Source organism: Terrapene carolina, unplaced genomic scaffold (genome assembly GCF_002925995.2).
Source record: "Terrapene carolina triunguis isolate 2854851 unplaced genomic scaffold, T_m_triunguis-2.0 Scaffold93, whole genome shotgun sequence".
NCBI classification, from domain to species: Eukaryota; Metazoa; Chordata; order Testudines; family Emydidae; genus Terrapene; species Terrapene triunguis.
This window is the reverse complement of record NW_020664444.1, coordinates 30,017,132-30,259,950: the sequence shown is the minus strand read 5'-3', so window position 1 is coordinate 30,259,950 and position 242,819 is coordinate 30,017,132. Positions and strand designations below refer to the sequence as shown.

General features: G+C 48.5%; 4 protein-coding genes across 11 annotated transcripts; 1 reads left to right on the top strand and 3 right to left on the bottom strand.

Moving 5' to 3' along the window:
* Positions 1 to 67,093: 67,093 nt before the first annotated feature.
* Positions 67,094 to 89,991, bottom strand: ROGDI (rogdi atypical leucine zipper). The gene is made up of 11 exons (XM_024213410.2): positions 89,905 to 89,991; positions 81,443 to 81,514; positions 80,642 to 80,724; positions 78,286 to 78,340; positions 77,171 to 77,251; positions 74,352 to 74,447; positions 72,575 to 72,673; positions 71,846 to 71,959; positions 70,928 to 70,977; positions 69,334 to 69,460; positions 67,094 to 67,549 (listed from the first exon to the last, which is right to left on the bottom strand). The coding sequence occupies exons 1-11, from the start codon at positions 89,944 to 89,946 to the stop codon at positions 67,508 to 67,510; spliced, it is 861 nt and encodes a 286-aa protein (XP_024069178.1). The 5' UTR covers positions 89,947 to 89,991; the 3' UTR covers positions 67,094 to 67,507.
* Positions 89,992 to 104,659: 14,668 nt separating this feature from the next.
* Positions 104,660 to 138,967, bottom strand: GLYR1 (glyoxylate reductase 1 homolog). 5 transcript variants are annotated; one of them, XM_024214289.1, is made up of 17 exons: positions 138,876 to 138,949; positions 137,582 to 137,672; positions 136,350 to 136,386; positions 134,849 to 134,928; positions 124,279 to 124,417; positions 123,422 to 123,664; positions 117,347 to 117,433; positions 116,387 to 116,443; positions 115,102 to 115,152; positions 114,937 to 115,010; positions 113,166 to 113,265; positions 111,904 to 112,014; positions 111,454 to 111,555; positions 109,866 to 110,028; positions 109,185 to 109,364; positions 108,562 to 108,686; positions 104,660 to 108,154 (listed from the first exon to the last, which is right to left on the bottom strand). In XM_024214289.1, the coding sequence occupies exons 5-17, from the start codon at positions 124,363 to 124,365 to the stop codon at positions 108,080 to 108,082; spliced, it is 1,455 nt and encodes a 484-aa protein (XP_024070057.1). In that variant the 5' UTR covers positions 124,366 to 124,417; positions 134,849 to 134,928; positions 136,350 to 136,386; positions 137,582 to 137,672; positions 138,876 to 138,949; the 3' UTR covers positions 104,660 to 108,079. The 5 variants fall into 5 exon arrangements, with proteins under 5 accessions (XP_024070057.1, XP_024070032.1, XP_024070025.1 ...); XM_024214264.3 differs by lacking the exon at positions 137,582 to 137,672 and having other exon boundaries at positions 111,454 to 111,552; positions 138,876 to 138,967; XM_024214257.2 differs by lacking the exon at positions 137,582 to 137,672 and having other exon boundaries at positions 138,876 to 138,966.
* A 194-nt stretch (positions 138,968 to 139,161) lies between these two features.
* UBN1 (ubinuclein 1) lies at positions 139,162 to 174,506 on the top strand. 4 transcript variants are annotated; one of them, XM_024214307.2, is made up of 18 exons: positions 139,162 to 139,231; positions 139,850 to 140,720; positions 142,290 to 142,376; positions 146,525 to 146,620; positions 146,895 to 147,029; positions 147,807 to 147,910; positions 150,171 to 150,609; positions 155,285 to 155,355; positions 157,287 to 157,416; positions 157,644 to 157,762; positions 158,236 to 158,364; positions 159,390 to 159,533; positions 161,748 to 161,798; positions 162,844 to 162,880; positions 163,914 to 165,146; positions 168,441 to 168,693; positions 169,051 to 169,140; positions 172,155 to 174,506. In XM_024214307.2, the coding sequence occupies exons 2-18, from the start codon at positions 140,478 to 140,480 to the stop codon at positions 172,205 to 172,207; spliced, it is 3,414 nt and encodes a 1,137-aa protein (XP_024070075.1). In that variant the 5' UTR covers positions 139,162 to 139,231; positions 139,850 to 140,477; the 3' UTR covers positions 172,208 to 174,506. The 4 variants fall into 4 exon arrangements, with proteins under 4 accessions (XP_024070075.1, XP_024070069.1, XP_024070093.1 ...); XM_024214301.2 differs by having other exon boundaries at positions 162,844 to 162,886; XM_024214325.2 differs by lacking the exon at positions 146,525 to 146,620 and having other exon boundaries at positions 162,844 to 162,886.
* Positions 174,507 to 176,558: 2,052 nt separating this feature from the next.
* Positions 176,559 to 229,599, bottom strand: PPL (periplakin). The gene is made up of 22 exons (XM_024214395.1): positions 229,538 to 229,599; positions 204,747 to 204,846; positions 203,018 to 203,172; positions 201,883 to 202,003; positions 199,562 to 199,687; positions 199,075 to 199,116; positions 198,641 to 198,802; positions 197,842 to 197,949; positions 196,974 to 197,069; positions 195,188 to 195,310; positions 193,638 to 193,784; positions 192,061 to 192,212; positions 190,971 to 191,068; positions 190,143 to 190,300; positions 189,020 to 189,198; positions 188,798 to 188,936; positions 187,343 to 187,536; positions 185,995 to 186,145; positions 185,406 to 185,489; positions 184,489 to 184,605; positions 179,946 to 180,038; positions 176,559 to 179,222 (listed from the first exon to the last, which is right to left on the bottom strand). The coding sequence occupies exons 1-22, from the start codon at positions 229,597 to 229,599 to the stop codon at positions 176,559 to 176,561; spliced, it is 5,271 nt and encodes a 1,756-aa protein (XP_024070163.1).
* Positions 229,600 to 242,819: the final 13,220 nt, after the last annotated feature.

The following is a 242,819-nucleotide window of genomic DNA, read 5'->3' as shown; positions in this document are numbered from 1 at the left end:
CCCCCCCCCCCCCCCCCCCCCCCCGTCCCGCTCGGGTCCCGCAGGGGAACGATCGGGGCTGGGCTGCCGATGCCTCCGCCCCGGGGCCGCCGCGGGATTGCACCAGCTGGGCAGCAGCCCAGACGCGACTGGCCAGGGCCTGGGCGCAGCGTGCGCTGCTGGGTCCCCGCAACAGGCCTGGGCTGCCCGAGTCCCGCTGCCCAGGTGGGGAGAACAGCCGCCGCCTGGCACCGCAGGCCGCCCCGCTCCTCTCCCTCCAGGTACCGCCCGACTGAGTCCTGCCTGCGCTCGGGGCCAGGCCGGACTCTCACTCACCCCGACCCCGCGCTCCCCCTGCGTCTCCGGGGCCTCCCTCCAGCGCTTGTGGAGGGAGGAGGAATGGCGTGCTTGGGAAGAGGCGGGGATTTGGGGAGGGAGCCAATGGGGGGAGGAGGGGGTGGAGTCGGGGCAGTGGGGGCGCGAGCCCTTCCAGGCTCCGGAGCCTTTGCTTGTTTGTCCAGTGTCCCGACCTACCATTGGTCGGGACGCGGGACAAACAAGCAAATATCAGGACAGTCCTGATAAAATCGGGACGTCTGGTCACCCTAGTTGGTGAAGATTATAAAATCACATCTCTAAAAAATCCTTGCATAGATTTTTAGATGCACAATCATCTTTAGCCTTAAACGCTTGGATCTTCAGACATATTTTTTTTACATAAATTCTTCAAAAGACCACCCTTATCTAAAATACACATTTTAATTACTATAGTAAAAAAACTTACTTCCAAAGTCTTCCTGTCCTTTCTGTCCATCCATTTCTCCCTTCACCCCCCCTCACCCCTCCACTGAAGGAAGCAACAGCCCTTTGCTTTCAGATAGCTGGACAGAGTTTCCCTTTCTTTACTTCTGACTATCTGATGAACTAGTTTTAAGCAAAATCAGTACCTTAGTAAGATATAAAATCCTTTGTTATGCCTAAAATCTTTGGAAACATATTTTTTAAAGTTGGTGAAATTTCATAAACATGTGTATTGTTATGGAGCTCACACACAGTAAATTAGTGTTCCCTTTTTCTAAAAGCAATGAGCATTGTTATGAACACACTAAATCTCTGTGACTGATTAATTTAAAATAATGTCTGTTTCAGTGAGTTAAATATGTAGTAATCTGGAATGATTACTTTATGAAGGCTTAAGAGTACATTTAAAATATAAAATCAGCTTAGAAATACTGATTAAGAAAATGTAAAACAGAGAAGAGCTGCATCATGTATTCCATAATATTTAAAGTTGTATTCAGCAAGATAGCTGACTCACCCTTACTACAAAGTTTTTGCAAATAAAAGTCTGACAAACTTCAGGGCATATCAAAAAACCTGTGACTGACATTTTTTATTCCCAAGTTTAGTGCTTTTAATTAGGTACCTTCTGCATGTCCATTCTGCATGAGGGAGAAGGTACAGGGGTCTCTGCGGGGAACTGTGACTCTCCGCGACCGTGAGGCTGGCCGGGCGTCTTGTTATTCTTTCTGCCTTGTCCCTCTGCCCCCACCTCCGCTCCCACCAGGCTGCAAGCTCAGGCTGCCGTTGGGCATAGGGGCACCAGTTTAATAATACTGCATAGGGCTTGCGGGGGCGGTAAGCCCCAGCCATGGAGGAGCCGGCGCGGCGCAGGGGGGCAGGAGCCCTGCAAAGGCGGTGGCGCCACTAGCGGAAAGCAGCCCCCCCCCACCCCACCTGCCCAGGCTGCGGCCTGGCGCCCCCCCGGGGGGCCCCTGCAGACTGCAGCAGATGCATGCGGGCAGAGGCCCCCGTGCACCACCCAGCTTCCCCCTCGCCACGCTCGGGCTCTGCGGCTCCCGGGCATGTGAGCCGCTGCCGGGGTGAGGGGCTCTGAGCCTGCTCTGGGGGGGCAGCGGTGGCTCATGCTCCCGGGAGCCACAGAGCCCGAGTGCAGCGAAGGGGGAACCGGGGGGGGGGTGCACAGGGGCCTCTGCCCACATGCATCTGTTGCAGGAGCCCCCAGAAGGCAGCTCCTCCCTGCCGAGCTGCTGCAGCGGCCCAAGTCCGGCAAAGCCAGTGAGTGGACTCGGGGCGGGGGCCACCAGGGTGGGATGGGGAGGGCTCGTGGGGGGGCTGTGCACCCTCCAGGGGAGTTCAGAGGGTGGGGAGGGGGGAACCTGGTCTGGGGAGCAGCCCCTGGGCAGGCTGGCCCCTGGGGTCTATAAAGGCTCGTTGGGATTTGCCCCTCAATGAACCGATGTTACGGGGGGGAGCAAGGTGGAAGTTTCGCCTAGGGCGCAAAATATCCTTGCACCGGCCCTGGAAAGACCCATCACCACGTTGCTGTTCTAAGATCACTTAGGCCTTGGCTACACTTGCAGCTGTACAGCGCTGTGAGTTAAACCTGACTTCGTGCAGCTGAGTAGGGAAAGCGCTGCAGTCTGTCCACACTGACAGCTGCCCAGCGCACTGTCGTGGCCACATTTGCGGCAATTGCAGCGCTATTGGGAGCGGTGCATTATGGGCAGCTATCCCACAGAGCACCTTTTCCCATTCTGGCGCCGTGGGTTGTGGGTAGGGGGCGTGGGTGCGGGGGATTCTGGGTCCTGTCCCAATGCATCGCTTCGCATCCCAGAAATCCCTTTGTTTCCGTCCACCTTTGGCGCCATCTTTCAACGGTTTCTGTGCAGCGCGATCTGTCTGCGGGAAATGGAGTCTGAACTGCTGAGGCGTATGCTGACGAGTCTCGCCAGCATGTCACATTTGGCTGTCGAACTATTCCTTAAGATCCAAAGTGACAGTGAGAGCGAGGGTGAGGAGTCCGACGATGCTATCGAGCCGCGTAATGCGTACGACACGAAATTGCTTGTGGCATTCACGGACATGCTCAGCACCATTGAACGCCGCTTTTGGGCTCGGGAAACAAGCACCGAGTGGTGGGATCACATCGTCATGGAAGTCTGGGATGACAAGCAGTGGCTGCAGAACTTTCGGATGAGAAAAGCCACTTTCATGGGACTGTGTGAGGAGCTTGCCCCCACCCTGCGGCGCAAGGACACGAGATTGAGAGCTGCCCTGCCAGTGGAGAAGCGGGTGGCTATTGCAATCTGGAAGCTGGCAACTCCAGACAGCTACCAGTCGGTCGCAAACCAGTTTGGAGTGGGAAAGTCGACCGTTGGAATCGTGTTGATGCAAGTTTGCAAGGCCATTAATCGCATCCTACTCAGAAGAACCGTGACTCTGGGTAACGTGCAGGAAATAGTGGATGGCTTTGCACAAATGGGGTTCCCTAACTGTGGAGGGGCGATAGATGGGACGCACATTCCTATTCTGGCACCACCCCACCTAGGATCCGAGTACGTTAATCGGAAGGGGTATTCTCTATGGTTCTCCAGGCGCTGTGGATCACCGTGAGCGTTTCATGGACATTAACACAGGCTGGTCCGGAAAGGTGCATGACACACGCATCTTTCGGAACACTTGGCTGTTCAGGAAGATGCAGGCCGGGACTTTTTCCCCAAAGCGGAAGATCACAGTAGGGGAAGTCGAAATGCCCATTGTGATCCTTGGAGATCCCGCTTACCCGTTAATGCCGTGGCTCATGAAACCCTACACAGGGAGCCTTGACAGCAGCAAGGAACGGTTCAACTACAGGCTGAGCCAGTGCTGAATGACTGTGGAGTGTGCCTTTGGCCGTTTAAAGGGCCGCTGGCAATCTCTGTATGGGAAGCTGGACGTGGCCGAAAACAGCATCCCCGCAGTTATATCCGCGTGCTGTGCCCTCCATAATATTTGTGAAGGGAAGGGTGAAAGCTTCACTCAGGCATGGACCTCTAAGGTTCAACACCTGGAGGCTGAATTTGCACAGCCAGAGAGCAGGGCTATTACAGGGGCCCAGCGCGGGGCTGCAAGGATTAGGGATGCCTTGAGGGAGCAATTTGAGGCTGAAAACCAGCAGTGATATCTGGTGCCCTGCACGGGAGTGAAGTGCAGTAGTTCCAATCTTTAGGAATCAGTGTTTGCTAAGCAGACAAGCAGACTTGCAGTGCCTGTTTATTTCCTGGGCTAAGGAGTCTTTTACTTTATGCAATAATAAAGAATGTTTTCAAAGCCAAAGAATCCATTTATTGAAAAGAAAAAAAATTTATTTATTGAAAAGAAACAAGGGGGTGGAGTGGGGAACAGTACAATCACAGATTCGCGTATGTCCTGTCTGGTGTGCTGTGCAGTGAGTGCTGCACTTCAGGACAGCTATACTGCATGGTGATGGGGGTTGAGTACAGAGGGTAAGGGTCGTGGTTTTCAGGGCTGGGTGGTGAAGATACTGGTATTGGAGGCAGTGGGTGGCGTGAAGAACACGGAAGTTGGTGAAAGTGGATTGGAGGTGACAGTGGGGCACAACAGAGAGTTTTGGGACAAGGGCTGTAGGGGGGGGGCGTTTGCGGTACTGCTTCTCTTTCTGCATGGCTACCAGCTTCTGGATAGCGTCTGCTTGGCGCTCCAGGATGCTTATGAGCCTATCAGTGCTTTGCTGCTGGTGCGCGGTGCTTTGCCGCCGGTGCGCTGCGTTTTCCTGGCGGATCCTGCTTTCTCTCTCCCTCCAGTTCTGTGCTTTCTCATTCTCTTTGGGTATGTCTACACTACAAAATTAGGTCGGATTTATAGAAGCCGGTTTTATAGAAACCGGTTGTATGCAGCCGATTGTGTGTGTCCCCACATAAAATGCTCTAAGTGCATGAAGTCGGCGGACCGCGTCCACAGTACCGAGGCTAGCGTCGACTTCCGGCGCATTGCACTATGGTACCTATCCCACAGTTCCCGGAGTCTCTGGCACCCATTGGAATTATGGGTTGAGATCGCAATGCCCGGATGATGCAAAGCAGTGCCGCGAGGGGTTCTGGGTACATTGCGTCAGGCCCCTCCCCCGCCGTCACAGCAACGGCAGACAATAGATTCGCGCCTTTTTACCTGGGTTACCTGTGCAGACAACATACCACGCCAAGCATTGAGCCCGCTCAGCTCAGCTCACCGTCACCATATGTCTTCCGAGTGCCGGCAAACGTGGGACTGCATTGCTAAACAGCAGCAGCAGCTTACTGCCTTTTGGCGGTAGATGGTGCAGCATGACTGGTAGCCTTCATTGGCGATCTGGGTGCTGGCAGCTGTGGGGCTGGCAGCTGTAGGGCTGCATTGCACCAGCCCCTTGCCTTTTGGTAGAAGATGGTTTATTACGACTGGTATCCGTCGTCGTCGTACTGCAGTGGCTGTCAATCATGGGCACCCGGGCAGACAATGATGGTTATCAGTCGTAGTATGCTATTGTCTGCCAGGCGCCCTGTTGGATCATTGCACGTTAGCAGAGTCGTAGCATGCTATTTTCTGCCAAGTGCCCAGTATTGTCTGCTAGGCACCCAGAAGAGGCCGATGGCGATCTGGGTGCTGGCAGACATGGGGCTGGCAGACGTGGGGCTAGATTGCTACACAGCAGCAACCCCTTGCCTTTTGGGCAGTAGATAGCATATTACGATTGGTATCCATCATTGTCATATTGCAGTGGGAATCAGATGGTGCAATAGACCTGAAGGCTTACTGCCAAGCGCCCAGTATTTGCTGCCAAGCACCCAGAAAATGCCAAGGGCTATCAGTCATGCTGCACTGTCGTCTTAAGATGTAAAAAATAGATTTATTCTGCATTCATTTGCTTCCCCCCTCCCTCCTGCTAAACCCAGGCTTTTGAGTTCAATCTTTGGGGGGGGGGGGCATTCTGTGTGACAGTTGTTTGTGTTTCTCCCTGATGCAAAGCCACCTTTCTTGATTTTAATTCCCTGTACCTGTACGCCATGTCGTCACTCGCCCCTCCCTCCCTCCCTCTCTCCCTCCCTCCCTTCTTCCCCTGGTCCGTCAGATACTACTTTCGCGCCTTTTTTCAGACCAGACGCCATAGCCAGCACTGGGATCATGGAGCCCGCTCAGATCACCGCGGCAATTATGAGCACTATGAACACCATGCGCATTGTCCTGGAGTATATGCAGAGCCTCCTGGACATGCCAAAGCCAAACCAGGACCAGCTGAGGAGGAGGCGATTGCAGCGCGGCGACGATAGTGATGAGGAAATTGACATGGACCTCTCACAAGGCACAGGCCCCAGCAATGTGGAAATCATGGTGTTACTGGGGCAGGTTCATGCCGTGGACCGCCGATTCTGGGCCCGGGAAACAAGCACAGACTGGTGGGACCGCATCGTGTTGCAGGTCTGGGACGATGCCCAGTGGCTGCGAAACTTTCGCATGCGTAAGGGCACTTTCATGGAACTTTGTGACTTGCTTTCCCCTGCCCTGAAGCGCCAGAATACCAGGATGAGAGCAGCCCTCACAGTGGAGAAGCGAGTGGCGATAGCCCTGTGGAAGCTTGCAACGCCAGACAGCTACCGGTCAGTGGGGAATCAATTTGGAGTGGGCAAATCTACTGTGGGGGCTGCTGTGATCCAAGTTGCCAGGGCAATGAGAGACCTGGTGATATCAAGGGTAGTGACTCTGGGAAACGCGCAGACCATAGTGGATGGCTTTGCTGCAATGGGATTCCCAAACTGTGGTGGGGCGATAGACGGAACCCATATCCCTATCTTGGCACCGGCGCACCAAGCCACCGACTACATAAACCGCAAGGGGTACTTTTCAATGCTGCTGCAAGCCCTGGTGGATCACAAGGGACGTTTCACCGACATCAACGTGGGCTGGCCGGGAAGGGTACATGATGCTCGCGTCTTCAGGCAGTCTCTTCTGTTTCGAAAGCTGGAGGAAGGGACTTTCTTCCCGGACCAGAAAATAACCATTGGGGATGTTGAAATGCCTATCGTTATCCTTGGGGACCCAGCCTACCCCTTAATGCCATGGCTCATGAAGCCGTACACAGGCAGCCTGGACAGTAGTCAGGACCTGTTCAACTACAGGCTGAGCAAGTGCCGAATGGTGGTGGAATGTGCATTTGGCCGTTTAAAAGCGCGCTGGCGCAGCTTACTGACTCGCTCAGACCTTAGCGAAAAGAATATCCCCATTGTTATTGCTGCTTGCTGTGCGCTCCACAATATCTGTGAAAGTAAGGGGGAGACATTTATGGCAGGGTGGGAGGTTGAGGCAAATCGCCTGGCCGCTGATTACGCGCAGCCAGACACCAGGGCGGTTAGAGGAGCACAGCAGGGCGCGGTGCGCATCAGAGAAGCGTTGAAAACCAGTTTTGTGACTGGCCAGGCTACGGAGTGAAACTTCTGTTTGTTTCTCCTTGATGAACCCTCCGCCCCTCCCCCACCACCCGGTTAACTCTACTTCCCTGCAAACCAACCACCCCACCCTCCCCTACTACCCTCCCCCCTTCGAGCACCACTTGCAGAGGCAATAAAGTCATTGTTACTTCACATTCATGCATTCTTTATTAATTCAGCACACAACTAGGGGGATAATTGCAAAGGTAGGCCTGGATGGGTGGGGGAGGAGGGAAGGAAAAAGGCACAGTGAACTTTAAAACTTATTGCACTGGAAATCATCTAGGCTGGAGTGATTGGGTGGCCGGAGGCCCCCCCACCGTGTTCTTGGGCGTCTGGGTGAGGAGGCAATGGGACTTGGGGAGGAGGGCTGTTGGTTACAGAGGGGCTGTAGCGGCGGTCTCTGCTCCTGCTGCCTTTCCTGCAGCTCAACCATACGCAGGAGCATATCACTTTGATGCTCCAGCAGCCGGAGCATCGACTCTTGCTTTCTGATTACAAGTTGACGCCACCTCTCCTCTTCAGCCCGCGTTTCAGCACGCAACTTCTCCTCTTCAGCCCGCGATTCAGCACGCCACCTCTCCTCTCGCTCATATTGGGCTTTTTTAAAATCAGTCATTGACTGCCTCCACGCATTCTGCTGTGCTCTGTCAGCGTGGGAGGCAGTCTGTAGTTCAGTAAACATTTCGTCACGCGTCCTTCGCTTCCTTCTTCGAATATTCACTAGCCTCTGCGAAGGAGTAAGATTTGCAGCTGGTGGAGAAGGGAGAGGTTGTTAAAAAAAGATACATTTTAGAGAACAATGGGTAGACTCTTTCACGTTAGATTTTGCTGTTCACAACATCACACAGCACATGTGCTTTCGTTACAAGGTCGCATTTTTCCTCTTATATTGAGAGTCTCCTGGTTTGGTGTGAGAGATCACTCACGCAGTGCCAGGACACAGATTTCAGCTTGCAGGCAGCCATGGTAAGACATACAGTCTTTGGGCTTTTTTAACCTTCTTAACATGTGGGGATGGTTTCAAACAGTACTGCCCTCATTTCCCATACCAAGCACCCGTTTGGTTGGCCATTTAAAATGGGTTTCCAATGTAAAAGGAGGGGCTGTGATTTCAGGTTTAACATGCAGCACAAACCCAACTAACTCCCCTACCCCACACACCCAATTCTCTGGGATGGTCACTTCACCCCTCCCCCCCACCGCGTGGTTAACAGCGGGGAATATTTCTGTTCAGCAGAGCAGGAAGGGGCACCTCTGAATGTCCCCTTAATAAAATCGCCCCATTTCAACCAGGTGACCGTGAATGATATCACTCTCCTGAGGATAACAAAGAGCGATAAGGAATGGATGTTGTCTGCATGCCAGCAAACACTGGGACCATACGCTGCCATGCTTTGTTATGCAATGATTCCAGACTACGTGCTACTGGCCTGGCGTGGTAAAGTGTCCTACCATGGCGGACGGGATAAGGCAGCCCTCCCCAGAAACCTTTTGCAAAGGCTTTGGGAGTACATGAAGGAGAGCTTTCTGGAGATGTCCCTGGAGGATTTCCGCTCCATCCCCATACACGTTAACAGACTTTTCCAGTAGCTGTACTGGCAGCGATTGCCAGGGCAAATTAATCATTAATCATTAAACACGCTTGCTTTTAAACCATGTGTAATATTTACAAAGGTACACTCACCAGAGGTCCCCTGTGTGCCCTCAGGGTCTTGGGTGAGTTCGGGGGTTACTGGTTCCAGGTCCAGGGTGACAAACATATCCTGGCTGTTGGGGTAACTGGTTTCTCCGCTTCCTTGCTGCTGTGAGCTATCTATGTTCTCTCCATCCTCATCTTCCTCGTCCGCTGAACCCGCTTCCCTGTTTCCAGAGAGGGACTGATAGCACACGCTTGGGCTAGTGGTGGCTGCACCCCCTAGAATGGCATGCAGCTCCGCGTAGTAGCGGCATGTTTGCGGCTCAGCCCCGGACCTTCCGTTTGCGTCTCTGGCTTTGTGGTAGGCTTGCCTTAGCTCCTTAATTTTCACACGGCACTGCTGTGCGTCCCTGTTATGGCCTCTGTCCTTCATGGCCTTGGAGACCTTTTCTAATGTTTTGCCATTTCTTTTACTGTTTCGGAGTTCGGCGAGCACTGTTTCATCTCCCCAGATGGCGATCAGATCCCGTACCTCCCGCTCGGTCCAGGCTGGAGCTCTTTTGCGATCCTGGGACTGGGACTGGGACTCCATCATGGTTACCTGTGCTGATGGGCTCTGCATGGTCACCTGTGCTCTCCACGCTGAGCAAACAGGAAATGAAATTCAAACGTTCGCGGGGCTTTTCCTGTCTACCTGGCCAGTGCATCTGAGATGAGAGTGCTGTCCAGAGCGGTCACAATGAAGCACTGTGGGATAGCTCCCGGAGGCCAGTAATGTCGAATTCCGTCCACACTAACCCAATTCCGACCCCCTAAGGCCGATTTTATCGCTAATCCCCTTGTCGAGGTGGTGTTAGGAAACCGGTTTAAAGGGCCCTTTAAGTCGAAAGAAAGGGCTTCGTAGTGTAAACGTGTCCAGGCTTAAGTCGATTTAACGCGGCTAAAGTCGACCTAAACTCGTAGTGTAGACCAGGCCTTTAATAGATTGCCGCATCACTTCTTGCAGCATGTCTTCTTTGCTTTTTCGCGGTCTCTTCCTGAGTCTTTGCAGTCTCTGAGCAGGCAATAAGAGGGACGGCTGAGGTCTCAAGATTGATGCAGCTGTATAGGCAAAATGCAACATTTAAAAGAGGCAGCATTGTTTATACCAGACAGAGTAATGATTCCCCCCGCACTTAAGGAGTAGAAAACACACAGGGTCTACACAATAGCATAATTTTCCCGTCCGAAACATAGCACACATATCCCACAGGAGCCTCAAAATGGTGAGTAAGGGGGACTGATTGTTTCAGGGCTGCACTGTCCTCTGGGTTTCTGTGCCTTGGGGAGAGCCAACAGCTTCAGGGGGCACCTACACTGAACGCTGTCCCAACATTTTCCACAGGAGTTCGTCCTGGACAATATCTCGCTGCTGAGGGTGACCTGGGAAGCAAGGGAGGGTCTTCTACCGCAATGCGGCTTCCGCCCTGGCCCATATGCAGCTTGCCTGTGTGCAGCAATAGTCCCCCCGCCCCTTGCGGCACAGTGGCATGGACACATTAGCCTGGCTGGGACAAGGACCATGGTGGCTCTCCCGATAAACCTGCGCAAGCGCATTGCACATGTTCTGGATGAGACATTCGAGGAGATTACCGAGGCCGATTACCGCGATGTGATAAACCACATCAATGCACTATTCCGCATCTAGGCATGCATGCCTAACCCTCCTCTCCCAAAGAGCTCGCACGGAAAAAATTCCTTCCCGAAAAAAAAAAAGCTCACCGGGAACCTGCTCTTCTGTTTGTCCTCCACCAAGTACCGGCCGCTGCGACTGACTACCTTCCTCCTGGCTCGAGAAGAGCTCCTGGCTGCATGGCTCCAGGGATTCCGGGGTGTCTCCATCCGGCCCACCACCATCACTCCCGTTTTCCTCCTCCTCCTCCTCTTCCTCCTCCCCCCCCACACCGGCTCTGAAGTGTCCATGGTGGTGCTCGGAGTGGAGGTGGGGTTAACCCCAAGTATTGCATCCAGCTCTTTGTAGAATCGGCAGGTCGCGGGGGGAGCACCCGAGCAGCCGTTTGCATCGTGGGCTTTGCGGTAGGCACTCCTCAGCTCCTTCACTTTAATCCTGCACTGCAGGGCGTCCCGGTCATGGCCCCTTTCCATCATGTCCTTTGATACCTTCCCGAAGGTAACGTAATTCCTACGGCTGGAGCGCAGCTGGGACTGTACAGCTTCCTCCCCCCAAACACTGATGAGGTCCAGCAACTCGCCATTGCTCCATGCTGGGGCTCGCTTGGCGCATGGAGGCATGGTCACCTGGAAAGATTCGCTGATAGCACTCCACACCACGCCGGGCTGAGCAAACAGGAAGGGGCTTTTTAAAATTCCCGGGGAATGTAAAGGGTGGGTCACATGGTTGGTTACCTGAGGCCAGAGCAGTAGAGTTTGAACTGATGACCAGAGTGGCTAGAACAGGCATTGTGGGATACTGCCGAATACATCTGGAGGCCATTCACAGCGCATTGGGCGACCACACTGGCGCCGCAGCGCTGCAGCGGCAGCGCAATACTCTCTATTCCTCTCGGGGAGGTGGAGTACATGCAGCGCTGCAACCAGGGAGATACAGCGCTGCAAATGCCTTGCCAGTGTGGACGGGGAGTGAGTTACAGCGCTGGGGGAGCCTTTACAGTGCTGTAACTCGCAAGTGTAGCCAAGGCCTTAGCGTCTGATCCAAAGCCTACCGGAGGGAATGGAAAGACTCCCATTGACCGGAATGGGCTTTGGATCATACCCTAGAGTTCATCAAAGACAGGTTGGAAAAAAGAGACCCTGTCCCCTTGGTGGTGGGAAGGACTATGCCGGGTGAGAAGGAAGCAGTGCAAGAGCAGAGTGCCAGCTGGGGGCTGAGGCAGGCCCAGGCTGGCTTGGGAAGTAGTGCAGTGTGGAATGGAAGCCCAGGGGTACCGAGGAGAAGGAGGGGTTGGGGCAGGCAGAGAGAACTGGCTTTCCTCCAAGTATAGAGACCTCCCATAGTACAGGGGGAATTTCTGGTTGAGGGAGACAGCTTTCGAGCCACTAGTCAAATGAGAGACTTTAGAAAACTCTACGGTCTATTAAACAATACCCCGTCTAGGGTGACCACCAATCCCTTATTTCAAGGGACCATCCCTTATTTCATCCCTTAGGGTGCCAGCCGTCCCTTATTTTAAAACATTTTATACATTACATTGAAGCTAATGATACATGCATTGTATACTTGAGGGCAGTAGAAGCGTACGCTTGAGAGAAAGACATGATCTGCTAAGGTAAATAGCATTTCCCTAAAACATTCCTTAAAATAAAGCATTGTCGCTTATTTTTTGCTGTGGTTTTTCCTTATTTCTATCCAAAGGTGGTTGCCCCACCTGTCGCTTGGTTTGGGGCCTAGCTAGCTCTGCTTAGCACAATGTCACTCCAGCTGGGCTGGTTTTGTTCTCTAAGAAGTTTGGTCTGTTTAACACCCGGATTGGATTTAGTGACCATTAGTGGGAACAGCCCCCCCCGAGCTTCATCCCCCAGCTCCTCATGGCCATTCCCTACTCTGGTCTCCCCAACTCCTCACGGCCCCTCCCTACCAACCCATAGCCTCATCACCCTAACTTCTCACAGCTACCCCCTGCCATTCCCCCCACCCCCATCTTCCATCCAGGGCCGGCTCTAGGCACCAGCAAAACAAGCTGGTGCTTGGGGCGGCACATTTCTAGGGGCGGCATTCTGGCGCCAGCCATGCCGCCCCTAAAAATGTGCCCCGGCCGCTCTAGCTCACCTCCGCTGCTGCCGCTTGCGCGCCACGGCGCGCGAAACAGCTGATTGGCGCGCCGCTGCTCGCTCTCCCTCCCAGGTTTGAGAGCCTGTGAGGGAGAGGGAGATGGAGATCCCGAGTGGCTGCAGCGCACGAAACACCTGATTGACGCGCCGCTGCTCCCCGTCCCTCCCAGGTTTGAGAGCCTGGGAGGGAGGGAGAGACCCCGAGCGGCCGCGGCGTACGCGCTGCTTCTCCCCCTCCCTCCCTCTTAGGCTCGAGAGCCTGGGAGGAGGAGGCAGGGCTGGGGATTTGGGGAAGGGGCGGAGTTGAGGCGGGGCTGGGGGTGGGGTAAGAAAAAAATGGGGGGGCAGCCAAAATTGTTTTTGCTTGGGGCGGCAAAAATCCTAGAGCCGGCCCTGCTTCCATCTCCTCTCCTCTGGAGAGGAGGCTGAGCTCTGACTAAGGGGGAGGGTCTCAGAGCAGTAAAGATTTGAGCAGTCAAGGCTGAGAGAAGATGCAGCCCCTCCTGGAGAGGTGCTGGGAGGAAGCTGGCTGCAGTCAGTGGGGGGCATGGGGAAGACCTGAGGGCACCACCGTTACCACTTGTATTTACATTTCATGGACAATTTCATGCCTCACAGAGCTGTTATGGAGCCAAAGGCCACGAGAGCTGGTCACCTCCTGGAACTGCCCTGTCTGGGGACTTGGATACCTGGAGGAGTTTCAATCTCACTCGATATTGACGAGCAGCCAAGGCACTGGACAAGCCTGTGAGAAACACACATACCCGCAAAGGGCAGGGGTAGCCCAGGAGCTGGCATGAGTTCCATGTCTCAGAGTTACACTGCCCACATCCAAACACTCGCTCCCTCCCCACCTTTCACAGCACGTTCTCCATCACCTAGCACTCCATGGGGCTGGCTGAGCTGGTCTGAGGTTTCTCTCCCACCTCTCGGGGGTTCCTTGGCATCGGCTGGTGGCCACCGTGGTGCAGGGCTGCCCAGAGGATTCAGGGGGTCTGGGGTCTTCGGCGGTGGGGGGCCCTGCTGCTGAATTGCCACTGAAGACCCGGCGCTTCGGCAGCGGGTCCCGGGGCAGAAGGACCCCCCGCCGCCGAATTGCTGCCGAAGACCCAGAGCGGAAGAAGCTCCGGGGACCCGGGCCCCACAAGAGTTTTCCGGGGCCCCTGGAGCGAGTGAAGGACCCCGCTCCAGGGGCCCTGAAAAACTCTCATGGGGGCCCCTGTGGGGCCCGGGGCCTGGGGCAAATTGCCCCACTTGCCCCCCCCTCTGGGCGGCCCTGCCGTGGCGTTTGGCAGCTGGCAGTTCTGGTTTACTCTTAAGGCACCAGCGTGAGCTGAATCCCAATGGTGAAGGAATGCAGCTCTCCAGACCAAAACAGGAGCCAGGACTCACACCCCACAGATATGCCCAACTGCAGGAGACGGGACCGAGAAACTCATGCAGAGCAGAGCTAGGGTCCAGAGACCTGTCATGAAACTACTGTCAGACCCAGACCCAGCGCTTCCATCCCTCTGCCCCTGCTCACAGCCAGACCCAAGACCCTCACAACCTCCCCCCGTCCCCCTCACACACCTCTTCTGTCTGAGGTAGGAGTACGCAAACTTCACTGACTCCACTGTGTGTTTAAGTCTCCAGCTAATCTTGATACAGGTTATGGGGTTTGCTACACTGAAGCCTGTGTGCCAGTTCTGGGCACTTAACGATGCCTTCCCCACCCCTTTCTTTTAATTAAATGCAAGGTAATTCATTTACTTCTTCTGAAACTAGTTATCTGACGTCTTTAGGATAACCAATGACAGCCCCCTGCCTAGGTCGCACGCTGTGTTCTCTGTAACTGGCCAGTGACGGCACTGGATCGATTTGCCTCTTGCTTTATATTTGAGCAGAGCAGGAGCAGAAATAAAACACAGAAACCTCCCAGGCTGTTCCTGCGTGAGCACCTGAGCCCAGGGACCACGTCTGGATCTGTAAATCAGTATCATTAAGTCAGCGGAGCTACACCAATTGACACCAGCTGTGGGGCTGACCTCAGAAGTCTGTAACTCCCCCCTGCTGCAACCCATGTGCATGGAGAGAACCTCCTTCTCCCCACGTCCCCCCATCCCACAGCACGCACACCAGAATATTAAGATTGCCCATCCAGAAACTCAGGTGCCTGTCCTGGGTCTGCCCCACGTGGCCAGCCTCAGGCACATCTAGAGAGCTCCACAGAGACACCCTGTGCTTCCTGTTGCCACCCCCACAAAGAAATGAAGGGAGCAGGGTCTAGTGGTCAGAGCAGGGGACTGGACATCAGGAGACACGAGATCTACCCCCTGCTCTGCTGCTGACTCACTGAAGCCTTGGGGATGCTTCCCCCTTCCCTTCCCCCATCTGCAGAAGGGGCTCACATTAATACAGGCAGCGCAGCGGGAAATCTGTTCGTTGTTTGTAAACTGCTGGGAGTTCTTCAGCTGGTAGATGCTACAGGAACACACATTATATTTCACAGTGCATCTCCTCTGCCCCCACTAAATAAGCAGAACTGCAGCTCCATCCAGGATAACTGGCCTGCCCGGATACTGGTGTTATCTAGCGTATGGCTCTCACGACCATAACCCTGCTTAGCTTTCACCACTAGCTCTCTCCAGTCATGCTGAGACTCATGCTGCGTGTTTCTCTCTCTCGCACGGATCAGAAAGGAGCAAGGAAAGCTGAGAAAGAGCATGCTAGCACCAGGATTCATCCCCCCCAACCCCGCCTCAGAGTGCAGGGGGATGTTCTAATTACAAGACAGACTCAGAGACACCCCCTCCCCCCAACCTCCTGTGGCACCAGCATTGTACCCCAAGGTGCGCTGCTGTACTCCAGCCCGAACCATGCTGCCGGGTTCCATTGTCCATCTGGTTACCCAATAATCCTTTCTCACGTGCAGCATATTGTGGGCACCCCTGGAGCTTTAGTGCTTAGTGGAAGGTCTCTCCTCCCCGGCATATCACAAATCGGGGAATACGACAGTTGTAGCCTGGCCTTGATTTCGGGTCCTACCCTCTGGCCCTCCAGGACTTTGGTGTTCTGTTTACACTGATTAGCAGGACTGGCTAAAATTAGTGACTGTTCTAGGGACTTATGGCAGGTTGTCTGTCTGGGCTGTTGATAACAGAGCACTAGCCTGACTGACTTCTGTTTCAAAAGGGGAAAAAGTCTCCAACTAAACACAGACATAAGCAGCAGCTCTTTAGTGGCACTGAGGACTCCTAGCAGTGTGATCTCAATGCCCCTCTTCCGTTGATAGGCTGCAGCTCCTCACCAGATTCAGCTGCAGCTACAACTACTTAACAGGGAATATCGCATGTTGTCCCCTCAGTGCTGATGCAGAGCTCAGTGTGCCCTCAGCCCCCGTTGGGCCACACACTGAAACCCAACCAACACCATATCCCACTGTACTGGAAGACCCTGTTTCATCAATCCAAGCAGAACCCACATTGTGTGCCAGTATCCCAGACCCTACTGCAACCCATCCCACATGCTGCTCTATGGGAAGATCCAGCTGGGTGTAATCCACACAACAATGCTGTCCTAGTAAAAGACTGAGTTTGTCCCAGACCTGCAGCTCCACGCAAAATCTCTAACTCCCCATGCTGCTATGCTAAGAACACACATGCCCCAGAGTCAAGTGTAACCCATGGCACAAGTGGCTTTAATAGGAGAGACCAGCTGTGCCCCCAACACAAGTATTGCTGTGCTGGAAAGACATAGCTCTGCCCCAGAGCTGTCCGGAAGTTGCATCACACGTCCATCTCCAATCCCAGGATAGCCTATAGCAGAGGTCTCGCTACCCCTTAGAAAGCACCAGCAAGCAAGCTGTAAATGCTGATCCAGCCAGCCGTGCTTACTGGGGCGACGGAGACAGACACTAGTTTTTGCATTTCTATGTAAACAGTGGTCTGTGCACAGCACCGTGGCTCAGTGCTTGCTCACCAAGAACTGGATTCTGCACTGAAGTCAGTTGAATTACTCTGGATTGACCTGGGTATAAGAAAAATCAGAATCTAGTCAACTGAATGAGAACAGCGCAGTTTAGAAGCATCTTCCCCTCCCTGGGAAGAGACTGTATCAGACAGTTTGTAAATAGCCCTGCTGGGTGAGACAGAGGAACTTGCAAGCATGAGGAAATGTCAAGGTGCTGATGCTCCTGTGGGATACAAGCTAAAAGAAATAGCCCCTGAGGTTTCAAATGTCATTCTGTCTGCTTCAGAGCCATCAAAGGGCAGCGCTGCGACAGTTCGGAGCCACCGTCGCAGCTCCGGCTGTCCTTTAATCAGAGGCAGTGGGGACGTGCCTGGGATGCATTCATGGAGCCAAGTGTCCGTGTGCCACGTAGATCACGATATACAATCTATTTTCCTAAGGATTTTTGTTATGGTGACTGACAGGTTCGGGATTAAGCAGCTACAACCTTCTAGCCCAGAAGAGGCTGCATTTCAGTGGGGGTGGAGGGGAAGAGGACTTTATTCAGAGCATCTTTCATGACACAGGACTCCAGTCTCCATATACAAATGGCTTCCCCCACTACTGGAACACAGCCATCTCTGGGGTGGAAGGTGGCAGCTACTAATCCTCATTCAAGCCCCCAAATCCTGTCAGTCATCAGTACGGATACTGTTGGCTTGTCTACACTTGGAACACTATAGCAGCACAACTGCAGTCAGTGTAGGTAATTCACCTCCCCTGAGAGGCAGTAGCAAGATTGACAGAATCCTTCCATGACTCTACACACGGGGTAAATTTGCCTTAATTACATCACTCAGGGGTGCTGATTTTTCACACCCCTGAGCAACGTAGCTGGGTTGATCTAACTTTTTAGCATAGACCAGGCCTTATTCTCAATGGGAGCTGCAGGTTGCGGAGCATTTTAGAAAGTCTGGATGCTTCATTTGGTGCCTAAATGGGAGCAGAGCTCTTTGGAAGTCCAGACCCTGCCTGGGGGTCTGACCAAAAGCCAATTGAAATCCCTTGGAGCCTTCAATCAAGATCTAACAGCATAAAAATTGACCAGCTAAAGTCAAGCCAATCACCAATATCATTTTCCCCACTGTATTTGTCAACACAATCTGGAATTTTCTACGGAGGGAGCCAGCTTTCCTCAAGCTCAAATGATCTCAGAGGCATCCCCACCCAGTACTCTTCTGGTAAAGAGAGCAACAGCTATTCCACGCTATCCCTATTTCATGGGTTCACACTGGGCCAGCTCAAAGCCCACTGGAGTCCTTCGATTGACTTCAATGGGCTTTGGTTCAGGGCCATGGTTGTGGTGCAGACAAGCCAAGCAGGACATGAAATTGTATAGCCTGGTTAACTGGAAATTCAAACCACCGCATGCAATAATATCCCAGGACCTGATCCAAACCCCATTGAAGTCACTGTGTGTCTTTCCACTCCTTTCAGTGGGCTTTGGATCTGGCCCTGAAGCAGGAAGTCAGGGATTTAAGTGGCCTTATATTGTAAGTTCTTACACACCGTTTGACATTAAAAGGCAGCTGTAATATATTTGGGCTTGATGCATGGGGAAATATTTCCCATTAAGGAGGATTCTTCATTATCTGAGTTAATACTCCAGGGATTCTGTGACAGATATCCAGCAATATCCTTGCAAGATCTTATGGCATTAAGTCTACGTAGTATTGGAGGCTGGGATTGTAGGTTCTCTCTCTAGGGGGGAGATATGACAGATATTGCAATGCCAGGCAGTATTTTTGGTATCCATTGTGCTAAATGAACGGTTTTGTATGGTTGTGTTCTAGTCCCTGGGGAGGGCTATCACAGCTCCTCCAGGAACTAAAAGCAGTGGGTGGTGATTGAGACAAATCACCCAGGTTGTAACCCCCACCCCCGAGAGGTACCACCACTTGAGGAAGTTCACACACACTATTTCAAACTGGATTCTCCAGAGACCAGTAGACAAAGAAAGGCCTTTTGGATACATAGACCGAGTTTTAACAGACACAGGGCTTTCATTCTGATGAACAGAAGGTTCTGTTCAAAGCCCCCCACCCCAATCTTTGCGGAAGGGTTGGAAGGACTTGACCTACTGGGGCCCCATAAGACTGATGGGTGACCTCTGGTGAGATTTTAATTCGTGGTTGGGTTCTTTTATACATTTTCTCTGTAATGCTTTCACCTTAAGAATAAGTGTGCTTGCTTAGAAAGAGCTGTATGGTAACTTCTATGTGCGGACAGCTTGCCTGTTTAGACAGTCTGGCTTGCTGGGGATATCACAGTGTAGGCAGGGAACTGTGCAGCCAGCAAAAGCCCCAGTCAAGAGGGGGAGAGACACGGGTCTCTGCCCAAGAGGTGGCAGCTGGGAAATAGAAACCTTTAAGTGGATGCTCTTGGGGAACAATACAGGGGGAAAACAGGTGCAGTTACCCTGAAACTGTGAAAGGTTCAGCCACACTTCCTTCTGCTCTATCACCACACAAGTACCAGTAAACACTTGCTCTGTAAGGTGACTGCAGTGCTGTCGGAGAAACCTTAGCCTTAAATTAGATCACCAGAAAACTTGCCCAAAGCCTGAGGGATTCTTCACATAGGCACATGCATGTGCATACTGCTCTAATGCCACTTATAATGAAACGCTCCTCCATCTTTTGGACCAGTATTTCTGTCTAGCACAGGCTCTGCACAGCACCCATCACCACAACAACTAATCCTTTGCTTCACGATCATTGTAAGAGAATTAGAAACTATATTTAGATTGTAAGCTTTGGGGCAGAGATCGTCTCTTCCTATAAGTTTGTCCAGCACCTAGCACAATGGAGCCCTGATCTCAGTTCACAGTTCCCCTTTTCCCCCAAACATTGGAGTTTCTCAGATAAATTTACATCAACTTGTGCCTCTTTTCCAGGCATATTTTAAAGAGTGAGCTTTAATCAAAAAGGAAATTCAGCTCAGATATTAAGGTTCACCAAAAATATTTCCAATAACTAAGTAGTGAGAGTTTCTACTTGGAATTTTTACATTGAAATATGCAATGAGCATGCTGGTTAGATAAGTGATCCAATCCAGGAACAAAAACAATACTACACCATGAGCAGAATGCAACATTTGAATATTTACAACAAGCTGTACAAACATCCGGCAGACCAATTATTTGTTGAAGAAATTCACAGATTATTCTGAACAATTAACAGTTCCCACAGGTTTGCGATCTTCTCATGGAAGAGTCAACAGAAAAAGCAGCGTAATTTGTTAGGTTAAGCATTTCCTATGAAGAATTGATCCAGCTCTATTTATTCCCAGGTCCTTCGATTGCTGTTAACAGCTGTTAGAAAAACATCTATTATTGGCTTTAACGCACAATTGCCTTTGAGGCTACAACTCTCGTTTGAAGAAGCCAGATTGATTTCTGCTCCTTGCTTTATGAGCGGCTCATTCTCCCCTTTGCTATCTCCAGTACTGAACTGCACTTCACATTTTTATTTGCAGTTTGGTTTATGATGGGTCCCAGTACACCCAGCCTCAAAGGACTGGGACTACATGACTTTTTCAGAAGAGCAACAAAAAGGAGTGTCAGGTGGCTGAAAAGTTCCTTGGTAACATTTAAGTCATTTGTAACTATCAGATCTAGCACTACTTAAATGGATTTGCTGTGTCTATCTTCTAACTGCAGGGTGCTGGGCAATCAGGGTGTTCATTGGCTGTCACTTCTGAAGAGCCAAATTGCAGCCTAGCTTAATAACTATCTTCAATCAATAGAATTACCTTCTCTCTCCTACAGGCGGTGCTTTCTAGATGGCGTGTTTTATTAGCCTTGTAGAAAAGAGTTTTCTAGGTTAATGTGTTACAGGCACATTTAAAGAGAAGGCTGGCTGGCAAACAAGAGTTCTGTTTTGCCAAAGCTTTAGAGGTTTCAGCACAGCATTTGGTCTCATTCCACATCAGAATACAAAGCAGACTTCCAAAGTTGTTTCTCTAACCACTATGCTATTGGCTAATTGGCAGAGGGCGGAGCTCTCGTTTTGAGCAGACATTCCATCCTGGACCTGATAGACCTTCCCAATGAAAGTTGCATGGAATCCAACCCATCTTTGCAAGAGTTCAACTCGGATGAATCAGAAAAAAGTCTCATCAGTAAGTTCCCAACCAGCAATATTTAAGACACACCAAGCAAGAGAAACCTCACACAACCCTTAAATAGGTCTTTGGACGGCTAAAGCAATAGGGTGGGAGCAATTATCTTACAGGTCAATGAGGCCAAAGGTGGAAGCCATCTTAGAGCTCAAAGGCATCACTTCGGAGGACCCAGGCCTTAGGCCACCGTGGGGTCATATCCTATCCTAGATTGTGGATGCATCACACTGGGGGACTTGCTCAACTTTGATTATTTTAGGCCCAGCTCTGCTCTCAGTGCCCTGTTCGATCGAGGTTTAAGCGATTTAGAAGAGAGAGAGTTTGCCTGAGACTTTTGATTTATGCAAGAGCCCCTGTCTCTACCATTAACTCACCCTCCTCTGGGGGTCAGCTTATTCACCTGTTGCCTAAGTTCCAGGCTGAGCTCTCTGGGGCAGGGACTGTGTGTATAGTAACTAGTACAATAAGGATCTGGAACAAGGATCAGGGGCTTGAAGTAGCGGTAAACATGGGAGAGCCTTTTAATGGACAATACTTGGGTCAACGAGTGCTTTGGATGGAGTACAGCACATACAGCGCAGAATTCCCTAAGGCTTTCCTGCTGGTGTGCTTAAAGGGCCGTAAGAAGAGCTCAGATGACACAACTTCATGCAATGTCTAACACTGCATCTCCTCCAAGAGGAAACCCCATCCCATACAGCCAGCAACCCTCATCAGGCAGAAAGCCAGAGCAGCAACAGTAAAACCAGCCGGCTAGCTCTGAGCTCAGTTCCGGAGCGCTCAGGCAGGCAACATTGTTATTGACCCCAATGTATTAAGATAGCAGGATTGGGCCCCTTTGTTAGCATCACCCATAAGCCGTCTTAATTAACTACATCGTCAGTATAATAAAAGTGAGGTCTTTTTTCCAGGTCATTAGAATTACATGGGAAGCAGAGCAATGCGGAATACCAGGTCTGTGAAAGCAAAATAGGAGCCGGTTTTGTTCAGTACTATGGTCGGGGGCAGACTTTTCTCTCTGCCCATAAACTACACTGGATTTGAACATTCAAGGTTTCTAGTTAAAGTCTCACACAGGCACCTCCTGCTGGCAATGGCCACAGTTCCTGCTATGAAGTGATTTCATCTGTTATGTTGCAGCGGCCAAATTATAGTACCACATGGCACGTCTGTAGTGCTCTTCACCTGCTGAGTACATGAGCTAAGCACAGAGAGCTAGATGCCAGCATTCAACAGACTACTGATCTGGTCAGACATTCAAGGAGCGAAGGGTTGGAGAGCCGAGACTGTCAGGTCTGCAGAGCTCCTAGTGTTACAGCAGAACTCAAGCCAATGGGCTCCCTTCTGCAGAGCGCAAGGACTAGGCAGAAGCAGGATTTCAGTCAGTACAACCTCGGGGGGACATAAGCAGAGGTCAGGAAAATCAGGGTTTGCCTTACTGTTGCCCCAACGTTGAGTCAGGGAAACTGGGCACAGAGAAGGTTAGTGACTTACCCAAGGCCCTGAAGCGAGTCCCTGCCTCCCACCCATTACCATCCTTAACACCCCTCTGACAAGCAGAAGGCAACCACTGCTGCTTAAACACTAGAGGCTTGTTTAGTGCACAGAGTCGATCAAGAACAACTGTATGGAATACGAGTGTCCGCACATGGAGCTAATCAGGACCAGCTGCACACGTCGACAAGCCACACGTGTGCTTAAAAGTGCCCAACTAGGCCCAGCTCACATTTAACTGGCCCTCAGAGGCCACTCAAGGCAGTCTGCTGCCCTAGGTAATACTTCAGTCCTCCTCCCCACCACTACTCAAATTTAGCCTGGCCACCCCTCCATCATGACTGAGGGGCAGCCAGGCCAACTCTGCCACTTTAGACAGCTTGCCTATAGCTAGAGCAGCCTCTGCCTGCCTTCCTGACAACACCTTGGCTTAGAGTTCTCCTGATCCTGGACATTTAACCACTGACCCCAAGATGCCATGCCATTTACAGAGCCCACACCTAGATGAGTGCATCATACTCTGTGACTCACCAGGGTTAGCCAGGGAAGCAATGCTCAGAAGAGAGGCACTCAGAACCACACTCCAGTCCAACATAGGCAGTGGTGAGTAAATGTTGTGGCCTTTTGTTACTCCCCGTCACCTGTAAGGCAAGGGAAAGAACCTGATTAGTTACACTCTGCACCTGGGAGGGGATTAGCGGCTTGCCTCCTGGCCAGAGGAGGCGGCACTAGGCAGTGGAAGGAGAGAGGAGTTAGGGAGAGCTCTGTCTGCCTGGGAAGGGCCTGTACTTCAGGACTGGCTGAGCTACAGGATCAGGGTTTATTCCTGGGAGCCTAGAGAGGAGAGGCACCCTGAGCGAGGGTCTGTGAGGAGCAGGAATGAGAGAAAAGCCCCTCAAGGGTGAAAGCCAGTTTAAATGGTGCTGAAGCTCCCAGCAGAGAGAAGCTGGCCAGAGCCCTGTCAAGGGGGATGAAGAGAAGTCAAACCAGGAGGGGGACTGAACTGTTGTGGGACTCGGCTGGAGGACGGAGCCACAAAAGACCAGGGAGAAAGTCCGGAGAACATTGCAGCCAGGAATGTAGCCGGCAGAGGGGTGTGAGAGTCCAAGTCCCCTGTCATTTCATGTCCAGGTACGAGGGGGTTTCCCCTTGACATGCCCCTTCTCACCCTCTTGTGTATGGACAAGGCCTCATCTCTAGGGCTGGTGGTGAATCGTTTTACACTGTACCTTGCTGCTGACTGATTCATTATTAAGGGCAGCTCTGCCCAGAGATAGGGAGCTTCTAGCTCCTATTAACTGCCCACCATTAACTTAGCAGCCGCAGCCCTGTGTGTCTCCAGAAGGGTAAGATACCATGGAGCAGCCATCTCCCATGATTGCCCCATCATATCCTGGCCCCTCCCACATTGCACTGCCCTGACCCTGCAGTACCCACATGGAAGGGCTTTTGAAAGGCCCGGGGGCAAAGTGGGCATAACATGCCTCCAAAGGGCTTCTTGTTCCCTTCTTCCAGGGGCACAGACTGTTGGTGTACACAGCTGTGTCCTCGCAGAGCGGCAGCAGCCCCAGCATACAGCAACAGGCATGCTGATGAACTTCAGAAGCTCCAGTTCACATCCACCCGTTTGCAGCCTGGGACAGAGATCCTGGACTGGGCTTAACAGGCTGATGAGTGGAATGGCCGAGTGGCTGCCATGATACAGAAATTTGGCTTAGCCCAGTTCTCAGCATGACTGCAGGGCAGCGATGCAGCTGGGGAAACATGTGGTGGAGGAGGGCACAGTCAGAAGGTTGGAGGGTGGCCTGCATCACCTAGCTACCCTTGCTTATCCAGCAGTTAGATGGCTGAATAATGTAGCTATCGACTTGTGATGCAGACAAAAGGAGATGGGGACACAGAGGGGAGGATGAGGCCCAAAGAGAGGCTGAGAGGATTTCTCCAGGGCATTGTCACATCAGGAACAGCTTTATCTGCAGAGCCTTGAGTGCTCACTGCCATTTGGCAGCAAGAGGAGTACAGCAAGGGGCCCCATGTCTTGGAGGAGCATGTCAAGTGGCATCCTACAGTCCTGAGTATTCGATATGTGCCCAAAGCAATCAGCCCTCTAGTTCTCCTTTAAATTACTGTAGCATCTAGAGGCTGCAGTTGAGCACCTGACCCCCATGGTCCTAAGAGCTGTACAAACATGACTGTCCTTACCCTAAGAGTTGACAATCTGAACAGACAAGAAAAAGGAAGCATTGTCCCCATTTTACAGAGGGAGACCTGAGACAGAGAAATTAAGTGACTTGCCCATGGTCACTTGTGGCAGAGCCAAGAACTGAAGCCAGATCCCTCAAATCCCAGGCCACTGTACTAACTACAAATAAATACTTCCACTTCGACATTTACCTACAGAACAAGGTCAGAGCTAACCACGCTTTTCCTACACCATTCTACCAGCACAACAAAATATCTGCTGCAACAATTATGTCCTTTGATTATATGACAGGGAGTTACAAAGGTGGTAAATAATCCAACCTTATTTTAAAGCTAGGGACACTGAGGCACAAACGGTTCCTGACTCATCCCTCTAACTAGCCATTTGCTAGTGTGGTTACTCCATTTACACCCAGACTGTAAGCAAACGTGCAGATCTGACAAGCAATTGCCATTATGTCTGTGTGCGCTTCATGGCCCATTTAATACTTAAGCCCTAACCTTTCACTGCGTTATAGTTTTGAGTTGATGTCTGCCCTGTGCTTTGAAGAGGTAAAGCCCTCCACTCCTTGCACCAATGACCTTCATATGCAGGTTCTAGTGCAGTGGATCTCAAACTTCTGTACTGGTGACCCCTTTCACATAGCAAGCCTCTGAGTGCAACCCCCCTTATAAATTAAAAACACTTTTAAATATATTTAACACCATTATAAATGCTGGAGGCAAAGCCAGGTTTGGGGTGGAGGCTGACAGCTTCTGAGCCCCCATGTAATAACCTCGCGACCCCCTGAGAACCGGCCCTGATCCTAGTGTAAGCTCTTCGGGGCAGGGGGCGCCTGGAGTTTGCTTCAGATTTTCAAAGGAGCCGAAGGGAGTTAGATGCCCAAACCACATTGACTTTCAGTGGGGATTGAGTGCCTAATCCACTTTGGCTGCTTTGAAAACCCCAGCCTTTCTGCCTGGTACAGTGCCTACCACATCATACTACCTGGCTCTTATCTGACATGGTCCATCAGCAGATCTCAGAGCACTTTACAGAGAGGTCAGGATCATTATCCCCATTGTACAGTTGGGGACACTGAGGCACAGAGAGGAGAGGTGACAGGCCAGTGGCACAGCTGGGAGTAGAACCCTGAGTCCCAATCCAGTGCTCTCTCCACTAGGCCACACTAAAGCAACAGCCACCACCTGAATTAGAGACAGTCCCAAGATTCAAAATCCCAAGCCAGATTCCAGCCCCCCCAAAACTCTGAGGTGTTTGTATCTGTGGGTTTGTTCCAAGCCCCGTAGCTAAAATATACATAAGATCATAAGAACGGCCGTACTGGGTCAGGCCAATGGTCCATCTAGCTCAGTATCCTGTCTTCCGACAGTGGCCAGTGCCAGGTGCTTCAGAGGGAATGAACAGAACAGGGTAATTATCGAGTGATCCATCCTCCATTATCCAGTACCAGCTTCTGGCAGTCAGAGGTTTAGGGACACTTGGAGCATGGGTTTTGTCCCCAGCCATCTTGGCTAATAGCCATTGATAGACCTCTCTTCCATCAACTTATCTAATTTTTTTAACCCAATTATAGTTTTAACCTTCACAACATCCCCTGTCAATGAGTTCTACAGGTCATCTGTGCATTGTGTGAAAAGGTACTTCCTTTTGTTTGTTTTAAACCTTCTGACTATTAATTTCATTGGGTGACCCCTGTTTTTGTTATGTGAAGGAGTAAATAACATTTCCCTGTTCACTTTCTCCATGATTTTATAGACCCCCTTAGTCATCTCTTTTCTGAGCTGAACAGTCCATCTTTTTAATCGCTTGTCGTATGAATCTGTTCCATACCCCTAATCATTTTTGTTGCTCTTCTCAGCACCTTTTCCAATTCTAATATATCTTTTTTTGAGATGGGGTGACCAGAACTGCACACAGTATTCAAGGTAGTCATGGATTTATACAGGGGCATCTGATATTTTCTGTTTGATTATCTGTCCCTTTTCTAATGGTGCCTAACATTCTATTAGCATTTTTGGCTGCTGCTGCACATTGAGCTGATGTTTTCAGAGAATTATCCACAATGACTCCAACATCTCTTTCTTGGGTAGTAACAGCTAATTTGGACTCCATCATTTTGTATGTATAGTGGGACTATGTTTTCCAACGTGCCTTACTTTGCATTTAATCAACATTGACTTTCACCTGCCATTTTGTCACCCAGTTTACTCAGATCCCGTTGTGACTCTTCGCAATCAGCTTTGGACTTAACTATCTCAAGTAATTTTGTATGTTTTGCTACCTCACTGTTTACCCCTTTTTCCAGATCATTAATGAACATGTTGAACAGCACTGGTCCCAGTGCAGATCCCTGGGGGATCCTGCTATTTACCATTCTCCATTGTGAGAACTGACCACACATTCCTACCCTTTGTTTCCTATTTGTCAACCAGTTACTGATTCACGAACAGTGACTGAACAGCCCTGGCCAGTTTGTGCACTCACAGTCCCCTTCCCATCATGCCCCAGAGCTTTTGCAATTAGAACACTGGATATCAAAAGCATTTGCACTGAAGATGGGCTGTAATTGCTCAGGCCACGCTACAAACTGTATCTAAGAGATTAGCCTAGTTACACAGCCATACAAATGAGGGTCTGTTTGTCTAATTATCATAATTTGGATAATTATGTCTACATTAGGAAGGACTTGCTTCTTTTTCCTTTCTGATAATTAGATACTCATAAATTTCTTTTATTCCATAAAAAGCTATACACTCTTACAGACATTTTAACTGACACAGGACTCTTCCATTGCCAGAGAACAGATCAGAACTACTAGCACCACAAAACATTGACTAGTTCTTTTTAGCTGCGCTTTTGGCTTGTGTCTTAGCTTTCAGGTATTTTTTTCCCCTCCAAACTTGAAGTTCTATATTTAGGCCCTTAAAAATGGCCTGATTTTCAGAGGCACTGAGCACCAGCAGCTCCCATTGATTTCAATTCGGCATTGTGTCCCCAGTGCAATGGATATGTTTACTGGCAACATAGAATCATAGAATATCAGGGTTGGAAGGGACCTCAGGAGGTCATCTAGTCCAACCCCCTGCTCAAAGCAGGACTAATTCCCAACTAAATCATCCCAGCCAGGGCTTTGTCAAGCCGGGCCTTAAAAACCTCCAAAGAAGGAGACTCCACCACCTCCCTAGGTAACGCATTCCAGTGCTTCACCACCCTCCTAGTGAAAAAGTTTTTCCTAATATCCAACCTAGACCTCCCCCACTGCAACTTGAGACCATTGCTCCTTGTTCTGTCATCTGCCACCACTGAGAACAGCCGAGCTCCATCCTCTTTGGACCCCCCCCTCAGGTAGTTGAAAGCAGCTATCAAATCCCCCCTCATTCTTCTCTTCTGGAGACTAAACAATCCCAGTTCCCTCAGCCTCTCTTCATAAGTCATGTGCTCCAGACCCCTAATCATTTTTGTTGCCCTCCGCTGGACTCTTTCCAATTTTTCCACATATTATTTAGCCATTAGGTTTCTGTGCCGTAAATATTTCCAGACAAGGAGTGGTCCCTGTTAAACAAAGGCGATAAAGCTGGAACTCAAGCTATGCGGAAGCCTGCATGTCTGTGATTGTATTCTTTAGTTTAATAAACATCTCCTGTGGAAGACACATTTTGAAACTATATTTTCGGACATCAAGCATCAGTGGCACTGGAATGCCTTTTATAGTGGGGGTGCTGAAAACCAACAAAACGATCCCCAAACTTTTTACCTCATGCCCCCTTTACCTATGTCTGCCCTCCACCCCTCCCACGAGCTGAGGCCGGGAGCAGGGCCGTGTTTCCGGGAGGAGGGGAGCACAGACAGGAGTAAGGGGGCCAAGGCTGGGCCACAGCTGGGGGCAGGCGCGGGGCTGGGAATGGAGCCCCAGGCATGGGCCTGGCAGCCGGGACCCCGCGTAAAACCCAGGGGTGCTGCAGCACCCCCTGCACCCCTACTTCCCACTCCTATGTCAAGCACCTCTGAAAAAAAAGTCAGGCCACATTTTAGGTCAAGATAGAAAAAGAAAGAGTTAGGGATCTAACATTAGGCACCCCAGGTCTGAAGATTTCACCCCAGAGCACATTGAAAGGTCACTATTATGAGGAAGTTCCCAGCACAGGCAACCAAGCTCTGTAGATAACTCAAGGTGTGAAAGTAAGGTGCAGCAGTAGCCTGACACGATGTATGCTTAGATTTGAGGATTGCAGAACTGTATTTGTAAGTCAGGTAACAGAGGTCACAGAGTTCTCTTCACAACAAACAGAACCCAGAGCTTGCCACACCCCCACCCAGGCCTGTACCTCTAACCAACAAATGACCTACGCCTGGCTTCTCGTGCAACGGAGTTTGCAAGTTAGCCACCAAGAGCTTTTTGGAGAAAGTTAGACTGCTACAGATTTCACCCTACCACCAAGGCCTTGTTGGGATTTGAACCCAGTTCCTCCAATACCATAAGCCAGACCTTTGCTTTAGGCCACCAGACGTCTTTGGCTGGTGTAGGAAGGAGATTGTCAATGAGGTATGAGAACTTATTTGAACAATTGAATGGTAGCGCAAACATCCTAGCTGTTATCCAGGAGTTTCTGGGAGTTCTCCTGCCCAAAGCCAGAATTTCAGCCTTACCTGCACATCGCCCTTTCATTCTCATTGCAAAGGGGTTGCAGATGGCACACATGGGATCAGCTCAGAGTTTAACAGACACCTCTGTTCTTCCAGCCAAGCCAAGCCCTCATCAGCACTTGGAATTGCCCGCACCCACGCCAAAGCTAGCTGTAGACCAAACAGCCTTTTTGTTGTGTTTTCACAGAGCCTAGCACAGTAGGGTCCTGGCCCAGGGAGGACTTGGCTCTTAGCCCTAGATTGTTTAATCGGAACTTGCCTCAACTCCTCTGGGATTCCCTCTGCTCCCCACTATCAAGATACGCAGCATGGGGCAGAGTCACTGCTCCAGTGGGGACGCCGTAACTTGCTCCTCCAATTGTCGGTGAGCACGGTGCTCTCGTTGACAGGGGATAGAACAGCCCACTCCAGAAGCTTCCCACCTCTGCCGCGCTCTCTTCTAACCAGGCAGAACAACCCAGCAAGGAAGGGGACGGGGTTAATCCGAGCATATCACACCCACTCCTGGTTCACATCCCTCGCCCTGCAGGTGACTGGTAAGCCTAGCAGCTCTCCACGAGCTCTGAGACACTCTGGCAGCCGGTTTAATCATCTGCTCTCCCAGCCCAGGCGAGTGCTGCGTTCAAAAGGCAAGGGCCGTGCTGCTTCACTCGGACATTAACCCAGCGGTGAAGGCAAACAGGAGAGAGGGCTGGCTTCCTGCTTGTGACAGACTTGAAGGGGTGATAATACAAGGGAAGCCACAGGGCTCAGGAAAGGCAGAGACTCCATCCTGATTTCATCCCCTATGTGCCTAATCAGAGCAGGAGCAGACACCTTTGCAAAACCAGGCAGAACCAGGCAGGCACAGGAGTAAGTCATAACCCCCCCGTAAGGGTGCTGGCTGCATGACGCCCCCTTGGAAGCCAGTGAGTGGGGTACAGCTGCATCACTGCAGGACAATGGCAGGGGTTGCACTTATCCAGCTGTATCCAATTAGCCACATCTCAGGCAGAGGGGGCTGCAGTGTTCAAGCTACAGAGCTAGGGCTATTCAGGAGAATATAGCATCAGGGTTTCCACATAGAGCAATGGGGAGGTCAGGTGATGCTATTGGTAGGTTAGCACAGCCAGGCAGAGTCCCAGGCACAATGACACAAGCACAAGCTCAGTAAATGGTACCATGTCCATTTATAATCAGAGGCAGATGGGGTGACAGCTCCCTTCCTGTCGTTGGGACAAAAGGATGTCCCTTTCTACCTGTGTCAGGAAGCTGCCCCCGACCCCAAATTTGCTCCAAGTTACTTCCCAAGAGAGGAACTCTGGTACGCTGGGAAAGGCCACGTCCTTTCAGGGTTCTCTTAGGGCATGCCCAGGAGCACCCAACTCCCCCAACCCACACATTATTGCACTCCCTAGGTACTTATAGGGCCCCCATTAGGGCAGGATCGAGTGCCTCACACAGCCACTAATGGACTTTCTGCCCTGCATCTCCTTTACCAAACAATTAGAGGGGTTCTTCTTTGTTTCTCCAGCCCCAGACACTCTGGCCAGGGCCCTGTTCACATGCAACAGAAGACTCATTTTAGCCCTCAGCTCCAGTTCTTGGTTCCTAACTGGATCTCGGCTCAGGAGGGCCCATTTCATCCAGTAGCCCAGCTCAGCACACATCAGAGTTCTCATAAACTCCCCCCAGCAGCCACTTTTTACCCTCCCCTATTTCCATTCAGTTTACTGAGACAATAACGTCACTGACCAACCATATGTGTTTGCAGTATGCTCCAGTTCCTGCTTATTCATCTCCATCAATCTTCACACCATTCTATTCGTTCATCTAATAAATCACATCATTTTGTCACTTACCTATTCAGTAGCAGATCAAGTTTTCATCTCCTTCATTTAACCATCACTTCAGTCAACCATCTGCATGAGTAAATTCATCCATCCATAATCCAGTCCTACCCTTTTCTCCTCCACTAGAGTCGCTCAAACTCGTCTGCCCATCAGCATAGGATGTTAAGAGACAGGAGTTCAGCAGTGAGACATAAATATCATTCTTCCAACATGCAGGCATGAATATGAAATACCTCTCAGCTTTCCAAATTGGAGTATTTAGCCGGTGGATAAGAAGCTGAGTGAGAAGAGATTCATTTGCTCAAGTTAACCACTGTATGGAGTCTTTTTTTGCGGGGTGGAGCGGGGTAATAGAATTCTGGCAAACCCATGGAGATGGTGTTATTTTATTAATTAGATTCTGCTGCAGAGACATAGGGACAGATTTTACCCACCATTGTACACCACAGTCAGGGATAGACAATGCTCCCTCCTGCCATAGTTCTCTTTCTGGAGAGGTTAGCAGGTAACATACCATAGTTTCTTTCACACTTCAAATATACACTTGCTCATATGCTGATCCATACACACGTACCCCATTGCATGGGAATGCACAGGAAGAGACAACCATTCAAGAACAAAGACATACACCGATGTAGAGACCCGTGCACACACACACTTATATATGTATATATAATTTGTGCGCAAGCACACAGCCTTGGATGCAGCCCTCACTGCAGAGACATGTCCGATTGTGACAGACGGTACCCATGTCCACACCACACACACTGTTGCAATCATCTTTGTACAAAATATGCCATGTGAGGTATCATTTTAAAACTCATAATTTGCTGATCATTATTGTCCTGAAAAAATGTGTGTGGCAACATTTTATGTGAAGTCATAAGATTCCACTGCATGTTGTTCTGAACACATGTTCCAAACAGGTTGGCAAACAGGTCTGTCTCCAACAAAGGAATGTATGCTCTGCTTAATTTGCATTTAAGCAGTAAACAGAGTCATCAAGCAGAAAGAGAAACAAAGGACGCTCAAACAGGTGAGTTATAAGCAGCAGGGAACATCCTTCCTTATAGACTCTTTGTATCCTGAATCTCAGCTGGAAATGTTTTTCGAAGGGAACTGACGCTATAAAAAGGAGGGACCAACACCCCAAGGGATCCCCTCCCTCTCTCCTAGCCCATTACATTCATGGCACCTGAAGCAACAAGACAAAAGAAACATTCGTTGGATACTGAGAGAAGGGGTCCTGACCTAAGAAGTTTGGTCAGTAAGACTGCTGAAAGTGTATGGTGAGAAACTTTGCTTGAATCTCATATAGTTTGTTAAGTTAGGCACCTGTAGTATTTTAACTTTATTTTCTTGTAACCATTTCTGACTTTTATGTCTCATTACTTGTACTCACTTAAATCTCTCTCTTTGTAGTTAATAAACTTGTTTTACCTAATCCAATTTGTTTAAACTGAAGTGTCTGGGCAACTCCATTTGGGATGGCAAGTTATGTGCATATTATTTCTATTCAAGCTACAATAGACTTTATGTAAGCTTGTTGTCCAGAAGAGGGCTGAGCACTACAGGACAAACATTTCTGGGGGACGATCCGAGACGAGGGGTGTGTTGGGGTCACCCTGCAATATAACGAAGGCTGGTAAGAGCCCAGGTGTGGCTGGCTAGCTGCAGCACACACAGCTATAGCTGGGGATGACTTGCATGCTGGAGACTGTTTGTGAGCTGGAAGCTACAGCAGCAAGGCAGTGTAAAAGGCACCCCAGGCTACTGGACAGAGGTGACACAGCTGCTTATTAGTCTGGATTGTACCCGGTATGTCACAACCTGTGTTCCCTGTAAGCTGCGCGCTTGGGCAGCCGCCCAGGAGAGATTCAAGTGCTGCCCATCAGCAGAGTGCGCACAGCCGGCAGTATGTGTTCAGGTGCCCCGCCCCCCGCTGCTTTGCAGCCACCTTGCTCTGTCCTGCAGCTGTTCCTGGGACCCTCCTGCTGGCTGTGCAGAGCAGGGGGAGGAAGGGGGCTGATGTCAGGGTGTCCCCCACTCTGTACCCCATCTCCGAAGAGCAGGGGAGAGGGGACACAGCCTGGCTCAGGAGGACTCGGAGCTGCGGTCTGAGGTCTGACTGGTGAGTGACTGAGTGCCTTTCTTAAAGAGACAGCGCACTGTTTCTGAGATTTCCACAGCACCCAGCTCAAACAGTCTCTCCCTCTCCCTCCCCCTGACCATGTACCTTATCTCTGCAGAGCAGGGGAGGGGAGACAACAGGGCTTGGGACAGAGCAGGAGAGCTTTCACTGAGTGCCTTAAAGAGACAGCGCATGGCATCCCTCAGAAACTTCCCCAGCAGCCAGCACACACACAATCTGTGTCACACTCACCTCCAAACATATACCAAGAAGTAAAACAATACAAGTACTTCCTGCAATGCACATATATTCTCTGTAATTTTATTCTTTCAAAGTGTGTTATTTTAGTGTTTTGACTAGTCTATGAATTTCATAATTTTTATTTCTCTTACATTTAAATTTATTTCTTTGAGTAGTGAGTTCTAAAATATCTAACCTGTCCTGGCTGGAGTAATTATCCCTCTGGTAACTTTTTAAAAATATATATTATATCTAGGTTTTTTGTTTCTACTGGTGGTGCACATCCGCACATACCTCAGTGCACATAACAAAATTTATTCTGCAGATGGATGGAAAAAATTAGAGGGAACATTGGTCACAACGATCACACACACACACAAACATGCACATTAGAGCTGGGAGGGAAATGGTTTCCTATCTCATGAGTTTTTGAGATTTCAGACTCTTTTCCTGTCCCAAATCAGGACAAAAAGTCAAAATTTCTGAAATTTGTACAAACCAAAAATCTGAACATCTTCAGTTCAGGTCACTTGACAAGTTTCATTTTGATTTTGACTCTTTTTTTTTAAACTTACTATAATTACATTTCAAAGAGAAAAGTCATTTCAAGCCAGAACACTGATTTTTTTTGTTTTGAAAATGTAAAAACAAGGCATTTTGAAACTTTTTTCTCAAAATTTTTTCAAGTTGAGAAATTCATCAAGACCAGCCCTGTGAAGAGTTTTGGTTTCAACAAGCTGGCATTTTTGACAAAAAAATTAGTTAAAAGCTTTGCAACTAGCTCTACTATTCATTCATGCAACGGGATCCATCCATCAGCCACCCACACACTTCCTGTGCACGGGTAGCACAGTTCTAAATACAGTTCACATTATGGAGATACAGGTTGCAACTCCGTAATTAAGGTCAGGGCCAGCCTTAGGGGTGGGCCACCTGGGTGACCGCCCAGGGGCGCCATGGTCAAGAGGGCGTCTCGCAGCAGTGCAGAGGTGCACGCTGCCGGTGTACTGTTAGAAACTGCTCCCAGCTGGCAGGGGAGCAGCAGCGGCTCCAGGCACCAGCGCACCAAGCGTGTGCCTGGGGCAGCAAGCCCTGGGGGGGCACCCTGCCAGTCCCTGTGAGGGCGGCAGTCAGGCAGTCAGTCAGGTGGGGGGTACGCCGAAGCCGCGGGACCGGTGGACCTCCCGCAGGCATGCCGCCGAATCTGCGGGACCAGGGACCTCCCGCAGGTGCGCCGCCGAAGGTTGCCTGACTGCCGTGCTTGGGGCGGCAAAAAAGCTAGAGCTGCCCCTGGTGTGTGTATGGGGAGGCACCCAGATTTCCCCCTGCTCCCCCCCAGCGGAGAAACATGCAGGGGAGGGGGGTGAAGGGTGACACACAGATACTACTCTCCCCTCAACATTCCTCTGTGCTCCCCTAGGGGGCTGTGAGAAATCGAGGAGCAACACCAAACACTCCGTGCATCAGGTCACTTTCTCCACCTGGGCTGTGCTGGGAGGTGAACATCAGGAGCTGCTGCTGCCCTGCCCACCCCTTATGCAGCCCAGGTGGGGAAAGTGACCTGTATAAAGGGAGCCCTGATGTTGCTCCTCGTTCCCCTCCTCACAGCCCCTCGGGGTGCACAGAGGAGCAGGGTTTCAGCGGGGGAGTGAGCGGCAATGCCAGCAGCTTCATGCATCCAGTCAGTTTCCTCACGTGGCTGCAGGAGGGGGCTACAGAGGTTAGGGATGAAGGTGGGGAGTGCAGGAGTTAGGGGAGCAGGAGGGGGTACAGGGATTAGGGGAGCAGGGGTTAAGAGGACACAGTGTAGAGGTTAGGGTGCAGGAGGATGCAGGGTTTGGGGAGTGAGCAGGAATGCCAGCTGCACCGTGCATCCAGGTCAGTTTCCTCACGTGGGCGCAGGAGGGGGTACAGAGGTTAGGGGTGAAGGTGGGGAGTGCAGGGAGTAGGGGCAAAGGGGGCACAGTGCAGTGGTTAGGGGAGGAGGAGCGGGTATAGGGATTAGGGGAGCAGGGGTTAAGAGGACACTGTGTAGAGGTTAGGGTGCAGGAGGATGCAGGGGTTGGGGTGAAGAGGGGAGTGTAGGGATTAGAGGCAAAGGGGTCACAGCGCAGGGGTTTGGGTGCAGGAGGGTGGAGAGCCTGGGGAGCCTATGAGGGTGAGGGGCACCAAAATACAGGTTTGCCCAGGGTGGCAATCTCCCTAAGGCCGGCCCCGAATACAGTTGACCTGAATTTTGCACTTAAAGCATGTTTGTATTCTGGTTTGATCTGAGAGGATAGGTGTTTGTGCTGCCTTGTGATTGATGGATACTTGGCAGAAGCCTGAGTCAGATTGGCTGCTGTGATTGACATGTAGCTCTGGACAGATAGCCTGGCTGGATAGGATTGCAACGGGAGCATCAGAGTGATCAGAATGATCATCCCTAGTAATCTAAGAACTTTTCTTTTCATTTCCCTCTCCTTCTCCATTATAGGGAAGGAGGGGAAGACATGTCTTCAGGGACTGGGTTTTTTATTTTGCACTCCAGCTGTGGCAGGAGGGAAGAACATTGGTGCCATTTCCCAGCGTTATCCGGAGGCCAGTCTTGCTGTTACATTTGCTAGAGGATTGTAGGTTATTGGTTGGTTCGTAGGAGGAGTGAGTTGAACACCTGATCACTTGGAGGATTTGCTGATCACTTCTTTCACTCACTGAGGCCAATTGAAGCAGATTCTCTAGACCTCACAGGATTCAGACTGTGCATCTCCCCATCCACCGCTGGGCAGTGACCAGTAAACAGCTGAGCCTTAATGCAAGGCTGGAGCAAGTAACCTACTCCACATGCACAAGGCCTCGGTGGTCAACTCAAGATGATCTGGGGAAGAGTTTTCCTTTTTTAAGTCCATGGAAGTCAGTGGGGCCAACCCATCAACTCTCCTTTGCTGTGAGGCCGACAAAAATCTTGGCAATGGTTCATCTGCTGGTGTGTTGAGACCACAGCCTGTCATACTGACCAAGATGGTCTCCTTGTGCTCCCCTGTCTGCATCCACCTATTGTCACGTCTTATTTAGACTGTAAGCTCTTCGGGGCAGGGACCATCTTTTGGTTATGTGTTTGTACAGCGCCTAGCACGATGAGGGCCTGTTCCATGACTAGGGCTCCTAGATGCCAGCACAATACAAATAATAATCCAGTGCAACAAATAAAGCTCCCACCAGCGCATGTCAGTCCCTATCTTCAGGGGTGGCTTTATGTCTCAAAATAAAAGCAGTCTGATGGAAATCCAAAGACCCTGCTGCCGATCCTGCTTCCAGTTCCTTTTGCTTGACCCAGGATCACCTGCAGGAGTGAGCCACCAGCCCCGCTCCCTATGGAATGTTTCTTGGCCTTTTATTTAAGCCTGCAGATCATCTAGTCCTATCACCTGGGAGGCAGCTAATTCGGCACAGGGGGGCTAAACCCACTTCTCGAAGGCCCTCGAGTCCCCACTGGGACTGTCGTCCTGTTTATTAGCCGGTCCTGGCTCTCCTCCTACTTCTCCACTCATTCCTGTGGAATCCTGGCACATCGTGGGCGCTGCCAGAACGCAGCTAATAACAATGCTGAGAGCTGTCCACAACCGTCATTGTGCGGTACCTGTGCATGGACAGTAACTACTGGAGATGATGCAGGCAGCAGCAGGCCAATTTGGTCCCATGCTGTCCACTCCTGCCATGAACTGCACACCTATTGAAACAAAGCTCTCAGAGCTCTTGCCTCAGTACGAGGCACTTTGCATCCAACCGTCACTCAGCCGGGCATTCGAGGGGTTTGGTGGATTACCACTGCCAGAGGGAATCCGTGGACAGCTGTGTGCAGTGGTGCGGGAGAGTCCGGCTGAGGAGATGGAGGGCCGAGACTCCTCTACTTAAGGGGATAAGTGAACAAAGCACAGCAGCAATGGGGAAAGTGGCAATTGGAAACAGTGGTGAGACAAATACAGGGGCAAGGGGAAAGATCTCCTTTCCTTTACGGGCTGAAATGGGTGGAGCTCACCCATGCACTGGCACCCCCCCACGCAGGGCTGGATTTTGCTCTCATCACACAGGGTTCTTCCCCCTTTTGGGAGGCACACTGACCCGAACTCCACAGGCTTCCCCTTTCTGGACTCCGGCGTCTGTGTACCAGACATGCCTCGGGCTTTGCTGGCTAGAGCCAGCAGTGACCTTGCATTACACTAACGGTCATGTCTGTGTTGCTCATTTACTCCTGGTCTGCTGGATTATTTATGGACACTTATTTTTGCAACATTAAATAAAAATGACATTTGCAAAACCTGTAAATGCTGTATGGTAACACCTCTGGGGCCAACGTGGCCGTTTGCTCAGACACAGCCCACATAACCCCTCTCCCGCCCATTCATATTGATGGTATGTTATAGCCCATCCCCCAAGCCAGATTCAGCCCAGCCCTGGCACGGAGGCAGAACAAGAGAAAAGATCTGAATCAACATCTCCTAGGTGGAGTGCTTTGATCACCGGGCTACAGATCTTTTCCAGTCTCTCTTTGGTCCAATGAATATTTAAGTATCTATACAAAGCAGAACAGTGTCCACAGGCGAGACTGAGCAGAATAACCTATAGCCAGGTGGAGAGGGTGCTCACCTGGGAGGGGGGATATCTGTGTTCAAGCCTTGAGTACAGATTCAAACCTGGGTGTCCCACAGCCCACCCAAGTGCCCTACCCACTGTGCTAAAGGTTATAGAGGGGATGTTCGTTTTTGTTCTTTCCCTCTCCCTCACCTCGGGAAAAGGTCCCAGAGAGCTGTGGCTGACCAAAACTGCAGTTCTTTGGCAAATAACCTGTGTCCAAAAAATTTTCCCCCGCTCTAGTGCTGAGCTAGCAGAGCCGGCTCTGTGCTGGGACACAGAGACCCCCTATACTGGGGCCCTTAGACCTGCATGCCAGCCCCTTTCTTGCTAGCAACAGCACCAGCATAGACCAGCTGTTGAGGTTTTAGCCCCTTCCCATCTAAGCCTGTTATGGGGAAGGTCTAGACCACTGTGAGTGGTCGGCACTAGCACCCCCTACCATTGCTATCCCCCAAACACCATTGACTGCACCAGGAGTTACCACTGGTCATTTTATAGGATCAAATCCTGGGGGCCTGATCTTGCAATGCTTATTCTGTGGGACTGTTGGTGTGAGAGGAAGAAGGACAAGATCAAGCCTGTAGCTCCCTACAAGGGAAGGCTGAGGGAGGTGGGGGAAAAACAGCTGACATCAGCTGTAGCACAATCACAAATTGCCTATGTTAACATATTGAAAAACCCGTGCCTGCCTCCCGCACGTGCAATAGAGGAAACCCGCTCTGTCCTTCCTTCCTCCCGCCATACTAAAGCGGAGAGACACCTTCCTCTGGCAGGGTCAGAAGTTGCCTGTGTGGAATGGGGGCGTGCAGCACTGCAGCGGGATGAATTCCTGAGTATTTGACGCTGCACTTGTCATGCAGTTGAGGCCAGTTGTTGCCTCCTCTTGCTCAGGGAGCATCAGATTTACAGGAGAGAGTGACCCCAGGGTGCACATGAGGGCCTGTACCTAGCAGCCCCATGCAGGAGCCAGGATGAAGGGGAATCACAAAGCACAATTAACTGTTCAGCCAACTCTTGCTCCAGCATTTTCTGGTGGAAAGGCCCCAAGTGCTCGCTGTTGAAATGTCTTATTTGATTGTGCTGTAGGCCTCAGACTAATCAAAAGACAGCTGCTATCGCTAGCCTGGAAGCAAAGCACAGCAACCTCACGTTCCCTTAGTAGCATCTAAGGGCCTGGGAGTCCACAGAGCAATAAATTGGTGCTTCGGGGTGGGAGGCTGAGCCAGCATCCCTCAGTGCAGTAGGGCCCCCATGAAGTGCACTAGTGTTGAGTCTGAACTTTTGATGAGCTTAAACTTAACCCAGACTTGATGTCTCTGTCTGAACTTTTAATCAAAGCTCTGACCTGCGAACTACTCATGACACCCCCCTCCCCTTAAGTAGCCATCTCCCCTTTTGTCTTTTTGAATTTACATTTTAACCTGTTTTATCCTGTAGAATCTTGATTGATTATGCATGACCATTATGATCTGTTAATCACTTTGTTTACTTCTGTGTATAAATATTGATGCTCACCCCTAATAAACTTGCCACACTTACTCTGAAGCCTTTTAAGCTAAGGATAGTGTGAGCCCGTTGATCAACGAATTAGTGTCTGGTCTCTGACAGATTGTGAGCCCCATACCAACTCCGCACGAACTCGGGTGCTGGAGAGGTGACTTGCTTTTTACCTAACACTAGCACTAGGAGTAGGGTGACCAGATGTCCCAATATTATTGGCACCATCCTGATATTAGGGTTTTTGTCTTGATTTTCACACTTGCTCTCTGGTCACCCTAGCCAGTAGTTGCAGACCCAAGCTGCTGAGTTCACAAGGGTTGCTACCGCTAGGGTCAGGATTTACATTCCCTGCCTCCAAGTACGGCTGGAGCCACAACAGTGCCAAAGCCCCTGGATCTGTGTGTGTGCAGACATCCCTACGGGTTGAGGAGCAAAATTAAACTCAAGTGCTAGTTGCATTCATTTGGCTGCCCAATCTCCCTGCTCACAAACCTCCCAAGGCACAGATAGCCTGAAGTGGTGAGAGGCACAGGGATCGGCCTAGGCATTGCTGAGAAACTGCGGATGGCTTGGTTTCCCACTCCCAGCAGTCACATGTTTTGGCCCCATTTCTCCATTTCCCATGCAGTAGTGATAACTCGTGGCAGGTTGTACGACGTCAGCAAGCAGACAGTTAATAGGCCATTACCAGCATGGACAGCTCACTAGACACAGGTGGGATCTAGACCCAGAAGTCTGAGCCTGTCTGACAGCACCTCTCTCCCCCTCCAAGGGCTGGGCTGCACATTTCAAGCAGAAGCCAACAAAGCCTTTATTCACGTGTTTCGTTCTCATCCAGGGATCTCCAGTGTGCTGGTGCCGAGCATCATTTAGATACAGGACCCCAGGAAGGAGCATCTTGACTGTCCTGCAGGAGACGCTCCCCATGGGACGTTGTTTGTGCATGGAATTTGAGATTGTCCAAATGTGGCAGGGCAGTTTCTAGACTTACATGAATGGAGGAAGCTGGAGTAACATCAAGCTAGCTCAGCAGAATCCTGTGTTGTAGTAGCTTCAAAGTGCCAGGACTCAAAATGACAGCCCCACCCTGCTGCGCACTAGCACTGGCTTTTCACCCTCCCCCTTTCCCATGGCTCCTGCCGGTGCCAACAGGACACTTTCAGCCTTGCAGTGGGAAGGGAGGAGAAAGCAGCATAGTGGGGACATTCCAGCCTCGCCCACTTTGAGATGCAAGAACGCAAGGCCTTGAGAAAGTCCCCTTCTCACCAGAAGCCTCTCTTCAGGTCACTGTGTAAATGCTCTGCCATCTGGGGCATTGCCTCCCTCCTGCTGATCAGCTTGGGGAGATGGGAGCAGACAGGTGTGAAACGCCATTCAGATGAGACAATAAACAGCCTGTCAGATTCTCTTATCTGCTGTCAGGTCAGATAATCCCAGCACTGGCAGCTCTGAGATGCATGCAAACAGAAAGCTCATCTCCAAGATCACATCCTTAGAGGGAAAAGCCCTTTGGTCTGGTCCCAACACCAGCACATCAGGATACACTACATCTTCGGAGAGGTGGCCCGTATGTAATGACTGCTTATGTTCTGGTCTGCAGCACACAGAAAGAGGCGCTAAGGTGAGTCTCTTCTTCCAGACCACCAGCTCCAAGGGACGGATTTAATTCTAGAAACCTCACATCAGACAGCACTCAGTGCAGGGCACAGAGAGCCAGAGCCCGCTCTCAGCGACAGCACCGCAAGCCCATTGACACGAATGGAACTTTCTGATCCTGAACGCGGAATTTAGCCCGAAAAGTTCACTGTGTGCCTGATCCAAAGCCCAGTGATATCGAGGGCTTTGGATGAGATCTAAAAACTCCAGCACTATTACTCCAGCCACCATCCTGTATTAAGAACGCGTGGGCTATGAAGACGGAGTAGCTGTCTCATTGGTGCCAGTCATCATTGGGCTATGTGGGGTCACATGCTCACAAGATTTCCGTGCTACTGAATCAGAACCCAAACCCGAATGAAGCCTCGAATCTTGAGCTAGGCCCACCAAGCTAGAGCTGAAATGCCACACCGTGTCCCATCTCTGCATTAGCTACTTTCCGTGTGGTACGCAGAAGTGAAACCACGCTATATTCTCCCTCCAGTAGCTGGGGTGCTTTAGAAACAGTTCTTACTGGGTTCCCCCCCGCTGTGCAATAATAAAAATTGCCACTCGGTATTTTGTTTCTCTGTTTATGTAGTGGAGTCCCCTTGGGAACACAGCTTTTCGGAGTGACACACGCCTGGAAAGAAAAGGAGAGATTCTTTACGTGGGTGTGAGATTCAATTACCAGGGCCTGAATTTTCAACTTGCTTTTACACCTTTTAATGAAAAGCAACGTGGAACAGCACTAGAGGCAGAAGCCATTGTCGGGGGGGGGGGGGGAAACAAAAAAAAAATAGAGCAGCACTTGCAGCTTACAGCCCTCTAAATGCCGGCCAGACCTCAAGCGTAGGTCTCCGTACAGAATGTACAAGCAGGCTGCGTAAGAGAGGGTCGTCTAGAGCAAGGCATATGTATTAAAGAGCATCTATTTATGGGGAGCTTGTTTAATGAAGGTTTCTGCATTGGAAAGCTGGAGACCATGGCCCAGGGAAGAATCACTTCATTTATAGCACCCCTTGCACCCCCAAAGCACTTTAGAGACATAGAGGAATTGCTTTAACCACCACAGGGGTGAAACACCCACCACACAACCACTTGGGCTGGAAGAGAAAAAGCCCTGCATCTGTGTGAGGGGGTTGTAGGCAGGTAGGTGCAATGACCCATATGGAAGCTGTCCAGCACTTAAGGCATCCCACTGCTGCTCCTGTCAACGTGTCTCAAGAGTTTTAGTGACCTTAAAGACTGAGAAGTTTCCATTTAGTTCCACTGGAGCGATGGCATCTCCAGCAGCACAAACACATATTTAGCATTAACTCAGAGGGAAGAGCAGTGCCACCTCTTAGAGGGCTCCTGTACAAGCTCTAACCCAGACCAGCCCTGTTTACCGCTCCTGAACTATTGAGAATCACAGTCCCCAGTGCAAATGCTACAGAGCAGCCACCCTTCCTTACCCTGGTCAGGAGATCCACACGAAGAGACATTTCTTTGAAGCATGGTTCTGCCCTGAATTGTGACTCCGGAACAATGCCATGGTGACACCCTATGGCTATCACCCTTCGGCAATTTCACATCAAATGAGATCCATTTATAGATAAAAAATATCACCCTTTTAACTACAAACCAAGCCCAGAATGTAGGAGATATGTGTAGGGCTCAGTATCTCACCAATAATAAAGACACGGCAGGCCAATTCCTGTCTTCAGAACACCTGCGCAGCCTGATCAGCCCTGGGTGGGTTTGCACAGCTGTAACTGATTGGAGTTTAATAAACTATTTTGATTCAGGATACAGCCCAGCTGACCCCCTTAGCAGGGTCACCAGGAAAGAAAAAGGATGCCCTTAGTTATGTCCCTGCAGCCTTCACTCTGACACACCCAGGGAGCAGACCTGCCAAGTGAGAAGGTGCTGTTATTACAAAGCCACTTCCCAGAGCAGAGCCAGACTCTTCAGCTGCTGCTGTCTCTGTGAACTCATCTGCATTCAGCATGCAACTCCAATGCCAGCCATTGCTCTCCAAGCAGATCTTCTCTTACTGTTCCTGGCCAGATCCACAGCTGGCAAAGCACCACTGGCTTCAATGGAGCTAACTGATTTACACAAGCTGAGCCTCTGGCCTGTTATTCATAGGGCTTGTCTTCACTGCAGCATTAGCTTGAGCTATAATGTGAGTGTTGCCCCTAATGCAACTTCCATCCACACACACAAGTCTCTAGCTTAAGGTAAGTGGCGCTGTAAACTCCAGGTAGCTGGCCTGGCAGGGGTGTGTGTGTTGATGATTGAGAACTGCTGACACTGGGGTGGGAGGGTCCCAGAGATGAGCTCCAGCCCAAGGTCAGAAGTCTACACAGCAATGAAACAGCCCCACGAGCCCAAGTCAGCTGGCATGGGCCAGTTGTGGGTTTTTCTTTGCTGGGCAGACAGACCTACTGTGCTCCTAATCCATTCACCCTGTGCTGCTCCAGTGTTGTTTCGCAGTGTGACCGCTCTCACTCGAACTAGGATAGATCAAGTTCTCTCCTCTTGAGCTAACACTGCAGTGAAGACTGTCGCTCAGTTGCCTGAGAATTGGCTTCTTGGCAGGGCTGTTTTCCAGCCAGCAGCTTGTCTGTTGTGTCACACGCTGCAATAAAAGACCCACGGGGCTGAGTCTCAGAGCTTGGGTCACTTGACTTGGGCTCATGGGGCTGCTAAGAGCCATGTAGACATTGGTCTTGGGATGGAGCCCAGGCTCTGCACCCCGACAAGGGGGGACAGCCTCAGAGCCTGGGCTCCAGGCCAAGCGGTATCGTCTACACTGCTATTTTCAACCCAGCACCCGACCCATGTGAGCCCAAGTCCATTGACCTGCGCTCTGAGACTCAGTGCTGTGGTAGATAGATGTCCCCATACTCCTGTTGACTGGAGACCTGACGGAGAAGGAACTGGCTCCCAGGGCTGCTGGGGCTTGCATTGCTTTCTCAGAGTCATGAAGAGGCGGCACAGACATCGCAACTGCACACGGCCCTCTTCCCCACTCACCTTCCCTAGCAGAGACCAGTGACTTAGTTTCCCTTCTGATGCTGCTAATTGCAATACGCTTTCACTGCTTCCCAGTGCATCGCTCCAGTCCCCGCGGTGGCTGCTGAGTCACTCTCCCACTGTACACGTGCTGTAAAGAAAGTGCCTTGTCCTTCCCACCTTTCTCTGGAGACAGGGAATCAGCCTGCCTCCGGCTGCTGTAATAAAGCTCTTTAAACCACGTCAGGAGGTTTCATTCAACACACAAAGTCTGAGGTTTCCAGTGGGGCTGGTGTATATGGAGCCCACCAACAGGAGTTTAAATTAAGGCCTCTCGCTGTAAGTGTTGTAGATGGAACATCTCCAACCAGCAATGGCTTTTTGAACAACTCTTTAAATCTACGGGATGAAACTGTGCAATGGATAGATTTCAAGCTGACACCTCCCAGGCAGAGCAAACGCAGTTGCTACCCATTTCCCTGGCCTCACGCTGATTGAGGGCGGTGCGGCAAACTCTTGTAATCTTGCACAGGCCACCTGAGGATCCAAATGATCTTTCCTCTAAAGACTTTATTAGGAACTGGTTACTTTGTTCTGTCTAGCAGCAAAAGGAGGAAATGGCTCAGGTGACTTTTCAGGAAAGCAGGATGTCTTAGCGCAGAGGACTTGCAGTCAGGAGATCTGGAGTTTTATTCCCGGCTCGGTTGCTAACTTGCTCTGTGACTTTAGGCAAGGTACTGTCTGTGCTTTGGTGTCCACATCTGTCAAATCGGGGAAACTTTACCTGCCTCCCAGAGCGTGGTGAGGCTGAATTCTCTAATGTCTGCGCAGCGCTTTGAGATCCTTGCACAGAAGGCACTGGAGGGGTGCTATCCAGTTCCTGAGGGACTAGGAAAAGAGAGAGATTCAGTGACATGAAGGAGGCAAAACAGAGTCGGACAAAGAGAGGCCAGCAGCAGCCTCTGGAGAAGATCAGCTGCATCCAGCACATCCATTCATGGTTTATTCTGGCTGGGGGACTTGGAGTCACACAAATGGATCAGCCATTCACTGTATTCAGATAGCAGCATTGTACCTGGGGACAAGCTGCAATGCCCGATGGGAAATGCTGGGCAAAAGCATGACCGGGCCCCCAAAGACCCAAACGCTCTCTGCTGGCTTCATGAAGGACGCTACAGCAGTGAGACATGGATAAACTATCTGCAGAGGTAGGAGCTCCTTCCACTTTCTATGCCTTGTGTCTGTAAGCCGTCTGGTCCAGCAGGCCAGAGGAGGAACACACCCACCGCTGCAGCATTGTTCTCTCCTGGGAATTTAGCACTGATCCATTGACCAGCTCTGGATGTCCCAGCATCAGCCCCAATCTCTACTTTTCATGTTCTCTGCATTGAATGGACCCAGGTGATACGGGCCTGGAAATCTGTGGGATGGCAGGTTTTTCTGAATCATTTCTGTGATTAGGGTGTCCAAGGCTGCTTTCTCTGCTAGACATGCTCACCAGGGCTGAAGCATCTCCCAATGCCAGGATGAACCAGACAGCAGAGAGAATCTGCTGGGGAGAGGACGAGAGAACACACAACATGGGACAGATGTGTAGGCATGTTATTTAATGAACTACTGGAAGACGTTCAGATTCTACAATGATGAGCGCCGTATAAGGCCCTATATAGCAGGGATGGGCAACTGGCGGCCCGGGGGCCACATCCTGGCTGCCAGGTTATTTTATTTGGCCTGCCCCAGACCAGCTCAGAGCTGGCGATCCAGCAGTGCCTCCCACCCACCCGAGGGCAGGACCTGACACTCTCCCCTCCCCGCATCACACCCCTATATCACCACTCCTGGTCCACCAAAGAGTTTTCATGAACTTGTGACCCTCTACTACCTTAAAGTTGCCTATCCCTGCTATATAGACTAGACTTTGTGTCTCCCCACCTCCTATGCAGTGTAACCAGGCTTGTATCAGTGCATTGTGGGAAAATCTGAGCAGCTCTGCTCTAGTGCCCCAGCATGAGATAGAGTCCAGAGCAGCACTAGCAGCAGTGCATTGTGGGATGCCCTATTGCACCATGAACTGAGCGGGAGCAAGACCAGCTGAACTGGTTACGCCAAGCAGATGAGAGGGTCCTGGCCAGAGTGGAAATCAGCTTGTTAAACTGGTTACAGGAAGACAGCCAGGCGCCAGGCTTCTGTCAGGAGGGAAACACCGTCAGCTGCTTTGGTTACTAACCGCATTCGAACCCTGCTGCTGATGCTCCACACATTCGATTTGAGTCCCCCCAGCTGGGTTGCCCCCTGACATGGCACAGTCCTACGTATCAGACCCACACATGGGTCGTGCTCCAGGCAGACTTTGTTAAATCACAACGATACCTAGCAGGCCTCAACCGAGAGCAGGGCCCCTCCCTGCGTGCTGGGGCTAAACACACACATAGCAAGAGCCAGTCCCTGCCCTGGAGAGCTTTTCCCCTTTGTCTGTTTAGAGTGTGAGGGGAAAACAGAGGCCCAGTGGGAAGGCACTTGCCCGAGGATGCGGCAGAGCCAGGAGCAAAGTCTCCTGAGGCCCAGCTGAGGGCCATGTCCCTGGGACACACTGACTCTCCAAACGTACCATGGGACTCTGCGTGCTTCACAGGCGCTGGATCCACATGTCCCACGGGCCTGCCCTAGCACCAGCTGGACACAAGCTTCTCCATCCCACCCAGGCTCAGCACGGCGGAGCTGAGACGAACCCAGCGAGAAGGGGACGTGGTTCCGGCTCGGAAGAAGGGCAAGGAGGGAGGAATTAGTTCCTGCCAACAGGGGCCAGGTGAGACGAGAGGGGGAAGGTGGCAGGGCAACAGAGTGATGGCAAATCCATTTAGCCAGAGCAGAGGGGGGCATCAGGGCGCATACAATGCTGTGCACGCTGCCCAGCCTGCCAGGGTTGGTAAGTGTGGTGCAATGGGGCCATCTGCTGGAGACCAACCTCTGGGATCCCACTTGTTATGGAGAACGTCAGACGGCTCTGCACGGGTTCCATCTCTCCCCTCTACTATCGCACCGGAGGGAGCCAGGCCACCAGGACACCTTAGTGCGGTTACAAGGCGAGCAATCAGAACAGGATTTCTTTGAGCTGAGTGCCAATGCAGATCACTTACATACATCCCAACATCTTAGCTAAGCTGAGGATACCTGAGTGTGCTTGCACCAGCAGCACACAAAACGTTCCCATGCATGATCAGGAGCTAGCATCCCACCTGGTCTGCACTGGGAAGGTGCTGCTGTGGGCTCACCCTGCCGGCATCCCAGCTGGTAGATGGGGTGCTGTCCTGAGGAAGCTGCTAAGGAGTGCTTCTAATAAACCTCTGTGTATAAAGCGCGGCCCCCAAGAGGGCTGATCCCCAATCTCTGTTGTTCAGGAGTTAATTTCTGTGTTCGCATTAGGAAGGGCACAGGTCTACGTGTGGTTAATTAGAAGCTGGCTGCAAGGACACTCAGTCTGTGCTGCCTGTTTGTTATGTGAATGCAGGCACTGCCAGATGGGAGTAGACCTAGGGTTCATCTAGCCCAGTATCCTGGCTCTGCTGTGGCCATTACCAGATGATTCAGGGGAAGGTGCAATAAACCCTGCAGTAGCAGCTATGGGATCACCCTACCCCCACGGAAAGTTCCCTCCTGATCCATAATTGCTAGAGTGTGGCTCATGCCCTGAAGCTGGAGGGTTTGTATCCTGTCCAGAACTCCTTCTTTATGTTCGGAATTTACTCTGGATGTCCACAGAAACATCCAATCCTTTTCTGAATCCTGCTAATCTCTTGGTCTCACTGAGATCCTGTGGCAGTGAGTTCCACAGGCCAACTGTACCTTTATTACACATCAGAATTCACTTTGCTCTTTGCATTCAAAAATCCTTATAAAAATCCCTGGCCATCTGCAAACTGCTGTCCCCATCATCAAGGCTTTGCCTCTCTCCTCCCACTCCAGGCCATTTCCTTTCCATCTGTTGCTTCTCTCATTCATTTTCTCTCGCACCGGGAAGCCTATGATGCAGGAATAATCTCACTTAGCTTTTCCCAGCCAGTGTGACATCCATACAGCTGGTTAGCTGATCTCTCCAGTAGCCGGTGTACCTGAGAAATGACTTCCCGAGGCTGCCTGCCCCACTCCAGCCAATTCCATTTCCTCACGGCCTGCCTTCTGGCCTCATGGCTGCAGAATCACCTGAGTTCCCTTGAGCTGCCTGGGGCAGGAGTAGGGCTGAGCCATGTACCTGTCAGCCCTGTGAAAGTGGGTCGTCAAACCATCCCCATCACACCGGACTTCACTGCCGTGTGCACCTGCTTTCCAATTTGGCAGGATTAATCCTCGGAGCTGTGCAGCAATGACTGGGCAATTGAGAATGGAGAAGAATTTCCTGTTGCCAACAAAGTTAATGCAATCTCCCCCTCCAGGCTGGCCTCAGTGCCCACCGGGGGCTGCACCATCAGTCACCTCCCCACAGTCCGCCCGTTGCCAAATGTGCTTCCTTTACAACAGCTTTCAAATCGTCTCCAGCCACTGACATTGCATCACCTCAGTTGCCTGGCTTCAGTTCCCAGCTCCACCTTGGCTAGCTCCCCTACCTGTGCTGTGCCTCCGTTTCTGCAAAAGAGGGAGGGCTTAATAGGAAGCTCCCTCACAAGGATTTGAGAATCAACTCATTAACATATGTGAGGTGCTCTGCCTCTTGTACGGATCTGGCCATCACCATAGCATCAGTCATGATTTTTAATGTATTTATCCTCACGCCACCACTTTGAGGTAGGGCACGGCTATTATCCCCATTGTACAGAGGGGGAAACTGAGGCACAGAGCAACCAAGGGACTTGGCCAAAGTCACCCTGTTTCAGAGTCTGTGGCAAAGCAGGAATTGACCCTTCGTCTCCTATAGTCCAAAGGAGTGACCTAACCACTGACCCACCCAGCACCCTACTTTAGGTGACAAATAGAGCAACATATTTCTGGGATGATTTTTTTTTCCTGGAAGAATTTTAAAACGCGGTGAAATCTCTGCAATTCAGAAACATTTTCTCAACTGCCCAGTGGCCACCTGTCCACCCACAAATAACACACCCCTGCAAGCAGCAGCACGGAGAAGCCAACTGTTTAGTTGCATCTCTGGGTGAATCTATGTTTTCGCTATTCAGCCGAGTCCGCTGGAGACTCAGGACAACCGTTCTGTCTGAAGTTAAGCTGCTAAACCCATATTTTGGCCCCTGAAGAATCAGCCTGATTGCCTGGTGTGACGGACGCCCCGCACTTCCATGTGCCTCGTTTGATTAGCTGTCACACCCCCAAAGCTCAGCCCACACCCATCAGCTGCCTCGGCCTGCCCTGCATCTATTTGACTGCGGGCCGGGTCCACTCGGCTCCAGCACCTCTCCAGTCTGATCAGCTGTTCTCCTGGGGAGCTACCACCTGTGCGGGCCTCCAGGGAGCCTGCAAGTCAGGGCATCAGGAGCACCCGGGGAGAGGGGCAGAGAGCTGCTCAGTGGGGCAGTTCCTGTGAAGGGGGGCAGAGGATGCATAAGAGCCAGTCATTGCTCCATCCCAGCCTTGCATCACTGCTTCCTTCCTCCTGTGCCCAGGACAACGAGGGGGGTCAGCTCTGTGGCTCCCTTTCCTTCCCGTCAAGTAAGAGGAGAGCCTGGGTGCAGCTCCCACCCAAGCTGTTTTCCTTCTCTTTAAAGGGTTTCTTAAGTGACGGTGCTGTTGATATGTCCCTCTGGGACCCTCCAGTCTGGCTTCCGCTCTCTCCACCCCACTCAGACTGCTCCCCAAGGTCCACAGCGACCTCTTCAGGGTGGAGCCCGGGGCCCAGACTCTGTCTGCATCTCCCTCACTTGCTCTGCAGCCTGTTGATGGTTCCCCCCTTTTAGTTTGGTTGCCTCTCCCTGCCTGGCTTCTCCTCTCCCAGATCCCTCTCTGTTGGTGTCTCTCAGGGCTCTCTGTCGCTGGCCTCCCACCTTCACCCCTGTGGTGGGCTTGGTGCCTACAGCACGCTCTGCAAGCAGCATTTCAGATGTCCCAGGCTGGGTGCTGTGCTGCAGGGCAAGGGAAGAAAGTGACTGAGAAATAAGTGGCGTTATGTGTGAGAATGGAGCTGTTCATGAGCCAGCCTAGCAGTGGGAGGCCTCCATCCTGCAGCCTTGTTAACCCTGGGCCATAACGTCCCGCTTCTGCGACGCTGCTTCAGCAGAGGAACAATCTCAGGAAATCTTCCCCCCTTTGCCTGGCTGGGGCCATGGGACACTAGTGCAAGAAGCCATTGATTGCTTGGAGCTCTGTGAGCCTGCAGTGCCCATACATCACCTTGTGTCCTCAGACAGCAGCTGTCGCATGCATCCTACAAGCATCGGCTGTAACAGTTGGTCACAGCCTGTGGGATGAGGACCTTAGCTCAGCTGAACCAGGGCAATCTACAACGGATGGGAAGCTACAAGTCCGGCACTGCCCCAGTCTGACAGAGCAGAGCCTGGTGTTTTCAAACAACCCACAAGCCACTGCTCCCAAAACCATGGTATAAGGGCTTCTGAAGCCCCGGGCCAACCCCGGTTGCAAGGTGCAGAGGGGGATCTCCATGAAAGCTCTGCCAACAGCAGCCCTCAGCAGGTGGATGCTGCCAGGACGAAGCAAAGCAAGCAGCCTACGCTACCCCCCTCCCCCGCAAGCCTTTCCTTCCCCAAAGGGGGAGGACGCTGGAGGTGTGTCTGCCGCTCCTTGGACTCAGGTGGATGCCAATCAACATCCTTGTGCAGCTGGCACCAGAAGGAACCAGGAAGTGGAGGCCAGGGAGCGCAGCTTGCTGCAGAGAGGAGTTCGGCTGGAAGAAGCGCTCGGAGAGGGTCCCAAGGTAAACACTCCGCTCAGGAAGCTGCCCTTTCAGGGAAGGGGGCGTTATTTGCCCACCGGGGGTTGTGCTGCTCAGCCAGGACTGCAGTTCTGGGTCTGTCTCAGAGGCGAGTTTGGGGAACTGAAGTTACTTCCTCGTTCTGGGAGCTCTCTGCTCACCAGGAGCCAGCTCCCACAGCCCACTCTGGGGTTGCAGATCCTCGGGGGCAAGGGCCAGGGTCAGCCAAGAGGCTGTGGTGGTGCGCCCAGGGATAGGGTCAAGGCTGGTACGAGGGCGGGCGCTGAGAGGGCTGGGGCTGCTAAAGGAAAATCCTGATGCTGCAAAGAAAAGGAAATGAGGGAACCTCTTCCAGGGGGTTCTCTCTGTGGGAGCCACTGCAGGGCCCAGGGGGGAGGAAGTGCCGGGGGTTGCAATGGCCAGAGCCTCAGAGCGTGGTGGGATTGTGGGGTGCTCCATAGCTGTACGGCACTCTGTCCCTGGGGAGTTAGGAACCCCTGGCAGGATCTCACCGCTCCAAGGAGGTTCTGCTGGCGTAGGCCTTCGGGTCAGGAGCCCCAGCCCTGAGGTGCCCACAAGTAGGGGCCACATCCAAAAATGTGCCAGGCTGGCTAGCTGGGTGCACATAAATGGAACCGCTCAGACCCTCCTGGTCCATCCTCTGCTTCCCACAGAGATCTGGCTCCGTGCCCTGGCAGCTAGGCCTCATGGCAGTGGTTGTGGCAGGTGGGCCACCCCGTGGCCAGGCGGGAAGTACATCTCCTCTCATGGGGGACCTGGGTGGTTGGCTGGTTAGGGAACCAGTGCTCTTTTGGCAGGCAGGTCTCCCCGACTGGTGGTCTCCCCAGGGATGGGAGGTCTCCCTTGACAGGAGGAGCAGGTCTCCAGGCTCCCTCGTTATTCTGGCTTGTGACGCCCCAGCCTGGCAGTGCGTGGGGAGAGAGGTGGCAGCAATGCCTACAGGACTCCCAGCTGCAGGAGCTGGAGCCCAGCAGCCCCTGCTGGAACAGCCCCGGGAAGGGAGATGGGAGAACTCCGCGGGGCGTCCCTTACGCACTGCCAGTGAGGCTGGCTGGGGACAAGGAGGAGCGACCCCCTGCGGTCACAATGGTAATGCAGTGAGAGCAGCACCTGCTTGATCCCAGCCTCCCAGAGGGCTGGAAATGCTGCTAAGCAGGGCTGGCCTGGGGTCTTTGGCTGGGCCTGAGAACCAACTACCCCTCTGCCTGCAAACCTGATTGCTGCCCACCACCCCCTGCTGCAGACAGGGCCGGGCTGAGGGGAGGGCCAGTGAAATGGTTCTGGGGAGACCACCCCAAACTGTGTGTGTATATGGGGGATCTTTAGATTCCCCCACTCCTCTCTGCTCAGTTGCTGGCTGCGGAAGCAGAGCCCAGCTCCTGTTTCCTTTCTGCCATCACAGTCAGTCGTGTTTTCAAGGAGCTTCCCAAGGAAAAAGGGCTAGAGACCGAATTATTTGTACCTGCAAGCTGAGCTTCTCCTTCATGGAACCAAAGGCTGGACCTGCTAACAGAGGACTCACGCAGCTCCCCCAGGCTCATCAGCATACAGAGAGAACAGTCACTTCCCCTATGCTGAAATGCAGCCTCCTCTGGAGTGGAGCTCTGGATCTCTCTCACGGCAGCACCATGCAACAGTGCTAGAAGGGGGAAGCAAGTGCTACCCAGCAAGCTTTCAGCAGGGAGGATAGAACCACACTCTGCTTGTACTTTGAGCCTCACAGCAGCTGGGCAATGCCAGAAGCAGTTTCACTTGGCGCAGGCATATGTATTTGTCACCGGCACATAGGGCCTCTGGCTTTCAGCAGCTGCACATGATCTGGCATGCACTTTGTGCCGGGTTTATTTCTGGTGCCTCTTAGCACTCATCACCATCTGAAAGTGACTAGGGCAGTGACTTCAAACACACAGGCCAGATCTGGCCTCTCGGATGTGTCCCTGGGGCAGCAGAGCATAGTCCAGATTCAGCTTCCATTTATAGACATATAAAAGATATTCTAGCCCTCCTGGTTGTAACATTCACCGTGCAGACAATGAGGCAGCGGTGAACTGATGCACTGCTGTCTTCCTGAGTCTGAAAGCAGCCTGAAGCAATGTCTCAGTTTCACCTACAGCAGGGGTATGTTTTTGTCATCAGCATGTCTGGTGTTAGCTCTGAAGCGTAATGATGACACTTCACATGTCAGCATTTGCTAATTCACTGCTAATCATTGTAGCAACTGGAAAAGGGGAAGGAGTGGAAGGGAAGCTCAAGGCACTGGGGGAATTGGATGTTATGGCTAGAAGAGGAATGCAGAGGAGGAGAGACACAAAGACAGGGAGGGAAGCGGGAGAGGGAGAGAAAGGGGAAGGGAAGAGAAACAAAAGGCAGAAATAACAGTGATCCTGATGGCGGCCATATTTCCCCACTGAGTGATGCTGACTGTCATGGGAAGGCTTTGTGGCACCCTCCCTCCGTTATTGATGGGTGCTCTGCTGTGGATTGAGGCGTGCTATGGAATCTTAGATTAGTACCTCTGCCCTAAGTAATCGACGTGACAAGCCTGGATGAGGGGTGCCAAAACCTGCAAGCCTGTTTTCAATCAAGGCTGGCTTTGCAAGGGAAAGGGCGAGGCATGGAGAGCCCCTGGCCGGCAGCTCTCAGGAGCTGTGGGAAATTGGCCACCACAGCTGCTAGTTTGGAGGAAAGTCTGCAGTCAGGTCCTGTCCCTACATTCAGCAGGCTGTTTAGTCTGAACTGGAAGCAGCAAGCCAGGCTGCAGGGGGTTTGCTGCCATAGGCAACTAGGAACTAACCTTCCTTTCCCAATCACTGACATTCTGCTACCTTAAGGCATTGCCTGGGATGGGGGAGCTGCCATTTTTCTCAGCCATGTCCATGCAGTTAAAGCGTGTGGCTTTAACACTGTGTCTGACTGGGGCCAACGTAAGAGAGGAAACATTCACAGTAACTACATATATGCACACCCACATCACCGTAGTATCGGAACACCCCGCATCATCCCTGGGCAATAGGTCAGTATTGACCTCTTTTTACAAGTGGGGAAACTGAGGCACAGACCGAGCTAGTGACTTGCCCAAGGTCACATAGGGAGGCTGTGGCAGAGCCTCAGTTCAGTGTTTAATCACTAGGCCAGCACTACTGTTCTGCTTTCCAGCCTTCCCCCTCTACTATCCATAGTTTCCAGAGGGCACCATACCCCTTTAAGCTTTGTTATCTCTGGATTCCCCCCTCTGGCTCAGGACAGATCCCTGATAAAGGACAGAGCAGGAGACTTTCATGAGTTGGCGGTGTGAAAATGGTTTCTTTCCCTGCAATACATTGTAGGTCAGTCACTAAATGGAACAGGGACTGCCCTGGCCCACAAGGGGTGGTTTGCTATTTGGTGTGAGTGTTTCTAGCAGTAGCAGGTCATGTCTCCCACTAGAGAGAATGCAGCTCTGGTGTCAGGCTGCAGCCCTGGGAACTACAAGGGCTTGTTTGAGACTTGCTGGGCGTATCCCTAAGAAATCTGGGCAGGTTTCCCAAATTGCACCATGTGGCTTTCCCTGCATGGCACTGGCAGAGCAGAGGAGGATTCCTTGCTTCTATCCCTCACCCTTCCACACCCCCTTAGAGTGATAACACAGGCAGGGCCGGTGCAACCACTAGGCGAACTAGGCGGCCGCCTAGGGCGCCTAGTGGTTGAGGGCGCCTAAAAGCCCGCTCAGGCGAGGAGGTGGAGTGGAGGTGAGCTGGGGCGCGGGGAGGGCCGCCCGCAGTAACGGGGGGGGGGCGCACAGGGGAACCGCTCCCCGCCCCAGATCACCTCCACTCTGCCTCCTCTGCTGAGCACACAGTCCCCGCTCCAAGTCTCCTCCAATCGGCGCCGCAAGCCTGGGAGGGGAGGAGAATTAGAGCGGCGCCGGTGTGCTCAGCGGAGGAGGCGGAGCGGAGGTGAGCTGGGGCGGGCTCCCCGGGCGGGGTTAGCTGCCGCGGGGGACTCCCCGGGCGGGGGGGAGTGGCGGCGGCGGGCAGGGTTAGCTGCTGTGGAGGGGGGCTCCCCGGGCGGGGTTAGCTGCAGAGGGGGGGTAACTGCTGCATGGGGGGGGCTCCCCGGGTGGTGGTGGGGGTTAGCTGCTGTGGGGGGGGGTTAGCTGGGTGGGGGGGTGGCGCAAGGTGGAAGTTTCACCTAGGGTGTGAAACTTCCTTGCACCGGCCCTGAACACAGGTACTGCAGGGGATCGGCCCAGCGCTATGGAATCGATAGTATTTCAGTTTCACAATATGGGCAGCTTCCAGGATGCAGAATCGCCAGCTTTTTGGTTCAGATTGGGAAATATGAATGACTGCATCTTTGTTTCTCATGCTGCAGGCTGCTTGGGTCTCTAGCACACTGCTCCCATGCTGCTGCAAACATCATAATGGAGAGTGTGTGAGAAATTCCCTCCAGGCTCCTTAGCCTACGTGCAGCCAAAGGAGTGACTACCCTGTGAGCTCCGGCTGGGCTCAGCTTTACTCAGGCCTTGCAAAGTTACAAGAGTTTGTTTGCTTTTTGCTCCTGCATCTTTAACTGGCACGACTGGTATTGTCTGAAATGTTGTGTTCTGCTTCCAGCTCTGGCTGGCTGGAGGGAACCAGCAGGCATTTGATAAACAGCGCTGAAGTTTCTCCAGGCTGTTCTGTGCAGGTTCTTAGAACACGTCCGTCACTGCGGCATCTGTGTGTCTTCCAGAGCAAGCTGGTTTTACAGATGGGGAAACTGAGGCACAAAAAGACAAGTGACTTGTGTAAGGTCACACAGCAAGTTCATAGCTGGCTCCTTCTGGGACATTCTAACCCACGCATGATAAAGGGATGGCTAGACATTGTTAAACTGCAACAAGAGTGTCTTGGGTGTGGGGAGGGGGTGTCACACCAGCATGACAGTCTGCTTCTAGGCAGGTTATGGTGCAATTTTCTTGTGTGGCCAAGGCCTCAGACATTCCGCAACTTCTGCTGTGATCTGTTACTTGTTAACCCTTTGTGGCCATCCAGCACCACTTCACCCTGGTTACCCCGCTGCAGACTGGGTCAGACCCTCCTCTCCGCACTCTGGGGGCAGGAACTCCACAAGCAGAATGCACTGGCCTCTTCTTGCCCTGGAGCAGTACGATCAGTGGCCTGTGGGGCGGGGAAGCAAGCCTGAACTGCTGCAGTCATCTTGTACGCAGCATCTATGGCCCCCTGTATCAGAGGGAACCAGCAGCCAATATGGGTAAAGCCCAGCGCAGCCAGAGCTCAGGACTAGGCAATCGTGTCTCTCAATGATATTCCAGCATTTGGGGACGGGAAGGCCATTCAGCTGGGGTGAAGCAGTTATTAGCAGCACTAATCCTCCCTCTCTTCCTTTGTAGAGCAGACCACAGGGGAAACTCTGAAAGGAACCAAAAATGGGATCTGAAGGGCAAAACTTGGGAGAGGAGTTCAACAACCAGATCAATGATGTCCTGAGCAGACTGGCAACCAAACAGATGTTCCAGTCAGACTGGGACATTGCTGCCTTTGCCATCTTCTTCATCTTCATTGGTAAGTGTGGGGCCAAGCAACGGGCATAGGATTAGGAGCCCATGGCCCGGGGCTGCTCTCTATTCCCACACAGGGCAGACGAGATACTTGTGGGTGTGCTGCAAACCCAGCCCCTCCATCCAACCCTTATCTGTGCAGTGTCTGTAGGGCTGTTCTAAACTCGTCTAGAGATGCTGGGCACAAGTAGCTGAAGTTACTGCAGTAGGCGCCTCCAGCAAATTCCAGTCTTTGGGGGCAAAGACGGTCTGTAACATGTGCACCATCTAGCACAACTGGACTAGGGGGCATAGGTGCTACCACTGTACAAACAGTAAGACAGTCCATCCACTTGAAGGTCAGAAGGAACCATTAGATCATCCAATCTGATCTCCTGTAGATCACAGCCAGAGACCTCTACTTCTGTTTGAGCTAGAGAGATCTGTTAGAAAGACCCGCACTGTTGATTTAAAGACTTGCATGAGGGAGAATCCACCACATCCCTAGGGAAGTTGTCCCAGTGGCTCATCACCCTTACGGTTAAAAATCTGCATCTTATTTCTAGTCTGAATTTGTCTCACTTTAGCTTCCAGCCATTGGGTCGTCATCTGCTTATTACAATAAAAAGTTCCTATCTCCACCAAAGGAAGTGCTGTGTCTGGGGATCCGGCCACCAGACTGAGTTAAAACATGGTCTGTGCTGGGGAATAGTCAGAAAGGAACCAGTTTTTAAAACATTGGCCAAACTGTGCTGCTGTAACCCCCGGTGTTTGTCACAGGTCCCGTTGAGCCAGTCAGCAGAGGAGGTGAGTCTGTTACAGCACAGTTAGGAACCTTTAACTCAAGGTGCAGCAGCTTGCTGCAGGTCACCAGTTCAGTCCCTGGTATGTTGGCCAAGCTGGCAGCCAACAGCCTACAGTTCAGGCAAGTCCATCTGCGTAGCATCATTCAAGAATGCAGTTAGAACAAGTGTTGATCCCAAGTCCAAGCTGTATTTTAGCCCCGACCATGTTACAGGTCCCAGCATGGTACTTTCTAGCACAGAGAGGACCGACATGATGCCAAAAGCCTCAGCGTGTATGTGACTGTGTAACAACCCATACAACTACATACCCACTGCTGACACCTGCATTACTCCTAGGTACTGATGAACCATTCAGGGCTAGAAAGGGGAGGAGTGACAGGAGGGAGACAGCAGTGGAGATGCTCCAGCTGACCACTTGGCCAGCCAACAGCTGTGTCTAAACCTATTCCTCCTAGCATGGTTTTTTCTCTGTCCAGTGTAGACAGAAATTCCCCCTCCCCCACCTCATTGAGCCATAGTGCGAAGCTATCACAGGGATGGCTTATTGCATGATTCTCAGCAAAACTAAAAGGCCTGTGAGTATGGCCAGAGAAACCGTGCTAGGGATTATCCTGCTTATGGCTGTTGCTAGCATGGCTGTAACACAGAGGATGAGGCTGTGGGGCAGGGGTCACAGAGGGACAGTGCTGTTGTTAAGAATGAATTAAATCTCTACGCATCATTTCCTTATGCTGTTTCCCTCTGAGCAATAATGCTTGGACATACGGCCATGAGATTCACCCGAAGGCCATGACGTACGTCATTAGTAGAGCTGGGGAACTCAGCGCATGCCATGCGCCCACACCTTCAATCATGCAGGCTGTGCTTTGTGCAGATGGACAGATGAATGAGTTTGAAGGACGTGGAACCCAGACAAACACAATCAAGACTTGGGGTCTAGGTGATCAAAACCCTAAAACAGGAAATAGGTCAACACAAACCTGCAGGAGAGGTGTGAGATAGCTGGCATCCCAGCCTCCTCTGGGAGGCTGCATCTAGCCAGCACCAGATCAGATCATTGGTTTGCAAAGGGCGCCCCAATGGCCTGCTCTGGGAGGAATTGGTGGGAATTATTGCCTGAGGGCCTAACCTCACAGAACTTGTTTATATCAGTAGTTTCATCTTTTAGGTTCCAGTTTAAACCAGTTTAATTAAACAGATGTAAAAGGCTGGATGGACACTCTTAATTTGGTTTAAACTGGATTTGGTTCAGGTTAGTTTACATCAGTTAGGAACTGGTTTAAGGTAAACAGAAACAAGCCACCTCTTGGACCCCAATAAGAGTGTCCACACAGGAGCTTAACTAAACTGGTGTAGCTGTGTGCGTAGGCCAGGCTGTACCTGGCTCCTTGACATGTTGGATTCACGCCTGGCCCTCTCTGCCAATGGCTGTTTTCCTGGTCCTCCATACTTACTGCGGGGGGTTGCGGAACCCTGGAGATGACGACTGCCTTGGTTAGTGATCTGGAGTGCAAGGATTCCACATCTCCTGTCTCTAGCAATGCGCAGTGGCTTTAACTATGCTTAGGGCTCACAATTCAGCAGCTGCTGTGCACAGGGCATGCTGCCAGCTGGGTGACTCAGCAGCACTAGGGAGCATGCAAGGGTCAGCGAGGCATAAGGAGGAGGCATTCGTGCTACTGCTCCGAGTATTGCATCAGTCCAGGAAGGGCACCTGCAATGGGCATGTACATTTGATCCTGCCAGAGGCTTGGAGAGGGACTGTGAGACACAAGCCTGATTGACTCTCTAGAAGGTGCAGTCATGGCTGGTGCCCTGGTGCTAGCAGCATGGGAAGGGACCTTAAGTGGATGTGATTGCTTGATTCTCCCCCAGGTACTGTGCTGTTGATGGTTCTCCTGGCTCTGATCCATTGCTGCTGCTGCTGTTGCTGCTGTGACTCCCAGGGATCACACAAGAAGGTAAATAAATAAAAAAAAAGTTTGTCTCTAGAGGAGTCTGATCCCGTGCCTGGCGTTCTGGCACTGGACTCAGGCAGTCAGCTGTTCCACAGCTTACAGCAGAGAGGCAGGGCTTGGCTCCTCACAAACCTCCTCGGCTCTCCTGGATTGGAAGTGTTGCATGTTCAATTAGCCTTCCCCCAAGCAAACCTCAGTCAGGCTGGGGAGGAGCAGGTCCCCCCATGGTTAAAACACAGCTCAGTCTTGAGGCACAGACAGGACTGAGTCATGCTACAGCCTTGGCGTGTTACATGGCTCTGTCCCATCTGTGCTACGTGGTGGACTTGGGTTATAAAGAGATGCCTGGGGGTTCTTCACCTTTTGGCTGGATATGAGTCAACAGTGTGCCCTTGTTGCCAAGAAGGCTAACGGCATTTGGGGCTGTATAAGTAGGGGCATTGCCAGCAGATCAAGGGACGTGATCATTCCCCTCTATTTGACATTGGTGAGGCCTCATCTGGAGTACTGTGTCCAGTTTTGGGCCCCACACTACAAGAAGAATGTGGAAAAATTGGAAAGAGTCCAGCAGAGGGCAACAAAAATGATTAGGGGGCTGGAGCACATGACTTATGAGGAGAGGCTGAGGGAACTGGGATTGTTTAGTCTGCAGAAGAGAAGACTGAGGGGGTTTTGATAGCTGCTTTCAACTACCTGAAAGGGGGTTCCAAAGCGGATGGATCTAGACCAGGGGTCGGCAACCTTTCAGAAGTGGTGTGCCGAGTCTTCATTTATTCACTCTAATTTAAGGTTTTGTGTGCCAGTAATACATTTTAACCTTTTTAGAAGGTCTCTTTCTATAAGTCTATAATATATAACTAAACTACTGTATGTAAAGTAAATAAGGTTTCAAAATGTTTAAGAAGCTTCATTTAAAATTAAATTAAAATGCAGAGCCCTCTGGACTGGTGGCCAGGACCCGGGCAGTGTGAGTGCCACTGAAAATCAGCTTGCGAGCTGCCTTCAGCACGTATGCCATAGGTTGCCTACCCCTGATCTAGACTGTTCTCAGTGGTACCAGATGACAGAACAAGGAGTAATAGTCTCAAGTAATGGGGGAGGTCTAGGTTGGATATTAGGAAACACTATTTCACTAGGAGGGTGGTGAAGCATTGGAATGGATTACCTAGAGAGGTGGTGGAATCTCCATCCTTAGAGGTTTTTAAGGTCAGGCTTGACAAAGCCCTGGCTGGATGATTTAGTTGGGAATTGGTCCTGCTTTGAGCAGGGGGTTGAACTAGATGACCTGCTGATGTCCCTTCCAACCCTGATATTCTGTGAAAGCCCTGTCTAACCACGGCAGTTGCTGGCATGAATCCTGCAGCTTCCTCTGACTGGGGTGGGAAGGAATTTCTTTCTGTGACCTGCGCTTTTCACAGTATGGTGTGAACAGAAGGGAAGGTGGCCTTGTGTTTAAGGGGTTGATCTGGGATACAAGATCCATTCCTGGGCAAGTCACTTAGTCTCTGTGTGCCTCGGTTCCCCACTTGCAAAATGGGGACACTTCCCTATACCCCATGGGAGCTGTAATGTATTAAGGACTAGGAGATGTGCAGACACGATATGGTGATGGGGGACCATAAAGACTGAGCAGACACCACCTCCCGTCAAATGGTTCTCAGACAAGAAATCCCTGTCCCTGATCATAGTTTCTAGGCCCAAGCAAGCAAAACTGGGTTCAAACTATAAGTGTGGGCAGAGCCTGGGAGATGAATCCTGCTCCCATCACGTGATAACTAGAATGTAGACATGTTCTTCCTTTTCACCTTTTTTTTTTTTTTTTTTTTTAAAACCACAATTAGGTCCCCAGAAAGAAAGTGGGCATTGATAACAAGGCCATGGAGCCATAGCCCCGCCTCCTCCCTTGGACAGACTGATTCTGGAGCCAATGGCAAAAAGACTCTTCTTTGCTTGCTTCTTTCTGCTATGCAGCAATCAACTGCAGATCGAACTCTTTGTGTTAATTTTGAGTGCTGGCCTGGTGGGGCCCTGGCCTCACACAGCTGTGCTGCACTGGCTCCAGCACTTGTTCTTCCTTCTCTGTGCACAAAGGATAAAGATTAAAAGGAACTCCTATGACGCTGAATAAGAATAGCATCTACAGCGATCTCACATTGTACAATTAGACCCACTGGTCCTCAAACTGCAGGGTAGAAGTTGCTCATCAGCCTAGGGTCAGCAGAGGAAGTCTGCCCCCTTGTGGTAGAGTACTGTACATAACAGGGAGTTTATACCTTTCAAGGCCACTACTGGCATCAGGGATTGCAACTAGATGGGCCATTGGGCCGGTCCTGAAAAGCAACTCCTGTGTGTGTAGTCACCAATTAAAACAGTGCCCCCAGGGACTCTTCCAGGTCCCTGAAAACATCCCTTGCTTTGTCCCTCACTGGCACCCGTCATCTGATACTTCTAGAGTGTGGAAAGGAACATGGCCCAGACCAGAACTGACCATAAGGGAAGGAACAGCTCCCCTGAAAGCCCATCTTGGCTTAGCTGAAGACAGAGGAGGCAAATGTCTTGGCAGCACTTTCCTATAGAGCCCCCATTCACACAGGCTCGTGGGTCCTTTTGGCAGCAGCCAAGGAGTTAAATTACTATCTGCACAATCCCCGATAGTCAAGAGAACTGTCCATATGACCAGTTGAAGGAGAACAGGCTCAGGAAAGGAAGCACATCTTGTGCACTGACATGCTGTGGTCTCCATTGATCCAGCAGAAGGAAGACAGAGTTCTGCAGAACACCACTGAACTAGGGTAGTGCTGGTGCAGGCCTGATGCTCGGAGAGCCCAGCTCACTGTGTCTGTAATGGCCAGGCCAGTCCCCAGCCAGGGGCACTGGGCTCTAGTTCAGGGAGCTCAGGAAAGCCCAACGAGTCATTTCTTTTCTGCATAGCTGGTTTTACACAGAACTCGGTGGATGTAGTGCATGGTCAGTGGCCTTCTGCTGAGTCCTACGGAGCCAGCAAACACGACCCATTAGCCAGTGACTCTGTCCAGCTCCCTGAGACACTACCACAAACACCGCTTTGTTCAGCAGGTAGGGGAGGGGTTAGAACTCACCACCATCTCCCTCTGGGGAGGTGTGTCGCAGGGCCAGGTTAAGTCAGCCTCTCCACTGTCTGAGACACTGACTCCCTGCAGCAGGACAAGCCAAATGAGAGAGTAACTCGGTCAGTGGCTTGGAAGCCACGGAAAGTGAGGGGGCCTGAGCACTCCAGCTCCAAACAAAGGGCCTGCCCGTGCCTGGCCTCTGCCACCCCCACCCCTCTCTGGTACTCAGGAACATCCTGGGCATGGCATTAAGGAACAGGCCTCACTTAGCCACTGGACTAAGTTTAGACAGGAGCTTGCCTGGCACTGCGAAGGGAAGCCAGAGTCACAGAGACAGCCGTGCTCTGGGCAGGAGAGCCACTTCTGACTCCTCCATGAAGCCCTCTAAATAAGCAGTGTTCAGCGAGCACATGGGACTTCACATGGACCTGTGCTTCTATTCAGTCTGCACGTTCGCCTTCATCACCGTAGAGTCTTTACGTACGCACCCATGGGCCTGTGACCACCCCTGCAGAGCCTTATTCCATATGGCATAATCGCTGCATTGCAGTGGTATTGCACTCTGCCTAGGGAGTGTGTCTAAAAGCAAAGGCCCACGAGGTACACAGCTTCATCTTCCCCAGCCCCTTTTGCACTCGCTTTGGCTCAGAGGTGAGTGACACACACAGAATAAAAGGCCTCTTCTCTCTGTGGGCTCGATCCTGTGCTCAGTAAGACCATTGACTTCAGTGGCAGCTGGAGCAGACCCCCTTTCTTCCCAGCAGTTTGCTCTCAAACCCAGCTAGCAGCAGGGCATGCTGGAAATACAGGAGTCCCTTTGGTTGGAACATTTATCAATTTCAGCAGCACTTCTAGCTGAGCGGCTCCACTCGAGCGTTATAACCCTGTGCTTTGTGTGCTAATTAGAGTCAAGCACAGGGAGTGTCACACCCTTCCTGCTGGTCAGCTGCTCCAGTGCTTGTGACTGCCTTCTCCCGCCCAGCTCTGTTTATTCACTGACTAGTGGCTCATAAGGAACCCAAAGGGAGGGTGTTGGGGGGCAGTTCAATTAACATTCCAAACAATGTCCTCTGGGGTTTCCCACTGACTTGTATGTTCATAAAACTTTCTAATTTCATCTCTGAATCCAGGAAGACTCATTATAAATAAAAAGTACATGGTGGAGATCAGCTGGCCAGGCGTTTTTTTACATTAAACCCCTTGGATACTACATATGAGCAGGTACATATGTATACACATAGCATGGGACCCGGGGTATTCATTTGGCTGGCAGTCAGTCCCTGTTTTATGGGTGATGCTGGACTAACTCCTGAGGCTGAGATGCACACAATAGATACATCAAATAAACGCCTGTCACTGCTTTACATTCCTCTGCTTGGTGATCATCATTCTAGGACCAATTCATGGCACTGCTCCTGGCACTCCTGCTAGCCCAACTCTATCACTGGTACATGATTCTAGTACCAGCTAGGATGCCACTGCTGGGAACTTCATCCTTAACTTCCCCCACCAGTTAAGGCTGCCTCAGCAGCCTTCCCAAGGTCATTTAGAAAGGTAGCAGCTTGGGTTCTAGTGCTCAGTGCCCATGGAGACTGTAACCTTGCCAGTTTCCATGCGGCAAGGACCCGGCTGCTAGGACTATAATATTGTGAGCTATTTAGGAGCAGTGAACCAGAACTGCAGCCCACCGTGGTTCTGAGACCTCTACCCGTCCCTGCACACACAATGAGGAAGAACTGGAGGTGCCCTACTAAGGGAAAGAATGAGCGTGCTAGGTGGGAGCACTGCTATAAGATGTTTTACATGTGACACAGACAACCTCCTGCAGGACTTGGTAATCAAAAGGAGCAAACACAGATAGGAGAGGGCAACTTACATTTAACTCTGCCTGAAAGGAAACTCAAAAGCAAGACAGCCAAAGTTCCGTAGCACTAGGCATTCATGCAGTTAGAACACCTGTTCTCCTTGCACTTGTGGCAGCGAAGAAGGCGATGCTTTCCTACAGCCTGGTAGAGATCTAGCAGCCAGAAAGGTTCCAGCATTTCCCACTGCTGAGGGTTTATACATATGAGTGCATGATCACAAGTGAACAGCTTTGAGCAGGCACGCAGAATGCCAACCCAGAAATAGCATTTAGTAGGCACTTGGGCCCTACGTAACACTTTTATCTGCATTTCCAGCTTAAACTGAAGATGAGGAGCTAAGAGACTGGGTCTATTTAACCTCACTGTGAACAGCTGGGGAGACATTTATCGTCTCTCTCAAACCAAAGAATTTTAGAGGCCCTCAAGGTTTAGTGGGAAGAGTCTCACGTTATTCAGTACTCTCCATTTACACAGTGCTATAGATCAAGCCATGTTACAGACTATCCTAGTCCAGGAGCCAGCCTACAGCTCCTGTTACCGCTTTCCGTAAAGGTTCTCCTAACATACGCATATGGTCAGTAGGGAATGGCAGGATGGCTATTTCCCTTAGCCCATGTCTCCAGACCTGAAGGACGCTATTTCCAGCCACAGGAAACAACACATCCTTGGTTGCAGGATACAGGCAAAACTTCGCTGGCAGCTGGGTTTGACAGCACTTGGCAACCACTCTTAGATTATATGCATTAGTTCGACTCTAAAGGGGAGTCACCCACCCACACAGAGTTAAAGATCAGGGATCTTCCAATATGGAGAGGCAACTCCATTAACTATACACATCCTTTATTGTCCTTGGAGATGTGAGAACTAATGCATCTGCATAGTCTAATTCTCAGCAGGCTGGTAACAAATGCAGAGCTCTGGTAATGCATACCCAGAGTCAAGAGCGCTGCTGGCCATAAAGATTATTGATGGGAGCCTGTAATGCGTTTGCTATTGTATTGTCACTTCTATGGATGCTTAGCAAATCTTTGCTGAACCGTTCCCCCTCCACCCACACATAGTCTAAAGAATGAAGCCCCCCGGCTTTCATCACCCACTAATAAACCAGTATTTATTTACCCAACATGAAGCTCATTGCAAGCAAAGGAGAAAGCAACTGTCTATCCCTCACTCCTCCTGAGGCATTAGATGTGGAGGAAGCACAGAGCTACCTTTTGATTCCTCAAACAAGGAGGCTGTGCAATTATGGGGTTGTTGCTGTTACTGTCCCCCCTTTGGGTTTTGGGGAGCCTCACAAGAGGATGGCATGGAAGGCCTCTGCATCCCATTGAGGTATCTGCAGAGCTCCCAGTCCAGCCCCACAGTGCAGGCAGAGCAGCAGTGGCTGAGAGCAGCAAACAGAGACACTTCAGCTTCTCCCTCCCAAGAACAGAAGACCCTGGATGCCAGTTTCAGTTTCCCCAAGAAGAATCACTGTTAAGAGTCCCCACTCTATGTGGATTGTGTCAGGGGATTTCAGGCTGGTGTCCAACTCCAGAGACCTTTAACCCAGGTGCATGTGATGTTGCAGGAGAAAGGAAGCACAGAGGCTACATAGCCATTCTTAGCACATGAGAGGATGGAAAACTCCTGCATCCTGACTCTGAGTTAAGGCTGGACCACCTGGGAGGAACCCTCAGTGAGTGCATATGGAGAGAGAGTGCTGCTTTAACTTGGGGAAGGGGCCTACTAAAGCTGAGCACTGGTGGAGCCATCTTCACCACCACAACCCCCCACCCAGCACCAACCCCTTAACCCCAGTACAATCCACTCACAGCATCCAAAACTAGCCCTGCATTTTTGCCCTGGCCCCCCAACCCTTTATAATGGTCCCAGGCAGGTAGGTTACAGAGTGGCTTTTAGTCCTGGGGGGAAAGAGGTTGAGTGTCCCTGCGCTACAGCACTTGACTTACAACTATTTCCAGACTCTTGCCATGGTCTAGGGCTACCTTCCTTATCCTGATCTTCTAGCACCTGCCCAAGTCTATCCCCACCTCAATTCCGGCTCGTTTCATCCTGCACTGCACCCCATGTATCCCGCTCTGCTCTGCCCAACCCTCCCTTTAGCTGTTACTTTGCAGTCGTCCTCCCTCCACCCTTCCCCGCTGAGCAGCAATCCAGGTTATTCTAGCTGAGTCACACTAAGCACCTCCAGGAGATATCCTGGCTTACAGAGTTATTAAATCACTTGTGACACTAATAATTCTCAGCACGTCCTAACATTGAACAATGCCTGTAACAGCCACGCAGCACAGCGCTTGGTCTGAGGAACTTTATTTCACAAATATTTACTGGTTATGGGGATGATTCATATACTATAGCATCAAAAGGTTAGGCAGGTAACAATAACCATCCTTCCACAGAAACAACATGGTCGTGTCCGCAGATCTGTGTTTAGTGTCACCCTGTAGTAGACCATAGAGACTGTACAACGGAAGACCTGGTACAGACGGCGGATAGAGGCTCCGCTCATTCCTGTGCCAGGGAGAGAGAGGTTTATGTGCAAATGGTGAACAGAAGCTACATTCTAACACAGACAGAAATGACTGGCTCACCTGGGGCTCAGAAACAAGGAGTAACACGCAGTCACATTGGTGCCAGGGAGAAGGAAATAACAGCTGCAAATAAGAACATCTCAAAATGAATTACAAGAAACATCTGGACAGATGCTGGGGAGGGTTTGGGACAGGAAGGAATGAGTCTTGGGGCCACTCAAAAACCCTGCTAGACCATCCTAGGTCACTGCATGAGGCAGCATCCCCTTGACCCATGATGTGCTGCACATTAACAAGCACTCAGCCTGCCCCAGTTAGTGTTTGTCTGTCTCTGTCCCTCCCCAGCCCTAGCCCTGCTCATGGTCCAGCAATCCTGATGGTATGTGCAAATTAGATTAGCTTTACTGGCTCATGGTCTTCCCCTCACCCCAGCCCCTGAGACATGGTCCACATAACTCATTATGGGCTTGCAAGGTGGAAATAAGTAACATTCTACATGTGACTATGCAGACATGAGCAAGCTCACGGTCCACATCACAGCACTGCGAGGGGCCCTGCTCAGTGCTGCCATGTGTTGAACCCTGAGGTCTGAAGCACAAGCAGCTCCTACAGGTGATATCTCTGGAAAGCACTGACCCTGGTGTATGGCAGGACACAGGCCAGTGCGACATGGCACTCCTCTCAGGTTGCTACACAGGGGTTTCCGCCTAAGAGGGCAGGGCAGTAGTGTTCGGGGTCACGTAGAGTCAAACTCTCCTGGAAGGATTAGTATGGCCTGTAGTTCCAGTAGCTGGAAAACACAGAGATCTGGAAAAACAAGGGATAAAACAGGTAGGCCCTTGGGTTCCCTGGATCCTTGTTAAATATCAGTCTCATGTTAAAACTGCTTCTTTCTGTTAAAGGGACAGCTTCCTCCCCCACCCCACCTCACAGGCCAGACCCGGAAGCAGCTCTGGGGATGAGAGAAGCTGGAAGGAGGCCATGATTCTCTTAGATCTGGGTCCTCACTTGGAGTCAGTAATTCTCCAATCTCTCTCTGGCCACATCCCTCCCAAATCCCAGGAGCCCCCTCCATTTTCTTTTACATCCCTCCCTTTAACTCAGAACAATGGCTGCTCCCAGCTCAATGGGGCTGGGCAGAGCTTGTTTCAGCCAGTGGGATTTCTGGAGAGTGACATTCCCTTCATACCTCCTCCAGGGCACACACAACTCAGGCCAGGAGCAACCGGCCACGCTTGAATCCTAGGGACCAAATGTGTGTGTCTCAGCAGTGATCCAGAACCAGTGTTACCAACAGTCTACTGGTTCTTGATGGGTTTATATGGATCCTGCCAGAGTGTTCTAGCCCTGGCTATGTAAGTAGTGGTTCCTGGTTCCAAGTTCAAGAGCAGTTACAATGGGCCAATTATTATTTGTCACATTTGTCTATGGAGCCATAGTTGTGCGTAGTGTTTTACACAGAGTGTGTCACTGCTACAGGCATCATATAATGTACAGCAGATACACACCAGACCACTAAGCACTGACATGGCACTTCTCAACCAAGGAGCTCAAAGCACCCTGCAAGGGATGGGAAATATTATCCCCATTTTACAGATGGGGAAAGTGAGGCAGCGTGATGAGGTGACGCACCCAAGGTCACGCACCAGATAAGTGGCAGAGCTGGGAACAGATCTCAGATCCTCCTGAGTCCTAGTCTGACCACACTGCCTCTTCAGCGGCTCTGAACCTCTGGATCCCCATCTCAGTTTCTCAATGTATGGCCAGGGCCCTTAGCCCAGGAACACACATTTCTGAAACAGCATAATTAGTCCCTCATATGACCTTATGAACAGATTCCCCCTTCTGCTCCTGGAAACCCGCCCGATGAGTTACACTGCATACACAGTCCACACCAGGGTACCTTTGCCAAGTGTCTTTATTATTGTTTTCTCCCTTGTGCTCCAAGTACAAGGGAGGGATAGCTCAGTGGTTTGAGCATTAGCCTGCTAAACCCAGGGTTGTGAGCTCAATCTTTGAGGGAGCCATTTAGGCAACTGGGGTAAAAATCAGTTTGGGGATTGCTTTGAGCAGGAGATGACCTCCTGAGGCCCCTTCCAACCCTGATATTCTATGATAAACATAGCAGCAGTTAAAGGGAGCCCCATTCCTGCTCCCCGGCCCAGCATTTTATACTGTTTGCCTTCTCCCTGGCATTCAGCTGGTGAACTAATTGCCTCATTAGCAAATCTGGTTCTTTACAAGTGTAAGTGACACTTGTTACCTAGCAAACCCCCTCCGAAGTGAACAGGCTGCTGGATTCCAAGGGGTTCTCTCTGCAGCTGCTAACAACACCCTGTTACTAAATCTCGTCCAGTTATTCAGAATTTTAACTAGACTCCTGCTGTGTAGCACCTACCATTTGTCAGCTCCATAGCAACAGTTTTCATTATTTCCCTGAACATCCTGTGCCATCGATACATAGAACAAATTACATCATACTGCATACTGATCTCTGTGCCAAGCACTCATGGTCAAATCCATTCCAGCTCACGAGAGCACCTAGGTAATTAATTTGAACCTACTAACAGAACTCCTGCCCATGTCCCTACCTTGTCCTTCAGCTGCTGGCAGAGCTGCAGAGAGACCGTGAAGAAGACAAGGGCATCATTTAGCCAAGGTACCACACACTCCACTTTATGGACATGGCTGACTTCATATCTTTGGTTGCCACACTCACTGCAAAGAGAACACACCACAGCTGCTCACAGACAGGGCTCCGTGGACTCTGATGAATCCAGGGGCTACACTAGCTAAGTCAGGGTTGGACTATAAATTATAGGGGCGTGAAGTGCTCATGAGAATGAGGCTCAGTGTGCTAGTTAGCAGACATATGCCACACAGCTTCCGCTCCACAGTTCTGCCAAAGCACCTTCCCCCAATAGTCCAGTCCTAGATTAAGCAATAGAGATGGCAGACTGTGAAACCTATCCATTGTAGGCAGCCACATCCAGTAGACATTTAACTCCATTTTACATGTAGTCAAATTAAGTTGAACCCAAGCTTCTAAATGGAGAGGCTAATGCATTTAGCTCACTGCACCACCCATTTCATAGCTTAGTTTCAGTTATACTGCTGCCACCCCCAGGTGCGGAGAATCAGTATGAATCACTTAGAACTCTTCCCCTCCCTCCCCCTGTTATGAAAGAAACCACGAGGATTTCTGTCAGAAGCACATGGTTACACCAGACACCTGCCAGACATGCTGAATATGAAACTGTTTTAGCCCAGCTTAGACAAGGTGCAGTGTCAAGCATTGGCTAACCAGGGCACATGCAGGGGCAGCAGCACAGGGAATGAAACACTGATTGTAGTGGTGGGAGGTTAATGTTCTCTTTTGTGCCAGGCCTGAGCTCCCTGCCAGCCCCTTCCTCTCTAAGTGAGGACTGTATTTTGAACAGCCACGTTTGTCTGGGCTAGGGAATGAGTGATTAAAGAGATCTGGCTATTGCACCAGTGCTCAGCAGGTACAGCCCCAGCACTGGCTCACTGGAGCTGCCCTACCTAAGCGCTTGTCTACACTTACAGCGCTGCAGTTGTGCCGCTGTAGCACTTAGGCCATGTCTGCACTTACAAGCTTACAGCTGTGCTGCTGTACCAATACAGCAGTGTCGCTGGAAGAGCGGTCATGTAGCCATGTTAGGCCGAAGGGTGAGAGCTCTCCCGTCAACGTAATAAAACGGGAGAGCATCTCTTGCTGACATAGCCCTGTGCACACAAGCGCTTACGCTGGTACAATTTATGTCGCTCAGGGGGATGTTTTTTCACATCCCTTAGCAACAAACATTTTGCCGACATAAGTGCTAGTGTAGACATGGCCTTAGTGAAAACTTTACCTATACCGACAGGAGAGCTTCTCCCATTGGTGAAGCTACTCCACCTCCCTGAGAGGCTGGCTACCCCTGGGGTTAGGTTGGTATGACTACGTCTCCCAGGGGTGTGGATTTTCCACACCCCTGAGTGACGCTGTTATACCAACGTAAGTCTGTAGTGTAGACCTGACCTAACAGATGCTCTCCTTGGCCAAAAATTCAAAGCTATTCATAAGCAGGGCTAATGCTAATGACTGTGTTCTGGCCATGAGTCAGTGTAGGACATCACCCTCTCCTACACATGCTATACAACCCTTCGGATGACAGTACTTACAACATGGCTCCAGGGTTATGCAGAATAGACCCTCCAGTAGGTCTGAAGTTCTACACAAAGGATGAAAGAGAGAAATAAGTCACTTAAAATCTGACATAAGGAAAAAAAATGCAATCAAATGATTTGTCAGGATGTACTGACAAAATGCAGCTGAGACTCACATTTACTGCTATATACAGGGAGACAGTGGTTTGAGATCAAGAAACATGGGCAGGTGTATGCATAGGAGTTAAGAGTGAGCAAAAGGCAGAGCCAAAGAGCCTCTAGCATCTGGTCCCTTCCTGCACCTTACGAATAGTCCCAGAAACTTTTTGAAAACAAAATCCATCGCCCTGCAGGGTTTTTATCCCAAAACACAGCACCACTGAGAACCTGAGTGTGAAACTCACTAGAAACTGGTTATAAACCAAATGAAACTGACTAGCCTTATTTCCACTGTCCAAGCTGAGAAATGCAAGTGGTCAAGCAACATCGTGAAAATGAAATTAGCTCTTTAAAATTCCTTTGGTTTAAATAATCTAAAATGTATTTGCAACACAGATAAGGGATTTTTATTAGAAAAACATCAATTAACTTGACTGTGCCCCTTTAACACTATAAAGGAACTGACCCAAACATATTTTTAAAATAAAATATCATGTGGGTAAATTTAGTGATTACTCCCTCTGAGGCTCACTCAAATAGCTCCATCTTTGCTAAATCATCATGCCCAAACTTAAGTTTGCGCTTCCAGGAGGACCAGTTGTTCTGGCTGCATCCTGACCTAATTCCAGGTACCTAACACTAAACACACTCATCCCATGCTCTGGAGATCTCACCACCTCACGTTATAAGGTGTCAGCATCATCCAGGGAACTGAGATCTCCTCTTTTTAGCCCATGTCTCCCCTGACTGGGAAAGGTGAAGAAAGGAGACTACCTTGGTGGAATTGGGCTGCAGTGCATGGAGCTGGTAGACAGTCAAACACAGCTTATTTAGGTTGATGTAAAAATTCACAAGGATGTCCGAGGGCAGAGCAGGGGTGAACATTTTCTGTGAGAAAATAAAAATGATTTCTGCATCAGTGACAGGACCCTCTGTTTCTAAAGCTAGGGTAATACTACCGTAGAGTCTCTTCCATAAAAAAAAAAAAAAAAAAAGTGAGGCAGAGAGACGTTAACAGCTTTAGGCAAAAGAGAAAAGCTATGTTTTATAGAGAGACTGTAATAGAGACCTGACCATACATGATGGCTATTTCTCTTGTTGCACCTGACTTCTAGACAGCTCTTGCACCAACACGGTGTAAGGGAACAGAGGAGATGGGAGTTAGACTCCATAGTTTGTCTCTCTTTAGAGTTTTGCTCTGGAGAAGCCCAGTTGACAAAGCCAAAACCCTTTCTCCTGGCTGTGGGCTCTTTAAGCCCAGGTCTGCTGCTCCCTGCAGCAGAGAAAGGTAGACCGACCACCAATACTGAGCACAGGGTCTACATCTGCTTCCATACAACGGAAGTTATACAAGACTAAAAGGGGGATTCTCTTACACTGCGTACAACAAGGGTAGATTAGAATACAGCAAACCACGTCCCCATCGTGGAGGGACATGATAGCCCTCACTAGTGGGTGGAGAGAGGGAGTGTGCAGTATAGGCCAAGACTGATATAAAGTTACCGTAAGGCCGCTGGAGGCAATTTCTGGTAGGGTCAAGGTGGCTGGAGTAGTGAGCCGGTTCCGAGCTCGTGTCAGCTGTAACATCACTGCATCCATCAGCTAGGAAAGAAAACACATTCCTGTCTGAGGGCCATGATGCAGCTTTGGAGGGCGAGCTGAAGAGCCTGGGTAACACGCATGAGTTGTTACAGGGGAAACTGCATCAAGGAGTTGCACTGATTCAAGGCAGGGCGTCAACTCTACACACACGCTCCCGCCCGAGGCTCAAACAGAAGCAAGCAGCTCTCGCTCAGGCCCCTAGAGAGCAAAGGCCTCTTCAGGTTACCCACGGGGAGGCACATTCTGTCAATTGCATCTCCCTGCAATGTTCCCAACAAAACCACAGCAGCCTAACTGGCATCACTCCAATGCTCTGTCAACAACTTACTGTCACCGGGAGAAGCTTCCAGATCAGAAAGTGCGGACGTTTCATATAAGAGCCTCTGCTTTTCTACAGGATCTGCCATTGGAAGAGCTTGGAGCTCCTGGATATTCTGTTGCTCTGAATCCTAACCAAGTAGCTTGCTTTAAAGAGAGTCAACTCATGCCACAGACCTCTCCCAGCATCCTTACAATGAGACCAAGCATCATAATTTGCTCTGCAATTTCTTCTAAACAGCAGAAGGTATTTGCATCCGAGTCACCTCCCTCCCAGGTTGTCTCCCCCCACGCTCCCGACCTACATGATCCCACTGTGAAATCTTCACACTAAATTAACACCCTCCTTGGCAACAGGGTTAGAAACAAAATGAACCTGCTCAAGCTGGGCTGGGAGAGAGACTGTATTGCTTTAAGAAAAGAGAAGCGGGAATTCAGAGACTTACTGGGAAAGAAAATTGCTGTTTATAAGTGTAATTTTGCTGGCAAAAATGTACCACTGTCATGGAGCCTTACATAAAAAAGGACAAGAATGTTTACAGAAGTGTCAGCCCACATTCTCCTCCACCCCACTTTACCCCTCTTCAGGGTAAGTCTCCACCAACTCCAGCTAAAAAAAAAAATGCCCGTTGTGCCTTATGTAAGAAACAGCAGAGAAAACAATTTAAAGATTTTAAGTGCTGACAGTCATAGAGGGATCTAAAGACACTAAAAGCTCTTCTAGAAGCTTTACATACAAAAGAAGAGAAAAATGTTGCCTAATTGCTCTGATGGGCTCCAATCCTGCATGTGCAGAACTTTAGTCATGTGAATCATCATATGGATGTCAATGAAACTACTCACATGAATAAAGTTATGCACACTCTTGAGTATTTGTGGAGCAAGCTCTTTCCTATGACTCTGTGACAGTGGTGGCTTTTTCACTTGGCAGGAATATTGCATCTTGAAGGTGAATTTCCTCAGATATAGTCCCTATTTTGGGAAAAATACCCAACCCAGCATTCTGGGGGAGCTGTGTTCATCTGCTACAGCACTCATGACTATAGAATGTTAAGGCACTCTGAACTACGACTCATCTTCTCCCCAGGGGAGAAAAAGGGTTGGTGGCCAAGTAAAAACGGAACAGGCTCTTTCTCACACTTGATGTGCTGAGAAGTTACAGCCACCCGGTCCAGTGGCTAGGACTCTAGCCTGGGACCTGGGTTTGAGTCCCTGCACTACCTTGTGTGACCAGTCTCTGCAGAGATTTCAACTCAGTACAAAAAACCCAACACAGCGCAGCTGCATTAAAAAGAGGGGAGAAATGTGGAATTGGAGAGTCTGTCCTCTTACCCCACCTCCCAGAGAGCATTCTGCTCACCTTGAGGACCTCAGAGCCTGTTTTGAACTGGTAGTTTACATCTCGGTTCGTGAGCAGGTAAATTGCTTGGTTAACGTGGTTTCTAGCATCCTGGATCTGCAAAGGTACAAAATGCAGCCCTGTCAAATCAGTTCCCTCTGAAGTAATGCTAAAAGGTAGACTATCCCACTGCTGTCTCCCAGGATCCATCCTGTACCACTGCACAGACAGGAAAGGAAATGTTGATCATCCCATAATACTGAAAGCATTTTCTCCTGGGCACTCGGCACTCACCACTAAAGAAAGCTGTTACCTCTGCCATTCAGATCATAAAATTATTGGTCTACCATTTTAAGAAACAATGGTCTGAAGTCTGGGGCCTGCTATTTTATGTCCTGGACCATCAAACTAGCACTGGTGGTTTGAAGGAGTAGTGATGTCAGGTAGTCAGCTCTCATGAGCAATCAGGGCCAGAAACAAAAAAGTGATACATTGCTATCCAGCTAGGCATTCCCACTGTCTAGGATACAGGGCATTCAGAGTACATTCTGGTTACTGTCTTTGCCCTGTCTCCGACTTCTTCAGCTGTGATTGGATTACAGTGGCTGCTCTTAAGAATCATTGCCATAGAGCTAAAACCAATACAACATCTGAATACTCTGAGAGAACAGAAAGCATTGATTTCTAACTTTAAGGTGCATTGGAACAGTGGATTACCAACACCCTAGAGTAGCTGCTGTAGCATTTGGGTGCAGGGGAACACATCACTGGGGCTTGCCTCTTGAGCAACCTTTGATAGAAGAGACCTGAGGCACATCTAGCATGAACCCCTGTGACTCTTGCAGCATATGGTCCATTAACAGAGCAATCCTGCCAGAGCTGCCCATAACACGAGCGAGGAAAAACAACGTAAAGAAAGGGTTCACTGGCAGGGGGAGAAGAGCAGAGGAGCAACTCCAAGTGGGGGTGAGACTCCGACACTCAGCACCAGAGGCTGGTGTGGGAGCTGGAACAGAGGAAGGCATTAATGAACAGGGAGGATGAACACAGAAAAGGCAGGCACAAGTTAGGATAAGAGGCAGTCGGTGTGTACAGAAAAGCACTTGATCGAGTTTAGAGCAGGACGCTGTGAAGGGCATGTTTCACTAGTGTTTTCAGACAAGTTCTAGATGCCAGTTGCAAATGTAACAGTGAAACAGATAGACACACAGCTTTGGACTTTGTTCACAGGAAGCTTGTAGTCTGAAGCTTCCTTTCTCCCCCAAATCTTGGCACAACTCTCCTGAGTGCTATACTGAACCTTACCTAGTGCAGGCTCTGGACAGATTTACGAGAAAAGCTCTTGTATGACTTGCACTTGGTTCCCCAGAGCACACAGCTCAGAAATCTCAGCAGGGGTCTTGTTACTCAGAGGAGGGCGTCTCTAGATGGAGGAAACATGTCCAGTGCAAAACCACCATTATGGTGCACACAGCTGGCAGCTTAGATACTGCTGGCACTCGTGACATGGCATCACAGGACACTACTTTCCAGATCCCCCACCTCCAGGAATATTCCAGAACAACAGACTTGGGAGCAGCTTATGCCACTAGGCTCTGGAGTAACACACGCCATCACAATTTTCACAGCGCTTCCTCCAGTTGGCAAGGCCCACTCTCTCATGGAAGAAACTCAGGATATTTCACTATCGGAGGCTTGCTCTGAGAGAAATAGGACAAGGGTCTCCCCATAATCTCATGAAATACTATTATTCTGCCTCCTTTAGGCTCTCATATTCGTCGTCTAAATAACATTAAGAGACCAAATCCTTCCAAAGTAAATAGAGGCAGGAGCTGTGCTTAAGAGACGGTGGAAGAATATCAATAGAGCAGCAATACAAAAGAGTCACTTATATATAGGCAACACTGCTGACTGCATCACAAAAGCTCCCTTGTGTGCAAAGCACAAACAACTCAACATAGCCATAAGCTTCAATGATCAAAGCCCAGATCAACCCAGGGCTTGATTCACCTACCACAGAGTAGCTAACATGTTTAAAATTAGCTAACGTTTAAAATGCCAGTAAATTAGAGCTCTCAATCTGCTGTAGATTGATGTGTCAAACAAACCACTGAAGTCCAAATATGCTTATAAAAAAAAATCCAAGACATTGTATAAGGACCTACATAGCATAGAACCCCAGAGTCAGTTTTTAAACTTCAGAGCAATGGTGGGAAACTTTAGTTCCATGAGACTGGGCACTAGATTTCCAGAAGCCAGATCTATTCCAGCAATAGAAATGGCAAGCAACACCAGTCTGAAGAAGAGATTCAGAATTCTTCCCATTTGGATTCAATGGTGTTATCTGGTTTTATTCCGACTTAAGAATCCAGTTATAGCTAGAGTCTGAGGCACTGTCATATGCTGTTAGTGAGGTGAAGGGAGAAGACATGATTTCATACGGGGAATGAGAGCAGAATTGTGAGCCAGCTCAGAGTCGGATGAACTGTTCTCTGTTCAGCCAGCCAAGATTCAACAGGCATTGAGAGAGACAGCTACAGCCCGGGTGCTCTGAGCACTCCTTTCACAAGCTCAGCACCCCAACCCAGAGAGCTTTTAGCTCACTGTCGTCTCAGGAACTAGTAGCACTCACTCCTTTTTCTTCTAAAGCCCTAATCCCAACTAGTTCACACCTCTGCCCACCTCCTCTATCACACTCCAATCCATAAAGAAAGGAAGGTGAGTACTGGTGTCTGGAGAACCACAATGAAGACCAGCCCTTTCCTCTTTGAAGGAAAGGGCCTATGCAGGCTGCAGGGAGGGCACAAGCTCAACACCAGGAAGACTCCTGATAACCATACCTGCTGCAATTTCCATTGCTTGTCTTCGCGGAATGTGAAGTGCAGGAGCTGGTTATTTCTGGGCATTTTCAAATTAATATCCTTTAAAAGAGAGAGAGAGAAAGGCAGAGATGAGAGGAGCTCCCGCACAAAACTCAGAGCAGGGCTCCCCCTGAGCAAAAGGTGCTGCTCATACCCCTTCAAAGCCATGTATCTCATCTCCAACAGATCCACTGACATTGACTGCTGAGTGGGGGCATTTTGAGCAGTACTGGTTCAGCCAGTTTTTCGCCTTACTTCTACGAGAGGGAGACGCAAGGCGTAAATGACAACGTCGTTACTGAATTGGGCCCAGAGAGGAGACTGCCAGTTCATTTTAGGAGGTGTTGCGGGAACTCTGATGATAGAGATAAGGGGCAACATAGGTGAGAAGCCCATCAACTAAGAAGGGTCTATTGCAATACCTACCGCCGAGATTATAATATTGCAAACACTAATGATATTTCACTCGGTCATCATAAATAATGAACTGTCCCAGGTGAGTGAGTGGCAGTTTTGGAAGGCTGAGTTAAAACAGGTCTAAGACTATACATCATGCATATTAAGACTGGACTGCAGCTAACCAAAGTGCCACTCCCTAACTGGGAGAGAACACACCCCAGTAGGATAGCACACGTGTAAGGACAAAATCTTCCTCCTCCTCATCCCTGCACTCAGATTTTCCTAGATACAGATTTCAACCCCTGGCATCATGTCTCAGCAGTGTGTCAGCTATGCAAGAACTGCCTTGTTTAGCCACAGAGTTGGCTGCATCTTCGTCCAGTTGCCTGGCAGCGTTTGGCTGGTACCAGAGCCTATTGTAAAACCAACCAAAGCAATGGCAAGATGCAATCACTGTGGTACCGAGGTGGCATCACTAGACAGCAACCAGCCAATCACCACCATAGAGGGCAGCTCCAGCGCCAATGAGCTTGACACATCTTCCCACTTGTTGACATCTGACGGAACAAGGTCTAGCAGGGGAAAAAAGGCATGGAGTATGCTTCACCGCTGATCAGAAAAGAGAAGAATAAAGGTATTCACCACTTGCTCACCCCAGGGCTAGCACAAAGTGATTGGTGTGGATTGGTACTCACAGCTTGGCATAGAGCATCTCCCTGCAGCATCAACACTCCTTTCACCTGGTCTGCGCTGGAATGACAAAACAGTTCCAAACAGTGAGAGTCACAGGAGGCAGCCAGCCTCACCCCCAGCAAGAACAGGTGACCAGCCTCCACCCTTACCAACCAAAATGCAACACAGCAGAGGGCAGCAAGGACCTTCCCCACTCCCAGGTGGGCACACAGGAGCTCTCCAGTGTTGGTCCGAGTATATCCTGTGGACAGCTCAGCTAGGGAGATGCATTCTCACCACCTACTCTTAGATCAAGCCTCCTGCCAGCAACTATAATATTGCTTGAGAGTTGCTCTCTTGTGTAACTGACCTGCTAAGAGCACTAAAGTCCCATCCTAAACTAGTTTCCTCCCTGTATTAACAATCCACACTCTGTTCACCATTTAAACATTAACACCTTTTGTTTAAACATTAGAGTTCTGGCACTAACAGCAGGGACGCAAATCACAAACTAGGTTATAATCTGACATTGTGTATGCTTTCTGCTTATGCCATAGAGGAAGTTGAAGGGTAGTGCTGGGTAACTGGTCACCTTCTGCAAAGGTCCCACCTTCTCACCAATCCTGTTACATGTTTACATGAAACAATGACAGGAGACTAAAGTACCTGGGCTTTAAGGACTTCACTTTATGAGCCCATCTCATTTAACACAGACACCATGATCTCACTGACCTCCCAGCATCTGAGAGAGACCCGTCTCCGGATGGAGACAAACCTGTTGCAGTTCAACCCAAAGTAGATTGAAGTGATAGTTGACAGAAGAGAGAAACATCTGGAGGAATGGACAGAGACAATCTCTGCACACACTATAAACACCCACAGATTTTCCCCTTTGGATACCAGAATCCCTTGCTCCACAGCTGTTCTGAGAACTTTTGTGGAAGCTTGTTTCACTGTCTACTGTGTAACTCTACAGAAGTACAGCTGGACTGGAGGCTCAGAAATGGTGACTATTACAGATGCAGTTTAGTAGTAACCGCACTTATATAGCGCCTTTCATCCAGATCTCTCACTGCTTTGTGAGGTCGGTAAATGTTATTCCTATTTTACATTTGGGGAGACTAAGACATGGAGGTTAAGGGACTTGCCCAAGGCCACACACAGAGTCAGCAGCAGAGCCAAGAATAGACTTCAGATTCCTTGAGTCCAGGTCTCCAGCTGTAAGCACTAGACAGGGTCTCCTCATTATTCACACTTTGAACATGGTGAGAACTGATCTAACTATTCTGCAGTGATGAAATGAATCAGAATATGGCCCCAAAAAACCACCTGGTGATTCCACTAAAGAATCAAACAGGAAATTGGCAAAGCCTAAAATGTGATCCATTTAAAAAGTACTTTCATCTGATGGGAAGTATCTAATTTTATTTAACCCTACCAAAAGAGTGATTTTTTTTGAGTGCCCTATTCTTATGGGATCAAAGAAATGAACTTCCCACCCTGTATGGACATTACCAAAGATGCTAATGCATATAAATAGAGTAAACAAGGACAGGTATGTATATTTTAGCAGGCAACTACAATTAATGTTTGATAAAATGGCAAGAAAGCAAAACAGATGGGAAAGCCAAGTGTTCATTCTTTAGAAGGTTATTAAACAATGATTAAATGAGCATTGGATAACTGCCTTTTACAACACAAACAGCAAAATATCATCAGGCTTTCCTCAGAGCGACAGTCTCTTTTTTAAAGGGCTGGAAATCTGCAGCAGTAAAGGCTCAAATAATGAAATTATGGCTGAATATTTCAACATCTATTTAGAAGCAGATATTCAGCTATCGACCCAACCACTCAGCTGTGGGAGTAATACAGTACAACAGGTAAGGTGGGATTTACAGAACACAGGGTGGGTAGCTCCCAGCTACAGCTGTCCGATGGGGGCTCTTCTCTTAGCCTTGAACTGCTGCTTTTCTAAATGCCACTGCATTCAGATCTCCATGTTACGTAACAAAGCAGATGAAATGGGGGAGGGAGGAAGATGTGACATGTAAATGATTAAAGTAAGCTAGGAGAGCAGCAGGCGAGAAGAGACAAATAATGCCAAACTGTCACAGATGTTATAGGAAAGGAGGTATAATTGTGCAGCAAAGTAAATTAGCTTCTGCGCTCTGCAACCCAGGCACCTGGGTCACTAGAAGGTGGATGTGCTCAACTATGGAAGTGTTCTACTGTCTCCAGATGTTAAATGAGAGATAGCAACAACAGGAGAATCTGTGTAAAATGGGAGTGAATTGCCTCAATCCTCCACATCCTTCCCCTTCCTTTCCTACACAAGGAGGAACCCAAGACCAAACGTGTACATGGAGAACAAACACTTACCTTGAAGTGCCCAGCATGAAATTCTCCTGTTTGACTGGTCCTTCTGTGCCACCAACAGGCAAAGCAAACCTGTGAGAAGCCTCCTGCACAACAGCAAAGGGAGCTGACACTGTGACTGGCTGACAAAATACTGCAATATCCTGGACAAACTTTATGCAATTAAGATTAACTTTACTGAATTAAGTTAAACCGTAATGAATTAGGTTTAATCCTTTGGGGTCCATTGTATTAAAAATGCAATTGTGTAGGTGTTATTGTGGCATTGTATGCAACTCCTCTAGGAGGAGAGGGATACTAATGTAAAGCCACTCCTGGAGAGGTGCAAATATGCTCGTTCAAACTGGATTCTCCAGGGACCACCAGACCAAGAAAGGATTTTTGGATCAACAGCCTAGTTTTAGCTCAGGGCCTTCTTCCTGATTAAGTAAACAGACAAGTCCCTTGGTCCAAGAAGGGACCCAATCCTTAGGGAAGGGTTGGAAGGACTGGGGCCCATAAGACTGTGGTCTTGTTCTGAGCTGAAGCTGCGATGAACTTGAAACCACAAGGAAACCCCTTGAGTGGGGTTTTAAAGGGCTGCTCCTGCCAGAGCTCATGTTAGGGTTGGGGGAGTCCTCTGGTTAGCTTATTAGTATGTGTGTAGGGTTTTTTAAATGGTTTTTAATATATTTTCTTTGGGGATAAAGAGAGATCTTTGCTCTCCAGGGCTGCCACCCCAGCATTGTGTTCACACAGAACAAAACAGCAACCAGAAAAAAGCAACTGAAAATTCCCTATGCATGGCTGGAACTGGCTCGATACCTTCAGAATATCCTGCAGCTGTCTCAGGACACCATGAACCTCCTCTTGCAAAAGCCATTTAAACTCTTCTTCCTACAGCCATGGAAAGACAAAACAGGAATCATTTATGAGAGTCTTTTAGGGCTTTCACAGGATGCTTGATCTTAATTTCTTTCTGAGACACAGAAGCACATAAACCATGAAGAACAAGTTTACTGGTATGTGCAGGTGGAAATGTAACAAGAGGTAAGGTAGGCAGTTTTTGACTGAATTGTTCAAAGGGCTATTTTCTCTACCTCTCCATGCTGCCTATATACCCTTTCAAAATATCTTGCCTTGACTCCACTGATCAAATGTTTATTTATTTAGAGCATTATATGAATAATAATGGTGGTAGGTGGCCCTGGTTCTTATACTGCTCCCATCCATGTGGTTTACCAAACAGCAGCAGCTTAATTAGGAAAGAAGCTGAAATAAATTCAGCTGAGGGGACTGGACTGTTTGCACAAATTCAGTAATAAACAAGTTCAGTTCTGATGGGACAACTTCTCAGCTGACCTCAACCAGTTGTCTGCTATGGAGAAAGCCTGTGCAAACCAGATCCTGAATATGAAGCTGCAAACCTGAAGTATTAGTATAAAAACACCCTTGGTCAAAACAACACCAAAGGTAGTAGGTGTGTGCGCATTGGGGGGAGGATTACTTTCACCACAGCGAAGTAGGGAAGGGCAATCCCCATTTTTCACATGGGAATAGAGGCACATGGTAAATAAGTGTCTTGCCCAAGGTGTCACAGGCAGTCTGCGGCTGGGAGTCAGGAACTGAATCAGGTCTCTCAAATCCCAGTCTAGTCCAATGGCCTAACTACTATACCATTCCTACCAATATGTACTAGGAGAAGTGTTAGCAAATCTGTGGATTTTCGCCTAGCTCTTTTCACAGGAGATGGAAATGTCCTACTGGCAAACACCTTTTGAATGAGGGCTAGGACAAAGATGTTGGTTATAACACTCGTTAACCTGCCAGATGTGCCTGTCGGGTGCACATCTGGATAAGATTCCATTTCATAAAATACCTGTTAACCACTAAGTGCCAACAAAAACTTGAGATACGTTATAGCGGGAAACAATGAGAGGTTTGATCCTTTGGTGGAATCAGGTTTGGGAGTTTGCTAGAATGAGGTAGCTTACAGCAAGTCAAACATGATATGGATCCAATCCAGAGAATCAAACAATCCCTCCCTGAGTACATCTCCTTAGAAAGAGTCTTTACAAAACCACTGAACACATTAAATGTTTAAAAGAAAAACTTTTCAGCTCTTAAGAACAGTCATTTCTGCGGTGGTAAGAGGTTCCATTTGGGGGGAGAGTAGGCAAAGAGATTCACTGCAACATGAAGGACTCTCCCCAAAGCCTAGAGGATGGCAGCCTTGAGACCTTCCATCCTGTCCGGTACAGCCATGGAAGGTTAGTTGGGTGGACCACCAGAATGGTTTAGTTCTTTCTATGTAGAAAGCTAGAGCCCATCTAACCTCCAGTGAGTGAAGACATCGTTCACTCTTATTTGCATGAGGTTTCAGGTAAAAGACAGGTAAGTAAATTGCCTGATTGCTATGAAATTGTGAAACCACTTTCAGGAGGAAACTGGGATGAGGCTGTAAATACACCTGACCTTTAAAGAAGACCACATACAGTGGCTTCGATGTGAGGACATGGAGTTCAGAGACTCTTTGGGCCTAAGTGACGGCAATTAAGAAAACCACCTCCCAGAAGAGGTATAATAAAAGAGCATGTTGCTAAAGGCTCAAACAGTGGTCCCATAAGTTCTGACAAGACCAGGATCAGGTCCCAAGGGGAACGGACTCCCTTACTTGAGGCCTTTGAGGAATATGACTGACATGTCATTTGAAAAGCAGACTGGTTATCCACCCTCCGGAGGAAAGTTAATATTGCTGCCAAGTGAACTTTGACAGAAGAAATTGCTAAGCCTTACTGGTTCAGGTGCGATAATGTTTTGGATGGATGAACGCATGGGTGAGACTCCGGATTGGGATGCCCAGACTTAGAACAGCTTCCATTTTGAGAGGTAAGTAGTCCTGATGGAGGGCTATTATCTAGAAGGACCTGGCAAACTTGCTTTGAGCAGCCTGCTCTCTGGGATTTAGCCAGGGAGCTTACAGGCCGTTAAATGAAGGGAACTCAGGTTTGGGTGGAGCAACCAACCATGGTCCTGAGAGATCAGGTCCAGGTACAATGGGAGTGGGACTGGAGTCGCCATTGAGAGGTCTAGCAGAGTGGAGAACCAGTGTTGGCAGGGCCATGCTGGGGCTACCAGAATAACTTGGACCTGGTCCTGCTTGATCTTTAGCAGCGCTCTGTATAAGAGTGGGATTGGGGGAAAAGTATAATAAAGCTGTCCCGTCCAAGGTAGCAGGAAGGTGTCTGTGATGGAACCTGGACTATGACCTCATTGGGAACAGAGTTCGGAACAACAGAAGGAGTCACAAAAAGAGCAAGGCTCCTTGAAACGGTACATCCTGAACAGTCTGTTGGACCTCCTTTGGGAGATCAGAGGACTGTAACCATGAACTCTTGGGCATGGCAACTGCCGAAGCCATGGACCTGGCAGCTGAGTCAGCCGCATCCAGAGCAGCCTGTAAAGAGGCCCTTGCCACTGATTTTTCCCTCGTCCACTAGCAAGGAGAACTCTTGCCTAGCCTCTTGTGGGAATCCCAGATGTTAAAATCAGACCTGTCCAGCAGCACCTGCTGGTTTGCAATTCTGAGTTGTAACCTCCCCCGCAGAATAAACTCTCCTACTGAACAGGTCTAATTTCTTTGAGTCCTGAATTGATCCTGTCTCTCTCTCTTACTGGCAGCAGATACCCCCAGGGATTCCGGGGGGATAGGTTTAAAGGAACTCATAACCTTGGGCGGGAACATAATATTTTCTTTCAGCCCTTTTTGAAGGAGGCAGGAAGGGATGCGGGGGTCTGCCACAGAGCCTTAACTGGTCCATAATGGCCTCATTGAGAGGCAGAACTATTTTAGAAGGGCCCGTAGTAGCTAAAATGTCAACCAGGCTGTGGGAGGACTCTTTCACTACCTCCATTTGTACGCTCAGATTCAAGGCCACCATCTTTAACAACTCTTGGTGAGCCTTATAATCATCTGGGGGAGACAACATGTCCCTTCCTGAGATTGTTTTATCAGGGGAGGAAGCCAGCACTGGCTGTGGGTGCTCTTCTTCCCTTTCTGCATCAGCAGGATCCCACTGAACTGGCTCTTTGAGTTTGATACTGGGCTTGGTACCCAGTAGGGCGGTGCCGCCCATCTTTCAGAGGTCACTGAATAGGAGCACCTGGAATATGCCCTGGAAACTGGGGGAAAACCCCACCGGTTCCAAAAGGGCCACCGGACTGGTGCAGGTCCCCAGTGACCTCCTGGCCAACCACTCAATGGTACTCCTGTGCCCGGATCCATGATAGGGTGGAAATGCCTAGAGGAGTAGCAAGAATGGCTTCAAGGATGGAAAGAGTAAGACCCGATTCTGAAGAGGACGAGTCTCTCTCTAGTGACTGCAGAGGTGCTGTTCCCAACCGTGTCAGAGATCAGTGACGGGGTAGAGAGGTCCGCACTGAGGCAAGCATTGCAGGTTTCTCTTCTGATGGTACTGTGCCCTTCACGTTGAAATGACCCAGCTGGTTCACTCCTGTCCACCAGTACCAATAACACCAACTCTTGTACTGCTGACAATACTGGTACCGACAGCGAGAGAAGGTCCCTGGCAGCTACAAACGCTTCTGGTGTGGTAGGTACAAAAATAGTATCGGTACTGCACAGTGCCACCAATATAGAAGCTCTTCTGGTATCAGACTTGACGGTGCCTGCGTAGGTGCCAGAATCAATGGTGCCAGCTTCTATGGATCTGAGGTAGAGGAGTGCTTTGGTTTTGATCGCACTCTACTCTGATTCCCAAGCCTGGCAGCCTTTGGTGCCGGGGATGCCCCCTTTTGGCATGCTGTTTCTTATGTCTTTTTCTGGGCTCTGGAGATGGTGATTGGTGCCGGGACTCTGGTAAAGTAGGAGGAGCACTCCTTACTGATGCTGAGGCATTCGGCCTGGCTCAGATGAAGGTCTCAGTGCCACCTCCGTGAGCAGGATCTTCCGCCTGGTCTCACGATCCTTCTCCGTCTGAGTCCTTGCAGATCTAGCAACGGTCCCCCAGTATGAGCATCCCTCGGGCACTTCAAGTAGTTTGAATGCCAGTTGCTCAAGGGCATAGCCTTGTTGCAGGAGACGCAGGGCTTGAAGCCCGGTGACCAAGGCCTCCCTCGGTACTGGGGATCAGATGAAAACTCCAATAATCATGATAACTAATTTACAAAAACTAACTGTGTACAATAAAAAGAGAAAGTCCACTGGGAGAACTTGTGAATGCAAGGAGAGCAGTTCCAGTGACCGTCACAGGCGGTAAGAAGGAATTGAGAGGGCGCAGGGTTGGCTGGGCGCTTTATACTGGCGCAAACAGTGTGCAGCAGCAAAGGGCGCTTGAGCCACCATGACTGGTACCACTAAGGGAAACATTTCTGGTGACTGTGCGCAGGGCGTATGCACATCTAGAATAGAATGCATATGTGCAGTCATTCGAAGAAGACGAACACCATATCAACTGTATAAACCACTTTTAAGCTTAAAAACTTCTTCCATTTTCAGGGCACACACAGACTGACTTGGTTTTCATCCTTTGTTGATCAGTCAGTGTATCGATCTTCGGGGCATGCTATGTTTTTGCAGATGTTTGAGAACAGCTGAGAGACTTGGAATAGTTGGGATTCTTGGAGAGGGTGAGGCATATTTATATTCACACAGGTGTTGGTTGGTTGGTTATTTTGTCACTTAAAACAGTTCCAGCCTAACTGTGTTTGGAATACTTCTATGAACTTGTTAAAAGTCTACAGCTCAGAATAGGCACCTTTGGTTTAGAAGTCTCAAATCTCAATATGTAGAATTTGGGGCAATTTACTCATCCACGCATGAATTTACACCAAGTGGCATATGGCACCTGCAATGTCACAGACTGACACATCCAAGGTGACTTACACAGCAGCAATTTGTTTTGCTCAGTTTCCTAGGGTACCCTGGACCTTTTTCTAAAGCAGATAAAACCACATCATAAACACATCCCTCTGTCCAAGGCCATTTTAACTCAGAAAGCACAGAGATTTTAATAATTAACCTGTTTCTGTTTCCATGATGGTACATCCCTTTATTAAGGAGAATGCACAGACAGGAGGAGGTGGGAGAAAAAGACCAGGATGTACACAGGCTCTAAGTATTTATCTTGGTTTTTTTCTTGAGCTTTTCAAATACCTCTGGGGAGCTACTTATGGCACCCACATAAATTCTTGTCTTCCTTGAATTCCTGGACATCAGATCTCAGATATTATAACTTCATACATGTCACATGAGACTATAAGAAATAAAACACAAAAAAACACATCCAGAGTTCTCTGGCTTTGTTTGATACAACCCAAGTGTTACTATTTGGGGGTTTCCTGTGACTTCTGCAGAACCTGATTCACTGCCCTAATCAAAATTAATATGAAGAATTATGATTGGGGATTGACAGAAGGGAGTATAAATCAAACAAGCCTGATCAGAGAAGAAAAGCTGAGGGGCTTGGGATGGCTGGGATTCTCAGAGAGGGTGGAGTATGTTTATATTCCTGCAGGTCTTGGTTGGTTGGTTATTTTGTTACATAGGCCTGATCTACACTACACAGTTAGGTCAATTTAAGGCAGCATACGTTGACCTAATTATGTCAGTGTACACACTATAGCAGTGGTTCTCAACCCACGGCTCGCATGCGCATAGGCGCCGACTTCTAATGGCACCAGTGGGTGCTTGACCCCCCCTCTGTCCCCGGCCCGACTCCGGGTGCGGAACAGGGAGGCAAGAAGCCCAGGTGGCTACAGGCTCTTGGAAGGGAGCTGTGTGGAGCTGAGAGCCCTGGCTCTCAGCCCCCCTCCCCTCTTCAGTGGGTGACAGCGCTCCTGGTGAGGACATGCACCACTGACAGAAGGAGGGCAGTGTGGACATCAGCAGTAACTACTGCAGTGTCTGTAAGTCGACCTAACATAGGTCGACTTAAGTCTAGAATGTAGACATGCCTTTAGGCTAGAGTTGTTTTAACTGCTATTCCACCCACCTATTGATTACAATAGGGTCTCAATTAGAACACAATTTCAGGCACATTTGTTAATTAAGTTCTTGATGGACAAATCCATGCACATCTTGGTCATAAAAATGTCCTTTAGTACTGATGTTTAATTTCAGCCATCCAAGGCCAAAGGCCTCTTGGGTACTTTAGAAATAGATAAAAATTATCAGAGACAGCATCTGTAAAATTTCCTCCAGCCAGCAAGTTACAATCCTGAACCAAAAACAACATGAGTAAAATGCTACAGAGTCATGAACCTTGATTTACAGAGGATGTACTAGTGAGTAAGGCTTTCAGCCCTGGAATGTCCTGATAAGGCTCCACTTCCCATCCTCAAGATCCTATCTTGGGGAAGGACAAGTAGCTCCAATTTGCTGATCTTAATCGTCTTCACAGGACAGCAGCAGACAGTTCCTAAGGGGCACTGATCCTATATCAATGAAGGCTTTCCGTATTAAGAACAAGAGACTAATACACTGGACAACAAGTAGGCAGTGCCCTGCAAGCAATATTTAAGGGTGGCCCAAGGAAAGCGTGCCCTGAAAGAAGAGGTCAGGGATGGGAAATGCCTGATGGCTGCTAGGCAAACTTCAGCTTCCCTGCTTAGTTCACAGTCAGCAATGACCCCGTGCCATGAACCCCATTAATACAACCTAGATGGAGCTACTATAAGGTGGGTGCCTATCTAGTTGAAAAACCGTTCCCAGAGAGTAGTTATCAGTGGTTCACAGTCATGCTGGAAGGGCATAACAAGTGGGGTCCCGCAGGGATCGGTTCTGGGTCCGGTTCTGTTCAATATCTTCATCAATGATTTAGATAATGGCATAGAGAGTACACTTATAAAGTTTGTGGATGATACCAAGCTGGGAGGGGTTGCAAGTGCTTTGGAGGATAGGATTAAAATTGAAAATGATCTGGACAAACTGGAGAAATTGTCTGAAGTAAATAGGATGAAATTCAGCAAGGACAAATGCAAAGTACTGCACTTCGGAAGGAACAATCAGTTGCACACATACAAAATAGGAAATGACTGCCTAGGAAGGAGTACTGTAGAAAGGGATCTGGGGTCATAGTGGATCACATGCTAAATATGAGTCAACAGTGTAACGCAGTTGCAAAAAAAGCAAACATCATGCTGGGATGTATTAGCAGGAGTATTGTAAGCAAGACATGAGAAGTAATCCTTCCGCTCTACTCCACGCTGATTAGGCCTCAACTGGAATATTGTGTCCAGTTCTGGGCGCCACATTTCAGGAAAGATATGGACAAATTGGAGAAAGTCCAGAGAAGAGCAACAAAAATGATAAAAGGTCTAGAAAACATGACCTATGAGGGAAGATTGAAAAAATTGGGTTTGTTTAGTCTGGAGAAGAGAAGACTGAGAGGGGACATAGTTTTCAAATACATAAAAGGTTGTTACAAGGAGGAGGGAGAGAAATTGTTCTTCTTAACCTCTGAGGATAGGACAAGAAACAATGGGCTTAAATTGCAGCAAGGGAGGTTTAGGTTGGACATTAGGAAAAACTTCCTGTCAGAAGTGACAAAGAGTCCTGTGGTACCTTATAGACTAACAGAAGTATTGAGCATCAGCTTTTGTGGGTGAATACCCACTTCGTCAGATTCACCCACGAAAGCTTTTTACAGATCCAGACTAACACGGCTACCCCTCTGATTCCTGTCAGGGTGGTTAAGCACTGTAATAAATTGCCTAGGGAGGTTGTGGAATCTCCATCATTGGGGATTTTTAAGAGCAGGTTGGACAAACACCTCTCAGGGATGGTCTAGATAATACGTAGTCCTGCCTTGAGTGCAGGGGACTGGACTAGATGACCTCTCGACCAGTTCTATGCTTAACCTGGCCAGGGCAGGGGCAGCCACTATCCAGGCGAGATGCTCCATCTCCAAACTGTCCGGGGTAACGGTGTCTGCGATGGCGGAGAGGGGCCGGGTGCCGTGCTGGGGGCACTGCCCGGCAGGGAAGAACGGCCCCAGGGCAGGCAGGCCCCGGGCAGTGCCTCCAGCCCCGGCAGCCCCCCCTGTCGGGCAGCGCCTCTCTCCGGGACACCTGGGGAAAGGGTCCCAGAGCGGGGGGATGGGCATAGGGCCCCCGCCCCCAGAGAGGGCCTCGGGGGTGGGGGCGGCAGCGGGCGCTGCCGCAGGGGCTGGACCCAACCCCCGGGAGGGGACCGGCCCAGGCCCTTGGCAGGGTGACCCCTCGCTCGGGGATGCCTAGCGGCAGAGGAAGGACGGTCCCGGACTCACCAGCACTGCCCGCTCCGCCGCGCTCGCCATCGCAGCCGCCATCCCTCAGCTCTCCACCTTCTCCTCAGCACAGCCGGAGGCTGCCGGCTCCGCTTCGTGCCCGCCCCACTCACTCCTGATTGGCTAGGCACCGGCACCACCAGCCTTGGGATTGGTTACTGTTCTCACCCAGGCCCCGCCCAACGCCGACCCCGCCCACCACGGCTCGGCCTCTACTCTGCCTAGCAACGCGTCACAGGTTGCTGGCGAGTGGCTGGAATTATCTCCGTCCCCCCAGAGCTGGGGGCAAAGACGCACGGGATTGGGGATGACACCATAAGGCCTGGCGTGACATCACAATGTATGTGCAGATGCGCAAGCCTGGGAGGGGCGGGGCCTGAGACTGACTGGTGGTGAAGTGGTGGGGGTCTAGGAGAGGAGGCAGGCTACAGGGATGTGCCCCAGGCCATGCAGGGACTGAGAGCCCATCACATAGATCAGGGGTCTCAAACACGGGGCCCGGGGCTCCTGTGTGTGGCCCACCAAGCTCCCCGCCGCTCTGCCTACCCGAGGGATCGCCTCCTGATGCTGCAAGCGCCGCGCTGCTCTCTGAAGCAGCCGGCAGCACGCCCCTTCGGGCCGGGGGGAGGGGGAAGGAGGCAGAGTGCTCCGGCATTGCCTCCCTCCAGGCACTGCTCCCCACAGCTCCCATTGGCCGGAAACAGGGAACCGCGGCCAATGGGAGCTTCGTGGGAGGTACCTAGAAGAGCTGCACAAGCAGGGAAGCCTGAGCCCCTCCCCCAGGGGCTGCAGGGACACGGTTCCAGTTGCTTCCTGGAATGGAGCAGCTCCGAGCCGGGGGCCAAGGCAGGCAGGGAGCCTGCCCTGGCCCCAGTGAGCGCCGCTGCCACCCCGGAGCCACTCTAGGTAAGCGGCACCGGGCTGGAGCTCACACCCTGAACCCCTCCTGCACCCCCAACTCCCTGCCCTGAGCCCCCGCCACATCCCACACCCCAACTCCCTGCCCTGAGCCCCCGCCACATCCCGCACCCCTCCTGCACCCCCAGCTCCCTGCCCTGAGCCCCCGCCACATCCCGCACCCCTCCTGCACTCCCTGCCCTGAGCACCCTGCACACCTCCTGCACCTCAACTCCCTGCCCTCAGCCCCCGCTGCACCCTGCACCCCTTCTGCACCACCTGGGGGCAGCGTTGGGGTGGGGACTTCAGGAAAGGGATTGGAATGGGGCAGGGAAGCGGTGGGAAGAGGTGAGGCAGGGGTGGGGCCTAATTGGAAGGGGTGGAGTGGGGGCGGGGCCAGAGGCAGCAGGGGGGGGGGAGAGGGTTCAGTGATGCAGCCCTTGGGCCAATGCACTAGTCCTCATGCGGCCCTCGGGGTCATCTGAGTTTGAGACCCCTGACATAGATGAACCAACAGGCAGCCGGTCATTTACCTGTATTAGTGCAAGTCTAAGCCAGCCTTCAAAGCCCCATTAAAACGGGATCGCGACCCACAGTTAGAGAACCGCTGCTTTAGAGCAACCTTTCCAGGTGAGCGTACCCATTTCAGGAGTCTGATTTATCTTCCGTCCCCTATCCCCCAAGTTTCACCTCACTTAAAAACTACTTGCTTAAAAAAATCAGACATAAAAATACAAAAGCGTCACAACGCTGAAAAAATTGCTTACTTTCTCATTTTTACCATATTATAAAATACATCAACTGTTGGAAATAGGCCATCCTGATTATCCCTACAAAAGTTTTTTTTTCTCCTGCTGATAATAGCCCACCTTAACTGATTATTCTCATTATAGTTAGTATGGCAACACCCATTTTTTCATGTCCTCTGTGTGTATATATATATCTTCCTACTGTATTTTCCACTGCATGCACCTGATGAAGTGGGTTTTAGCCCATGAAAGCTTATGCTCAAAGAAATTTGTTAGTCTCTAAGGTGCTACAAGTACTCCTGTTCTTTTTGCTGATACAGACTAACACGGCTACCACTCTGAAACATGTCATCAATTGGAATATAACTATTGTACTTACATTTCAGTGTATAGTATATAGAGCAGTATAAACCAGTTGTATATATCAAATTTTAGTTTGTACTAACTTCACTAGTGCTTTTCATGTAGCCTGTTGTAAAACTAGGCAAATATCTAGATGAGTTGATATGCCCCCTGGAAGGGGCATGCTTACCCCTGGTTGAGAACCACTTGCTTTAGAGCATTTGTTTTGTTCTTTAAAATCAGAGAAGTAAATAAGGGCTACTACTACCAGAACAATCCTGCAACAGCTTCTGGTTACAACTGACTCTGGCCAGATTCAAACCCATGATGTAGAAATGAAAAGGGCTGCTTGTCACATTATCGATCGCCCAAGCCATGCTGTTAGCTACTGTACATTTTCTTAAGAGGGGCAGGGCAAATTTAATTCCCTCAAATAGCACAGCTCTTAGCCAGCTTCCAGGATGTTTTTGTTTTCTTCTTGCACTGGCTTTTGTTCCAGCTGCAATAGGGGATAATCTGATCATGCAGAGCTGATCTCCCCTGCTTCGGGACTGGGAAAGGGGGTGAAGAGCTTTGTTCAGAAGAGATTTCTTCCAGCAAGCCTAGATGCATATTAACTTAGAAGCAAAGTGGAATGCCTGGAGTAAGTATTTACATGCCAATATTCAGAGCTGGCCACCTACAGAAAAGAATATCTATTGAATAAGTTATTCAATGACTATTGTTATGGAGCTAATCTAATACCACAAAACGTAATTTAAATGAGTTATTCAGTGAAAACAAGCATAACATTCAGACAACATGTTCAGAACAGATTATTTGGCCAAGTTTGTTTAGAATACTCTGTCAGCTGTTGCATAACATACCTGGTGTCAGCTTCCGAAACAACTGAAAAGTTTTGGGGTGAGTTTACAGAAGCAGTCAGTTCTCTGCTGCATGCTGTTAAAAAAAAATAAAAAGTTGGCCTCGCTTTGATTTTGGATGCCACTTCTAGCTATTAGTACAGCATTGGAAGAGAGAGGAAAAAAAGAGCTCAGGTTTGAAGATATGAAATGAGCCAGGTTGTTACTGCTGGAGTGTTTTGGAAGAGACTCAGACATAACCTCAAAAGCGGAAAATGTTCTGGGCCATTGCAACTACTTGCTCAGTTTTGTGGAATAATTCCTCTCTATTAGATGCTAGCAAAGAAGTTTGCTTTCATTACCCTGTTTTGTCTTGGACTTTCACTAAGGAATTGAGGATATATCTGCAAGGAAAGAGATTCCAAGAGGCTGAGAGAGGTTTTCTTTAGTCAGTGAAATGGTGACTGTGTTTGACACTATAACAAGACCAGGACACACCAACTCTAAGCGGCACCAGACCCTGCCAAAATTACATGCAAAACCTGCAGACATAAGTCCATTGCTATGCTGATCAATACCTCCCCACAACACACATTTCAAGATCTGTGGATCCTACACATGCCTATCACAACATGTGGCATACCTCATCCAGTGCACTTAATGCCTCAACAACAATTAATGTGGATGAAACCAGATAATCACTAGGCTCATACATGAGCTCATACAGGAAAATGATAAGACCAAAAAAAACCTGTCACCTGTGGGTGAACACTTTTCACAAAGAGATCGCTCTATATGTGACCTATCCGTCCTCATCCTCAAAGGAAATCTGCACAACACTTTCAAAAGACGAGCCTAGGAGCGTAAATACATAACTTTGCTAGACACTAAAGCCATGTCTATACTAGCGAGCTTACAGTGGCACAACTGTACAGATGCAGCTGTGCCGCTGTAAGAAAATATGCTAATGAGTGAATGTAATGTAACTGAAATATGCTTCATGCAAAAGGTCTCTTGTAAGATATCATTACAAAGCTTATAATCTACTGAGTGTGATCATCCTATTTGTATAAATGTACCACTCTTGTATTTGAAACTAGAAACATGAAATATAACTGACGGCTTATTGTAATTATGCAAAGTGTGGGCCATTAATGGTGGTTTGGAATCTTGATGACTCCCATTAACCAGGACAATTGACTGCAGATGGCTCTGTTTTACTTGTAAGTCTTCCTGTATGTGTGTGTGCTGGCAATTGGTCAATGAAGTCTTGCAATGACATGTGATCATGTCACCTGAACTGGAACCCATCTTTAACCTGGTGTCTTTCCATTGAGAAGGAGCGGGTGGGAACCCAGAGAGGGACAAAGGATTCCCACCTTATGCAAAAGATATATAAAGGGGTGGAACAGAACAAAGGGAGGGGAGGAGCTATCATGAAGAATCCCCTAGCTACCACCTGAGCTGGAACAAGAGCTGTACCAGGGGAAAGAATTGTGCCCAGGCCTGGAAGATGTCCAGTCTGAGGAAAAAACTTACTGAAGCATCGCTGAGGGTGAGATTATCTGTATTCAGTTTGATTAGACATAGATTTGCGCATTTTATTTTGCTTGGTGACTTACTTTGTTCTGTCTGTTACTACTTGGAACCACGTAAATCCTACTTTCTGTATTTACTAAAATCACTTTTTACTTATTAATTAACTCAGAGTATGTATTAATACCTGGGGGAGCAAACAGCCGTGCATATTTCTCTATCAGTGTTATAGAGGGCGAACAATTTATGAGTTTACCCTGAATAAGCTTTATACAGGGTAAAATGGATTTATTTGGGTTTAGACCCCATTGGGAGTTGGGCATCTGAGTGTTAAAGACAGGAATGCTTCTGTTAGCAGCTTTCAGGTAAACCTGCAGCTTTGGGGCAAGTAATTCAGACCCTGGGTCTTTGTTGGAGCAGACAGGTGTGTCTGGCTCAGCAAGACAGGGTGCTGGAGTCCTGAGCTGATAGGGAAAGCAGGGGTAGAAGTAGTCTTGGCACATCGGGTGGCAGCTCCCAAGAGGGTTTCTGTGATCCAACCCGTCACACCGAGCCTGGGAGCTTAAATACATAACTTTGCTAGACACTAAAGCCAGGTCTATACTATTGAGCTTGCAGTGGCACAGCTGTGTCGCTGTAAGATTGCTTCTGTAGCCACTTGACACTGACGGGAAAGAGCTCTCCTGTCAACATAATTAAACCACCTCCACCTCCAACGAGTGGTGGTAGCTATGTCGGCAGGAGAGCATCTCCCGGCGACATACGGCTGTCCACGCCAGTGCTTCTGTCAGTGTAACTTGTGTCAGTTAGGGGTATATTTTTTTACACCCTTGACAGACAAAAGTTTTGCAGACAAAAGTGCTAGTGTAGAGAAAGCCTAAGTACCTTTCCCAGACCTGAGGAAGAGCTCTGTGTAGTTCAAAAGCTCGTCTCTCTCACCAACAGAAGTTGGTCCAGTAAAAGATACTATCCGCCCACCTTGTCTCATTATATTAACATTTAACATGCCAGATATTTGGGCATTTAAAAAAGGAGTATAATAATAGATCGGGCTGCACAATATGTGCTGGAAGAGTGCATTAGTACCCCTCCCACAGCTCCACCTTCTTCTGGGCTTAATATCCCTTGTCTTGTTCTGTGTGGGGGGCTTAATAGTTTTTCCTGAGGCAGCCTCTCCCCTCCAATCTCAGGTCCTTAGTTCTCACCTTATATAGACACCATTACATTTAAAAACAGCTGTGTATGAATGCAGAAGTGTAATGAACTAATTACAGGCAGAACATCTTCCAGGCATGAGCAAGATTTGTTAGGATGAACCTTCCTGTACCATCTTCTATATCCTGAACTCTCCAGTTAAGAGCTTTGATTCTGGAAGCTGTTTTCTTTCTGAATGTACAAAACCAATAAATAAGATTGAACCCATCAGCCTTCACTGACTTGTCTAAGGCCTGGTCTACACTGTGAGTTTAGGTCGAATTTAGCAGCGTTAAATCGAATTAAGCCTGGACACGTTCACACGGCTAAGTCCCTTTTTTCGACTTAAAGGGCCCTTTAAACCAGTTTCTTTACTCCACCTCTGACGAGGGGATTAGCGATAAAATCGGCCTTAGCGGGTCGGAATTGGGGTAGTGTGAACGGAATTCAACGTTATTGGCCTCCGGGAGCTATCCCACAGTGCTTCATTGTGACCGCTCTGGACAGCACTCTCAACTCAGATGCACTGACCAGGTAGACAGGAAAAGCCCCGCGAACGTTTGAATTTCATTTCCTGTTTGCCCAGTGTGGAGAGCACAGGTGACCACGCAGAGCTCATCAGCACAGGTAACCGTGATGGAGTCCCAGGATCGCAAAAGAGCTCCATCATGGACCGAACGGGAGGTACGGGATCTGCTCGCCATATGGGGAGATGAATCAGTGCTAGCTGAACTCCGTAGCAGTAAACGAAATGGCAAAATATTAGAAAAGGTCTCCAAGGCCATGAAGGACAGAGGCCATAACAGGAACGCACAGCAGTGCCGCGTGAAAATTAAGGAGCTAAGGCAAGCCTACCACAAAGCCAGAGAAGCAAACGGAAGGTCCGGGGCAGAGCCGCAAACATGCCGCTTCTACGCGGAGCTGCATGCGATACTAGGGGGTGCAGTCACCACTACCCCAACCGTGTGCTTTGACTCCTTCAATGGAGAAACACACAGGGAAGCGGGTTCGGGGTACGAGGAAGATGAGGATGAAGATAATGTAGGTAGCTCACAGCAGCAAGGAAGCGGAGAAACTGGTTTCCCCAACAGCCAGGATATGTTTATCACCCTGGACCTGGAACCAGTAACCCCCGAACTCACCCAAGGCGTGCTCCCAGACCCTGAGGGCACACAGGGGACCTCTGGTGAGTGTACCTTTGTAAATATTACACATGGTTTAAAAGCAAGCATGTTTAATGATTAATGATTAGTTTGCCCTGGCAATCGCGGCCAGTACAGCTACTGGGAAAGTCTGTTAGCGTGTATGGGGATGGAGCAGAAATCCTCCAGGGACATCTCCAGAAAGCTCTCCTTCATGTACTCCCAAAGCCTTTGCAAAAGGTTTCTGGGGAGGGCTGCCTTATCCCGTCCGCCATGGTAGGACATTTTACCATGCCAGGCCAGTAGCACGTAGTCTGGAATCATTGCATAACAAAGCATGGCAGCGTATGGTCCCGGTGTTTGCTGGCATGCAGACAACATCCATTCCTTATCGCTCTTTGTTATCCTCAGGAGAGTGATATCATTCACGGTCACCTGGTTGAAATGGGGCGATTTTATTAAGGGGACAATCAGAGGTGCCCGTTCCTGCTCTGCTGAACAGAAATGTTCCCCGCTGTTAGCCACACGGTGGGGGGGAGGGGTGAAGTGATCATCCCCGAGAATTGGGTGTGGGGGGAGGGGGGTTAGTTGGGTTTGTGCTGCATGTTAACCTGGAAAATGCAGCCCCTCCTTTTACATTGCAAACCCATTTTAAATGGTCAACCCAACGGGTGCTTGGTATGGGCAATGAGGGCGCTACTGTTTGAAACCATTCCCACATGTTAAGAAGGCTAAAGCCAAAAGACTATGGCTTACCATGGCTGCCTGCAAGCCGAAATCTGTTGCCTGGCACTGCGTGAGTGATCTCTCACACCAAACTGGCCGATCCTCAATATAAGAGGAAAAAGGCGACCTTGTAACGAAAGCACATGTGCTGTGTAATGTGAACAGCAAAATATAACGTGAAAGAGTGTACCCATTGTTCTCTAAAATGTCTTTTTTAACCACCTCTCCCTTCTCCTCCACCAGCTGCAAATGTTTCTCCTTCACAGAGGCTAGCGAAGATTAGAAGGAGAAAACGGCGGACTCGGGATGATATGTTCTCGGAGCTCCAGATGTCCTCCCACGCTGACAGAGCACAGCAGAATGCGTGGAGGCAGTCAATGTCAGACTACAGAAAAGCACAATATGAACGAGAGGAGAGGTGGCGGGCTGAATCGCGGGATGAACAGAGCAAGTGGCGGGCTGAAGATGATAGGTGGCGTCAGCTTGCAGACAGAAGGCAAGAGTCGATGCTCCGGCTGCTGGAGCATCAAACTGATATGCTCCAGCGTATGGTTGAGCTGCAGGAAAGGCAGCAGGAGCAGAGACCGCCGCTACAGCCCCTGTGTAACCAACAGCCCTCTTCCCCAAGTTCCATAGCCTCCTCACCCAGACGCCCAAGAACACGGTGGGGGGGCCTCCGGCCACCCAGTCACTCCACCCCAGATGATTGCCCGAGCATCAGAAGGCTGGCCTTCAATAAGAGTTAAAGTTTTAAACTGCAGTGTGTCCTTTTCCTTTCCTCCTCCCCCACCCATCCTGGGCTACCTTGGCAATTATCCCCCTAGTTGTGTGATGAATTAATAAAGAATGCATGAATGTGAAGTAACAATGACTTTATTGCCTCTACAAGCGGTGCTCGAGGGGGGGAGGAGGGGGGCTGGTTGGTTTACAGGGAAGTAGAGTGAACCAGGTGGGGGGGGGGGCGGAGGGTTCATCAAGGAGAAACAAACAGAAGTTTCACACCGTAGCCTGGCCAGTCACAAAACTCGTTTTCAAAGCTTCTCTGATGCGCACCGCGCCCTGCTGTGCTCCTCTAACCGCCCTGGTGTCTGGCTGTGCGTAATCAGCGGCCAGGCGATTTGCCTCAACCTCCCACCCCGCCATAAATGTCTTCCCCTTACTCTCACAGATATTGTGGAGCGCACAGCAAGCAGCAATAACAATGGGGATATTCTTTTTGCTGAGGTCTGAGCAAGTCAGTAAGCTGCGCCAGCGCGCTTTTAAACGTCCAAATGCACATTCCACCACCATTCGGCACTTGCTCAGCCTGTAGTTGAACAGGTCCTGACTACTGTCCAGGCTGCCTGTGTACGACTTCATGAGCCATGGCATTAAGGGGTAGGCTGGGTCCCCAAGGATCACGATAGGCATTTCAACATCCCCAACGGTTATTTTCTGGTCCGGGAAGAAAGTCCCTTCCTCCAGCTTTCGAAACAGACCAGAGTGCCTGAAGACGCGAGCATCATGTACCTTTCCTGGCCATCCCATGTTGATGTTGGTGAAACGTCCCTTGTGATCCACCAGGGCTTGCAGCAGCATTGAAAAGTACCCCTTGCGGTTTATGTACTCGGTGGCTTGGTGCTCCGGTGACAAGATAGGGATATAGGTTCCGTCTGTCGCCCCACCACAGTTTGGGAATCCCATTGCAGCAAAGCCATCCACTATGGCCTGCACATTTCCCAAAGTCACTACCCTTGATATCAGCAGGTCTTTGATTGCCCTGGCAACTTGGATCACAGCAGCCCCCACAGTAGATTTGCCCACTCCAAATTGATTCCCGACTGACCGGTAGCTGTCTGGCGTTGCAAGCTTCCACAGGGCTATCGCCACTCGCTTCTCAACTGTGAGGGCTGCTCTCATCCTGGTATTCTGGTGCTTCAGGGCACGGGAAAGCAAGTCACAAAGTTCCATGAAAGTGCCCTTACGCATGCGAAAGTTTCGCAGCCACTGGAAATCGTCCCACACCTGCAACACGATGCGGTCCCACCAGTCTGTGCTTGTTTCCCGGGCCCAGAATCAGCGTTCCATGGCATGAACCTGCCCCAGTAACACCATGATTTGCACATTGCTGGGGCCTGTGCCTTGTGAGAGGTCTATGTCCATGTCAATTTCCTCATCACTCTCGTCGCCGCGCTGCAATCACCTCCTCGGCTGGTCCTGGTTTTGCTTTGGCATGTCCTGGCTCTGCATATACTCCAGGACAATGCGCGTGGTGTTCATAGTGCTCATAATTGCCGCGGTGATCTGAGCGGGCTCCATGATCCCAGTGCTATGGCGTCTGGTCTGAAAAAAGACGCGAAACTAGTATCTGACGGAGGGAGGGAGGGGCGAGTGACGACATGGCGTACAGGTACAGGGAATTAAAATCAACAAAGGTGGCTGTGCATCAGGGAGAAACACAAACAACTGTCACACAGAATGGCCCCCACAAAGATTGAACTCAAAACCCTGGGTTTAGCAGGCCGTTGATTTCACGGAGGGAGGGGGAAGCAAATGAATACAGAACAAATTTATTTTTTATATCTTAAGCTGGCAGACGACGGTGCAGCATGACTGATAGCCCTCGGCATCTTCTGTGCGCTTGGCAGAAAATAGCGTACTATGACTGATAGCTATCATCGTCATTGGGAAGGCAGCGACTGGGGGACATACGGAGTTTCAGCCACTGCAGTACGACGACCACGGATACCAGTCATAATACACCATCTTCTGCCAAAAGGCAAGGGGCTGCTGCTGTGTAGCAATGCAGCCCCATGTCTGCCAGCACCCAGATCGCCGATGAAGGCTACCAGTCATACTGCACCGTCTACTGCCAAAAGGCAATTAGCTGCTGCTGTGTAGCAATGCAGTACCACGTCTGCCGGCACCCAGATGACATATGGTGACGGTGAGCTGAGCTGAGCTGAGCGGGCTCCATGCTTGGCGTGGTATGTTGTCTGCATAGGTAACCCAGGTAAAAAGGCACAAATCAATTGTCTGCCGTTGCTCTGACGGAGGGGGAGGGGCCTGACATGTACCCAGAACCCCCCGCGACACTCTTTTGCATCATTCAGGCATTGGGATCTCAACCCAGAATTCCAATGGGCGGCGGAGACTGCGGGAACTGTGGGATAGCTACCCATAGTGCAACGCTCCGGAAGTCGACGCTAGCCTCAGTACTGTGGACGCGGTCCGCCGACTTAATGCACTTAGAGCATTTTATGTGGGGGGGACACACAATCGGCTGTATACAACCGATTTCTATAAAACCGGCTTCTATAAATTCGACCTAATTTCGTAGTGTAGACATACCCTAAGATACACACCCATCCCTGCAGAGAACTAATATCCTTTCTAACTTCATCACTGGAATGTTAACAGTCAGAATTAGTGTTACTTGAGAGCTCCATCATACCGAGTCTGCACTTTCTTGGGATTCCTACCAGGCAGAGAGCAGTTTTAAAGATTAATTCAGGCTAGTGTTTGAACTGTGGTATGAGTAAGGGAAGGGCCGGGGGAGGGTTGGGGATAAGTTCCTAATGTGCATGGATACCACGGTGCATTATCTTCCCTTGGGAAAGTTTCTAAAACTAAACTGAAAAGCAGTTTCTTAGTGATGATTAAAAGTGAAGGAATTTTAAGAGACCTGGATTGTCTTGTCGCTTGCTGCCGTTTACCATTTTTCCTTTTTCCCAACTTCCACGGTAACAGAAGTGAAATCCATTTCACTTGATTTGCAGCCACTTGCACATTCTGACTCTCACTCTTGCACTGTTTAGGTTTCAAACATTGCAGAAGAACATTTGTTTAAAAGCAACTGTTGGCACTGGATTGTTTTTTATTAGTATTGGCAGCACTGTTGCTTGGGCAACACAGGACATGCCTTGCTAAGTCTGCCTGTTTATTGATCTTATGACCAAGCAAGGCTGAACTTTCTGAGAAGTGCCATCACTCAACCATTTTGTCTGACTTGCTGCCATCACTACTAGCTAAAAGGTAGCATCTCAGAAGTGTAGGTTTCTCCTGTTTTATAGTACAGCTAAGGACGGTACTATAAAACCCTACAGAAATCTTACTGAGCTATTGCTGTAGGATATACCATAGAACTAATAAGAATCCTCAAGCATGGACAGTACTAGAAGCTCCTAAGGAAGTTAAGTCAGTTTGATCTCATGAATCAAGCTTGAAAATTTAAATGAACTCTCACTTACTGAGGGCTTTCTACACTTGAAACGCTACAGCAGCACCACTGTAGTGTAGTGTATAGACATTACTACGCCAATAGAAGAGGTTCTCCCATCAACAGAGGTAATCCACCTCCCTGAGAGGCTGTAGCTAGGTTGACAGAAGAATTCTTCCATTGACCTAGCACTGTCTACCTGGGGACTTAGGTTGACTTAACTACTCTGCTCAGGGGTGTGCATTTTTCACAACCCACTACCTAGTTAAGCAGACCTAAATTTTCTAGTGTAGACCAGGCCTGAGACTCTGATTTAGATGGCAGCAAAAGTGTTCTAACATGGGACACACCCACTGCTAATGCAGATGATCAGAGATGGGATGTGAAATTCTGCTCCTTTCATTCCCCCTGCTCCTCCGACAGTATTATAATGGTGATAAAGTCTCCTAACCGGATTGGATATTGTCAGAAGCTCTCCAGAGATCTTGTAAGTTCAGAAGAGTGATTGTGTTTCGTGAGCTGCTTCAGTACTGGCCTCAGAGACTTCAGCACACAAACCAGTGGCTGCTTTTCAGCAGGGGCCATTTCACCAGAGTGGTAAATACACAGCAGTTTGAGAGCGGGGAACTTATGCATTAGAGTTGCTTTGAAGGTTGGACAGCTCTTTCTCTTCCCTACCATCCAAGCAACTTAGGACCCTGGATTAACTACAGCCTTATTTAGCCAAAGAACAGGTACAGCATGGTCATCAGCAATACAAGATTCTCCACACTGCCAATCTCAACCCTGAGCTGGGGGCACCATCTCTGGGCAAAAAAAAAAAAAAAAAAAAGTACTGACTCTATGAGCCATTCAGACTTTGTCTTCACTGCCAAGACTGCTATCAAGAGTCCCAGTTAGTGTCACCTCTGGTGGTAGTTTTAAGATGTTGGGTCTCATCCATCAGAAACTGCAATTCATTTCAAATAGACCACCCTGCTGATGAGCCACCCATTGCAGTCATCAGCCTGCATTTGAGGTGAAAGGCTCAGCATGTGCCATTACCAATTCAAGACTGAAAAAAATGTAACTGGATGTAACTCTGAAGCTTATGTTGGCACAGTCAGCTTGAAGCAACGTTAGTAGCTACAGGCAGGGTGGAGGGCTCTTTTTGTTCAGAACCTCACTAGGCTGAGTGGGATTCATGGTCTGTTACTGTATAATTGTTACGTTCTCAGCCATTTTGACTTTACAGATTACACCTCTGCAGTGTACAGCCATAGTAAGGCATGTAGCTCTGCCATGCCAAGAAATCCAGACCATTATGATATCAGAGGTAACTCAACCAATCACCACCTTTATTCTAGAGCAGCTGTTCTCAAACTATGGGGCAGACCTCCCACGGGAGGCATGGGAATGTGTCAGTGGAGGTGACACCTGTGTGCCTTTTTTTCAAAAAAATATTTTTTTAAGAGCTCTGTCAGCCCCAGGTGGCTGGGGCTCGTGCAGAAGGGCCGTGCACACCCAGGAGGCAGGGATAAAGAGGACAGCTGGAGCCCTGCTACCCTGGGGCTGACAGCTGGAGCCCTGCCATGCAGCCTCAGGCTCTTCTCCACCCCACACCTCATTCCTTCACTGGGGAGGCAGCCCAGGCTCAGGCTCTCCTCCTCTCCCCCCCCCCCCAATCCCTCACCTGGAGGTGGTGGGGCTCCAGTTGTCAGCCCCAGGGAGACAGCAGTAGTGCAGAAGGCTGGCAATGGGGCACTAGGTCTGCTGTGAACAGTGGTGACAAATATCACTTTCCACATTGCCACCCTTACTTCTGTGGTGCTGCCTTCAGAGCTGGGTGTCCAGCCAGCTGCTGCTGCTCTCCACTCCGCCTCCAGAGCTGAGTGGTGGTATATGTACTGGGGGGGAGGGGGGGGGGAGGAGAAGTAAACAACTACAGACATAAAGAAAGGGGGCCTGATCAAATAAGTTTGACAACCACTGCTCTAGGGCTAAATTGCCTGCAACAATTTCATTGGTTGTATGGGGGAGACTGCACAGAAGGTGCATTACCTCACCCAACTGCCAGCCACACAAATCAATACAAGTCTCCCGGCACAGCCTCCAGGCACAAATCACCACAACCAGCATACACAATAACCCCAAACACACACAGCCCCTCACCACAGAGAACACCCCTCATTTGGCACCTACCTGAATCAACACAAATCTCCCAGCACAATATCACCCCCACACAAAACAATTATCCTATATATATTTTCACCACAGCACACACACCTCTCATTTATCACCTGCACAAATCCACACAACTCTCCCTAGCACAAAACTCACAAGTCAGCACAACCACCCAATCAGCACACACACAATAACCCCAAATATTCTTAAGCCTAGAATGTCCACTGAGTCAATGTGAAGTGATGAAAGCAGCTACCAGCATGGTTGAAAGCCCTTCTTGTTTAGAATACCACCATGTTCAGACATCACTGGGATTCAGTCTTGTTACCATCGAATTTTTAAAGTTCTCTTTTTTAAGCACATGAATTTACAAATTACACCCATGCAATAGCACAGGCTTTCAGCTACTAACTTCGCAATAAGGAACGGTGACAATGTCAGAATTCAAAGGGTCACAGCGCTTTGCGGCTTCCTCTCTAGATTGTAAGCTCTTCAGTTAAAAGATCTTATCTTCACAGCTTGCCTGGAAAGCCCCTCACCATTTATGCCATACAAATAATAAATGTGACTTAATAAAAGCATATTCTGGATGAAGGAAATTCTAGATGGCTGGGAGCAGTTGCAGTGCCAGCCTCCCACGGGTCTACAGAAGCTCCATATTTAGGAGCCACGAGAGAAATAATTGTTGCACCAGGACAGTTTTGTATTTATTATTCCTATACTAGGCCTCAGTCCCACAATTAGTTCCATGTGAGCAGACCTTTGCACTTGCAGAGCCCGAGTGACTTCATTGGGGTTCCACAAAGGCACAGGGGTCAACTCATTGCAGGATCAGGGTTCTACACGACAGTTGTGCCTGCTGAGCTAGGTGAGAGATAGGACAGCTTGTTACAATCCATGTATGGAGTGGAGAGTGCCAGAGGATGGACTTGAGATGGCCTTAGAAACAGCCATGAGAACACAGTGTTACCAAGAAAGGTTTTATTTTCTTTTGCCAGTAGCTTTGTTAATTGCACAAAAAAAATTTGTTTTGCCATTTAAACATTATCACACATCCTATTCTGAATGACAAACGTTAATTAAAAACAAGGCAAAAAATAAAAATTCACAATCTTAATTACCTATAGGATCTGTCATTGAGGAAACAAAAGGAAACTGCTTTTCTTTACAAGCTGTTCACAAGTGTCACATTTTCTTTTTAAAAAGGAGGGAGTCAAAAAATAAAGCAAATTGCTAAAACAGAAATCCTCATAAAAAGGAACTTTACAGAATTGCCAACAATATTAAGACAACATTGACTAGCCAGTTTCATTATAGCATCTCTCAATCCACAGCTTCTCCCCTTCCCACCCGCGCATGTCTCAGGCCTGCAAACAGAATGGGATTCATGTTCAGAGACTACAGACAGAGATAAATACAAGAATCCAAGTGAAACCGACTCCTGGGCCAGAACCTGAAATGGCATCTGAAACAGTCCACTTTTTGCCATTTCCTCCCCTCCCCCATGCTTCATATCTATTTCAGAGTGCTCTCTCTGCTCCCTTGTATCAATAATTGTACAGTCCTGCGGGAAACACCACACCCTCCAGCAGATCTGTATCCATCTAGCTAGAGAGCTGCAGTTAGACTTTTACAGGATAAATTACAGTGTTTTGCTGCTCTGCCTGCCACTCCCATGTACATTCTGATCCCCAGTTTGAGAACATGACTGTTTCTGACAAAACAAACCTGCAGCAGTGCAGTGACCCAGGAACTATTTTCCTCTATGTATAATTCTTTGAATTCACTATAGAACACGGATTACAAGACTTAAGAGCTCCTTCTCCCTAGCTGGTTCCAAGGTATAATGTAGGGAGATCCTTGACTACACTGGCTCAGATCCATTCATCCTAAATTTATTCCAAGAGGCTTCTGCAGGGACATTATAAGAGCCCTCCACTGTACCAGCTCAGATACCAAGTGTCCCTAACAGACACATCGTGGAGTATAAATTCTAAGATCCATCTCCTGCACACTGAAGAGGTGAGTAACTTTCCCTATGTACCTCAAACTGACATAAGCTGTGCACCATCTTACAACTGTGATGAGTTTAACCAAGGATTTTGAATGCTGACTGTGGATTTATTGTGATTGTAAAGTGTGCATACAAGATGTCAAAAGCAGACTGATAGGTAGTAGCAGGTAAGGTTACATGTACATTTAACGTAGGATACCTAGGTGCAGGAGGACTGGTTTTCATGAGCAGACATGTATATAATACAGGATTGTGCACAAACACTGTAATGGATAATCACGCAAAGTGATGTCTAACAGGATCTCTTACTGCAGGGAGATGCTTACCATAGAAGGGGATGTGTAATACAGTGTTAGCTCACAAACAGTAATGGGTCAGCAGAAGAGGTGAAGTATTTAAAACATAAGTCACATCTACAGCTTTAGAGAGGAGTTGGATGTTATATTCCATAATGGATACCTGACACGTTCCCATTTCTTAATCAACCACACCCACAACTTTATAGATCCCATTGCAGGCAAGGCATCTGCTTCAACTAAAAAAATCCCGAGTCACAGGATTATCAGAGGGTTTCCCTAAACAACACTGCAGCCCCCAAACAGCCCTTAACAAAGAAGGGGGCAACAATGCCAAGGTGGGCTCCAAGGCTGTTTGTTCTTAGCCAATGCAACGAAAAGGATCTGATGGTAAAGGACAAGCAGCCCTTAAGGACCTAACGGAACACAGCCTGCTCTGCATTTGCTTTCTTTTCCACTTCAGAATTCCAGCATAAAGGGAGTCGAGAGTGATACCCAACCTAAGGAGGTGGGGAGCGATCTCGGCCAAGAAAGCTGGTTCCTGGTGTTTTACTAACCTTTTCATTCTCCGAGTCCAAAATGCAAGAACCCTCCTTAAAGGCTAATACTGAGAGAATTAAAATAACAAAGCTCTGTGTTTTTACAGATTCAGGCATCGTTTGGACTCTGGCTTTCTCCACCTTCGGCACTAAAAATTTTTCTGTGTTCTCGTGAGTTCACTTCAGCAGTTCAGCTCCAACACTTCTAGGCTCAAGTTCAGCAGCACTTTAGGCCCCCATTTTATTTACTAGGCCTTCCTTAAACTTGGGATCCTGCCAAGCAGTCACAACTGCAGCAAAAGAGATATTATGCTATGCTAGTGTGGTGCCCATAATAGCAACACTCAGCACTTGTACATGAAATTTTACATTTTCAAAGTTCACTAATCAATCCTCACAACATCCCTGTGAGGTAGGTTAATATCAAGCCCATTTTTACAGATGTGGAAACTGAGTCAAAGAGCTAAAATGACCACCTGAAGGCCACAGATGAAGAGCATGGATTGGAACTGTGCGACTTTCTGTCTCTTGGCCCTATGATCATTCCTCTAGCCCCTTCTGTCAGATTCACGACTCTACTTGGGATATTGGCAGAACCTAAGAAGTGTTTGTAAATAACTGTTAGGAAAAAGTGGAGGTTGCAGATGATTTTAAAAAATCCACATAAAATAAGGGCAGGAAGGACCTCAAGGTTTGTTCCTTCACCAAGAAAAAAATTCTGACTCAATTTTAATCTTTGAATTTTTACTTATGATTTTTTTAAGCAACCCCCTATAAATCTCTTAACACTGTTTACAGGGATGTGCAGCTGTGATTAGCCTTTTAGGAGGCTGTGTTTATATCAGGGTCTCTCATCCACCATGACCTGTGGTCCCTAAGCTAGAGTTATCTGTAGAGGAGAAGACATGAATACAGCTTGCTCTTCCCATCAGTATGAGGAGCTGCTCCATCAAGGTGCTGGGGGATCAGACAGTGTTGCATGCAGCCTACATACAGCCCCATCAACTTGCAGAACTGCCCTTGGGAGGTGCTTTGTTCTATAGCAGTGATGATGAGCAGGAGCAATTCTCACCCCCGAACTGGGACTTAGGGTTCTACTGATATTCACAGGTAGATGGGATGTATTACAACTGTCCCTCGATGCAGAGAGGCCAATGCATATGTTACCCATGGAAAAGGAGAGAAGCAATTGTTAGAAACAGCATCTTGGACAAGCGTACAAAGGAGAAATAAAAAGCCAAGCAGCAGATTTCTGGCTGAATTGCCTCAGAGCTTCTGAACCAGCCGCCACCATTCTGTTCCGTGACTGTCAGTGCATGGCATGGATGTTCTAATCAGATTGCAACAATCCGAGCCCCCTCCTCCCCCTTGTGCCACCAGGGGAAGGCTCACCGCAGCAGCTGCCCTTGTGGCAGATCTCAACAAAGTTTGTGTATAAAAGGAAATGGAGAGACAGATGGACTGGTCCAGAGTTAAAACCCAGTATCATCATAATATTAATTAATAATCATGGTATTAACAGTAAGAATGGTGCAGCCTAGTGGATGTAGGCCCTGTACACAGCAGACATATCGTTGTCTGATTGGTCCAATGCTTTTGCTCGTTTGTATACCTGGAGAAGAGAAAGGGGCAAAGGATCAGTTACACTTTTCCCTGGAAGTTTGCATCTAGCAGAACTACTGAGTAGGCATCACTAACCAGAGCACTGCACACATTGCACTGGGTAATTAGTACAACATAGAATAGAACACACAGATCTTGCAGAAGCACTTTAAGTGTCACCTTCTCTGGGCACAAATGATCTTAAAATTCCCATCAAACCCATCTCCCTAAATCTCCATTTCATCCATCATACTATAAGATATACATCAATCCCTCCTACCTTGTCTCAAGGCAGCCTTCCCTCCTACATTTTCCCCCTTGTTGAGAAGCAGCACCTCCCCACCCAACACAAGACTCCAGCTCTGTGTCCTGCAGGAGACAGGTCCACACACTAAATTGAGATGCTAAGTGACTTACCTCATTGGCTGCAGCTGCCATGGGAGTAGGGTGGTTGACGGAATCACCTAGTGCAATGGCTAATCTAAGATCCTTCTGGATGTATTTCAGGTAGAAGTCAGGTTTAAAGTTTCCTTGTAGGATATCTGTAAAGAGAGGCCAAAATCAGACTATAAATCAACCCTAAAAATACTTCAACTGCATGCAATTCAACATAAATCTTCACTTCCCCATCCCCAACTCCCAAGATGCTCCTTCCCTATTCCCCATCCTGTCCCTTCTTCCAGTCACACACAACACAATGAACAATTTCACTACCACAATTGTCAAACTGAGCCCAGACTTCCAAACAGTTCCTAGGGCAGACTTCCATCCATTTAATTTGTCACCTTGCCCAGTGAACTCCTTACCACCAGTCCTAAGGAGACACTGGCTGCAGGTGCTGTGTCCGCTGAAGCCCTTACCATGCTGGGAGACATAGAATTCAACCTTTCATGTCAAGTCTGATGTAAAGGGGCCAGCAAGAGAAAATTAGGAGCACCACAGGCAGATAGCAAATGGGATGTTTACTTTTTCCCCTTCATCTACAGCTGCTAGGTTAAGGCAACAACCATGGCCTATGACAAAACAAGAGGGAAATTTACTTTGGCACTTCTGATCCAGGAAGATGCTGGCAAGTTGTCCCTGATTGAGGATATCCAGAAGAGTTTGCTGGGACTGACCAGTCACTTGAGCCAGGGTCAGTCCTTCTGCTATCGTAGCCATGAAGCTACCTTGGACCATGTTCACAATCAGCATCATCTTGGCAGCATTGCCTACTTCACCTGTGAAAGAGACATACTATTGAACATTTCCCCGTAGCAAGGCAGGCTCCCCATATACATAACATTAGCAATCCTAGACACTCCACAAGACCCCCCAGCCCTAGTAGCTCTCCTTTCCCCTGGTCTTACAGATTGCTGATCCTTAGGGCCACTGTCTTGGGGGAGAAGGGAGACACTTACCGTGATGAAAAGTGTGGTTTGAACTAAAAAGCTTCATGCAGCCCTAGTTATAAACCTCACCCTAAACGTATTTCCAATTCCAGTGTTTCAAACAGGAGCTTCAGCCAACTTCATAACCCTCAACCCAATTCTAGACAGACCATGTACCTGTCCAGTTTCTTGTAATACCTCATGAGAGAGAGAGAGGAGACAACCAGCTGATATGCTCAACCTCTTACCAGTGGTCTGCAAAGAGGATACATGTCCCCCTGAGACTCCTTGCTGGAAATCCTGCTCCTTGCATTGACTGAGAAACTGCAAGGCCCCTGGTGTTTCAATTACCTAGAAAAAAAGAGGTCTTCCCCATTGCTTGGAAACAGCTACTGCAGTCCTCATATAAACCCCTATCTCCAGCTGCTAAGATCACCAGCATCCCATCATTAGACAGCTGTTGATTTCCTGAGACTGGTGCTTCCAAGAAGCGACCACCCCTGGATACTATCACCTGGAAACAAAGAGAACATACTCTGTTTAGCTATGCACAAACAGAACAGACACGCTGTGTATGTAGCAGGGCAAACAAGAACACCATGCAGGGTGCTTCTAGCACTAGGGTCAGAAGCATAAGGCAAAGTAAACTGTCTATACATACAGATAAGATGAAGAATGGAAATGCTGCAGAACACAAAATAGCATACTACACAGAGTACTGCAAAAGGTGCCCTAGCCCAAGAACTTGCCATAGCTATGTACTCGTACCTCTGTTCATGTTTCCCCACCCTACAAAGCTGGACTAGAGGATTATACATTTCAGTATCTGAAAAATGTGACTGTGTCACATGCCACTGGAAAAGTCTAAGGAATTTGGGACAACACTGAAAGTGTATATTATATAGGGGTGGGGGGGAAGAAGAGGTGCTAGAAAGGAGTTGGTTGAATAGAAAACCACTCCATGGACTCTGCCCTTGTTCATGATAACTATTATTTGCAGATGTGTTTATTTCACCGGCAGCATCCTAAATTATGAGAGACACAAGGACAGGGGCTTGGAAGTTGAAAGGATGGAAATATCCTGGCATTTAAGTTCATAGAACAGTTTCTTTTAAATTTTACTTTGGCTGCCTATGAAAGTGAGTGCAGGCCCAGGACCACAGGCCTTTGACAGATCTTCTAGTGACTTCCTAGACCTTTGTTCCCGACAGGAGCATGTTAGTTCATAGCACATCCACAGTTTGAAGTTTACGTTTTGTTTCACCAACAGACATGAGCTTACATTTCACCAATTTAAATTTTGTGCGCTATTGTACTGCTCAGTCCTCCTGCTTTTAGGCCTGGACCAAAGCCAGTTTCAGGACAAAGGCATATAGACTTGAGAGGTCAAGGTAGGAAACCAAAGTTTCTGCTAGAAGTGGTTGAAACCTTGCTTCCCTCAGATACAGATAGAAATATCTGGGTCTCCCTTGATGTAAATATTTTTAAGACCAGGCACATGAAGGAGCTTCCTTCCCATGCCCTGGAGTATTTAAAAACAAACCAAGGAATAGCCAGATTCTTTCTATTGAACAAATAGAGGGAAACTTATTAGCCACCAATAAGACTCTCAAACCTCTTCTCTCCCCCTCCCCCAAACCTGCTACTGTGAAAGTTAATATGGAGGATGGGAACTCTCTCAGGAACTGGAGTTTGGTCAGTTGACAGCACAGAACTGAAATTATACAGTTTGCTGTACATAATCCTTTGAGCAAACCTGTTCTGAGTTTGTTAACTGGACATCATTTGACAAGTTACTTTATTTCATTCTCTCTGGGCTTGCACTTTCCCTACAAGAGACCTGGATATCTCCCAGTACTGCAACAAAAAAGAGTTAACCCCCTGAAACAATACAAATTCCAATGCAGTGAATGTCAGATGTTTAGTCCAAGGCAGTTACCTGGGCCAATTCTGTGACAGTATCTGCGTCCACTGTCGACATATCCACATAGCACTTCCCTGGGCGTATTCCCTGCAATACCCCACTTGGACCAAGTACCAGCTGTGGGAATAGACAAGGGGTAAAGCAATAGGGTGTCTGCAAAGAAACTCAAATCCTTCAATATCAGCAGTTAAAACAAACCTGACTCTACAGTGCCAGTCTACTGGAAGGGTTCCAGAAGTGTCCATACTCTCAATGTAATTTTAAATAAATACGTGTACAGGATACAGCAATGTTTTTGTTCAAAAAATTACTACTGTGATGTCTGGCAACTGGAATGGCCCTGACTAATATGTTCAGTGGAACCAGGAATCTGTATTCCGTGACTGTCCAAAGGGTTTGGGTAGGGCAGGACAAGTCAGGACTCTAAGCTGCAGTCCGGTTAGGAAAGAAAGAGATAATCCTTACATCCTTTGCTGCCTTTGGATCTGATACGCAGGCGAAGGTGATGTCACAGGTCGAGACCACCTCAGCGGGGGTTCTTCCCAGCCGTGCCCCCTCCTGGATGAACAAATCACACTGCAAAAGTCACAGATCCAAACGTAAGGAGCAGGAAGCACAAAGCAACAGGTCCTCTAAGCCACTGCTGTAACACACACTCTAACCATCGTGTCCAGACTGATGTGAGACAGGCCTGGTGTCTTAGCAGAAGGGCAGACCACTACGGAGACTCTGATGCACAAGGTGCCTCCTGAACAATTCCTGAACCCCAGGAGGCAGGGATAGAGTACAAGAGAAGGAAAACATTCTGAGAACACGTAAAGGGGGAGGGTGGGGTGCGTCTTGTGGGGTGTGTCCTCCTGTTTTGTCAGCAGGAATATCCACAGTACTGAGAACGATTTGGGGTTTATTTATTAGACTGTCTGCTTCTCCAGCTGGTCAGCCTTCTGCCACTGTCTGTGTTGGGGGAGGTGGGGAGGGGGTTGTCTCGTCATCCATACGAAAAATGGCCACACTCTTTGTGCACACATATGTGTGTGTATATCTATATCTATATCACTCTATGCCATGATCTCATGAAAAAAGCAGATATCACACACACACACCCCCCTTAGTATTCAAAAACACTTTAAAGAATCTAAATCCTAGCCTGGAACTCCTCTGTCACCTTGCTAGAGCATTATGAATTGTGCTGAACATCAAATGACATCTGTTGCCAAAGACAGTAATTTCTCTCCACACTCAGACACTGGTGTCACACTGATGCAGTTCTTTTGGGGTCAAAATAGTGTGTGGTGTTTTCTTCCCCACCGGACACCAAAAGTGGAGGAGGGAACGGAAATAGTACATTGGATACTATGAACTAACATTATATGGCCAATCGGCTGTTCTTGAATTAGTTTCTGATGATGAAACCTGGAAAACTACCTCAGCCTCATTGTAGCAGTTCAGGTTCTCAAGATGAAGCAGATATTCCATCTTAGCACAACAGGGTGCCAGGGTGGAGAGTCTCATCCAAATGGCACATCTCTCACAGAGTGAATTAAACCTTTCTTGGCTGTCCACCTCCACACCATGACCAGTGTGGCTGTTCTACCTGAATACAGTAACCCAATGGCATTATGCATTCCACTCCTCCAAGCAGGTGCACATGTTTCTGGAAGTTAAGGCACTTAAACAGGTCCCACTGTGAAAGACTCCATCCCACACCTTCTCGCAGACACACTTACCTTCTCAGCAGTCCGGTTCCATACAGTGACCGTGTGCCCCATTTTTAGTAAGTTGGAGACAATGCCACTTCCCATCAGGCCCAGACCCAGAAATCCTATCCTGGGGAAAAGAGAGAGACATCAGTGAAGAAAAGGGAACGCACAGAGACAACAGATGTCAGACTTCGATGCCACTGAAAATACTATACAGCACATGATGGAGGTCCGACACACCAAGAACTTGTGCCACTGCACTCAGGTAAAATAAGAGCATTTTTATGAACCCACCTGTTTCCAAAGGCAGAGTTCAGGCTTATATGAAGAGCAAGCTGGTACTCGAGCACAAGGAAACAATGAGACAATATTGGCAGTGATCTCAGCACACCAGCTGCCTAATGGGTGTCAAGATTTTTATAGTCATCATGCAAAAGTTCCTTCCCTATTACTCCACACTAGGAACTTCTTTGCAGCTATGGCTCCAGGGATCCTGTATACATCATGCCAGTTTGTAGGAAAATGACATGCTAGTAGGAGACCCTGAAATACTAAGTAAGAGTGGATTTAAATTACACTTCAGAGTTTACACACTGAGAACTACATCTCTATCCCCCATAATGTAGCATTTCTGAATGCGAATTTGAACAAAGCCATTTCAGCTTCAGCTTTACATCTGCCCTTTGGTTCACAGCTGGTTGTACATGCTGCTTTTGAAGCAAACCAACATATAAGGGTTGGAATGAGTCACTCTAGTTCCTTCAGCAACAGGATTTGCCCATTTCCATTTCTCACAGCTGAAGAGACATCCCCCTCCCCCTTTCCCTGCCCCCCTTCAGGGAAAAGGGTTTTACCTGAATAATTCCATCTTTACTTTGGGTCCCCTTGAGTAAGGCTGAAAACTGACATCCCCAGAGAAAGAACTGATCTAACGGCAAACAACAGACCAGCGTCTGATCTGCATTTGAACAGGACAGAAGTCACAGAGTGAAACAGGAAGCCCAGCTCTGGCTCCTATCACTCTAGAAAGGAGAAGGGGAACGTTAGAAGAAACCAGAAGGCTCACGTGCTCCTGTGAGGTGGGAGAAAGCGCCGCCCTCTTCCTCTTGCATTCTAGCTGCTTGAGCTAGTGAGCAAACAAACCTGGTCGTCTGCCAGACATTACTGGAGACATTTTATCTTTGCGGCCCACACTGCATTCAGAAGCGCTGATCTGTGTAATGTTCTGTCATGTCATACACTGCAAATGTGTGTATCAGGGTTAGACAAAACCCAGTCCCCTATGAGCATCCTGAAGGCCTCTTGCTGAGCTATTCCATGGTGCAGCACCTCCACCCTCATATGTGGTGTTTCCCATGAATGAGAGTCTCACAGGGACAGAATATGGTGCAGAAACAGTGGGGGAGGGATGGGAAAGTTTATTATAAGTGACAGGATGGTCAACTGCTGTTTGCATTGTCCTTGTAGCCATGTTGGTCTCAGGATATCCGAGAGACAAGGTGGGTGAAGTAGTATCTTTTACTGAACCAACTTTGTTGGTGGAGGGACAAGCTCTCGAGCTCACAAAGCTCTTCTTCAGGTCCGGGGAAGGTAATGCTGAAGCCTGAAAACTTGTTCCTTCCACCAACACAAGTCAGTCCAATAAACGATATTACTTCACCCACCCAGACTCTCTCAGCAGAGCCAATGGCTGCTTCCCCATCTCCACCTGGAAGAAGAAGGAGGTGGAGGAAGAGAAATAGAGCTGAGTGGCAGAAGGGAAGAGAAGGCAGATTCTTGGAACACATGGGGGCCTTACTTTTTGTCAGTAGGAGTGATGCTGCCATTAACTGCTGTGCTGTCTGCTGCCTGGATGGAGGTGGATCCTGTTTCCTGTGAAGACAAGCCATAAGATATTCTTACTTTAGCAGAACTGCCAGACCTCAACACAATAAGAATAAGCCAACGGGATGGTTTGCCTTACCTCTTCACACACCTTCAGCTTCTTAGTGATTGCCTGATAGCAGACAGCTGGCTGTATGAAAAGGAGAAAAACACATTTAGGGAAAGGGCTGGTGCTTTCGTGCTTTATCTTGCCCTGTACAGAAAGAAACTGACCATACCTTGGTACAAATCAAAAAAGAGGCAATTCATCCCCACAGCATCATCTGCAATGCAGGAAGAGACTGCTACCCTCCTCCCCATTAGAAAAAATAAAGTCCACAACTTTCCTGCAATGCAGGGTACCAAAATCCCTAATGCTCTTACTCAGGCTGTTCACCCTCTCTTCTAACACAGGTACTACATGCTGCTATGCGACAATCCACACCAATGGAAGGTGCAGGCCCAGAGTATAGGGGACTTACCTGTTCACACATTTGACACTGCAGAAGATGGAGACCCCCTAAACCCTTCTCCCCCAGAGGATGCAGATTAGCATTTTGCAGAATACCCTGCCTCACACCTACACTCAATGTGTCACTGACGGCTGGAAAAGCAGAATCCTTATTAGTAAGAGAGAAGGTGTGGGGGATTTAACAAATGGAGTGTGATAAAGGCTTCGCTTCCTGTGTTGTTCTTTGTGAGCTCATCTAGATAAAAGCTAAGAACCTGTTAGAATCTGCAGCTATCTCCTCTTAATCCAGCTGTCTCTGCCCAGATCCCTACCTGGATACAAACCCACTTCATTTATTTGACCTTCTCTTTAATCTTAATCTTCACAGCCTGATGATAAAAATCCCACATGACAACCTGAGTTTCTTGGCATTAATTGATTGCATTTCCCAGGGGCAAGAAGGTTCAATGTAAATGCTCTCCTACCTATTCCACTCATTATTCAGGACCTGAATCACCAAGCTCAACCCAGATGAAAGAACTAGCAGATCAATTGTCCCAGAAGACAAGAACAATGGGTTACTTGACACAGGAAATACCACCTCTCATGTGATATTATCAACATGGGGAATTCATTGCAGCTGATGGTCAGAGTCAAATCGTGTGGCCGGATAATTTTTTATTGCCTGTAAAATTTGTAGTTATAAATGCTAAAATAAAGTTCACCTAAGTCCAAAGGTTAGGGAGTGAGAGGACCACTATAGGGGTGTGAAAGAGTTTCATAGCTGTAGCTCCAAATGGACAGCACTGGACAACTGGCTATTGTGCATTCTGTCTGAAGCATCAGACATTAGACCCTGCAGAAGGCAGGAGGCCAAGCTAGATGGACCAGCTGTTTGAGCCAGTCTGCCAACACCTATGTTACTATGGCTCACCTTCTCTGTCTGGCTGAGCAAGAAGTGATGGAAATGTGGGTCACCATCCTTCACAGGCTGCAATCAGAAAAGCACAGGCTGAGAAACATCACCAGAGATTTACTGAGCAACCTCAGCATTGATTCCCCTGTTCTCCCAGATGGATGGCAGCATTTCCCTATTTGAGAAACCTGATAAATTACTTCCCTTTCTCTGCCTGCCTATTTTAGGACCTCTGACAGAGTAATTCCCAACTCAGGGAACGTGTGGGAAACAGGAAATTATGGGAGGGGAATGAGAGATTGAGAATATGGCTGAATTATATTAAGAATGAAGTGGCATACCAGCCAGTCTAGAATCCTGGTCAGAAGAGATACTCAAGTGCTATTTGTTTAAAGCATGTCAAATTAGAAAGACTAGGAAGATTAAATTTGAGATTACCCTCAGCAGATGACCTTCCATACTATATATTCTACAACATCTAAGCCCCATGGAGCACAATCATGCAACTTCCTAGAACTTCCCAGTTTAAAACTGGGGTTTTAGGAAGACAGGAAAAAAATCATTTAAAAGGTAAGGCCTTACTTGTGCTGCTAATGATAGCAGAGTTAAAACTAAAAGGATGTTAAACCGGAAATGCTGACATACTGTGTGACTGCTGACAAATAACAAGGTAGAAAATATGCAGACACGATACACAGACCCAGAGGAAGGGAATTGGCTAACTGGGGAACAAAGCTTGCTCATTTATACATCAGCCTCCCCTGCACACTGACCGGCTGATGCAGTTACATTTCAGTATCATAAAAAAAGCTAGCTGTCCTTTCCACCTTGTATAGGAGGAAGAAAGATCTATGAATATTATTACAGCCTAGGAAAATGTGAGACTCAAATGAGCTGTCCCCAGCGTATCCACTCCTATAAGAGTCACTCTAGCTCCTAAATCACTTCTGGTGCAAAGAAAGCTAAGAGTTTAATTACCTCACTTACACCAGGAGGCCACTTAAATCCTGCCACTGTTCCAGTCATCACTCTCTTCACTGTACTGGACTCAGGGATCGTGAGGTCCTGAGGAGAGACAAGGAGGGTGGTAAAGACTGTAGCTCAGGGACAGGGAACCTGCGGCACGCAAACTGATTTTCAGCGGCACTCACACTGCCCGGGTCGTGGCCACCGGTCCGGGGGGCTCTGCATTTTAATTTAATTTTAAATGAAGCTTCTTAAACATTTTAAAAACCTCATTTAATTTCCATACAACAATAGTTTAGTTATATATTATAGACTTATAGAAAGAGACCTTCTAAAAACGTTAAAATGTGTTACTGGCATGTGAAACATTAAATTAGAGTGAATAAATGAAGACTCGGCACACCACTTCTGAAAGGTTGCCAACCCCTGCTGTAGCTGATAGAGTCCCAAGAGTTGACCATGTAGTGTTGGCTTTTATGACATACAAACAAGACAATTTTTGAAGAGCATCATGAAACACTTTCCATTTCACAGGCCTTTCGGAAATCCCTCCCCAAAGAAGGTCACACTGCACCATGCATTGCATCATCAGTGTAACACTATCCAGCAGTGGGCAAAATGAAGGAGAGTAGGAATCACTGACATGGGGAGTTTAACACAGTTATGATTTCAGGAGAAATCAAGCCCACTGTACCCAGGAGGAATATATTTACACAAATGCAAAACGAACTTGGGAAGAACTGAACCCCCCCACTCCAGCATTTCCCCAAATGTGGGGCCCATCCCTCAGAGAGAGAGAGAGAGAGAGAGAGAGAGAGAGAGAGAACTACTAATCAGGGCTAATCAGCCACAGACTTTTTAATTGTTCTCCAGATTCTCAGCTTTCACTTTTTAAAAAATTAGTCTCTGCTATGAATAGTGAGGAAACCTTCACAACATGAAGTAAGCGTAACCAAAGCACCAATGTCTGCCTCAGTTTGCAGAATACCTGATACAGTAGCTCAGGTGTTTGTTTCATTTCAACAGCTGCTAACTCCAATGACAACAATCATACTTAACATGTCAATATTTCAACTATTTTACTACTTAGCAAAGCATGTAAGAAAGAGGAAGTATATTACGAAGTTCTATAGCAGCATTTCCCATATGTGGTGTGCAGAAGATGTATAAATTAAGCTGCGCAGGCCCCTATGACACCACATAGCAGGATTCAGGAAGGAGGTGGGGCATGATTGGTTTCATTTTCCTGGAGGGGGGTGGTGGTGGTTCCTCGGCTGTCAAGAAATGGACAAACATGATCCTCTCCCTCCCCAGATCTACTTCCTGAAAGAGCACATTACTGTCCAAACACTGGCAGTTTCACTTGGGGAACAAAGCAGCAGCTCGCATTACTTAGAACAAATATGGCCAAAGTATGGCTCGTGGACCTAATCTGGATTGTTGCTGCTGTCTTTTTGAAACAGAACACAACTCTGGACGTTACACACCCCAGCACGTAATGTTCCATCTAGATCCAGGAGGCCTTCCACTCAGATCAAGGTGAAGCACTGCCTGCTGGGATTTGTAATTAGTGGGAACGGCACTGCTGTTTGGACAGCCGAGGGTGGCTACAATCTGCTTTGTTTAATTCAGTTTAGTGGCCCTTAGGATCTTGACAAGTTATGGATGCCCAGATTTTGCCTAACTTAAAAATATTAATCTCTTTAGTTTAAAATTGAGCATATTTTAAAGAAGAGTACAGCTGTGGTTGTGTGCTTCTTGGCAGCTCAGCAATGTCACCTCTCATCATTAAGTAGTGTAGCTATCTTTATCTTCTTCCCCCCACAAAAAGGATAAAGAAAGATTCTCTATCTGTTATGAAATAGAACTGACACTGTCATAGAAGCCAACATTTCACGCGACTCAACCTATGCAGGTAGAAAATGTGTGTAAAGTATTTCTTCTTTTGGCCAGAAAAGTAAAATATTAGATTTTTAATTATTATTTTCACAATACGGATAACAGCAGAATTTATGCCTGGGCTTTTAAATTTCCATGATGGCATTAATAGACAGCATATTATTCCCTGGAGGCACATATCGTTATCAACTTCACGTATTAGTTAGCCTGTTGTCTCTGGTCAGACATTTGCTAGCCAGTTGATCAGCTCAATGTCATAAGAACAGCTTTCCACAGCCTCTGCTGAGGTTTGCCAATAAAATACTTACTTTGTAAATCCCTCCAACTCATTTGTGGCAGCTGGCATGACTCCTGCAGCTGCATTCTCCGCATGTGACAAATGCCACATGCCAAGATGACTGACAAGTCTTCAGGCCAATGAGGATCAAACTCATGACTGGCAACTGATCTCACATATACAACCTTCAGCAATATGCACCCTCCAAGATTGGAATCATGCTCTGATCCAAGAAAGCATCTTTCATTCCCAGAAGATTCTGAAGGTCCATTTTAATCCATGTATTTATACCTGAACTTTTAAGATAAGTCTATCCAGAAGCACAAGGAACATGTACAATAAGTTAGTCAATAAAAAGTTATTCTGCATTAACCAATTAAGTCCCCAGAGCATCAATACTGCCCAGAACCCACCAATACCTACCCACCCACCTTTTCCTCTTCTCAGAAGAAAGGAGAAACAGATAGGCCTTAACAGACTCTGGAATTCTCTTCCTGACCACCCTCTTCAGTCTGACAAAGAGAGAGTCAATAGCCCATCATTAAACCTGCTTTGCCAGCAGTACCCTCACATCTACTACCTGGTAATAACTCCGCAGTTAAGTTCCAGCTATCAAGAAGAAAGGCTGCTGCTCTGACAACCAGGGCCAAATCCAATTAGAGCTTTAGAGATCAAGATTGACATCTTGAATTGTACTCCAAAGTGCATTGGAAGCCAGCAACGAACATGAGCTACAGGTACAAAGTAATCCCTTTGAAGAACCAATGAGCAAGCAGGCTGCCATGCTGTGCACGGTTTTCAGCAGCAGTCCCTTGTAGAGCATGTGCATTATAGTAATCCATTTTGGAGGTGACAAAGATATGGATCACTGCAGTGGGGTCCACAATCAAAATAAAAAATTGCAACCTTCTAGCTGAGGACAGATACAAAAATACATTTGGTTGCTGCTGCAGAGACACCCAGAAACAACTGAGAATACAAAACCTAGGGTTGCATTGTATCTCAGTAACAGAAGGAATACATCCACAATCACAGAAGCTAAAATAAGCCTCACAAATGCTTCTGATAGCTTACCCCTACCCCTACCCATTTCTTCAATGACTCTCAGTCAGATGTCCTGACCCAAGCCCCCAATCTATGTTAGCACTGGGAGTAAGGGAGGGAAGAGTATCAGTCATTCAACCACACAAATCAGATGAGATGGGAGATGTACATGAGGATATCATCTCAAGGCACTAAAGCTCACATCTCCTCACTAATCTTCAAATCGGCCCTCATGCATACACTGAGCAGGTGGGGTGGCAAGATAGAACCATGTGCAACTGCACAAGACAGCCCTCTCAGACAAAAATGAATGGAAACACTCAAGGAAGACTATCTAATCCTGCTAGGAATCCACAGAAGATATTCATCCCTGTGGCGGGGAGAACTCCACAGCGGCCCAACACTAGCATTTAATTTCAGAAAGGGGAACTACACAAAAATGAGGAGGTTAGTGAAACAGAAATTAAAAGGTACAGTGCCAAAAGTAAAATCCCTGCAAGCTGCGTGGAAACTTTTTAAAGACACTATAATAGAGGCTCAACTTAAATGTATACCCCAATTTAAAAAACATAGAAAGAGAACCAAAAAAGAGCCACCGTGGTTAAACAACAAAGTAAAATAAGCAGTGAAAGGCAAAAAGGCATCCTTTAAAAAGTGGAAGATAAATCCTAATGCGGAAAATAGAAAAGAGCATAGAATCTGGCAAATGAAGCGTAAAAATATAATTAGAAAGACCAAAAAAGAATTAGAAGAACAGCTAGCCAAAGACTCCAAAAGTAATAGCAAAATTTTTTTTAAATACATCAGAAGCAGAAAGCCTGCTAAACAAACAGTGGGGCCACTGGACGAGCAAGATGCTAAAGGAGCACTCAAAGACGATCAGGCCATTGCGGAGAAACTAAATGAATTCTTTGCATCTGTCTTCACTGTTGAGGATATGAGGGAGATTCCCAAACCTGAGCCATTCTTTTTGGGTGACAGATCTGAGGAACTGTCCCAAATTGACGTGTCATTAGAGGAGGTTTTGGAACAAATTGATAAACTAAACAGTAATAAGTCTCCGGGACCTGATGGTATTCACCCAAGAGTTCTGAAGGAACTCAAATGTGAAACTGCAGGACTACTAACGGTCATCTGTAACCTATCATTTAAATCAGCTCCAAATGACTGGAGGATAGCTAATGTGATGCCAAGTTTTAAAAAGGGCTCCAGAGGTGACCCTGGCAACTACAGGCCAGTAAGCTCACTTCAGTACCGGGCAAATTGGTTGAAACTATCGTAAAGAACAAAATTGCCAGACACATATATGAACATAATTTGTTGGGAAATAGTCAACATGGTTTTTGTAAAGGGAAATCATGCCTCACCAATCTACTAGAATTCTTTGAGGGGGTCAACAAGCATGCAGACAAAGGAGATCCAGCGGATACGGTGTATTTAGATTTTCAGAAAGCCTTTGACAAGGTCCCTCACCAAAGGCTCTTAGGCAAAATAAGCAGTCATGGGATAAGAGGGAAGGTTCTCTCATGGATCGGTAACTGGTTAAAAGATAGGAAACAAAGGGTAGGATTAAATGGTCAGTTTTCAGAATGGAGAGAGGTAAATAGTGGTGTACCCCAGGGATCTGTACTGGAACTAGTCCTATTTAACATATTCATAAACGATCTGGAAAAAGGGGTAAACAGTGAGGTGGCAAAATTTGCAGATGATACAAAACTGTCCCAGGCAGACTGTGAAGAGCTACAAAAGGAACTCACAAAACTGGGTGACTAAGCAACAAAATGGCAGATGAAATTTAATGTTGATAAATGCAAAGTAATGCACATTGGAAAACATAATCCTAACTATACATATACAATGATGGGGTCTAAATTAGCTGTTACCACTCAAGAAAGAGATCTTGGAGTCATTGTGGATAGTTCTCTGAAATCATCCACTCAATGTGCAGCGGCAGTCAAAAAAGTGAACAGAATGTTGGGAATCATCAAGAAAGGGATAGATAATAAGACAGAAAATATCATATTGCCTCTACATAAATCTATGGTACTCCCACACCTTGAATACTGCGTGCAGATGTCGTCGCCCCATCTCAAAAAAGATATATTGGAATTGGAAAAGGTTCAGAAAAGGGCAACAAAAATGATTAGGGGTATAGAATGGCTTCCGTATGTAGAGAGATTAATAAGACTGGGACTTTTCAGCTTGGAAAAGAGGCGACTAAGGTGGGATATGATCGAGGTCTATAAAACCATGAGTGGTATAGAGAAAGTAAATAAGGAAGTGTTATTTACTCCTTCTCATAATACAAGAACAAGGGGCCACCAAAATGAAATTAATAGGTAACGAGTTTAAAACAAACACAAGAAAGTATTTTTTCACGCATTGCACTGTCAACCTCTGGAACTCCTTGCCAGAGGGTGTCGTGAAGGTCAGTACTATAACGGGGTTCAAAAGGGAGCTAGATAGATTCATGGAAGCTAGGTCCATCAATGGCTATTAGCCAGGATGGGCAGGAATGATGTCCCTAGCCTCTGTCTGCTAGAAGCTAGGATTGGGTGACAGGACATGGATCACTTGATGATAACCTGTCTGTTCATTCTCTTTGAGGCACCTGCCATTGGCCACTGTCAAGAGGACAGGATACTGGGCTTGATGGACCTTTGGTCTGACCCAGTATGGCCGTTCTTATGGTCTTATGTTCTAACAATAACCTGGTCAGCTAATAGATTCAGAAGAGTCGACACAAAGAGCTTTACAAATGGTACAAAACTGAACTCTTCCTTTTGGCCTGTAAACCAAAGTGCCAACCATCCCTAGAGTCCATCAGTGAAGTCCACAGGTCATGGCAGGACATGCAGAACACAAACCTTCTCATCTTTGGGGGGCCGTCCCCGCTTCCGGGGGCTCTGATCTAGTGCTCTTTTCAGGGGCGATTTTGAGCCTCGCTCTGATGAGACAGAAGATGCTCGCTTCTTCCCTTCCCCTGTGCTCTTCTTCAACTTCCCTTCAGACAAACCAGCTTTGCGTTTCTCTTCACCAGCAGACTGCTTGCCTCTCTCCTCACTGGAATTACGCCGGTTCTTCTCTTCACTGGAGTTATGGGAAGACGCCTGATAGATTATAGAACAGAAGATTGCAAGGAAGGAAGAGAGAGAAACTTGAGTGATTTTCATAAAAAAACCCAGGGATACCAAGAATCCAATGCCGATTATCAGGAAACTGATGGTTCAAAGTCACATTACAGCACCGGGTCCAACAAAAATTAGCTCTTTGAAGCTGTTGAGTTTGAAGTTATTGAAGTTAGCATTTATGTCAAATGTATCAGTTTCAAAAACTGGTTCATAGAACATGCCAGGTGAAGGATCACCGGGGGAATCATGTACTCTAAAACAAAGGTTTAGGAGAAAGTGAGTTTTAACCCCAGATTTAGCACTGATTCACTGTGTGGTCAATTAGCCTCTCTTCCTCAGTTTCCCCATTAGTAAAAAAAAGGATAATGCTTACCTGCTTCACAATGGAGTTGGGGAAATTCATGTTTGATTAAGTGCTTAGAAGATGGAAAGTACTATGTGAGTGCCAACTAGCATCATGGCCATCATGACCACTCTTCTATGGAAAATTTAAAGCTAGAGGCCACCAGCTTTAATAAAGGTAAAACAGAAGCTTGGTTACTGATCACGTCAAGCCCAACTTTGGCACACAAAGTAAAGCTAAAGCCACTCACCTGGTCCTTGCCTTTGGCTTTCTTAAGGAACTCCTCCACAGCATCCACAGCCTGCTGGAAGCGCTTACCCTTGTTAATCTTGATCATTTCCTCTTTGTGGGCGTGATAAGGCTTCAGCTGTTCCACTTTGATCCAAGCACTGATAATAAATGTCAGAAAAATTTAACCACTGATACATTTTCCAATCAAAATACACATCAACTTCCTCACCCAACCCCACAATGTAGAGATAAAACTGACATATACAATAGTATGGCCACATTGGACTGACCATACCAGCAAACTCACTTCTGTTCCCTCTTCCCTGATGGCTCCAACTCCTACATTCACTGAAGTCTTTCATCAGCCTTCCCAACAAGTAGCATACCCAATTGTGTAAATGAAACTCGCCTCTGGGCACCGTTCATGTGCTCTGCCAATGCACCCACATGTGAGCACATACATTTATAAGTGCACTACTGATTGCTCTTGTACTGGTGTGGGGAAAAACCCACACACCCAATGTGGGATTTTATTCCTAGGACTGTTGCAACAGGAGGCCACTTAACAGTTCTGACAAAACAATCTTTTGGTCAGAGACAAGATTACTCTTGTTTAGTACTGTGTATGTATGTATAAATCCCCATGAGGGCTGGAAGAATAGACAATATTTTTCAAAATTAGATTTTGTAACACCTGGGTGACCACCAAAAACAGAAGGAGAACACACACCATAGCTCACTGCACATCACACTTTCGACACGCAAAGGATCAAATGCCTTGTAATAAACTGACATTTTTCACTTTTGATGAAAAAAGCAATTTATCCTCAATTGCTGGCAGTGTGTTTAAGAGAGGATCGCACCACTGTGTTTTACAATGTAGTAACATCAGAGCAGAGCTCTCTTCTGCTTTGTGAAGAAACTCCTAAATGTTCTCCCTATAACAACTGCTGCTGTACTGGTTTTCCCTGACACTTCTGGAATGGGTAGGCTCTCATGCAGAATGATAGCCTTCTTTCACATTGTCCACCGCTTCTACCAATTCAAAATTTTCATTCCAGACTGTAGCTCCACAGTGCCTTTCCACCTATTCTCCAACTGCCTCATAAAGCGTTAAGACCACCTTCATCTAATCACAAAATCTGAAAAGGGCGCTTCAGCTGATCTGCTGCGGATCAGTTAAGTGGCTGCAGTGCTATTTCCCCATTACTACTGGGGAGAGTAGAGTTCTGTGCACTATTTATTGGAAACTTTTCTGAATAGGAACAGCCATCAGCATTTTTCATCAGGGAGCAGCTCAGTGTACAGCATTAGGCAGGGAAATGAATTTTAAAAATGGGCACCATTGAAAAACAAAAGATGTTAAATGTCAGTGGTAGAAGATTTAAACATTTTGATTATCCCCAGCAATGGTTATCTCCTGCAGACAGGTGCTGCTGTTCACAGGAAGCCTTTTCAATTTCATATTTTCAAGAATCATATCTACATAGCAATAAACTGAACACAAATTTTAAGACATGATGCCTCAGTAGCTCATTTTTCAATAAATAGAAATTAGAAATTCACCCATTATGGCATGATTCCTCGATTTTCAATTGGATCTCCTCCACATAACTGGTACATTCAGTATTGAAGTGTTTCATAATGCTTAAAAAGTTTCAGTGCTTTTCTCTCTCACCTTCCAGTTGTGCTACCACAGCAGAATATCTAGGAGCTCTTTGGCTCACTTTTCTAGTTTGTTTTTCCATGGCTTGTCCATATACTCAGACAAGCAATCTTATCCCAGTTCCATATATTATCAGCATGATGGAACCAGACTGCCCGAGATCTGTTCTCATTTTACTACGGTCTCTGAAAGAAACAGCTTCAAAAACAACCTGAGGCAGCTTTTCTCCATCCACCTGCCTTAAAATCATAATTCCCCAATGCTTTTTAGAATGTTCATCTGTGCAGTTTTAAAGCCCAGAGTATTTCACTGATCTCATCATCCTTTGCTTTTCATTTTAAAGTCTCTGGCCTCCGCATCAAGGTTTTCTGACCAGTTATAGCAAATAGCCTGTGTCTCCTGCATCTGTTTAGGACACAGGAAAATAGCAGAGTTCCCAGCCTCATGCTCATGGATGAATTTTTCTTTCCACTTCACATTTGGGTCTTGCCCCTTTGCCTGTTCCTATTTGCTCTTTTTTCATGATGCAATGACCAGTTTACCATCTTAAGGCCTGGGTGAAGCAGCTTCCTTTCCACTAGCATGGGCCATTGTATACAATGAGCCACTGGACCATTCAGTGTGGGACTGCAAACATTTCACAGGTAGATGCTTTTCACATAGGACTTAATATAGGAGAGATCAGAAACTTCATGGCTGTTAGAGCAGGTAACTATTGCTTAGAGGTTGCAGTTAGTACAGGTTTCACTGTGCAGGAAGCATGCTTACACACTTTCCACTTACTGCAAGCAGGTTCGTGCTCTAGAGTTTCCACTGTAGCCCTGACGGTGGAAGATCACACAATGCTTTCCATTCTGTGCACCCTACAGAATCCTTTCCCTCATCCTACATCCCTCTTCATACCCACCTTTGAGTTAGCACAATATAATGAGTGAAGTCAGTGATTCTCAGACAACAGTCTAGAAATTGTCCAGGGAATCTCTCTTGGCAGCATGAAACCCTTCACCCTAGGGACCTCAAATGACAGTGAATCACTAGGAAGCTGGGCAGTGTTGGTCTATGAAAAGCTAGTTAGCTCGCTCTCTCACACATGTACGTGTGATAAGAATGTTGGGAAACAAGTCAATGAAGTCATTTAAGAAGCATTTCCCACAACTTCCTTCCAGATTTGGGCCCCTCAATGAAATCACTTTATTTCCACTAGTCTGTTCCTCAAAAACTTATTGGAGGGGGAATCCATTGCATTTTCTCCTCCCAACTGCCACTGATGTGTGTACCTGCCCACTCCCCACCTCCTTCATACGTACACCAGCTCTTTGCTCACTATTCTTTTGGTAGTGGAGGAGCAAGATCTATACATCAGGCGGGGTCTAGGGGAGACACAGACACTTGGGACTGTTGGAGACAAGGATTAAAGATCTATATAAAGGACTAAGGAATAAGGGCAAGCAGGCAAGGGCTTAGAAAAGTCACAGACACACTAAGAAAAAAAAAATCTGCATTCCTCTCCCTAGTTTATCCCTTTTCTACATGCCATAGATTTATCTAATCTCTCCAGGACAGGGACCTGTCCTCTTAAATGTCTGTAAAGCACCCAATACTGTAGGGTACTATAAAAATAAAGCTACACCACAGAACAAAGCCATTCATAGCTACACATGCATGCCTCAAAAAACAATGACCTAGCATAAGTACTCTCAAATATGACATATTAGGCTGTGATCTCATAGCTAAGGAAGGTCAAGTATCCAGAAAAGAGTTTTCTGAGGCATAACATAAAATAAGTGCTAACCTTATTGAACGCTAGGTTCAAGCAACCTACCCACAGGAACCCTAATCCTAGGTCCAAGCACCCTACCCATAGGAACTCTACAAGAATGATTAAAGGTCTAGAGAACATGACCTATGAAGGAAGGCTGAAAGAATTGGGTTTGTTTAGTTTGGAAAAGAGAAGACTGAGAGGGGACATGATAGCAGTCGTCAGGTATCTAAAAGGGTGTCATAAGGAGGTGGGAGAAAACTTGTTCATCTCAGCCTCTAAGGATAGAACAAGAAGTAATGGGCTTAAACTGCAGCAAGGGAGGTTTAGGTTGGACATTAGGAAAAAGTTCCTAACTGTCAGGGTGGTTAAACACTGGAATAAATTGCCTAGGGAGGTTGTGAAATCTCCATCTCTGGAGATATTTAAGAGTAGGTTAGATAAATGTCTATCAGGGATGGTCTAGACAGTATTTGGTCCTGCCATAAGGGCAGAGGACTGGACTCAATGACCTCTCGAGGTCCCCTCCAGTCCTAGAGTCTATCAATCTATGAAAACCCTAGGCATTAGAACGCTAACACTAGGGTGGGGAGCCCAACATATAGGAACCCTAAGCCTAGCTCCATGGATCCTATCGATAGGAACCCTAAACCTAGCTCCACAGACCCTACCCATAGGAACCATATCCCAGCTCCTTGCACCCTGCTAATAGGAACCCTAACCCTAGCTCAAAGTGCCCTACCCATGAACCGTAACCCTAAATCCACATCACCTACCCAAAGGAACCATAATCCTATTTCCAAGTCACAGAAACATAGGAACCCTAACCCTAGTTCCAAATAGCTTATCCAAAAGACCCTAATCTTAGAGCAGAGAGACCTAGAAGAACCCTATTCCTAACTCCAAGTACCCTACCCATAGAAACCATAACCCTAGCTCCAAGTACCCTACCTGTAGGAACATTAATTCAAGGCAAAGAGCCCTATCCATAGGAACCCTAACCCTAGTGCCAAGTACACCCCACCCCCAGGAGCCCTAGCACCAAGTACCCTATCCACAGGAACCCTAGCCTTAGGATGGGGATCCCTAACTATAGGAACCTCACCCTACCTGCAAGTACTGTACCTATAGGAACCCCAACCCTACCCCTGGGAACCCTAACCCTAGCTCCAAATACATGATTCATAGGAATATCCTTAAGTCCAAGTACGCTAGCTCACAAGAACCCTAATACTAGTTCCAAGTACCTTACCCACAGGACCCTAACCCTGGTGCCCCCCCACCCCCAGGAACCCTAACGCTAGCACAAAGTACCCCCATAGGAACCCTAACCTTAGCACCAAGTACCCTACCCATATGAACCCTAACCTTAGATCACGGAGACCTACTCACAAGAATCCTAATGCTAGCTCCAAGTACCCTGTCCAAAGAAACCCTAACCCAAGCTCTAAATACCCTACCCATAGCTCCAAGTACCTGATCAGACCTTCAAAAGCCCCACATTCACCACCAGGCCAACTCCAAATTACTGTTTTCTGAATGCAAGATCATTGGTGAACATTCCAACCGGCTGCAGCAGAAAGCTCTATTATCCCATGAAGAACCCTTGGGTCCAGGAAAGAGCAGCAGCAGAATTTAAGCTTTGGCATCACAGAAGGATACGGGGGTTGGTGAAACTGCTAACACGGTTTTGCTAAGGCCATAATTTTTGTATCTTTCAAACAGTCTTTATATATTATACTTTTATCTTGGATAGCAAGATTTGTCTTTGATTTTTCTTTGGATAGCTCAGGTCAGGAAGTGAGCCCAGATGTCCCTATTCCTGATGAGGTTATTTAGTTTGTACACTGGTACTTCAGAAAGATGTTATGGGGTGCTCCAGGATGTTAACAATAAAATTTTGATAATACACTGTAATACTTAAGATTTTTTTTTCAAGCTGTAAGGCTTGTGAGTTAAGTGAAAGAGCATGGTAGTATTTATCAGGTAGTGGTGGTTGCAGTGTACTTTCCAGTATTTCACTGAAATGGCTCCATGTCTATAGGTAGTGACACTGTCATAGCACATAGCTAATGTCGGTTTGCCAAAGCTAATTGCAGATAGGCCAAGTTCCTCTAGTTGAGCACAGACCACTGCATGCAGAACTATTTTGAATTGTATGAAGCACACCTTGGGTCTCTCTCACAGAGTTTGATTTTTATGGGATTCAGTCCTGTCATTTGTCTGAGAAAGACATGTTAGGGTTCTCCTTGCCTGCCTTATTTTGTGTTATTATTGTGGGGGTGCACTAAGCCTTCCTATGACAAGTCGGTAGGCTTGGGAAATAAGATGGGCTGTGATCGTATACCTAGGAACACAGTTATATATTGGGTGGATGAGGGAGCTTATCTATACCAATATTTTGAGAGAGACCTGCTTAATATATTCCAGCAGAGCTTAGAGACCCCAACCTACTTATAAGGTTTCCAGTGCTGAGAAAAGGGTATATGGGACTTCCCTTGGGATTTGGGGGATAGAAAGGAAAGACATTTCAGAGTGTTATTTCTCTTCAGAATTAGAGCAATAGCTAATAATCTCCCAACTTCCAAAATGAACGCTAAGGCAGTCTGAAACATCTCACTCTCTTTCATGGAGCCAGTGAGTGAGCTATATAACCAACAATATGTGTATCATAACTATTGAATACTTCAGAGCAAGGTGCAAGTACTATATTACTACTGCAGACACTGATAAAGTCCCCATCGTTATGGTGTATGGGTTACTCGGGGGGAATACTGCATCACTGTGCATGCGCAGAATTCATGTCCCCCGCAGATTTCTTTGTTTCCCCATGGAAAAATGACTTCTGACGGGGAAGCAAAGGGAAGCTGCAAGAGCAGTCACGTGCCCCTCCCCGGTAGCACAGGCAGGTTGATTCAGGTGCCCAGAGCAACCTGTAGAGACGTAAATCACTGCTGTGGGGGGAGGATGTGCAGTCGTGCATGAGAGAGAGAGACACACACACAGATACACACTCTGTCCCTCTCACTTACTATTGCAGTGTGCGCCTCGTGGAGGAGCAAGGGCTTCAGGGCGTTTCTGAGGAGATAAGTGTGGGGCAGGCTCTGTGCCCTCAGGCAGAGCAGAATGTAGCAGCCTGTCTGCTTAGTGAATTGTTCCCATTCTCTATGAATTCATCCAGGAGTATAAAACAGGTGTAAAAGTTTTAAGGCTCCTCTACATTGCCAGAGTGGTGTAAAGGCCTTATAAATGCTTATTGTCCTTTATTGATTAGAACTGGTCTACGTTTTTGAACTGAAAAAAATTCCTATCAAAATGTGCTCCATGAACTGTTTGCTACTGATCTTTCTGAAGATGGTAAGTAGCCAATATAAATTGTGAGTTTGATTCCCCAGCCTTCACTTGCTCTTCAGTCGCCTACGATGTAACATGGAGCATATGGCTGCACATATTTGTTGACTAATAACTAGAAATAAAGGGTCAAACCTAGCTACATTACTATTAGGCAAGGGGGTCTGGGGATTTCTTCCAATGCTCCTCACTCCCGTTCTCCATCCACTGTATTGTAGTTCAAATAAATTACCAAAATAATCAAAACCAGTGAGATTATATTGTGTTATTTTGACAAATAAAATATGCAGAATTTTAAAATCTTGTGAGCAGAATGCCCCCAGAAGTAGTGGGTGCACTTCATGGGCCTTAAGTTAAAATGCAAAAACATTTTAAGATTTGGATCACTCAATGATTACCTGTTCTTTTCATTCCCTCTGAAGGACCTGTCATTGGCCACTATCAGAAGACAGGATATTGGGCTAGATGGATCATTGGTCTCACCCAGTATGGACATGCTTATGTTCTAACATTTCCTACATGCTAGCAAGACACCTTCTAGGAGCACTATTACTTTAAGGGCAGAGACAATGGAAACTTTACCAAGAGGCTAAATGCACGGAGTAACAGTCAGCAGGAAGCCTGTGAAAAGCTGGATGTCTGAATGCGGCCAGGCTCAGGTTTATACATCTTTGGCCAAAGCCAGTTCTGCAATCTTGAACACCCCATCCTTGCTCACTGTAGCCTTGCCTTGGGGCAAGTTAGCTTTATCATTGCACATGAACATAAGCTTTGTGGTGCGCAAGGAACGAAGAGGCAGTCTCTTCTAAATTGGGCCCTAAGCCATTTAGGATCTTGGAGAACCTTGAATTTCACCTGAAAGTTTCACCAACAAGCACTGCAGAATGCAAGTCACAGGTATAATACATTCCTACCCATCCACTCTGATCAAAGAGTTGGCTGTCATATTTTGCACCAGTGTTCATTTTTGAGTTAAGCAGCCTTCACGCTTAATCCTAGGTAGGGCACACTGCAGCCTCAAGATGACAAAGGCATGGAGACGACAATACTGCAGTCTTTCAGCTAGCATACAATGAAAAGATGGCATTTTTGGCCACATTTGCCATCTGGGAATCTTGAGTAGAAAGGAGTACATCAATAGCCTGAGATTGTAGACCCTTTCGCCAATGGATAGGCAAATGTCCTCAACTGAGAGAGAGTGAGACTTCAACAGTTCCTCAAAATGCTTTCCCCTGCCAGCCAGCATCTCCTCCATTGTGTATATATACACCGAACATAAGCCAGAATGGCTTTTGTCCAGATCCCCATCTCTGCCAACCCAAGACAATATAAGCTGTAGAGCCAAGTGTCATTAGCATATGGATGATACTATAGCTAATGCCATCTCAAAAACTTAAGCAGGCAAAACTGGGCGTTAATTACACTAGAATAGTCCAGTACTAGGTCTTTGTAACTGAGCACACATAGTTTGATGGAGACTGATCGGGATGGGGGTGGGGCAGGGGAGGCGATGACAGGAGTTTTGTTTTCAGCTGTCTTACTAATATTTTTCAGGTTTATTATCTTCAGCCAGGGCACTTATCTCCACCTAGATGCATCACTTTTTACTTTTGTACAGGTTTCAGAGGGGTAGCCGTGTTAGTCTGTATCAGCAAAAACCACAAGGAATCCTTGTGGCACCTTAGAGACTAGCACATTTATTTGGGCATAAGCTTTCGTGGGCTAAAACCCGCTTCATCAGATGCATGGAGTGGAAAATACAGTAGGCAGGTATAAAAATACAGCACATGAAAAGATGGGAGTTGCCTTACCGACTGGGGGGTCAGTGCTAACGAGGCCAATTCAATTAGGAGGATATTCACCCCTTCTTGTCAACTGTTGGAAATGGGCCACATCCATCCTAATTGAATTGGCCTCGTTAGCACTGACCCCCCAGTCGGTAAGGCAACTCCCATCTTTTCATGTGCTGTATTTTTATACCTGCCTACTGTATTTTCCACTCCATGCATCTGATGAAGCGGGTTTTAGCCCACGAAAGCTTATGCCCAAATAAATGTGCTAGTCTCTAAGGTGCCACAAGGATTCCTTGTGGTTTTTACTTTTGTATACTAATCTAAACAATTAAATAAGATAAAAGCCAACTATGGAATAAATTACTTTATTTCTGCAACCATGAAATTTCTCCTTCCCAGCTTGCTGGAGTTTAAGGCAACTGGTTTAAGAATCTAATCTCAAATTTAGTTGTAAGATGAGAAAATTTTCCCATTTTTTGGCATAAGCAAACAGATCTAAACATATGCATTCTCCACAAGGTCCAGTATGAGATATAACAGAGCCATAGGAGGCATCCATTTCTTCTCTTGATTAGTGGAGTTTATAAGAAAATTGAGGTGGAAGGACAGTATTAATTTCTGCTCCAACTTCAAATTGCACACACCCATCAGTTAGGGTAACCAGGATTTTTAAATCCTGTGATTATCCACCAGGAAATGATTACATTTCACAAGCTGGGTTTTCGGCTGTTCCAGTCTGCCACATGATAGGATTTTTCCTAACCTGAACTCCAGAATCATGTGATAAGCCACTTTTATTTTGTAGCTTTGGCCTCCTAATTTGCTATCTATCCACTAATCTCAAGTGGAACATTCCAGATCTACGATCAGTTTTTCTAAAGCTATCGTTTGGACAAAATCCCCCTCTCCCTGTCCAAACCTACCACAAAATATTTTCCTTAGTTATAACCAAGAATTACAGTGATCGAGGTGCAGGAATGAAAATATCCACTCTGACTACTAACAACTTTAGCTCACAAGAAATCATGACTAATCAGCTCATAAAGACACCATTTTTACATTATTTGAAAGCCAGTAGCCTCCATTTTATTGGTATGCAGCTTCCATTTCTAGTCCTGGCTGGTTACATGACCTCAGTCCTTAAAGGGACAGTGAAGCTTTGACATTATGCTTTGAAAAAGTGACAATTAAAAAATAAAACTTCCATTTCCTGTCAGAGCATCTTGTTAATGCGCATGTCCTCACTTTTGTTTAAGTCCTTCAAAAAAGTAAAGGGTTTTTCTACTTATTGGTGTTCATAACGAGGTTGTTTGTTTGTTTGTTTGTTTGTTTTCCCCTTGCTAAATGACTACACAGGGAAATAGCGAAACTGACTAAAAATGACTTCAAATATAAAAAATAAACAACACAGCAGGGTGGTGGTGGTGGTGTTTGCTAACATTTCAGTTCCAGGAATCTTAAGTTATTTGTAATAACAGCAGGTATGTAATTGTCAGACTAGTGTGATTTTTCTCATTTTGGCATGTGCCTTTATCACAAAACGCTACTTCATAGAAAAATGTCTTACAGTAACTTTACCACCCCGTGTTGCACAGTCTTCCCAAATGCAAAACAAGCACATTTTATGCCATCAGACATCATAAAGTGTTCTCTTTATGAGTGACGTGAATAAAACCACTTTATATTTATGGCAGGAGAAACAAGAGAGACCACAAACTATACTTGAAAAATGTTGACAGTTGCACTAACATTAACAGGCACACCTACGCCCATGCAAGAGATCAACTACCCAGAACTCCCTGTCACAGCAGCACCTAAAATCAAAACATGCTTGAGAAGGTCTTTGCAGCCCTCAAACACCCACATGAGAAGCTACATCATAGAATAATAGTTATATATAGATAATATAAGGCAATCTTTCTCAGAGCTACATCTTATTATGCTAGCATAAAACTCTTCCAGGAAAGCCCTGTGATTTAAAGGCCAACATTGTCATCAGATGAAGAGAGTGGGTACGTACTGATCTTCTGTCCCAAAAAACTTCACAAAGAAGCACTTCTTTCCACGAGGCTTCTTCAGGTCTTTAGGTGGATTAACGATCTGAGGGGCAAAGACAGGAGACAGTGTTCGTTAGAGAGGCAGCAATAGAATTCTGTGGCTTTTTAAAGTTTTCAGTCTATGAAAAAGAAATCTACTTCATGGTTCTTTGCTAAAAAATATTTTTAAAGTAAAATGGTGGTGGGGAGGGGGCTTATACTGGTAGCAAAGGTCTTCCTCCCAAGCACACAATCCATATATTTCTTTGTTACTCACAGCACTATGCCTAGAGTTAGCATCAATCACCCTATCGCATTATAGGCTTAGCCTGCTGTTCAGGAGATAAGATTGGACTTTTGTCACAGCTGTTGTGAATTCCATGATTTTCATGGGTTTTTTTTTTGTTTTAAATAGTCATGCCTTTGGGTGTTGTGGGGCTTTTGGACCTGAGAGAGAGGACAGATGTGAGTAAAGATGAATGAACTTCACTGTAAGCTACAAAGTTATACCTGTGTTGCATGAGCTCAGGCACATGCATCAGTGTAATTTTAGTGAGGTTTTACTGTTCTAAAAGATCAGCAACATGAGGTTCTCCCTATCCCCTAGGAGTAAAGTATCTTTTTAAAATTTGGAAAACCGGGCTGGGTTTACAGAGCTTTGCTCCCATAAGGCACATATTACCTAAGGCCTAGTCTTCAGTACAGAAAAGGGTGTTTTTCTCAGAGTTAAAATGTGAATGAAGACAAGGTGGTTGTAATTTAAACACAAGTTACTAGAACAAGTTAAACCATAGACTCTCAAAGAGTTCACATGAGTTAGCAGATCACATTAAAATCTACAAATTGCTTTGTCTTCTTTTGGATTTTAACTCAAGCTAACAAGTTAGGAACACACTTTTTTTTTTGTCCTGAAGACAACGCCTATATTGTTAGGTCAGCACATGTACCTACACTAAAAACAGAAAATAGAACACTTCTTTGGGGGTATATAAACAGTGCCTACAATCTGACTTTAAACACAAAATCTTCTTTCCATATCTAGAACTTTTATCCACAATCACCCAGTGTCTTCTCCCAAAGAACATGACAAAACTGTAACTTTAAGTATTAGTTTGGGAATCTGGACTCTCCTCTCCTGTTTATTACTTAAGACAGTGCATGTAGTCAATTTAGCCAATTTATTATGGGAGAAGAGAAACCTGTCTTGCAGAAAGCTATAGGGATTAAATTGCTATGACTAGGGAATACAATCAGTTCCAGATTCTGACAATTTGGTTTGTACTGCTTTTCATTCCATCTGAACTAACAGCTGTTACTGACAGACTGAACTTCTGAGTCAAGTAAAATCCCTGATGCATAGTCTGGTTCACAATTAAGGCCAAAAAGCTTCTTAGCTAAAAATTAAAGACGAAAACGATAAGAATCTTAAATCTTCACTGGAATTATTTTCATGAACTGCTCCCTTCAGGATAGAAGCAGACTCACCTTTCCTGGCCAAGGAGGATACCGGCCCAGCTTCCCCCTAAGGAAAAACAAAAAGATCAGCCACTAGCATCAGAAAAGACAGTTGCTCCACTTCTATCTGCTTCCACTGCAATTTATTTTCAAAAGTCAGAGCTTACACAATATAACCACAAAGCCTACCAGGACAGAAAGAACTGTTCAGCTTGGAAGAGCACTCACCAATGCTCCCAAGTGCCATGTGAGCAGATGGCTGTGGCCATGCTGAGCCGCAATGAAGTCTGCATGGGTACAGGGGACCACTCACATGGAGAACATTACAGGATCAGGGCCTACGTCATTAAGAATAGAGATGATAAAGCTAGCACCTGGAAGATCAGTACTAAAGCTCTTAGTACTTTGGTAAGACTGGATGACATTTCTTTCCTCCCTTACAAACATCTAGTTTAATTGCCTGCATCAATACGAAATCCAGAGTTTGGATTCATAACTTAAGACTTTTCAGGACAGAACAGTCTAATAAGCGTCATATGTTTCCAATTCATGTAGCTGTGATTCCTAAAATGTACAATTTTATAATTTAAGATAGGAATGCCTATATCAAAGGTTGCAAGGTTACTTCCATTATCACTTTTTTCAGCCGCTCATCATGCTCCTAAGATTTGTGAAACATACTGCAGGCCCACTAGAAACACAGAAAAGTTTATTTCCTGCCTTTGCAAGTTTCATCACAAAGTCTACGCCAAAGCATTTCCTCACAGAAGGGGGGCGGGGGTCGGTGTCAGCATGAAAGCATAGTCTTCCTACCCCTGTCACACAGGCTTCAAATGTTCACAAAACCTTATCTGGCATCAGTCACTGTCTTGCATGAGACTGGCAGAGAATCCTTAGTGCCTGCCAGTTCCTGAACTAAAATTCTCAGCAAGTAGCATGTCAACATCCATGAGGTGAGGCTTCCGCAGAGAGGGCAAGCTGGTGATGACAAAAACACTGCTTAGAAGGACACTAACCATGACTTTCTTTTACTGTTACATCCATCAAGTCTCCTTTTATCAAGGTTATTCTGCTTTCCCATCTCCCTCCAAGTCTTATGGCTATAGCTCTTTTTGGGTGGGCCTAGCGGCTGTGCCTTGACTACATGGCCATGTATGAAACTCAAGCTGGATGATCTGCATTCAGAAACATCACTAACAGCAGTGCACTCCCAAAACACTCATTTGAAACAAGTTCAGCTAAAGGAATCAACCTTTACTTACTTTGCTATATAAATTAGACAACTTCACACCACTGTCAATGTTTCGGATGAGAAACTGCAGTTGTCAGCCTGGACCACGCACTTCTTTTTATCTGGGATATAAATATAAATGCATACACTTGCGTGTTGGGGATTAGCTATTTGTTGCAGGCCCTAGTGTGATGCCTAACCCGTCATTCAATGCCGTCTAGAAGCACAGTGAAGCCTGTACACTTTAGGAGCAGTGCTAACAAGCTTTGAAGGAGGCCCCATCAGTCCTCCCGAGCTGGAAGCATAGAGACCGTGACTCCTCAATTGTGTTGGGGGATAAAGCACGGGTGACAGGGGAAAGCTGCTCCTGTGAGCTCCAACAGGGATATCCCAACCTGGAAAAAAAATCCCATTCCTATATTGTGTTGCTTATCACATAAATCACTCCCTACAAGTGGCACCCAGATCTTAATGATCACCCCCCCCTTCCTTGCCCTGCTCACAACCCCCAGGTGACTCCTGTATATTCAGCACCATCCTCTCAGCAATCATCCCATTGCCTCGTTCCTCTACTTTTGCTGTTCTTTAGATGGTCGTCTCACCCTGTCTTCTAGCTCCAAAAATACTAAGGCAATGATTCTCTATCCCTTTTACTCCTAAAGACTCCCAGGTAACAGCACATTACCCACCCCACGGGCAAAGCCTGCCCCACATTTCACCCTGAAATAGAGACCCATTGCTCTGTACCCCACCCTGTCCTCAACCCAATACCTCCTGACCAATCGAAGTTCTGATGCTATTCTGCCCCCCCAAGAATCCCCCAAAACCCATATAACCCCCCCATCAACTCTCTGCCCCCAGTGATGTGTCGGCAACAGGCCAGTGCCCTGCACCATCTCGCCACTGTCACCGCTCCAAACTGACACCTCTTGTTCAACTGCCCCGTCCGCTCCTGGGGCAAGTGTCCCAGCTCTCACCCCGCTTTCTCCCTGACCTGTCCAGAACAACAGCCCGGGCCGCTTCACATGGGGAAGGCGGGGCTCGCTCCCAATGCCTACGTCAACGCTTCAGGGTGAGAGAGCCCGGCTCACCCCCCCCCCCCCGGGTGCCTACCCTCACCGGTACCACCTATACCCTCCCCCCAACCCTACGTCTTCCCGCTAACGCTACAGGCAGCCCGGTAACGCCCCCGCTCCGGTACCACCCAGCCCCCCGCCCCCATCCCCCGCTCTCTGCCGCCACTCCCGTATCACCCAACCCCACACCCCTGCAGGGCTAGCTCCTGCCAGCGCCCGCTGCCCCAGCCTCCCGGCCCCCACACTCACCACACCAAGTCTCCGAGCCGCAGACTCACAGCCGCCATCTTACCGACTCAGCCAGCAGCAGCAAGGCGCAGGGGCTGCCGGGACGGGCCGGAGGGGCACCACCCACGGCGCGGCCAGCCTCAGCGGAGGGGGCGGTGCCACCGGGATAGGGCAGACAGCGTCACGTGATCCAGGCGCGCTGTCACCGCGCCGCTTCCTCCGCGCGTGACTGCCCTCTCCCCGCCCATTGGGCTCGGGAGTATCACGTGACCCTGCTCGGCCGCCTCGGCGCGGGGTAGCGCCTCCGGCACGTGATACGGGAGCAGGGAACGGATCCGGCCTGGGAGTGAGCGGAGACGGCCGAGCTTGGAGCGCGGGTAAGTCCGAGCCTGAGCGGGACAGAGCCTGGTGCACAGGCACCTCCCTTGGGTAGCGGTGTGACTGGTTCAAGCCTCGTCCGCTTCCCACTGGGGTCGGCGCGGGTAGCCGGCCCAGGCCCCTCTCCTGGCCGCCCCCGGGCGCACCAGCTACAGGGGATCCCAGTGCCTCCCCTACAGCCACTGTTCTCCTTTCTTTCCGCCCTCGTTACCTTTCCCTGGGCTCTACTGGGGCATCTAGCCCGAAAGGCCCTCCCTCCCCCCGGGCAATCTGGGGTCTCATTCCCTTGGGCTTGGATCAGCTACACGGCCTGAGGGTGTCCCCATTCCCTGGGGCTGCATCGGGCAGCTGGGCCATAGGCTCCCCCAATCTCTAGGGGCTGGGTGGAGCATGTGAGGCAGCAGGTGGTATCTCCCCCAGTGGGTTTGTGGCCTGGAAGCTCTCTGGGGATCAGCTTCTGAGCCGGGTACCTGTTGTCACTGAGGTGATATTTTTTTTTTTTTAGGCTTCTTCCTGAGCTTACACACTTATCTGAGCTGGATTGTGGGGTGGTGTCATCCCCTCAACAACAAAAAAATCCATTTGTGTTTAAGCTGGCTCTTTATTTTCCTTTCCAGTCAGAAATGTGAAGAAGTTTCTTTGGGAGGCAGTCTTGTGAGTGCTGATCTTCGGGCATGGACCAGGCATCTGACAGTAGCAAGCATGCGTCTGTGCCCAGTGCAGAGGAGGAGCAGGTGTATTTGGCTCTCCTTGCATCTTGATATCTGCCATCAAGGGCAACGCTCTGATGCAACGTGGCACGGTCCAGACCGACATTTGTGACAAAGGAGCGTTCAGGCATATTAAAACTGGTTTTCTGGAGGTTGCACTGTGCACCAGATTATTGTTTTCCTTTCTCGCCACCCTGTAGAAATGGAGTTTTGCAGCATTAAAGCGGTAATGTTACAGATGGACCGACATTAAAATGTAGGGGACCGCAAACTTCAGAGGTATTTCTGCTCTGAGAATCAGCCTTTCTCTGATGAATGCAGCAAGCTGTGAGAGAGCCAGTCTTTGCCATTCCTTAAAGAAACATCCAACTCCAATAATCTTTTCTGCTTCCAATGTGCTCCTGTGTCCTTAAACATTTCTGTGTTTGCCCTTGTGATTGAAATCCCCATGTATGCACATGCACAAGGTTTCACCAGAACTTCTCTGAACTAATGGAAACCATGCCATGAGACCTGCTAAGACTTGATAATAGCCATGACGGAACCCCACAGGGTTCAGTTCACCTCTTTGCCAGGTCCACTAAGCAACACTTTCTTGAAGAAGCCTCGTAAAGAGGACGCTGCAGGAGCAGAGCAGCCCCAGGACTCAGCTGCAGCAGCAGTTCGCATCACACTCACCCTGTTTGAGCCAGATCACAAACGGTGCCCAGAGTTCTTCTACCCAGAGCTTCTGAAGAATACTCGAGGGAAAGTGAAAGGTATTTCCTCAGGAGACAAGGTGAGCATCTAATAACGTACACTTTTCAACTAAAGATTTCAGATTGCTTCACAATATTCTTACCCAGCTCCCAAGAGCGTTGTATGTTTTATCCCTATTTTAAGGATGGGGAAGGAAACTGAGGCACAGAGGTGAAATGACTTGTCAGTGATCACACACCAACTTGGTGATAGAACTGGGATTAGAAACCAGGACTTCTTACTGCTGGACAGCACTCCCTTTATATTTTTGCCTTATTAGAATTTCCCTTGAAATGGATAAAACACTGTTTGGAAAGTACGACAATGTCATATAATGATGATTTGATTTGATCCAGACTGACTGCAGTGCTTTTTTGGTACCTGGATTGCTTGAAACATGAATATCCTTAAAAGAACATTGAAAGCAGATCTTCTCCATACAGCTTGTACAGTGGGAATCTGCAGAGAGACGGACTCATATTGTACACAGATATTTCAATTTGAGCATTCTCTGTTGATTCCTGTTTTGTACATAAGTTGCTGTCAGTCAGCACCTGAGAAATTCGCTTGCCAGTACTGAGTAGGAAACTTTTTCCTTAAGAGGGCTCACCAGTCAGTTTCAGCAGAAACTAAACTTTGATTTTAAATAATGTAATTTAAATGCAAAGTGCTTCAAAATTAAAACTGACCTCCTGTGTAAAGCACTTTGAGATTTAAAAGACACAAAGTGCTCTGCAAGAGCTAGAATTGTTGTTAATGTGATCTGTAGAAATAGTGATTTCCTCAATCTGCAATGGATGGTTCTAGTGCTACTGCCAATAACATCATTATGGTGTTGCTTGGGAAAACTAACAAGTTCTAGTCAGTTTCATGTCTGTTGTCCAGAACCATCTGGGCAGTCAACTGATGGTTTCATGTGGCTGCTTGAGAAAGCTCTGAGGAGCAGCAGTGGCAGGCACTGGGGCAGGCACTGAAGCTATTTACATGCAAGGACAACCTGAAGGACAGAAGCTATGGGGAGGCAGAGTGGGGAGAACATATGCTTCTGTGTGTGTGTGGCAGCCAGGACTCTGGGGGATGTAACAAGTTGGAGGAGAGAACAAGAGCAAATTCCTTCCTTCTAGCTGCCCGAGAGAGAAAAGAGGGATGAGCGTTCAGATTAGTCAGCTGCTAGCTAGCAGTAATACAAAAGATGAAATCCATGAGCAGAATCCTGAAATGAATCCCAGCACCCTCTTTTCCTTTGTAACTGTCCATGGAGGCTTGGGTTTCTCATGAAACCTCAATGAAGGGTGATGGAAGGCTTACTTCACCTTTTCGGCCTCCCTCTGTCTAGTAATTTGACTTCTTGGCCAGTGAGTGTCTGGATAAATTTTCAATCCTTGTGTATGTTCTCTGTTGCTGGTTATTTCTTGCACTCTGAGAACCCCTAAAGTGGTTCTCTCATTGTGCAAAGAGCTGCAGTAGTATATCCACTGAAAACAGCGCTTCAGCATATTGAAGATGGTTTAGCTAAGCTTCTTTTCAGAGGCTCTGCTTGTGGTGGGACTTCTCAGTAAGACAGTGTGATGGAGTCGATTCTTACGTTTGCCTCTGTTCATTTTCACAGAAGAGAGACCTTGGTGATCCCTTCAATGATGAAGAAAAGGAAAGACACAAAGTGGAAGCTCTTGCCAGGAAGTTTGAAGAGAAATACGTATGTGTTTTATCCTCCTACTACACTCTCTTCTACCATAATGAGTAATTCTGTTAGCTTAGTTTCCACTCCAACCTCTTGCCTCTCCGCTAATCGTATTTTATTCGGAATAAAGGCCATTGGTTCTTATGCTCCACTTCTGGTGAGATCCTTTATCTAGCTGGAAAATAACTTTCTCTGGGTGTCTCAGTCCTATTGTCCATTAGTAAAGACAAATTGTGGCCAATAAGTGAAGGCTTCTCATTTTCACTTGTTAGTGACGTGCCATCAACTAATGCAGAGTGGAAACTTTTTTTTTTTTAAGGAAAAATGGCCTTTGTTTGTGAATTATACCTTCCTAATATGAAATGAGTATGAAAGAATGTAGTGCTGTCTATTAAGTCTGTACACATGCATCTTTGGCACCTCTGCTATCATACAGGACTTTGCCAAGCTGCACCAGAGTGTGGAAAAATAACCTGTCTTGTCAGTTTCACTGCTCTTTTTTTTTTTTTTTTTTTTTACACATGATGTCTAGGCCATCAGGTCCCAGCAGTGAAACTGACAAGAATTAGGTTTCAATTTCCTTGTGTTATTGCTTGGGAAAGCTTTCAGCATTGTTTGGAGGGTCGATACTTCTACTATTTTCTGGAGCGGGGTATTAATAAAATGGAGACTAGGGAGTGGTAGAGTAGCATGGTCCCCCTGCTTTCCTGCAGTCAGAAGGCTAGGTAAAAATAGCTCTGCTATTCTGAATTAAAGAAATTCAAAGAATTTCTTTAACATGCTATTCACTCAATCATCCAGATGGTGGTAAAATAAGGCGTCAACAGAAATAGCCCCTGCAGCTCTCCATAAACAACTCTCCTGTCTTTTCAGTTGGTGGATATGCCTTAGATTTTAAGGTTAAAGAGGTCCATGACAATAACAAGCAGGGCTCAAACAGTACGTTCACCCAGGGCAAGTGAGAATTCTCCTGGTAGAGTGCTATCAAATTCTGTTGAATCTAAGCTTTCATTAAAAAAATACAAAAAAACCCTAGCCTTTATGGTGGTAAAAGCCACTTTCCAAATGTTAAACCATGTGTAAAATGATGCTATGCTGTCATCTTAAATCTGCAGACAGCTTCAGAGCTTCTGTTGCTACTCAGAACTTTGCCAAACTGCAACCAGAGTGGTGCTAGTCTTCTTCACTGCTGCTCTATGAATCCTGTGGACAACAGTGAAATTGATAAGAATTGGGTCAATTAACTGTGGTGTTGCTTGCAGGGATGCTAATGGTTCTTCTCTTGAGAATTTTTTGTGGGCAGAAGGCTTCAAATTTATCAGGCACTTACTAGTTAGAGGCTAATGTGAAAGACAAAGGCTCCAAACAGAGTCCAGGGATATCAGCTCAGTAGGGATCCCAGTGCTATCTCCTTTCCTGTCACCTGTAATACTCTGCTGTGGTCAGAAATTTGAGTCCTCTGGCTATTGGGTCCTGGTGTGGGTGTCTGTAGGGGTCTGAGTGTAGACATGAGGAAGAGATCGATGAGACGTTCCAAAAGAAATATGCTATTAGATTTGGGGGAGAGAGGTGAGAGGAAATATGGAAGAGGCAGGGATGGCATGGTATTTACCCGATATGGTTTTTACCAACTAAAATTATGGTTTTTACTGGCCTGGGAAAAACTAGTTAGTCCCAGTTTAAAGTCTTTTCTATTTTAAAAACAGTTTAGTTAATGACACCACATTACACTTAGTTTGAGTTACATATTCCAGTTGTGGTTACATAAGGAAGTAGATTGAGAGGTTAATTTAGGGTTGTCCAAATATAGAGTAAAACTGCAGTGGGCATAAGTTTAACATATGTAATTGTAATAATGAACATTGTAAAATCTGTGTACTTTTGGTTTGGTATTTTCTCAAGGAAATTACACATCATGACTCATTTCAGTTTTCAATATTTTATAAAGAAAAGTTGAAAACATTTGATTATATGAAAACGACAATGCAGATTTGTAGGCTTGAAACATTAAGCCACCAAAAGCACACAGTTTCAGGCTACCAGTCCAGGTCCATTGGGCACAAAGCGTCCTGTAGCAAAAGACCAGCTTTGATAGAGTGGATGGACTGAGCCTATTCCTCAGTTTTGAATGGATGTGTCCAACGCTTGAAAAGATTCATTCTATGCTTGCTGAACACTGATGCAATTATTTTTCCCAGTTTCCTGGTTTAAACTGGGCTTAAGCCCAGTATTTACCAGCTCCCTGTCCTAAAGTAGGTTTTCTTGGGAAATTGCCAACCCTGAGGAGAGGAGATAGACATCACAATAACGCGGGAAGGAAGAGAGGGAGGAAAAAATGATAGGGAAGCGGGAGAAGGTAAAGAGACACTGAAGACCACACAAGAAAATATACAGCATGATCTGTCTTAAGAAAAGGTTTAACAAAAGCAAGGGCTGCCAGTAAGTAGGGTTGGCCAGATAGTGTCATAGTTCAGGGCAACTGCACTTGTGTTTCCCCTCAGTGGTCCAGCAAGGGCACCCACTCTTGGCTTCCAGCACCCCAACCATTTTTTGGAGGAGACCCATGTCCCTCTCCCTTCTGACGGGGGTATGTCCAGGCTGCATGTTTCCCTACCTCCACTGTGTTTCCCTGAACTGACAGGTTGCCCAGGGACACCAGTTTGCTTTCTTTTCAGAGAACGTTAATGGGTGTAATTGCTAGTTACAGGGTACCACACAGCACTTCCTATGCAAGCCTACTTTATTTGTAAGATAAAAAGCATTACAGAGAAAGCATATTAAAAGCAATAAAAGAGCCTACCTGCATGCTGATAAGCCAACAGAATTAACCCCAGCCCTAACATGGCTTCTGGCAGGAACAGTCCTTCAAACCCCCATTCAAGGGGGATTCCTTGTGGTGACCAGTTCATCACAACTTCAGGTCAGAACAAACATGTTCATAACATATTCAGTTCATCCTTTATACACTTCAGGGGTCTTTGATCTGGAGTTCCCAATGCGTCTCAGTAGATATCTTCAGAAGGTTGGCTTGGAGGGGAGAATTTACATTCCCCTCACCCCAGGGGGCTTCCTAGGAAATCCACTTCACACTTTCCAAAAAGACCTTTGAAGTACCTAGTACCTTCCAGTGATTGTATTAATCTTGTTTGTTAAAGCAGTTCCATATAATTTCACAATAGTATCAGAATCACTCACAGGCTACAGGGACCTCTGGCCCTGGTGCAATCCCCAGCATGCATGCTCAAGAGTCTGTCTAGGCAGGGAGGAACCACCTCCAAAGGGGGCGCATGCACATCAGCCTCTGTAGAGACGAGTGAGCTGGAATAGGGCCCCTCCTGCCAAGGAAGAGGTCATGCGCCCTTGCTCCTCCTCCCTCCCTTTTTGATCGTCCAGCATGGCCACGACAGCGGGAGCTGGTGACTCAGCTTGTGAGAGGAATTCTTACTTTATCAACAATACTTTGAAGAAACAAAAGTTCCTAACCAGTCAGGTCCTTGCGCTCCTCTCCTCCCCCGATAACCTCCTGGGTCGTGCCCCACAGTTTGAAAACTGATCATCTAGGCTGACCTGCATAAAAAGGCCAGAGAATTTCACTCTGGAATTCCTGTGTCAGACCCTCTAACTCCTGATTGAACTAGAGCAGATCTTTTAGAAAGACACCTTATCTTGGTTTGAAGACCTGATGTGGTGGAGAATCCATCTTCTTTGGTAACTTGTTCCAATGGTTAATCTGTTCTAAGGAGGTGGCTTTAGGGGCATGGTCTGGGGAAGAGGCATGACAGTGCAGGGTTTTTGTCACTTTGGGTTGGGCTCGTAGGTGTTGAGTGCCTTTTTAAAGACTGGTACTAAGGTCTCTGTCTGCCTTTCTTATATTGCTGTTTCGCTCATGCCAATGGAGGAGAAATAAATTCAACTCAATGTTACTCTGGTTACATGATCAGAGAGTAGCACCCCTTCCTGTTGGAGGAGGTCTGTACTCGTGTGTGAGAAGCCTGGGATCCAGCCCCAGCGCTCACCCAGCCAGGTCCCTTCCTTTCCCTTCCCAATGAAAAGAGGGAGTGCTACCTCAGTCTAGGCTGAGAAGTGCCAGCCTCCTGTGTCAGGACTGGTCCCTGCAATAGACTGAGGAGAGAGGGGGATGTCATCGATCTCTGTCATTTCAGGGTGGCAAGAAACGCAGGAAGGACCGTATGCAGGACTTGATTGATATGGGGTATGGGTACGACGAATCTGATTCCTTCATTGATAATTCTGAAGCGGTGAGTAATGAATGAAGGGCTGTAAATTCAGCTGCTTCTAGGGCTGCAAGTGGGCATGTGGGAGAGTTAGTGCAGTGCAGGGAAGGAGCATGCTGGGGCAGTGCAATGACAACTCCAGGGGCATCTGCAGGGTGGGAGAATCCCTAGTTCTCAGACACGCTGTCCCACAAGGAGACTTGTTAGTGGGGAGTGGGAGCGTGCCGTCCCACTGCTATCTAACATGGGAACAGAATAACTTACACCACTAATAGATGGTTCTTTCTTTTGTTCCCAGTACGATGAGCTTGTTCCAGCTTCTCTAACTACAAAATATGGAGGGTTTTACATCAACTCAGGAACGCTGCAGTTCCGACAGGCATCTGAATCGGAGGATGACTTTATCAAAGAGAAAAAGAAGAAATCTCCCAAGGTCAGAGATTCTGCCATTAGGGAATATTTTCTGTCATTAAATTTCGGTGGATAGGTTGGATTTGATGCAATGGAAATAATGTTTTGTAACTTTTGGTTGGGTTTCTGGCTGGTTTGGGGGGCTTAGTTATGGAGATATTAGGAGCGTTTAGCCCCAGATCACTGGTTCAAATCCTGTCCTGTTTGGTAGTAACCCAGAGGAAGCTCTGTCTGTGTAGAACGAGTGGGTGGTCTCCATTCATTCCTAGAAGAGAAATGGCACCACAGTTATCACCCTTAGGAGGTGGTAAATCTTAGCAGGGACGCTCAGGCCTGAGTGGAAATATCCTCCTCTCTTGTCCCAGAGGTGAGCCCTTCACATTGGTGCTGAGGTATGTTGGGAAGGGAGGCTCTGCTGGGGAAGCTTGCGCTACTGCCCTATGGTACCAGCTGTTTGATAGCCCTGGAAGTTTAAACCCTTCAAACAGGGACATATCACCAGCACTAAACTGACCTGAATAAAAGGGAGGCGAGAAATTCAGTTGTCTTTGTTCATGTGGTGCTGGGCTTAGCTAGAGGGATCCCAGAAGAGCTAAGACAGTGTGTGCTAGAGCAGACAGTAGCTATGTGCTGTTCTATGTGTACGTGGTATGGGTTAGTATCCAGCGGGGGTTGATTTGAGACATTCAACGGCTGTTAGTGGCAAATCAGAAGTAGGGCTTAGAAGGGCGTCCCAGGGACAAGAGGTCACTGTTGTACAGCCCACCCTCTCTGACTCTGGCTTGTGTTTAATCCCCAGAAGCGGAAGTTGAAAGAAGGAGGTGAAAAGGTGAAGAAGAAGAAGAAAGACGACTCCTACGACAAGGAAAAGAAGTCAAAAAAATCCAAGTTTCCCAAAGCGGGGTGAGAGGGAGCCCTATGTATTCATGGGGGTGATGGAAGTTCTGGGTGCCAGTCTACTCCCTGCGTCTCCGAGGCCAGATTGCATTTATCTGTACTGCAGTAGTGCCCAAAAGCCCCAGTCAAGGCACTGTGGTGGTGGGGACTAGAAAAGCTCCTACAAAGATGCTTTCCTACCTCAAAGAGTTTACAGTCCAGATGGGCAAAAAGCCAGATGCAGGTTTAGGGGAAAAAGGCCCAGCATCCAAGCAAAGGGGTGGGGGACAGTGAGGGGTACCTGGCTTGTTAGCTGTATTTCTTTTCATTAGCTGTGTTTTCTCTATTCATGATGGGCACAGGGATGGATGAGGGGGAATGGCATGAGGGGGTGAGTGTAGAAGAGGAAGGAGGATAACGGATATTGAAATGGGGAGAGCAGGGAGGGAAGGATGGGAAGGAGCACGGAGTATTAGGCTAGCATGGAGAGAGGTGTTAGGAGGCTGGGGCAAGCGATCAGAGCTGAAATGCAAAGCAGCGTGCTGATGCCACCCCTGGGCAGATGTTTGACCCCTTGCGCAGGGCATTTCCGGTTTTGAGTGCTTGCTCTCTTTAGTCTCTCTCCTTTGAAACTGGCTTGTCATTGTTGGGCTACAAATGTAACCAGTTCCTTTTGTCACTATAAGTGTTCTAATGCTTCCCAACAGCTGCAGTTTTTACTTGCTTTGATTTCTATATCTGCTTTCTTTGCTTTGCTGGCTCTTTCCCCACTCACCCCTCCCCTCTCTGCTCTGCGGCTGGCTCGATGCCCTTTCCCCTTGGCTTCTTCCCCCTTCACGTTAATTATTTTCCTGTGTTTTCTTTTGTGCTGTTTCATTTCTGGCAACATATTGTTCCAGTCCTGTCTCTCTCTTAAAAGCTGTCTGACCTGTCATGTTGAGTGCTTGGAACCTTGAAAGTCAATCAAAAAAGGGAATTTGATGTGGTGTTGCTACTAGAAGGGAAATGTTTAAAAGGCTTCCTTCAAATCAACTCTTCTCGTGTTTCAGTCCTTAGTGCTAATGATTTAGGTTTCAATTTGCGCACTTCTACTGCATCCGTTGCTGTGCTAGCTGGGCTGCATGCACCTGATTAATTAAAAGCATACCTTGATGGAGCAGGAGATTTAAGCTCCACCATACCAGGTCCCATCAGCAAGAGAGGACTTGTGCATGAGCTAGATCTTGCATAGTATTAGGCCCTATCATTGGTATAAGGAGTTCCACATCTGCCCGCACCAAGAATCTCTTGCCCTCCCTGCACCTCTAAGACACAGCTCACAAGAGTTTCCCCTGGAATGCTCATGGTGAGTGGGTCATAGATGGGGAGGTAGGCTCTAAGAGAGCTACACTGTAGTGCATGAAGAATCTTAACATTACGACCGAGACCTCAGAGTGGTGATGGAATCAAATGGGGAGCAAGTGGAGAGCTTAGAGCAGTGTTGTGATGGGCATTCTCAGCTCTTCCTTGCTGAAGATGGCTGGTGTGCATTGGACCATCCATCATTTCCAGTGGCTTGTCAGCTGTTTCCTCTGTGATATAGTAACGTGTTTGAGGGTAGTCGCATTAAACATCTTCACTCCCCACTTAACTACTGTTCCATGGGAAATATATTCATGAAGTCTGCCATGAGAATGATTGGACAAGTATGTACAGGAGATATAGTAGATTGTAAAATGGGAGGTGAACTTGTTATGTGATAGAACTAGAAGGGAGAACATTTAATAGTCAGGTAAATCTAAAAAAAAAATAGTACATCTCTACCCCTATATAACGCTGTCCTTGGGAGCCAAAAAATCTTACCGCATTATAGGTGAAACCGCGTTATATCGAACTTGCTTTGATCCGCTGGAGTGCGCAGCCCCACCCCCCGGAGCGCTGCTTTACCACGTTATATCCGAATTCATGTTATATCGGGTTGCGTTATATCGGGGTAGAGGTGTATGTTGAACAGGAATATCCCTGAGTCACTATCAGCACTTGGTGCTGTACAAAGTTGTACATTTTCAGTAACACAGCGCTAAATTCCTAGCAATGGCCTCTAGAGGCAGTAGCTCCATGTTCTGGGGGAACAAGGGGTAGGGTAGAGCCGGTCCTGGCTAAGTTTCACCTGGGGATCAGCATGTGTGGTTGATGCTCTGAACTGGTACAAAGGTATTTCCTCTCTCCTCCCTTCTTTTTGCGATATTCTTTTCCCTTTATGGGGCTTATTGTCATAAGGATGTTCTTGTTTTTCCCTCGCTTACAGCTTCACAGCACTGAATGCCAGTAAGGAGAAGAAGAAGAAGAAATATTCTGGTGCTCTGAGTGTCAAAGAGATGCTGAAGAAATTCCAGAAGGAGAAGGAAGCTCAGAAGAAGAGAGATGAGGAGCAGAAGATGGTGACACCCTCACTAGCAGAAGCTCCGACCCCGCGGGAAGTGGAGACTATGTCTGATCCTTTGCTATCTCTCTTTGGCCATGCCAGTGAAAGTGACTTGCTTCAGGCTGCCACTGCTATGGACTCCCTGACCGATCTAGACCTGGAGCATCTCTTCAACGAATCTCCAGAAGGGAGTCCTTTCCATGACATGGAAGATGGGAGTGACCCTCTTGGGATGGGCTTGGAACAGGAGTTCAAACAGCCACCTTCCCTCCCAGACGGAGTACCAGCCACACTGGAGAAACGTATCAAAGAACTGACTCAGGTATTGCAGCTAGGTTAAGCATGGGGTGTACTGCCGAGTAGGTGGTGAATGGATTGTGCAGCTGATGGAGGAGGACAAGCCTCTTTTGTTTCATACACAGCTGGGTCTGCAGCTCCACCAGCTGGTGGGTCTCTTTCTGAAGTAGGATTGGCTTCACTTCACATAGTTCCCCCCATTTATGGAAGTGAGGGACTGTGTGTAGAGCCAGGTGTAGTCCAGGTAGGGGTCACCCCAGCTTTTGCTGCACTTCTTCTGCACTCAGAGCTTTGAGATGGTATTAAAATGCTGCTTAGCTGAAGCATACTACGTTCAGTAGCTGGTAAGCATAACCTTTATCCTTGTCTTGGAGAGATAGAGACTTGGTGATCTAATAAGTCAGTTTCATCTCTAATTTCCATGACTGACTTAACCTGAGTGAGCTTATAATAGGAGGCAGTGAAGCTGGAAGCCAAGTTACAGGATAATAGCCTTTAAGTCCAGTGGTGGTGAGAAAAGTGGCACTACATTCAGCCTCCTGTACACTAAAACGAGCAGATGCCAGCAAATAAGTTTTAGCTTCTCTTGACATCTTGTAACATTGTAGAATCCATATATCCAGGAATGAGGATTCATTAGCATTGTTAACTCAGCTCCAGTTACAGAATCTTCACCTTGAGATGCACAGAGATGGATGCCTCAGTTAAGGCTTAACTATATCTTAACACACATCAGCCGTGGCTCTCTTACTGGCAGAGAGGTCTGAGCTGGAAAGACAGAACCCAGCTTGACTTTCAGATCCCACTGTTGAGGCACTGACCATTGGGGGAGAAGGGAGAGAGTACTTTTAATTCTAGAAGTCTGTGGATATGGAGATTTTGAGAGGCAGTAAACACTGAGCCCCTTGAGGATACTTTAGGGAATTGCATTTTAAAAATCATTTGATATTTCTCTCAGCTAATGTAAGAGCCGTCACGTCATTTGTTTATGGACATGTGGTCATGGTGACATTTCTGTTCTGCTACTAACATTTAAATTTAGACTTTAGGTCCTAACCTCTACTCTTATCCTAATGTAGAACAATGGGACAGTCACCATCTTAGAGAATGTGCTCTTACATGTCTGTTGAGGTAGTTCCTCTCCATTAGCACGTCCCCCTTAGAAACCTGAACTCTGTAGTGGTGGTGAGCTGTCAGCACTGAGGCATCACAGGATAGAAAGTTCAGCAAGGTGTTGCCACAGCAAAGAGTGGGTGATAAAATGACACGGAACTTTTCATGGATGTAGCCATTTGTTGCTCTTGCTGTTAATGGATAACAGCTGGAACAGATGTCCCTGGAGTGTGTTAACTAGTGGTGAGTAATACAGTGGCTCCCTTGACACAGAGTTAATTATTACACTACTGCGAGTTTGTGTGATGGTCAGTTACTGTGTGGTTATGGGGGAACATTTCACAGTGTCGTAGAAAAGCAGGGTCGCTGCTGGGATATGTTTCTAGGGGTAAGAAACAGTTGCACTTTCAAACTTGCATTTCTTAAGCCCCCTTGGTCAGTCTGGATTCTGGAGAACAGACCTTGTTAGCAGTTGAAGGTGGACAAAGGCCACACTTCTGGATGCACACACCCTAAAAGAGGCCAGTTTTCTGCCCATATCAGCAGCTGGGAGCATCCCTCTGTCTAAATGAAGCTTTCAGACATTCTTCTCTCTTTTTGCTCCTTTGAGTTTTTGGTTTTAACCCTCTCCTCCCTGGTAGGATTTTCATAGTGTGGCCTCTCTTTAGAAAAGAATTTTTGTTTTTCGTCTGTGTGGTGGTGTTTATTGGCCATCTGTCTGCTGCTGCTATCAGAGATGGGAATCATGTAGGACCTCTCCTCGCTCATTCATTCCTTACCAGCCTGGAGCTTGAAACATCAGTGTAAGGGATTTCAAAGCCATCTCCCCTTGTTAGGACTGGCTAACTGTGTGTGTGTAAGTCCTGGTTAACCCCAGCCCCTGCTTTCTTGTATACTTCCACTCACCAGCACAGAAATGGTACTAGGCGGCCTCAGTCACAACCTATAATTTCTTGCTATCCCTCCTCCAGTTGTTTGAATTATTTTTACCATTGTTTCACATTCTTATTGCTCTGATTTTTGAGGTGGGTTTTTGTGTGCAATTTTTGTTACTCAGGAAACTTCCTGTACAGGATTCCTTGGCTGGAACTAACCCTTTTGTATGTGTTGACCTAGCACATTTGGTTGGTCCTCTGTCTTCTGCTAGGAAGTCCTATTGCCTAGTCTCCAGACTGGCCTAGTAGGGACTAGGAGAAACCAAATTAGGGGTAAGTAAGAGGCCCCTCTCCTTCCCAGAGGTAGTCCTTGTCTCATGCTGCATATGCTACCCGAACTGCAAGTGCAGGTCTGACTGCTGCAGCATGAAATAAAGGATTGTGCCCTGGAGCCGTCTTGTGCTGAGGTGCAAGGAGAAGCTCCTTTTTCCCAGGGGAAGGCTGCTGTTGAAACATACCAGATACGCTAGTTGCTAAGGAGTCGTCTGCTTGGCCACAAGGGAGGGAGAGTGCTTCTCTCAATTTCACAGGTGCATTGAAGTGAGAACTATCATTGGCTGTTGAGCTGGAGGGTTTTCTGGGGCAGGGTTGGGAGGGAGGACAGCCTTGAGAAGTGAGGGCAGGACTCCTTATATTGTCTGCTTCTGGCTTGATGAGATCATATTTACAGTCCAGCCATCTTGCCCTTCCTCCAGCCCCACATTTGTGAATTCACACTGTGCCTCATTGAGGCTTGACGGTGGGGAGGGACTCCTCTGTCGCTAGGTGTTTCTGTTGACATTATTAGGCTTACACACAGGAAGTGACAGAGTCCTATGGCACCGTATAGATTAACAGACGTATTGGAGCATAAGCTTTCGTGGGTGAATACCCACTTCGTCAGATGCAACTGACGAAGTGGGTATTCACCCACGAAAGCTTATGCTCCTATACGTCTGTTAGTCTATAAGATGCCACAGGACTCGTCGTTGCTTTTTACAGATCCAGACTAACACAGCCACCCCTCTGATACTTGACACAAAAGGAAGGCAAGCTGGGAGCTGCTGAGAAGCTGCCAAGAAATGAGATAGCACGTAGGGCCTGAGTCTCTTCTTTCCTCACTCTTGCCTCAACCGAGAAATTGTACAATTGTTTAGCGTAAAATAAACGAGAATTGTTAAAACTAGAGCTGGACCAGATCTGTGGGATGATAGTCCATCTCCTGGGTGATACAAGGGATCTTGTATCCAAACAGGCAGGCCAGCGGGTTGAACTCCCCAGACCTCCTGCTCACCAGTAAGAAACTGGAACTGGGCAGGAAGTAGATTTTCCATTTTGCAGGAAATTCTTTTGATTTTTCTAAAATATTGTTCCATTCCAAAACAGAACGAATTTCGAAATTTCCCATGTAACAAAATTCTGGGGGGAAAAAATTGTTTTGATGCAATTGAAAGATTTCATTCTGATAGACTGTAAAATAAAACAATTGAAATGAAAAGTCAGCTTGAAACAGAAAATCCAAGTGTTGCGTTCCAAAGAGGTTGAAATGGAATATTTTGAGCTTATCAAAACCACCTTTTTTTTTTCCAGATTTGTTCTACATTAAATTTTGTCAGAATCAACACATTCTCATGAAACATGTTGCTTTTCTATGAATGACTGGTTGAAGTGTCTGAGAGGAAATGCTAGAGTGCCCCTGGTTTTCCTCGATGGTTATTTAATTATAGACTGTCTGCATTGGGTGTGCGGAGTTGTGTGACAAGAACACAACAAATCTGGGGCTTATGCAGCAGAGGAAGTGGTGCCTTACCTGGCACATCGTACGGGCTTGCATTGCTTTCAGTGCTGGTGGGCGCCGCTTGGTCACAGCGTGTCTCCTCTTGTACCCTGGTGCCTCCATCTGGGTTTGTTAATGAGCAGTATTGGTTCCATTTCGCTTCAGTTTCTATAACCCTCCCCTGCTGGCAGGCCCATGTGCGTTGGCAGACATCTTCCAGTGCATCCATTCAAATGAAGGCAGTGGCTGGGTGGCCCAGAAATGCAGGGCTGCACTGGAGTAGTGTTCTTTTCAGATGTTCCTTGGAATGCTGCCCAGCACACTAGTACTCTGCTCTGGAGCACCTCTCAGGAGATCCACATGCTTTCGTTGTAGAGGTGAGAGTAGGCAGTGCTGTAGATGCGGGTCAGAGCAAGGGGGCGAGAACACCCCCTTCCTAAGGCAGAGAGGCCCAGGGCAACTTGGGGGAAAGCAGAGCATATCTTACGTTGGTGTGGTTTACTTGGAGTATTTTCCAGTGAAATAGAGCAAAACTCAGCCTCCATGTGAAGCTAGTGATTGCATCCCAATTGTGAATGTCCCCGTGTAGAGTTAATGACGAAGCTTCAACTAGAGGGGTCCTAATGCAACTGCTGATTGGCTGGGGTTTTGGGGCAGTCCTTCCAGTTCCTGACAAGTGGGACGAGATCCAAGCTCATTCAGGGAAGTGCATGCCATGCATAGTAGGTGTTACTTCCACTTGGAGTCATGGTACGTAACGGATGCAGAGTCTCCCTGGGATGAAGTTGCTAGTAGAGTTTTATTACCGTATCCCTGAGGCTGCTTTGAAAAACATTACTTGTGACTCTTTGTATCTGTCTGTGAGCTAACAGCTCATATTGTTTACTGTGAACCAGGCTGCCAGAGCTGCAGAAGGAGAAGGCAAACAGAGGTTCTTCACTCAGGATATCAATAACATCATACTGGAGTAAGTACCCTCATCTCTTACCTGCCATTAATGTAGAGGAAGGGGACACAACTCTGGGGAAGGGAGAAAGTTACCAATGGAGTATGTTCTATGTAAATCTAGGGGGAGGAGATCTCCTGGCTCTAGGGTTGAGGGGCATGGGTGGGGAGCCGCCCTGTGTAAGCTCCTCCTAGATGAGTTGGGACTAACCCTGATGTACTCCATAATTGGCCTTAAATTGGAGTATACCAAATATTTTTTTGGGGAGGCAGGGGGGATTAAGAAGTGTGTCCAGTCATCCTGTTTCCATCTCCAGCTGGTGTTTGAGATAAACTGTTGAAATCTGCTGTCCTTGGTCGATTGAATCAAATCCTGATTCTATAACTGGAAATAAAGTGGCCTCTTCTAATTACAATAGCCTTTTTCCATGAGGGCTCTTAGTGGTCATATTCCTTGCCATCCAATCCATAACGGTATAGGGAGTGTCCCCTGGTTAGAAATGGAGCTGGAGCTGCTGGGTTCAATTCCTGGCTATGCCACTGATTTGCTCCGTGACCTGGAGCAATTCCCTTAACCACCCTGAATATTAGGTTTACCAATCTGTAAAGTGGAGAGAATACCTACATGCCTTATCTAGCGTAATTTTCTCAAAGTGCTTTGAGAGCCTTGGCTGAAGGGTGAAATGCGAAAAGTACTGTATATGCTCGTTCATAAGCCGAATTTTTTTAGTAAAAAAGGGAAGCACCAGAGAAGGGGGTCGGCTTATGAACGGGTATAGAGAGGGAGAGGTGGGACACAGCCCCTCCCCCCAACTGAGGGAGCAAGGAGAGGCAGCAGAACCAGAAGGGAAGAGGCAGGGCCAGAGTGTCTCCGCTTCTGGCCACGCTGCTCTCCCACAAGCCTCCAAAGCAGCTGCAGCTCTGGGGCTGGCAGGCTGCAGCCGTGCCGCTTGGCCCCGCACCCCAGAGCAGGCTGTGGCCGCGCCACCCGGGCGCCGGAGCATGCTGCGGCCGTGCCGCCCGGCCTGGCCCAGCCCGCTGGAACACGCTGCGGCCGCGCTGCCCAGTCTGGCCCGCCGGAGCAGGCTGCGGCCGCACTGCCCAGCCTGCGGAGCAGCTCCAGCCAGGCCAGAGACATCCTCCCCTGGGCCTCCCCAGATAAGGTGGGAAGGGATAGGATGGGGAGAGTGTAGGGGTCCCGGGCTAGGGGTGGGGTCATGTTACGGGTGGTCACAGGGGTTACTCCCCTGACCCCCAGCTCTCCCTCCCTCCCCCCCCTCCCCCCACCCGCAAAATTTCCCCACCAGTTGCTGTCCCGGCCCGTCAGGGTAAGCAGCTGGTGCGCTGGGACACTTTGTTTACTTAGATTTACCTCTGTGCCTGCGGACGCTTGAGGTAAACAAACTATCTCGGCCCACCAGCGGCTTATCCTCATGGCCTGGGAGCCAAAGTTTGCTGACCCCTGAATTATAGGGTTGGCTTATGAACGGGTCATAAAAATTTTCCATTTTTACTTATCCATCTTGGGGGGGCGGCGGTTCGGCTTAGAAACGAACCGGCTTATGATCAAGTATATGCGGTATGTTATCTCTGGTTTAGGCTGCAGTGTTTCTGTTGTGATCTGTTTTGACTAGGGCACTATGCTCCTTGGGGAATATCTTTTTTGTTTCATTGCCTAAAGCTTCCCTGGTCATCATGGTCCTGACTGCCTTGAAGGACGTATGGAAGAAATGAGACTCTTGACCTATATTGGCTGTAATATGCTTGTTATGTGCTCCATTATGATGGTGGTGTGCATGAATTGAATGGAAAAGCCTAGACTCTGTGATTCCTGGAGTCAGCTCACCACATCCCTAGTATTATACGACTCTTTCTTCATGTCAGAATATTTGTGTTACTTTGAGGAAACCATGTTGAAGTCACAGTCAATGGTCTGTCTATCCTATTCTTCAGCATAGAGCTGCAGACCCGTGAGCTGAATAGCCAGATCCGATCCGGGGTGTATGCTCACCTGGCCTCCTTCCTTCCTTGCAGCAAAGATACACTGGTCAAGCGTGCCCGCAGGCTTTATCTTTATGAACAGGTGGGTGAACTTAGAAGCACCACAATATCCTTTAATTTGCATTTTGACCATGCTCTGGAGATCAGGAATTTTCTTCTTTATATGAAGCACTATTGTCCTCTGCTGAGCATATAGTAGTCACCATATCTAGTGGTACAGTTACAGCACCGCTATTGTCTCTGAACTATGGGATCTCTTGAATGGAAAGTTCTGTGTGAAATCTCACTGTGTCCTGTCGCTCTCTTCAGGGTGGCCGTCTGAAGGAGCCTCTCCAGAAGCTAAAGGAAGCCATTGGACGGGCGATGCCAGAGCAGATGGCTAAATATCAGGAGGAGTGTCAAGCGCATACCCAGGCCAAGTTTGCCAAGTAAGCTTTTCCTTTTCTTCTCATTATCCATCTGCATCTCTTCTCAGCAGGTTCCCTCCACCTGCAGGTTGCTCTTGTGGCCTTTCACTTCTTTTCAGTCTTTTGTTTGTGTGTTTAAGCCCAGATGGAGAATTGCTGAAGGGCACAAGGGTTTTCAAGCTGTGTCCTTGCCCCTTGTGCAGTGGTCTTGCTGTAGCATCCCTGTTAGAGTACCAGAGGTTAGGGGATTCTGCTGTAGCAGCACCAGATGCTTCAGAGGAAGGTGTGAGAAACCGCCTAATATCTAGTTGTTAGAGATTGTTTTAAAATCTGAAGCATGAGGATTAATATCTCTTCCACAGCTTATGTTAACATTTTATAACTCTGGATGTTCTTGTTGTCCGTGTCCATGCCCAGTCCTTTTCTGAATCATGCAACATTGTGACATCTGTGGCAGTGAGTTCCACAGTTTACTGATTCCATTCTCTTCTCAGGATGCTGGAAGAGGAAAAGGACAAGGAGCAGAGAGACCGGGTTTGCTCTGATGAGGAGGATGATGAAGAGAAGGGAGGGAAGCGGATCATGGGACCTCGGAAGAAATTTCAGTGGAACGATGAAATCAGGTTTGGACAGACTGAGTCTTTGACTGAATCTTTTCCATTCCAGACCCGTAAGCTTGATGGAGTTGGGAGTACACAGTGTGACTTTGTTTTATCTCTGGCTTTCTGAGTGTGTCTGACCCTAAATAATGAATCCATTCAGAGTCTGCTCAGAGGCCTGGTGTTGCAATCTTTGAGGAGGCCAGTGCAACATTTGTTGGTCTCAGATCCTGTGTGTGTTCTAAAATGCTCCCGCTTCCAGGCATGGTGCTGGCTCTGCAGGAGACAGTAAGGGGCTTCAATGGGTAGATGCCAAGATAGTGGCTAGATGAGAGGTTAGATATTTGATAGTAGGGAGCCTTTCTGGGAAAGAAGGAGCTACACTGAGGACATGAGGTCCTACAGACTCTAAAGTAACCAGATTGCTGGTAATTCTAACTGCTAGAGCTGGTTAGAATCCCAGGTGCTGCATTCTTGAATCTGGCAAAGAAGATTATGGGTAGGGTGGCATGGTTGAAGGGGAAAATGATAAAGGGCAAAGAGAAAACTGATCAACCCCTCCTTGTCTCTTTGTTCCATAACAAGGGCACAACATTAGATTAAGGGCTGGTTCCTTTAGAACATAAAGGAAACTTCACTTCACACAGCATCTAGTTGCCTTCTAGAACAAACTGCTGCAGTTGGCTAGCAAGACAAACAGGCTTAATTTCATGGCCATTAATAACAGCTGAAGTTATGGCAGTGGGTAACCACATCTTCTGCCTCAGGGTATTAAGTTGTAGGAGCTGGGAAGTATCTACTCACTCACCTACTTACCCACTCTGCCCAGTTGGCTGGGTGCATTACTGTGGAGGTGTTGCTCTTCTTTGAAGGATCACTGCTTGGGAACTTCTGGGCTTGGAATCCTCGATCTGTTCCATAGTCTGACCCAGAATGGCAAAACCTAATGTGGGGAGACTGATAAAATATTCACTCAGCTCTGAGTAATTGAGTGCACTCTGGGGGAAATTGTTGTGGGTAACCTGGTCTGAAGTCTGCCCATCCCTCAGGGAGCTGCTTTGCCACGTGGTGAAGATTAAACTGGATGGCTACGAGCTGGAGAAGAACAAGGCTCAGTCTCTGGAGGATTACGTGAAGACCTTTCTAGACGCAGAGGTCAAACCCCTCTGGCCGAAGGGCTGGATGCAGTCCAGGTGAGTCAGAGTGAGGCTGTTAACACTTCACACTCTGTTGTTCCTTATCTCAGAGGATCTTGCAGCATGTCAGACATGAGTGAGGTCTCATGTCTCAGTAGTGTCCCCATCTCCCAGAAGGGAAGAAGCATCAGAATGGTTAAGTGACTCGCCCAAGGTGTGTCAGTGAGTCTGTCCCATAAGTGGGAATTGAACCTGAGCTCTTCACTCTTATTAGCTAGGCTGTGTTTCCTCCTTACACATTCCACTGAGGAAGCCAGCACATGAGTGGGAAGTGGAGTCACTTTGGCGCCACTGTCGGCTGTTGTCTTGCCTTTTTTGCTCAGTAGCTTAAAAGAATGGCAGTGGTAAACCTCTAATATGGGTATTCTTCATCCCTTTGTCTGAAGTGAGTTGGTCTGAAGGGGAAAAGTAGGTCCCAGCTTTTTATAACCATCATGTGAACCATCAGTGATGGGTCTGACTGGACACCTGCATGCCTAGTTACTGCAGTTGTACACAGAAAGGAGGTTCACAAATGTGTGGACATTTGTAACGTGCCATTCAGAGAATGTGAGCTGGGAAGTGGGATTAGAAAATGGGTAAGGAGGATTCTGGAGCTTAGAAGGACACTGCTGGATTTGGACACACAACTTGAGGTTTGTAAAACATCAGCTTTTATGTGAGAGTAATAGAAATAGTTCCACTGCTGTGTTCTGAATTCCAAATAAACAAACCGAAAACAATGAACATTTCAATACATAAACAAGCATTTCTTGCACTTAGGAGTAAGGTATCCATTGCAATTTACAACTAAGTGCATGAGAATTTAGATGTGAAATTGACTAGACAGTGACTATGAACAAAAATTGCTTTTCCTGGTTGCCTTCCAAATGCTTAAGCAAAATTCTCTGCTCCTCAGAGCTCACAGGCTAAGGGCAGACAAGCAGGCAGGGGAGAAGCAATGAGAACATTAGGCAAACTGTATACAGTTTATATACAAGACAACTCAATTCACTGTACACAAGAAGGCAGAACTTGGTTAGGCTGCTGGTGTGCTGAGACCTCTGCTTATCATGCGAGCCAATATTGTCTCTTGTTTCCTTGTATTCCCCAGTTTGTCAGCATCCACCCGTTGTTTCCTGTTTAACGTACTTAGAGGGTAAGCCCATTGGGGCAAGGGACTGGCTTTTGCTTCTGTGTTTGTGCAGCACCTAGTACAGCACCAGTCCTAGGTGCTATGAAAATACAAATGATGATGATCTTGAAGAGGAGCTTCCATATGGACAGAGTAGAGATTTTGTGGAAGAGTTCAGAGACGTGGTGGTGCATGCCCAGTGTCTTTTAGGGTCTGAGCTGAGAGAGCGGCAGTTAGTGAAAGTAAGCTGGCATTTTTTTTTAAAGTTTGTTTTAACAACCAAATACATTTAATAACAGAGGAGCAGACATATTAAAAACATAAACCCTGACTGCATGTTTGTAAGCTTTTTACCCAAACATCTAGAGCAGTGGCTCGCAACCTTTCCTGATTACTGTACCCTTTTCAGGAGTCTGATTTGTCTTGCGTACCCCCACATTACACCTCACTTAAAAACTACTTGCTTACAAAATCAGACATAAAAATACAAGTGTCCCAGCACACTGTTACTGAAAAATTGGTTACATTCTCATTTTTACCATATCATTATAAAATAAATCAATGGGAATATAAATATTGTGTATAGTATATAGAGCAGTACAGATAAGTCATTGTATGAAATTTTAGTTTGTACTGATTTCGCTAGTGATTTTTATGTAGACTGTTGTAAAACTAGGCAAGTATCTAGATGAGTTGATGTACCCCCTGGAAGACCTCTGTGTAACCCTGGTTGAGAACCACTGGCCTAGAGAAGCAGCTGCCATTATCCTTCTGTTAACTGAATTGGTGTTGGTATTGCCACGCCGGTTTGTTTAGCCAATATGAGTAGCAGAGGGCTCGCTGTGAAGTTTTGTAATAATTAATAGACTTGGAGCCTGTGGAGAGAGTAGCCCCCACCCCACCCCAGAGAAGGATTTGAATGGGGAGATTTTGTTGCAGTAGGAGAGGGGCTTCCTGAAAAGAGTTTCCTGCCTCTGGCAGTTTGGCTCACCTCAGCATGCATCATGGTACAATAGAGCTCCATTGTCTCCTGTGATCCCTGTCATTCTAGTGAGCAGGGCTGGATAGAACTGCTCACTGCTCTCTTTGCTTTTCAGGACTCTGTTCAAGGAGAGCAGGCGTGTGCATGGACACCTGACATCAATCCTGTGAGTATCTTGCAGCACTTGCCCTCCTCCTTGGTTATTGTTGTACAGTGTGAGATTGGTTGCTAGCAAATAAAGTTCTCCCCATTCGTTCCTTGCCCCTACGCGAGGCCTCCAGTCTTGCTTGTTCAGCTCTCTCCAGATGCAGCTTGGCTTTGCATGAGCGGAGAGCGTCTCTGGGAAGTAGCGTAGTTATTGTTTGCATATGACTTCACCTCCAACAATAGATTCGCTGGCATGTGTTCACCTTGAGATTCCCCCAGATAAGAACTCTAACCTGGGCTGGGCTTTCCTAGAATTTAGTCATTCAACAGAAAGGGCCACTTGTATGCTCTACCCTTGGAGGGAGCATGGATACAGCTCGTGCTTGGTTCCATCAGTATGCAGATGGCACGCTGCTCTAGTGGTCTTCATTAAACATGGACCTTTTCTTATTGCCTGGCTGAAGGAGGGTCTGGGATAAGCATGGTAGCTAGGCTCATTGCAGGCAAGAAGGAGGGATACCAGTTTGCCAGGAGAACCATGTGGAGTCCAGCTGAGATGGTGCCTGCCCTAGTGACTGAGAGGAACCTTACTGACAGAGTTTATCTGAGGATGCTTCTGGATCCTTGATTTCTCCTGGCATTCCAGGTAGCATTTGTGGCTGGCTTGAGCACAAATGATTGTTGGCAGTTTCTCTCTGCGGCCTCTTATTATAGTTATCTGTTCCTTTGTGACTTCTGGAATGCATTATTGCAGTGCACTTAGTTCAACGCTGAAGCGATAGCTGGTTCAGGACATGCAGGCCAATTGCTTTCAGTGACCAGTGCTCCATCAACACTTTTGCATCCTCCCCCACCTTCCTTGTGTTCCTGGATGGAAGTCAGGACTTTCTAGAGCAATAGCAAACCTCATGTGGTTTGAATCTTAGCAACCTGAGAAGCAGCCTCTCCTCCTGTGAATCTCAGTGGAGATCAGTTGGTGCGCTCCCACTAACAGCCCCCAGTGCACTCCTTAATTGGATTGTTCTCCAGGGAAGTTCATATGTCTTTTGTCTCTCTCCAAACAGGGCGAAGAAGAAAGTTATGGCTCCTCCAAAAGTGAAGGTGAAAGTGAGTTTTGTTGTCTCCCTGCCTCTCAGTGACTGTACTTACCCGTCTTAGGATGGGGAGGGACAATGTTGCTTATGATGTGCGCTGAGCTGTCCCCATATCAGGTTGTTCTATCAGAGAGGGAGATGCTTCTTAGTCTCCACAGGTCAGATACTGTCTGTGAGAATGTATGGGGTGCAGGTAAACTCCAGCTGGTTCCAGGGCATTTGGATACGAACATGATTGTATACGAAGCAGAGATGTAGCAAGCTCTGCAAAGGCTACATTAATAGAACAGGTGTAAAAGATCTTGCTTTAGAACCACCATGGAACACAAATATACAAACTCACTAAGTTTCCCCTGTAACGCTCTTCTCTGAGGAAGTGAAGTATTCAGCAGTGCTCAGCATGAGAGGAATTGAGTATGTTTGTTTCGCTGAAACAGGGCAAAGCCTCCACCATCCATCTAGATTCCCCCGAGTCTGTAGGCCCCCAAAGTCTGTAGACTTGTCTTACATTTTAACAGGACTCCTCAATTCCTTGTCTCCACTGAAATCCAGCAGTCATCAAATCTCTTGCCAGTAGTTACCTCTGTCTATACTTAGAATAAGAGATACCAGCAGTAATGGCAAAGGCAGTTTCTTTACCCCATGAGAGGCTCCTCAATGGGGTATTTCCAACCGAGCTGAGAGCAGAAAGGAACTGGAAATAAAGTCTGTTCTGGCAAAAGTTCCCTTCTAGCTTTGTCTGGTGTCTGCGTGGGGTGGTTGTTCTCTGGGTTGGTGCTCACGTGGGTAGTTTGCAGCAGGGCTATGTGAGTAATTTGAACATATTGTGCAAGTGAAAAAAAGAGCAACCAGCTGCAGCACTGTACAGCTGCAATTGTTGCTCACGGGATCGGCGGGCAAGGCAAGTTCCTGAGCTGTGCCTTCTCCAACTTCTGACACCTGAATGAATGGAATAGGCAGCCTGCAAAGCTGACTTTCATTCATTTTCACCAGTAAACTCTGTCTAGCCGGGTGTCTCACTCCTTGTAATTTTCTTGCAGGAATCCTCCAGTAAGCCAGATAAGAAGACGCTGGTTTCTGTTCCACTGATCCACTCAAGTGGCCCGGTTTCTCTGCCTTCTGAGCCACAGGGAGTGGCCATTGGCATCAGCTCCCAGACCAGAGAGCTCTTGTGTCTCAGCGTTGCCCAAGCATCTAGCAGCGCTACCACCCTTGCTGCCTTTAGCATGGACGACTCCCTGGATGAGGACTTAATTCGTAACCCAACCTCTTCCCTGGAAGCCGTGTCCAAGGAATTGGCTGTGCTTAACAGCCGAGCCTGTGGGAGCCCTGATTTCACTCTCCCTGGACCCCCAAAGCCTCCTTCAGAGAAGATCACGAGTCTTGCAACTTCAGAGGAGAAGCGGAACTTTCCTAAGTCCAGCTCTTCTCCTACCCCACCCCCTGCTGGCTCTCTACAATCACCTCTCAATTTTCTGGCCGAACAGGCCCTGGCTTTGGGCCAGTCCTCTCAAGACAAAAAGGCAGAGAGTTCTGGTTACAAAGAGCTGCCCTGCCAAGTGTCCCCCAGTAAAATCCTCCCCGATGCGCACCAGTCCAAACAGAAGCACCATAGCCTGCAGCGAACGAGTCACGGGCCCCAGACGTCCACCCCCTTGCCAGTTGCCCAAGTGAAAGTCTTTCACTCAAGCAGCCAGCAGCAGAAAAGCTTCACGTCCCCAGCCCCGTTTGTCAAACTGCAGAGCCCCAAGTCTGTCTCCCCTGTGCCCCCGCGTTCCCTCCTCCAGCCGGTCAAGCCATCGACCAAAGCTCAGGGCTTCCATTCCTCAGTCTCATCTGCAGGCAGCACACCAGCTTCTAGCAGCTCCCACAAGAGCCCTGGCTCCTCAACAGCATCTCTAAACTACACAGGAAAGCACTCCACCAGCTCCAGCTCTTCAGGGCAGTCCTACAAATCTCCCTTCATTTCCAGCTCCCTCTCCAAGCATGGGGCTTCTTCCAGCAGCTCCACATCAGCAGTGTCTGCACACCAGAGCTCCTCGGGGGGCTTGCTGTCGGGTGTACAGACTCCCTCCCCAGGGCAGGCTTCCAGCCGGTCCTCCCCAAGCTCCATGGTCAAAAAAACCCCAGTCTCCCAGAAGCTGACTCTAGTAGCGCCACCTGGTGGTCCAAATGGAGATTCTGGTGGAGGGACCCAGGGGGTAGCCAAGTTACTAACCTCCTCCATAAAGCCAGCTGTGGTTAGTAGCACCACATCTTCTACCTCTGTGCCGGTAAGTATGTTGCTGGGACAGCCCAACCTAATGTCATTGTGTCGAGCAATGTCTTGCTAAGATCTGCCTTAAAGTGAAAGCTTCAAAAGAATTTCAGTTGTTTCTTGAAGTTATTTATTTGTGTTACTGTGGCATCTAGGAATCCTTGTTATGGACCCCATTGTGCTAGACCAGGGGTCTCAAACATACGGCCCATGGGCTGCATGCAGCCTGTGGAGTTATTTGCTCCAGACCACCAAGCTCCTCATTTTCCCCCCCCCCCCCCCCCCCCGGAGTTATTTCCTGTGGCCGCCAAGCTCCCCTCTCCCACCGGCCGCCCCAGCACGCTGCGTCCCCGCTCCTCTGCCTACCTCGAGGTGCTTCCCGCTGCCAAACGGCTGTTTGGCGGCGCTTAGCGCTTTCCAGGAGGGAGAGGGGAGGAGCGGGGACATGGCACGCTCAGGGGAGGAGGTGGAGAAGGGGCGGGGGGGGGGCCATGGCGGGGATTTGGGGAAGGGGTTGGAATGGGGGTGGGGATGGGGCGGGGCCTCATGGAAGGGGTGGGGTGGGACGGGGAAGGCTTTTGTATCTTTATATGAAAAGGTGTCAGTGATCTGGCCCTCAGGCCAATGTACTAGTCCTCATGTGGCCCTCGTGGTGATTTGAGATCCCTGTGCTAGACGCTGTACAAACACTGAACAAAGACAGTCCTGCCCCAAGCTGTCGGTTTAGATTCAGGACAGTGTGTACTTAGATTCCATGGTCGTGGGCTTTGCTGCAGAATCCACCCTTTGCCACAAATTTGGTGCTCCAGAATCCAAGCTTTCATTTTTATTTAAAAAGAACCAAAGTTTTTAGCCCATTATGGGTTATGAAGAAAACCTTCGGAACTGTGACTTGAGTGTAATCTGTGCAGTGCCTGAATTTGCAGGCTGCCTGAATTTGCAGGCAGCCTGAAACAATAGCTCAAAGAAATGTTCGTGTCCGCAGCCCCATTCAACTCAATAGGATGTAAACTCTGAAATCCAGCGAGACAAATTTCCAGGGTGGATAAAAATTGTGATTTAAAAAAAAAAAAAAAAATCAGCATTATAGGAGAGAAATCAGATTTCTCATTTTCATATTGCTGATTCTTTACTTTCTTCCTATTTTATAGTTTTAAATCGTCAAAGTATACTTGCTTCTTTAACTTCCTAACTCTTAGATTTTCAGGCTTTACATAGAAGTTTTTTTACTAATTAGTTTCACACTACAGAAGCTTGTCTGTGCCAAAAAAGGCAAGTCCAGGCCTTCATTAAGATTCTTACTGTGAGAACAAACCAACACAAAATGGATAAACAAACTCTGCATGCTAGATTTGCAAACATCACCACTTTCCAATAGATGAAACTTGTACGAGTCAAGAAAGCTGTAATGCTTCAAGCAGACGATAAGTCTTCCACTAGGGTTTGCAGTTTAAAGTCAAATGGGAGTGGTGCTAATAAATCATCCAGTTGCTTTTCAAAAGACCACCCATAGGTGTTTAAATATGAGCTTAGGAGCCTAACTTTAGGTATCTATTTCTAAAGACGGTGTGTGTGTATATAAAAAAACACGAGTTTTTAATGCATTTAAAGTCTGAATAACATGGAGCCAAGCTTTGTTTTGAAGTATCAAAGATTCTATGCCACCGAGGCCAGTTCTATACTACAAATTTCTGCTGGCACAGCTCTGTTGGCCAGGGATCACACCCCTTCACACCCTGACTGACATAGGTGTGGTGGCAAAAGTCCCCAGTGTAGACAGTTACACGAGTAAAACCGTTCTTTTTCTGATGTAGCTTATTTTGTTCAGGGGGCCTGGAATAAGCTATGCCAGGAAAAGCATAGTATTGCCAATATAAATTGCATCCACACTTGTCTGGCAAAGCCCTAACAGTATACAAATATAGTTCTACTGGCAAAACATTTGTAGAGTAGGTCTAAGAGAATTTTTTTAATAAAAATGCAATTTTAGCCCTTAATACTGCAAATACATATGCACATGCTTAACTTTAAGCATGTAGGTAGTTTCATTGAAATCAGTGGGATTACTCGTGAGTAAATTTACCTCCCTGCTTAAGTGTTTGCAGGATCAGGGTCTTAATTTTCATGATTTTGTTTTTTGCCTGTAGCAGTTTTATAAAAGTCAAACAAGGTACCTGCACCATAGTGGCATTTAAACATAACAGCATTTATAATTGAATTCCGTATCCATTTTAATCTAAAGTTGCAATAGAACAAATTTAGTTTTCCAGACTTCAACCTGATTGAAATCCTCCCACCCTAGAGATTTCAGTATTAACACTTGTTTCAGTGCTGATCGATAACTGGACACTGAAATGTGTTTGTTCCACAAACTCAAGCTGCCTCCCACCCCTTCCCAGGGGCTAAAATCCTGTAGTTGTCTCCTACCCAGCTACCACAACCTCCTGCTTCTCCTTGACCACTTCCAGAATCCAGTTCAGCCTGTTCTGTGCAGAATTCTGCGGCATACTGAAAATTCAGGGACTGTGCAAAATAAACCCACTGTAGGATCTCACTAAATAAGCCTGGAGCTACGTCTCATATTTACTACTTGTGTTTAATGCAATGAACCCCGCGGTTTTCACCCCCAGAAGAAAGCTTATCAATTCTAGATGCCTTCATATAACAATTGACTGTCAAGTCAGCCATTCATATCTACTCTTTTTTCGTAACACAAGAAGGGGATGGGCTGAGAGAGGGTCACCACACAATTAAAAGGGAGCACATTTTAAATGGACTGAACAATTTGTGTGTTTGCCGTTTCTAATCAAGCTGTAGAGCTCTATGCCGTGCATGTTACTCAGACCAAGAGCTTAGAGAGGTAGAAGTAGGCATGTGACTGAAGAATATTTTCAGTTACACTGGTAGGATAAGGATACAAGTTTATTGGAAATGAGCCCTTATCCTTCAGGACATAAGCCAAGGGTTAGTAAGAAACTTCCCATGTGGCAATGTTCATGCATGACAACCCATCATGGAAGTGTTACACCTTCTTCTGAAGGAGCCATTCACGGCTGCAGACAGGATTCCAGACTAGATGGACCACTGGTCTGGACCAGTGTGGTGGTGGTTCTGTTCCCAGAAACAGAACATCTGGACATTGGATTGTTTGCATTATGGAGCTGGTCTTCTGGTATCTGGCAGGCAGGTGTATGGGGGAGGAGGCTTTGGGCATGGGGGAGGGGGGTCAGAGCTCTCTTCATCCAATGGGAAGGCTGATGAGGTGCCATTGTGTTTCCATTTTGACTAACTTTTGCTGTTTCATTCCCAGAAAGGAACTAGTGGAGCTGTGCTGCTAACCAGCTCTCCTCCCTTAAGTGTACTGTCTCCATCCTACAAGTCCAGCAGTCCAAAGCTGCCGGGTGCCCTGAGCTCCACCCCGCTGGGGATTATCTCTCCCATCCATTCCTTCCCTCTTCACGTCATCTCCTTCAGCTCAGACTCCTCCCCCAAAGCAGGAGTATCCAAGGATGCAATTGTCACGGGACCTGCCCCTGGAACTTTCCACCATGGCCTCAGCCACAGTGAGTGCTTTCCCCTGTGTGTGTTTCTCATGCCTGTGCTGTAGAATTGCAAGGCCACCAGGACTGTACCTTGTTAGACAGTTGCATATGAGCCCATCTCTCATGTTGTTGCTTTGTGCTTGTAGTTCATGCGTTTGCGTCTTAAGCCAGTGGTTTTGGAGGCCCTCAGGCATGTACCTATAGCTACCCCAGAAGTCCCAGCCATCCCTGTCTTCCATTGTTCAGCAGAACTAGTACTGGAGGTGAAGCTACAGGCTCTAACTGCTGCAGCTCCTCTGCTTGTTTCCGTCCTCAATGTGCATTTGTTCTTTTTTTTTTTTTTTTCCCCCCCCTTCCTTTCTTTGTTTTTCTCTCTAGGTCTTCTGGCTGGCTTGCACTCCAGCCCGCACCATGCAGCACCACTCCCACACTCTGCCCTGTCCACCCATTTACCGCAGAGTTTGCCAGGTAACTTGTCAGATAGTCTTGTTTGTCTTGTGCCTTGTGAGTCATCTTCCGCCTTGATGGATGCCTCATCTTGGGGTGAAAGCTCCACCGCCTTCAATGTTGTCTTTACTGGTGTAGTCTCTGCTGATGCTTCATTTCACCAGCACATGAGGTTTAGGGTCCTTAACATCCTTTGCGTTTGCTGACTAGATGGTAGAAAGCTTCCATTCCGGAAAGACAGAACCCTTGCCCCAGATGCATTTTGGGATTTCTGAGCGTCTCAAGTGGTTTGGCTCTGTTCTTGGTGCATGGTAAAGGGCCATGCTGCCGGGGTTAAGAGGTTTATGTGGTTTTGCATAACTTGCCAGTATTGTCTAGGATTAAATGTGCTAGTTGCATAGAAAATTGTCACCTGTTACCTAGATAAAGGGCGTCGAGCTATCTCCAGGAGAAAATACTGCTCCCATGCATAATAACATGCTAGTTAGTTGCCTCTCCTTCAGCCACCGCCTTACCTAGTGTTGGTCACATGACCTTTTTGTGAGTACATTCATTGTGACCCCAGCTGGATACCTTTAGAACCAGCACAGACCATGGGAGATCTGTAAGAAGCAGGTGACTTTCCTTCTCTTGCATGGTGTCAAGTATCGGAGGGGTAGCTGTATTAGTCTGTATCCACAAAAACGAGGAGGAGTCCGGTGGCACCTTAAAGACTAACAGATGCATGTGCATCTGAGGAAGTGGTTTTTTATCCACAGAAGCTTATGCCCAAATAAATCTGTTAGTCTTTAAGGTGCCACCGGACTCCTTGTTTCCTTCTCTGTCAGTTTCTAATTAGAACAATAGCTGCTGTGACTTGTGTGGCACATGGCAAAGCCACATAAAGGCAGTAGCATTTTATGGGTCTGGGAGCAGGGGGGAACAGGGATACAGTTGGTGTTCATAAAATCAAGATCCAAGTGTAGAGTGCTGTGCAAACTTCCCCGGGCAACACTGCAAGTGCAGCTCAGTCCTGATGAATGGCTGTTCCTGCTTTCTTAATCTTGGACAATACACCACGTAGCTCTATTAATGCAATTCAGTCCTGAAGTACAGTACTTCTGCTGCTGTGTTTCATGCTTGAGCAACGTGCCACGTATGGGGGTGAGTGAGGCAACTTATTTTTGGTGTGGCAAGGCCACTGGGGGTGGGTGACCCTCTAGTTAATCTAGCCTTGTAACATAGCTTAGTATTGTGTGATCTATCGTCAAGGAATGTGTTCCTCTGCTGAGCAAAGGATATGGGCACTGTGCATTCATGAGAACCCACATCAATCCTCTTCCCCACTCCATCACCCAAGTCCTGGCTGAGATACCGTTTCTCTCCAGTCAATACGCAATAGAGTAATAGACATGGAGGAGCAGAGAACAGGGCCCATCTGCAGCGACTAGGTGGGTGAAATCAGTAAGCTGTATCCGTGATGTAGATAATGGAGGAGACAAAAACCTTTTGCTTTATGTTGTGATGATAAAACGACATCCTCTAGGGAGCATTGTTTTTTAATTAAGCAGGTCTTACAAAATGTATTCTGTGTGTTGCTAAGCAGAAATCTCCTCTCTATTGGAGGAAAATTGGTGACTTGATCATGGTCTTACAAGTACCTACATGAGGAGAAGATTTCTGATGATAGATAGCTCTTTAACAGAAAGGCCTAATGAGATCCAGTGGCCAGAAGCTGAAACTACACACTTTCAGACTAGCAATAGGGGGCACACGTTTTAACTGTGAGGAGTTAACCACTGGAACAATTTACCTAGGGATATGATGGATTCTTTATCACCTGGCGTCTTTAAATAAACATATATACTCTAGCTCAACCAGAAGTTATGGTCTTGATGCAGAAATCTTTCAGTAAAATTCTATTACCTGTGTTATGCAGGAGGTCAGACTAGATGATCATAAGGGTTCCTTCAGGCCTTAAAATCTATGAATCTGTGTGGTGGAATAAACTATGACTGACTATGGAAATAAATCTCCTTTCTGTTGGAGAGGAACACCACCTAAGATTGTGTTTCAGGGTAATGCAGATGTAGCCATCTGAAAACTGTATAGCCTGCAGTGTGTTGGGATGTCTCTGCCAGTGCTGGGAATTGATGGTATCTTAAATTAAAGTATGTGTAACTAACAGCTGTCCAAAACCATCTGAGCAAGTGGCATGCAGTGTGTGTTTGCCATGCTGTCATCAATTTGCTTGTTGGTGGAAATGCACATGTATTTCTCTCCCAGTGGTGGTTCTAACTTTACTTGTCTCCTGTTTTGAAAGAATCTGTGTCATGAGTCCGCTCTAGAACCAGCAAAACCCTCTTTGCCTTGGAGTGGCTAGTACAGGGTAAACTGTTAGTCCCCCATGCCCAATACCACTTCTGCCAAGCTATGCATTTCAAATACACCAGTTCACGCGTTATAGTTTGATGCTAGTGTAATTGCGATTGGAAACTTTCTGCTTTCTTCAACTCTCTGGCTCTCTTGTCACTTCTCCTCTGCGATGCCCCTTTTCCTTGATCTACTTCCTCCTACTGTTCTTCTCCCCTACTACTGGTGGTGCAGTGAGTTTCTTTGGGTCCTATTTGAACTCTCAGTAACTACAATTTCCTGGTTGTCTGGGTAATCAGTAAAATCATGTATTTGTTAGCAAGTGCCCTTATCCATGGCTAGTTTGGACTGATGAGAGAATAGCTTGCTAGATTAGCTGGCCAATAGCTCCCTCCTCCTAGCTACCTGCATCTATGGCCCTTGGTGATGCTTATGCTGGAAGTCCATAGAAGAGGTCTACTGCTTCCAGAGACCATGTAATATACAAGCACAGTGAAGACCACTCCCAGTTACCATATGTCCATGAAAATCTCTATCTTTCCCCAGTATCTTCTAGTCTGAATCCTTGGTGACGCAATAGCTTTTACATGCAATGGTATCTTGGTGCCTCCCAGCTGTGCACAGAATCCTAGTGCTGACACTGAAACCTCTTCCTTTTTTTTTTTTTTTCATTCTCTTTTCAGATGCGTCGCAGCTTCATGGCAAAGGGTCCAATGTGCAGCAGCGAAAATTGTGACGTCTGCAAGAAGGGAAGCTAATGCAAGCCCAGGACAAACCAAGAGGAGTCAGCCGTGAAGACTGGATGCAGATGGCCTGCTTTCCACCTGCTCTTTGTTTTCTTTTCCTGACATCAGCTGGAGAAACTGAGTTGAGTGAAGAGCTCATTGGCACTTTCGGTCAGTGGCATCCAGAGAGGAGCTCTGCAGGAAGCAAGCCACCTTGCGCCACACCCTGGTGAGAGAAGCACTTACGGCACTGTTTCACTGCTGCCGGTCCTCACTGGCAAGCGCTAGAACTTGTGGGGCAACACTGGTGGGGCGTCTTTCTTTCAAAAAGTCAAGCGCCTTGGTGGCTTTCCCCCCACCTGTGTCTAAATCTGCCAAGTACCTCTGAGTTCAGTTACCTCCTTGGTTCCCCAGGAGAGTACATGAAAGGTGCTTATTCCTGCTTTGGATTTACTTGGATAACTCAAGCACTGCTAGTGCTTTTCGAAGACATTGACTCTGTTCTAATTTTTCAATTGTACTATAAAGCAGTGCTCAAGTTAGTTGGAGGACTTAGCACTTCCTTTATGGTGACTATCATGAATTGCCTGATATTCCCCTCTGGAGGAGACTGAAGACTCTTAGAGAGACATTTCTAGATGCACTCACGGACACTGAAATGATTCTACGTTTGTATTTCCTCTCAAGGGATTTTTTTTTTTTTTTTTTGTGCTCAGTTTTATCATTACCTTTGAATGCATTGGATCGATTGGAACACTTCTCAGCATGTCACATGTATAGGAAGACATAATTCCAGTGCCTTTTATGGTGGAGCAAGAATGGACTAATAACATCCATTACGGCCCTTTTTTGTGTGTGCGCCTCAGTTCTTTTTTTAATCACTCTATATTTAAAATGTATTCTGTTTTTATTTAATAGAGCTTTTTATGGTTGCACATCAAAAGCTGCACTGTCTGAACTTAAATGGTGACTTGGTTACTTTAAATCCAGTACCAAATCCAGCAAGAGCACCAGTTCTTATCTGAGTTTGTGCAAGTGGGTTCCAGACCCTCCCCTAAAGCCATTCTTTACTAGGGTCTTCAATAATGATCTCTCTGGTGATCTAGATTAACAAAAGTCACTGATAATCCAGTGAATATTGCTCCCTTTGATGACTTCTGCACTAAAATCATTTACTTGTCAGAGCTGCAGCAATGGGGATCTACTAGGATCTGAGTGTATATTTTTAGCTTTAGCCCTGTAAGCTGATTTCAGTCTGTCTGCATGTCCCCTTTGATATGCCTGCATAGATTGAGGGGGCAGACTGCGGTTCTCAGATCGTAAACCCCATTGACTTGTGGTGGTGTTGTGATCTCCCTTCTTTCAGGTCAGCTTTTAACCAGGTCTAATTTATCTGGACTTCATAGTCATTGGTATTTCAAGTGAAAGCTTGCAGAATTCCTTCCTGTGCTTTGGGAAGGATACTGAAATCAAGTAGGCCAGCCAATAGTAGCTCTAGTTTTCTCTGTTTTTAGTAAGACCTAAGACACACGTTTGGAAGTGGAACTGATAAAGGACTTCTCAAGATCACTTCACTGTTCATATTTTTCTTTAAAAATGCAGCTCAGAATTCAAATTTGTTTACAAAAAAAAAAATATTTCTAAGTTGTAGCAAAAGAGCCAAAGACAGAATTTGCATTACTAAGATAGAGTACAGCAGTTATCGATGGACTCTGAGCAGTGGATGTCGCATGGTTCCCATTTAGGACCTAATCCTGAAAGGCACCAAGCCCCTTCAACTTCCACTGAAGCCAGTGGCAGCTGAAAGGGCATTGAAACACCTGGCAGGATCTCAGCCCTTAATGAGCAACCCAAGGTACTGGTTCCACTCCCTCTCTTTGCTTTCACTTTGGTGTTTCTGCTGGGATGCACATTCGCGTGTCGCAGCTGGAGCGGAATGCCCTTGTTTTAGGAATTTAGCGAAGCCTTTGCCTCAGGGAAATGTTTATTCGGTGGAAATTCTGTGGGATTTTTTTTTTCTTTACATGCTGTAATGAACGAGTGAATGAATTAAACCGCCGTGGCAAGGCAGAAATACGGAATGAGATCACAAGCCCTGGTGAGCAGAGCATCTGGGATCTCTGTCTTGACTAGGCAACGTTAGCTGTTTTCTTTACGGTGGGGGGCGAGCCTCCCACCAGCACTTACTTAGTACGGCAGTTTCTGTTGTGTGTAAGAGCTGCGATTTACTTTATTTTTGTTGTGAGTGTTGGGACTGTCTCGAGGATAATGATGGGGGTGGTGTGAAAACTGTCGATCTTGTACAGAGGAACTGAATAAATTGTTTCAAAGTTTCCAAAATGCTCTTTTCGGTCTCTTCACTTCCAATGTAATTTGACTGGAAGATCATCTTTGTGACTGTATTGCTGCCTCTAACCACTCATTGGTGACTAATTATTAGTATGCATTTTGGCCGATGCTTTGTAAATGACCAAGTCCTTTTAAAATACGTCTGTAACTCTTAAATTGCCATTGTAGTAGAATGACATCTTCTTACTCAACAGACCTATTCCTGTGTGTGTTACATCTGCTGGGAGGGACCATCCTTTTAGCTTAATAACGGTGACCTAAGGCCCAATCTAGCTCCTGTCACTGTCAAAACTCTCTTATTGACTTCCGTGGGAGCAGGGTTGGGTGTAAAATAAATTTTTAGTGTTCTTAGTCCTGCAGAGTAGAGTCAGCAGAGCTCCAGGAAAGTGAGCAGAACTGTGTACCAGGTTCCAATCAGTTACACCTGTGTAAGTTTCTTAACGGCAATGGGATTGCACAAGTGGCACTCAGGACATTATTAAGATCACATCCCTGTGGGTATCACTAAAGGCAGCATTTGGCCTGCAGAACCTGTACTACCCAGGAGGATATGTGAGGTGGGAAAAACTCTCAGCTTGCCTTTCAGCTCCTAAACTGAGATTGCAGGAAAAGCTCTTCCATTTGTAAACTGAACACACGGGATCAGGAAATCCACGATGCAATAAACATGGAGCCCCACAGGTGCTCTCTTTAGTATCCTTTCTTCATAGCAGAGCTGCATGGGAAGGCAGAAATTCCAAAGCTCTAACCCGAAAGCAAAATCGGCCTGTAATTCGCCTTTTCCAGTAGCTGCAAGGGTCAGGACAACATGCTAATGATCAGCTGCAGGCCTTTCTTGCCGGTAAACTTGACCAACAAGCAATTTGTGTTTTTTCCAAAGATATAGGTACAACGTTAACATGCACATTTCTTTATATTAAAAAATAAATGTAAGTGTTGGGTGAAAGGTTGCCTCTGAAATTTGGGTTCCTTTCCTTTAAGGCATTAGATCAAAAGGCAGGCATCAATTTAAAAAGGAAAAATAAACTGATTTAAACCACCGCATTTTTATTTTGTACTATAAATAGAATTTCCCCATATTTCCCATTCTCTTACACAAATAAATGATACATATAGCTGAACGTAACTTTAGTCAGTAAAATATCAGTATGAGTGGCTTTTAACCATGAGATAAGCATGACTTCAGAAGGCACCTCTGCATTAGGTTACAGTAGCATGTTTTACTACATAATATTGACATCTCTTTACATATTTCTGGTGATGTCATATGAAAATACCTCCTTTTAATCTAGGAATTACTGTATCAAATTACAATTCTTTTTGTTCCCCCTCTCCTTTGGCATTAGAGGCACTGAGGTGATAGAAGTATGTCTGAATCAGCTTTGATTAGATGTGAGTATCATGACTATGAAGGAAAATGTAAATTTCATTTTTTGTGCACTTAGCTGCCTTTCTCAGATGAAGATACCATCATTCATTCAACTGTATATAATGAAAATGTCTCTCTAGATTTTCATACAAGTGGGTGGCTTATGAGGCTCCCTTTGCTGATCTGGGTCTTCTTGACCTTTTGTCTCTTTCCAGTGGCTCTTTATACAGCTTTGCCGTATCCTCTAGAGAGAAGCGCATACTTGACAAAAACAAAAAAGGAATGTGCAGCCTCTTTTCAGTTGCTAAATTTGAGAGCACATGTTAATAAACAACTTCAGAAGATGATTTTGTTCATTTTCTGTTGGCGTGAGTACCTGAGTACCTAGGTAAGGTTGTAGTGGGGAAGAAAGGTTAATGTAATTTTGACAAATGCATTTTCCACCTCTGGCATGGCAGTGCTCTTATGCAATGGATGCAGCAAGCAGCATGACTTCATGGCAGCCTCATGTTGGACTGTGCAAAGGCTATAGCATTTCGGAAGACATAAAGGATTTGCAGCAATCTGGAATTGTAACAAGTGGTGCAGCTCTGAGCAAGCTGCTGTAAGAAAAGTTTCAATGTAGAGTGGAGGGAACATTGTAACTACTTCTTTCCAGACACCAGTACCGCCAGCTCCTGGATGGACATCTCCTTGTTCAGGTAACGATCGTACTGAGCCATGGTTAACTTTCCGCTCTTTAAGGCATCCTCAATGGAGAATTCTTGGCCAGACTTCCTGTCGAGGATCACGGAGGACTCCCCAGTAGGCCCCTTTATTGAGATCTCTTCCCAGTCGCATTCCTGGCTCTTCAGCTTGACAAACAAGCTCCATTCGATGAGGCCAAGTTTGTGAGCTTCCTCTGGCGACATCTCCTTGCCGGTGTCGGGGTCTATGACCACAATGGAGCGCCGCAAGTGGTTCTCTCTCTGTTCTCTCTTGATGGCCACTGTCTTGAGGCGGTTCTGAAGTTGCTCAATCTCTGCATCTTTTTCTCTGGATAACTTCTTGAGATCTTCCAGCTCTCCCTCCAAGGCCTGGAATCTGGCGTCCAGATTCACCCCACTGTCAATCTGGGTCATGTTCCGTAAATCCCGAGCTTCAGTTGCTGTGAGCTCAATCTCGGACTGTAGCCTCCTTGTTTCCAGCAGAAGATTCTGCTTTTCTAGGTGGAGCTTGTGGTTTTCCTCCCTCAAGAAATCTAGCTCCTTGGAGGATTTGGAATTGTTGAACTCCACCTCAGATAGTTTGGCCTCGAGGCGGTTGACATCTGCATCCAGCTCCCTCTTCCGCCGACTCTCCTCCTCCAGGTTGCTCTTCAGCTTTTGAATCTCATATTCAGTGTCCCCTTTATCCACTTGGATTCTCTCTGAAAAGACTACTTTCTCCTTGACCTCCATCTTCTCCAACGTGAGGAGCTTCTTCCTCAGGGCTTCCAGCTCAGCCTGCAGGACTTGCCTTCGGTGCTTCTCTTCCTCCAGCTCCAGCTTGAGGAGAGAGTGTTCTTTCTCTTGCTGCGGGTCTTGCTGCAGGATCACCTTCTGTTTCACGGTTACTCTCTCCGTTGTCTCCCTCTCCTGCTGTTCCAGCTCGTTCAGCCTGACCTTCAGCCTCTGCACCTCAAGTTCGGCCTCTCTGCGGGCATGCCTCTCTTTCTCAAGCTCCTCCAGCTGGCGCTCCAACTCAGATCTCCTCCGTTGCAGCTTGCGCAGCTCTTCCCGCAGGGAGTCTATCTGCTTCAGCTCACTCTCAATGCTCTGAGAGAAGGAGTTGATCTCTGCTTTCAAGGCAGGATCTTGCTCAAACTTCACCACTTCCTGCTGGACCACTTTCTCTTTCACTTGTGAGAGTTCCTCCTCTTTCTGTCTGATCTTCTCCTCCTGGAGCAGCCTCTCCCTCTCCAAGTCAATGTGCTTCTTTTGTTCCTCTGCTAGCTGAGCTCTCAGAGACTCCACTTCCTCCCTGGTCTTGGGGTCTTCCCGGTACTGCAGTATCTCTTGGACGACTTCCTTCATCTGCACTTGAGGTTTGGTGTCTTTCAAGGTCTTAATTTCTTGCTTCAGCTGGTAGATCTCCAGATCAGCTCTCTCAATCGCTCGGGTCCGGTCTACAATTTCTTCCCGGAGTCTCTGCAATTCCTTCTCGGTCTCCGGATCAGTCTTATACTTAATGACCTCCTTCATAATTTCTTTCACCTCCACCTGGCCGCTTCTGTTCCTCAGGTAAGCCAGCTCATTCTGGCAGCTCTTCAGCTGCTCTTCCCCACCTCGGTATCTCCTCTCCTGCTCCACCAGCTCCAGACGAAGGTTGGCTACTTCATTTTCAGCCTTGGGATCTGGGCGCACTATCTCACGTACTTTTTCTTGGACAACCACCTTAGCGTTCTTCTCCTCCAGGACCTGGATCTTTCTGAGCAGCTCAGCCTTCTCCCTCTCGTTGGAACGGCCCTTGGACTTCTCGTCTTCATACTGGCGTCGGAGCTCGTTTACTTCCCTCTCTGTTGCCAGGTCTTTCTCCACCTTTAGCACCTCCTTGACTGTGATCTTGCCCTCTGCAATGGCCCGCTCCTTCTCTAGCCGTTTCATCTTGTCCTGCAGGTAGCTGAGCTCCTCCTCTTGCTTCTGCCTCAGGGTGCTCTCCCTTTCCTTGTTCTCCTGCACCATCCGGAATTCCGCCTCCAGCTGAGGGTCATTCTGCAGTTTCACCACCTCCTTCTCAGTAACCTTCTCCTGCTCTTTGTTCTTCTCATCAGACAGCACGGTGATTTGGTGGCGCAGGAGGGTGACCTCATTTTCTCTTGCTCCTTCCTGCCTCTTGAGGTCCTCCAGCTCTTCTTTCAATTTCAGGATTTCATCCGCTTGTGCCTTGTCTTGCTCAATACGCAGGACCTCCTTAACGATATACTCCTGGCCCCCTTCCCTCCTCTCATGCTCTAGGGCTCGCAGTTTCAGATTTAGGGCCTCCAGCTCATCCTGTAGCACCTGGTTCTTGCGTTGCTCTTCTGCCAGGCTCTGCTGCATTTTGTGGCAGCTCTCATCCAGCTGAGGGTCAGGCACTTTCTTCAGCAGTTCCTTCTTCAGCACAGTTTCCTGGGGCTTCTGTTTCTGTAGATGGAGGATGTCGTTCTGGATGGTTTTGATCTCCCCCTCTAGCTGCTGTCGACGCTGACTCTCGTCATCCAGTTCTTTCATTATTTTCCAGACTTCCTCCTGCGGCCTCTCGGACTTGCTAGTCTGGACAGACTCCTGCATCACTTGTACCTCTGGCTGCTGTCATTGGAATAAAGAGTGCATGGTAAGGATAACCTTTCTCATTAGCAATTACTATTTGGTGTACCTATCTTCAGCATCTATAATGGTAAAACTACTGTGGGATAACTTCAAACTAATGGAGAGGTCCATTGGAAATGATTGAATATTGCATATTAGCAAGTACATGTCCCTCCGTTGAACTAGTGCATGGGTTCTTAACCATGGGGTCATGACCACCCCTTCCTTCTCAGCCAGACACATCTTCCATGGAGTAGTATATGTGGGAAGGGGATCTGTAGGTGCCGCTCATATGAAAAAAGTTGAAAACCATTCAACTAGTGCATCTTAAGACTTACATAACAGTCCCTCACACCAAATCGGGAGTGTGATGAAGTCATTGGGTGGGCTAGATTGTTCTTGATGGGTGGGCTCAAATTAGGTTCCTTCTGGGTGGTGATTTCCAGGATGTGACACATTAGCTAGAACTATTTCTAGGTGGTGTACAACTATGTACAATTCTGCTTTATGAAATATTCTTGTAGAATAAAATTGCTTAGCATAAAGTTAATCTACTTTAATGTATGCATAAACCTCCAAAATCCTTCACTGTGGTGCAGAAGATGTGACCATCCTAAGTCAGCCAGCAGCTGTGATTTTAAGAGGAGGCACCGTGCATATTTTGGAAGGTCAAGCTCCTAGCTTCATCTCTAGCTAAATCAATTCCTGCTATTTATCAGTTACCTGCCTCAGGAGATTCTGGGCAAATTCCAGGTTCTGCAGCCTCTGTTTATTGACAGCATTAACTTCAGTGAATTTAGCAGCCAGAATTGCTTCCTGTGAAACAGAAAGGCATTCAGAGAAGGAAGTGGAACTAGAGCTGTTAATCAAGAATTTCTGAATAGAAACAAAACAAATGGCGACATGCAGCATAGGTAGGGAAGGCATGGCAGGGCAACTGGGTATTTTCTCCAAACCTTCCCTCTACTGTGATCTTACTGTGTTGTGGATTCTGTTCTATAGGTTCCATGCACAGAAATGGAGGTTACTTACCTGTAACTGAAAGTTCTTTGAGATGTGTATTCCATACGTGGGGTACGCATGCGCACGATGGGTCTGAGTGTAGAATTTCTTGGAAGCAATGTCCGTTAGCCTGCATATGCTCCGTAGCTCTCCTTGTGCTCCCAACTGAGGGCATAATGTCCAGTGTGGGCTGTCACCTCTCCAGTTTCCTATTCTTACGACAGAGTAATGAATTTGCGGGTGGGTGGGTAGTGGAATACAGATTAGGATCACGCATCTCAAAAGAACCTCCAGTTACAGGTAAGTAAGCGCTATTTCTTCTATGCGTGATGGTCCCTTTGTGTATTCTACACATGGGAGATTAACTAGCAGTAGACAAACAGGTGGTGGGTGTGAGGATGCAGAAATGATAGCTGACTGTAGTACTGCTGTCCCCATAGCCATATCTGCAGCCAAGGACTGTTCCAGGGCATAGTGTCTCACAAACGTATGCAAAGAGCTCCAAATGGCTGCCATATCTCTAGTATGAGTATGTCTCTCAGAGATGCAGCTGATGTAGCTTGTCCCCTGGTGGAATGAGCCTTTACCCCTTCGGGGGAGAGGAGACGGAAGGGGAATACCAGCCAGTTGGTAACAAAGGATAATTCAAAATAGATCTCAGGTTGTAAGTCTCTGCCCAATATAGGTTGACTTCTTGATCACTTTGCTATGGAAACAAATATAGTTTAGATATCTTTCTAACCTCCTTTGTTCTTTGCAGATAAAAGGCTAAAGCCCTCCGAAGATCCAGAGCATGCAATCTTCTCTTCAGAGGCATGTGATTTAGGAAAAGAATACAGATAAGTGGATGACCTGACTCATAAACTACCTTGGGTATGAATCTGGGGTGGGGGCATAGAGAGACCTTTCCTTTGTAGAAGGTAGTATATGGTGGGGCCACCATAAGCTCTCTCAGTTCGCAGACTCTTCTGGCTGATATTATAGCTATCAGAAATGTCACCGTCATGGACAGATGGGTCACAGAGCATGTGGACAGTGGCTCAAAGGGAGTCTCAGTGAGAGATGATAGAACAAAATTGAGGTCCCAGGGAGATGCAAACTTCACGGTGGAAAGGATCTGAAAATCCCCTTCAGAAATCTAGTTGTGATGTGGGTGTGAAGATCGTATTGTTATCCATTGGAGGATGGAAAGCCCTGACTGCTGCTAAATGCACCTGCAGGGAACCAGATGCAATACCTGAAGACTTAAGGGTAAGTAGATACTCAGATGCAGCGACTCCTGCTTTGGGTGTGCGAATTTACCCCTGTGTTGCATTAGAAAATCTGGCAATGTGGGGATGTTCCTGGGAGGTCGCACTGAGAGCTTCAACAGATCCATGAACCAGAACTGTCTTAGCCAGTTGGGCGCAATCAGGATGACTCAAGCTCTATCTCGGTAGATCTTCTGTAAAACCTATGGTATCAAAGGAATTTGAGGGAAAGCATACCCCAAGCAACCCTTCCTTGACATCAGGAGGACATCTCCCAATGAGTCTTTGCGCAGGACTGCTCTGGAGCAGTACTGAGGAAGCTTCCAAAAGGTCCCAAGCTGGCATTCCCCATTGAGCGAAGACATCGCTGAGAACCAAATAGTGAATCTCCCATTAGTGGTTTGCAGAAAAGTGTCTTCTCAGACAGTCCGCTAGGGAATTTTGCACCCTGGGTAAGTATGATGAAGCTGCTGATAGGGTTATGTGATGTTTGATGCATTAATTCTAGAGGGTGATTGCTTCTATGCACAAAGAGAGAGATCTCGTTCCCTCTTGCTTGTTTATAGAAAATACTGTTGTCCTATGGTCTGACATTTGGATTGGGTGAGTGGGAGGAAGGCATTACAGGCCCAACAAACCATTGAGAGTTCTAGTAAGTTATGTATATTCTGGACTCTCGGGGGGTCCAGATGCCTTGTGCCATGGGATGGTCCATGTGCACCCCACAACCCAAGAGGGAGGCATTGGTAATGGTGGTTGCCTTGGATGTTGATGTGAGGAAAGGGGTACCTACCTGAACCTTTTCCGGTTTTGTCCATCAGACAAGACAGCCCTAATTCTTGGGCAGAACTGTGACCTTGTCATTTATGATGCCGTTCTCTGGTGGGTACACTGAGAGAAGTAAGGCCTGTAGGCATTCTAGATGTAGCTTGTTGAATGGCGTCACGTGTGCATGAAAGCCATATGGCAAATGAGGGAAAGGCAAGTTCTGAGTGACATCCTGGGTCTGAGAGCGACCTGGTTATGAAAGTGCTCAAATCTTTTGAGAGGTAGTTACGCTCTTGCTGTAGTTTAGTCTAACGTGTTGCCCCTATGATGTCTATGCTCCTCATGGGGGTCAACATAGATTTTTTTTTTTTTTGTGATTGCCACAGACATCTAGGGACGATAAAAGGCTGAGCAGAACACAGGTTGCCTTGTGGACCTCCTTTAGGAGTTGCTTCTGAGAAGCCAGTCATCAAATATGGAAAGACTATAATCCTTCTCTTCTCATCCAAGAGAAGATGGGGGGGGAGGGGGGCAATAGCTCAGTGGTTTGAGCATTGGCCTGCTAAATCCAGGGTTGTGAGTTCAGTCCTTGAGGGGGCCATTTAGGGATCTGGGGCAAAAAAAATAGTTGGGGATTGGTACTGCTTTGAGCAGGGGGTTGGACTAGATGACCTCCTGAGGTCCCTTCCAACCCTGATATTCTATGATTCTCCAGCAGCCACAACTGGAAAAATCTTTGTAAACACGCTGGGTGTTGTGACCAGACTGAAGGGGAGGACTCTGGATTGGTAATGGTCTTGGTTGAAGAGGAACCTGAAGAACCTCCACCTGAAGGCTGGATATCTTTATGAAAATATGCATCTTTCATGTTGAGGGCTGCAAACAATGTCCTGGAATATAGATGGACCCAATAGGAGCAGGGAACTTGGATGGGGGAGAGCAAAGATGTACATCTCCCTGGAAGACATCTCCAACCATCCTGGAGTATGAGGAGAGTCCATTCCTGGAGCTGGTGGGGCCGGAGCCTCTCTGGTCACCCTTTGGCTCCTTTTGGGGCCAGATTGCTATCAGTACTGTCTGAGTTCCTGAAGTGGATGGAAGCACCAGGAGCTATCTATACCTCATCTTCACCACCGGAGCAAGTGCTGGAACCATTGGATCCATACCCTTACGTGCCGCCGCCTCCTTGTCAGGAAGATTTAGTTGGACCTAAGACCTTAGTACCTGTGCACATTGGCTCTCTTGACTCTGATAGGGTCAGGGAGGGATCCCTTCTTTTTGGGACTGGCTTATTAAGGACAAGTCTTCTATGTCTATCTATGAAAGCGCCCCTTACTTTCCTGTGAAGCCTTTTCTTTAGGCTTATCAGACTTAGCCTCTGTTCCCAAGCTTGTGCTCAGAGAGGCACTGCATGCTGAGGGGAGTGAGGGAGGGGAGTCTCTGGCCCACATCTGTTTGGGGCTTCATTGCCTTCTCCAGGAGGTGTTTTCTGAGTCTGCTCCCGATCCTCATGAGTTCTGGGGAGAAGAGAGAAGCAGATGCTGCACTTGTCAGAAATATGAGCCTCAGCTAGGCAGTAGAGGCAGTGTTGATGTTTGTCACTCACAGAAGAGGAACGAGGACAGGAAACAGTTTTTGAATCCTGGGACCTGGGCATAATCAGCCCGCACCGCCCTTTGTCCTGGGTTGGGAGCATGAGGAGAGCTACAGCACCTGTGCAGGCCAGCAGACAGCCATTGCGTATCCCATGTATGGAGTACCAAGAGGGGCCGTCACTCAAAGAACAATAGCTTCCCTTCCTCCAACCTGCTCTACCAAACGCGTGTAACAGGTAGGACAACCGGGGACTCATGTGGGCAACTTCAGCTGCATGGTGCAATATACGATGAAGGATGAGCTAAGATAGCCAAACAGTGGGGTATAAAGTAGCTTGAAAACTGCATGGTCTTTGTGTAGTATCTGTAGCTTACACACAGAATTTTAGCCCCTAAAACCTGTCCTTCCTGCTGAAAGTCTTGTTAGGGCGAGATTTCATAGGAACAAAGTGCAAGCTCAGGTACTTTTTTCTCACCCTTCCCAAAAACCTTTGGGATGCTAGATAATTGATCCACTAATGGTGCTGAAGAATTCCCAACCCCGAATGAGGCTGAGGTCACAGAAGCGAAAATCATCGTCCGTACAATCACTGATGGCTCCTTGAAGCCATAACCCGGCCTTCGCCTCTCTCGACCCCATCACGGCTTTACCTCTTCTTTCACTTTGGCAGCTGGAGACTGGAGTCTGGGTCTCTTGTTCATGTAGCCATTCCGTCCATTTTCCATGTCGAGAATGGATCGTAACTTCTCCGCTTCCAGTTCATAGTCCTGCAGGAGAGTGGTGACGTTAGAGAGGTGAGGATGCAGGCCTCCTGACCTATGCGCCCCTTCGCTTGTGCATGGATCCAAACTTTCACCTGTCCTTACACCAACCCTTGGTCTTCTGTTAAGTTGCTAATTTAGAATGATGGGATCTACAGCAACATCAGTGAGACCTTTCTATCTCATTGGGAGTTCCAGTTCAGGCATTGCCTGTCGTGTCTATCCTGCTAATGCACCTTCGTGGTTGTATTGTGACTTTCATATGAAGTGCTTTAAAGCCACTTGTCTTCAAGACGGGAGAATTGACCCCTTTACATATGGGGAAACTGAGACAGACATGTTAACTGATGGGACAAAGGCCACAGAGGGAGGCCACAGGGATTGGAACTAAGCTGTCCTTACCTCCCCCGTCCTTTTGCTCCGTCACTAGGCCGCAGTGGTTTGCTTTTGGCAGCCATTGCTATCCTATCTCCTATTTGGGATCAGGAAGGAATTTCCCCCCAGGTCAGGCTGGCAGAGACCCTGGTGGGAGGTTCACCTTCCTCTGCTGCATAGGGCATGGGTCACTTGCAGGTTTAAACCAGTGTAAATGGTGGATTCTCAGTAACATTGAAGTCTTAAAACCATGATTTGAGGACTTCAGTAACTCAGCCAGAGGCTAGGGGTCTATTTCATGAGTGGGTGGGGGAGGTTCTGCGGCCTGCAATGTGCAGGAGGTCAGACTAGATGATCATGATGGTCCCTTCTGACCTTTAAGTCTCTGAGTCTATTGAGAACACCTCTAGTGACAGAATCACACTTCTTACCTTCACTGCCTGCTGGTACCGCTGGGCATCAGCAGAGACTTTCTGTACCTCCTGCTCCTTTCGTGCAATATCACCCAGCAGCGTCTATAAATGGACAAACAGCACAGGAAAAGCAAGGACCAAGCAGTATGGCATTTTAGAGGGCTCCAGTTAAAGCTACACCTAGGAGATGGTCTGAATTCTTTCCTTTGTTTCCTCAGTTCTCTGAACGTGATTTGAATGGGTGCAGCTGCCCCTCACCTATTTTCTGGCTCATTGGCGGGTTCTCCCCCCACTGGGACATGTGCCCCCCAGGGTACTAGTCATGGGCAAAGTGAAGTAGCACTGAATAATTTTGTATTAGGGACAGCACTAGATTTCAGATTGAGGTGCATTTCCAGAGCCCTACCTCTGCATTAGCTAAGCAGGAACTCTTCGTCAAACGAATAAGGACTTATTAACCCCCACTGTATCCTTAACCCCTGTTGTAGCCACTGCTTGCATCTCTCCGTGCAACAGTCCTGATCAGCGTTGGTGACTGTGAATGTGAAGTGTGGGGAAGATGTTGAGAGGCTCCCTGCAGCATATGGCTCAGAGGAGAAGGAATTACCATTTGGTTCTTCAGCTTCGTTTCCACTTGTTGAATGTTGTCCGTCTCCTGTGGCTCATAGTTCGGAATGTTACAAAGGAACTGGTTGACTTCATTGTAGCCGGAGCGATAGGTGGAATAGGATGACTTTGCTTTCTGCAGGGTCTGAGATCTGCAAGGGGGATATGAGATGTAATACTTCCCAAGCTAGTGCAGTTTCTGCAAATGTCTCTGGCCCCACCCTCTCAGAGACAAATTTGGGGCCTGAGTTTTCCCCCAGGAGGAGTCATCTTCTGCAGGTTCCTACGTAGTATTTCCTAGGAGGTCTTTTCTTCAGGTCATGTTAAAACATGCTGTGGTTTTATACTCCTTCCTCCACTTGCAGTTCTAAGCAATGGTGCATCCTAGGTCAGGGAGGAGGGTTGTGAAATTCAGCTGTGCTGTATATAACAAAGCACTCCATACAGTGCCCATCTCTCACCAGTCTATCAGGGACCGCAAGCACCAACAGTTAGTGTGGTTTGACAATGATTAGCTCTGAGGATGCGGTGGAATCCACAGTGACATTGGAATATAACTATCGATAGGCATGGTGGCATACAATGTGCCTGTCCAAAAAAGGTCTGTGTCCTGAGAAACTTAGAATCCAAAGATGTGCATGCAATACAGCACAGATCTGACTAAGTCAAAGCAAGCAATGGGGTGGGGCCAGAACAGACCGTGTCATTGCCTAGTTGGGTATTAAGAATTGGGTGGTGGAGTATGTGGCAAGCAAGTGCTTGGAGGTTATGTCAGGCATCTGGCACAGCGTGAAGGTGGATGGGTAGTGGAGAGTGGGTGAAAGAAAAGGAGTGCGGGTGGAGTGTAGGTAAAGGAAGTAGGAGGTGGGTAAGGACAAATGCGTGCAAAGCCCTGAAGGGGCTTGATCTTGATGTGGAAGGGAAATGAAGGCCAGTGAAGGGAGGAAACCTAGTCAGAGGCAGGAGGGAGAGGCTGTGCTGGAGGGGAATTCATTCATCCTTTCTTCAGCCCTTGTGGATAAAATGGCCAGTCTTGTAACAACTCCAGTCTCCACTACGAGAGCACTTAGCACCAAAGGCCACCCAGATCTGCTCAGCCTACACATGCTGAAGAACCATCCATGCCTCCTTCCCTAGACCTGTAATGCCAAACTCCCATCAGCTCTAGATGCACCCATGTTGTTCACCCATCCCTGTATCCCTAGGGACCATACTGCAATTCCTCCAGACTTGATTCCATTCCTATCAGTTGTGTTCTGTTGTAAAAACCCATGTGCTAGGAGACGAGGGACTCCCTCTCCTAACCTGTATCTCCAGTGCTCAGCCAACAGCCTGTCCTGGACCCTCACCTGTGGTCAATTTGCTTGCTGAGGTTGTTGAAGCGCTGGTTGAGCTTGTGGAGCTCAGCTTCCTGACGTTCGAGGTCGGGGCAGTGCTCCTGAAAGCGGCTGGCAAGGGTGCTGGAGCACGTCTTTGTTTTTTGCAAATTCTGCTCTGCCTCATTAAGCAGAGCCCTCTTGGACTGCAGTTCCATGCCCATGGCCTGGAATGGGAGTAGGAGAACGACAGGGTTGTTAGACAGATCCTAGGCTTTCACCAAGTATTTCTTTGACATAGCTTAGCTGCAGTTCTAGCTTTAAAGAAAGAAGTTTGCTGGTCACTCATGAGTGTTCCTTGCATTCCTACTCCTCTAACCCTTTCACCCCTGAATTCTTTGCTACCCCATGCAATTGCACCCAGATCATGACTCATAGGATGAGGGGAATGGCAAATATTACTTCAGTTAGGAAAGGTTTGGCTCAGTGCAAGATTTCGCCAGTATACAGGATCCTGCTTTTGATCTAAGTGATGCACTGCTTCCCAGCCCTGCAAAGACCATGGATGCAAAGCAAGAAGGAAGAGCGCTAGGCCTGCTTCCAGTGCAATGGGTGTGGTGCTCTGCATGAGAGTGCCCTTCTGTTCCAGCAGCACCCGGTGTTGGCATTGCAGGCGATGTTGGAGGATGGCCAGGCTTGTGCTAATGCTGCAGATGGTGCTGTGTCCTGGCTGTGGAAGGGTGACACTCAGGCCCCAGGCCTGGGGATTCTAGACAAAGGCTAGGAGCCGTCCAGTAGATGTGTTGGGGAGGAAACCACCTCTCTCTTGTCCTGACTTCCCCCTTTTCTTAATTTTTAAGGTAACAGTGTTTGTGAAAAGTGCTGAAGATTTAAGTCCTTTGTCCCTGTCACTGCAATAGCTTTTGCATGCTTGCCTGCACCCTGTTCCCGAGAGACAGACTCTAGAGGCTGTCAGGCACGGGCCCATTGAGTTCTTGGCCTTTCCATTGAGCTTACCCACAAGGATGTAGATTGGGACCTAGAGGTCGCTACTTAACCGAGTGGTCCCTGAGCCATTCTGTCATCCGAATTCCAGTGGTAGCCCTATAGTCAAATCAGTAGTGCTTGCCAGGTATTAGAATTTTGGTTTGGTGAGTTAGGGGCGTTCATTTAAGGGATGCACATTGGTGGCAATGAGGCAGGGACCATCCCTGTGCATGATTACCTTGTTCTGAGAATCCCTTGTGCTCCAATGAAGTTTGTACAGAGACCACCCATTGTCAAGCAATCTCCTGTCTCAGGACTGCAGACACATTGATGAAAATGGAACGAGTCCAAGTCTTCTCCACCTTTGTTGAAGATCATCTCCACTAACCCATTGGTGTTTTGGTTGGTCCCTTGATCAGATACCTGGGCCAGGTTTTCTAGTGTATATCTGTTTATTGAGCATGTCAATACGTTAGAGAACTGGCTGAAGAAACCACTTACCAAGAGCTCCTCTTTCTTATGATCTAGGGCCACCAAGTCCTCTGGCACAGTATCCTCTATCACCAGTTTGTTTTCATATGCAGACAGCAGGTCTCTGCCTTGCTGAAGGCTCTTCTCAAGGCGATTGGCCACATCCACCCTGTAAATACAAGAAGAATGTTACTGCATTCCCACGCCACCACTGAAAAGTCTGCATTAAGCCCGGCGGAAGCCATAACATACTTTTCCTGGGCAGCACCGAGCAGCTGGACCACTTGGTCGTACTTCTTATTAGTGTCCTCTACCTTGTTCCTCACCAAGGTGGCATTGCCAGTGTTGGGCACTGTGTCAATAAAGGCCTCACACTCCTGGATCTTCTTTGCTTTCTCAGGCTCAATGCATCGGACCTCATTGGAGATGTTCTGCAATGAGAAGAAAGTCCTTACAGCCACTGAACAGGGCTCTAGCGACCGGATGACGAACAAAGCAGCAGCTCCTGGCTGCCTTGGGCCAGCAGGGAGGTTTGCACTGACGCAGGCCCCCTGTTCCAGCTATGGGGGGAGGATTTTGTGCCAGGTGGGTCTCAGCCTGTAGAGACAAGGTGATGTTTCTTGAGGGCATTTTGGGTCAAACAGCAGCATGTTGCTCTAGGATGGCATTTCTTTATAGGATCATGCCATTGTGATGCAGGGATGAAACTGCAAACTGTGTTAAGGGTTTTGGACCCACACATCCAATATTCCCTCATCCACCCTATTTTAACATTCAAGACTCTGTCCCCTCCATTCACTCTACCTCTATCCCACTAATATTCTTTCCTTACACTGAGGCCCTTAAAGAATAGCCCCTAGCTGTTATGGCCACTTCATCTTACTGGGTGTTTGCTTTCTGACCCCATCACGGTGGGAAGAGAGATCTGAATTTCCTGCCAAGACAATGGCAGGGGTCTCATCACTCAGAGCAAGAAGCTTGGCTTGCTTTGTATATTCAAGGAATATGCCAGGGCTGTTAGTGGAAAAGGAGAAACCATCTAATTGCATGCAAGCAATGATGCTTTTGAGAATTGGTGCATGAGGAGCAATTGCATCTAAGAATAGTGACGTTTTGGTACCTTTCCTTTTCTTTCCTAATCCAGGGAGAGGGGTTTTTATGGAGTTAAGCTTGCAGCTGTGCATTGGCAGCCATGAGGTTGGTAGCTGAATAAACAGACATTCAAATTACCCTTAATAGTCTTAGAGCGATTCCCTAGCTGGCTTTTCTGCTGTGGTGTTTCCTGTACTGAGGTTACTTTCATGGCTCTTGCTACAGTAATTAGCCTATGAGGTGGGCAAATGACCTTCCCTACCTTCTTCTCCATGTCTGTTACCTTAAGGTCCTTTGAGCGCTCAGCACTGTCCTGCACTGCCCTGCTGTGCTCCAGTGGGGGGCGTAGGTTTGCTGTTATTGCCTTCTCCTGCTTGTCTAGGCTGCTGTTCACTTTCTCTAGTCCTGCTAGCAGCTGGCGCACCTGTATGGATGCAGCATCTAGATAACCAGAGGATGTTGGGTTAGAGGCCATGGGAAGTAGGGGCTGGGCTAGACCCAGACACCGAGAGAGAGAGCTCGGTGAAAACCAAAACCCCAGCTCCCACGATTGCAATCCTGCCCCCAACCCTTGGACCTTGGGGCTATTAGAAATTTGCATCGTAGCTTGGTGGCTCCAGTCCGTTTCTTGATGCTGCTCCATGGCCAGCACAAAACAAGCCATTGCAGGAGGTGCTTCGCCATGCACAGCTGGGGTTCACCATACAGCTGAGGCACAGAGACTAAGTGACCTGCCTGACTCCCTGTTCCAGCAACGCCATCCCATTATTCCTGTGAGAAGAAAATAAGCTGGGCACTAGCGCCAGCTGTGGCAGCTACTTTATCCCATTTTACATTTGAAGAGGACAGAAGTGCTGGGAGCTGTCAGATGTCCATATAGCTTCAGCTAAGGAAGCGACTGACTACAAACCAAACTATCTTCCGGCAGGATGAAGAGAAGGAGAAATCTCTTGCAGGTCCTGGCCAAGAACCTACGGAGGACCACGTGACCCAAGAATGGAAGCCAGAACCCACTGCCACCGGTTCAAACCGAGCTCCCAATATGCTTTGGTGCTCCGACCCTAGGACTCTGCAAAGGCTTTGTCAAAAGGATCCAGGTGTGAAGACTCACCTCCAATGCCGTCGGCCTTCAGCCCTTCATAGCGTTGCTGTAATGCATTCTTGCTGCTGGCTGTCTTCTGCTTCACGCTCTGATACTGACTGGCAATGCTACACAATGAGACAGTGAGTGAATTGAGGTTAGGGCCTGTTCCTTCACCCTTTAAGTGCCATATGCATCCAGTTAGCCAGAAACATCAGGACTGTCACCCAGGTGCGAGTTAACCTATTGCCCCTGCCATATGGGAGAGCATTTCACCATAACCAAGGGACTTCTCCTAGTCACAAGGGTGCATCTCCCTCTCTGGACAAAGCCCTGGATGGTGGTAGCATGACCCAACCACTGTTGTTCAGCTGCACTCAGCCCCTAAGGGTGGGCAAATCTGGTGTCCTTTCCAGTCCCCATGCAGAGGAAGTGGAGAAAGGGGCTGCCTTGAATTGCTCTCTGGCAACTTGGCTCTGGTGCTGGTGGATGGGCAGAGCAGGGCTGCTGGGTTCTGGAAAGAGCCGCCACTTCCTCCCTTGGCAATAGCAGGGTTGCCATACGATGGAGACTTGGAGGGCTGTGAGGGGAATGTAGGATAGTCCCACTAACCCCTGCTCTGTTGAAACAGCCCCTGAATCTGCCCGGCGGTGTCTGTATTTGTAGCACTAAGTGTGAATGGTCATGGAGCACATCTGAATTCTGGTCACGTGCCACCTGATGCATGCTGGGCATATGCTAAGAAGCTGCTGCAGCTCACAAAGTGCTTTATCAAGGAAGGTCAGCGTCCTTATCTCCATTTTCCACAGAGAGAGAGCAGCCTTGACTACTGAGGAGCTAAGTATATTGAACAGCTTCTTGCTGCGTTTATCTCTCGGGACAGGAAGGGTTTAGGTTTCAGAAGAGCTGCGAGGACAAACTGCCTTGATCAGGCCTTAACCCCAGAGCCTGGCCCAGTGAAGCACTTTCCACCCCTGTGCATTCATTTCTATGATTCCGTGTTGCTTTGGTGCAGAAAGAGCAAAGTGCTACCCACGTGTGTCTTAAGCTCAGCGGGAAGGAGAAGGTCCAGTCACACCCTAGCTCAGGCTACGCTGAAAAGGGGCCTGACCGCACGTACTTGTCAGTGAGAGCTAGCGCTTCGGGGTCTGTGGGAGGAATCATGAAGCAGACCCCCGGGATGCAGATCTTGTTTCCTGAGTTGTCTGTTACATCCCAGATGTCACCGTTGTTCTTAGTCAGGGTGTATCGGGCTCCACGGGTAACCTGGCCCTAGGGCAGAAACCAGTTACAACTGCCAGTCAGTTAATAACTACCACTGCTCTGGTCTAGTGCACGCCGACCTGGGAGGGACACAGGCCTGGGTGGGGCCCTGTCTGGCCATCCTGGCTAACGCGCAGCCCTACGGCTTTTCACAGGTAGGCATGTGTTCCCACCCCCACCATCAGGTGGGTAGTAGAGGTTCTTAGAGAAAATATAGCTGTTCCCCTTTGGGGGTGGTTTGACCCACTTGCCTGCTTGTAGGTTATAAGCCAATGCACATACAGAGCTGCTGCTAGCACTATCCCGTATGAGCAGCCACACTACTGCCAACTCTGCAATCCTCAGAGTACCTCTGTGCAGCCAGGGGTGTGTTGAGCTTCCTTCAACAAACTCTAAATGGCAACAGTGAGCCTCAGGCCCCCTACCTTTCCCTGGTCCCTCCTCTGCTTGCTAGCAGGAGAAACGGCCCTTGGGTCTAGCTGCTAATCTCATCTGGATGTGGGATGGGTTAGATACAGAGTGCTTATCTTCAAACCCTGCATGTGGACCACATAAGCCCCTTCAGGATACCACCACCCTTAATCCTCCCAGTCCTGCTCCTTCTCCCTGCTTGTATCACTTTACAAGGGCTCGTTACATCAAGGAAACTCCAATGTGAGGATGGGGTTGGGGCAGCACAATGCAAATAAACTCCCTTAAAGGGGCTAGTTGGGGCTGGCAGGCTACAGCCCTGCCTTTTGTTTCTGTGCTGTTCATTTCCTTTCCTAAATTGCAGGCTTGTGGCTACGGCATGGGTAATCTCACTCCCCTGCTCTAACAGGTTGCTTTGCTTCTGTCATCCTGTGTACTAGCTCCTCCAGCATTGCTGTCACATGGCACTCAGGCAGCAGCATGTGCAAAGGATCATGGTGGAATTTATATTAGCAAAATGCCTGGCAAAGGGACACAGAGAGGTGCTTGGGGGTTGAGTTTAATTAGTCACAAAAGGTGCCTGCGCCCTGTTATTATCCTGGACTGGGCTACAACCACCAGGAAGCTGCACAGCTTCTAAATGTGACAGAACAGCCAACCTAGGAGTGCTCCACAGGCTACAGGTCAAGGAGGCTCTAACTTCAGGAGGCTCCTTATACAATGTAGTGTCTTACTTGAATCCCATAGAATCTCTGTAGGAGAAATGACCCTCAAGGCTAGTTGTGTCTAGCTGCTGTCACAAGCCACCGTCCTCCCCTGCCACATCTCCTCTCTTTTCCGGGCAGGGCCAAGGCCTTGGCCAGAATAAGTTATATTTTAATACGTAGGCACCAGGAAAACTCTCATTCTTAACCAGGTTCCCATTGAGTGGGAGGCATGGAATGGGTGAGCCATTTTCCCTGCCGTGCCGCGCCCCCCCTCCCCTCGTAGCCCCAGGATCCGGTTGTCGGAGGGAAGGTTTACCTCCTCGCCTTCATAGTCACAGAGTGCCTCCACAGGTATAGGCTTGAGCGGGCTCTCCCGGCGGTACTTCAGAGGCAGCACCTGCAGGCTGTGCGTCTGCAGGGACTTCACCACTGCTTCATACTTGTCCAAGGCCTTCTCCTGGTCCTATGGGGGAAAGGAAAAGCTGTGACGAGGTGGGAGGTTTAAAAATGTGCCGCTGCCACCCGTGGACCACCAGAGGGCTGTGCATGTGGCATGTTGGCCATGGAAGGGAGACCTTTAGCGCCTGAATGGGCCATGGAGACAGCTGCTGGGACAGCCTGAAATGCTCCCTCGGGCCCTGGCTGACAGAACTGATTTGTAAAGCCTGGGCATCATCTCATCTACTCTGGCCCTTTTAAAAGAGATGTTTGGTGTTGAATATTCACAATGCAAAATGTCAAGAAATATGAATACATTCTCCTCAACAGTGATTTCTTCCATCCACAGAGGCTGAGGTGCTGTTCAGGACTCAGTCTCCTGCTGGCATTTCCTATTTCCACGGGTAAGAGGCGCTACTGCTGCCCCTGGGCACTGAGCAGAGGATGTGAGCAACCTGAAGGGGAAAATGCGCTTGTCTGCTCTTTCCTCCCCTTAACTGCTGTGTGCCATTGCAGCAGCCGAGAAGTGCAAAGGAAATGCTTGTGATGTCAGTGAGGGAGGAGGGCTTGTTGGGGAGGGGGAACAAGAGAAGGGACAAATATGAGCTTGTCTTTGTTATTTAGCAGTCACTAGTAACACAAACATTGAGGGAATGTGTAATAAGTGAGGTGTGACAGCCAGGGGCCCAGTGCCACCTAGGGAAATAGTGGGGTGGGACCAGTACAAATACGGCCCCAACCAGTAAACTTCTCTAAGGACATGTCTGTGACCAATTATCAGAAAGAAAGTTTGCTCGCTGGGTCCCAGCACCTTCCCCACCCAGGATCATATGCTTACCCTCAGCCCCGGCCCTCAACACTTGGGACCAGCACTGAACCAGAGGCTGGAGAGGGAGCTGGGGGGGTTGTCTGGTTTGGGGGCATGGGGAAGGAGGAGGGTGGCTGGCTGGCTGCCTGCACTGGGGTGGCGGCATGTCCATTACTGCTTGTGTTGGCTGTGCAGCGCTTCGGCCTAGGAGCAGCCTAGCTGCTCTGCCTGGCTTTTACCTGGGTGGGTGGCTCTGTGGACTAACGTTTCCCTCAGGGGTGGTTCTGCCAAGTCCCGTGACAATCTAATGATGCTCCCAACCTGAGCAAGTACGAGTGTGATGGGAGAATCCCAACAGTTCAGCCCCACGCTCCCTCATCTTGTCAGGAAAGATGTAGTAGCAGGCCACGGGGAAGAGAGGGTGTGGCCAGCACAGAACAATAAATAGGTGAATGCAGAGGGACAGGAGTGTCCAGGCCCCAGCACCTGCCGTGGGCAGAGACTGGACAGCCCACCAGCCTGCCTGCACCCTTCTAGGCAGCACCTGCTCTGATGCAACAAAGGTTCTTCCCATCACCAAGGCCGGTGTCGTGCTTGTCCGTTACTGGGCTGCTACTCACATCCAGCTCCCTGAGAAGCGACTCTAGCTGGTATCTGTCCTTGAAGTCAGGGTTGTATTTCTGGTCCAGGTCTGTGTTCACCTTCTTCAACAGCTCCTGGGCATCCGTAGCATTCTTTTGGAACTGCCGGAAGGCCAAGCAAGACTCTTGTTTAAAAGAGAGCCCCCAGCTGGCCGAGAGATCAGACCCCTGCATGGGCTCACCACAGGTGGGTGCTGTGTCCCCTCTGAGCGGTGGGGGGGCGGCCTGCGAGGTTGGATCAGGGCCGAGTGAGCCCCAGGGCAACAGGGTGCGTGGGGGTGGGGTGGTTCCTTTGTAGCCCCACCCAGCACTTCCTCTGCTCAATGCTCATTGGGGGTGGTTGAGAATCTTGCCCTGTCTTTTCACGTCTCCCCAGCGTTGGGCTGATGCTCTTTGGTACTAGGCTGGAGGAGTCATGCAGGAAGAGTCCCAAGTGCTCTGCAAGCGCTGAGCCGCTTTTTCTCAGTAATCCCCCCCGCCCCCAAGGGGTAGACACCTGAGCATCCATCTTGTCTGTTTAAACATCCCAGCGTGGCTCATTCCTCCGGGTGTTAGCACACCTAGGCCCCTGCTCTTGCTCTGCCTGTCCCCCAACTCAGAGCATCTGCAGGTTCCATGCAGTGCCCGATGCCAGCGGCAGGGAAGCAGTGAGGGCCTGGTTCAGCCCCTGCCTCCAGCCGATGTGGAAATATCACATTGGGATTCCTTCAGCACTGCCCTGCCCCACCCTAGGGATGTGGGGAGTGGCTTGATTGTTGAGAGGCAGGGCAGCCTGGGACTTGCTCCGCTCACCATGCGCTGTCAGGGGCCAGCCCCAAACCTGCATGGCAGTGATCACCCGGGGCAGGTGCGATGTGCCTGTCTGAGAGACACCCTCAGGAACTGATACCACCTCCCCATTTCCCATCTGCTCTTGCTCTGTCCCCTCCCTCCCTCAGCTGCTTCTGATCTCAGCACCCTCTGGAATGTGTTGTTCCCTGTTCCCAGTCAAGCCCAGAGCTCCTGGGCACGAGGGTGTGGAGGGCTCCAGGGATTGAACTGCTCCATGGGGTGGAAAAGGGAATTCAGACAACAGAAGGCAGTAAATGAGAAAGGGGTTGGGGGGTTCATGCTTGAGGATTTCACAGCAGAAGCTCTGTTCTCTGAGAGTCTTATTCTGGGGTTATCTAGAGTGTCTAAGCCTCATGTTCACCAATGCATTTATCCTCACAACGCCCTTTGGAGGTTGGGAAGTATTGTTCCTTGGCACAGGTGGGGGATGAGGCACAGAGAAACTCAGTCCCAGAGCCTCAAAGGCTCTGTTTGTTTCAGAGACCGGAGTCTAAATACCTTTGAGGATCTGGGCCTCTGTGACTTACCCAAGGTCACAGAGGAAGCCTGTGGCAGGCAGGAATTAAACCCAGCTTGCCTGTGCCCAACCACAGAACCAACCTTGTCCTCGCGAGTGGCTTCTCCATCTCTTGATAGCTTCAGAGTGAGGCTGGGGCCCCTCTGGCTGACGTGCTTTAGTCAAACACAGGTTACTATGCTCAGTACAGAGTAACTCTGGCCTGTGCTATGCGGTCAGCTTGCATGATCACAGTGATCCCTTTGGGCCTTGAAGTCTATGAAACTGAGTCTAGTATCCTGGCTTTTAGCATTGGCAGCTAGACACTAGAGCACATGGTGCTTGTTCCCCGCATTCGCAGATCCCTCAGAACACAGCATCTGCTCTCCCAGGGCCCACTGAGAAGTAGGAGCCTTCCTAGCCTATGGGGTCTGGTACCTGGTGATAGTCCTCCATGAATTTCAGATGGCTCTCCTCACAGATCAGCAAGTTGAGATATTCCTTCCAGTCAGCATGGACAGCCTCCATGTGAGCCTATGACACAACAGGAGCAGTGGGCATGTTACAGAGGCTTGTCACCTGCCTCAGTGGGTTAATATCGGCTCTGGAGAAGAATCCCAGGGAGGCATTTACTCCATGACACAATCATGAATGGGGTTTGAGACCAAGAATAGTAGCAATGGGTAGCAGGAGCAGCACATAAGCCAGTTTTCTTCTGGGAGCTAAATTCTCTCTTGGTGTAATGCCAGTGGAGTTCCTCTAGGAGTGAACTTAACTCAACATGCTTGCTACCCAGGGGAAAGTGCCACCTTCCATCTCCACTGAACGAATCCTTGTGGCCACCTAAGGCCAGAGCTGAAAATCCTCATGTCTGAGCAGAGTTGCTCGGGAGAACGGGCCAGAACATGGGACACATTTTGGGGGACAAATGTGAAAAAATGTGTCATGTTTTTCAACAAACGATTTTTTTTTCTAACCAGCTCTGCTTGTCATGGGAGGAACAAGATAACAGGCCTGGCGGAAGTGGGGTAGTTGGATCTCTGTTTTCCCACTGTACCCGATTTATACACTTGCAGTAGATGGGAGCCTTTTGGTTGGCATTCGGCAGCTCAGGAAGCCGTGCAAAGCTGAGGAGCCATTGTAGGATGAGTGCCAATCCAGGACAAAGGGCACAGGAGTTTTCTCCATGGAGTGTCACTGCAGGGTACTGGGTCAGGGTCAAGTCAGCATTTCCTGGATGGGATGGTGTTCTCTCCAGGGTATTCAGGGAAAAGACATACCCGTTAGCATTCTCTGGGGCACTCACCTCAATGGGGTTCTTCCCAGGGTGGTTTTGGGCTAGTAGGTGGTCTCCCTCCGCATGCAGTTTGTTGACAGCCTCCTCTCTCTCTTCTAGATTGCGATTGATGAAGTTCTAGACAGAGGTAGTGAAGGTGTCGGGCTCAGAAGAGAATGCGTGGAGGGGACCTCTTGCTAACACACCAGAACACAGGAACCTAGGCAACACCAGGGGGAAGGGACCCTTGCTTACACCCCAGATTTTATCTACCTTAAAATGAAGGGATCTGACTCCTCGGTGCACTCAAAACAGACTCCCTCAAGGCCAGGAAGCCCGAGCCCTGCCCTGCTGCATCTTGGCCTCCTCCTTTCCTTATAGCTGCTTGTAAAGTCTCTGCGCTGGATTCTCTCCTTGCTCCCACCAAGGTAAAGCCAGCATCGGCAAGAGGAGACTCAGGCCCCATGTCAAGACAGGTATTTTCATTCTTTTTTGCTTTAGGGCCTGGTCTGTTTGTATATGTAATAACGTCAAGCCCTAGCTCTTACCCAGCCCTTTACATCAGTAGATCACAAAGTACTTTACAAAGGAGGTCAGTATCGTTGTCCCCATTTTACAGAGGGGGAAACTGAGGCACAGAGCTGGGATGTGAAGTCACCCAGCTGGCCAGTGACCAAGCTAGTACTAGAACCCAGGTCTCCTGAGTCCCAGTGCAGTGTTCTCTCCCTTTGGCAACACTGCCTCCGCCTATTGGTGTAATACACCTGGCCAGTAGGAGACAGCTGGTGAGGTAGGCAGGTTTTGTGTGCCGGGGAAGGTATACACATACCTCGTACTGGCGGCGCCGGCTGGGGTAGTCCAGGTTGCGGTCACTCCAGTCATAATGCATTCTGTCCTTGGCCTGCTGATCCAGCCAGTAGAGCTTGTTTGTGCAGCGCTGCATGTAATCCTGCAGGGAGTTCAAATCCTGCTGCCGCTGCTGGGACCCCGACTGTCAAAGGAGAGGATTACAGAGGGTCAGAGCTCACCACCCAGTTGTGGAGTTGGAGGAGCAGCCCAAGGAGGCCGCCTACTCAGAACTTTCCTCTGGGGGAGGGGGGGGATTGTGAGGGCTCTGCATTCCCCCACCCCACCAGCAATGAGCATCTCTGGGCAAAGCATCTCCCTCCTACACGTCCTTCACATGTGCACACACCCTCGCCCCAGCTCACTGGTGCTTAGCCACCAACATCCAGTCTCCTCAGGGCTGAGAGAGATTCTTACCAGCAGCTTCTGGTATTTCACCTGGAGGCTGCTCATATATTCCTGCAAACAAAGGAGAGAAAAGCCAGGCATGAGAAGGGCCAAAGCACAGCTGCAGTGACTCAAAGTCTGTAGGGCAAAAGGGGCTGGATCTAGGAGGGGGCATGTTGGGGGGCTGCCACTGTAAAGTTAGGGTCCATGTGTGAAATTCAACTCGGTACAGGTGTGGCTTCAGGACACCCTGCAATTGGGGGTGTTTGGACACACGGCTTGGTTCGGGCCCATGGCACTTTAAGCAACTTTGGGAGTTGCTCTCCCCGTGTTCTTGGAAGCTTGTCCTTCCCTCGGGTGCGTCTCCCCCAGCCTGGCCTGTGGTTCCTGTTAGTCTAAAAGCTTGTCCTGTGCTCTGCAATCCCCAGTGTAGGAGGTGCTGGGCGGAGGCTGCATGTGCCACAGAGTGAAGACTGGCACAGGGAACACCAGCGAGTGAGGCAGAGAAGGGCCCTACCTTGTCCTGTTCCTTGCTGATATGTGGCCCGATGGCCATCACCTCATTGTGGAAGATGTTGTGCTCTTCCACTTGGCTGTTGACTAGTGGCAGGTCGGTCCCAAAGCCCTGGCTGTTCAACGTTTCCTGGTGCACAGAGGTTAAGGTTAGCAACAGGCGTACCAGGAACCACTCTCCAGCTCTTCTGTTCGCCTGGCTGTCTCTGACAGGAGCTAAGGCAGAGAGACCCCCCAGCGTGGGGTGCCCTCTTCTGCTTCACTGCTGTGGGGAATGGGGTGGGTTTGGGAAGTCTCATGGGAATCTCTGCTCCCGGAAGACCTAGAAAGAGCCTGGGCTGAAGCACTCAGCATCACGGATGGTGCAGGGATCTCTGAGCCAAGCCTCCTCTTTCCTCTCACCATGTCATGTCAGAGCAAGGGGCACTCAGCACCTCTAGGACGAGGTTCTCAGCGCAGAGGCAGCCCGAGGGGTCTTGCTGCTGCAGCAGGCCCTCAAGAGCAGGTGTGAACATGGCCTGCTTGCAGCTACGCAAGGGTGACCCATTCTTAGCTACAGGGTGTCAGCTGGTGGCCTGGGCTTCCCCCCTCGCCCCTTTAGAGCATTGCACGATTAACAAGGTGCCTCCTCAAGCGTCGATTGCCAGGTGATGCCAGAGGGTGGGCACCCCTGGCAAAGATCTGATCTAATAGCAGTCTCCATGCTCCTAGGAGGCAGCCCTGGATTGCACTGTGAAGGGTCTCTTCTCCAGAGGCTAAGATGGGCCTGCTGGGAGTTTGGCTAGTGGCGTCAGTGGGAGAAGGAGCAGCCCAAGACTGCAAGGTGCTAGGGGACGAGATGGGTGGCAGCCACTGCCTGTGATGTGAATGCTAATAACCACTGCTTGGCATTTCCCCAGCATTGTACAAACCTCCATCATTGCAAGGGCCTCTCCTCTCCCCTGCTAAGGGGCCTGTTCCCCTTTGGAGACAGCGGAGCCCGCGCAATGGGCAGAACTGCAAGGCCAGCATGGCCTTCCCAATGCAAAGTGCTAATTAAACAAGCTGCAGCTCAGGCTGGATTTGGGGATTTGCAAAGCAAAGCTGACTTGGCAGTTTGAATAGCAGCAAAATCAACAGTGTGGAGCGACCAGTTGTCTCTGTTATTGTGCTGGATCTGGCTAATGAATACAGCAGGCATCGTAGGCCAGCCCTTGATAGGAGTGAAATTGTCCTTTCGTTCATAAGAACTGACCCAAAGTCCCTGGGATTGTCTGAATAAAATGCAATTCCGTTCCCAGTCACTAAGCAGCCACGAACAGCAGCGGAGGGTGTTAGAACCCATAAGGTGTGGCTGCCACACACCACTGCAGCATCCATTTGTGCCAGACCCTCAGCTGGTGTGAACTGGCACAACTCTCTGGACCTCAATGGATCTGTGCTGATTTACACCAGTTCAGGATCTGGTGACAGAAAGGAAAAGTAATGCATCGAAGAAAATGAGACGAGAATAAAAGAAGGTGATGTGGGGAAAGACCAAGACCAAAGCTAATACCTAGCTCTTATATGGTGCTTTTTGTCTGTAGATCTCAAAGCACTTTACAAGGGGGGTCTGTGTCATTATCCCCACTTTACAGATGGGGAAACTGAGACACAGAGCAGGGAAGTACCTCACCTGAAGTCAGCCAGCAGGGCAGTGACAGAGCTGAGTATGGAACCCAGGTCTCCTGAATCCCAGTCAAGTGCTTTATCCACTAGGATGCACTGCCTCCAGAGGAGGCTTTGCCCATTTTTTGTCTAATTTCAGGCATTGGTGGATAGCCACTAGCATCACTTAACTTTAGCAGACAGGGCAAACTGTGATAAGCCTTGATTAGCAATGGGGCAGCTTACCCAGGTTTCAAGCAGGTACAAGCTACACTAGTAAAATTAGTGCTCTATCGTAGGAAGCTCCATTGGTGCAGCTTCGCCCAGTGGCTGGCCATGGATGGCTGTCCTCAGAGCAGATCCCCAGTGTAGCTAAAGCCTCAGTTAAGGACAGCTGCCCACCCATCCTTTGGTCCTTTTAAACTCATTCCAAAACCCTTGGAGTCCTTGATTCCACTCTGATATTCCAAGCCACCCCCATCTGCCCCCACTCAATACATTCTGCTGTGGTGTATGCTCCATGCAATGTTAAGCTGTCTTGATGGTTTGAGTGAGAGCTCCTTGGTGTGTTCTTCCATGGGGAAAAAATTCCGGCACCCATATGGCAAACTTTTGGTGCAAGCCTATCTCTAGAGCTGCCCTGAGGGTCGCTGCAGGCAGGCACAGGTGTTTCAGGGGCAGATGCCGGGGTCACTGTACCTGTTTCTCGTCGATCACCTTGGACCAGTTGACCTGCGGCTCCACGTCCTGCGGAGTGAAGTTGTAGATCTGGTCGTGTTTCGCACGCAGGTTTGCCACGCGCTCCTTCAGCTGCCGGATGCTGAAGAAAGGGAGAAGACAAGCAACCCAGGGGCATCAAGGATGTGGTAGGTGGGCTGGTTTGATCAGTCCCTGGACTGGCACAGAACTGGCACCATCAGCTCTGGGTCATCCTCTCCCCCTGTCCCCAGTCCCCTGGCATATTGGGAGAAGAAGGGGGCATGGTCGGACTGCACTGCCACGTGATCTTTAATGACCGCTCAGGAATGTGATTTTGCATCTCACCAAAAAGTCAGCATCTGCTGCAGCATAGTGCTGGGCCACAAGGTGCAGAATTGACCCGAGGGAAGAGCAGCACCAGCACCCTTTTTTCAACCTTGCAGGGTCTCCCATCTGAGTATTGACCAGGGCTGACCCTGCTTAACATGAGAGCCCCCTCTAAGGTGGTGTAACTACAGACACACAAAAGCCCTCTTTAGCATCGGCTGTATCTGTGGTGTAATTAGAGCTATGCGAATCACTGATTTTTCAGTTCGGTGACTGAACCGGAAAAAAAAATCGTTTTGTGTTGACTAGAAACAAACGTTTTTCAAAACTTTTCAGCCAACCAAAATTTCCAGCAAACTGAATTTTTTTCAAACAAAACATTTTGTTCTATCCTAAATGAAACGTTTCATTTTCTTTTCAGTTTTTTTTTAAAAAATGACAGTAAAAGTCCAAATGAAAAGGCGTTTAGAATTGAAAAACCAAACTGTTTCATTTCTAAAATGTCAAACCCAAACATTTCAATTCTTTTCAGAATTTTTTTTACTGAAACAATTAAGCGAATTCCACCCAAATCCATGAAATGTTTCCATCAACCCGAAGGTGCGTTTTTTGACCAAAAATCTTTCAGCCAAAAATGTTGCCCAACGCTAGCTATACCATACAGTGCCCTCCAATAAGGAGTTACAGAAATGCCTACTGGCCTACGGAGGGGGGGTTAACAAGTGCCTCTCTGTAGTGGAGTCTGGCTAGCCCAGCAACATACATGCAATTAGGGATCCAGAACAAATTTTGTCCCCACTGGACTCACTCTTCTGTGATCATATCACCCTGTGGGTGTTTCATGTGCTTAGCAATTGCTGCATCCCCATCCAGAACGTAGAGGAGTTTATCCGACTCGGTCAGTTTACTTGCTGTGTGGTCCTTGTATTGAGCAGGCTGGCCGGCCTTGAGCTTGTGTAAGTCCTGTGGATGCAACGAGAAAAGGATGGTGAATTGGCAGAAAGAGCTGAAATCGACAGCACCCGAATGATGGAAAACAATACAACATAAACCTGCCCAATGCATGGAGTTATTAAATAAGGGCTGGTCATACAGCCTGCATTGTGAGGCACAGTGTGTAAGGAGGATGGGCACCCATGAACAGGATGTTAACCTCCACACACTGGCCTCCTCCCCAGCCACAGATGCTCAGGAGCAGGACTATAGATTGCCTGCCTGGGAGGCCAAGGATAGAATACCTTTGGGCAGGCTGGACACTGTGGCTAGGCTCATCGGAGAGAGCTGAACCCCAAGCTGGAGTTGTCTGTTTCCTTTTCCCTTGTTGTTCATGTCTGTTGTTTTCTCATGATCACACACCCTGGCTGCCTGTGACTAGACCTCCTCCTGAGAATCCTTTCACTAGTCTATACGGAAATACCAGGAGGCCATGTAATCTATTCCACTCCATAGCAGGCCTCTTCTGAGACCTGTTATCCAAGTCACAGGTAACTAGGGTCTGAGGGTTTAACCTCCTAGCTTCACGAGACTACATTTCCCCCCCTTTATATCCCTCTCATCTAGCCACTCTGCACTGGTGTTATAGGGCCAGTGTTGTAACATGTTCCCCAGGAGAGATCTTCAAAGCCGCCAGGCATCCCATCGCAGAAACGGCTCTGCTATTGCTGTGTATGAGGGACATGATCCAATAGGGTAGGCCTCACATTTATGATATGTAATCTAAATTTTTTTAACAAAATCAGACAGGACTAGAAATATATTTTAGGACCATTAGTTTAAATGACAAGGGTTGGGGTTTTTCCAGGGGGAGGGGAACAAACTGGGTTAAACCTTCCTTTGTAGTCTGGGGAATCTCCCACCCTTCAGCATTGTGGTGGTTGTTAAGAAATGGGAAATGACACTGACTGTAAATAGAAAGTGAAACTGACCAGCTTAATTTCACCGTCCCATGGGAGTGAAATGCAAATGGCAACCAAACTGCAGAACAGCCTGAAGTCGACAAAATTCTGCAAACTCTCTCGGCTTTAGTGATCAAAGGTGTTCTCAGTCACACGAGCAGGGAAGGCAGCAGGTGCACGTGAAGGGAAGATGGATGCAAAGAGGATCCTCCAAGCGAAGGCCTGGGCTGCAGGCTTGGTGTGGACCGACAAGCTAAGGGCTAAGTGCAATGGAAGGAAAGCTCCCTCGCTACAGTAATTGCAGTCGAGGTCAGGATGGGGGCCCATGCAGGCGAGGAAGGGTAGATGTGCATTCAGGGAGAAGGGGGGTGGAGGAGGTGCATGCATGGGATGGCTGGATAGGTGTTGGATGCCTGCGAGGTGGTGTGGCAGGTTTATGGAAGGTGAGCAATGCACAGGTACACAAAGAGAGGCTGGCTAGAGATTGGATGATGTCAGGGGGCAATCCTAGAGGGAGAATGGGCAGTGTGGGCAGGATGTATTGGGAACAGGTGCCTACAGAAGACTAGGAGTGGGGGTGTGGATGGGAAGGAGTGTGGCTAAGTGCAGTGGGGTTTGAGTGTAGGGGCAGCTCTTACTCACATTCTGCATTCGGGAGTCGGCTTCTACAATGTTCTTTTCCACCTGGTCGGCATTTTTCTGCAGCCGCTCGATGAGCTCTGACAGCTCCTTGCTGGAGATGCTGTGGGGAGAGAAGAGCAGAGGAATTGAGGCCGGTGACTAAGGAGAGTAAAGGGGGAGACCCATCTCCTGAGCTGCTGCCAGGCTCCGGGATCTCTGGAAGTGCCTCGCCCTGGTGGCGGTGAGCCAGCCCTGCTCTCTGTGCCCAATGGCCCTGACCCCATCTGAGGGAGGGAGAGGGCTCAGCTCAGCCTGCCAGGCGCTGCAGCTGCACATGACTCACTGCTGCCATTCTAATAGTTTCCAGAATGCTCGGCTGCCCTGCCAGGAGGGGCCAGGTTACTATCTCCCACGCAGCAGGATGGGAGCACCTTGCCCTCCCCACCACAGCCAGGCCAGGCCCTGCCTCAGGAACTAGGGGCATGATCTCAAGAGGGCAAGGGGGAATGGGACAGCCCCAGAGCAGGGGGGAAAGGGACTCTCGGGTGGGGCTCCCTGACTGATCATTGTGTGCATGCCCCCCATCTCTCATGGCAGAGAGGATACAGGTCCATCGGAGTGAAGGCAAACCTGCTTGTTTACTGAGGTTGCTGGACAGATGGGACCCCGTCAGTCTCCCTGGCTTTCTAAGTCCCAAATACAGCCTGTGATGATCATTCACCACCAGCCAGGGTGTCCCTGACGTTCTGGCCCAACCTGCAGTCTGAGGTGGGCTGCTGGCTGCACTACGCCCCCTCTTCAAGCCAGCAGCTGCTCCGGGGGGCAGCACAGATACGGGTGCATCACCTCCTTGCTCCAGTCTAGCAGACGCTGGGAGCTGCTCCATAGAAAGCTGCTCTGTGCATTCAGCAGAGATTAGGTCGCAACTAATCCCCGCCGATGCAGGTTGTCCCCTGTCAACAGCAGCAAGGGAGAGGGAGTGATCCTGGCCATTTGGATCCAGGGCTGGTGTTGCCTGGCCCTGAGACCACAGTTTGAGGATGGGATGCAGGGATTCTCTGCATGTGCTGGGTAAGAGGCAAAGGACTACCATGGATTTCTGCGTGGTCGGGAAGGACAGAACCAGCTGGACTGGCACCATGGGTAGGAAGGAGAGCCCAGCAGCACAGGATGGGCACATGCACACATCCAGCTGGCTGTGTGGGCATACATCTGAGGCCACATCCTCCTATAGTTACACCACTGCCTTCCCAGGGGAGTCAAGGGGGAGGCACTGGTGTTACTCAAAGTCAAAGCAGAGCTGCCCTTTTCTTCCCCAGGTGCTTGTTAATCAGCAGCTCTCCTGGGCCCTAAAAGGCAAGATGTATCTGGGTGGGCCATATGGGTATTCAGAGGGCTGCATGTTACAGAGCATGGATAGGGGCATTTCCATGGGTCTGCAGGAGAGACAGGTTCACTGAGGATGGAGGCATGGAGAGAGCACGTCAGGCCCTCAGCTGCAGCGTGTTGGCATTTGCATCAGCTGCAGATCTGAGCCCTGGTGTGCACTGGAGGATTCCCTCTAGTCGCTGGCTGGTCACTACAGCTGCCTTCACCACCTACTGTAGCTCCCTGAGCAGCTGGCTGTGTGTGCTCCCCGCAGGTCATCACAAGTGAGGCTTCAACCTGGAAGCTGCTAGCAGCCCCTTAGCCAGGTGAGTCGAGAGGGAGCTCCCGCTCCAGCTGGGCCAGGAAAAGCCATGCTCAGCAAGTCCCAGCTGGACGTTGCCCACCCTTGGGCACATCTTACAATCTGCCCTGGGAGTCTTGTGCTTGAGGCTGTTTGAGATGCGTGTCTGGAACATGATGCGATCCATGGCCTGAAAGAGCTCTGAGGTGCCCAGATGAGCCTCCAGTGCCTGAGGACCTAGCAAACCCAGTAGCCACCAGCTCGGTAAGTGCAAAGACTCCTGGTGTGGTCAGGCTCCATGGCCAGCACTGTAATTTTCCACTGCAGTGTATCAGCTGCAGGAACGGGCCAGCAGCGGGGATGCTGTCCTTGGCAGCGTCCTAGGTGAAGGGCATCCACGCTGTAAGGAAAGCACCTTGCTATCTAAACCAAACAAAGGGGGACGGGTCCACGTAGGTCGGCTTTGTCCATGTGGGCGGTTGCCCAAGGAGCACTCCTTGAGAGAAGGACAGTTTGTCCCTGCAGGGCGGTGCGGCTCGGGGAGCCTCACTCACCCCACAAGAGAAGCCTGGCTGACGTCAGTGGGACAGCGCGCATGAGTGCGAGTTAGCAGGATCAGGCCCCAACTGATCTTGTGCTCATGATTTAATAACATAAGGAAAGGCCCCAAGCCCCAGTGCTCGGGCTGGTGGCCAGAGCTGCAATTCACAGGGAGATGCATCTTCCTTTCTATGCAGTGATCCTGGACAGCTAGTGAAGGCTCCTTGTTTCTTACCAGTGTTTGCTCATCCACTGAGTGTTTCATACACCGCTGTTGTTTCCGTACCACTCGGCAGCATTCTACCCCAGGAACTGCCTGGCACAGGAGCGCAGTGGGAACCGTGCCCAGGCGCTGACACCCATGCAGAGCAGGTGTGGAAAGCTGCAGTTTTCCCCCCCTACTATACGCCGGTGTGGGGGGCTGCACACTGCAGAGCGATGATGGCTCAGGGCCCGGCAGCTCATCTTGCTTGACAATTCCTGGCAGTGGAAGCGAGAGGAGACTTTGCCTCTTTCGATCTTAGACACAAGAAGATCGAAGAACCTTCGGAATCTTCATCCCCTTGTTTCACTGAGCTGCCTCGGCTGCTGCAGGAGATCTGATCCCACGCGCCCCCTGTAGGTGTCTGATGCTTTGAGCTGGTGGTGCACAAACCACTAGGCTCCTAAGATCAGCCCTGTGATGATGGAACAAAGCACCTGCCAAGTGGAACCAGAGTCCCTGCTGCAAGTCAGCATTTAGGCCTTAATTCAGTGCAAAGCCACGGCAGGGGAGATGCTGCATCACTCTCATCCTGAGGGTGCCAGGGGCTGGCTCACTCTCGGACACAAGTTCCAACTTGCACCCCTGGTGGCAACGGCCTCGGCAAATGTAACACAGGCAGCGGAACGCCCTAGTAACACCCTCTGTGCCTGGGGAGGGGTGGCATAGAGCTGGCTATACCGGCTCTGTACCTGCCAGGGAACTAGCTGCAGCTGTTACTGGGAGTGAGGCGGGGCAGACTTTCTGGTCACTTTGCAGACATGTTGCATCAGCGTAGCCAGTGCAAAGTGGCAGCTGCTGGAGAGTGAATTTCCCCCCTCCGGGTATGGAAGACTCAGTGATGGCTTAGGCTGGCTACATCTTCTGTCCGTTCTATCAGTTTGCAAGTGGGAAATTGGCGTTATCAACCACCCCTTACAATGGTGGCTGGTGAACCTCTGGTTTCTAAAGGACCCGCTCATTTCCTAGCAATGAGTAGAGCGAGCCCCATCTGTTGCTATTGCCTGGCTTGCCGAAGGGTCCTGAGGTGCTTCACAAATTATAGACACAAACCACTTTACTCAGCCCTGAAGAGGCAACAGCACAACGCTGCACATTAGCGTCAGTCGGGAACTGAAAACAGGGCATCCCGCCAGAGCCAGCAGGGTTAGTGAGTGAGGCAGGGTGAGTTGGCATGTGGCCAAGCCACCAGCTGCAAGCTTGAGCAAAATGCCAGGGGAGGTTGAGTAATCCCAGCCAGCTTTATAAGAACCAGCAATGTTCACAGGCCGGAGTATAGGCCTGGTAGCTAGGAAGTCCTGAGTTCAAATCCTCTCTCTGAAACCAGTTTGTTGTGTGGCCTTAAGCAAGACATTTAAACCTCTTGGCAATAGATAGTTTCCCCTCTATAAAATGGGACTAAAGGGTGGTGGAAGGCTTAACCTTGATACAGTGCTTTGAATATATTAATTGCTCGTTAAAATAATGCCAAGATCAGGGTTTCATATTTCCTCCAAAGGAGGGCACTTGTAGCAGCATAAAGTAACAACACAGCCTAGCGGAATGCTGGTCAGTGCCAGCTCCGCTGGAAGAGTGCCGGTCCCATAACCCCACTTCTTACAGCGCCTGGGGTTTCCGTGGCAGGGTCCCACCCAAGGCCTGACTCAGCTCAGGAATATGCACTATGACAAGACCAGAGCCTCGTGCAAACGCAGCGTGGGATAAAGATGAACCAGGAAGGTATCTTAGTGGAACATGGACTAAGCCTCTCCTACTTCAGAACCAGACTCTCATCTGTCCAAGCTCCTCAAAGCACTAAGCTTATCTGTCTGCTTGAGCAACACCCATTTTCTCCAAGCTTAGCAGGGGATTTTATAATGAGTTGTCCAATTCCATAGATCAGGTCAAAACTCTCCGCAGACTTTGCACAGATATAGGGCCATGCCATGCCCTTTGTCTACAGGCAGATCTCCCAGTAGCATCAATGGTTGGAGGGCAGGAGGTGGTCTTGATGTTCTCGCTGCAGCTGTGTGATTTCAGCTGCAACGTGATCTAACCTTAGTGGTCAAGAGAGCTCTCGGAGGGACATGCATCTCAATTCTCAGTTCCTGCACCATGGGCCACCCAGGACATGAGTTCTGCCATCTTGGGATGTGACCAAGCTGACTGGCATGAGGGCTGAGCTGTGCAGCACGTACTAGCCAGGCGTCGTTAGTGCCCTTTCCAAAAGATCAGAAAAATTCACCCCTCTACCCATTGCCCACCACGTGCCCCCCTGTAATCCTGTCCCAGCCAGTAGGATTCTTGTGGCAGTGGACACACATGCTAGCATTTCTACTCTCCCTCTTAGCACAGTGTTTGGCTCTGTCTTCCTTTATGGAAGCCAGGAAGCTTCTGTCTGTCATCAGATTGCTACTCACTGGTGCTGGTTATTAGCTTAGTGTCAGCATCTGTCACTGTCTCTCAGTTTAGCAACTCTTAATTAACAAAGTCCTAACATTGCTCCGGGGCCTCTTAAAGCCACAGCAAATGAACGGGGTTTTGGAGAAGAAAGTAACCTTGCCATTTGCCTTTCAAATCGCATCAGATGTGTTCAATGCTATTGTTAATGCCAGGCCAGAATGGGGCACTCTTAAAAGCACAGAACCTGGTTTTCAGAAGAGTTGCACGCACAAAATGTATGCCCAGTCGTGCATCTAATGTGAAGGCAAATGCTGCAATTGCTCAGGCAATCTGGGTGATCACAGGCACAAACAGCAATTGTGCGGACATGATTTGTGTGCACAATCGTAGTAGCTGCACGTGCACGTGAAACGTTCAGTTGTGTGCCCAACTCTTCAAATATTCAGAGGTGAAGAATTATCTAGGACTGTGGTGCCTTGTGTAACTTTTTCTATGAGCTCCACAGACAAAATGGGATTCAAGATGTTGAGAGATAAAAAGTCTGAAGAAGTGATATCCTAGAAACCCATAAAGGGCCTAAGCTACTTCCACTAGTGCTACACCCTAGTGGAGTTCCTCTGGATTTACATCACTGTCAGTAAGATCAGAATCTGGCCCACTGTGTTAACGTGGACTATGCATGAACAGGAAATAATAGACCCCATTGTGAGCACAGCGTGGTGTGACTTCGGGCAACATGCTCAAAAGTGCATAAGTCCTATTTTCAAAAGTGACTTGGGGACAGATTTTCAAAGGTATTTAGGCACCTAAGGCTGTGTAGATAGGCACCTAGTAGGTGTTTTAGAAGTGCCTGGGCACCTAACCTCTATTGATTTCAAAGGGAGTTAAGCACTGAGATGCTTTTGAAAATCCTACTAGGCACCTAGGAGCATCTCTGGGCACCTAAATACCTTTGCACTTCTGGCCCGAAGCCACTTTTGAAAATGTGACCCTAGACATCGACTCGAATGAAGTTATTATTGGTCAGAAACCTCCTCAGACATAAAGGTGAGGGTCAGTCACTGCACAGCAGATGCACTTGGTGTTGTCATCTGACTGCTCCGAGATAAGTAATGCTGCTTGCTGACTTTCTCCTGCAGCTGCAAGTACTTCATAGCCAAGAAGAAACTGCCTCTACAGAGTCTCAAAATAGCACAAGTCCCCATTGCTGTGGGGAAAGTACTTACGGGTGAGGAGTGCGCCAAGGGAGGATGATAGGATATGCCTTTTGCAGCTCACCTAAGGGGAGTGTGGTTTTCCATCGCACGCCCAGGTTTGTTTGTGTGTACCCATCTAGCAGGTGAGGGAAAGCCCCTGCATTAGGTCTGTTTTAGAAGCAGTTTGCAATATAGCCAATGACTTCATTTCCATGGAGCCTCTCAGTGCAAGGAGTTGATTAGATTAAGGGGAGGATTACAAGGCTCTGTTCCCAGCAGTGCAAAGCAATATGTTGTGCAGACACTCTCCAGGATTTCTGAGCAGCCCCGTTCGGATGCACTGGGTGCCTGAAAGGCGATTGAAGACGTCAGCCGCGTAAGCTCTTTCATTGTGTTTGACTCCTGGCAAAAATAACCATGTGTCCTGTTTTAATGTAATAGTTCAAGGGGTTGGATTTAAATGCCTCTATAGGATTAACGTTGGCAGAATTCTTGGGGTTATAGATAGGGCCCTACCAAATTCACAGTCCATTTTCATAAATTTCATTGTGATAGCATTTTTAAAACCTTGAATTTCACGGTTTCAGGTTTTTAACTCTTCAATTTCAGGGTGTTGTAACAAAATATGAATATGTATTTAAAAATGGCAAAATATAATCACGTAAAGCCCTTAAGACTCAGCAGTTGTCAAACTGGGGGTGCCGACCCAAAAAGGGGTTGCAAAGCTATTGTAGAGGGGTCACAGTATTGCCACCCTTACTTCTGTGCTGCCTTCAGAGCTGGGTGGCCGGAGAGCAGCGGCTGCAGGCCAGGTGCCCAGCTCTGAAGGCAGCGCTGTGTACGTTTGTATACTTTTACCATATAGTATAGGATACTTTTATAGTATGGGGTAAAAGTACACAAAAAAATCAGATTTCATGGAGAAGACCAGATTTCACAGTTCGTGACACATTTTTCATGGCTGTGAATTTGGTAGGGTTCTAGTTATAGATGGGCACTGGGAACCAGGATTCCTAGACCTGCCACTGAATCGCTGAGAGACCTTAGACACATCACCTGGGCCAGATCCTGTTAGGGCTCCTTCCTTTGCTTATGTAGCACTTTACTCCACAAGGGGCCCCAGAAGACCTGATTCTCCACTTGCCTCCATCAGTGAAAACCAGGAATGACTTCAGTGAAGTCAGTGGAATGATACTGATATAAAACCAGCATGAGTGAGTAAGGATCAGCCCACTAGACTTTGCTGGGGCCCTCGGTGGAGCAAAGTTACTGTTCACCATGGGCAAGCAGGTCAGAACCTGCTCCCATATCTCTGTGGGCTACAGACGGGCAATGGGGATAAAACATCTTCCCAACCACAAAGGGGCATTTTTGAGGGTTCATTAATTAATAATGGCTGTTAATAATGCCTAGCCCTTGGAGATGGAGCACTAGATGTGCTTTGAGATCCTAGGAGGAAGAGAAAAGCAAATGATCGTCTTATGATCTTATAATTCTGCGCTTTAATCATGAAAGGCTTGTACCGAGACTTACAGGCATGGTGGTTTGGTCGAAAGGTGCGTTGCACCGTCTTGCCTGTCGGATGTCCATATTTTCTAACTAGTCCCAGTTATGAGTCTAAGAGGCTTTAAGCAATGTCTCCCCCATCTCCCTTTACCGTCGACTCCACTGTCTGACTCCTCGCCCTGTGAGCAGTATGCTATGTTCGTTCAGTTCATTCAGCCTGGGAAAGGGTGCTGAAAATCCCTCTGCAGTGATGAGGGAAATGGCGAGTTATTGGCTGTCTGGGCCTGCTAAGCAGGGGCGGCTCTATGTATTTTGCCGCCCCAAGCATGGAGGTCCGCATGCCATGCGGATTCGGCAGCATGCCTGCGGGAAGTCTGCTGATCCCGCGCCTTTGGCGTACCCGCCGCCGAATTGCCACCAAAACTGCGGGACCGGCGGACCTCCCGCAGGCATGCCACCAAAGGCAGCCTGACTACCGCCCTCACGGTGACCGGCACGCCACCCCCCCGGCTTGCCGCCTCAGGCACACGCTTGGTGCGCAGGTGCCTGGAGCCGCCCCTGCTGCTAAGATCCTGCAACAGGACGTGAGCACCAACAGAACGTGTATTAATGCAACTCCAAACAGGACAGACCAGATCCTCAGCTGGTGTGTAGATCAGCATAGCCCCATTGAGTTACACTGATTTGCACCAGCTTAGGATCTGGCCCTGTGGGCCCCTGCATGGCACACAAGGTGAAACAGAGAAGGTATACACAGCCCTTCCCACTTGCACAGGCATTTGAGCTCCTTGAGCCTGATTCTCCACTGCCCCTTGAATCATAATTTGCACCTGTGCAAAATGGACATAAGCTGCTATATTGTGGAGTGCCTGGATTTCATACCCACTCTGCCCAGGCATAGTGAAAGCACAAGGTGTGTGGCAGTTGAGAATCGCTGCCATAAAATAGAAGGGGCGTGGCCATGTTGATTAGGGGAGTCGTCGCTGTCCTGCCTGCCAAGCATCTTGCTGGTGACATGGGGTGGCGATGAGCATGCCCTGCAAACTTTCCAAGGCCGTGGTAGCTGCCACTCCTTTGCATGCTTTCCCCTGGCAGCCCGGAGGCCTGCCCGCCGCAAGAAGAGTGCCGTCAGCTACTGCCATCTTGGGCACAGCTCCAGAGTCTCTCCAAGCCACCGGCAAGACTTTTGATGCCACAATGCTGAGCAGAATCAGCCTGATCATCTGAGAGGCTTGGTGGCCAGTGAAGCTTTCTGGCTTGTGTCACAGACCATTCACCAGGATGCTCTGGCTTGGCCATGTCAGGAAACCTGCAGGGGAAACCTTTTCGTGCTTCCCAAAGAGCAGCACTCAGGAGTCCTCTCTGACCACAGAGCCTTTGGGAAATGCAGCGATTCTTGGCGCCAGCTTGCTCTCTGCTGGAAATGCTCAGGCTTGTTTCATAACTACAACTGGAACAACAAATGGACGCAATGCTAATGAAAAGCAGATGTGGCACGCAGTCACCCTGGACAATGGGACTGTGCCATGCTTTGCTTGCTTGGCTTGTATTTTTTTTATTAAGTTGGTGGCTGGATTGCTTCCTGTAGAGAGTGGAGAAGAGGCTGTTGGTTTACTGGCTGGAGCCTTGGTAAAGGAGGAGATCATGGCCCTTTTGGTTTGGGGTTAGACTGTTTTAAACAATTCAGAGAAGAGATGCACTGATCTGGTTTTTTGAAGCTGCAGCCACAGAGGGCTTAGGCTGGAGATACTCTGCTGGGCTTCCCCACACTGCCTAAGAGTGAGTTTGAACAGTGAAACTAAACCCTCTCCACAGCTGAGACGTCCAGTCTGATTAGAGACCAGTCTCCCCTTGGTCTGATGGAACAGTGTGTCCAGCGCATGGGCCAAGCCCGGTGCCCCTTGCTGGGTTGTTAGCTCTTGGCTTCCATGGGAGTTGTCTATGAGGGTTGAGTGCCAGAGAGTTGCCTCCTGCAGCGAAACCCACAGGAGAGGGCTCAGGTCCCTGACTGATCCGTTTGGGGCAGGGTTTGTCCCCCCACCCCCCGCTAAGTGGAATGATCTGCAGGCCCATCTCGAAATCGTATTGATCCCCCAATATGTGCTCCTATAGAGTTCCATGGACACCACCTGACTTTACCTGTCTCTAGGACCCCATCTTAATGGGGTCCCACTTCAGAGGGAACTCTGTGGGTCAGGGAATACAGCCTCCATGGGGCTAATAGAGGGGCCAGCATGTCTCTCCTTCCCCCATGACCATCTTCTCCTAAGGCAGGGCTGCCCATTCCCTACTCCCTGCCTGCCCAGTCCTGATCCCTCTCCTAGAAAGCCTTTTGTGGGGTCTTGGGAAGTGGGGAGGCATGGTGCTGTGATGCCATTCGTTCCCCATGCACATGGAAGAGGGGAGATCTGGGCACAGAGAGATGCCTTCCCATGTGGCCTTGGGGGCACAATCTGGCCCTGAATAAGGACCTCCCTATGCGGGGAATGGCAAAGTTATGTTCATTGAGTCTGGAATCCACCCCTCGTCTGGAACAGAAAGAGACTGCCCGGGCCTCGACAACATGCGCACACACTGCTGCTATATAACGGAGAGGAAAGCTACAGTACAAGCCAACGAGACAAGACCTCCCAAGGAGGATACAAGAGTTTTGACTAAGGAGCTGAGATACAAGGGACAGAAACTGCCCCTTTGGGGAGGAGCTGAATCACCATGGGGGCAAATTCTCCTCGCAGGTGGCCACTGAAGTGAGTGTAATGAGACGACAATTTGTATGGTAATTTGTAAACGTTTTATTAGCCTTACAGGTGTTTTGTTAGAAGTAACTAGCAGAAGACAAGTACAGGAAGATTTTGTGAAGCTGTTGTTTGGAGCAGGTGAGAACATGTTTTCATGTGTTGTTGGCAGCTCTTTGCCACTCGGTTTTCTGCTTCCTTCAAGCAAGCACTTTAGCAATACAATGGGTATTTGCAGACTGCAGTTTAAACTAGGGACCAGCTCCTTAGCTTCAGTGCAGATGCTCTGATTTATACCAGTTGAGGATCTGGCTCAGGGAAATCTAACAAAAACCTTCCACTGTTTGTAAGGTGAGTTTTATGGTTGACCCCCTGAGCCTAAAATCTTCCAGCCCCAAACTTGCAACAGAACATGTTACAGTACAACGAATGGGGAAAACCACCTGAATTTTAATTAAACTTTAGATCTAACCTTTGGCCTAGTGTAAAGAATTTCATCTTATTTCTATACCTCTTAATCAACAAACCTACCCAGGTAGGTAAATATTTGTAAAGAAATGCTAGTCGTGTTTATAATTTACACTAGACCTGTTTCTCCGATAGCTTAGTTTTAGGAATAAAACACGACAACAGAATGATTTGTAAGGATGTGAAGACCTGTTAAACATCATCTCTGCATCTTGTTTGCTCATCATGAGTCAGCTATGTATCTTTAGAGAATCAGAACAGAAGATGTGGCCTGATTGATTGCTGGTTCCTGCATCATGGATGTATAGTATACAAGCACATGATTGGTGCAGCACTGGGATACACATCATTGTTGTTGTAAGATAGAACCTGAGAAGTCAGTTTTCTTTACCCTGTATTCTTTCCACATGTCATCAGTAAGATGGTTCTCCCACTTGGAGGAGTGATCTGCCAGATGAGTTTAGATATGCTGTACTGGAGTAAAATCTTCATTGGAGAGTTCCAAAAGATGTAAGGAAATGTTTAGTGAAACTACAGCTGATTGGAAAAAGTTTGTTCACTCCCTGGAAAAATTGGACAAAAACAAAGAACCTTCTTTTTTTGTTGAAAACTGAACATTTATTTTTGGATGAAAACTGAAAAAAAATTAGGGCTTTTCCATTTTCTGCCAAAAATCGAATAATTTTAAGGAAAGTGTATGCTGTACATGAAAATGTTCATTTACTAAAGATCCAATTTTCCACTGGGAGTAAAGAGAGTTTTGATGGAAAATTTGTGGATGAGCCCTAAGTGGAGGTTTGATCGTCTGAATGGAATGGCACGGGGGGACATAAAATCACTCTAGATGCACAAGGATATAGGCGAGTGAGGGAGTTGGGGGATTGAAATGTAACCAGGGTGAACATCCAGCACTACAATACTAATGATTTGGAAATAAAGTTTGGAATAGATATTAAGCCCATCTGTTCCACAGCAGAAGGCAACTTATTGAGGGGGCTAGGAAGAAGCTTGTCCTATGGGCAGATTGTTACATAATTGCTGATGGCAGGTTATTTGTGCATTTTCCACCAGTGTGGCCTGTTGATCTGATCCAGCCTGGCAATCACTATGTTCCTACAGGTAGGTCTTTTGGATAAAATGAGATTAGGATCCTATAGAGCTAGTCATCATTGTTTGAAAAATGTTCCTTTTTTCATTGGAAAATGGCCTTTGAGAACGTGGAGGCTGGCTCCTCTGAGAAGGGGTCCCAGAAGTTGGCAGACGCTACCTGGAGCAATTCTGCCCAGATACAGGGCCATCCCTAGGGGGGTGCAGGGCCTGAGGTGGAAGTGATGGATTCATCTCTTCCAGGACCAACCGCGTCGGCCAATCACACCAGCCCGTGGGGCTCCCCGAAGCGCGGGGCCCGGATTGGTCACCCCGCCCAAGGGACAGCTCTGCCCAGATGCATGAGCTGGCAAGGGACTGAAAGTGGATGGACCCCATAGTTGTCCAGAACCCCTCTCCTTCCTTGGCCATCTTGCTCCTCAGCTCTGGAGACTGAAGTCTTCTATTCACCCTGGGCAGCAGCAACAAGAAGTTAACCCCTGTTCGGCAGGGATTGCTTTACGGTGGAATGGAAGTTCCGTTTTCACGGTTCATTCGGCTTTTGGCTTTTCTCTTAAGACTGGCAACAGGCAAGCGAACTAGTGCCAAACAAAGTGGTGGGTCTCATGATGTGAACTGGATGCCTTTCACAAGGCCACTCCTCCTTGTAGGGTAACCATTTTGATTCCCTAGCATCTTGGCTGGATTAGAACTGGGAAAATCTCCCTATCTCATTACCAGTCCCCCAAGCCTTCCAGCCTAGTTCGAGATTTAAACCTAATATGCCATTTACTGCCATTTGGTAACATGAAAGGTCATTGGAATGTTCTACTTTTATCTCCTCCCCACCCAATAACTTGGCTGTCACTTTGAGAGGGCACCATGTTTGTCTGACAAAGGATTCTAGCACTTTTGGCTTTTGAAATTAACGGGACTGTTCCCACGCAAAAGATTATGTATGTGCAGGATCAGGGCCTGAATCTGCAACATGCTCACGTGCATCAAATCAATCCTTAATATTTTGCATGCCTATGAAGCAGTTTCAGCCAGCCTCCTAAGCTGATAAGAATTCTGTCTGCTGTTAGTTCCTTTGTATAATCACACAGGATTTTGAACCAAAGTGTTCTCATTTGACTGATGAAATGCCTGAAGTCCAGAGGTCAGGTATTTCTGGAATGTGCACATGTCCACACACTCTGATATGATCCTGCATTCCGGCTTTACACCTGATGACAGGTGCTGGGAAATCCCTTCGGGGGCTTTCATTGTCTTCTTGAGTTTCCCTTTGCTTCCTCATTGCTCAAAATCTCATAGTGGAATATTCACATGGATGTCCTGCAGGTCGCTTTTGACCACAAGTCAGCTCTGGGTTACAACTGAATGCCATCCAACAGAAATCAGAGCAGGTTGCTCTAATCCATGGAAAGACTCCCACTGGGAATTGGATCCGACTTTATAGGGGATTTGTCCAAAAATCAAAAGGTTCTGGATTTTGGTGGGAAGATACTACAATTCAGTTTTAAATGGCTCTGCATTATCCCCTGTGCTAGTTTCAACAGGTGTTGACATTCACTCCTGCAATCTTGATGTGTTACTACGTCTTCTCTTGTTATTATTACTGCTGCCCAATGGGGAAAAATCCCTCCCTTGACAGCTGGCTTACAAAAACAGGGGAAGTTTTAGCCATGGAAAAAAGACTAGCCTTAAGAACGATGTATATGACTGATATCTCAGCACATGGCTACTTTTCATCACGCAGGCTGAAGCTGTGTGAAAGAGCGCCCGTTCCATTGAAAGTGGACAGGTCAAATTCAGCTCAAGCATAAGTGACAGTCTCTCTATTGACTTCAGTAGAATTACACTATTGGCTCTGTATTTAGCTACAGGAAGCACAGAATAGTTGCATTTACTACAGGGCTTTTTGATTTGGTTTCTATCCAGCCTATGATCCCATCGACTTCTACGCATGTGAGTAACTCTTCGGTGAAATTAAAATCTAGCACTGAGGCTCCCCAGGCTTCAGAGCCGAGCTCCAGACTGAGCCGCAGTCTCTACCCAGCTCCTTTTAGCACTCGGAGTGAGACTTGCAAGCCCAACGCTGTCAGCCCGGCTGCAGAGACTTGCTGTCGCTCACTGTACAGATGTACCCTTCGAGGCCCTGGCCAAGGGACCTTGGGCTGTATGGGTGCTGTGCATGAGAAGAGGCATTCCCTGCCTTAAAGAGCTATCTATCTGAATAGACAAGACAGACAATGGAAATACTATTGTTCCTATTTTACAGATGGGAAAGCAAAGCCCTGAGGAATGAACTAACTTGCCCAACATCAGCTAGCCTGGTGCAAAGTTGGAGTCCTAGCCCAGTGTCTTAATCACAAGACCATCTCTCCACTCTGGGTCTCACTGCGAATATAATACAGGAGGGGTGGGGTTTAGGTATTTACTTGCCCCACTTTTGTATGAGGTGGGGAGGGGAGGAATATTTCCAAGGGAAGTAATGGACCAAATCTTTTTCTTGTTCCTATCTAAAAGTTAATGAAGTAAAATACAACAGGTAAGAGCTAGCAGAGCACAGCAGCATCTTCCTTGGGAGGGACGCGCCCGTGGATGACTGGGACTAAAGCGATAGCAAACTCCTGCGTGTGGGTGTGAAGCTGGTGTCCAATGCATAGATAATTGTTGTTGTGTTTATGAGAAAGGTGGCTAGGAGCCTGCGGGGAAGGACAAGGAGATGACGGCCAAGGAGTGGAAGGAATGATGCACCAGGAATGGTCAGGTGTTTGGACACACGGGGTCCGTGTGGGTTCCGCTAGCCATAGACAGGCATGCTGCTAAATGTCTTGCTATGAGAGTGGAGTTTTTCAGCACCCGTGAATGGAGACGCTCCATTGAGCCAGGGTGTCCAGTTCATCTTGTGCTCACCGAATGGGGCTTAGATAATCGTGGCTGCTCCTGCTCTTTCCATTGCGCTGCCCAATTAGTACGTCAAAGCGAAGGGAGTGACTCCGCCTGAGCAATAGCAACGTAGAGCAGATAAGGTTTGACACGCGGACTTGGTGACAGGGCGTCTTTCTTGTTTTGTGACGGATTCCCATCATGCAGCTTCCTCCACAGCCCAGGTGTGTTGTACCTGGACCTTCTTCCCCACAGGTGGGGGAGGCAGGCAGAACTAGCCACACTTTCAGTAACTTCAAATGGAGTATTGGTGCCCTTTTGGAACGGGTCAGCTCTACATCCAATACTGGAACTTGAGCCATCCCATTGTGGCCTTGGCCATGGCTGGGACTAGTGCCAGAAGGCTCTGTGTTACTGTAACGCTCATCTGTCCAATACCAATAGCACCCTTTGCATTTGAGTTTCTTCATTATGGTTCCCGACACCCATTCATTTAAGCAGCTCTCTTCCTAGCTGGCTATCCCTTAGCTTCCTCTTCTGCAATACCATTTCCACTTCCATGCTGAAGCCCCTGGTATTATGAGGCATGTAGTCTGATGCATGCTGTCCACATTACGCCACTTACAACTCCTTGGGGTCCTCCGCACTGTAGAAGCTGCAGCTTCAAATCGTGATTAGCCAGTGCACAGTGGGCTACTGACTTCACGTGTCTGATATCATCAGGCCTGATTCTCTTCTCACATTGGGGTAAATCGTGAGTCACTATCAATGGAACTAGTCAATGGAATTCTCCTGGCATAAAAGTAGCGTAAGTGAGAGCAGAATCAGCCCCTTTCTGGTGACTCTTTCAATACCTACAGTACCTGGGGGGTTTGCTACAGCTCTGCATGGTTTTATTATCTGAGCAGGCGAAAGGATTTCACTATGAAGACATCCAGGGTCTAATTTTCTGGCATAACCTCACTGAAGTCAATGCATTGGATTCAGCCCATATCCACAAATTTAACACATCTGGCCTGACAGATGTTTCTGAGCAGGCTTCACTGTATCGGATAAAATCCTCTCTGTATAATGGGCTAAATTCTGCACTGACTTACGCCCCCCCCACAAACCCCGCTGGAGTCAATGGCCAGATTCTCCTCTCACGTGCACGTTTGATGCTGATGTAACGCCGCTGATTTCATTGGAGTTACTCCTGACTTACACAGGTGTGAGAGAGACATGACTCAGACCCCTTGATTTCAATGGGATTTGTACAGAATGTCAGTTGGTGCAGACTTGTGCCCAAGATCTGTAGTGCTGACAATTTATCTCGATCCTGACTTCATTAACTGCCACGATCTTTTCCTTTCATGTGGAGGCTCCATCATCCTCATCCTCCATCGGTCTTCAGCAAGAGAAGATGTTTCCCCAGTCCAAGGAGGCTGTTCACAAATTTACAAAACAAATGTGGTGCCATTACCTTTAGTTCTCTGGTTGAGCTCTAAAGAGTTAAGTCAAAGGAACTGAACTGTGTTATCAATTGGAAGGACTTCCCGGGATCTTTTCCGTTGTCTTCAATGGGCAAGCACTCAAGGCCAAGGAGTTGCACTAGTGTAAGTGAACCAGAATCTAAATGTAACCCACTAGCCTGTGTGTGTATGTGTGTGTGTGTGTGTGTGTGTGTGTGTGTGTGTGCCCGCCCCTCTGAGTCTGAGCCACAGATGATACGTGTCTCTTCCTACCCCAGCTACACAATCTGGCTTTTGAACTCAAGCTGTAAAAAGTGTAGAACTCCCTGGTGTCAGCCAAGCCGGAGGTTAGCACTCCAGAAGGCACTACGTTGCCAGTGGATCGCTCTTCTGGCTAGTTGTTATCCGCAAGAAATGCTCAGATGGGTACTGGCTTCTTTTTGAAATTGTGTTTAGCTATTTCTTACTTGTATTACAGTCATGCCTAGAAGCCTCAGTCAGTGGCGTCGTGCCTAGTCCATTGGACTGGGATGGAGGTTCTATTCCTACCTCTGCCATTGGCCTGCTGGGTGGCCTAGAGCAAGTCACCTCGACGCTCTGTGCCTCAGTTTCCCCATCTGTAAAATGGGGCTAATGATACTGACCTCCTTTTGTAAAGTGCTTTGAGATCCACTGATGAAAAACCCTATGTAAGAGGTAGGTGGTGGTGTCATTAAAATGGAAGTTGGGGCTCTATTGTGCTAGAGAATGTGCTATTATTTAACACTCAAATCCCTGCAGCCTGAAAGAGAGGGATGGGGCTAGGTTCTGATCTTATTTCCACTGCTGTAAATGCAGAGTAGTGCCACTGGGCTCAGAAGAGTTACTTCACACTTACACTAGGGTACCTGAAATAGGAGTCGGGCCCAGAGCCTAACACAGGCCTGGGAGTCAGAAACTCCGAGATGTTGTTTTTTCATTCTCATAGTGACTCCCTTTGTGTCCTTGAGCAAGTCACTTAACCTGTCCTCCCTTGGTTTCCTCATCTCTGTCATGGGGATGATGATATTTCCCCACCTTGGAAGCATTCTGAGGATTAATTACTGCAGATGGTGTTTGTCAGTTGTTATCTATATGTACTAAAACAGTGTTTGGTCCACATTCCAGCCTAATGACTGTAGCACTCCTCTAGGCAAGTAGAGACACTTGAAAGTCCAGCACCTGCTCAGAGCCAGTTCTCCAGAATGCTGTACAGACAAGGCCCTGTGTCTGAAGTGATTGTGTGGGCACATAATTCCCTTAGTTTTTCAGCTTGGGTAATTGATCAATAGAATCTAAGGTTTCATTTAAAAAAAAAAAAAGTGTCCACCCTTTCTGGTGTAAAGCAATGCACTGGCATCTACCTGAGTCTAAAGACTGCCCAAAACAATAGTTCTGAGTGAGGGGGTTGATGCTCCCATTCAGCCTGATGTGTCATTAACTCTGAAACCTAATGGTGGCTGTTTAAATGTCAGTATCGTTCAGCAGGCTCATCAAGCTGTTGCATTGAGTGGCAGGTATTGGGATGGGGTGCAGCAGGCAGCTAGCTGCTAGCTGCTCTCAAGATTTGCCAGGGAGGGGAATGAGGAATTCAAACTCCCCCATTTAAAGTCACCTCCACCCTCCCTAATGCCAAAAGCCTCAGCTTCCTCCCAGGGGCCAAAATTCAATGTGAATTCCTTGCTTTCCTGAGTTCTGAAACTCCAACTATTCCCTACCCTCTTTGCCAAAACTTCCAGCTCCCCCCACAACAGCTTGCCCCATGCAGTTATGTCTCAGCACATCAACCATGGCACAGAGTAAAATGAATTAAATTCAAAAATAAAGAGCAAGGGATAGTGCCTCAGCTGTGCAGAGCAGAGGAGGTGGAAGGGGGATGGTGGTGTGTAATTCAGGGGTCTCTCCTTGCAGGCCAGTGTGCCAACACAGTACACAGGGCCTTTCATAAAGATAAGATGCAGTGGGCAAAAGGTTTGATCCAATGCCCAGTGTAGTCAATGTGAGTCTTTCTAATAACGTCAGTGAATATTGGATTGGACTCTATATCCTGTCCTCTGTTACATGCGTGCAATGCCATTGATTTCAATAGGGCTGCACCCAGGCAGCAGAGCAGGGATTAGCCTAGTGAGCGTAAGCAGCCCAGTTCTGGTTTCCCTTCATTTTTTTACCATGAGAAACTCTGCTTTGAACAACAAACGGTTCATGTGTCCACATCACATCAGTGTTGCACACAGGCGGCCTAAATCAGGCCTCGTTTATACGGAGCTCACCTGTAGCGTGCCGGCCGGGCAGGCGAAGCGCGGTGCAGAGAGACGTGTGGAACAATGAACAATTACTCCAACCCGCTTCATTCCGGAAGTTAGTGCAATTTAAAATTGTGAGCAGCCCGAGAGGCCAGAGCAGGGCTGGGGCACGCCGGTAAAGCAGCGGGAGGAAGCCGGCGCTATGGAGACCCTTGTTATAGCTGTTTATTGGATCTGGTAGAGCCTGGCATAACTTCACTGGCCCACTGCTGATTTACAGCAGCCGAGGATCTGGACTGGCGTCTCTAGGCCCACCAGTCGAGCACTAAACCTCACTTAACCAAACAGCAATCACTGTCTTTGGAGTGAGCCAGTGCCGTACTGCCCCTCCCACCATCACTAGTTTGGTTAAAATCATGAGATTTTAAACAGCTCGGGGTTCCTTTTATTTGGCTTCTGAGCCTCCGTGGCACGGTTCAAGCCTTCCTCTACACCCATGAAGGCTAGACACTTACAGTGGGGCCCCGGGCCCCGACAAGGACTCCTAAGCCCTTTCGTAATACCAATAATAACTGTTATATCAAAGCTGTGATTCCTGTGTCATCACTTGACTCCACGAGCTGCGGTTCTTAGGTGGAAACCCCCCCACAGTGTGAGACTGGTGCTAAAACCCTGCGAGTTGGCACGATACGTCTGCGCTTCACCCACAGAGCCAGGGCTGTTTAGCCTTGCCCAGCCCTCCCTCTGCTGCGTGTGTCTGTCCAAAGTATTCCCAGCAGGAGATCCAGCATCCCGCTTTCTGGGTCCAGGCCCTCCTCTCCCACTGACATCCAGCAGAGGGGAGGATGCCCAGCAGACCACAGGAGGCAGCTCTCCAGATCAGGCCCTATATACACCTACACCTAATACTTAAGGGGTCAAGTTTGCAGGGTCGAATGTCTCCATTTTCAGTGCCTGGGTAACGTCCGTGATGAGCGTAGAGGGCCGTCTTGTTTTGGATTGCCTGAATGCTAAGTTAGAGAGAGAGAGAGTGTGTGTGTGTGTGTGTGTGTGTTTCAAGCCCCATTTGGGAGGAGATGCTGTTTGACAGTGGGAGAGACCACCAAAGCTGACTCCAAACATCCATAGGTATTTTGGGCTCCCCTGCAAAGCCCTGCTGCCCTACTAATGTTCCCAGGGGGAAGCGCAAGCCAAAAGGAGCTGGTGCTGGTGGAGGTTAATTCCCAGGCAGGGTTCAGAGATGGCTCATGGATAGGGTGACCAGATGTCCTGTTTTTAAAGGGATAGTCCTGTTTTGGGAGATGTTTTTTTTATATTGGCGCCTATTATCCCCCACCCCCGTCCCGTTTTTTCACAGTTGCTATCTGGTAACCCTACTCACGGAGGCACTCCCAGCTGGCGGTTAATTGTGCAGCTGAGCCTATTTAAGTGTAACACTTTAAAGGAAAAGAGTGCTACTCTCCTATGAGAATAACGTAAGGGCTGCTGATCATAGAGCAGAGAGGGCTGGCGTGACCTAGGAGCTCCTCTGGATTGGGTTGCACCCCTTGGCTTTCCTGTTTGCAGCACTGCCTGGAATGAATGTTCAGCTGGAGACTTTTACCAAGGGGTTGCCAGTTCAGGTTAAACCAGAGTCCCTGCATTACACCCCATCTGAAGAGAGGGTGATTTGGGTTCAAACCTGAGCCTCTTAACCCCTGTCATTCCCCACCCAATCCCCTGGCCTTGCAGGGGAATAATAGCTAGCTATTGATACTGTCTTTAACGCCCAGGATTGGTGCTAACTGGGTCACAGCTTTTCTCTCGCTCATGGGAGACACTTCTGTATCTCATCGTCTCTGCAACTCGCTCATGGGCTGAAGAGAGACTGAATCCTTGGCTTTCCTTTACCGAAGGAAGATCTCTTTGTGTGAAGCAGCAATGAGTGAGTGAGCTGGGTGAGTTCAGTGGGTAGCAGTTAGATACAAGCTGCAGGCCTGGGCAAGTAGCTCAACGATCAAAATCTAAACCTGGGCAAAAGGCAGAGTGGCCTGCCAGGTAGCGTGAGTGGGTAATGGTGAGCCAGGAGACGGGGGTGTAACGGAACCAGGGGTAAAACAAGAGCCGATCAGAATCTTCCCCTACAACTTGAACTGAATTTTCAAAAGTTTGAAAAAGTTTAATTTAGCTTCCACCCTCCTCCCCCTCCCCCAAAAATCATTTTCCTGGCTCTTCACTTTATAGCTTTGATCTAGCTCAGCATATCAGAAGCCTCAAAATACAGCAAGACAGCCTGTTTCTCCCCAACTTCCTGGCTGATTAGGAGTACCAAAAACACTGATTCTCATAAGACAACATCATCCTCTGTTGATTTCCAGGCCAGGTTTGCCTACCCAAGGGGTCTGGCTAGTTTGGAGAAGCTGCCACACAAGAGTCAAACTTCTCTGCTTTGCTGAATCAATTGTAAGTTCTGAATCTTCTGTAAACCATCCATCCCTAGTTTTAATTTGCAAGCTCAGATTGTGTTTGGAGGCTGGAGAGAGTCCAGGTTTCCTTCTCCTTGCTACAATGAATCATTCAGCCTTCACAGCAGCCTAACCTTGGCTCTTGGGAATTTTAGCATCGTTTCCATTGTGCATGGAGGAACACTGGAACTCTATTTAACCCTGTTCCCCCTCAGCCTTCTACAGCTTTAACACATTTGCTTGTTTATAATCTGAGATATAAAAAATGGGGAAAAATCCCAAAGCCATTATGCAGGCAAAATTGGCCTTGAAGTCCATGGATTCTGAAGGAGTAAAGATACCTTAGGATCTAGCCTTTATCATATTTTGTCCTTGGCAAGAGAACTTAACTTGCTGCATGCTGACCCCATTACGAGCTAAAAGAAGAGGTACTTTGTCAAGTGTAGGGTTAATTGCAATAGAAAGGGAAAAAATATCACCTTGCTTCCCTCAACCACAGAAGCAGCCACCAGCCTAGGAAAACTCGAGAGGAATTTAATGGCCGCTGTTGGTCAGCTCACTGACTGTGACTGAGCTCTACTATCTTGCCATCCCTCTAAACAACACTGTCTCTCCATTTAAGTCCATCTCCTGTCCCTCAGGCAGGTCGTCTTTTCCCTTATAGATCCACTCTGCCTAGCCCTGCTGGCCAACAAGCTCTTTCTTGGTGTACTCAATACATTATAGGAGCAGTAGCTTCCCCTCTGAGGTTGCATAATATATTCAGGAGCAAAATAAAATCACCAGAGAGAGGTTGTATTTAATTTGCAGTTCCAAAGCTGCATCACTTCCCCTGCTAATATCTCTGCTGCTGGGTGTCACTTAAGGACCTCTTATCAGAACAGTGGCTTCCTTTCTGAGTGCAATTTCCACACACATTTCTCTACCCCCAGTTCAGCTATCAGTGCAAATCTGGTTCTTTCCACCTCTAATTACCTGCCCGTGAAGGCAAATCAGGATAAGTAGAGGTGCAAGTACTCTGATTTGCACCTGCAGTTCATTTTTGCTGGTGTAAACTCCCCCCAAAGGCCCTTTGGAAATGTTAACCCCTAGCACCCCATTCTCTTGCTTGGCTCTGTCTTGATTCCTTTTTTCATCTGGATATTATAAGTTAGCACCTGGCTAGCTGTGGCCTTCTGGCTTGCCAGGCCTGTGGGAGCACGGCGTAACTCAAGCTGCCAAGAGGGTGTTTTTCAGCTGGTTCCTTCCCTCTCATTTTGAAGTGGGTGTGTTTGAGTTAATGAAGGAGACCGAGTATAACACAAACACAGAGGGCCTTTCCAAGTCTCCACCCTAGATGCCTCTCCATAACCGATCCTTTAAAAAAGAAACCAACTCACACAGTTGACAGGCTTGTTGGATCTCACCAGGGTTCTATCAAAGGCGCGCGTCAGGGAAACCTTTAACAATTCCAAGAACAGCAACACAACAAAAGAGTTTCCATTCAACTTTGCAGAGGAATCGGGCCAACTTCTCTTTCAGTTTTCTCTGGGGGTTTGTTAGGAGTGATCGGGAATGTCATCCTCCATTAGCATGGAAATTCTGAATGTGCCCAGGGATGCAGGAGGTGGGGGAGATAAGAGGTTCCTGAAGGAGCTCCAGATTAGAGGGAGAGTGTATGGAGAAAAGAGAGAGATCATTGTTAGCAAAGGGGGGGATGCTGGGAGAAAAGGTCCTGGAGCTGGGAGCAGAGGGTGGAGCTGATTGTGGAGTGGAGGGTGGCAAGGATCCTACACCAGGGAATATTAGAAGGTGGTGGGGATCCTAGCTGGGGACGGAGTGGAATAATAGAGTGGAGGCGGGGTTGGGTCCTGGCAGATGTAATTCACCTGTTGCCCCCAAATCAACATTCCCAAAGAGGCTTGCCCCACAGCAGTGGGCCTGATTATCACAGAGGATGGGACAAACTCTGTAACTGCTGGGGATCATGGCACAAGGGCTGAGTAACTAAAAAAAGGACTGAGAGGGGGATAGATTAGCTAACAAGACCTCATGGAGGAAAGAGCCTGGGATACAAACCAAGCAAGCTGCTCTGTAATGGGGTGGCAGGTGCTTTGTGCCATCTATTCTCATGGATAAACTGTTTCCACCACTATCTGGATGGCTGACGATGGGTATCAGCAACAGGTTGGCTCTCTACCCTAGACAGAGCTTTGCTCTCCAAGGGTACATTTGCCTGCCCACTGTAGAGACTGGATAATCCATCCACGGGCCTGTTTACCACAGGGTTTCAGTATGTACTAACAGACACAGTTCATTGCTAATAGGTGCTTCTAGCCCAGGGGTGGGCAAACTACGGCCCGTGGGCCCGTCCTGCCCAGCCCCAAAGCTCCTGGCCCGGGAGGCTCGCCCCCGGCCCCTCCTCCACTGTTCCCCCTCACCCGCAGCCTCAGCTCGGTCGCTCCGCCACTGGCGCAATGCTCTGGGTGGCGGGGCTGTGAGCTCCTGGGGCAGCGCAATTGCAGAGCCCGGCCTGACCCGGTGCTCTGCTGCGTGGTGGCGGAGGCAGTGTGGCCTGGCTCCAGCCGGGCGGCGCGGCTGTAGTGCCACCAGCCACCAGTGCTCCAGGCAGCGCGGGAAGGGGGCAGGGAGCAGGAGGGTTGGCTAGAGGGCAGGGGAGTTTGGGGTGGTGGTCAGGGGGAGGGGGTGTGGATAGGGGTCGGGGCAGTCGGGGGGAAACAGGGGGTTGAATGGGGGCAGGGGTCCCAGGGGGGCAGTCAGGAAGGAGGTGTTGTTGGATGGGGTGGTAGGGGGCAGTCAGGGGCAGGGGTTCCGGGAGAAGTCAGGGGACAGGGAGAAGGGGTGGTTGGATGGGGAAGGGGTCCCGGGGGGGCTGTCAGGAATTAGAGGAGGGGTTGGATGGGGTGGCGGGGGTCCGGGGGCAGTCAGGGGACGGGGAGCGGGGATGTGTGTGGATGGGACAGGGGTCCCAGAGGGGCCGTCAGGAGTCCGGGGGGTGGGCAGATAGGAGGTGGGGGCCAGGCCACAACCCCCTCCCCTAACTGGCCCTCCATACAATTTATAAAACCTGATGAGGCCCTCAGGCCAAAAAGTTTGCCCACCCCTGTTCTAGCCAGACTCTCTGCCAAGGGATTAGGGCCTGATCCTGTGAAGTGCAGAACACCTTCAGCTCCTATTGAAATCAATGGGTGTTTGAGGGCAGTCAGCCCCTCACAGGATCGGGCCCTTTAAACTTCCCCATGGGGGCCACCGAATGTTTGCAGCACTTGCCCTGGTAGCACTGTGCAGCGTTCTAATAGCCCGGCCTCTGGATTTCCCTTGCCCACTGGCCAGAGCTGGCACAGCGCCCAGTGGGTGTCTCCTTTTGGCACCGGTCCCCTGTGCACAGAATATATTACTTCTTGTTTATCAAATCAGCGTGGGTTGATGTTTTAAGCTGGACACATCGAGACATGTTCTTCTGCCTTGGAATTGGCCCTTTCAAGGATGGAGGAAGGAAGGGGAGACACAGAGGTATGGCCACACCCTGGAGAGATTCAATTCTGGAATGTGCCGACAACCCCAACGAGCACTATTTTGAAAAGCAGGGAAGCCAAAGGAAACAGCAGCACCAGTTCTACTGTCCTAACACTGTGCATCCCCAGAAAAGCTGCATGCAAAGTAATGCTCTCTCTGCTGTGCGTCTGTGGTCTTTGCACCTCTCAGATGCCCTGCTAGCACCTGCTCGCCGGGCTCTTGCTCTGAAGCCTGGCTACAGATCGGCTTGGTGCTACTCTCTCCAAGGATCACGTAGGAATTGCTAATTGTTACCTTTCCACTTTATAATCTGCATCTTCCCAGCTCAAGGAGAGCCTGACTTCTACAGGCTGCAATGGCTGGCAATGCCAGAGTAGCCTAGTATGAAGGAACAGAGTACTCACCTCTTCTTCTGTGCCGAGGGGCTGTATTTCCCTTTGTTTCTTTTCCTGAAGAGAGAGTTCATCGTGATTTCCCTGGTGCTAGCAGCTGCCTCAGTGCAAAATGCTGGCTGCCAGCTCCTTCCCCAGCTGGCTGAAGGAGGTTGCTGCTAGATCCTTCAGGTACAGTGCACTTCTTGGGAAGGAAGGAACAGGGAAACTTGCAGCTGCCTCCAGTCCTGCTCTGTCACTACTCCAGGGGTGAGTTCTCCCACTAAACTGGGTAGGGCTCTCCCAGAGAAGGTGGTGCTTACCTACCACACATGTCACTGACACAGGCGGAGCTACATGCAATTCCCCAGTCTGCTTTTGCCTGGAGCAGAGCAGAGGTTACTAAACGTGATGATGAGCAATATAAATCTCTGTGTGTGTGTGTGAGTGAAGGTCAGGGCTTACTACAGCCACTAGCAGGAATTAAGCATTCCAGTCTATTGCCATCCTGTTGTTAACAGAGGCAGGGAATGACTATAGATCGAGCCCCCAGAATGTGCCTCCCAAAACAAGTGGAGATTAGAGCTGTGTAACTGATTATTTTTCAGTTCCCTGGCAATTCTGAAAAATTTGGAAAATGGGCTTTGTTTGCCAGGAGCTGGGAATGGGCAACAGGGGATGGCTCACTTGATGATTACCTGTTCTGTACATTCCCTCTGAAGCACCTGGCATTGGCCAGTGTCGGAAGACAGGATACTGGGCTAGAGGGCCCTTTGGTCTGACCCAGTACGGCCGTTCTTATGTTCTTAATAAGTTGTAGGTTGAGTGCAATGTTTCACTCAACCCAAAACTAAACACTTCATGCTGATTTTGAGTTTTTTAAAACCTTTATAAAATAAAATCTAAGGAAACGTCAAAATGACAAGTTGTTTTCAACTGGAAAATGGAGGAAATTGATAACTGAGTCTTGTTTCCACAAAATGGAGTGTGTGTATAATTAAGCAATTGGGAGCAACTGTTCTGTCTGGATTTTGCTGCCATGTGAGATTAAACAAATGAATACAGGATTGTGTAGCCCTAATCAGGGCCGACTCCAACACAGGTTAGGTCCCGAGGGCAAGTCAGTGCAGGATTGGGGTACTGATCCTGATTCTCCACTTGTACTGTAACTCCACTGATATCAGGGCAGTTCATCCAGGCATGCATCAGTGCACAGGAGATCAGAAATAGGCCCATTCCCTGTGCACTGTGTGGGATGCATGTGTTCGAACTGGTCAGGAGTGGTGCTTGATAGGCAGATCAGTCGAGTGGTTAGAGCAGGGGATGGGGCCTGCTCTCAGTGATGTCACCCATTTGATGCAGAATGTGACTGGGGGCAAATTGGTAACAGCTACGTCTTCCACAGAGGCAAGGGATTTGTTCGCTGTCTCTGTTCTTGGGTGTGAGCCCCAGACAGAGACAACTTCTGAGAGCGCCCATTGAGTTCAATTGGAGTTGCGGGTGCTTAGTTCCGCTGAAGATCAGGCCAAAGTGGTGGCAAGTTAGGCACCCAACAGGAGTAGCTTGTCTGAGAATTCTGTCCTTACCCTGTCTGTTCCTCATGGCCTGTCTGTGGATGCGGACAATGATCCCGATCTACCACACTAAGAAGCTGAGACGCTTCATTCACTAAGGGTACATCTGCACAGCAAAAACCCCCAAACCGCACGGCAGCAAGGCTTGGAGTCCGGGTCTGCAGACTCAGGCTTGTGGGGCTTGCATTAGGGTACCAAAAACTGCCGTGTAGACACCTGGAGAGTGGATTTCAGAGCCCAAGCTCCAGCCTGAGCTGGAACATCTACGTGGCTATTTTTAGCGCCGTAGCATGAGCCTGACCCAGGTTCTGAGACTTGCTGCTGTGAGGTTGGGTTTTTTGCTGTATAGACGTACCTAAAGGGCCTGATTTTCATTCGCACTTGGGCCCCTTTACATCAATTGGGCAGCGCAAAGAGGGGTAATAGAAATGAGACTCTGGCCTTAATGTCTCCAATTCGGTTCTATTCAGGTTCTCCTACCACCCTTGCCCTAGCATCTGAGTGCCAGGAAAGGGCTGGGGGCCCCGTGGCTGAAAGGTGCTACAGAAGTTCATGGCAGCAGCCCTAGTGTCACATCCCTCATCAAACTTTCAAGGGGATTCTTCTAAGAGCTGAAAGAGTCCGCTCCTTCTCCCCAGCATTGCCAATCATTCACGGCTGCTAGAGCTGTCAAACGCGGCCCATGCATTCTCCCCCCCATACGGCTCAGGGAGAGGTGGGATAATGAATGACTCTGACAGGCCAAAGGACACTGGGTTGTTTAGCTATAGGCTCATTGTCGGCAGGAAAACATGAGCTCCAAAGAGCTGCCTGTTGATCTGAATTAAATTCAGATCCTTTTAAGAGAGCCCCATGGTTCCTCCAGGGTGCAGGCGTGCTGATGGGTGTATGTATGCTGTACCTATGGCCTCTTTTAACACTCCTGTTAATTAATAATTTTAAATCACCTTGGCTGTGTAACCTTGGCATGCACTCCCTGCGCTGCCCAACGCTGGAAAAATGTAGGCCTTGGCAGCCTCAGGACTGTCCCATGGCTGCCCTCCCCATGTGCAAGGTGGGGGACTGTGCCCCATAGGGCTGTGCATAGAGTCTGAGTGGTCTATCACGCCACTGCAGTATCTGAGCACCTCACGGTCTTTCATGTGGCCATCCTCCCAACGCCCTTGAGTGCTATTGTCCACGGAATACAGATGGGGCGCTGAGTCACAGAGAGACTAAGTGACTTGCCCAAGTCACAGAGCAAGTCTGTGGTGGAGCAAGGACTCAAACCCATCCCTCCCAAGTCCTAGGCTAGTGCCCTAAACACTGGACCTCTTGCCTCTCTATGCACAGCTCTCTCCCCTCTCACATGAAAGGGAGCGTCAACTAATTCCATTGCACCATTTCCCCTTCTTCTCCAGACCTCAGAGAGCCCTGCAAGGGACCCTGGGATCTGCATGGGCATGAGACCGGGAAAGGGGGTGTATGAAGGAGATGTGTCTAAATCTCCTAGTCTGCAGTGAAACGCTCAACCAAGGTATTTATTGCATTATTGCAAACTGCTGCATTTTGGGGTTACTCCACAGTAACCACATGCTAAACCCAGGGGCAACCAGCTATCTAGTATCACACCATAACATGCCTCTCTCCTGGTACTGTGAAAAGTGACTTGTGCCACCACACTGGAGGCAACTGGCTTGTGAACTACCACTAAGAGTGGATATAGATAGGTACCAGTGGTAGTGCTGATGTAGAAGGGATAAGGAAACCTGCTCTGCCAGCTCTATTGAGCAGCTAACTAGGACTTGAACATATTGGATGGGGATGCTCCCATATACCTGTTCTCTGTGGCTAAGTCTTTATTTCCACATCTGGAGGTACCAGCAATCTACATATGTAAATAGGGTAACAGTATATGAGCAGGTGTGTTAAAGACAGGTTCGTGTGGGTTTGCTTATAATAAATAATACTTCTCACTCCTACAATATCTTCCATCAGAGGAGCTTGGAGCACTTCCCAGAGAAATCTTAGTCTCACCAGACCTGTGAGGAAGGTTAACGTTACTTCCATTTTCCAGATGGGGAAACTGAGTCACTGAGCAGTAATGGGCCCAAGCCTCTAAGTCTTTTGCTGATTTCAGTGGAAATTAGGAGCCTAAGTACCTGTGAGGATCTGGGCTGAAGTCACTTGACCATGGCCTGCCAGGCAGTCTGTGGGAGAGGTGGGAATGCAGGTCTCCTGCCAGTGCTTTAACCTCCCCTTAACATTAACACAGGGATGAGAAAGGACAGGGTAAATGCTGAGGCTGGGGGCCGGTGACAATTAACATCAGCTAAGGATTTGCCTCTCAATCTTTCCTCCTGTAATACACAGCATTGACTCCATTGCTAGTGCTCAATTAACAAATAATCAGCAGCAATACTGACAAGTGAAATGAGCATGCCAGAAGCTGGTTTAATGAACACAGAGCTCCTGCTCGTCCTTTTCCAGTGCCCCTAGTCTGTGATCTGTGGTGCATCTATCCCATTCCATATTGGCTGCCAGTGACAGAGTGAGGCTGGCACATGTAGCTAGCTAGAGAGAGAACTATTTCATTAGCCAGCATTTTGCAATGAAAGAGGGGATTTGAGGTGCTAATGGGAGGTGACGTCACTCCCCTACCTGGAGGGGAACCGAACAAATAGTGTGAGGTGCTGCCAAGCTAGCGATAGGGGTGGAAAGGAAAGAAATCATCCCTAGGGTGGAGAGGAGGAGGAGGAAGAAGAGGAAACTAGAGCCAGCAGAGAATGAAGCTAACTGAAAAGGGGGAGAAGGAGTCATGGGCGGCGGGTATTGGGTGTCATAGGCTGAGCCTACTCAAACAGCCAGGTGTGGCCCCACCCACCCTCTGCTCCCAGTTCCCCTCCTGCTTCCCGCTCTGCAGGCGTCTCTTTCCCTGTGCTATGGCCCTACCTGGGGCTGCACTGCCTGCCCTCCTGGCACTGGGGTCGCGCTGCCTGGCCACCCGGCTCTGGGGCTGGGGGCGCTAGCCTGGGGTGAGGGCCAGCTGCCGCAGTGTGGGGGGGTCTGGGCTCCGGCGGTGTGTGTGGAAGGGGCGGGGCCTTGGGCTGAAGGGACAGGGTTGGGGGCTAGCCTCCCCAAGCCAGTGGTTCACCCGCGGGCCATGAGTGTGTGTGTAACACACTACAAATCTTTGGGCCCAATCCATAGAGGTGCTGCGTGACAGCTCTAAGGAGAGTTGAGGGTGCTCAGTGAATTGCAGCCTCAGGCTCTTTGTGGGGAGGGGAGCAAATCTAACCAGCCAAACCTACCGCAGGCAAATGATCCATTTGGACTGGACCAGGCAATATACAGTATATGGGAATCCTCTCTCAGCAAGTTTTGTACAGCTCAGGGAGGATCTTCTTCTGGCAGGACAGGGCAAACCAGAGACCACAGGCCTGAAGATTGAGAAGCATGAAGGCAGAACAAACAAGGGAGATTTCCTGGGCCCACAGAGTTCATTGCCCGACTCTGACTTGCCATCTTTCACACCTGAAAACATAGGGTGACCAGATGTCTCGATTTTATAGGGACAGTCCCGATTTTTTGGTCTTTTTCTTATATAGGCTCCTATTACCCCCCACCCCCGTCCCGATTTTTCATATTTGCTGTCTGGTCACCCTATGAAAACATCACAATTGATTTCTGTCTAGTACCAAGGCAGCAGGGGACCTTAGTGACAGTTAATGTATTACAGCCTTGTAAATTAATAATGCTTTGCCTTCCTGTAGTACTTTCCAACCAAGGATTTGAAAACCCTTTGAATCAAACCTAACAATCGTCTCAAGCTCCCACGCCTGCATCCTCAATGGAGAAACAGTTGTCATTTGGCATGCTAAGAATTTCCAGTGCTGGGGAGCATTTCCAGGGTGGTTATGAAAATCAAGAGTTCTATTTGTAAGAAAGCCACAAACCCACTTCCCACACCTCCCCGCGTACCACCCCACACCCTCAGCCCGCTAACATCTGAGCAGGGGGACTGAGAGCAAGAGATGGAAACTGATCTTGTTCCTTTCAGTGGCTTGGTGTGTGCAACAGGACATGGGGATGGCCTTACCACGCAGGAGACCCCAGTCTGCTGGAGGGTTGGTCATGCTTTGGATGGCTTCCATGACTTGCCAAGTTCATGCAGACTGCATGGCTCTCAAAGGCACAGAGCTCCAAGCAATGGCTTGTTGTTTTTGTGTTAAGCGGTGTATAGCAAAGTGATGTCTTATGCTTACATTTGGGCCCTTCACTCCGTGGGTCAGTGGCTTAGTACCAGTGCTATGGCATAGGTGGACAGGAGTCAGGAGATGCTTTTGTTCCTCACTCTGTGGGCTAATGTGCACTAGGGATGTGAACGAATAAGGATTATGGTGTTGCCTATGGCTTGGTGGGACTCAGTGACGTGCACACGAGTTTTGGAGCAGCCTTAGGGATCTGACTCCTGGCCTACTGGAGCTCCAAAATGCTGTGGGAGAAAAATAGTGTCTCATTGCGTACAAGCACCTGATGGTCAATACAGTGATGCAACCTTGGGGATGGCTTCTCTCCCCCACTCCCTGTTGCTGGATCAGCCCCATGTTCCCAGGCACATGGGATCAGGGGCTCAGAATTAAAATGGTGGTCTCCAGGCTGGAGAGGAAGGGGATCGTCAAGCTCAGACATGGTGAAAAAAACCCAGAGGTCTGGTTCGGATGTTGGGGAAACCCCTCAGCGAGAGAGAACCATTGCAAATCACAAGATGCTGCCTGGGCTTGAAGGCTGAGTCAAAGCAGACCATGACATCTAGTTTTATATAGGTCCGATTCATCCCTGATGTACCTGAGGTCAATGAATTGACACCAGGGATGAATTTCATCTAAAGGGCCGGGGATTACACTGTGTCAGTTCAGAGTAACGAAATGGAAGTCAGTAGAGTTATTCTGGATCCACAGTGGTGTAAATGAGATCAGAATTTGGCTCTGAACGTTCAGTCATTGAAGCTTAGGAAAACTTCATAACCCCTTTGTCGAATCTATTCCTCCTATGCTGGCTCCACAGTATCCAATATCCGCACTGGCCATCTAGGTTCCATACATTCATTCCATTGCTGCCTCTCGCTACTGGCCCAACCGTCGAACGTACCACAGCATCTTAGAACTGAGCTCTTATTCCTAGATCCTCATTTCAGCAGGGACAACTCCTGCTCGATGCTGACTGCGGTTACAGATTTCCCTTTAAGGCTGCCAGCGTCAATTTTTATTCTTAATGGATTTAGTTATAGACAATCCCCTGAGGGATAATTCTTCATCCAATCATCCCCGCGCTGTTAAATCTCTATGGACGTCTCTTGCTGTGCTTCCAACCCCAGCACAGAGCTCACAGTTCGTCCCTCCTCTAAACCTTCAGATGATGAGTGCTCGGCTCATTCTCCTAAGCCTACTTGGTGCGGCATTTCCATGGGTTTCTGGACTCTCCAGCTGAGGTCAAAGGGCTCTGAGATCAAAAGGAAGTGGAGACCCTGAAGAGGTCCAAGTGACCAAGTTCTAATCACTTTGCAAGCAGGTAAGATGGAAAATGGACTAGTGTTGCAATGGGATGTTAGCATAGGGATGATTGGTACAGCCAGAGCACCTGTGACAGTGATAAACATGTAAAGGGATAGGCTCCGATTCTGCTGTAAAACTGGGCCTTTTTATGCCATGGAGATGATAGCTGGTGAAAATGGTCCTTGGAGAATGCCCTCAGGACAGGGGGCTCTTGAACTAGCATAGAGATGGCATAACAGCTCTGCGCCAATCCCCCGCAGTCTCTAGCATAGGGACATGGCTGGGGGAGAGAGTTGACCAGACACTCTGGCTAGTCTGGGCCAGTAGAGTAGTGCGTAGAGGGCCATTCAAAGCTGGCATAGAGGAAGCCCGAGGGACTGCTCTAACTTGTACTGGGGACCAGGCAGACCCTGAGCCAGGCCTGGAATTAGGAAGACAAAAAGGTGTCCTGAAGCCACCGTAGCCCTCTCTTTTCACCTTCTTGGGCTGTTTCCCCCCAGGAATACAGCTGGCTCTTTGCAGAAGCTCTGTGGTCACCTTGAGCCCAAACAAGAGACAATTGCTTGGGGATGCCATGATGAGGCCTTAGTTGCAGTGGAAGGAATGAGGCCGTGATGGACAACAGTGGTCTGGAAGGCACCCCTGTTTGGGTCTGTAGTGCATGTTATTGCAATGGGGCTACAATATCTCTCTGTTCTGACTCCCAGGAAGCAGTGAATATAGTGTGATGTATTTGTAGCCAACAAGCAGATTTGAAGGGAGATCACGCGTAGCTAAAATATAAACGTTCCTTGGAATCACAGACATGTAGGACAGACCTTGAGAGGTCATATAGTCCATCCCCCTGAGCTCAGGCAGGACCAATTATACCTAGACCATCCCTGACAGGTGTTTGTCCAACCTGTTCTTAAAAACCTCTGTTGACAGGGATTCCACACCTCCCTTGGAAGCCTATTCCAGAGCTTAGCTACCCTTACAGCTAGAAAGTTTTTTCATAATATCTAACCTAAATCTCCTTTGCTAAAGATGAAACCCATTACTACTTATCCCTCCTCACTCTTCTTTTCGCAAGACTAAACATGCCCAGTTGTTTTAACCTTTCCTCATAGGTTGGGTTTTCTAAACTTTTTATCATTTTTGTTGCTCTCCCTGGACTCTCCAGTTTGTCCACATCCTTCTTAAAGTGTGGCACCCACAACTGGATGGACACAGTACTTCAGATGAGGCTTCAGCAGCAGGCCCGCTGACAGCAATTCCAGGCCTCACAGCAGAACAGTCAATGGGCCCCCCCCCACACAGAAGCCGCGCAGACGTGGTCCGTCTGACATTTGGGCGGTGCTGCACCTGCGCTGGCTGGTGCTCAGCGAGCTGCCGGCTGCGCTGCTGGGCGTGCTCTTCCGGCATGGCCTGGGCTTCTACATGTCTGCCTGGTAGGGTTGCCAACTGTCTAATCGCGCAAACCCAAAGACCCTTGCCCTGCCCCCTGTCCTGCCCCTTCCATGAGACCACGCCCCTATCCTGCCCCTTTTCTGAGGCCCCGCCCCCTGCTCATTCCATCCCCCCTCGCTCCATCGCTCTTTCTCTCCCACCCTCACTCACTTTCACCAGGCTGGGGTGGGGGGACGGGCTCTGGGAAGGAGTTTGGGTGTGGGCTCTAGGCTGGGGTAGGGGGTTGGGGTGCAAGAGGGGGCCAGTTATTCCCCATTTTGTACTTGTGCCTTTGATTTTCCCTTCCTAAGTGTAATACTTCGCACTTGTTTCTACTGAATTTAACCTTGTTGATTTCAGACCAAATTCTCCAATGTATCAAGGTCATTTTGAATTCTGGGAGCCTTCCTCAGAACTGTGCAGTGTTATATGCTTGCTGATGTAAGCACAGTCACAATGAGCTCTACCCTGACATCTGGTGGTGAGCTGTGGAAAAGGACTTCAGGGGCTGATCTTGTTTGCATGGGCACACCCACCCCGCCTAGCATGATGGGACTGCCTGCCCAAATGGTCACTTTGGCTGCTGTGGGATCCCCAGTCTCTGTGTTACTGGGGCAGGAGTAATAAAGGGTTGTTATCCTGGTTATGTGAATCAAGGACAGCAGAACTGTACTTGGCATTTTATGATGGAGGGACTTGCCCTCAACTAAGCAGCACTTGCTAGGCAATGGATATGGGTTCCAAAGCCCAGTGAACTGAGAGAGGCTGGGGACAGGTATGTGTACCCAATAGTTTGGGCCCCTTTGACCCCTCCTTTCTCCACTGTGTAATAACAGAGCTAATGTTGAGTCCATTAGGAGTCTTGTTACATGCTGCAGAGCTGAAATTATTGATACCTAGGTCTAAGCATTAGACTTACTTTGGGCTAGTGGTTCTGAGTGCACCAGCACTGAGGCTCCCCTACTGACAGCTGAAATCCCTAAAGAGCTGAAGTTACTAAGAGCTGAAATCACTGAGAGCTGTGTTAAGTGTGTGTGTGGGGCGGGGGCTGAAGACATATTGGTGGACAGCTAGCAGGATAGCTAGTGGAGAGGCGTGGCTAGCGGAGAGGAGCGGCCATTAGGGGGGCTGGTGGAGGGATGTGACCAGCAGGATGGCTGGCAGTCAGGTGCAGTTGGCAGTGAAGTCTGCAGCAGAACCCCATGGCGAGGCGTGGCAATTGGCTGTCGACCCGAGTAGCGGAGCATGTAAGATGCCCCCATACCTCCCCCCACTTCTGCCTAGGCTGGGAGGTAAACTCTGCAGATGAACTTCTGAACTCTGGGGGCTGCTCTGACCAAGGACAGAAACTTTGGGGGGGGTGACTTTTGGGTTGCTGGACTCAAGAACCACTCTGGGGCTGCACTGACCAAGGACAGAAACTGTTGGTGGGGTGACTGTTGGGTTGCTGGACTTAAGACCCTGAGGGGAAAAGGACACTGCCAAACTTACTTGGGAGGGTGCGTCTTTTGCTCATGGTTTGTGTTATGAATCCTGCTTGTGGTGTTTCCCCAACATAATGCTTCATTGTTTCCCTCCTTTATTAAAAGGCTTTTGCTACACTCAGACTCTGTGCTTGCGAGAGGGCAAGTATTGCCTCTTAGAGGTGCCCGGAGGGTGGTATGTAATTGTCCCAGGTCACTGGGTGGGGGCTCGAACCGGTTTTGCATTGTGTTATTGAAATGGAACCCCTAGATACTGAACCCGGCCCTTGTTGTTGCCAACTCTGACGCGCAGAAGGTTTACACTTGTTAAGTTGGGGCAGCCAAGTGCCAATGGGCCAGATCCTCAGCTTGTGTATAATAGCCCAGTTCCATGCAAGTCAAGTTACACCAGCTGAGGATCTGGCCCGATGACTAGTGCTTAAGGAAGCAGCGTGGGAACAAAGTCCAGGGCATCTCTCCTGAGTGGCCATCAGAGATGAATTTCCAAGCTGGCTAGAGGGTCTGTGCACCTCTGTATCGGGATCACAATTCAGTCACCTCATTAAGAAGAACCTCTTGAAAGACTTTGCTTTTTGCTGTGACTCATTAAGGAGGAAGGTGTCAGGAAATGCCTCATCTTGCCCACCCTAGCAGATGTGGTAATCGCTCCAGAGAGAGCCCATCCAGCCAAGCGCTCAGTGGAGGAGGAGAGACATTGTCAAGACCAAGAGGTACAGCCCAGGATTACTTATGAAACCTGGGTGAAGGTCACAGCTATATCCGCAGTGCAATGCTACTAGAGTCACCATGGACATGCTAGGTGCATGCATCAGACTCTAGGAATCTAGGCAATGCAGTTCAATAGCTTCATTATCTACCTTTTACCTTGCTTTGTAGTCCACTGTATACATTTCCAAATTGGAAGAGCCTCCACAGTCAGTTGAATTCACAGGCTGTGCGGGCAGAGGCCAGAAGGCTGAGACACCTGTCTACCGCAGTGCATGTGTGTTATCAGGAATTGTCATGGAGGATTGTGGTGGTGGGAGTTCTCTCCACTGCCCAGTACTGAGAGGCTTCTGTGTTGGTGTTAAAAGTGACTGGGGTTGTCAGGGCTTTCATCAGATGGGGTGCAGGAAAGCGGAGACTTTGGGCCAGGCGTGTACAGCATGCAAGCAGGTGTAGATCCCCGTGTGGGCTCATCTATGGCAGAAAATCCATCTGGGGTGGAGTGGGGAGGGCTGGTCCGGAGCAAGGCTGCTGCAAGTTCTTCTCCACAAAGAGGCCCACGGGCAGCCAGTACGGCCCCAAGAGCATGTGGCACTGGCCAAGGAGTGCGATCAATTGCGGGCAGACTCAGTGCTTCCTCACAGCAGAGCTGCTGCCAGAACATAAAGCTGTCCAATCCCAATCCCCGAGGAAGGGCAGCAGAGGGTGAACCTCCAGCCCCAGACTCTCTCTTGCTGAGCAGTGTTCCCCTCTCTCTCCCACCCTGGTGAGCAGCGGCCCTTCCTGGCCTGGGAATCTGCATCTCCCTGGCTCAGCAAGCGTGAATCTGAGCCTTGAAGTGTGTTGGCACAAAAGGATCGAGAGTTAATCCTGTGCGAGTTGGGAATGCACACGTGGGCACAGTGCCCTGTGCGAGCACAGAGAGAATGAACACACGCACGGGGACTGGAATTGGTTGAAATTTTGCCTTCAAAATATTTTTGATGAAAAATGGCTTTTTTTGCCAAAGCGGAAATTTCTGTGGGAAATGTCTAATTTTGATCAAAGTTGGGGGGAGAGGGGGAGGGGTGGCGCGGAATCCCAACAATTGAAAAATGTTGGCTGAAAACCAAAATATGTTCAGTTTTTTTTTTTTAATTAAAACTATTTATAGGAACCATTCTAGCAGGACCAAGAAAATGGGCCAGGACCTTTCTGAAGCCAAACTCCCCTTGAGTTATGACCAGGGGCGGCTCTAGGCACCAGCAAAGCAAGCACGTGCTTGGGGCAGCCCATTTGCAGGGGCGGCAGGGATCCAGCATGGGAGCTGAGAACCAACAGGGGGCCCTGGGAGCTGTAGTTTCTTGGTTAGCTCCCTGCCTATATAGCCAGCCCTGGAGCAGGGAAAGAACTACATTTCCCAGCATTCCCTTGGCCACTACCAACAGGAAAGAGGGGGAGGGAGTGAGGAAGCTGAGACCCCATGCTGCAGCCTGCTGTGAATGGAGAGCTGCACTGGGAAGGGTAGGGATACCATATTTTAACATTCAAAAAATAGGACACTCCACGGGGAGGGAGGGTAGCCACACCCTGCCCCCATCCACTCCCTCCGACTGCCCCCCACAGAAACCCCAACCCATCCAACCCCCCTGCTCCCTGATCACCCCCTCCTGGGACCCCTGCCCCAACTGCCCCCCAGGACCCCACCCCCTATCTAAGCCCCATTGGTCCTTGTCCCCAACTGCCCCCTCCTGAGACGCCCCCCAACTTCCCCCCTAGGACCCCACCCCCTCCCTGTCCCCTGACAAACCCCTGGGACTCCCATGCCTATCCAACTGCTGCCTGTCCCCTGACTGCCCCCCCGAACCCCTGACCCATCTAACCCCCCACTTCTCCCTGCCCCTGATTGCCCCCCCCGAACCTCCACCCCATCCATCCCCCCTGCTCCCTGTCCCTTGACTGCCCCCCCGGAACTCCCTACCCCTTCTCCAACCCCCCAGCCCCCTTACCATGCCACTCAGACCAGCGTGTCTGGCTTTGCGCAGCGCCAGACACGCTGCTGCATACATGCTGCCGTGCTCCCCTGCGGAGCCACAGCCCCCCCTCCCAACCCCCAGCACCTGCCTTCCAGATTTGAACACCTCAAAATTCAGGAGTGCTCAAGCTCAGTTTGGGCGGCTGTTACTTCATTTCTCCCAAATCAAATATACTGATCCACTGTAACTTGCTATAGAAAAAGTAGGATAAAATTGAGCACGAAATGCTTCCCAGTGCTTATTAGGACTGGAATTGCTATTTTCAACAGCCATTGCCTTTTTTGTTTGATTGTTTAAAAGGAAGACAGTGATATTGCATTGGCAAATTCCCCATAGAAAGAAAGAGTGGAACAAAAGAATAATAAAGGCACCTCAACTTTTCCTCATTTATGTAGGACAGTCTTATAATATGCATCCAGATATCCTCCAATCACACAAGCTGAAAATTGTTCCACTTTACTGCAGTTCTGTAACCATGCGGGAACCAATCCTGTCTGTGTTCTGTGCACATCTAAAATTCCTGCTGAATGACCTGCCCTGGGAGCGAGTTACCAGTGACCCGGGGGGGGGGGGGG

Coding starts and splice junctions, on each gene's coding strand:
- UBN1 (XM_024214301.2), top strand. CDS start 140,478: ATGACGGAACCCCACAGGGTTCAGTTCACCTCTTTGCCAGGTCCACTA. Junction 161,799..162,843: donor GGACACCTGACATCAATCCT/GTGAGTATCTTG, acceptor CTCTCCAAACAG/GGCGAAGAAGAAAGTTATGG. Junction 165,147..168,440: donor CATCTTCTACCTCTGTGCCG/GTAAGTATGTTG, acceptor TTTCATTCCCAG/AAAGGAACTAGTGGAGCTGT.
- PPL (XM_024214395.1), bottom strand. CDS start 229,599: ATGAACTCTCTCTTCAGGAAAAGAAACAAAGGGAAATACAGCCCCTCG. Junction 190,301..190,970: donor GAAGGCCGACGGCATTGGAG/GTGAGTCTTCAC, acceptor CTGGTTATCTAG/ATGCTGCATCCATACAGGTG. Junction 186,146..187,342: donor AGCAAGCAAATTGACCACAG/GTGAGGGTCCAG, acceptor TCCCCCTTGCAG/ATCTCAGACCCTGCAGAAAG.
- GLYR1 (XM_024214257.2), bottom strand. CDS start 138,913: ATGGCGGCTGTGAGTCTGCGGCTCGGAGACTTGGTGTG. Junction 134,929..136,349: donor ATCCTCCTTGGCCAGGAAAG/GTGAGTCTGCTT, acceptor TTTGCCCCTCAG/ATCGTTAATCCACCTAAAGA. Junction 109,365..109,865: donor GAAGACCTCTTTTTTTCTAG/GTAATTGAAACA, acceptor TCTCTTTCACAG/GTGAAGTAGGCAATGCTGCC.
- ROGDI (XM_024213410.2), bottom strand. CDS start 89,946: ATGGCGGCTGCGATGGCGAGCGCGGCGGAGCGGGCAGTGCTG. Junction 80,725..81,442: donor AGCTGCAGGATATTCTGAAG/GTATCGAGCCAG, acceptor GCTGTTGTGCAG/GAGGCTTCTCACAGGTTTGC. Junction 71,960..72,574: donor TTGCCTCCAGCGGCCTTACG/GTAACTTTATAT, acceptor ATTTTCTCACAG/AAAATGTTCACCCCTGCTCT.